The sequence below is a fragment of the Hoplias malabaricus genome, chromosome 3 (assembly GCF_029633855.1).
Source record: "Hoplias malabaricus isolate fHopMal1 chromosome 3, fHopMal1.hap1, whole genome shotgun sequence".
NCBI lineage: Eukaryota > Metazoa > Chordata > Actinopteri > Characiformes > Erythrinidae > Hoplias > Hoplias malabaricus.
In genome coordinates, this window is record NC_089802.1 from 68,248,813 (window position 1) to 68,477,218 (window position 228,406).

The 228,406-nt window shown below is 38.6% G+C and overlaps 6 protein-coding genes and 1 long non-coding RNA gene across 35 annotated transcripts; 4 read left to right on the forward strand and 3 right to left on the reverse strand.

Moving 5' to 3' along the window:
* Positions 1-6,377: 6,377 nt before the first annotated feature.
* Positions 6,378-70,371, forward strand: caskb (calcium/calmodulin-dependent serine protein kinase b). 12 transcript variants are annotated; one of them, XM_066662818.1, is made up of 27 exons: positions 6,378-7,277; positions 29,636-29,748; positions 35,174-35,279; positions 36,623-36,700; positions 36,891-36,963; positions 41,431-41,533; positions 41,734-41,912; positions 42,480-42,602; positions 42,775-42,858; positions 44,324-44,423; positions 49,588-49,605; positions 51,107-51,228; positions 52,846-53,004; positions 55,518-55,706; positions 56,526-56,604; positions 56,735-56,820; positions 57,025-57,093; positions 57,322-57,390; positions 61,262-61,297; positions 61,637-61,675; positions 62,277-62,473; positions 63,186-63,301; positions 64,453-64,518; positions 64,611-64,691; positions 65,337-65,539; positions 65,620-65,703; positions 68,702-70,371. In XM_066662818.1, exons 1-27 carry the CDS (start codon positions 7,219-7,221, stop codon positions 68,876-68,878), a joined length of 2,808 nt encoding a protein of 935 aa, XP_066518915.1. In that variant the 5' UTR covers positions 6,378-7,218; the 3' UTR covers positions 68,879-70,371. The 12 variants fall into 12 exon arrangements, with proteins under 12 accessions (XP_066518915.1, XP_066518913.1, XP_066518914.1 ...); XM_066662816.1 differs by having other exon boundaries at positions 64,438-64,518; positions 68,702-70,370; XM_066662817.1 differs by having other exon boundaries at positions 41,734-41,909; positions 64,438-64,518; positions 68,702-70,370.
* LOC136690804 (probable G-protein coupled receptor 34) lies at positions 38,132-40,652 on the reverse strand. Its single transcript, XM_066662829.1, has 2 exons — positions 40,525-40,652; positions 38,132-39,882 (listed from the first exon to the last, which is right to left on the reverse strand). The coding sequence occupies exon 2, from the start codon at positions 39,803-39,805 to the stop codon at positions 38,657-38,659; it is 1,149 nt and encodes a 382-aa protein (XP_066518926.1). The 5' UTR covers positions 39,806-39,882; positions 40,525-40,652; the 3' UTR covers positions 38,132-38,656.
* An 848-nt stretch (positions 70,372-71,219) lies between the features above and the next one.
* Positions 71,220-109,879, forward strand: LOC136690874 (ubiquitin carboxyl-terminal hydrolase 9X-like). Of its 4 annotated transcripts, none has more exons than XM_066662930.1 (45): positions 71,220-71,600; positions 80,825-81,078; positions 83,127-83,272; positions 83,431-83,510; positions 84,405-84,517; positions 84,643-84,861; positions 84,994-85,109; positions 85,224-85,475; positions 86,770-86,908; positions 87,231-87,383; positions 87,518-87,622; positions 87,825-88,031; positions 88,555-88,691; positions 88,957-89,090; positions 89,232-89,319; positions 90,100-90,442; positions 90,544-90,639; positions 90,721-90,932; positions 91,095-91,335; positions 91,475-91,624; positions 92,218-92,338; positions 92,438-92,568; positions 92,665-92,952; positions 93,043-93,168; positions 93,289-93,414; positions 93,532-93,698; positions 95,065-95,173; positions 95,356-95,502; positions 95,641-95,787; positions 96,480-96,687; positions 97,073-97,293; positions 97,515-97,705; positions 97,831-98,004; positions 98,089-98,230; positions 98,358-99,117; positions 99,565-99,688; positions 99,774-99,999; positions 100,157-100,286; positions 100,830-101,015; positions 101,182-101,402; positions 101,512-101,600; positions 103,333-103,489; positions 103,649-103,861; positions 106,598-106,693; positions 107,199-109,879. In XM_066662930.1, exons 2-45 carry the CDS (start codon positions 80,977-80,979, stop codon positions 107,334-107,336), a joined length of 7,671 nt encoding a protein of 2,556 aa, XP_066519027.1. In that variant the 5' UTR covers positions 71,220-71,600; positions 80,825-80,976; the 3' UTR covers positions 107,337-109,879. The 4 variants fall into 4 exon arrangements, with proteins under 4 accessions (XP_066519027.1, XP_066519025.1, XP_066519026.1 ...); XM_066662928.1 differs by having other exon boundaries at positions 71,221-71,600; positions 93,277-93,414; XM_066662929.1 differs by having other exon boundaries at positions 71,221-71,600; positions 92,665-92,943; positions 93,277-93,414.
* Positions 109,880-112,259: 2,380 nt separating this feature from the next.
* On the forward strand, positions 112,260-123,848 carry ddx3xb (DEAD-box helicase 3 X-linked b). Of its 11 annotated transcripts, none has more exons than XM_066664829.1 (19): positions 112,260-112,557; positions 113,642-113,687; positions 114,115-114,162; positions 116,048-116,233; positions 116,315-116,447; positions 116,554-116,661; positions 116,741-116,840; positions 116,925-117,060; positions 117,151-117,248; positions 117,332-117,430; positions 117,528-117,688; positions 118,102-118,246; positions 118,395-118,539; positions 118,773-118,823; positions 119,229-119,410; positions 119,796-119,913; positions 120,071-120,224; positions 120,493-120,626; positions 120,991-123,848. In XM_066664829.1, exons 1-19 carry the CDS (start codon positions 112,513-112,515, stop codon positions 121,062-121,064), a joined length of 2,163 nt encoding a protein of 720 aa, XP_066520926.1. In that variant the 5' UTR covers positions 112,260-112,512; the 3' UTR covers positions 121,065-123,848. The 11 variants fall into 11 exon arrangements, with proteins under 11 accessions (XP_066520926.1, XP_066520928.1, XP_066520927.1 ...); XM_066664831.1 differs by having other exon boundaries at positions 120,493-120,620; XM_066664830.1 differs by having other exon boundaries at positions 120,496-120,626.
* Positions 123,849-129,951: 6,103 nt separating this feature from the next.
* LOC136691794 (FUN14 domain-containing protein 1) lies at positions 129,952-143,637 on the reverse strand. 4 transcript variants are annotated; one of them, XM_066664598.1, is made up of 6 exons: positions 141,140-141,199; positions 140,812-140,883; positions 139,517-139,682; positions 138,078-138,153; positions 137,830-137,958; positions 129,952-130,773 (listed from the first exon to the last, which is right to left on the reverse strand). In XM_066664598.1, exons 2-6 carry the CDS (start codon positions 140,831-140,833, stop codon positions 130,696-130,698), a joined length of 471 nt encoding a protein of 156 aa, XP_066520695.1. In that variant the 5' UTR covers positions 140,834-140,883; positions 141,140-141,199; the 3' UTR covers positions 129,952-130,695. The 4 variants fall into 4 exon arrangements, with proteins under 4 accessions (XP_066520695.1, XP_066520694.1, XP_066520692.1 ...); XM_066664597.1 differs by lacking the exons at positions 140,812-140,883; positions 141,140-141,199 and adding an exon at positions 143,329-143,637; XM_066664595.1 differs by lacking the exons at positions 140,812-140,883; positions 141,140-141,199 and adding an exon at positions 143,120-143,278.
* On the forward strand, positions 142,133-186,177 carry kdm6al (lysine (K)-specific demethylase 6A, like). Of its 2 annotated transcripts, XM_066664593.1 has the most exons (29): positions 142,133-142,629; positions 142,767-142,830; positions 157,146-157,254; positions 157,411-157,460; positions 161,174-161,232; positions 161,861-161,981; positions 164,047-164,101; positions 164,680-164,714; positions 165,038-165,131; positions 165,450-165,576; positions 165,980-166,078; positions 166,348-166,567; positions 167,383-167,517; positions 171,569-171,715; positions 172,351-172,425; positions 173,154-173,261; positions 173,376-173,696; positions 174,037-174,764; positions 178,286-178,415; positions 178,572-178,677; positions 179,261-179,466; positions 179,910-179,971; positions 180,062-180,136; positions 180,225-180,373; positions 180,798-181,100; positions 181,687-181,828; positions 182,288-182,414; positions 182,498-182,668; positions 185,043-186,177. In XM_066664593.1, the coding sequence occupies exons 1-29, from the start codon at positions 142,457-142,459 to the stop codon at positions 185,070-185,072; spliced, it is 4,221 nt and encodes a 1,406-aa protein (XP_066520690.1). In that variant the 5' UTR covers positions 142,133-142,456; the 3' UTR covers positions 185,073-186,177. The 2 variants fall into 2 exon arrangements, with proteins under 2 accessions (XP_066520690.1, XP_066520691.1); XM_066664594.1 differs by lacking the exon at positions 167,383-167,517 and having other exon boundaries at positions 185,043-186,176.
* A 26,729-nt stretch (positions 186,178-212,906) lies between these two features.
* Positions 212,907-219,438, reverse strand: LOC136690726 (uncharacterized). The gene is made up of 3 exons (XR_010801771.1): positions 219,161-219,438; positions 218,771-218,811; positions 212,907-213,198 (listed from the first exon to the last, which is right to left on the reverse strand). It is a non-coding gene; the product is annotated as an uncharacterized lncRNA (long non-coding RNA).
* Between the last annotated feature and the right edge of the window lie 8,968 nt (positions 219,439-228,406).

Genomic DNA, 228,406 nt, shown 5'->3' on the forward strand with positions numbered 1-228,406 from the left:
GACTTGATAATACGATCTGGGATATAAGTTACTGCATTAATATTGCTTTCACTTCTGTAATTCAGTGTAAAAAGTTCACTTTGGGGAAGAAGATATGTGCTTTATAAAGTATATATTGGTAGGGAAAACCCATAACATCCCTTCACTATTTTAAATGGCAAATATTAAAAAACATGTTTATACTCCAATTCCAGAAAAATTGGATTTTTTGTCAAATAAATACACACAATAACCCCCACCCAGAAATTAATTAATATAGGGCAAGGCTCAATGGCTTGACCTTCGATCCCTCAGACAGCATTGCATGAGTAAATGTCATACTACTGTAATAAATATGGACACATGGGCTCAGGAGTACTTTGTAAAACCATTGTCACTTAACACAGTCCATCCGTACATTAAGAAATGTAATCTACATATCCATTATGCAAAGAGAAAACCATACATCAATTTCATGCAGAAACGGCGTTGAGTTCTTCAGGCCCAAGCTCAATGCAGATGGTCTAAAAGACAGTGGAAATGTACTGTGATCAGATGAGTTCACATTTCAGCTTCTTTTTTTCAGGATAAAGGGATGTTGAGTGCTATGTGCCAGAGATAAAAGGGACCATCCAGGCTATCAGTGAAAAGTGCAAAATCCAACATCTCTCATGGTATGTGATGTGCATCAGTGCCCATGGCATGGGCTAATTGCATATGTGGGAAGGCACCATCAATTCAGAGGCTATATTATGATTTTAGAGAGATATATGCTATTATCAAGGTGGCAGCTTTTCTCAGGATGTCCATGGTCATTTCGGTAGACCTGACCACTTCGCTAGGCCTTATACTTCATATGCTACAGCAGTGTGGCTTTGTGTATTCAAGGCGTGTGTGTTTGACTAGTTTGCTAACAATCCAGATCTGTCATGGCACATGAGAGGAGAATCTTAAAATAGCAATAGCAGACTTTTGACCAGCTGAGGTATTGTATTAGGCAACAAGGGGCACAAATTCCACTTTTCAAAATCCAGTAATTTGTATCCTCAGTTCCTGAAAAATTATGATAATGTATTTAATATTATACACAGTAAAAATACCAAAAATCTGCTTCTTTAATAAATCTTTTCTAAATTTAAGGATCTTCATATACAGTATTTCCCTCTTATAAGCTTCTATTCTTCTGAAAAGGTGTTACATTAGGTACTGAAACAGCAGGATACAACAGAGCGTTAGTGAGGTGGGTTAAAATGGTTTACCTATGCTTTTATTCCCTGAAAGTAAGACACTCCGTTTTTGTATTGCAGCAGATACAAAAGAAATATTCATTCATTGTCTGTAAACGCTTATCCAGTTCAGGGCTGCAGTGGGTCGGAATCCCTGGTCGCCATTCAGGAACACACTCTGGACAGGGCACCATTCCATCATAGGGCACCACACATTCACATATTCACTCAGATCTACAGACGCTTCTGAAAAACCAAACCACCAACAAAAGTGTAGAGAGACCACAACAAACCCCTCAGAAACAGTCAACTGGGATAGAGGTAGGGCTCAAGCCCTGTTGCACCACCGTGCCATGCATTTATAAAACATATAATCACTTATTATAATTATAACCTTAATATATAAAGTAGTACCCTGAATCAACTACTGTTGAATAGATCAGATTTCCTGTATATTAATATTACTAGTGCCCTGTGAAGGCCTGGTGACCCCTCTAGCTCCCACTGATTCCGTGTATACTCTCCGGACCTACCACGACCCTGAACTGGATAAGCAGTTACAGACAATGAATGAACGAATGATCTAATGAATGCTATTAGCGTTTATTGACGAATAGTTCAAACAGGCCTGCGTCAGCATGTATTTCTACTGGCTTACTATGGAAGCCAGCCCCTGTTTCTCCCTTGTACTATGGACCACCACATTATCTTCTCCAGTACAAGGGGCAGAAAGGGGGTCACCATGGTAACTAGCTAAATGCACAGCGGAACTAAGGCTCTCTCTAGTGGCTCCAAGTGTTATTACACTTTTCAAATCCAAGCTGTAGCTCATGACTGACAAAATTCAACCCACAATAATAATTAAACCACTGGCTGATATTTCACTGTATTTCACATATATAAATGGAATAGTTTCTCAAGACGAATTCCTGAGGGAGACACCACAGTTCCTTAAGATGTCAGCAAAATTACTAATTTATTACATGATAGTAGAGGAACCTGATAATATTAAATTGCCTTAACTGTGTATAACTAGTGTCTTACTTCTTTCTGAGGATTTTGGTCTACAAATAATTTTAGGATGCTGTGAGCATGTAAAAGTCCAGAATGTTATGAAGCTTGCCAGAAACATTCTTAATATATATGGAAAATGGTGGCCACAATGTTATATCTAAATCTATCTATCGCTATCTACTTATACAGATTTCTCTCTCTCTCTCTCTCTCTCTCTCTAAATATATATATATATATATATATATATATATATATATATATATATATATATATATATATATATATATATATATATATATATATATATATATACAACTACACATCTGTCATAATATTGTGGTTGTCATTTTACTACAGTAATGTGTTCTCAATTTGCTCAGTGTTTTAAAAATTGGCCCTAAGAGATTGCAATTCCTGGTGAAGTCTCAGCCATCCGGCTGGGAATACTAGAGAGCTCAGTTTTGCTCTCTGTATGGTAAGGAGGACACCCCTTGGCTACAACTGTAAATGTGTTTTTATTCTACTAAGTGGTAGAAATAAAGAAATGTGAGATTGGTTACAGTGAGATTTAGAAGTGAACAGTTATTTGTTTCACCAGGGAGGGTAGTAGTGGGGGGTGACTCAAAACCTTGGTGTGTCCACCCCACCCCCAGCGATTTCCACCTATGAATAAAACTCAGTGTGTTTCAATTCGTTCCCTTGCCCTTGTTTGGAGAAGGTGTCAAGGTCATGCTGTGATAGCTATTGAATGGCATTGTACCACTTTATGGAGACACTTCTCCAAGTGTGGCATTAATGACCTGCAGACTCTGTTAAGTAGTTAATAAATTAACAGTATTACATACCTATTACACTGATTGTTTCCTAAGTAAGATGGACAGTCTAAAGAATCTGTGATGCCCCTGTGTCCTTATCTTAGCTAAATCTGTGCAGCCACACATTTGTGAACACCACAGATCTACTAAAAGGCCCTGCAATGAAAAGAAAATGTAATTATTTTTTTGTTTGTTTAAACTCTGATGAAAAACAATAAGTGCACCTTGGACAATAGAATAAAATTATTCTATCGTTTAAAACAGTTGGGAATCTTGGACATTATGAATTTGGATTTTATTACACTTCTGCACTCCCTTAATTAGCATTTTTCAGAGAGTATACTTCAGTAAGTAAATGCAGTAACACATAGTTTGAACTGAAAATTATGATCATTTATGAAGTCTTATGGGAAGCTATTAAGCCCATTCAAAATAGTTTTTCATGTAAGCCAAATAGACACCGCTGGAATCTGACTTTTGAAGAGTTAGAGTTCAGTTCCTCCCAAACCAAGAATGATCTTAATTTACTCATTCAAATTTCATTTATACAAACAAATGCCTCCGTAAATCATTCTCTAATGTCAGCTTTTATAGCTTTCTGATCTTTCCTTACAAAATATAGTGCTTATATATTTTACAAATTTTTCTAATTTGTAAAAATTAGAATTTTTTTCAAATGACTATCAAGGAAATGTATGTGCCTTCTCAATATTCACAATCTGATTTGTAATTATGTAGATCTTGCAAACTCTGAAAAATATTAAAAAACTATCAATTTGAACAGTGGTTCTCAAACCAGTCTGCAAAACACATTTTTGGTCAAATGCAATAAACCACAAGGAAAGAACGAATGCATTAGCCATGTGAGGGCCTCTGAGGACCTGTTTGAGAACTACTGGAATGAGTACATGCTATCTCACAAATGTGAAGATTTTGGAATATTGTATGGCTGCTTTACTTAGTTAAAACACTGTGCCTTTGGTAGACATTGAATATTTAATGATCCAGTCTCTGCTATGTACAATTTATCCTTCATATATCATCGAGATCCCACAGTATTTAACAAGCACCATATCTCTTCTGAGGAATGTAAAGCTGAAGAATAGTTGGTGGCTTCTGAAGCAGCACAGGAAAGGTTAGCCACCTCCCCAAAATCCTACAGGGTTAACTAGCAAATGTTGGCTTTGAAGGCGCACATGATATTTGAAAAATTCTTAGCATGTGACTGTATTGTCATATAGTCCTGGGAAAAGTTTTGGTGTGTGAATGTGGGGACGGGGTGTTTGGGAGTGTTTCCCTGCAGTAAAGTGACACTGACTTGGTGGAGGCGTGTTACTGTGCATTGGGTTAATATGACTGGATTAGACACAGCAGTGTTGCTGGAGGTTTAAAACACTTCAGGGCCACTGCTTGACTGAGAATAGTCCTCCTAAAACATGACTACCACAAACTGTGTCAACAGATGAGCTGCTGTCTGACTTTACACCTACAGGGTGCACCAACAAAATCAGTGTCACTGCAGTACTGACAATGATCCACCACACAAATAATACTGCTTCATTGTTGTCCTGACCACTGAATAACAGGGTGAAAGGTGATTTAAAAAGTACGCAAACCAACAAATAGACTGCTACTCTATGTGTGTGTATAATTACAAAGTGTACCTATATGGTATAGTGCACTGGTGAAATACACCTCCTTTACTGTGGAAATACGGTGGTAACTTTAATTATGGCTGACTGGAGCATATTTTCAAGCTTTAACCAAATCATTTTCAAAAATGTTTTGCCATGGTCAACACCTTTGGACCAGTGCCCTTGGCCAAAACATTTTAAGCTTGTTGGTCCGAAGCCACTGGGCGCAAGGCAGAATTTATATTAATGGAAATTGTTATTAATAAAATGAATGTTTAGATTTTTTGATCATTATTACAGTATTATTTGACACATTGATTATTATACTAATCAATTAGATCTCTAATATTATTACATGCCACAATAAAATCACAAGTTTTTATCCCTTTTTTGACATATCATTTCTGAATGCTGATTACCACCCAAAAGATTTTTAGAATAATTTATGATTTCTGGAGGTGTCTGCTGTTCTTTTTGGGTGGAGACATTCATAAACAGCTAAGAGACTATTCCAATAATATTCAGAAGCAAGCTCAGCAGGGCGTGCTTATTGTTAATAAACAATATGGGAAGGACTGTTTGATGACCTGGAAAAGATTTGATCATATAATCTATACATTAATGAAGATAATATCAGATCCACATTAACTTTGCCTCATTTTACACTTAAAGGGAGCTGAACAATTCATACCCTATCGTGAACACAATTCTGTGGTCATTTAACAATGCGAATTTCATTAGAAAAGTGGAGTATGACGAGCTTGTCACGGATCTTGATTTATTAATGTTTGCGGAATGGCCTTTGTGCTCTTGGGTTACGTGTGGCCCAACCTTTTATCGCAGCCATTTGCGTCACGAACATTAAACAATTCTGAACACCCTTCTGTACAGAATATTGGATTTTAAGTTAATGTATTCTCTTTCAGATCCTGTAGTAATAGTATTCGTGAATAAAGCAATGTGGAAAGGATTGTGTAGGAGCTGATCTAAGGCGAGGGTCTGAAAGCTGTGAATGTGCTTACAAGGGATTGCTGCTCTGTACCGACGTCCGATTTATGAACGAGTCCTTCATTTGAATCAAATCTTTTGTATAATTCTCACGAACCGATTTGTCTCAACTGACTCATATAAATTCCAAATGTTTATGTATACATCCGTTTTAAAAACTGAAGAATAAAGCTGTGTAATTCTAAAACTGTAATTTAGAATTCTGTTAAAATATTACATAAAAACCAACAGTCTCAACCTCCTTCATTTAAATGAAATAATTTATTTGTAGAGAGTAGGTTGCTCATTTGTTCCTTTGTTAGTACCGATCTTGCGAAAATATATACATTAAGGGAAGTGTGCAAAAGTAGAAGATATCATGCTGAACTGAATATTGTTCCTACAGAAATAAGTTTCAAGTAAATGCCAACTTGTGAATCAATTAATCTTTGAATCGGTCATTCTATGTATTCACGCGGACAGTTCAAAGGAATCGGTTCACTAAATTGAATCAAATTCCCATCGCTGGTGTTTTGTGAGGATGGATTTTCAGGCAGTGGGGGATTAAGCAGCTGTATCTCCAGTAACCAGACGGCGCGCCCTTCTCTCGACATTTTGGCTCAAACATGAAACACAGCGCATAGAATTTATCCGGGAACTCGAGCACGTCAGCGTAGCCATGTTGGCTCTCTGCCGCTCGGTTTCTTAACCGTCAGTGGGAGGAGCCTGAGCTGGAGTAGCATCAGAGCAGAGCGGGATAGAGGCTCTTGAGCAACAGAGAAACGCGAGAGCCGTTAGCAAATTTGGATTATATATTTTTTTTCGTGCATCCATTGAAGCTAGGGCGTGTACTTGCAAATTTCACAAGGCAACCATGTGCGTCTTCGGAGGGGAATGTGAACGGTGGCGGCTTTAACCTCGTTTTTCGGCGAGCTAACGGGATATTCGAGAAAGCTTTCCTACGTTGGGCGTGCTTGGCGCAAAACCGCGCTGTATCCCTATACACACGAATATATTCTGCTGGTTAGCATAGACTGCCAACCATTTTTTCGGAAAAGCTTTAGCGCCTTGCTGCCTGGGCAGCAGCCGTGCTGCGGATGTTACTACCGAATCCCGGAGCATTGCCCTTTTTCGACACGAACGACAGCGTCGGCTGCAGTAGAGCCCGGTTTTAACGGACATCCCTCGGCACGGCGGTCGTCGACACGAATCGAGGGATTAAAGCCGGGTTGCTAGACGAGGTGGGAGAAGGTGTGGTGGGGCGAAGGAGTGTCAAAAAAGGACCAAACACAGCGTTACGGTTCAAGGACCGAGCGAGCGGTCTAGTTAGCTAGCCGCTTAGCCTTCCATGTAACTGGCATTTTTTTGTGGGAATAATTCGGAAAGGGGGATATGTTCTCTGGTTAGGTAACGTTAACACTACGACCTCATCATTTCGGAACCACGTCTTCATTTCGCATCTCAGCACAGAGCTGCGACCGTTGATTTTTCTCCGCATAAATCACAGCTTTGGACGGATTTTCCAGAAGATAGAAGAATCACATTAACGTTACACGTCGGACCATGGCTGACGACGACGTGCTGTTTGAAGATGTGTATGAGCTGTGCGAGGTGATTGGGAAGTAAGCATCTGAATAAAATTATTTTCTGGGTTTTTTACCACACGTTTTTTTTTTCTTTTTTACTTTGGCTTCCAGCGGTCCACCAGTGACAGCCTTGTTCATTGATTAACTCGCAATATACGAGTCCACTTGAAATGTGTGTCATTGATTTTCATAAGACAGACGCCCTCCATTACAATATCAGTGTCAAAAACGTCTTAAAATGCGCATTTTGAAAATCAGGATAAATGTCAACAAGTACATCACTGAACGTAAAGGTATTTTTTATTTATTATGTTATTGTTGTAGACTTGAACGAGGTTAGTAGGCTACTGATATATAAAACACTGGGCTTTCCTTTCTCTCATCTATCTAGCTGTTTAGAAATGCCACAGTTTACAGGTGTGGTGGCTAAAGCTTTCTGTACTGTGGGTCAATATCGCCCTCTCAAAGGCCCACAGACAGCCTACTGTTACCTTGAGGACAAGTCTATAGAGCAGTCGAGACTCACTTTAACAAAAATTGCGTCAAGCTAAATTGATAAAATGAGCCTTAGCAACTCTGAAATGGACCAAAGGTCAAAGGTGTGTGTTTTAAATTAATAAGTCGTTAAAAACGTCCTGGAGAATCATTGTTGCATTCACAGTGTGTTAACACTTAATGAGATTCTTGAAAGGAGGACTGTTTGAGGCCTTCCATGTACTCTTCAGTACAAAAGTTAAATCACAGGGACTTGCAATTCCAGGCCTCATTGGTATGCATATGAATAATTTTCATGTGGCTTTCTATGGAAAGCCAATGGGAATGTGTGGCTATCAGCACTTCAGTCTCCTATCTACTCCACTAACCCTGGAATTTACCTATGATCAATTTTTTTGTTCTCTGGATTATTTGATTCAGGTCTGTGCTCATATGAACTGTATTGATCTTTCCTTCTCAGCTTTTAGGTAGTCCTTATATTATACAGGGAAATCAGACGCTCAGTTAATCATCGCACATACCTGTATTTATGTTTTAGAATCTTTATTGTAGGATTTGTTATGTTGCAGCATAGAAAGTCAAGGAGGAAATGACAATTAGTGTATACCTGTTACCGCTTGTATACACTATTTCCTTTGTGACTGTTTTTGCCTAAATGTACATAAACGTTAACATATTGGCATACCAAGACGTCTGTGTTGTAACACATTGTAACTTGTATTTTGATTTGATATTGGAGGCGTCAGCATTTTTTTATTGTTTATATTATTGAACACCTGGGCTACTCCTGTATGGCTTGTCTAGCAAAGTGCAAGCACAATCACTAGTGATAGGATAAAAGCATGGCACGGACAGATAGAAGGAAGAGATCCAGAACAGCAGGATCCTGAGATTTTTTTCTACCCCACTGGCTCGCTGTAAATGGAGGGAGAGATTTGAACAGAGAGCAATGAAATGTCCTTCACTGCAATATGATGACCTCCACATATCAAAAGATTTTTAAACTTTATCTATGTTTTATAACGTCAAATGAATAGGTTTTCAAAAGATGCAAATAGAGTGGCCTTGCTTTGGCAGAGTTCACAGGAGTGCAGAATGAAATATATTTTGTAATATCACAGCAGCATTGTCTGGATATGCATAAATTCAGTGTGCTGATGAACAGTGACAGGAGTGACATAATAGACTTAAATACAGTGACGTCCTAACTCATTTTTGACAGCTGTGAGTATCATACAACAGAAGCCATTGACCTGCATGTCTTTCATATGGCAGGCCTTTGTCAGTGGGAATCCCTCCCCCCCTTAGGTAAGTCACTCCTCTGCACATGCTCTACTCCCTCTGGCACTTCAGTTTTTATAGAGAGAGGTGTGTGTTTCTCTTGTACTTCCTGGACATCCAGCATAGTGGGGACATTTGGAGCAACCAAGCTGGTTTGCATGGTTTCTCCACTGACATATACAGTGTAATTACTGTCAGTGTTTAGTGGTTAGAAGTTGTGGACCGTGGACCTGAATTATCCTTTGAAGTGAAACTGACAGTCACCAGTACACTTTAACGCTTGATTAAGACTGATCACAGTTAAAAACCATGACAGGTAGAGTTCAGTTTCCTAGCTTGCCTTGCCTAGCTTGAGTCTGCCTGCAGTTGCATGATTTGAGAACTCTGTAAAGCCTTTGTACCTGTCAAAATGATAAATTATGTGTGACTTAATGAGCCACCAAAACAGAACTGATGTCACCGGAGAATTGTGGAGTATTGTTTTAGTTCGGCCGATATGTTCTGATGTAGAAAGCTTCTGAGCTCTTCTACCTTTTTTGATTTTTGCTATAAATGTTAAAACTAGTTATTTGTCCACTTCAGATCTAGGTCAGTGACAAAACTATGTTTAAAATACCCTCTGACTGGACTTTACCCTACTTAGTAAAGTCATATCTGTTTGTTTTAGATCCTTACAATTTTTCCCATTCAAAATGTCACCCGATTTTCTAACTATGGCCACCAGTATATCATACTACAGGAATCCTTAAAACTAAAAAAAGGACAATCGAGTGAGATATTCTTGTTGTATTTATTAAATATTAAAAGAGCAGAAACATTTATCCTAATGATAGCAAAGAGAAAAATGGTCCTATACATCAGTCAGTCATAACATTAAAGCCATCTCATTGTTTCTACACTCATTGTTAATTTTGTCAGCTCCAATTGCCATATAGGTGCACTTTAGCGTTACAGTCACAGACAAATCTTGTATACTTTGTTAGTCACTTTTATGGCTCTTTTACATTGTATGGTACCTACAAGGCTTATCATGCCTTGGCGCGATTTTTCAGGCCTGGTCCCTGGTAGCTTTTCCACTACCATAGCTCGCCTGTGAAATGTAGCTAGTGATGTTGCACCACATAAACCGCTGGCTTAGGAAGCCACAACAATAACAGCAGCGGTAACATTAATTGCTGTTTACACATTGTGAGTTTTCATTTTATTTGCAGTGAGACCTAAGTAGTTGTGGCATGTTAGTTGGTGTTCACTGGTACATGAGAATCAAACACAGATTTTAGGTTTTTAAACATCTCCGTCTCACTGCTGGACTGAAAGAATCCGTCTAATAGCATCCTTTTTGACCACTGATGAAGGATCAGAAGACGACTGATGCAAACTGAAGAAACAGATGAGCTACTGCTTTGACTTTTTAACCTACAATGTGGACATAAACTTAGGCTAATGTCTAATAGAGTGGACAGTGAGGGAGAACAGTGTTTGAGAACTCCAGCAAAACTGCTGTTTGATACATAGGTACCAACACGACATACTAACCACCACCACATCTGTGTTTTTGCAGTGCTGACACTGAAATCATGAAGATTGAAGAACATTTGTAGAACTTCAAAGTGTACATTTATCGTAAATGGAGCTGAAAATAAACAATAAGGGTAGAATCAATTAGCTGGCTTTAATGTAATGGCTGAATGATTTATGTATTTGATTGGGTAATCATGCAGTTCTGCAGGAACAACTGCTTTGAGCTATGTGACAGCTGAATTGGTTTGCTTTGACTGCAGGGTTTTATGGTTCTGTTCCAGAGATTTTAATGTCATTACTGCTCAGGGCTGATGAGGTGTTCTGAAGACAAGCAATCTTGTCATTAAAAAAAAAAACCTGAAAGCTGTTAATGAATAGTATATCTGATACATATATTGCATAAAGTGTGTGCGTGTGTGTGTGTGTGTGTATATATATGAGAAGTAGCATTCACCACAGGCTCAGTCTTTGCAACCACAGTATGCAATACCGTTCTGAGAGTAGTGATATTTAATTTAGATCTTTCACCATTTCCCCATATATAATACTGAGAAAATATTCAGCATATCAGAAGAAGTCTCAGTCAGTTATTACCGTTGAATGTGTGTGATTTGAGCCTTTTAGCTTGTTTTTGGGAAAATTTGTTTTTTTTTTTCTGCTAAAATTAACTGAGTCATCTTGATTGTTATCAATGATAGGTGTAAAGCCACATCTGTCATGCTGTGGGTGTGCACTGGTGCCCTTATTATGGGTGACTTGCATTTGTGTGAAGGCACTATTGATGTTCAGTACTGGTCTTTTAGAGAGGCATATGCTTCCATCAAGGCTACTGCTTGTCTTGGTATATTTCATGGAAACAATGTCAGGCCTTATTCTGTGTGTGCTTGACTGGTCTGTCTGCGGACAAGATCTGTCTCTTATGACATATAATGAACTGGAGAATTAGACAACAGACCACAGACTGTTGAGCAGCTGAAGGGTAGTATCAAGCAAGAATGGGCAAATCTATCTCTAGCTGAGAAATGAGAATACTTCAGCAATTGGTGTTCTCAGTTCCCAAATGATTAAAAAATAATTGTTGATGTAACTCAGTGGTAAACTGTGCCTCTGTCTGAACATTACTTATGTATGCATTTTAATAAAGGTCCCAGCAATTTTGGAAATGGTATACATGTATCTGAAATAATGGCTAAAATGAATCCGTTTTATTTTGAATTCTGCTACAGAGAAGAACAGTTTAGTTAGCTAAATGGTGGTAAAAGTGCATGAATAAAATGAATATATTTTAATTCATTCTCATCACCCTGCTTTAGTATTCATCAATGGCATAAAAAAACAAAAACTTGCAACCCGCCAGTGATTTCAGTGAATGGTGAGAAGCATTAAAAACTTCCCTTTCAGTTGTACAGAGCTTCTATTTTTGTCTTTCCTAGAGATAAAAGTCATATGTCATATTCCCTCGAAATTACAAGTGCCTTGTTTGAAAGGGTGGGAGGTGACCCCAGCTATTACCAGGGGGTGCAGCAAGGCAAATGAATGAGATACATAATGCATGTAGTGTTGGATGATGTGACTGCAAATCTGTATCACTATAAATTGAATATTTTACCTCGCTAGCAATTAATAATGAATGATTTTCATATTTCACTGACAACACTTGTACTTGTAAATATGTGAAACTATTGGTCAGAAAAATTTAAATGACATATTTTCACCAGATCAATTCAGCCTCAATTGTCTAGTTTACAGCGACAAAACACAATGACCCTCACAGAAGCAATGTGTCAGTATAATTTGTTTAATTTGTAATTACGTCTGACTGCCAGGAATGTACATAACATATGCTTTATGAAAACACCTGTAGAGTTCTGTTGCATCTTGCACTGTGTGGAGTGAGAAAGTGTGAAGGGTTTATAGAAACAAACTCCTAAAAAGCACTGGTCAGCTCATCAGTTCAGCTGTTTTAAGAACATGCACTGTCCAAACCAAGAGCAGGAATATAGTGGTGCACATTAATTCATTGTCTCTAACCGCTTGTCCAGTTCAGGGTCGCGGTGGGTCCGGAGCTTACCCAGAATCACTGGGTGCAAGGTGGCAACAGTCCTTCACACACATTCACCCACTCACTGCACATCTATGGAGTGAGTCGGCTGTCCACCTTCCAATGTGTGTTTTTGCACCGTGGGAGGAAACCGGAGTACCCGGAGGAAACCCACGCGAACACTGGGAGAACACACCAAACTCCTCAGTCAGTCAGTCACCTGGAGTGGGACTTGAACCCACACCCTCCAGGTCCCTGCAGCTGTGTGACTGCGACACTACCTGCTGCGCCATTGTGCCGCCTGCACATTAATTCATGGTGAATAAAGTGTGGATAAAAGCTGTGATCTGTCTGGAACTTTAGTCAAATCACTGCTAATGTAGCAGTTAGCAGGCTATTTAAGAAATGACACCTGGTATTACTTAGACGCCATCATAAAGTGCTATACACTAAATAATGCAATTAAATTTTTTGTAACTGGCAAGTTATATTAAGAGTGTATTCATAACACAGGGCAAACATCATATTACTTTTTATGGTTTACAAAGAATTATGTTACAGATTTTCAGTGAGTTTTTCATTATGTGGACACGGTAATCATAATGTAACCACACAGTTCTAGTGGATCTTCCTTTGTGGATTTCAGTAACTTGCATAGAGTTCATAAATTCTTTTTTTGAGAAATCTTTATATATTTTATGTAATGATAATAAAATCATTAACAGTAAAAACATGTACAATTAAACATTTAAATAGGTATCATTTTATTTTTTTGTATTTTCTTATAAAAGTGTATTAATGTTACAATATGTATATGTTGGTAATTATCTATGTTTGTGATGATAGAAATATGTGTCATTATATAAAGTTTGTCCATTATAACAATATATTGGAACGAAAGTGTGAGCTTGATCCAAACCTTGTTCGGTGATGGTCATGATTTGTTGCAAAATGTTCCCAAATCATTAACTTTTTATCTATTGCACTTACCCTGGTTCTTTAACAACAGGTAAAATAGTTGTTACTGGAAGGTTCAAATACTATTAGTTAGGGGTGGGTGATATAACCCTAAAATAATATCATGATATTTCAGGGTATTTTGCTGATAGCGATAAAACACTGAAAAATGCTTTCATTAATTTCAAGAACACACTGTTGCAACAATATAAATGTTATCATCATCATTTTCTTTGCCACTTAATCCATTTCAGGGTCATTGTGTATAAATGTTATATTAATATTAATTATATTAGATTATTACATTTTTACATATTTATTATATTTTAATAATTTCATAAAATGCTTTATTTTACCACAAATGTAATAGTTTTAAACATTCAAATGTGATGACAGAATCTGTAAACATTTTATTTTGTAAACAACAGTAACTTACCAAAATACTGATTTTGTATAAATAATAATAATAATGTAGCATATAAATCTGCCACCCAAAGTGCAGAAAAGTATAAACAGGGAATGTAAAAAAATTATGCATAAAGTAAGCTTCACAGTAAATAGCAAATCAAAATGAATGCAAAAGAGGTTTCTGTGCTGAGTCAGTGTAGTTTATCTGCTTGGGTTAGAGCTCATCAACAGCATTTTGTTTTTTCCTGATTCCTAACCAGCTGCTCCTGCAGTAATTTCTTACTTAATGCCATGTGTTATTTTACATCTGATATTTTGTAACCAAACAACCTCCACACTAATGAAGACACTCCCCTTTTTTTGGAGCAAATTCCTCCACCTCAGAACCATTTTCCAACTTACTTGCGCTGTGCTTAAAAGACTCGTGTAAAAACATTATGTAAACAGTTTATTTATTTATCATTTTAAAAATGATGCTGCTAATTTTGTGAACTATACAATATGGCAGCCCTACTATTAGTACATCTCTGGTATTATGTAGAGTCAGCAACTGATTCAGCGTTTATGCAACAGCTGGAGCTTCCCTGCTGTGGGTGGGTTTATGGGCTCACCTCAACAGAGAGGGAGGTGTAGGGGATGCTACAGGAAGTGTTGTTGTACACACGTCCTGCAGTGCACTTAGCACAGCTCCCGGCCCTGCCCAGCCCTGATCTGTGTTAATGAGCACACATGCGCACAGGCTCCAACAAATCACGCATTGATCTGAAATCGGCTGGGGACAGATGAGAGGGAGAGGTGATGTGAGGGAGAGAATGCAATGTTAGAAAATCCAATGTGGAATGTGAATGGAGAGCACGAGATATTTAGCCCGTGGTTAAGCACATCAAGGGTATCTCCTTCAGTCTTGGTTGTGCTTAGTGTGTGTCTTTGTTTGCATTTTAAATTTGAGTATGCAGTGGGATGTTTAGGCTTTTCTCTGAAGCCTCTGCTTAATCTCTGAACCCAGGCCGAGGTAATTTGAGCTGTCACTCGTTATAATGAATCCAACGCTATGTCCAGGAGAATGAGGGGCTGCCATTGTGGCTCAGCTTGTCTCATTAGTGCCCAGGGAGCCTGGCTGCTCTATTGCTCTATCCCCCAAACCTGCGGCCTGTTAGTTTTTGCAAGTTCTGCTCTCCTTGTGCCGCGTTTAGGCCAGCCAATAATTGGATGGTGGGTCACATTCAATCCCAGTGATGTGCCTGCTTTATCATCCCAATTTTACACACAATCTCAGACCAACAAAAAGTTATAAATTCTGTGTGTGTGCGCGTGTGAGAACTTTTTCTCTTCTTGCTTCAAACATTTGACATAATAAACCAAATTGTGAGGTTTATTTTTTCTTTCTGGACAAGTCTCTGTGGTGAGTAGGTAAATATGTGCAAACGGCCCCTCCCCCCTGAGGTTCAGGGTAGTGGCAGGGAGAAGAGCCTTGCTGTAATAAAGGCATTAGCTGCAGTTCTGCTCAATTTGATTTATGGTCACAAATGGCCCATCAAAGCAATCAGCACAGATGCACCTTATCAATGATTTAACACGTGAAAGCTGACACTAAACCCAAAACCTCTCCTTTTAGCTCAGGCCTCAACTCATTCATATTTTATACTCTCTGAGTCACAGATGTATTAAAAGAGAAGCGTTCCTAGGATAGTGCACGTAGATATTTCTTCATCCCATATGTTATGGAATGAGTATTATTCATGTTTGTTGGTGTGCGTGAAGGAAAAAGTAACATAGAATTACATGCTTGTTCATGAATGTAGTCTTGAGGATGACTAAATAATCCTATAATACCTCAAGCCATTCTCTTATTTAACGTATGGACCTGATATTAAGACCTGATATGAACCAGTTTTTTTTTTCCACATCCACGTGTACATTGTTTCTCAGATTTTACATTAATATTTGAATGTATGAAACTTATCGTAGTTGGATTCTTAAACTAAAGCACTTTCACTTTGAAAAAGTGAACACTTAATAATGATTCAATAGTGTAGTTTTATGAAGCCAAAAATATTAGAATTTAGTCTGTTTTTTTTTTTTTTTAATATTGTTTTTACATTGTATCAAATATTGTAGATGTCCTATGAATGGGAATTTGAAAGATAATTTAAAGAAAAATTGCAGCATCACTGTAGCATCCATAGTAAATAAGAACTCATAAATTAACTAGAAACAAGCAGGCCATGTTCAAAGATAGGATTACAAGAGCAAGATATATCTCCATGCATATGTGAGGTATACATGACATTTACCAGAACAGCATCAGTGTGTATTGCACTGATAAGAGAGTGAGGTAGTAAACTGTCAATAAATTATAACCAAGTGCACATTTAAAATTTAATAACAACAGCACATAGGGTAAAAATACATTGCGTATCAGTATGTACCGATATAATGTAAACATTGAAGTGCAGTGTAACTCAGGAGGAGATGAGTAGGATCTTTGATCTTGGGAGGCTCCATTGTTTGATTGCCGTGGAAGGAAAGATCTCACATGACATTTTTAGCACAGCACAGCTGTATCAGTTCTCTGCTGAATGTGCTTCTCTATGTTTCTACTTTTGTATGCAGGGGATGTGATATATTGTCTGTAATGTTGAGCAGCTTATTGACAGTCTGTCCTTGTGCTATTATGCCCAAAGGATCTGGGTTGACTCTTATAACAGAGCCAGTCTTCCTGATCATTTTGTTCTGAGCACTTTTAGATGATGCAGCATGTGGCCTAATGCTTACAGGAGCGGGTATGGGACTGGAAGGTCACTGGGTCAATCCCCAAGACCAACATGAAAATTGGGGGTGAGGGGTGAAGGAAGAGCTCTGTTCTCCTCCCTCAATCCAAGAATGAGGTGCCCTTGAACAAAGCTCCTAAGCCCTAACTGCTCCCTGTGGGGAGGATGGCTGCCCACCGCTATGGACATGCAGGTGTGTGTGCTTGATGCCCTAGGTTGTTCAGTGCTGCGGATGGGTTTCATTCAACATTGTACAATGATAAATAAATGCATGTTAGCAACAACAGACTAACAGAATATCTATTCAAAAGAGCCTCAATTTTCTCTAGACATGAAGTGGTAATAGTTTCACAATAAAAACCATGGTAAAACTTCCTGATGGTTAGGGAAACCCATTGTAATGTTAATTACCGTGATTTAAAAACCTCACACACATACCAGAGTCAACCAAAGTTAGGAACAGTTCCAGATGCAGCTCCCCCTGCCCAGCATGTAACGTCAGTTTGGGAAACGTAGCTTAGCTTGGTTCTCAATCTCACCCAACTGTCCTGATTTCACTCTCCAAGGACCCTCAAAACCAGGGGAGGTAAAATCAGGTTTGGGATTTAAAATTGGGGACCACACTGGTGCTTCTGAATAAGAAGAGATAAGCTAGTGAGCTAACATTTAACTGTTTATGCTCTTGTAAACACATGCATGGCTGTTGAAATGTGCTGGTTTAGTCATTCTTTTAATGGCAAATGGAACGTGGCATCATTTACAGCCCTATTTAAGGTGGAATGTATTTCCACAGAAACTAAAACTAAGGTTTATACAGTTATGATACTGATTATCTAATAAACAAAACCAAATACAGTGGTTACTATCTTAATCTTACATGAGTTTTACAGCTTTGTAAACGAAAAATTAGACTGCAGAATTTATTGTTTATTTAGGTGTTTTTTGTTTAAACTTTTTTTATTTAAATGTGTTCATTGTGCTCTGGTAATTTTTGTTATTCAGTGTTAAATTATTTTTGTGTGTGTTCACCCTGTGTCCACATGGGTTTCCTCCAGGTGCTCTGGTTTCCTCCCATGGTACAAAAACACACGTTGGTAGGTGAATTGGCTACTTAAGTGTCCATAGGTGTAGGTGTGTCACCCAGAGTATGTTCCTGCCTTGAGCCCAGTAAATCCGGGTAGGCTCTAGACCCACTGCGAACCTAAATTGGATAAGTGGTTGCAAACAATGAATGAATGAAGTGTGTGTGTATGTATGTGTGTATGTACGTATGTGTGTGTGTTCTTTTTTAACTTTTCAACAATACTGTGATTATACTGATAAATGTATTAATTTAAGCAACTCTAAAACTGTTTCATGTCTAGTCTCCTCAAAACCTTAAGACAACTCTGTCGTTTATTGTCTATAGTTTGTTGTCTATGTGCACGTCCAGGTACTTGTAAGTTTACATAAGTCTACAAAAGCTGTCACCAACTTCCTATATTCAGCCTCTTGTCCTTTTCCAAAGCTGGAGTCTTCTGAGAATATCTGGAGGTGACATGAGATAGATTTGTGTTTGTAGTCAGTGGCATACAGGTTGAATAGGAATGGTGCTAATAGAGTCCCTTGAGGAACCCCAGTTCTGCACATGGCCATGTCTAAGCCATGTACCTGTACAAACTGTGGTCAACCAGTCAGGTAGTCATGTGCATTTGCCAGAGTGTATGGTGGGGAATGCAGTGGAGAAGTCCAAAAACATGATCCTCACAGTGCTGCCTGTTTTGTCCAGGTGGGAATATGCTTTGTTGAGCAAGTAGATCAGTGCATCATCCACTCCAGTTATATCCTGATATACAAACCGCTGGGTGTCCAGCCTGTGGTTTTACCCAAGACAGCAGCAGTCTTTCCGGTGTCTTCACTGGGTGAGATGTCAGTGCAAATGTCTGGTATCTATTTAGTACCTCTAGTAATTTATTTGATGAAGAATTTTTCTATGTCATGGAATACTAGGCCCCTATGTCATGGAACATCTATGTTGAGTAAGAACAGGAACTTCCCAGGGAATATTTAAAAATGGCTTTCATTTAAGCCAGGGGATGGGGAATGAGGTGACAGTCACAGAAAGCATTAAAAACTGAGATAAGTGATGTCATCCAGATTTCTTGTGTTTGTGGAAATGAATAGCAGTTCATCAAGTGGATAACCAATAAATATCTCTTATAGATTTCATTCTAAACGAAGACTGGGTGAGCTTAAAAAGTCACTGATGTTGCTCTTTAACCTACTTTTGTATCGTGGCTTTGGCTTAGTCAGTCTCTTTACATTACAAATATTGCACTTTTACCCACCAAATCAAAGCATTTGCGCTTCCTTTGTCTAATAGTATACTTTACATTAGTTAACATTCTTACCTGCTTTTTTCTCTCCAGACTGTAAGTAACTTGTGGGGCAGCTTTTATAAAAATATATATTTTTAAAAATCAGTGCATTGCCTATATCAACTATTTGACACAGGTTTTCTGCTCAGTTTGTGGAAGATGGCATTTCAGTCTTCAGAAATGGCTGATATGGCAGTGCATATGTAACCAATTTTTGCAGCCAATCTACCATTTACCTTGCTTTATATATTCTGCTAATGCACATAGTAACCTGGAAAGTTAAATGATTTTTGATTTTAAAAAAAAACTATGATATATCACTGAGGTATGAGGTATAAAATACCCACTTATGTTAATGGGTGAAGCACTGATATGTGCTATTCAGTTTATTTGCTTTAAATGTTTAGGAATTCTGGACAATGCTGGTATGCTATAGATTTGTATGTTGTTGTTTTTTTAATTGCTAAAAAGCTTAAGGTAGACCTTAAAATAGAGGGGCTATTTTTTAGCTAAACTCCACAGCAAAGTTCACCCTGCAAAGGTTCAGTGTTCTGCTGTTTGGAAGAAATATAATATCAGCAGTCTAGCAACATCAAAATCTGTGGTATGGTCAAACAAGGGCACTACTTCTTACAGCTTTTTAAATTTAATACCACTGAAAGTGAAATTAGCTTACACAGAGAGCTTGTTTTAGAAACATTGTAGCTTCACTAATATGATTCAAATTCAGGACAACGTGGTCTCTCTGTAAAGATGATGACCATTCCTTGTAAAATTTGTGAATTACCTTTTGAAAGATAGTTTTGGATGGCTAAGAGCTACCTGGATTCACAAAAAATGCTTTTGTTAAAAAATGAAAGTTGACCTGTGGTATTTCAAAAAATCTGCTGAATCCTGATTTGAAAACTCAATGAATTCATAAATTATCATTGGTTAGAAGTGTACAATACAGATTAGAGATTTAGCAGTACATTGTTATTCAAGAGCAGAAGAATGAGGGAAGTGGAAAAAAGATGGACACATTCATTCAGGAAAAGCTCTTGAGATCACAGGTTTTTCATGGTCAGCCATATGACAAAATGCAAATGAGTCATGCCTCTGACCTAGTGCCTGGCCTCTGTAATGCTTGATGGCTGGGATTGCTACCTTTCTGCTCCACTGCTTACTTTGTCACATTAAATATTCTAACAGCTTTCTTTTACTACTTGAGGTGAAAGGGTTAGTTTCTTTAAATCATATGGCCATGAAATGGTCCAAGAGTTTAGAATACGTTTTGTATCTTAGACTTCTAAGACAGGTAGTGATGAATATATACAATGAAAGTAGGCATTTATGCTTTTGCTGCTTTGTAGTTTGGAGATGCACAAGGACACATTTGAAATAAAATGTTCTGGAACTGTTTGATTGTATTTGGTAATTATTAAACTTCCCTGTAAAAACACTGTCAGAAAAGCTCTATGTGGTGGTAGGTTTTGCTGTCTCTGTAGTAGCACCCTCAAGGGTACATATTCAGTACCTTTTTAAATGGGGAACATAAATGTACCTTAATTTATTATAACTGTAAATTTACAGTTGTTAATTTCATACGCCCCTTTTCATCTCCAAGACCTGTTATTTACACACTTTTATAATGAAATATTACAAATAATCACCTCTCCTTTTAAAGAAGAGAATGCAATGTACCTTCAGAGATCACAGCTGGACTTTAACACCACTGTTGTAAAGGTATATTTACACTGTTTATACTTTTAGTGGTCAATAATGTACACACTTAAAAATGATGGTTCTACAAAGGTTCTTTGGTAAAGAAAATGGTTCTATATAGGATCCTGAACACTTAAAGAACATTTTATATGATTAAAGAGTTCTTTGCAACAAAGTTTTTATTTTTATTTTATTTACTTTTTAATGCAGAATGTGCTATAGATGGTTCTATATAGCACCAATTAGAAAAGATGAGGCTATTGCTCTATTCCTGCTTTATAGATCAGTAATATTGCCTAATTTTTGCTGTTCTGGTGAAAATATCGCCAAATTAAGAATACAGCTAACTGCATAAACATAAACAGAACAAACGTACTACAAATCTAAATTTGAATTACAAATGAGTTTCTGTGGTAGTTCAAAAGTGAGTAAAACAAGTTCAACTTCAACCACATACAAATGAGTCATCGTCCCCCACCCCCCCAAATATACCATTCCACTTTAAACGATGCAGAGCTTCTAAATGTAAACAACTGCAATGTTCCTTGTTAAATATTGTTCTGTTATTCATTTGTTAGTTTTTAAGTATTTTATTTTGCATATGATAACAAATTGCATTACATGTGAATTAAGCTAGAAAGCAAAAACAAACAAATCACACATACAGAACTCCAAATACCAAATAGCAATTTAAACAAATCCTTTATCGCAGTTATATGTTCACCACAAGAAAAAATGGCTAGTTTGACAGGCCTACCTGTAAGAATGTTTAGATCACCAGTAGTTTGTTATTGTATTTGTATGTTATTGTTATTGTATATTGGTTGGTATATTGTATATTAGTTGTGCATGTGTAAGTACACAGTTGATAGACTCTACTGTAGTGGGACCATTAATAATTGTGTAAAATTTGCTGCAAACATGTATCTTACACTACAAGAACTACAAGAATTTTCTTATCATTTTTTTTAATATTCATATTATAGCATTTCTCTGAAACAAAATGGGATTCGTTCTTGTGAGGGTCTTTCAATCGTTTTCTTTTGTTAAACTGATGATCAAGCACTCCCTGTGCCACCTGTACATTAAAGAATATCTCTGTCTTTACAGCAGCTTTGTTCTGCTATTTTTGGAGGAAGCTCTTAGGAAAACACTTAAAAGTGGAGCTCGAGCTTTCCCTGGTGTGGGGCGATCCCCATTTGACTCTCTAATATGTGAAGATAACCTGCAAGTGTGCAGGAGAAATGAGAGAGAAGCATAAATGAGAGAGAAATACAGACAGAGAAGGACAGACACCGTGTCTTGGGGGTATTTAGCCTGCTGCCTGAATACAAATTGCTGGTTTAAATATTGAAGTGTAGACTTCTCAGGTACCTGGAAATTAATTTCTTGGCCTATAAAGACTCCCCAACATCCTAAAACCCCCTAATTCGCATCAGAGTTCTTCAAATTTATCTTCACATCCTGCAATGGATAATTATACAACAAACACCAAATAAAAGATCTATCACTTTAAAAATGTTATAAGTTCAGTCGCTGAAGATAATAAAACAGGCGGTGCAGTAAAAGATAAATCTTATGTTTGAATTTAATGTCTGATTTAAAGATTTGCTTGGATATCTCAGCAGATGTTAATTTGAACTGACTCTATGCATCTTTTTGTGTGTTTGCTTTATTGAGTGGATTAGCAACATTATGTAGATCTAAATTAAAGAACAGATTTTTCTAAAGTCCAAAATAAAGCTCATCCCAATTTGAAGCAGTCCTAACATGAATGGAAGGGATGTATTTGAAGCGTATTTCATTTCCGTTCAATATAAAAGGTCACAATTTAAAAAACTAACGCACGTTTGTTATAGATACAGCTTTCATAACTTAGTAAGAATTTAAGAGCAGATTGCTTTTAATGACTCCATTTTCTAAAAACACTTTTGTTTGATTTTGTTGTACTTCTCTTATCAGTCTTTTTCATATTTTGTAACTAAAATGGGATTTTTAGCTATCATTCTGACACCAATTATCTTCCAGAGGTTCTCAATTGAATTCAGATTATGATTCTTGGCTGACTATTTCAAAATTTTAACAGTTTTGCAGAGTGATCCTTTTCTTGCATAACATTTGCTGGCTGATTGGGAGATGTTTGCAGGTAATTAACTACATGTTTCCAGAGGATGGCCTCATACATTAGCATTCAGAGGCCCAGCTCCTGCTGAAGACAGCAATCCCCCCCCCAAACCATTAAACTTCCTTCTCCAAACTTAAGTGCTGGCCATAATATTTCTTGTCTGTCCCAAGTAAATTAAACATGCTCCTCTCAATGAAGTGAACTTTGGACTAGTTTTCTTCAGTCCACAAAACATGATCCTCGATCAAGCCTTTTTATTCTTTCTGTTGATAAGAGGCTTGTTGGTGACTGCAGTGTACACTTTCAGTCAGCTGATTACCCATTGAGAGTCTCTGTATCATCCTGTTCCTAAATGTATTTGTCTTTTATGGATGACCAGTATTTATTTATTTATATATTTATTTTTTGGGAGACTTAAATGAATTGGAGGGACAAACTGTGACTTTGTAATGTAGGAAAAAAAAAAAAAATATATATTTTTAACTTTCATCAACTTTATTTCTTGATGGCCGAATCCCTGTGTTTTTTTTTTTTAACACACACACACACACACACACACACACACACACGAGTGTGGACTTTACCTGACCAGTATAGTAATATAATGGATAGAATGCAACAGATTCCTTAACTTGCATTGTACCACCATTTTGAGTAGTCTCTATATTGTGGAGATATAATCTGTTTCTGGTGGATATGTCATTAAAAAAAATAACAGTGCAATTTTTCTTTGTGTCAAGCAGCTAAGCAGCAAGTCATTATAAATGGTACAATTATTTAAATATAAAAGCAAGTGTGGTCATACCGATTTTGCAGTGCAGTGTCTGCAGATTCCTTCCTTTTAAACGTGTCATAGATCGATTTTAAATGTAAAATTGACATGGTCTGTTGACATTTAATAAATGACTGACTTTTAAAGGCTGTGCTTTACAAAGAAATTGACAGAAATGCTCCAGATATGACTTTTGCACATGTGCACATTGCAGTAACAATGCTGAAACAATATATTGCACAGCTCTATTTATGACATTAAGACGTTATTAATTGCTCGAATGATGTAGGCCTATGCTGCTAGAGGTATCATAGACCTGTGTGTGTTTATGGGTACATGCAGTTTATTTTAACTCATGGTGGTGATGTAATATGGCCATACTTGCATCTAGCTGTCACATCAATGTCCGTACTCTAGTCTTTTATACATGTGGTTTGGATTATATTTCCAAACCAATCCAAACAATAAACACACTAGCAAAGACTGTTTAGTCTAAAATAGTTTCCAGAAGAAATTATATATGAATCACATCTGTAATCTTTATATCTGTAGACACGTTTTTCACGATTGAATGGTCTAAATCCAAAACACTCTTGTCTTGTAGATCTGTGACAAAAAAAAAAAAGAAAGACTATATAGAGCACTTTCATTGTAATTGTAGCATTGCTTTTAAAACATGTTCTATTGCAGATGGAAAAAATATGCAATTCATCTATATTTATACATAATTCATGAACATGAAAGATTTCTGCAAAGAGTCATTCTGGTTTAAAATAAGGCCATTGTTAGCTGGGGATGTACCATCATTTGTTCTGCAGAGAGCCGTTCTGTGTTTGAGGTTTTGTAGTAGAGATGCAAGAGATATGAATAACCTCTCTGTCTCGACTTGTAGAAACTCTTTCCTCTTAAATTTGAGCTATGCCTGATTCACTTATTTTCATCCTGTCTTTTGCTTTTTAAGTCTCATTCTAGTTCTCTTTCATTTTCTGCCACTCTGTCAGGTTATTTTCCCATTTGCTTTTATTGTGATTTGGGTCTGGATTGGTGAGCATTTTTGATATTACTATAGCCAGGGTTACTCTACACAGCTTGGAGCCCAATTTTAACCCTAATTTCCAGTCAGGCCTATGCTGCTTGTCTCTAGTCAGCAGGTTCTGATGCAGTCTGAGTTGACAGTTGGAGGGAAATTTGTGTAGCTTGCAAGGATCTCAGATTATTTCAAGGTGACGTTTTTTATAATTATTTTTAAAAACCTGACCTTAGACTTAATATTATGTCTGAATTGGTCCGGTTAACAGCCAGTGGAAACAGTAGGAGCCTGAACCCAGCTCTGTATTCTGCCTATTAATATTACACAAAAACTAGACACCTATTAAAATAGTCAAACCATGGAAAACATAAAGAAATGACATGGTGCTAGATGCATGTGTGCCTGAATAGCCAGTATTTCAACACAGAGGGCCAGATAACAAGCCCTTAAAGCCTTTATTTGAAACTTATACTAATTTTCCATTCCACCTTAGTGATGACACATTAGTGATGATTCAGGAACTTTGGAAATATTCCAGAATGTAAACTTTCCATGGAATCTTTGGGAATTTACGGGAATTTATTGGAATTAATAGGAAATACAGTGGAACCTCTACCTACGAACTTGATTAGTTCCGTGACCCTGTTCGTAATTGGAAACGTTTGTTTCTCGAGTCAATTTTCCCCATTTAAAATAATGGAAAAGCAATTAATGTGTTCCAGCCCCCACCCCGGATGTCACCCTTTTTGCACTGATAGATGTTTACAAAACTCTCAAATTAGTTAAAAAATACATATAGCATTACTAAAAATAAAAAAGAAATACAGTGGTAAAAGAAATAAAGTTTTAAGTGGTTACATATCGCTACCTTGCTAAAGCTACAATTTGCTAATCTTAAAAGCTCACTCAAGTCTGGGCGCGCTGGGAGACTCGTCTATTGGGGTCAGTGGCCATTTCCAGCCGCTGGTTCAGCGGAGGCTCGGGTTCGTTTCTAGAGTCATGGTTCGTTGGTGGAGGCAAAAAATAATCAAATGCCTGGTTCGTATCTTGGAAAGTTCGTTAGTATAGGCGTTCGTTAGTAGAGGTTCCACTCTATTGGACAATTTAAAGGAACTATATCATACACTATCTTCAGTGTACCTTTTTTGTTAACAGCAGACATAAATAACAATACAAATAATAATTGAGATTTGTGATATCATGGTTGATGCATGTGACATTTTTCTCTTGAATAAAATGACATGAAAGTGTAAAAACACTAAAGTTAATGGTCTTCAAAATGTTAAATAAATAATAATAATTATTAATTCTTGGTAGGTGTACTATTACTGGTAGGGCGGCACAGTAGCGCAGCAGGTAGGGTTGCAGTCACACAGCTCCAGGGATCTGGAGGATGTGGGATTAAGTCCCGTTCCGGGTGACTGTCTGTGAGGAGTTTGTGTTTTGTGTTCTCCCCGTGTCTATGTGGGTTTCTTCCAAGTGCTCCGGTTTCTTCCCACGGTCCAAACACACACGCTGAAGTGGATTGGCGACTCAAAAAGTGTCCATAGGTGTGAGTGAATATATATGTGTGTGTGTGTGTGTCGCCCTGTGAAGGACTGGTTTCACCTCCAGGGTGTGTTCCTGCCTTGTGCCTAATGATTCCGGGTAGGCGCTGGACCCACTGTGACCCTGAACTGGATAACCGGTTACAGACAATGAATGAATGAATAATTCTTGGTTACAGAAACCCATTGAGGAAAAAAAATATAAGTCCTATGCTAGCCTTGCTACCCTGCTAGTCTTTGGTAAACTAGTCTCTTACATGAAATCGCACATTAAGCTTTTCTGATTTACCAGAGAGCAAGCAATTGTGAGATTACACCTTGATTTAACAGTTGCTTAAATGTTTCAATGCTTTTACTATCAATAAAAATATGAAACGCATCAAAACATACCTGACGTTAGGTAGTTCTTTGATCCAAACGTGTGCTTTCAGTAGTGGTGAGTGTCAAATTTCTAGAAATCATCTGGACATATGATGGAGGAAGGAACAGTGTAGCGGATGTGGTCTCAGTGGCCCTTCAGAGTGTAATGTGCCTGGGATTGAGGAGCAGCTTTGCTATTCAACTGTTTTGGTTTCATATCTATTTATTTTATGTGTAAGTTTCTCACATATAGCTTAGATTATTCCCATTTTATTCCTGTTAATTCCCATGGTAAATTTCCCAACTTTGAAAATTTTGCAACCCTACTCGTAGGTAATGTGACAGAAAGTCATGTACATGATTGATTTGTTTGAGTCTACTCTCCATAAAGGGTTCCCAGTTTGAGTGCAAATTCAAATCAATGATTCAAACATTGCTGTCCGTGTGTACACACAGCCGTGAGGAAACTTAGTCTTCACACCAGAGACACTTCCACTGTACTTGTCACTGTGCCTAAAATGACTCATAAAGAACGTATGCCATAATTTGGGTACCTTCATGATGTCATTGTTATCAAAATATAGATTTTTTTTTAATCGTTTTTAAAATCCAGGCGATATTATCCCGAATGTTACGATATGACGCAGCCCTATTAAGAAAACATATTACCCATTGCCTTAAAGGCATAGTTCACAAAGTTAATCACAAAACACTTTTTCGGCAATTCAGCTGTCCATTCAGTTTTTGTCCTGAAAACTATTCTGTAAAGTCTAGTCAAGTCTAGTCTGCAAGCCCCAACGTCTGTAAATGAGTGAAAAGACAGTCAGTCTCTCTTTCTCTCTTTCTTTCTCTCTCTCTCTCTCTCTCTGCTCATGGCAGAGTCATCTGGAGTATTTAAAAACAAAAATGTATTAATTTTAGTTTATTTTGCTCCATAGGTGCGTAATACTGATTTACATTTGCTGATTCGGATCACTTAATGTAGAAACGTCTCCAAACCCAGGAGCCGGCTAGATGCATTACCGAAAGTGGTACAAAACAAAAGTAACTCAGGTTACAAATGAGCTTCTGTGGTAATTCAAACAGTTAATAAAACTTTTAGAAAAATTAAACAACCAGAGAGAAATTCGCTTAGCCACAGTTGTAGACATTCCCTTTAAGTCATATGACCCTATATGAACATATACATGTTTTATTTTTGCCAGTGAGAAGAATAAAGAAGCAGGTCAGAAATTATGTTCCCATTTAGTCATTTTGATTAGGAATACAAGTTTTGGCAAATTGTTTTACAGACAATTGACAATGATTAGTCTTTGAGTTATCTTAGACTGGTAAGCTTAAAGTCATGTAAGCAACTCATCAAAATACCAGTCATAGAACTTCTATATCCAGTTCTGAACTCGGATTGTTTGAGTCATATTCAAAATACTTGATATATGCACACTTGAGTGCACATCCTGTATTTGCTGAAATATAACAGTGATCTGTATAGACCACAGTATTCATGGGTTGTGCTCTAGTGTTGTTTGTTAGAGAATTTTCTCTCTCGCTCTCTCTCACCTTCTCTCTACCCCTCCCTCTCCCAGTGCAGTGAAATCTGTATTTTAGGCTCTGACTGTTTACTTTATTCATGTCTTTTATAGCTCTGGTTTACTGCTCTCTAATTATGCCGGCTTGTGTCAGCGTGTGAGCCCGTCTGTGTCCCCAAAATAACCCTGTGTGGTGAGCGCGGTGTCAGTAATGTATGTCATGTGAGCCATGGCAACGTGTGGTTAAAGGCTGTAGGTGTTACAAACTTGCCCAGCCCAATACACACACGCCTAGTGATGCTTATATGCAAACCAAAACTACACACCCACGCCACCAAGGAATATCCATTGGTCAAGCCTTTTTAGTTTTTTGAGAATCATATGTGGAAGTGCACAAAAACCAAACACACATGCACACAATAACACACTCAGAGCCACCCTGGAATAATTGGTGATTACAATGGTTCCTTACAATGACATCATTTTCAGTTTCATATGTTACCTTGCGCCTAGTATAAATTACCATATATATATATAGCGTATCGTGTTGTGTGGTGGGCTCTTCTCCACCAAAGCACAGGGTGAATAAGTTCTAACAAATTCTACAGAGAAACAGATGGGCTTCCAACTGTAATAGTAGAAATAGAAAGTGCACCTATATGGTCAGCAGAGCTTATAAATTAGAAACAAGTAAGCCTTTTTAATATTATGGCTGATTTGATTAATGCTTTTGATTAGGCTTTTAGACATAATGAATATTTTAAACTGACATTTGACCAAACATTTTATAGTGTTCTGGATTTTCCCATGTTAATTGTAGAGCTCCATGGATGGATGGATAATTGTAGAGCTGTGCCATATCGTGTAATTCGTGATAATATCAATATATTTTTTAAAATGATGATTGGGGGAAAACAAAATTGTGTGTGTGTGTGCATATATATATATATATATATATATATATATATATATATATATATATATATATATATATATATATATATATATATATATATATATATATATATATATATAGTGATAATAGAAGTATTCTGGCTTGTTTACACAATGGCATCATGCAGTTGTGTGTAATATGGTGTACCTTCATTACGTGAGTCATTTAGACACCGCAGCATGTATGGAAAGTCGCCCTGCAGTGTAAGAATTTGCTCCAAAAGTGGAGTAATTTCAGTAATGTGGAGGTGGTTTGTGTGCCTCTGATGCTTCCTCTCCAACAAACACACACACACACACATTCTCTGTTAAGGAGCCAATCATTGACACAATACCCTATCTTTTAGTTACAGCCCTTACAGACTTGTATGGCTTTTTTTTCCTCTGACAGGCCAGCTTTATACAGATTTTTATGAGATGCCATTACAATGACATACAAAAGCATTTCACTGTTTCAGAACATCATCAGTGGCATTGCAGCTCTTGTTTGCGCAATTTGATTTGAGTCTGCAAGACATGAACGGTTTGTTTGTATTTTCTAGGGGTCCATTCAGTGTGGTGCGCAGATGCATCAACCGGGACACAGGGCAGCAGTTTGCTGTGAAGATTGTAGATGTGGCCAGCTTTACCTCCAGCCCTGGACTCAGCACAGAAGGTGAGATTTAATAGTGAAAATGTACACACACACATATACGCTATATGTCTGCAAAAATTAGATTGAGGGAAAAAAAGGAAACTTAGCTGTTTTTTTAGCTCATTTTAGACTGCTCAGCTCAATCACACAATAATAAAGAATGGTTAAACTATGTCCATGATTTCTTCAGTCAAATCTTAATCTTCAGATATAGGTGAGACTTTGCTTTAGTTATCCCTGACATAACTGATCCAAGGAAGTAATGCAACACAGAAGATGGTTCTTTCAGTTCATTTTCTATTATTTATGGTGTGTATCTTGCATTCATGGTCAGTTTGCCACTGAGGAATTGATGTGCCAGTTCTTTCACATGTCACTATATTGTTATAAACACTGTACAGGAGGTCCTCGGGTTACGTCAGTCCCCAGTTACAATTTTTCGTGGTTACTACACATCTCCCATCTACTGTATAAAGCCTTGTTTCGACTTAAGTGGTTTTGCGTCGTAAATGTCGTAACGCGAACTTCGTGTTTGGTGTGCGCGGTGGAAGAATACACGGTTACGCGGCTCGGGACCGAGGAGGATAGGTGTTAGGATAGGATAAGTGCTTACAGTATGTTATTTATGTACAGTATGTACGCATGTTCCAACCTACACCAAAAATCGGTTTACGTCGTAAGTCGTGGACCCCCTGTACTTGGCTAATGTTCTCATTTTTTAATGTAGAAATTAATTCATAACATTGTCACAGTGATATCTTTGGCATGTTTGAAGTTTTTTAGGTATTTTGAGATTTCTTTTTATATTAACCTTTTGTGAACATTTAGTAAGACTTTTGTTTTGTTGTCTACGTAGTCTACAAAAATTCTGTAGGCATATCTTCTAAAATAAAAAGAGTTCTAATAAATTAATAAAACTTGTATAAGAAACAGAACCAAGCGTGACTTGAGCCCAGCATTGCCCAAAAGACACATGACACAACTCCATCTTATTTCTGTGAAGCTAGATAAACCTTTTTACTCAGCCACAACTGGACTATTATTTGTCACTGTAATTGTGTTTCCTTTATGCTATGGTTTTGGGACATGTGTAGAGGTGTTTGTGTGACGGTGCGTGTTTTGTCATGTGCGTGTGTGCATGAGATTCTGGGCGTTGTCCTGCTGATTTGGCACTGTTGTAGGTTTTGGCTGCAGCACTCTGCCATCTGCGAAAGTGTGTGTCCAGTATGGCCAGGGCAGGACAGTAATGGAAAGATGAATTATGTCCCAGGTCTGAACAATATTTGGTCTGTAAAATTAAAAACGAATAAACTTAAAGTCTGCTAACAACGTGAACACAAAGAAAACAGAGGTTGTAGACTATCAGTGTGTGCTGGGAACTTTTAAAGCAAATGTCCACTCATTTTCATATTTCTAACCATGACCTCTTGTTTAAATTTGCTTTCAAGTGGCACTGAAAAATAGATACAGCCCCTTTCTGAGAATTTCTAAAATGTATTGCAAACTGCAGTTTTCTTCTGATCGATTGTGTCTGTGCAGGACTAAATTTGGCTTATGTGAAGTCAAGCCTGCCAAAGAATCAGTTAGAGTTAGCAGTATGTTGACATTACTCACCTTGATTAAGACACTGCCTTCCAGTGCATTCATCCTCTAAAATCCTATTGGGAGAGACAATTTTATCAGGGGATCATTGTATAGATGCATGTTAAAAAGTATCCCCGGTGATGAAACTCGTACATTAAGACTGCCTTAAATATAGTACACAACATGCGAGTTTCCCAAGACACGTTGCAGCCCCCCTGACCTTACTGCCAGCACCTTCATGCATTCAAGCCTCTATAAGCAGCATGTGTTCTCCTGCTGCCTGCTGCTTACAGGTTTCTCTCAGCCAGCCTGCGTTTGGTTTAGTGGGGCACAGTAGAATACAGGTCCTCAGATCCAGTATGTGTGCTTTCTACATACAGTGTATGGACAGAAGTATTGGGAAACACCACCTAACCATTGATTTCAGGTTTTTATTCAGGCTTAAGCAGTGGAAATGTGTTCTGTTGAGTGATGAATCATGCTTCTCTGTCTGGGTTTACACAAAGATTACTACTGTGTCACTTTCAGAATGCTCATCAAACATTTTGGTTTTTCATATTTGTTTTAAGCACTAGGGGTTTCACGCTTCAAATATAAAAAGATGTCTTCCTTAATGCCCCCTTAAAGGCACCTCAAAATTTTTATTTTTTTCCTTTTTACTCTTTTATTTGATATGTGGGTTTGCCACATCTAAATTGCTAAAATAAGCTATTTGCCAGTTTGTTGTGAGGAAAACGTATGATGAAAGCTAGCAACTGTGGAAAATAATTGGGGTCAGCTTTAATTATTGCAATCAGCTTCAATAATTGGTGATTACATAAGGCAATTATGCAATAATTATGACTGGAAAACTGTTACAGGCCTTGCAAGTTTCATTTGTAGTGTGAACGTTAAAGTGTGATGAAGTTACACAAACAGCAGTGAAGGACCATTTGACCAGCTGTGTCAACAGCGGCTGCTTTGCATAGCTGTTTACTTCTCACATTTGCTAATAAGCAATTAATGCACTCTAAGCAGCACTTGGATGTAAAGAAACAAGGAATTGCATGACATTGTAATCTGGCAAGAAATCCATTAAGAGGCTGGTCTACTAAATGTACACTGTGCCCCTCTTTGTAAAAAGTCCCAAGAGGCACACTCAAGACATGTGAAAACAGTTATATTTTGTGTCCATTTAAGAATTGAGCCAAATTTAAACTTTATAATTAAATCTAGGAAATGTATTCCTTATTAAGAACTCATTGTTAAGTCTTGTGGTTTGCAGCAGAATAAGCAGCTCCACTTTTCTGTGTGTGTTCTGTGAGCAGGAATGCTTTAGAGAATGTAGGCTAACGCTCCCTACAGGATGAAATGACATCTGTTTCCATTGTCTGGATTATGTGTACTGTCTAGAAATAAAGACTTATCATCTAGTAATGTCTGTGTGTTGCATGTTGACTTACAGAGCTTGTGAGTCTGGAAATTTTTGTTGGGACTTGAAAGAATATAGGCTAGCCTTTTTTTTTTTTTTGTGTTACGCAACAGGCTTGCCAGTTTACATGTGTATAAGAGATAGTGAGTATGATTGTGTGACTTCTAAGTTTGAGTCACTGTCATTGACAACTGATAAATCTTAGTTGCTTTGTTTTTTTTTTAATTGGAGCAAGTAAATAAATACGTACCAGGTACCGAATTTGCCAAATAGAAAAGTAGAGTCAAGTAAAGTAGTGTAGGTATCATGCATTGGATAAGTGCCATTATGTTTTTAGAGATGCAGTGCATGAATATCTGATATGAACTAAATATTTGGGTTTTATGTATCGACATATCCCCCAGCTTTAGCTTGAGCAGAAGTCATATTCATGCACCTGCGTCAGAAGCTCGCGCTTACGTTACAACATCGCGATATGGCGAAAGTCTTACAGAATTAAAATACATACCGGTATTATTTTGAATTATATTATACTGCCCACTCCTAATGCGAAGCTAAAGTTAGCGCTATGTTTCATGAACAAAATTAGTTTTGAAACATTATTTCCCATTGAATCCATTTAAAACACATGACCAAGGGTACATCATGTCACTAAAACATCTACCTACAAGTGAAACGCTTATATTTGCTGTGTACTACCAAGCTTAATTTCTCCACTCCATCTTAAATAGGTGAATATGTGAGGCTTTTTAAACGCAAACTCCTTAATTTATTTAAAACACACACAACATAGAGAAACACATTAATCTGCCTCATTTTTTTTAAAAACAAACAATGGTATTTACACCTTTCAATCATGTTATTCACATTCTTTGTATAAAACACATAAAACAATAGACACTTTATGTAGACCTGGCAACACTGTGGGTTTGGATTAGACAGAGGGTGGGATCACAGGAACTCCGCTGCGGACTGGGCACTTCTCAAAGAGAATATACTGGTTCAGCAATGCTGAGATGCTGTATGAGCAGTGTTTTAGCTTTGGCTGTTTCCTTAATCTGTGATATCACACCCTGGACTTTTTATGACCAAGTACAGTAAATATCTTACAGATTGTCCCTTTAAATAAAAAACAAGATTCTAAATAGTACATAGAAAATTTATTTTCAACGTAACCCATTAATATTAAAATAATCTGATGATTTTGTTAGCCCTAATATTTAACGGTAGACTTAAGAGGACCATGTGCTTTGGTTGTCATGGTTTTAATTGGAGTGGCAGATTGTGATCAGGATAGAAGCCCCATGGCCTTAAATGTCCACTTCACGGGATGACGATTCTCTTCCATTTCCTCCAGGCGTCACCTCAAATTAGCCCTTGCAACTTTTTAAGCATTTAAAACGTTCAGTCAATTGGGCAGTGGCCAGACCTGATTTGAAAATGCAAAACACCACTTTAGTTTGCTTTATTCATTGTTACATTTTCAGTATTGTGCATGGACAAAAATATGGTTTAGGGGTATGCTTTTATGGTAAAGTTGCATTTCCGTTAATGAAGGGGCACATGCATGCAGCTGAACTCCAGTCCTGTATTGGCATGCTTCATACACTGCTTATGTTACAGTTGCACCGCACAACGCTGCTTAATGTGCTTTGATATCTGATTGAAGAAAATACTACAGAATAAGGCTGGAAATGAAAATATGGCCTGAGGTGTTTCCACTTGTCTCAAAATCCCAGCCTGTGCCAACTGGGTCGCACAAAGGAACAGCGATTAGTGAGCAGGGGGAAAAGGAGGAGCAAGAGGAAGAGGCAGTGTGTAGAATAATGATTCTTTTTTCCTTCACCAAAACATTCCCCACTAAATATAATTTATAATTTGTACTTTTATTTTGATATGTTTTCTTTGTCTGATGTAAATATATACATATACGTGTGTGTGTGTGTATATATATATATGTGTGTATATATATATATATATATATATATATATATATATATATATATATATATATATATATATATATATATATATATATATATATATATATATATATCTCCTCACTCTCATAGTTATCATAATACTATATTTGAAAGAGGGAAAAACCCTGTGTGTGGACTGCAGCAGTGTTTGAATGGACCACATTGCTCCCTCTAGTGTCCACTAAGTGTTTAACAGTGACGTCAGCCTGTCTGGCTGGAGCACAATGGAACAGTGTGAATGTGAATGATGAAGGATGTCATGCAGTCTGGTGCTGTGTGCGGATATGAAGCCCACTCAGCATAATACATTCACACACCATGCATTCAATAAAACCACTACACAAGATTTTTACTGTTAGAGCATTTATCACAATGGTAACCTACAGCTTCTGTATGTACAAAGTTGGGCTTGATAAGCTGAAGTGAAAGCTAAAGGTGTGATGTCTGGCTTTTCTCTTTCTCTTTCTAGATCTCAAACGAGAGGCTAGCATCTGTCACATGCTAAAGCACCCTCACATTGTAGAGCTACTGGAAACCTACAGCTCAGATGGAATGCTCTACATGGTTTTCGAGTTGTAAGTGTTTGGTTATGATGATAACGATGATGTTTATTAGTATTCGTGTCATTCAGTGTTGATATGTGGTTTAGATAAAAATATGCATGCATGAATATGGCATCTCTGAGCAGATGCTAGTACTGAGGGTTATTTTTTTTAACATGACACTGTCTGCTTGTGTGCAAGGCAGGATGGGGCAACGTTTTAATAGTGTAATTTCCACACAGCATCCTAATCACTGTGTGTGTGAGGAATTTGGGGTGTCCTCCTTGTGTCTGCATACATTTCCTCAGGTGTACTCCAGTTCTCTTCCATTATCCAGCAAAAATGTTAGTTGGTCAGTAGGCTTTGCAAAAATTTCCACTGGTCTGTGTGTGTCACTGCCTGAGTGTGTAACCCTCTGCGATCGACTGGCACCCTGTGTGTTCCTCCCTTGTGCTCAGTGATGTTCAAGAGAAGTATAGCTGTAAGACGTAGAGGATTGCAATTTCAGTGCAATTACAATTGGGGCAATAGGCCAATTTTTTATTTACATCACTTTCTCTTCTCAAATACTGTAAGTGCAGCTTGAAATATCAGTCAGTTTCAAATATTGAACCACTGCCATTGACCATTATTCTTATCTGGGTGTATTAGATTTTTAAAGAAGAGTAAGTTGTACATGAAAACTAATAAAACTAATCAAGAATAACATTAACCTTTTTAGTAATGTGTTTTAGTCCAAGTCTTTTTCTTAAAACAACGTAAAACAGTGTCTCAAGCATTAGGCATGTGTTTTGACTTTGAGTATGTAAATTTAAGTTGGCTATTAACAGATTAACTCAGGAAGCTTATCTTGAGCAAATGTTCACTGTAATATCTGATAGGTTATATGTGTGTGTGGGTTTCAAGTGTTGAAACAGACTGGTAGGATTAACTTCAGTTGCTGAAAGAGTTTCTTGTCAATGTTTACATTTGACTTTATGTTCAGTGTCTAAAGTCAAAACACATCTAAATGACAGACACAGCAACACAGCTGCTCGAGTTGCTCGGTTGTCCTCTGTCAGAGTGCATGGGGTAAAATGTGCAGTAGTGTGCTTTTAAGAGGACAGTACATGAACACACTGGGGGACGACTTAACAGAATTAACAACAACAAAAAAAGGATGAACAGAATTAAAAGAAAACATTTATTTAAGTCATTTAGACAAGATTATGTCAATTAGAAATTAGATGTTACAGTGAACATTTGCTCTTGAGTCATTCTGTGTGTGGGAAGATATCTTTTATATTAAGGCAACCCAAATACATTGTGGTTAAGGATGTGGTAATTGTCAAAATATGTGTATGTAGTTAACTTTCCTTCTTGCTTTTTCTCTGCAGTATGGATGGCGCAGATCTTTGTTTTGAAATTGTGAAGCGGGCAGATGCAGGTTTTGTGTACAGTGAAGCTGTGGCTAGGTATGTGCTATTTAACCATGCTTAAAGGAAATGTCCTCTTCCTTTTTTTTTTCTTCCATATTTTTCCCCTGTAATACTGACAAGTAATAAAAATGGAATGTGGTTTATAATGATTCCTCTTTTTTTCTTTCTTCCTTTTTCTATTGTCTGTCCTTTATTCTTTTTTCTTGTCATCTCACCCTTTTGTCAGCCACTACATGCGTCAAATATTGGAGGCACTGCGCTATTGCCATGACAACAATGTCATTCACCGAGATGTGAAGGTAGGACTTGGCATCTGTGAATCTGTAATATCCAAGCTTTTATAAGTAGAATAACTTTTTAAAACTTGAATGCATATTTTAAGATAAAAACCGCATTGAAAATTAAAATGATGTCTATGTTTCATATTTCAAAACAGTATTTACATTTTGCTAGGAGAAGGTTCTATGTGGCTTGAGTTCTTTAATCTGTTGACAAAGCAGTTAATTTATACGTGTGCTTCTGCAAGTCCCATGGCTGGATTACTTGTTACTTGTGAAATAGGTAACCACATCCTGTTTGATGGCGTTTTCATCCATTCTTGACCTTCAAATGTTGAGGTTTCAGATTTAAAAGATTGTTAAAAAGATTATTTATTTTCATGTAGTTGAACGTCAATCCATTGTGTTCTGAGTGTAGGTATGTTTTGTTTTTGTAAACACACTGCTTGCAGTTTCGCAAGATTGTCTCTCTTGCACACTGTGCACACTTGTGTGGAAAAGTTCTGTTGGTTAGCGAGGGAAGTCCCTTTTTAATGAGACAGACATCTGTGATTAAAGTGGGATTACTGTCAGAGACCCTCCTTGGGGCTGGGACAGATGGGCAGTTGGTTTTCTTTTGCACACTGGACACAGACCCACTCCATCTTCTCTGATCGATAGCTTTAGTCTGACAGGCACAAACATGGAGTCAAAGGCTCAAAGGATTACAAGGCTTTTGTGTGTGCATAATTGAGGTTGGAGCTTTTTCAGGGTTCAGTCTCAGGGTTTGGTGTATATGCTTTCACATCTGTAAGAATGTGTTTGTGTGTGGGTGTATGCTAGTGTTAATTATGTGTCGTTTTTTTTTCTTCTCCCCCATAATGACAACAGACAGACACAAGGAAACATATATGATGAAAATACAGACAAGACAAAAGCAATAACAGCAGACATATATAAGACATAACCAATATCATTATTCATTATTAGACAATATAAATGTCAAAAGAAAGAAAATGTAAAACACTGTCTACTGGCAACAAACATGTTTATGATGGAGCACTTGTGGTTTTTGCTGGACATTTTTTGCATTCACAAATATTTGGGTGTTTTTTTTTTTTTTTTTTAACGTTTAAGTTAAACCTTAAAAAAAGTGTTAAGTGTGTGGGTGTGGGGTTGTACTGTTCTTTAAAGAAAAATTCCAGGACGCAGAGTTTAGGATTTTTCCAAAGAAAATATATGTTATTAAAAGAAACACTGTTTAAAACAGCAACAAAAATATAATTTTTTTAATTTTGTTTTCACATTAGACTTATGTAAATGAATATGATTATTGTATGCTATTCTGTATGCTAACTGAATTTGGAAATGCCCCACAAAGTAATGTCACTCCTTAAAGTTCACAGTAGTCCTTTTGCTTTGTGAGTCATGATCGCTGATCTGTAGCATTCTCCGTACATAAGGTCACGTATTACTTCAGAAAGCATCCACAGCTGTCACTGACTTCCTTCCTCAGAATGAAGTGGATATATACACTTGCAATACATTTTCAACTGGATAATATTTTTTTTATTTATTTATTTTAATAAAGCAAATGTACTGAAGAAATGTTGGAGTGGAATCAGTTAAAAGTCAGTTGAGTGGCAAGTTCCTTCTCTGATTAAAATGTCCTCCAATTATAAGATCTCTCAGTGAACTGCCAGTGCAGCAACATCATTCTTTGCTCTCCCCAAACTCATGGTCTCTCTTTTGGATGAGAGGTTTTGGTGCGGAGCGTGGTGATGAGCCCCACACTCCCTCGGGGTGTGGCCAAGACGGTGGTGGAAGCCTGGGACATGGACGTCCTGCGGAACTCTGTGGTAGAGCTGTTGACCACTCCTGCTGCGTCGTGATGTATTCTGAAGACTTGGGACACAGCTTTGAGCGTGGCCTTGCGGACTGAGCCTGACAGCATGAAGTACATGACTGGGTCCAGACAGCTGTTGAGGGCAGAGAAAAGCAGCATGACTTCATTGGTGCGATCTACAAGTCGACGTGTCTCGCAGGAAGTCTCACTGAGCTGCGACTGCACGTAGAAACCTCTGAAGGAGTGGTAGGGCACGAAGCAGATGGTAAACAGGAACAGCACCACAAAGGACTTCTTGGCTGTACGGCTGTAGCGCATGGCATTGGGCAGATCAGGTTTGTTGCGTGATGCCTGCAGAAGGCGCCAGGCAATCCGGCCATAGGAAACGACCAGTATTATGAACACCAGCCAGAAGACACCCACCAGGAGGAGGTTGAAGTATGCTTTGCCACGAGCTCCTGTACGTGCTTTATACTGGAAACATTTCCCTTGTTCCTCATTGCCCTCAGCCAGGGCAATCATGGGCACAACAGACACTAGAGAGGCTGTCCACAAAAATCCACAAGCCATCATGCTCCAGCCACTGCCTCTAAGCCAGCGGTTGCAGCAGGCAAACCGAACCCCTTGTATCTTCACATAGCGGTCTAGGCTGATGAGGCCGAGCAGAGTGATGCTCACGTACATATTCATGTAGAAGACGTTGCCTACCACCTTGCACATGCGTGGGCCCAGTGGCCAGAAGTTGCCTAGCATGTGATAGAGTACACGAAATGGCAGGCAGACCACCAGTATTAAGTCAGCCAGGGCTACATTGATGAGAAAAACCCGGACAGAGTTCCGGCGAGAGTGCAGAAAGAAGAAGACCCAGAGGGCTAGAACATTCCCTATGAGGCCAAACAGAAAGAGAAGGGAGTAGAGAATAGCCAAAGGCACACGCAGTGATTCCTCCTCCAAAGAACATGATTGGTTGGCTTCTGAAGTGGTGGGCTGGATGAAAGACATGTTTGACCACCCACTTGTGAGATTAAACGTGGCCATCGCAAATGTAGTTTGACACCTTTTTCAGAATACTGGCTTTGTGTGTAATGCCAATCATGCAGCATATATATCCAGCCCTGTAAGAGGAAGGAAATTCATTGTGAATTTATAGATTTGGCAAGTGAAACATTTAGCCTTACAGAAGAGAAAGAAGTTAGAGGGGAAAAAAAAGGTTGGCTTTCCCATACCTGATTCTCATCCAAATACCTAAGCAGAGGACCATAAACTATGGTTAGGCATTATCCCAGATTTCTAAAGGCTTAGACATTTCCACTGCATGTTCACTTGCTTCATTTCTTCCCAGTCATTCAGCTATATTCTCTTTCTCCAGTTTTCCATTTTAAAAGTATTTATGGTGGATTGTTTAACTTTGCCAAATGTTTCAAAACTTCATACAATTGTTTTTATTAAATCCATATGGAGATATGTTAAGATTTTGCCTTTATAAATGATCCCAATCAGTAATAAGAAAGCACAAACCAGCAGTTATGGTCTATTTGGTTTTTGTTAAAGCAGAAGAATTTCACATGTGTTTTACTGTAGTTTTCTTTTGTTCTTAGATGTTCATGACCTTAACTGAACATTCACAATTGCTCTTGCACTATACTAGTGAACACGCAAAAATGCATATGCATACAATACACTAGAGCCACATTCAAAAATGTATTCTTAAAAAAAATGTTTTTTTTTTCTGACATTACTTAATTATTTTCACTTACCGTTCATGTCAGAAACAGCAGTTTATTCGCTCTGTATCTGCACCTGTAAGCGTGTCTCTGCAGTCTTGTCGTTTTGCTTCTTAGCGATTCATGTCCAAGTTACTGTGTTTTATCCGTTTTTATTTTCTTATATGGAGCTATAAGTGACAAATCTCTAGCTCTAGTCAGTTCTTCTCTCTCTCTCTCTCTCTGTGCAAGTGCTGTGTTGTCTCACTCTTAGAGGAAGGGAGAGAAATGCAGATGAAGACAAAACCACAAGCCAAAAAAAAAAAAAAGCTGACTATTTTTTGAAAGGTGATGTGCAGTTCCTAGATGCTAAGCCCATGCTAGACTTAAGAAAAGAAAATATTATTATTATTTTTTTTTGTACAGGCTAGCATAGTGAACGTAAAAGGAAAAAAAAGAAAGACTGATGAATATAAGGCTTTTATCAGGCTTACAGAAATGCTAACATTTGTTAGTGCTGAAACTTCACTGACATTTGGAAGTTATTTTTTGGAAAGTGCAAAGCAAATTGGTCAGAATGATCTCTTATGCACATTTTATATTTATTAAAAATACAAATGCATAGGAATGTGTAATGCACGTTTGTATGTATTTTAACACGGTCCATAAACAGACACACATGAACACACAAAGAGCAGTTGTGGTTTTGAGCAAAACTGTAGTGTAAATCTTGTTTCTGAATGTAGCTGCAAAAATTTAAGGTTTGGTGGAGAAAAAGATTTCTTTATACCGCTTTCTGAAGTTGGGGTAAGTTTCAGAAAATGTAAAAGTGTAGTGCAATGAAAATTTGCAGCACATGTTCCTGTATACCAAAGTGAACTCAGGGATATATTATATAATTTATTGCCTCAAATGATTGTGTATGTATCATATTTCAATCATCTTAATTGTGTTTTTCAGCCTCACTGTGTTCTCCTCGCATCAAAAGAGAATTCTGCCCCTGTCAAACTAGGGGGTTTTGGGGTGGCCATCCAACTTGGAGAGTCTGGCCTTGTGGCTGGAGGTAGGTGTGGAGTGTAATACTGCAGTCTGAAGTGCTCTGTATTGTAAAAGGTCTTTTGAGTCATTTTGATTTTTCAGTGAGGTCATCATGTTTAGTCTTGAGGTTTTCTCACATCTGTTTGTGTGCCAGTATATTTTTAAAGACTTGTTAAAAATTCTCTCTCTCTCTCTCTGTGTGTGTGTGTGTGTGTGTGTGGAAAGGTCGAGTAGGGACTCCTCACTTCATGGCTCCTGAAGTAGTGAAGCGGGAGCCGTATGGGAAGCCTGTAGATGTATGGGGCTGTGGAGTTATTCTCTTTATCCTGCTCAGTGGCTGCTTGCCCTTTTATGGAACCAAGGAGCGTTTGTTTGAAGGCATAATTAAAGGGAAATACAAGGTAGTAGTTTATTTACAAAATGCCCACACATATTCATATTTTTGTATGGCAAATGAACTAAACTTTAGGTTTTTTACTATTTATAATCAGCTCACAATTTATGTATGGGGATGTCCCTAACTATGAAAATTCATCATGTCATATAATGTAAAATCAGACTTCTTTTAAACCCCCCCTGACCGACCTATTCTTTTTTTATATATTTATATTTTTTCAATGTGGCCATACACCACCGGTTGTGGAGAATTAATATTGATCAATAATATTATTCACCTACTTCTATTACCCAAGACGTTTTTAAGTGAGAGAGACACTTTAATACTGCATTTTATTCAGGAATGTGCAGAATAAACATATATTTGATTCAAAGAATAATTCAGTTTAATTCCAAATTTCAGGGTTTTTATCAGGTATTTCTGTTTTAACTCTGCCAGCCTTCAATAGAGCTCTGTACTGACCAAGAATCTTTAGTACCTGCATAAGAAAGTACATGTATCAGCATTGAGAGAAACAGGTAATAGACACCATACAATGATCTCAAAGCTAGGTTTGTGTGTATGTTTGCATTAGATGAACCCTCGACAGTGGAGTCACATCTCTGAGAGTGCTAAAGACCTGGTTCGCCGCATGCTGATGTTGGACCCTGCTGAGAGGATCACTGTCTATGAAGCCCTCAACCACCCTTGGCTCAAAGTAATACCTAAAGAACACACACACACTATCAACCAGTTCTAACAAAAAATTACAAGTTTACACAGTTATACCCTGTATAGTTATTAAAGTATTTTTCATTGTGTATATAAAATCAATACATTTGCATTTTTTAAGTATCTTATTTATTCAAGCCAAGATATTTATTTATTAGGAGAGGGATCGCTATGCCTACAAGATCCACCTGCCTGAGACTGTGGAACAACTGAGGAAGTTCAACGCAAGGAGGAAGCTAAAGGTTTAACATTTAGCAATATTACCTTACCAAAAAAAACAAAGAAAACATTTACTGTTCATATACCAGATAAGATGGATGACAATTTACTTCTCTATACATGGCTTTAATTACACAGGGAAGTTAATAAAAAGTAGATGCCCAAATGTGATATTTTAAATATTTGAAACTCAGAGTTGTTGAGCGTGTTAGCGAAGTGTCTACAGTTTTAGGTCATTATGTGTAAAGTTTTGTGTCAGACTAGAGGCGATAGCCACATGAAACATTTTTTTTTGTTTTTTTTTTATTTGTGGTTCAGACATTCAAAAACAAGCGCGTGTCTGTAAAAACAAAACAGCTTGTTCTTTATCTTTTAGCCTGTGTAAAGTTGAACACCTTGGTTTGATAGGGAGAACATCAGTATTGGAAATGTCGCAAGACCTACTTTGACTTTGCGCTCAAATCTGTCAGTACAAATACATGAGTACAGTATTTGAAATTTTTATTTTTTAATAGAAAACTGCACAAATTTAACTCATTTTGCTTTAAATGTAAAATATGTTCATACCTTTTTTTTTTTCACACAAACAGCATATTCACCTCTGCAACAAATCAGAGGCTCCCATGGGAGGGTTCGTTTTAGCTGGGGTACTTTTTGTAACGTTAATTAGGAAAGCATTATTGTTTTTTATTGTTGCTGTCCAAGCGAAATTGTTCAAAATATATGTTTTCAAATTAACGTGTTAAACACTATCACGTTAAAAAAAAAATCTAAAAAAAAAAATTTAATATCTGAGTATATTGCTGAAAGATATGAGCATGTCAAACTTTTCTGGTAAAATTCTATTACTCTCCTGGCTAAGGTTTCAACTGCTGGGAAAAAGTCCACTAAGATTGTGTATAAGCTGCCTTTAGGCAAATGTTTGCATGCAATGTCTGAAAGCACTTCCTTATTTCTCACACCATGAAAAAACACACTGTGCTACAGGATCACTTGAAATCAGCCCAAGCAACATGTCTCTGTAGTCTTTTTCGACCTTATTTGTGGTTACCTTGCAAATATTTTATAATCCCTCATGAAATTACATAAGTATACGTGCATGTGAACAGATATTGGAATGAACATGGGCATGCACTAACACAAACACACACACCTTTGTTTAATTTTGATTCTAAATGTATTGTTCTTTAAGTATATAATACAATTTACAAACCAACACTGTGCTCAGATGATCAGCTCCCTGCATTTCTAGTCAGTCATAGAGCTGTGGGACTTTTAGTTTTAAGTGACTTCGTAGAAAAATAAGGACAAACATTAAGATGTCAAAAATTAACATGTTAACGCAGACATCAAACTAGATGTAAAGGACTGATGGCATCTTAGTTTGTGGCTTGCTTTTTAGTTTTAGAATTAATTGCAGGATTTTAATGAATATTGATTAAGGACTGTGTTTTTAAATGTTATGTAAGTAATGTCTGATTTTTACAGGGGGCAGTGCTGGCTGCTGTCTCCAGCCACAAATTCAACTCATTTTATGGTGACCCTCCAGAAGAGTTGCATGACTTCACAGAGGACCCCACGTCCTCAGGTAGAATCTACCACCTACATCCATTACTTTAAATTCCAGTGTTCCAGATATTTTTGATTTTGCATTATTTTGTGTATATTATTTAGCACATCAGGCACATGTGAATTACTTTTTTCAGATGATTTATAACCTCAGCTTATGTCCCAGACAGCTTCACTGTCAATACAGTAAATGAGTCATTCATACGTCTAGCACAAGCCTTTGCTTGGGAAGCCCCCATAAGTGACTAATCCTTGATAGTCAGTGAGTCTGATTATTCATTTCATGAACATGTAAAAGTCATACTGGTGTAATTAATGATTTACTCTCTGTAAATATGTACAAAACTAATCCAGTTCGAATGTGGATACAGTCTGTGCTCCGTTGATACAGCTGACATATTGGCTGCAGTGTTACCATTTGTGTTTAAGAAGCAGAGACCACTTATTCCATTATCATTTCTGCATGCAGTAGAGTAGCATGAACAGTCTTTTTATAGTAACCAGCAAAAAGGAAAATGCTGCCCGCATATTGTGAAATATAGCAGCCACTTCCTTGTCTCAGAGACTAACTTTCACATCCTGAAGCTGCATGGGCAAGCAAGAGTTACAGGGATGTTGCCATTTGATATTCAGGAGCATAAGTCATGTTACAGCTGTATTAGATAATATTTAAACAATAATTAATAAAGTTAACAAAGAGTTGCTTTATGCATTACGTGTCACAAACAGTTTCAAACCTATTACAGTGTTTTTGATGACACAAGAATCCTTAGAGCAGTGTTGTTAACTTTAAGTAAGCAGAAATCACAATTACAGGAACATGCTGTTAAGTTACTTCTGTAAACAAAAGTTTGGTGCAGCCAAATTTGTTTTTATTATCCATCTGCAGTGCTAAAACATGCTGATGATAGGTATGGGAACTGGTTACTTTGTTCACAACCATGGGTTTAAGTTGGAGTCTTTGTGAAAAATTCTGCTGACCACAGAACTCTTTTGTACAACCACAAATCCTCTTTGGTGACACTGCCAAGAACACCTGGCAAGGATGAGTTGAGTATTCAGCATTTGGATCATTTAATAGATTAAGTTTGAAAATGAGAGATTGCATTTAGCTGGTGTGTGTCCATTGCTTGTCCATAGTTGTACAAATGGTATAATCACGTGCTTATGTATGTTTATTAATTTTTATATATATATATATAGTTTTTTACCCTTTTAGTAGAACTGGAAATTAGAATCATAGAGAATCTGCTAAAATATAAACGCACATTCAGCCATATGCTAATCAGTAAAAACCTAGAGGTGTTGAATATGTGAAAGAATATGAATATTATGTTTCAAAATATCAGCGTAGTGTAAAATATACTAACACTGATCACTATCATTATCTTTTATTAATTTTAAGAACACACAATTGCAACAAAATAAATACATTTATATTATTTATATTAAATTAAATATATTTAAATTATATTATAATATTATATGGTTTATTTATTAAGAAGTTTTGCTACAAATGTAACAATTTCAAACATTCAGAAGAAGCGACAAATAATCTGTAAATATTTGCTTATTTTGTAAACAACAGTAAGTTACCAAGTTTCTGATTTTGTATTAAAAAAATATAGCATATAAATCTACCACACAAAGTGCAGAAAATGTAGTGTGTGCATATAAACAGCGAGTGGAAACAATTATACAAAAAGTAACTTTAAAACTTCACATTAAATAACAAAACAAATACAGAATTGTTGCTGTGCTGAGTCAGTATATTCTATCTGCATGAGTTGGAGCTCATAGGCTGTTGAACTATTCTAACCGCATTTCTGATTCTCCTCGTCCTCAACCAGGTGCTTCTGCTTGAGATGGTGAAACAGATTAGTTGTGTTTCCCCCTTCTGTTGTTATAGGCTTCTTTCATTTCTTACAATATGCCATGGTTTATTGTACAGCTGATGTTTTGTAACCAAACCACCTCTACACAACTGAAGTCACTCCCCTTTAATATTATGATGATAATATCGTGAACGATACAATATAACACAGCCCTAATGGCTGTGTAAGATATAATTGCCTAAAATGTTGGTGCTATAGTGGTTTTTAGAGGTTCTTATTTGGTGTTGATATCCCATTCATGGAGCAGGCTGCTCTACTGAGGAACATGATTTGAGTCCAGCTAAATTGGGAATAAAACTATATTTATTCTTTATATATACTATATAATATTTTGTATGGACTGAAAAGTTGATACAGCATAGCTGCTACACGTGTGGACAATGTGTGCGTGTGTGTTGTTACATGGGTCATCTAGGCCAAGATCTATAGGTTGTGTGAAGGTGTGTATATGCACAGTGTCTATAAAAAGTATTCTCATCATTTGGGCATTTTCATATTTTATTACTTTACAAAACTGAATCAAAGGGTTTATTTTAGGGAATGAACATAACAGCTGTGTCTGCAAAGGGCGTGTCCCTGCCTTACTCCCACTAAGTTCTGGGTAGGCTCTAGACCCACTGTGACCCCGAAAAGGAAGAAGCAGTAACAGAAAAAAATGAGTTTGTTTAACATTGATCAACAGAAAAAGAGTAATATGGAAGTGAAAACCACTTACTACAATGTGATCTACAGTTATATAATTATTAAACACTCAACTTGTTGCATGATTACAGCATTAATTTTGTGCGCATAGCTCTCTGTTTGCTCTGTAAATCACTTCAGCTTTTCCCCCCACTGCTTTGTTTTAGCTGGCTGTATCAAAGGGCATGTAAGTGGAAAGCTACACATTCTCAGACTCTCAGAGGTCTGGATATTCTTGCTTGGGAGACTATGGCTTTGGCTTATGTCTGAGAATGTTGTGTTGATGGAAAAAACATATTTGCAGGTCTTAATCGGGTTGAAAAAGATTTTCAGCCAGGATTTTCCTCTATTTTGCTATGTTCCTCTTTTTTTACAAGCCTTCCAAGGCCTTCAACAGATGTTTCCCAACAGTATATCCCTGTCAGCACCTGTCAGATATTTCATTTTTCATTGTATAAAACACAGTTATAAAAACTTGGGATATAGTGTTTAATGCAGTAAAAAAAGAATCTGTGATTTATTTATTTATTTTATTATTATTATTATTATTATTATTTTATTAAAATTTTAGAACCTTTGTTTAAAGAAACACCACACTTTTTCACCAACTTTTTACCTTAAAATTACAGTAATTTCAAAATCCTTGTAATACTTCACTGAACTTCACTGAAATAGGAAAATAGAACCTCTGTCATTGCTACTCTGGGCTCAATACCAACAGAAACTGTGCTATATATCTTTTGGAGGAGGGTAGGACCCACAACCTCTCACTCTCTCTACCGATTGGTTTCAGTACAGTGTTGTAAAAATGAACAAAACTAAGGGGAGCCCCAGCATCCAAAAAAAAATCTTACATATTTGTCCTTTAACTGACAAATGTACAAAGAGGAATGCACATGTTTCACTGATTGCCTTGTATTTTTACTGAATTCTAAATATATTTAGAGTTTAATGCCTGCAGTTTTGCAAGTTGAATTTTTGCCAATTTTTGGTTTGATACGTGATTTAATTTCTTCTGTAGTCTGTTCTGTAGTTGTTGTCGTGTGAGTGTATTTATTAAACACCGTACATTTTCAGTAGGAGACAGATCTGGACCGCAAGCGGACCAGTCAAACACATACACGCTGAGATGAATATAGGCTGAAAGAACTCAGCAGCATTTCTGGTTAGCATTAATATATGGCTTTCTACTTGCATTCAGTTTCGGTTTGTATTCCTTGATGCAGCGCCATGCAAAATTTTCCTGAGCCCCTGTATTTATCACCGAAAATGTCTCCTGCTTTTTCTCATGAGGCATCACAAGTTGCACATTCATTCATTTGTATTTTCCAGTCTTGCCCTACACAGAGATTTCTATATACAGAGATTACAGAGAATTCTATAACATTGTGTGGTATTGTGTGGTGGTATTTTTGTGAAATGCAAACATCGAACTGAAATATTTACAAAATTCAGTCAGTGAAAACATCAGAAATCTTTTCTTTGCATATTTGTTATTTAAAAAGAATGCATAAAGTACATAAAGAAGCTGTCTGCTGATACTTCGTATGCCATAGTATGTCACGTGTGTTTGAACATTCATCTTGGAGTACACAGAATGAATACTGTGTATTGTGTTGGTGCTGCTCTGAGCTGTTTGTGGTATCTGTCCTTCTAAATTTATCAGAATTATGTATTAGTTTTCTGTTCTTTTGTTTGGACTTTAGTACTTTATAAAGTTGTGTGCAGTGTTGTTTTGCTTTATCATGCACTATAGTCCTGGAAACTTGTCCCACATCACTAGGTACTTCTAAAAAGTAAAAATAAATAAATAAAAAATAAATAAAGCCATTGATTTGATGTAACTTGACATTTGCATTTTATCCATTGCACAGAATTTGTGGCAAAATATAGACTTTTCAGATGTACGTTTTATAAATGTTTATGAAGATTGGCAGATGTTTGCTAAAAATATCTGATGTTGGATGGACAGATATCAGGGTATCACTACTTTGTATAGTGGCTAAAAAGCCCATTTTTGTGACAATTATTTTTTTTTTTTACTAACAACAGATGTTCTCATACATGTTTTGGTCACACCCTGCTTTAGACATTTTTTATCACTTGGCCTACTTCTGATTGACTTGTACTTAGAAAGGAATCTCTGTTTGAGTTATCACCTCTAGAACCAAGTGACTCTTTACGACATTGCTGAAGTGTGTCAGTAAAGGGGATTTTGCAGTCAATAACTATTTGATCAGTGTAATAAATCACACTGAGATTTGTTTTCACTTGAGTCTGTGTCTGGTTTATTTAAATAACCAAATCCTCAGTGAATATTTTATCACATAAATCACATATAAAATGAAAAAGGGGCAGTGCATACTTTTTTTTTTTTATACACTGCATGTGTGCTTTATATTTGACTAATAAAATGTTTAATACAGTGCTGCCCCTTTTGTAGGATGTAGGCTGCTTGCCAGCTTCATACATTCCTATATAAAGTCGTCTCCTCTGGTGTTTCCTTCTCTTTGTTTTCTTTCTTCATTTGTGTTTCTCTCTATCTATCTATTCTCTTGTGTCCAATCTCATCATATGTTATTTGTTCTAATGCTGCCTTCCCTGTAGGATTGCTTGCTGCAGAAAGTAGGTATTCCACAGAGTCTGACATCATCACTGTCTCCATCCTCTTTTGTATGCCACATTGTCTCTGTTTTTTTTTTCTTGTTCATACAATTTTTACCCCATCTCTGACTGACATCTTCCCCTGCCCCAGCCTCTTTGGGCTTGGACCAGCACCTAACCCTGCTGCATGTGTGCTTTTTAGGACATACTCAATTCCTGGTTTCACATCAACAATTTCAACTGATTGCTATCTGTTCTTGGGTGTGAGTTTTCTGTGTGCTGTTAAAGAATAAAATTGTAATTTTAATATATCACAATGTAAAAGTAGATGGCTACTCTGAATATTTATTACTAATAACATGTTTGTTAATTCGTAGCAGCCATGCCACCTTACCTCAAAAGATAAACCACACTGCTTTTGATTGGGCAGTTAAAGCCAAAACAGCAAAGATGCCTGAGGGGAAAAGGGGAAAAGTAATATCTAGGAACAGTTCTCAATGCAAAATCTTTAACTGGTGTAACGCGGGCATCATATGATTAAACACATGTTGTCGCTGTCCAAAGGAAAACACATCTCCAACATGTTACTTTATAGGAGAAAGAAAACACTTTCTTTACTTTCAGTGAAGGTTCATTTAAAAAGTTTTTTTTTTTTCAAATAATTTTGGAACATTTCTATTGGTCCATTCATCATGGAGTTTTCACACAGGATGAAGGACAACTGCTGTTTCAAAGGATGTATTATACTAAATATCAACAAAAATTGAAATGCATGTTTTTCCATGGGCAGTGACTTTATGCTAATATTAGTAATGTTTATCTGAGTATTTAGAGTGATGCTGGATTATTCAAGTTCACGTTTTGTTTTTGTGTTTTGGTTGGTGAAGACAGTTTGTAGCAAAAGGGTTAACTGCAAATAGACCAGTAAACTTCAAAAAACTTGCTAATATGAATTAAAAATTGTAACTAAATAAACAAAAATTATCATTTTCATTACACCCTTAGCATCAGTATAATTCATATAAGATTTATTTGAATACAGCTGCTGTAGCAAAATACAGTGAGTGAGCCTGACAAATAGACAATAAACAACATAATATAGATTATATTAAACAATTGTCTAAAAATATTAAGTATCATTTAAGAAATTTCTAATTATATATATATATATATATATATATATATATATAACATAAATGTATCACTGTCAACTTTTTTAAAATTCATTTACGAATGTAAAATTATTTTCATGTGTATTGGGTCTCACTCACCTTTCAGTGTTCATACCAATGTATTGTGCTAACTCTAAATCCATTGTAATTGTCTGTGTGATGTCTTGTTACCTGCATGTAGACCGTCCTATATGACCATTGAATACTGTTGCATTTTGAATGTTTTTTGTTTTTGTTTTTTTAGTTTGCCATTGTGTGATTGTGTTGAATCCAGTGTGATTAAGCCTGCTTTAGCATAATTTGGTATTTTTCCTTGATTTTATTTATTTATTTATTATTTATTTAAACAGGAGCTGTATCTCAGGTGCTGGATAGTCTAGAGGAGATTCATGCTCTGACTGACTGCAGTGAAAAAGATTTGGATTTCCTACACAGCGTCTTCCAGGACCAACATCTACACACACTGCTGGATGTAAGGAGATATACACATGTTACACCTTACCCCAGTCTGCAAATCAGAAAGTCCTTCACACTTGCAGTAGTGTGCACATTAGTGTGTTTCATTTTAGTGTGCAATTTTGTAGGCAGTCACCTTTTTAACAAGCAGTTTGTGAAAATCAAAAACACTATTACCCATTGACCTTTTATAAATATCACACTTCTTCTAATGTTTGATTTGACTGATGAGAATTTCCTTTTTTTTTTTTTTTTTTTTAATTCAGTCATCTATTTGCACTTGATGGATCTTTTGAAGTGCGATGACAAAAAGGAAGTTGATGCTGGAAGCATCAGCACTAAATGAATATAACTCAGGTCAACTGCAGCAGTTTAGCCCAGCGCAGAAGCCATTTGAAAAAGGAAGTGGTCTTGTTGAGTCATATAGAAAATGCTTGTGTCTTTCTCGCCATAAAAAGAGCAATTACTTTCTCAGCAGACTTGTACCTGTGGCTTTACTGACAAAAGTATTGTGCAGAAGGCAGAGACCATCCTTCATTTGTTTATTAAAAAGGAAGAGTAAACAGACAGTGGAAATATCATGATTAGTATACTGCAGGGTTATCACAAGATTCAGATCATGTATGTTAATGTCATTAATGTTCATCTGAGTATTGTTAAATTGATGCTAAATGCTTAAGGTAAACTTTGCTATTGTGGTTTGGTTGATGTAGGAGTAGTTCTCAGGCAGAAGTATTTGTCATGAGGCTGAAATTTTATTAAGTAAGAAGCCTTAGAAAAAGGCCTGAAAGCAGTTTTTCCCCCAGAGTTAAGAAGTTTAACCTTTTCAGTGTCCTGTTATTCTGCAGCCTGTGTCCTGACAGTCTGTACCAGAGGGGTTAAAAAAATCCCTGCAGACAATGTCAGTAATACTGAAATCAATAGGGGCTGCAAACATAGTCATGGGGTTTGGGCACAAAATAGTTTTGTACTGTAGTAAAGCAATAGTTTTTAAAGCTTTAAATAATGAATGAATGAATGTTAAGTAACCTATTTATTTATTTTTGAGAATAAATCATGAATTAATCTTCCATCATAATTTGAAACAGATGATTCTTTTGGTTGAATGCTGTCCCACTGCTTTTACTCTTATGACACCTTTGTTATTTGATATGATTGTTTTTGTTCATAATAATAAGTAGTATACAGTTTCATTTAATGTTTATCACAAAAACACAATGATGACAGTGGATTTTAAAGTAGTTTTATTTAACTGTATTAAGTATTGATGAAAGAAACACACATTCACTTGCTCTCTCTGCTTTTGTCTGTTGCATCTCTTTTCATCTCTCATGTTAGAAATATGGCAAAATGCAAACAACACAGTTAACATCCCTGTAATCCCTGTATTCATATGCAGAAGAAATGCAGCAGTGCATCTCAGTGATTTACACATTTTTTGTTTTTTTGTTTTTTTATTTTTTGCTGAGAGTGGTGTTTATTTATGTTTTTAATGTGTTCTGGAGAATTATATTTTTTTTAAATAGTAAAAGGCACATATTTATTAATTTACCACACAGTAAAATGTAATATTAAACCGTATTATAGTATTTTTTTTCCTCTAATTTTCCACTGATTTCTGTTTGTGTTGTAGCTTTACGATAAGATCAACACAAGGTCTTCACCACAGATCAGGAATCCTCCTAGTGATGCTGTTCAGAGAGCCAAAGAGGTGCTGGAGACCATTGCCTGTTACCCAGAGAACATGGAGGCTAAAGAGCTGCGGAGAATTCTTACACAGCCACATTTTATGGTGAGCTATCTTATTGAGCGGAATGGGACTACAACAGTAAAATGCTAGTCAAAGTTAAAATCACTTACCTGTTTGCTATCCACTCTACTTATCTGACTGGTGTGGCTGAGTGGAACAAGTCAGTCCTAGCAAATAACTTCTTCAGTGTTTGCACACTGAAGGACGAATGCTATGGAAAACACTCATTCAGATATTTGATTCTAGGTTACTGAACATTATAAGAATAATCAGTGTTTGAGGTAAGGCTCTGGTAGGCCTCACTAGAACAACTTAACTAAAAAAAATGCGAAAGCCAGAAATTCTCTATGTACATGATCTCAGAGATCCACACCTTTCACTAAATGTATAGGTTTTGAAACTAGACTTATAAACTGACACTGTCTGAATTCCAGACATGGAACAGAAAGTTTGGGCATGTTATATGAAAAGACTCTTCCACTGGTAATAGATTTAATAATTCTAGGCACAAACAGGTAGCAATTTGTGATCCTAGTAGGCATGATGGTTTATAGTTTGAAAACATTTCACAGAAATACAGATGGGTGAGGCCATTTAAAGCTTTGTATGTTGACAGCAGAACTTTGTAATCTGATCTAGATTTGATTGGCAGCCAGTGTAGTGCTGATAGTATCAGTCTAATATGGACAAACATCCTAGATTATGTAGGACCTCTGGTTGTGGTGGTTTGGACCAGCTGACACACATTCAGGAATACTGGAACATTCTTTGAAGAGAAACTGCAATTTCACACAGATTGGGAAACTGATTTAAATAGCCTTAACATGAATGATTTTATATAATGTGAATTTAGGAAAAAGTCATGAAAGGAGGACATTCTGGAACTTGTTCCAGTACAATTTATATTCTTCTTCTCTCTGTGGTCAAATGGCAGATGCGCAGCTCTTCTAGTCAGACATCACTGCCTCTTGCTTTAGTCTCTTTTTTCTTTTTCCCTACTTTTGGAGTCATAGCCACTAAAAAAAAACGGAAATGGGTGTCAGGTTTGGTAAAGCTTCAGGCATATGTTTTTACTCCCAAAAAGCAAAAAGAGGAATAAAACATTGCATTTTTAGCAAGAAAAAAGTTTAATTGAATTTTTTAATGCTATTGCTGTTAGCAGTATTTTATACTAAGTTGAAATAAAAACGTTAATTTATGTACACAGCTAATTATTTGCTCAACCACTTTAGTTTTTTACATTAAAACAGCATTAAAGAGCACTGCTCACACATTACACATATCACACACACAAACTGACACACCTCACAGACAACTCTCAGTCACACGCTGAGATTTAAATAGTCACCCAGACCACAATATTGTCAATAAAATCTTTCCCAATCAGCTTATTCTACAGGAGTCGTCAGGTTCGACCATGTTTGACGTTGTAGGCCTGTTTGTGCTTGAACCCTCAGATAGCTGCTAGTGGATGAATTTTAACTAATTTATTACGTGGGTTAGCGGAATTATTTTTGTACATTGATATATATATACTTGCATTGTCTTTTAATGCAGCAGGAATCTGCAGACACTGCTAAGCCAGCTGACACCTGATTGGGGCAGTGGTGTTACCATGGTAATGCAGGTCATAGAGAGAGAGGGAGGGAAGGTGTTGAGGTAGAAGGGATGACTCTCTTATCAAGCATGGATACCAGTATAGCAGGAGAACTTGAAAGAGGCAGTGACGAAGTATTATCCTAGTAGGCTTTATTGTCAAGACTCGACCTGCTCCAGACAGAGTATAACATGGCGTATAACGTAATACCAGGGACCAAAAACACGAAAGCATCTGGTGTGAAAGAACCGGTGGTGGAAATGAAGGACAAGAAACCCATCAAAGACAAATATGTAAGCATATTTTTTTGGTAATAGGCTTATGCCAGAGGTGTTTGAGTGGTTGTGCGACCTTGAAGTTGTGCAGATATTGTAAGTGGCTCTCTTGAAAAATTTGCCTATAGCAAGTCTCACCTTTTTTGACACTGAAACACCATATGATTTGGATATTGTATGTTCCCTCTTTAAAAGTGCTTACAATATTCAAGCATTAGGGATATTCCTTTTCTGGTCAGTTCACTGAGGGATAAGTTGAGCTACTTGGTTTTTCTGACAAGCCTAAATAAGTTATGGAGGAGAGTTATATTTTCTCTGGTTTGCTACATGTCCATCCTCTTAGTGACTGCTTTGTCTCTGACCCAGAAGGTATTTCAGGCCCATGTTCAGTGTGCCTTAGTTATCTTTTAGTACAGTGTAACCAATGTCAAGCTCGACTACACTCAGATGTGTGTTGCCATATTTTAGCATGCATCAGGGGTTATTGATGGGGAAAATCTGTCTTAGATAACATGAGTATTTTTTATGTATTTTCACATGAAAGAGACGCTGTAGATCTGGTGTGATTAACCTAATAGGGGCTAATACCCCCTGAAGTCTTGAAAGCCCAGTTTTCTGTAAGGGGAATAAATCTAATTCATTGTTTGAGTGATGATGTGAGATTTGTGCCATCCCTTTAACAGGCCTTGCTGCAGACGCACGATGTTGTGGCTCACGAAGTGTACAGTGATGAAGCCCTGAGAGTCACTCCCCCACCCACTTCTCCGTACCTGAACGGAGACTCGCCTGAGAGTGTCAATGGAGACATGGACTTGGAGAATGTCACTCGCGTCCGACTGGTTCAGTTCCAGAAGAACACAGATGAACCTATGGTATACACACAATGCAGACACAATTAAATACACACAAATGCTCCTAGGCATATATTAATGGATACATTGAAGAGTTTGTATACATCTGCTACTTTGAAAAGGTAGCAGTTGTATAATAGAATTTTTTACATTTTAAAGCAATTTTACAAACAGGTGCAGTATTAAAAAGGAATATCAAAGAGGCTAAACATTTTCAGAGTTCCCTGAGAGTTAAATACAGCCTCAAACTTTGGACATGTATTTACACTTTGTGTAAACTTTCAGTTTCCGTTCTAAATTATTTTTTAAAGATGTCTTTAGTATAAAATCCTACATATAAGTTTACCTGTCATATATGTTGATCACAGTATGTAATAAAAATGGTACACAAGGCAAAAATTAGTTTTTACTAGTACAACCAAAGTGTATAAATGTAGTTTTCTTTATTCTCTCTAGTTCTGTGGGTTTTTTGTTCTTATTTTTTTACCAATATTTGCTTTAAATTGTAATATACTTCTCAAAACGATAATGTTAATCTTTGGAAATTATGTCTAGTACTTGTTAAACAGTGCACACATTTCACATACAATAATTGTTGTAGTTATTGCTATGTTGTTTTTGATACACAAGTAAAAATAAATTTTGTGGTATTCTCATTTAAGAAAATCAATATGTAACAGTGGAAACCATTGTGTCTTTATTTCTAATCAGGAAAATAATATTTATTTTATATTAGAAACATACTGGGTTTGCATATTGAATCACAAACAAATATAACAGTTTAGTCTTGTTCATGTTCAGCTTAGTGCTAAGTGGGGTCTGACATTTGTTCTTCTGCAGGGGATCACTCTAAAAATGAATGACCTGAACCACTGCATTGTAGCCCGGATTATGCATGGAGGGATGATTCACAGACAAGGTACAACTGTCTCTAATTCTAGCACATTTCAGGGCGTCTTATTTACAGTTCACACATATGTATTGCTCAATTTACTTGTGATGCACTTATATCCTGTAGCTGTTTATATCCTGTATGGTTTCTTCTGCAGGAACACTTCATGTAGGGGATGAAATACGTGAGATTAATGGCATTAGTGTAGCCAATCAGACTGTTGAGCAGCTTCAGAAGATGCTGGTAAGTGGAAAGTATTTTTTAATATTATTTTTATTGTGTTTTATAAGTACTTTGATGTACTGTGCTTATTTTTCTACTTTTGCTTTTAGAAAAGTAGAAAATATGCAAAAAAAATCAGTTTTTAAATGGGGGTGAATATATAGAAAAATGTTCTTTCCTTCCTAAACTTTCTAAAGTCCTTCCTAATACTTCTTTCTAATCCAGAGAGAGATGCGTGGGAGTATCACATTTAAGATTGTACCAAGCTACCGCAGCCAGTCCATGTCCTGTGATGTAAGTGTTACACTCCAACTGTCAATTCCTGCAGGTGTGGGATTGAGGAGCTCTTTTCTGCCATCTTAGTGTCAAACAGAGAACAGTAACTGCACTCAATCACATTATAAGCAGTAAACCTGAAATAATGTTGGGTATCATGTTCCATGTATCTCTTACACTTTGCATATTGACGCTTTTCTTTTTCATTTCACACATTGTGCATTCCTTATCTCTTTCCACTTTCAGAAAGAATCACCTGACCCGTCCAGACAGTCTCCTGCCAATGGTCATGCCAGTGTCACTAGCTCAATTCTGGTATGTCACAATTAATCGAGTCAGTGGCTCACATTTACTGGGTTTTAAATGTTATGTAATAATTGCAACCTATTTTCAGTTTTATTATTGCCAATATGTTTGGCATTATTGGATTGTGTGGTATGGTTTTGCATATAAAAACATTTTAGAAAATTAGGGATGTCCCAGTCCAGTTTTTTGCCCCTCAAATCACTAGTGTTAACATAATAAGATATGTTTTCACAAATACAAGATAATACCAAATATGAATGACACCAGGCTGCCAAAATGGTCAGTATGTTCATAAGGTAACCTTCTGGTAATGATTGCTTATCAGCCTGCCTTTTTAAAATATGTTTTTATTTTTTTATTTTTTTTTTTATTTTATTTTTTTTTTGTGTGTGTGCATCTAATCTTAATTTATGATTGAATTTGACTATAATGTAATAAATAATGGCAGGTTTTGTCATACGTATGACAGGAGCATAAGTACAATACATGAGGGGGATAAAAGTATATGTAATGTACAGTAGTGTTGCGCAGTATACCAATAGTAGAAAAGATTCTCAATACTGTGTCATTAAAAACAGTACAATACCCCATATAAGGTGTTCTGGTGCTGTAACCCCCTGGAGTCTGAGGCCTTTCAGCCACGTCTGAGGTGATCTGACATGCCTTGGTTCCTTCATTCGTTATCTGTAACCACTTGTCCTGTTCAGGACAGAGGTGGGTCTAGAGCCTACCTGGAATCATTGGGCGCAAAGCGGAAATACACCCTGGAGGGGGCGCCAGTCCTTCACAGGGCAACACACTCTCACACATTCACTCAAACATACGGACACTTTTGAGTCACCAATCCACCTACCAACGTGTGTTTTTGGACGGGGAGGAATGCGGAGCACCCGGAGGAAACCCACGCAGACACGAGAACACACCAACTCTTCACAGACTGTCACTCGGAGCGGGACACTACCTGCCGCCCACAGGCCTTGATATTTTAACAAATTTCTCCTACCTAAAAAAAAGTTTGTTCCCAAAAGGCTAGACATGCTAATATTGAGCACAAACCCAGCGACAATGATGCGAGAAAAGTCTGTATGTCATTCATCTGTCTTTTTTAAAATTTACTCTAAACATGGACTTCCCAAAAACCTATTTTCAAAGGTGCTGAAATATAGTGAAAAAACACATTGTGAACATCTGTGAAGTTTCCTTTAGTGTTCTGTGTAGATATGGGTGTTGGCTATACATTGGTGTTTACAGCTTTCTGATGTTTTAATTAGTTTTTCTTCTATTTTGCTATGAATCTGATGTGACACTACTTTTCTACACCTGTGGCTCACACGTTGACTATTCATGAGATAGGTGTGAAACACAGGTGAGAAGTCCCCTCCCCACTGTCAATGATGAAAGCCCATTAGCACCCAGCACATCAGTGAGAGACCACCTGAATCATTTGTCAATGGTGGTATTTATTGGCGGCACGGTGGCGCAGCAGGTAGTGTTGCAGTCACACAGCTCCAGGAACCTGGAGGTTGTGGGTTCGATTCCCGCTCCGGGTGACTGTCTGTGAGTTCTCCCCGTGTCCGCGTGGGTTTCCTCAGGGTGCTCCGGTTTTTCTCCACAGTCCAAAAACACACATTGGTAGGTGGATTGGCGACTCCAAAGTGTCCGTAGGTGTGAGTGAATGTGTATGTGTGTGTGTGTGTGTCTGTGTTGCGCCCAATGATTCCAGGTAGGCTCTGGACCCACCGCGACCCTGAACTGGATAAGCACAGATAATGTGCAGATAATTAATGAATGAATGAACATCAGTGAGACCAACTGAATCATTTGTAAATGGTGGTATTTATTTATTTAGCAAAGACAGACTACTTTTGAACACAGCCATACATATGAGCAGCAGACGACTGCTTGAAAGCTGCAGAGAACAACCAAGTTCTGATTTATCCAGCTGGCGGGAGTGCTGACTCCAGAGGGTTAAGATAAAATAAGAGCAGTATTGCCAACAAGTACCACAGGGTGGCGGTCACAGCGTTTTGCTTCTTCTCCTTCCTTAATGATTTTGCACCTCGTTTTAGGGACTTTTCAGATCTTCTAGTGAGTTAGTTAAAAAAAAAAAAAACCTGACTAGCACCAGCGACTTTCTGTGCAAACTTTAGCTACTTTTTATAGACGAGAACCGCAACTCTTTAGAACACCGAGACTGACCGTGAGCAGGAGAGACAGCTCTCTCTATGGGGCTAAATCAATGACACAAGTATTTGAATCTGAATTTTGAATATTTGAATTATATTTGTCTAAATATTTTATAGCTGAATTATTTTTGTATGGCATTTGATAAAATTGAAATTTTGAGGTGGATAAATATTCAGGTTTGAAAAATTAACATTAAAAATATTCCGATTTAAATAAATAGACCCATAAATTCAAGCCGAAACAAATCTGATTGCAAAAATACAAATCTAGGCCAGAGGTCAACCAACAGGCTTCCCAGGGAGAAGTAAACTTCCACAGAGAGAATCGATTGCAGCATTAACCAATCACAGCGCCCTCTTCTCAAGGCCACCAATCACAGAGCAGTTTCACACCATCCCAATTCCTGCCCTGAAAGTACTTCTTTGAAGTGAGCCCTTTAAAGTGTAAGAATAAACAAAAGAAGCTCAATGTTCAAGTGATTAAGGGGTCTGAGTGTAGAACTGGGACACATTTCGCCTCGTCGCTTTGTGTACGTCACTATGGTTCTAACACAGTTCACGCTGTCCTTAGCTGAGCTCTGCTCAACGTTACAGTGTTTTACTGGATGCTCAGACAGAAATGTGTTGAAAGTTGTTGAGATTTAATCATAATCTCTTATTCGTGTGTGGAGGTGTTTTTGTGACCCACATGTCTTTCACTTTCTGATGGAAAGCATCCTCTGTCCATAATCCATAGACTTTTACTGCCTTTCTGACGGGTTCACTGCAGGTTTTCTGTTTAACTTCACAGAAAAACAGGCCAGATCTCAAAACTAAGCCACAACACCAGAGAGCGAGTGGTTTCATTAATATTTTAACGGCACTGTGAATCTCCTTTACAAGCACTGTTCAATCAATCAGATTTTTATAGAAATGTAAACATTTATACATAAAGGCTCTGTTTCTTCATGAAGTATATACTATTCTGGTTAGTTAAATGTAAAGGTGCTTGTGTTTAATGACACGTCACCATTAAATTATCTTTTTAGCTACTGCCATGGTCGCAATTATTTTGTGCAAAGGGAATGAGTTTCGTTTAGCAGTGTATTCATTTTTTTTCTGTCCTGAACTGCATGATGTTTATATTATATCACTATGGCAAATTAAGCAGTGTTTCCCAGACTATAGCATGTTTTTAAGAAAGACACTGTACAGAAATGACACTCGTTTACATGAGAAAATGATCAGATTAATACATTTTATTTAAACTGGTATTTTTAACATTAATTAACTTTTAATTATTTATTTACCAGAATGTGGTACAGGGCATAGCAGGGAACCCGTCATTTATGTAGAAATACTTGCATTTTCATAAACAACTGATTATAAAACAGTGCTGTGTGCCGTGGACGTCTAAAATTAGTAAAAAAAAAAAAAAAAAAACATGCACTTGTGGCTTTCATCTGGAAATTTGCCCTGTTTTGGTGTAAAGTTAAACAGAGACGCTGTGTACATTGGTCAGATGTTCAGTCAGTATTTATCCAGTTAAACACTGCGATCGAACTGTGGAAGTTCACTTTTTCCTGGGAAGCCCGCTGGTTGACCTCTAGCCTAGATTCGTATTTTTGCAATCTGGACATTCTTTTTGTAAACATTTTATTTTACACAAATACCAATAGTGTGACTGGATGACTGATCATTTCCTTCAATTTCAGGATCTACCATCAACCATCCAACCCAAAGGTCGACAGGTGAGCACTGTTAAACTCTGCAACCGTTGTTACATCTGAACATCTGTGTATGTGGGTGTTTGTGGTACCGTGTGTGTGTTTGTCGTACCGTGTGTGTGTTCTCATGCTGACGTGTGTGGTGATCGTGGTCTGACAGTTTAGGCTGAAGTTAACTGGCCTTCTAACAAGTCTTTTCCAAAAAATAGAGTGGTGAGATGGCCTTCCTTATCCTAGTGTTCAAACAGCCCTTTTAAGAGCTTGCTTCCTCCCGAGTCCTGTCAATGTCAGGTTTATTATACTGCATGTCGTGTGTGTGTGTGTGTGTGCGCGTGTGTGTGTATGATGCTTTCGAACCCTTAGATCTCCAGACCTGCAATCAAGGATAAAATGTCTATGAAGGTGAGTTTCCTCAGATCAGATCTGATAGCGTAGCTCCCCCCCTCCCCTCGTGATGTTTCTACAGCAGATTCCACCTCACTTCGTTGGTGTTAACCATTTTCTTGTTTTTGTTACACTCTGTCGATCTGAGCCGTTTCATAAGGCTTTGCTTTTATAGTTGTAGCTTCTAGCTGTAGCTTATGGTCCTCATAGTAAAGGTCTGGTCCCCTTGCCCATCCTGCTTACCCTTCCCTGGCGCCTTGGTGGTATGGTCTACCTCATGGTCTGTATGAAACAGGCATGTGCCTTTGGGCTGGTGAAATGCTGCTTGGGAAGAGGTTGTGTGCGTGTGTGTGAGTGATTGGTGTGGTTGTGTGTGTGAGACAACATGGCATCATGACTTTACCTTTGTTTCAGTATTTGTGGCTATAGCCTCTTTCTGTTGCAAACATGCAGACCATCAATTCACTTCAACAACAAGGCAGTCATTCTGTTTTCTATCTCTGATTTACCTTTTTTCCCCTACTCTATGCCTCCAGCTCTTTGATCCTTGTCCCCCTAGCTCTCCTCTCTTTATATATCAGTGAATATCAGTTTAACTGCTGATCATTCCCTCCTGCAGATATTTGTGCGAGCACAGTTTGAGTACGACCCAGCCAAGGATGACCTCATTCCCTGTAAAGAAGCAGGTATTCGCTTCCGGGTGGGTGACATCATCCAAATCATCAGCAAGGATGACCACAACTGGTGGCAGGGCAAGCTGGAAAACACCAAGAATGGCACAGCTGGCCTTATACCATCTCCTGAGCTGCAAGAATGGTAAGCATCACAGATTAAAGCAGCAGAGGTAAAAAAAAAATAAAAATAATAATAATAATTAATTGTGCCAGATAGTACCCAAACTCAATTTGGAATTACACCAGTGTCCAATAAAAACATTAGTTTATGGTAGTAATTTAGGTTCTCTTAAAAACATAAGTGAGACATTTCTCTATGGGTACACCCCTCTGTGTAGTTCAATAGAAGCTCTGTTTCAGTACCCTTGCCCCTATTTTCTTGCAATGAAGAGGTGTTTGCAAGCAGCACACTCATACAGTTTAGTTTCACTTTGATTTCTCTTTCTTGTTGCTATATAAACATGCAAACAGTGAGTTTAGTGAGGAATGATGGATGGTTGGTCTACACTTGACAATTAATCATATGCGCCATGGCATTAAACAACAACTCCAACTGTCACCGCTATGGCAAGGCCGATCCTGGGTTTGCATGTGTTTATTTTTGTTGTATAACCACAATTGCAGTCTCGCCGGGATGAGGTCAAGAACCACAAGGAGTTTACGAACCTTGGGTTAAGAAATTAATCTAGTAACTAAACTTTTCCCAAAAGAGTAGCCCTATTAAAAGGCTTGATTTCAGAAGAACTGTTAGATGAGCTGGTGTCCACAAATTTAAGGCCTTTTAGTGTTTGTGTGTATGGTCTGTGCAGTAGTATGTACTATTTAAAAGTATAATTTGATTTCTGTACCTTTAGGCGAGTGGCCTGCATAGCGATGGAGAAAACCAAGCAGGAACAGCAGGCTAGTTGCACATGGTTTGGCAAAAAGAAGAAACAGTACAAAGACAAATATCTAGCTAAGCACAATGCAGGTAAGTGTAGATGAACAGCATATGAGTTTTACTAGTCATCCAAACTTAGTCCTACCTCAGTGTGCCTTTTACGTATTTTGTGTCAGAACAGTCCAACTTAACACGTCTGTGTAGATTATGAACTAACACATCATAAACGCACATGCTTTGGTGTTGGTGTAGCTCCTTTGACCATGTTAATCCTTTTATCAGTCCGCGCCCCACTTTCCTCATTATCTGATTACAGAGACACCATGGCCTACTCACACAAACAAACACACACATACAAAACCTATCCCTCCAATATAACTGCCCAGCTGTCTGTGTGGCCCACAGAGTAATATGTTCAGGTGTGTGTAATGCTTAGTCATGTATTATATGTATATATAGTTAATAAGTTTCAGTATTTGAAAAACTGCATGGCTTTATAACCAATGTGCCTAACCTCTTTCTGAGCATGCACTTTCCTTTCCAGCATTAGCAATGTGGTATTGTGTCTATTTTCTTTGCGCCTGCAACTACAGCAGCAGGCAGTGTTGCCATGGCAGCTCAGTTGTTTGTAATATTTGTTTAACCAATTTCAATGCCCCACTACCCCTCCTCCCCTTGTCCGTTTTTCATGCCGTCTCCCCTTAATGGCCTCCTTGCATGTAAGTACAGCAACTGACTAACACTGTCAGTTTGTTTCGCTTTTTATCTTTTAACATTTCAGTGTTGTTGAGTAATATTAGAAAGTAAAATTTGTCATTAATTTTTGTAACTCATACAAATGAACATTTTTCCTATTTCAGGCATTTTTCTATGTTACTCCCCTTTTGCCCGACTATGTACTTGTCCTGTATAAATGTTACTGCTAGTAATGGTGCTTTTGAAACTAGTGTTTGTTTCAAAGAGTATACGAGCACACATCCATTTGTATATGGAAGCACTCTGGATAGAGTTGTCTCATGTAGAATTATCAATGTAAATTGTGCAAGTCCATATTTTTGCCATCAATTTTGTGCACCTACCTAAGCAAAAGCATCCTCATTTCACACAGAACAGGATGTTTGACTGAGATACGACACCATATTCTTCCACTCGTTTCATACTCTTATCTGTCAGCACATCTCAGCGCAACAGCTAACTTTCTCACCTTTTGCCCTGCTCACCTGCAGTGTTTGACCAACTAGACCTTGTCACATATGAAGAAGTTGTGAAGTTGCCTGCATTCAAGAGAAAAACACTAGTATTATTAGGTATGTATTATGTGTTATTGTCTATGCTTCGGTGACTTTAGGTGTCAGCTTTCATGCTGAAAAAAAACTTTATTCTCTGTCTTCATCTGCAGGTGCCCATGGCGTTGGCAGACGACACATCAAGAATACACTAATCGCAAAGCACCCTGACAGATTTGCCTACCCCATTCCACGTAAGTCATACACAAATGATTAATAGAAATTTGTTCATTGAGATGGGGGCCTTTGCATTGGTGCTGTTTACACTTGCCATTAAAGCCCAATCAGTGTAATTTCAGTCATGGGAATGGGATCATCATCCAGTCAAGACACAGACATTAATATTTCATTCTTTAACTTGCACAAGTCTTTTGCAATCAAGGTGTAGAGTATTGCAGGCTTTCTCTTTTAAATTGTAAGAGAGCAAGACACACACACAATGTAAGCTTTTTTTAAAGAAAATACCTAATTACAAGTCACAAATTTCAGAAACCAGACATACATATATTTAATCTCTATTTAAATATATATTATTATATATTTTTTTTTCTTTAATCAGGGAAACCCCTGTATTTCACCTTTTTATACATAATTTATATCTTGTCAATTCAGAAATATGTCTAAATAATTGTTATTAAGGTACACATGGTTTTTACAGCATTCATTAAAAAAAAGCTTGAACATGTATAAAGTACTAAATACCTAACAGATAAACTACTCTCTTTCATAAACATACATATTTAACAACTGCATTTTGTAAAATGTTAAAACAAATGTCCCTAATATTAAGAATAATTTTTTTTTACCTTAATAATATTATTTTATTTTTGCCATAACAGACACAACCAGACCCCCTAAGAAGGATGAGGAGAATGGCAAAAACTACTACTTTGTGTCTCATGATCAGATGATGCAGGACATCTCAAACAATGAGTACCTGGAGTACGGCAGCCATGAGGACGCAATGTATGGCACACGGCTGGAGACTATCCGCAAGATCCACGAGCAGGGCATGGTCTCTATCCTTGATGTAGAACCACAGGTACCAGATTTGCTGACCAGCAGCCAGTTATTTTGCCCCATAATCTTTAATGTTACTGATGAGCGTATGGCTTCTTGTAGGCACTGAAAGTTTTGCGGACAGCCGAATTTGCTCCCTATGTTGTTTTCATCGCTGCACCTACTATCACCCCTGGTATGAATGAGGTAAGCACCATTCTTATATACACATCCCATGGCTGTATATAAGTTTCCATCTGTTGGATGTCTTACTTGATTATGCTTGCTCAATGGCATTAAATCTGCACTGTAATGTAAGATGTTTAAAATTGAAAGAAATTGTGCTACATTTTCAAAAGCTACAAAATTATTATTATTGTTACACTTATATAGCGCCTTTCTAGACACCCAAGGACGCTTTACAATCTACACTGCTCAGAACGCTCAATTCACACACACACACAGGCGAGAAGCGGCAGCCAAACGCGCACAGCGTACTCTCAACCAGAAACGACCGTCCACCTGGAGGACTGCATCGGGCACTAGGGTTTAACCCAGGACAGAGCGCCAATCCATATCTGGGCTCACACATACAGACATTCATTCACACACCAGGACAGTTATTAGAGAAGCCAGTTCACCTACCCTCCATGTTTTTGGACTGTGGGAGGAAACCGGAGCCCCCGGAGGAAACCCACGCAGACACGGGGAGAACATGGAAACTCCACCCAGATGGGACTTGAACCCAAGATCCCAGCGCTGGGAGGCGAACGTGCTAACCACCAAGCCATCATGCCGCATGGTGGCATTTTAGCAAAATATTGCTAAAATGTTTCACACACTGGTTTTAAAAAGGTGGTCCAAGGCATGAAGTGGGGGGCAGGAATACTGGCTTGTGGGAAGTGGAGTGAGCATCTTTGTTGTCCACGTTGTAGGAGAAAAATGGACCCCACCCAATATACCGTAAACAAACAAAAAATAACCTAGATAATGTTCTAATTTGAATGTTGGATTCCCTCTAAAATGGAAAAATTTGAGGCTGAAGATAACTTCTAATTCAAAAATTTCATTCCACCTTAAATGTGCACCTTTCCAAGGCTCAGTTAAGCTTGACATTGATCATTCCGTTCCATTCCAACTTAAAAGGACTACTGTGAGACTGAAGTAAGCTTTTGACCTTTTTTCTTCCATGTTAAATGGGTTATTTTTCAAGACAGAAATATATCTTATTATTTCATTATCCATGTGTAGCTTTGTGTTATCTACACTTTGTTTTACCTAAATCTCTTACCCAAATTGAATTTTATATTGCATTATAAATCGAGCAGCAGGTACTTGCATTTCTACATATTATTTATGGGGCACAAAAGCAAGCATTTAAGTTTCATAAAGTACATTCCAAATAAGGGTAACTCCACAGGGTAAAAGACATTTCCCTCACTGAGCTCTGATCAAATTCTCTTGAAATACTCTTTCAACATGAACATGCTCACGATCATCAGATGAATCCACTCTGGAACACAGCAAAACCCATATTACAAAATGTTCTGCACACTTTATACAATTACATTTTTCCACCAGAAAGGTCACCAATTCCCCAAATTTGCCAGACTTAATTGTGTCCTTGTCTCAAACTTTTTTTTGTTGCATGTTTCAATGAGTTTGCATGTTATTTTTGTGTGCTTATTTCCTTGGCATTTCCATTCACTGCACTCAGCTCCCCAGGTGGTGTAGAAAACTGCCTGTAAGTATTTGACATGTAGGGGACCTGTGTATGAGTGTTTTTAACATTGATGTGCAACATTTCTGTAAAGGTGTCTTGTGTAAGTGCTTCCCATATCCATTCTGTAGTGGCATGTGTGTGTATATAGTAAATAGAAATTGGTAGATTTTCTGTGTGCCATATAAAAGTGAGCTTACACCAATAGGGATACACAGCTATGGAAAATGTATGGCAATGCAAGTATTTAATATTTTAATATATAAAAGTACATAAACTATATTATCAAAAGTATTCGCTCGTCTGCCTTCCCATGTATATGAACTTGAATGACATCCCATTCTTAATCCATATGATGTCAACCCACACTTTGCAGGTAGTTTCAGGGTGTGTTTATGGTAATTTTTGACCATTCTTCCAGAAGCGCATTAGTAATATAAGACACTGATGAGAAAAGAAGGCCTGGCTCACAGTCTCTGCTCTCATTCACCCCAAAGGTGTTCTATCAGGTTGAGGTTAGGACTCTGTGCAGGCCAGTCAAGTTCGTCCACAACAAACTCCATTACCCATGTCTTTATGGACCTTGCTTTGTGCACTGGAGCACAGTCATGTTGGAACAGAACAGGGTCATCCCCAAAATGTTCCCACAAAGTTGGGGGCATGAAACTGTCCAAAATCTCTTGGTTCCTTTGACTGAATCTAAGGGGCCGAGCCAAACCTGCCAAACCCAGACGCATCCATTGGATTGCCAGATGGAGAAGCATGATTCATCACTCCATACAACACCTCTCCACTACTTTAGAGTCCAATGGCCATGTGCTTCACACCACTGCATATGATGCTTTTCATTGTGCTTGGTGATTTAAGACTTGGATGCAGCTGCTCTGCCATGGAGACCCTTTCCATGAAGCTCTCTACTTGCTGTTCTTAAGCTAATTTGAAGACCACAAAGTTTGGAGGTCTGTAGTGATTGACTCTAGCATGTCTGAGCATCCACTGACCCTGCTCTGTCATTACATAGCCTACCACTTCGTGGTTGAGTTGCTGTTGTTCCCAGTCGCTTCCACATTGTTATAATACCACTGACGGTTGAGTTGACTGTGGAATATTTAGTAGCGAGGAAATTTCACGACTGGATTGTTGGACAGGTGGCATCCACATCCTGTAAACCCAGTGAGGGGTGAATGAATACTTTTGGCAATATAGTGTATCTGCTAAGTCAACTTTATTAGTGTAATGGGGGAAAAATAACATCATGTTCTTTCAGAGTTCTCTCTGAGTAAAATAAGTTTGACTAATATATCCAATGCCAAAATTTGTTTAATACATGCATCTGCTGATACCAGTATGATTCCAATATCTTTGTGAATCCCTAAATGTTATTGCTAATTGACAAATCAAAGGCTCATTCTCAAGAGCATCACTACTTACTTTGTTTGATTTTGGCTTACACTCATCTCTCTTTCCCACCCTTATCTTTAATAGGATGAATCTCTGCAGAGGTTGCAGAAAGAATCGGAGGCATTGCAAAAGTCTTATGCTCACTACTTCGACATGACCATTATCAACAACGAGATCGACGACACCATCCGGCTGCTGGAAGAGGCCATTGACCTGGTGTCCACCACTGCTCAGTGGGTGCCAGTGTCCTGGGTGTATTAGTGAAGTCTGCAGGATGCTGCCATGACCCATACACCAACGTGGCCCAGTCTCACCCCTCCTCTTCCAAAAAAAAAAAAAGGCAAGCAAGAAAGAAAGAAATGAAAAGAATAAAAAATAAAAAGAAAAGAAAAGACAAGAGCCACACCCATGTCGCTATAAGACTCTCAAGACCTATGGTCCAAGTGGTGACACCATCATGATCCTTCTGTGGGACTGTGAAGGCGTGGTTTTGTATATATCAAAGCATATAAATATATAAATATGAATATAAAAAGAATATGGTCCTGTACGTATAGCTAGGGGATTGATATTTTATACTTTGTTTTGGAATGAAAGAGACGGCGTCTTAGAGCAATGATGAGCACAGTACTTTGTTGGTGGGGGGGTTGGTGAGGTGGCGTCAGGGGCTCTACCCTGGGTGATTGAGAAGGTGTCCCTGCCCAGTCTTAACCCTCTGGCCACTGGTGCTTCAGACTGGGTCAAGAAGATAACCCTCATCCCCCACATTCGTTTACCCCTATACAATCCAACCCAGTACAATCCCACATTCCTTGGGTAAGGTCTTGGTGTCCTACCCCTGGACAGTTGATAAGCACAGTTGACTCGGCCGTGCCACAATCCTCCAAGCCCTTTCTTTTATTTATTTTAGAATACCATCTGCACGCACTGAACAGAAAATGTGTTGGAAACTCATTGACTTTAAACAGTGCTGTGGGTCCCCCTCTCTCATTCATTCCTGTTTGTTTACAACTCTCAGTTTGCACAAAGGACAATAGAGAAGATGGGTGCTCTCTTTTTCTCTCTCTCTCTCTCTCTCTCTCTCTCTCTCTCTCTCCTTCCTTCTGTCTCTTAGTTCCTCTCTTTCTCTCCAAGTGAATCCTTCAGAAATGGTTCGAGATTGCAGTGTGTTTGGTGTTACCTGTGTCCAACTTTTCTCATCTACCGAGGAGAACACCTAGGTCACTTGGAAGACCAGTAACAACAATGACAATAAACAAGAAGCGTTTTGTCCAGAGACAGGGGAAACAGACTGACACCTATGCACATCCCCGCACCTCCGGGTGACCCTCTGAACGGACAGCTTTTCTCATGCCCTGTGAAGTGACGTGTTTGTAAAATTGTCTTCAAATTTTGATTTGTGGTGTGGGTGGGGGGGACAGAATACCCATTAACTGGATCCACCATTTCAGAAACGTGTTGTCTTAAGAGTATTATTGTTTTATGTTTATCCCAAGAAGATGGAAACTGAGGGTTATTTTATTGTGTGTAAATGTTTCAATGGTGCGTACATTATGCGAGTGAAATGAAGAATTGGTGTGTGCATAAACATAAATGAACTCAGTCATGTGACAACTTCATTTCATAATTTTTCCTAGTGAAAATTTCTCTGAAAATAATGAAGGTACTCCTCAGTATGATTTTTTTTCTTCTTTTTCTTTTTTTAAAAAAAAGTATATATTTCCTTTCATGTGTTGATAAAGTAAACTTCCTTTGAATTCAAGCTAAAGCAGTTCCTCTCTAGCTGACATTATTTGCACTGGATGAAGCAGGGATGCTGCCTTTGGGATGAAGAATTCGATACGTTGTAAAATAATACGAAAAGATACGTTGTAATTATGCTTTCAGCCACCAGATGGTGATATTTCCATAGCGTCTTGGTATTCACCCTCCTGTAGCCTCATACAACGATTATTGGTGTGGTAAAACGTCTTTTTTTTAAATTAATTAATTAGTCAACTTAAGTTTATTCAGGTATTGCGCCTTTCTAGACACCCAAGGACGCTATAGAATCGACACACACAAATATATAGTAGTGGATATAGAGCAGTTGAAGTACGCTATTAATAATTCATTAGTAGCTTATACACAAATAAATAAACGCCTACTTCCAAGGCAAACGTGACGTTATAAAGTGTACAACGTTGAAATAAATGCGTACTTGATAACTGAATTTAGGATTTACGCTTCTGGATGGATGGATGAAAGACTGCAAAAAGGTTTGTGTGTCAATAACAGTGACAGCATATTGATGGTATTAAAACCCATTTTGGTTAAAACTACACGTTATCACGCAATGAAATGTTCGATATGGACGTAAAAAAAATCAATACATATTTATCTGAGATTATTGTCCGAATTTGCAAAATCCGCAAATATATAAAAAAAAACAAATATAAATGGATAAACAATTCATAACGTCCATCGGCTCTTCACTGAACTAAACCCTGTAGTTTGTAACGATAGTGGCGTAGCCTCAGAAGTCCCACAAACTCATCAGAGAAGCTCTGAGGGAGACGAGCTGCGACCCAGCGTTGCTCAGTTGTGGCGAGGGAAAACGCTCCGAAGCAAATCAGTACAAATGTCCCTACGTAGCTGACGTTAAAAAGTTGTGTTTGCGAGCATGCAGACCTACATTTTTGTCATGTTTGTGTGTGCATGTCTGTCCGAGCCTGCGCTGCCGCCATATTGAGGTCCTGCTGGTGACTGGATTGTCTGAATTGTCAGCTACGAGTGTTGGAGACTCTAGTGGCGTTAGGGGGGCTACTGGTGACGCAGGAAAAACACCCAGACAGGAGACAAGAAATTCAAGGAAGCAGGAGCACCCTACCACACTAATGCATGCTCCAAAATCTTATTCCTTACGCGTTTTTTATGCCTCGGTTTGTGTGATCTCGAAATAAACTGGACTAGTGGACATAAGGAAGTCGCATCTAATTTCTGGGTGAGTAACATTAGCCGCTAGCAAATGAGCTTGCATTTATTTTGATAATAAACCTTAGCTCGGCTGCTTTTCTTTTGTTAGGGTGATGACGGCTCGTTTATAAACGCCGTGACATGAGCTCTGTTTTAAAGAAAGACTCCAAAACCATTCAGCTCCCTGCTATGTCCGATTTAGAATTAACAACTGTTAGCAAACGTTAATGGGTGTAGAAGCCGGTTGTCTGTTGTATTTTATTTAAGCAAAATGGCTGACATGTCTCCGACCAAGCTGTTCATTGCCCAGCAGTCGGAGGAAGACACTTGAGAGTTTTGGGACAAATGTCAAGGTCAGTCACGGCTCAAATCGTGAGATGTCAACACGGTAGACTTGTCAGGTTTGAGAGCAAATGCTTTGAAGTTGCTAGCAAGTTCAGCTAACGCTGCTGTGGCCGGCGAGCGCCATTAATGAGGTGGAGTAACGTTAGAGCGGAGAGTCTGTTAGCGACACAGCGAACCAGGCCTCAGCGGCTGCGTCTCAAATCACTTTCAACCTTAAAGAGTGCACTAGGTAGGACATTTAAATATGTGCCTCTTCGCTCACAAATTACATTTTATGTCGAATTAAAATCCATCTACATTCAGTCACTCATTGCTTTAGGACCTATGCATCACTGCTGAGTTCTTATTTAGGTGTAGATTCTTAACCTGTGTTGTGTACAATGTAGGGACCAGGGAGCTTTTTGAGATTCAGCCATAGACTCCGCCTGTGTGCTAGCTAACAAGGCCCTAGTGTAACAACATTAACCTGTTAGTTTATACGTGGGATAAATGTATAGCATTTGAACGTAGAAAATGAACGGTTGACTGTATGTCGGTGCTGTGTACTGACAACATTCAAAGCCATTAAAGAGGCATGTAAAGTAATTAAAGTTAGAGTTCCTGTCAGCTAGGGGAACCTGCTAGCTAATGTTAATTATCTGGTTATCTTTTATAGTCGACAGTCCTCGGGCCAGTTAACTTCCTTCGCGAAGACTGCTTACGGCAGTTTAGAGCACACAACATTTAAATACATGTACTGGAGTGACTTTAGTCTTAAGAACAACACAACGGTAACGTTCGTATATTGTTTTGACGTTAATGTCTTGTTCACGTAGCCTTAGCTGCCGATGGGATTGTCCATGTAGACCGAGCTGAAGTGGGCCGGACCGAGAACTGTCAACAGCCATGTTACTAACATGATACAGCTCAAATTAACCCAGAGCGGGCCCTTGCGCTAGCCGTCACTTATCAGGGTGATTAAAAAAGACGACTTAATAGGTCAATTCTTTTGTTTTGATTTGCTAAATACAAAACAAGACGTGTTGTTATGTACCGAGTGACAACCAGTTGCATAATACATCACTGGTATATTCGTGTTGTATATTCTTATTGTGACCGGACAATATCGAACCAGAAATGTTCTCAGTTTTAAAACTTTTTGTTCCAATTTAAAATAACATTAAGTAGACGACCTTCAGAGACAGACATTAGTGGGCGTCTGATTCAGAAACACTTAGATACTGTGGGTTGTGCTCAGCTTACTTCAATTCACCAGTGCTTCTCCGTTTGGCACATTTTTATTTAACGATTAGATACGTCTCCGTGTTATGTTTGTGTAAAGTAGATCCATTCCCGAGACATTTATCTGTGCTAAGGCCTTGCACAATTTATCTTGTCAGATCTTTCTTAATATTTTATGGTTGAGCTGCAATTATTGTCAAACAGGTATTTTAAAAATGACCTGATCAAGTGATGACCTGAAAATCTGCACCTAGATATTTTAATGTTTTCACATTTCACATGTTTGTATCCCAATTACAATAATAGAATAACCCTGGCATGTGTATATATTTTAAATCTAAACCAATCCTATGGTTTCTAAGAGTCACTGTGGCTCAGATAGCAAATACATTTGATACAGAATTAATATTTAAAATAGTTTCTAGAATTGTTCTGTGAAGGAGGTTGTGGCACTGGAGGATATAACCAGTGAAAGTGCTTCTGTGTTCTAAGTAACGACCGAAATACAAGGGTACTTTTTTCATTTGTTTAATGAGATCTTATAATGTGCTAAAAATGCTTTGAACGGCTTCATAGCTTTCAAAATAGATTTTGAAATCTGAAGGCCACTAGATGTAACAAGCAGTCTGGTGAATGTTGCGTGGTTTGGTCTAATGGCCGGGCCGTGAACTCTGAACTGGTCATGGTGGATGCATACACACACGTGAGTACCTGTGTCTTGTTTTGGTGGACTGGATTGACCTGTTTTCAGCTCAGTAGAACCAGCTGATCTGACTCTGTTCAAACACACATGCACAGATATCCTCAGTGTTTAAAGTGTGCTAGGGTGGATGTGTGGTTTCATTAACCAACACTGTGGGATTCAGAGGCATGAGCCTGTTTTATTAATGGGTTGTCTGTGTGTTTTCACCTTTTGTTATAATTACATGAAACATTAATCATTTGTGGCTGTTATCTGTTAAAATTCTGTGCAGATTGCTTCTTTTGGAGCGTCAGTCTTTTTACGTATGTATTTCATGTGAAGGGTTGAGACAAACAAACTTATTAGAGGAACAAATTAAGCCACCTGCATGACAGGATGTTGTTCTATTTCACTTCCTGAAACATGGCACAAAATATATTTAAGTACCGGAAGTGTTCAGGGACCAGGAGCTAAAATCAATCTGGTACCAAAAGTTTTTTTTTTTTTTTTTTTTTTTTTTTTTTTTTTTTTTTTTAAACCTTCCTGGGGTACTCATGTAATGGGTGCAGTAAGCTGAATATTTTTGATTCATTCCATCATTTTAGATCATTTCATCATATCATTTAATCATACTTCCATTTCAAATTCATTAGGCTAATTTACTACAGTGTATAATATTGGTTGGTAATTGGTAATACGCTGTAATAGATTTATAATAAAACTCAACACTTTATTTTCCTTAGCTATTCTGTTTGCTTCAGTTAGTTGGTCTACCGGATGCAGCCGAATCTGACAGCATGACATACACACAGAGCAGCTGTCCTTGGCAGAGCAAGTGCTTTGGGATGACCAGTGTTTCATAGAGATCCTACAGTGTTAAGATTATCTTGAACCACCAGGTATTTTAAAACCAAGTGGTTATGTGGTTACCCGAGATCCGTATATCCGTTCTCTAGACAGTCCTGTTATTAGCATGTGTGTGCTGATGCTTTGCATAGGTTTGGAATGTTTACGTTGCTGCATTAAACATTTAAATAGGATTTTTTTGTTTTTAAATTTAAAAGGAGAAAAAGTGAAGGTAGTCATTTTGTAATGGCAGATTTTTGTTTAATGTCTAATCTTCATTTGTAATTATCCCTTTTTTATTTTTACATTCATTAATTTTTTTTTTAATTTATGCACCAAATCCCTTTAAGACAATCAATTTAAACCTCTAAAACCTACCCCTGTTTAAAATAATGTTTAGATGTAATACTACACTGATGCTTTCATTCAGTTTATGCTATGGCTGAATAAATTGGAGAAAATATTTAATTGCGCGTTTTCTGACGCTGTTGGGATGCTAGCTGCAGTTATTAAAACAGGTCCAGGACTAATAAGATATTAATAATTACTAAAGAACTTGTTTTAAATTTTTATGCTGAATGTAGAGTGCCAGACTGTCATTGCATATTGCCACTAATATCGTTCTATATATGTGTGTTTGTGTTTATAAATATGTTGTATATAAACTACATGGCCCATACTTGCATACATAATAGCCCATACATTTTTAAATGTATGTAAGTATATTATACCCCTTTTCAACAAGTTAACTCAATCGCCTGGGGTCTTAATGAAACGTTAGTTAACTGCTTTGGTCAGTATACAGCAAAAAAAATCATACAACACAATTCTTACCCTGTCTACACAGCCCCGATCAGAATAGCTGGTTTCAATTCTTGTTCCTTTAAATGGGAATGAGCCACAGCTCATTTTGGCATGAGAGGCCAAGAGTGAGCTATGGTTTTTAGCAGTTTTTTTTACTTGGTTCTCTTTATTCTCCTTTGTTGTTTTCATCACATGTAGTGAGTACACCTATTTCTCCAGGCTTATTTAGTTTGTTTTGCCCTGCTTATCATCTTACAAAAATGCAGGTCAAGTGTTGTGATTGAAGTTACTCAGATGAGGAGTGCTTGCAGTCTTTGTAAGATGCACACAAAATCAGACCGACATGTTTTATCCCACACTTTCAGAATTTTGCAGGCCACAAACAAGTTGACTGGGTTGCTTTGTTTCAGTTTGTAGGTTGGTAGGAGTGTTGTAATTGTGTTGACACCAAATGGATACACTGAGGCATTCAGCAACTGATTTTTCCCCTTTAGGGCATTATTTTGATCGTGCAGGCTGTAATTCAATTTGTGGTTTTTATGATTCATAAATTGTGTTTTACATAAACACAAAAAATTGATCTTTTAGGCATAGTATGCATGGATCCATGAATTTGTGTTTAGTCTCCTCCCCGGTCTTCACTTCCCACTCTGCTGTTCAACTGCTGCTTGAAAGACCTGACCAACAAGTTGACGGGATTGGTTTTTATATTACGTGAGATACCTTGGCTGTCTGAATTTGACTGTTTGAGACTGGCTTTGCGACACTGCAGTTTCAAAGCAAAAATTCACATGCACTGCAATTTTTTCTTTGTCTTCTAGCACAAATATATGTTAGCAAGGTAAAAAAAAAAAATGTATATATATATATATATGTGTGTGTATATGTATGTATGTGTTTTTATGTATGTATGTATATATGTTACTGGAAAGGACCTTTTTAAGCACAAATGTAGCAGTGTGCAGTACTGTTTAAATCATTGAACAGCAAAAAAAAAAAACCCGACTAACTATTGTTATTTATTATTTTTTAATGAATGAATGAATAAATGTAATTGGACCTCGTTATTAAAGGGATCTTATGTGGGTGTTAGCTAGGGGCTGTCCCTCATGCCATTTTTAGGACGTCAGAGCTTCAGCAGTAATATTAAACGAATATTCCACTATGTATGTGTATTGGATTACAATGCTTGCTTTAAAATGCCTATCTCTAGGATGCTTTCCTCAGAGCACTTGCGGCTCACCGTGCGACTTCTCTCTGTAGCCTCGCTCACTTATGAATATGCTATGCCACTAAAAGCAAAGTGTATGCACGGGTCAACCTGAGCTTTGGGGATATTGTCTAAGTGAGTTATGAAGCCGGTAAAATGAACTGTGACGTCGCCACTCTTCATTTGGTTTTAGGTTTATTTGTACAAGGACTTTTATGTGGAGTGAGGGTGTTTTCAAGAGCAGAGCACTTTTTAGTGCTGGAGAATGTGAATGCTGGTGGAGTGGAGCATTGCCTTAATGAATAGCCTATATTTAGTTAAATAAAAAACTAGAATCTCTCAATTAAAAACCGAATATCTACCCAACAAACAAATGTCAGAATAGCTGAATACTTAGGTCTAGCCCTATTGTTAGCCAATGTGCTAATCTAGTTAGCGGTCTCAGTAGCACAAAAAAGTTTTAGATTTATATTAAAATATATTATTGGTTAATTTGGCCTGTTCAATATTTGTTCAATACCTTAAAACATTTTATAAAGCAATTTTTAAAATGGGTGTTGACACAAATAGACCGGAGCTATAAAATGATAGTGGTAAATATCATAAGACACGTCTTCGATAATGTTAGGAAAAATGTGATAGAACATAAATGTTTAAATGTGAACCACCAGTAAAGCATATTACAATTACATAAATCCCAAATGTGCTCCCAGCCTTGCTCCTAAACAGCCTATAATATCCCCTAATAAGTTACACACAAACCACCAATAACCTGTAGCTTTTTGTTGACTTTTGAACACTGTGAGAAGGATGAAGAACTGGGTTAGTCAGCTTGCCAGTTTTATCAGAACTAGCACTGTACCAAACAGTATTGTGCTGCACACTGATTCATTGTGAATAAAGTATGGATAAATGGTGAGTTGTCACCAGTGGAACTTTAGCCTATGAGCTAATAGGCTATTAAAGGCTATTAAATAATTTCACCACCATGCAGTGCTACACATTAAATGTCATTAATGTCTTTGTAAGTGGCAAATTTGAGCACGATGAAATGAGTTCAGTTTTAGCCAGTTAGCATTAGCTAACAACAAAGACAGGCATAAAGGTTATATACAGTCTCCAGACAGACCACTTCAACAGGATATTGTTTATTTGCAGCTAACCAGGAAGAAATGGCCATGAAATGACTCTGCTGTTGTTTAGATAGTTATGCACACTGAGCTTTGGAGATGTTTATTTTGTAAGAGTTATTAATGACACAGGAAAGAGATCACCATTTTTTTTAATGGTAAATTAATTATGTTGTCAGATTTTCATTATGAGGGCAGGATAATCAAAATGAAAATTATGTAGAACTAGTGATATTATATCTTTGTGGAGTTGAGTAATTTAAATACTCTGCACGTATTAAATAATGATTAAACCCTTAACGGGCGGAACGGTGGCGCAGCAGGTAGTGTCTCAGTCGCACAGCTCCAGGGTCCTGGAGGTTGTGGGTTCAATTCCTGCTCTGGGTGACTGTCTGTGAGAAGTTGGTGTGTTCTCCCTGTGTCTGCGTGGGTTTCCTCCGGGTTCCTCCCACAGTCCAAAAACTGGTGGATTGGTGACTCAAAAGTGTCCTTAGGTGTGTGTGTGTGTCTGTGTTGCCCTGTGAAGGACTGGCGCCCCCTCCTGGGTGTGTTCCCACCTTGCGCCCAATGATTCCAGGTAGGCTCTGGACCCACCGCGACCCTGAACTGCATAAGTGGTTCCAGATAATGAATGAATAAACCATTAACAATGAAATTTTGGTATACCCACTATACAATGTCTAGAAGGCTTTTCTTTTAAAACTATAATAACAAGTTTTGTAAGTTTGTAAATTTTACATCAAGAAATTAATATCAAGAAATCTGTGTGTAAACCAAGGCGACAGTGGCAAGGAAAAACTCCCTCAGAGCATGAGGAACAAACCTTGAGAAAACCAAGACTCAAAGGACCTACCCTCCTCTGGTCAACACTGTGTATAACCAGAGATCTGTACGAATGAAGAATTATGCAAAAAAATGAGTGTACCGTAGTTTGTAGTGTCGTGTTGTTACTGCAGTAAGAGCTGTTTTAATAACAGATAGTGAGGCAGGTGAATATTTAGAGGCCTACTGACTGCTGAGAATGGGCTTTTATTTTAACTGTAAGGTTGGATATTTTGGGACAGCCAACAAACTTTCTCAGGACAAATTTTCTCCAGTATCAGGATTGTATTTAACAAGTAATAAACATTGTGATTGTGGACGTTATGACTAATTTTTTTTTTTTAATTTCTTTCAAACTGTATTTTGAGAATGGAACAAATGAGAAAATTGAAATGTAACAAAATAAGCCATTCTGATAGACAGGTATGGATAACTCCATCCTCATGATATCTACTCTACTTATATCTGACTTTGTGTAACATCTGAGATTTGTCAGGATGTTTACAGTACTCTTCCTTCTTTTAGATAGCGTTTGATAGCGTAATGCTGAACGTTTATCGGCCAGGTTCCCATATTCCCACATTTGTAGGTTTGCAGTATTGATTATTTTGAGTAGAAAAATTCTCTGATATTTTATCACAAATATTTACTTCACTTAAAACATTCCATTTAGTAACAGCTACTTTATGCTTTATGTTCATTCATTTGTAACAATCATATAAAATTTGATCTCTGCATTTCTTCATACTAAACACTGTACACTGGTCTTTGCCAAAGCTTTATTGGGTGCTAGGGAATTTCAGACATCATTTTAGCCCCAAGCTGGATCTCATGAAGGAAATCAGGGGAAAGGGCTTATATTTCATCTTGACGTCACTACCACTAAAACCCATGATTCTACCAGCAAGAGACTGCAAAAGGTTAGGTTTTAGGTTGAATGTATTAATTGTACATTTTATTAAACAAAGTATTTACCATATTATTTGGATATTTCAAGCACTCTATATAAATGCACCAGTGACACAGATCAGCAGAGCTGTTCAGCTCTCTATAAATAGCATGGTGCAGTGTATGGTGACAACGAAATACCATGCCTGCACAGCAAAACCAGCAATAGGAGAACATAGACCCTGTGTCAATTACAACATCATTTTAACACTTTGGTGAGTGAGTTGGCAGATTAGAAAAACAGTTGCTCTGTATTGGCTATCATGATGAAATAAGCCTAGATAGTAGTAAGGTGTTTTAACACTGTTGAACTTGACTGAACTGTGTTAGAGAGCTTGTCGTACTTCAAGCGATCTGTATGAGCTTGGGCCACATTTCTATTTCATAATGTGCCTGTGGCTCAGTTTGTGAGGAGAGGATGGACAAGAGCAGCTGGTTCCAGGCCCTGGCATTTAATCTCAGAAGAAGCAAGAGTCCTACAGACAGGAAAGGCCTGTCTTTTTTTTTTTTTGTTAGTCACATCAGTCAGCTCTCAGGCTGATAGTGTACTACTTTAGCGCTGCTTTGTGCTAATCATGCTAAACAGGATTTTGTGAAATCAGCTGAAAATTTTGTATTACAGGAAAGGCATATGAAAATCATGGATTATTCTGTGCTTGTAAAGGAACTGCGCTGTGAGGCTTGATCCTTGTGGTATTTCGACTAAAGCATATTACAGAAATTTAATTCAGACCTCAGGCAACTGTTTTAGTTTCTGTAATTGGCGTATAGTACATCCCTTTTCCTTTACAATGTCAATACAGTGTCAAAACTACAGGGCAACAAAATATACACATGAACGTTTTGCATGTGTAAATATCAAAAAAGAAAGAAAAGGCACAGAAGTGTTGCGTTGTACACTGCTCACGTCTTTTTCATTGGTTTTAAAAAAAAAATTTCGACAAATAGTTATGTCAATAAAGTGCCATTATTAGTGTCAAATAATCTGAATATCAAATCACAGATTCAGAATATATGATTGTAAAAATGACAAGTGGGAAACACCCTGGTTACAATATAAACCCTCTTTGTGCCAGGATATTGCGTCTATAGGAGAATTAAAAAATATGCATTATCATCATGTAAATTGCCATTTCGTAAGCAATGATATTCTATTTGCTGTACTCAAAATATCAATCTTTTCAAGGCTTTGTTGCCTTCACCAGTGTTAACTGGTAACCCACCTGTCTGCTTGTGTTTTGCAGGTTATGCAATGGTCACTGCAACTCAGCCTAAGCCTCAGCTGCTGCTCTCAGTTGACCTCTGGTTCCACCTTGCTGCCCTCAAGGCAGTGATTTCCCACCTGGCTCCTGCCACATAAGCGGACAAGATTGCAAAGATTTGTCCTGTGTCGAGCATGACTGCCACCACCCGGGGCTCCCCCGTGGGGAGCAGTGACAACCAGGGCCAAAGCCAAGCTCCGGATGGACAGAGCCAAACCCTGCTTCCCCAGAACCAGGTATGCCTCTGTGATTTCACACAGTAAGGTTTGAAAGTATGAGCACCTGTGTGTATGCATGTTACTGTGGGAAATTCACAGCATTTGACAGCAAATCTAAAAACAAGAACACTTAAAGGGAACTACGATTGTGGGGAACTGCTGTTCTCTCTGGTTTAACTTTCAGAATCTTTACATATTTTAAGGTGGAATGATGTGTTTGTGGGGAAAGAAATGACTGTTTGTATGTGGCTAAAGTTTAACTTGTCTGTAAATTTTTATTCACTGTTTGAACTACCATTAAACACGTTTGTAACTCAGGTTTTTTAGTTTTGTAACACATTGGGTCTGTGTTTACTTTCATGCAGTTAGCAGTTATTAGTAATCTAAAAAAAAAAGACAACATTACCCACATAGAGAGCAGGAATAGAAAACATCCTCAACTTGGTTAATGCTTTTCAACGTTTAGTTACGCGACCCTGAATTGGATAAGCGGTTACAGATAATGGATGGATAAACGTTTAGTTATTCATTTTATTTATTCCAAACAACTGTATATGCCTTTTCTCTGCCATCAGCAGAGAGAGAGAGAGTAAGCCCAGCATAGTGGAACTAGACACTTTATTTAATGCTGACACTGGGGCTTCGTAAAAACATGAGACCACTTCTGAGCACACAAACAGTCTGGAGAGCTACTACTACATCCTTGGAATTTTATATAAAAAAAAAAAAAACAAGTGCATGCGCGAGTAGGAATGTTATTTCACCTTCTGCTGTTAGTTCAGCCATATTTCACAAGGTGGCGCTACTACACCTTCTGTGGGTTGGTTTAGCCATATTGCACATAGCGCTTTTCCACCATTAAGGAATCGGAACGTTCCAGTTTGTGAACTAAATTTGGAACTGTTTGCACGTTGCCAGCTGGAACCAAAGAATGGTAGGTCCTTCAGCACAGATCGTGGCTTCTTCCACGGGCATGTCGAGGTTCAGCAACTCAAGATAAAAGCTCAGAGCCTCACACAGCATTATCGCCCAGTGGAGCTGAATGGGGTCATTTACAACCATTTGTGTGTGTTTCTGGGGCTGTGTTTGGCTCTATGTTAGTTACATTACTCCGCTTTTCACAAGCTCAGCAGGACGGCTTGGAACTTGGCAACATTAACATTTGTTATATCTCACAGAGAGAGTAGGACTGCTGAGTTTCTCTTATTTCATGTGAGTGTGCTTTTGCATTAAATATTTTAAAGGGAAGTGGTGGGGAGGCATTTTGTGGCGTTAGTGTGTTTATAAAACTCCATATACCTGTGCACAGTTGCCTTAAACTTCACATGCTTTAACTAACCTGTTACAGTCAATAAAAAAGTAATTGTAATTCTAAAAAAAATCAACAAAATGTTATTGGTCGTCTTTGTTCTTTTGGTGGTAGATCATCTAGTATTTATTTTTAAATAAAATGAACAAGAAAAACACTGATACTGGTGTTAATATATAAGTTTGTGCTCCTTTTTTCATTTCAGAATTTATTATTCCTGCCCACCATATTTTCTGTACAACATAATCACTTAAACAAACCTCTGTAAAAATGGCTATATGGCTAATGGCATTCTGGTTAAACTAGGCTTGCCTAGTTTTATTTTTTCTTGTTGATTAAAATATTGAATGTAGCATTTAGCCAGAATAAAGAATGAGCAATTACTAGAAATTCAAATATGTGTATTCAAATATTTGCATTGAATAAGACTTTTGATTCATGTTGGTGAACGGATCGTTTGTTTTCCCATCTCTGTCGTGACTTTAGTCCATGTATGTCATGAAAATTCTCAGCTGTTAAATACTGATTGCAACCAGTGAAGTTAATAAATCACCATGGAAATTGTTGCAATGCCAGAAAATGTATACTTCCTTTAACACCCTCTGAGCTTGAGTGTCATTTGACACTTAGAAGGGAATGGAATAAAAATTGCCATTTTTTTTCTTTTCAATGTTAGATTTTACATAAACTGTTTAATATAGTTCACCATTTTATGTTTCTCCTGTTGTGTTATATACTTCCCTTTATGTCTGTGTAGACGCCCTCACCTAACTCCTCTAATGAAACATCTCCGGTGGGTCCACCAGAGGAGCAGGGGCAGAGTGATGCTCAGCAAGCACAGGGAGAGGAGGAACCAGCCTTTCCCCATGCAGACCTGGCTAAGCTGGATGACATGATCAACCGGTTTGTGATTTTAAAATTTACTTGGTAGAATCTCTGAATGATTATGCCATCCAGTTATACAGTAGTATGTGTCCCCTTTTTTTCCCCCTTGTTTTTTAATGTCTTCGTGCAGTGTGATTTTGTGTTTAGATTCTTACTGTCCTGTGTCTTCTTCTCAGACCTCGCTGGGTGGTTCCAGTCTTACCAAAGGGGGAGCTGGAAGTTCTACTTGAAGCTGCTATAGATCTTAGTAAAAAAGGTAGTAATTGATAAAGCTATTTCAAGTAATATATTTCCCGAAGGGTGGACTCAATGAGAAAAATCTAAATTTATAGGAAGTAAATATGTTAAAAGAAAAGTGATGTCAGTAGGTTACCGTGATTATGACTTTTCTTACAAAACCAGCATCCAACAAAATTTAAATTTGGAAATTTCACTGTTTATGAAGCATAACAGAATTAATAATTTCCATGTGGAAAGGTTGCAAGTCTAAGCTGAATAACCATGACCTCTGATCTTTCATATGGCACTGTATCAAGAATAATTATTAATCTCTTATTGAAGTATAACTTTGGATGTGGTGCATTTTGAAAGGGAAAACGCAACATAATCACACCTTAAGACATGGTTGCCGGACGAATGGGATACGTTCGTGAAAAGTAGTTGTGAAATGAAATGGCAGCATAACAAATTGGTCAATTCTGAACAGTACCAACTTTTGAGAAATGTTTTTAGGATTGATGTAGTTGTATATTTTGCGGAAAACATGAAATTAAGTGCTGATATGTTGTTTTCAAAGCAATACAGCTTTGTTTTTGTTTTCATTGTCTGTACAGTTCAAACCTTTTCAAATCTTGTATATTCTGGCCTCTAAATGGTGGCATAGACAATTGCGAAAAAAGAAGCTGGTGGATATGATGCTCAGTAGCCACATGTGTCAAATACAAAACATATTTTGATCTGTTCATATTTTTAACACTTAATGTGGATCCATCACACTTAAACTGCTTTATTTTATAAATATTTATATTACATGCAGGGGACAAATTGTGGCTTTTATACCACAGGAAATTGGGAAAAGCTAGTGCAATCCTGTTAATTGTGTGTTTTTTCTATGACTGAAATGTATTTCTCTCTGTACGTTATCCTGAAGGGCTTGATGTGAAGTGTGAAGCTTGTCAGAGGTTTTTTCGAGATGGACTGACAATCTCGTTTACGAAAATACTGACGGATGAGGCAGTGAGTGGCTGGAAGTTTGAAATACATGTAAGCATCGTTATCTGTTTCTGTAAGGTTTTATTCTCATTACAAGAGCAGTGAGATATTATGAACTCCTTATGGTGATGGCATTTTATTATAGTATTTGCTAAACAGTTGATTTTGTTGTGCAGAGGTGCATCATCAGTAATACACACAGGCTTGTGGAGCTCTGTGTGGTCAAGCTATCTCAAGACTGGTTTCCCCTGCTTGAGTTGCTAGCCATGGCTACCAACCCCCACTGCAAGTTCCACATCTACAATGGGACCCGGCCATCTGAAAGTGTACCTGCTGGTGCGCAACTTGCTGATGATGAGCTTTTTGCACGTCCACCAGACCCTCGTTCACCTAAGGTATCATCACTGTAGCTTACAAACCACATGAGAAAACATAAGAGTGCTTTTGAGTGATTTTTCTCATGACAAACCTTATATTCTTTACTGGTTCTGTATTCATTTGGAACAACTTTCCTCTCTGTGTTTTAGGGGTGGCTTGTGGACCTCATAAACAAGTTTGGCACACTGAACGGGTTCCAGATTCTGCATGATCGTTTCATGAGTGGCCAGGCTCTTAATGTGCAGATTATTGCAGCACTCATTAAGTAAGATTCTTTTCTATCTCCAATTCCACATTTCTACTTTTAACACACAGATGACTTAAATGTTTTAATGTTTTAATACCTGTAACAGTTTGATTATTGTTCTTCTTTCCACAGGCCTTTTGGGCAATGTTATGAGTTTTTGACATTGCACACCGTGAAGAAGTATTTCTTGCCCGTGATAGAGATGGTTCCACAGTTTTTGGAGAACCTCACTGATGAGGAACTTAAGAAGGAAGCCAAAAATGAGGCCAAGAATGATGCCCTTTCTATGATCATCAAGTCTCTGAAAAATTTGGCATCCAGAGTACCAGGCCAAGAAGAAACTGTCAAGAATTTAGAAATTTTTAGGTTAAAAATGATCCTTAGGTAAGTGAAATTAAAATGCTCTCTTCTCTAAGAAGAAAAAAAAACTTCTTATCTTCACAAAGCAGGTAAACATGACCCCAATCTGACGTTCTGATCTGATCTTTTAGATTTTCACACGGTCTTTTTAATGTTTCCTATATCCAGCATAATCCTAAACTGACCCACATGGGCAAACGAACAATGCTTTACACACACACCTGAGGGAAATGTCTGTAAGATCCACCCAAAACACTTTAGTTTGAAGTTAATGGGAATTTTAATGTGCAACATATCTCAAAATGACCCGATTTTTGTATATGATTAATACAATATAAAAACTTAATAGAATATTAAAACATGAACTGGTTCCAAAAGTTTGATTATCTATGGGCCAGAGAATGACAGTTTACTTTAATCCAAGGGTGTACCTACAGGGTGTCTTTCACAAACATGGACTCTTCAAAGAGGAGGGAACCCGACAGAATGGGTTTGTTTTAGGAGATCCATATTTACGCAGCATTCATACAGATTTGACAAATATTAAATGAATACAGTCGTATTGAGCAATGAGGTGGTCTTAATTTATTTCTTTGACTAAAAGTTACATTTACACAGAAGGAGAAAGTGGCCCAAATGAGAAGAGCTTATTTCGCAGTATGCCTGCTTCACTGCTATCTATCTATCTATCTATGAGAGCTAACAAACTCATTTTGTTAGCTCTCATACCCTCCTCTTTGGAGAGCCCTTGTTTGTAAGATTCCCGCTGCAAGTTCATACAGGCAAAGCAGATAGCAATAGCAAAAAAGACAGATTTTTTTCGATTTAGTTATTTTTTTAATGTTATATTAAATCTTTGTATTATATTGTGCACATTGAGTATCTTTATGGAAAAACAGGTTGATTTGCAATATAGCACACTGCACAGTAGAACACAGGTCAGGGTTTTTAAACATCTTTTGAGCATGTCGATATGTTGGGGAGCATTATCTGTTCAAACTACTTTGATTTGTGTCACGTTTACCTGGTGTGTGAATGTAGCAAAAACGCGAGTGTCTACATTGTAATTTTTATAAATCAGAACACCTACTGATGGTAAAAAGAAAATCATTCCACATTTAATGATCAATATCAAGCATTTTATATTTTAAATGATTTGATGAATCATGCTCAGTAAGACCAAGGGCATAAATTAAAAAATTAAAAAGGAGAAAATTGATTTTAGGGTTTGTTTGGTTGGTTGGTTTCTTTTAATTTAATTATATTTTGATTCTCCAAGTACGTAACAAATGAATTACATCATTTCGTATTTTCACAGGTTATTGCAAATTTCTTCTTTTAATGGAAAAATGAATGCACTTAATGAGGTGAATAAGGTTATCTCAAGTGTTTCATATTACACTCATCGCCATGGTAACCCAGAAGAGGAGGAGTGGCTCACTGCTGAACGTATGGCGGTAAGAGTAGTTAATTGGCAATGCATATATGTGGCTTGAAAAATACTTTAGGCTTTCTATACTGTAGCAGGATTTCAGTATAAATTAACTACTTTCCTACTTCTTGGATAGCATGCAAAATGCTCTAATAAATGTTGTCTTTTGTTCACTAGCTTTGTTTGTTTTGAATCAGTGCATAGTATGAATAATAATGGTTAGGACCTGTTAACAAGAACTAGAATTAAGTGTAGTGTCAACATTGACTGGACAGCTCTTCTAATATGTTGTACTTTTTTATTACTTTTTCAATGCTCTTGAATTCTTTATCATTTCTCATTGTTAGGAATGGATTCAGCAGAATAATATTCTGTCCATTGTGCTGAGGGACAGTCTGCACCAGCCCCAGTATGTGGAGAAGCTAGAGAAGATCTTGAGATTTGTCATTAAAGAAAAGGCACTCACTTTACAAGACCTGGACAACATCTGGGCTGCACAGGTACTACAGAAAAATTGTCTTAATTTAAATTCCTTAATAAAATTGTCTGCACTGTTTAATTTGAGGAGAATTACATAAATGCGAAGGGTTATTATTATTTTAATTTTTTTCGAACCAAATTTGATTTGTTTTAGGCTGGTAAGCATGAGGCCATTGTGAAGAATGTTCATGACCTGCTGGCCAAGCTGGCCTGGGACTTTTCTCCTGAACAGTTGGACCACCTTTTTGACTGCTTCAAGGTAAATAAATAAATAATAATTAACAACATTCATATAATGTCAATTCACAAAAATGTACAAGTTAATATTACAAGATATCAACCCTTTAGGATTAAGGATCTTATTGGAAACTAATACATTGCTGTGAAGATCTTAAAGTCTTTTGAACTCCTCATATCTAGATTACTAGTCCATCATCGGGTCTGCTTTTCTTTATTGGCAGGCGAGCTGGACGAATGCAAGTAAGAAACAGAGGGAGAAACTGTTGGAGTTGATCCGCAGACTGGCAGAGGATGATAAAGATGGAGTGATGGCTCACAAGGTGCTCAATCTACTATGGAATTTGGCACACAGTGATGATGTCCCTGTCGACATCATGGATCAAGCCCTGAGTGCACACATCAAGATTTTGGACTACAGCTGTTCTCAGGTAAGCTGCATGTGTGAGCGTGCATATATAGAGTTACTGTTGAATTATTCACAGTATATTAATTTGGGGACAGCAGTGGTTAGATTAGTTTTTAATGGTTTGGGACCAGGTCACTGCTTCAATCCCCATGACCAGCAGGAAAATTGTGGGTGGGAAAATAATGTAACAGAGCTATCCCCCCCCCCCCCCACCATGGCTACAGTGCCCTTTAGCAAGACACATAACCCCCACCTTCTTTCGGGCACTGGAGATGGATGCCTGCTGTGTTGGGTGTGTTCTCTCTACCCTTAGCATGCTTTGTGTGTTTTTGTACACCACATACCCTTTTGTAAAACACTACATAGTGTTGTTTAAAAAAGTTAAATACCTACAAATTAAGTTTAACTGTCCCCAAAGATGGTTATCTCGATAAGACTATTGAAAACCCCAACTGAATATTTCTGTACTCTCTTGAAAGTAATTAAAATGGTGGCAAAGTTTCTTGTGACTTATGACTGAAGTCCCTCCTTTTGCATTTTTATAGGACAGAGACACGCAGAAGATTCAGTGGATTGACCGCTTCATTGAGGAATTACGAACTAATGATAAGTGGGTGATCCCAGCTTTGAAACAAATCAGAGAAATCTGCAGTTTGTTTGGAGAAGCTCCTCAGAACCTAAGGTATGTCATCAGTATCTGAAGAGGTCCAAAAATCCAAGTCTTGACTGCCCAAGGCTCATTATTGTGCGAATGTAATAAACCAAATCAATAGAAATGCTGCAATGACACAAGTACCAAAAAAATTGTAGTGATGGTCATGGGGCAGCTGTGGACTAATGTTTGGAGAATCAGGCTTGGGACTTGAAGGTCATGAGGTTGATCCCCATGACAAATTTGAACATTTTGGTTCTTCACAATGACAGCTTGTTTTTGTTACACCCCACAGCCAGACGCAGCGAAGCCCTCATGTGTTTTACCGTCATGACCTGATCAACCAGCTGCAGCACAACCATGCTCTGGTCACGCTGGTTGCAGAGAACCTCTCGGCTTACATGGAGAACATGAGACAGTTCTCTAAAGGTATGCCTTTTGACACAGCGCAATTTTGTTTGGGAGTTCAATTCTGCTTTTTTTTTTCCAACTTCTACTTGGAGTTTATTTATAAAGTGTGTTGATTATATTTCATAGTTTAAATATGTTTTTAAATTGTACATTCAACAGAGCACCCAGGCTTCGATCCTCAGACGGTTCGGGTGGGTAACCGCTACAGCCATGTGCAGGAAGTTCAGGAGAGGCTCAACTTCCTGAGGTCAGACACTACCTTGTCCATGCTTGTGCAGCTCACCCAGACTCAGTGATTATGGACTCAGCACAGGGTTTAGAACACTTATTACCCACTGAATGACTGAACACGCAGAATATATCACAATAGGAGCATCAGTGAATACATTTATTTTTTGTAACATCAGGGGTCAAACCAAGAGACTGTTTAATAATGGATGGTATGTCATCGCCATCTCCGGTTCTGTGGTTTTAAAGCAACTAGAAATGGACACTGCCATCTTGAACATGCTTACACAGTGGAACGAAATTGGACCCAGATCATGTGCAGTAGAAACATGATCGCCTGAAGTCCAGTTAACACGGTCACAGAATTAATTTTTTGGGTTATGACACACCCTCTCTTAACCTCTCTAAATGTTAACAACACAAAGTAAAACACCACCCCCCAAAAAAATATCTGCTCTGTGGTTGTCCTGTGGGGGACTTGTAAATTAAAGAACAGGAACACAAATACCAAAGGAACAGGAATACCAGGAATAATAAAAAAATATCAGTATGATTTAAATTATGTTTTTTTTTAAAGAAAAATAAAATGGTACTTTAATAAAGGATCAACCACTTTTTTAACTTTGTTGTGTATTTTGCTCCTTGGATTTTCACTGGCGTGGCTCTTTAAGACATTGGAATGTTTGCTTGAATTCTGGGTTTGATGGTATCAGTAGATAAAGAATGACAACATATTTCTGACACATTCATACTTTTTTGGTACTAGTAATTGGAAATTAAATGAACTCCCATTGTGTAGGTTTCTGCTGAAGGATGGGCAGCTGTGGCTGTGTGCTCCTCAGGCTAAGCAGATATGGAAGTGCCTGGCAGAGAACGCGGTCTTCCTCTGTGACAGGGAGGCCTGTTTCAAGTGGTATTCTAAACTCATGGGTGATGAACCTGACCTTGACCCAGACATCAACAAGGACTTTTTTGAGAACAACGTGCTTCAGCTGGACCCCTCACTACTGACTGAGAACGGGATGAAGTGCTTTGAGCGGTTCTTTAAAGCGGTGAACTGCAGGGAGGGAAAGCTGGTGGCGAAACGCAGGGCATATATGATGGACGATCTAGAACTCATAGGTCTTGACTACCTCTGGAGAGTAAGAATGAATTTTCTCTAAAGATGCACTTTGAGTACTTTTTTGCTGAGTATAAATTACTGGAACAATTTTATAAAATTGTGTCTGTTGCTGTTGTCCAGGTTGTGATTCAAGGGAGTGATGATATTGCCAGTCGTGCAATAGACTTGCTGAAAGAGATTTACACCAACCTTGGACCAAAACTACAAGTCAATCAGGTAAACCTGGTCATATTTCATTCATCAGATAATAGTGTCATTAAAAACAAAATTGCTGACTGAAACTGATGTGACTCACAGGTAGAGATTCATGAAGACTTCATCCAGTCCTGTTTTGATCGCCTGAAAGCCTCATATGACACACTTTGTGTGTTGGATGGGGACAAGGACAGCATAAATTGTGCTCGCCAAGAAGCCATTCGTATGGTTAGGGTGCTGACTGTGCTTAAAGAATACATTAACGAGTGTGACAGCGACTATCATGAAGAAAGGACCATTCTTCCCATGTCCAGGTAGGCTAGACTTAGGTCTTGTTTTGCTGTTTTGTAATATTATTTGTGAAACAAGACCCAACAAAACAAGCTATCTAAAATTATATTTAAAGGCTCATATATACATTTGTTCATATTCATATCTCCTCAGCTCCTTAACTTTTTTTGCTGGATGTCTTTCAGGGCGTTTCGGGGGAAACACATCACTCTAGTTGTGCGGTTTCCTAACCAGGGCCGGCAGGTGGATGACTTGGACATCTGGTCTCACACCAATGACACCATTGGCTCTGTGCGTCGCTGCATCCTCAACCGTATCAAAGCCAACAGCACGCACACCAAAATCGAGCTTTTTATTGGAGGAGAGATAGTGGACCCAGCTGATGACCGCAAGCTGATTGGACAGCTCAACCTTAAAGACAAAACTGTAAGCACAGCATATAGTATATAGTAAGACATGAGTAAGTGCTTTTGCACCCATCAACATTTTTATTTATTTATTCATTTTTTGGTTCCTCTTTTCTACTTGTCATGTTCTCTTGCATCTTCTCTCTTTTTATCTGAAGCTGATCACAGCAAAACTGACTCAGGTTAGCTCCAACATGCCCTCAAGTCCTGACAGCTCGTCTGACTCCTCCACGGGTTCACCTGGTAATCATGGCAACCACTACAGTGATGGCCCCAATCCGGAGGTTGAGAGCTGCCTGCCAGGAGTGGTAAGTGGTTTCAGAATTACATGTTAAAAAACAACAAACAAACAAACCCTGATTTGAATTATTCAGGATCAGTTTAAGCAAGTTTAACCCCAGGGTTCCATGGATAATGAAAATAGTATGCATTATGGATTTCTGAACTTTTTTGATCAATAATTGACTGCTAATTGTTAAATTAGTCGACTTAATTGTTAATCATTATTTTGGATTTAGAAATCTAATTGGCTAAGCTACATTAAAATCTATGTACAGAAAAATATATTCATGTGTGTTCTTGGTATACACTTCAGTTCTATTTAGTTCTAAAGATTGAGATCAAGCATCATTATGTATACAAGGATTCCAATATGAACTTTTAAAAAACAGCTTTGTTTGTTCGTCCAATAATCTAATAAAAAAGAACTGGAAAATATTATATTTATCTATAAGAAATAACAAACAAATAAATAACTAAATAATCGTCTAAGTACGAATGCCATGATCTTGGCCTTCTATTTTATTCTTGTGCCAATCTCATTTTGAAAGTTATTTTTCAGTTAAACTGGTCAACTTTTACTTCCTTACTCACAACAATAATACTTATTTTTCCTCCTTAGATCATGTCGTTGCATCTGCGGTATATCTCATTCCTGTGGCAGGTTGCTGATTTGGGCTGCACTTTAAACATGCCTCTGCTGCGGGATGGGGCCAGGGTCCTTATGAAACTCATACCACCAGGTTCATATTCAATGCTGCACTGACTATTTTAAATGTGTGTTATGATAAGCTGGATGATTAGTATGAATACAATTGCTGACGTTCAGTTTATATCTACAGATAACACTACAGTGGAGAACTTGCGAGCGATTTGTCTGGATCATGCGAAGTTGGGGGAGAACAGCCTTAGCCCCACACTAGACTCACGCTTTTTTGGACCCTCACCATCACAAGTGCTCTACCTCACTGAGGTTTGATACTAAATGTGATATTGTGGGTGCATATCTGAATATGTGAGAGATTGGGAGAAACCATGTATAACCTAGTTGGGTGTGTGTCCATGTTAGGTTGTGTATGCCCTTTTGATGCCAGCAAGTGGTACACTAGGAGAAGATGCCAGTGATTTCCAATACAACTTTTTGAAGAGCGGAGGACTCCCTCTAGTACTGGGCATGCTCACCAGGAACAACTTTTTGCCAAATGCTGACATGGAGACACGTCGTGGAGCCTACCTGAATGCTTTGAAGATTGCCAAGCTCCTGCTAACTGCCATTGGCTTTGGGCATGTCAAAGCAGTTGCAGAAGCATGCCAACCTGTGGTGGAGGGAACCAACCCTGCATCGCCAGTAAGAGATGTTAGCACTTTTTTTTTTAATGAAAAAGCATTATAAAAAAGAAAAAAAAAATATGCAAACTCACATAGAGTTTATTTCTTTCAACTTCAGATAAATCAGGCAACACATGACCAAGCTCTGGTGCTTCAGAATGCTCTCCAGAACATTCCCAACCCCGCCTCAGAGTGTATGCTGCGTAATGTAGCCATCCGACTGGCCCAGCAGATTTCAGATGAGGTATGATCTTTCAAAGGGAAATTGTATAATCTATCAAACCCTAGATATTTATGAATATTTTCATAATTGATGTCTGAGTGAATTTCCATATTGTTGCACAAATCTCAGAATTTCTTCCAGGCTTCAAAGTACATTCCAGACATCTGTGTAATACGAGCCGTACAGAAGATCGTGTGGGCATCAGGCTGTGGTAGCGTTCAGCTGGTATTCAGTTCCAATGAAGAGATAAGCAAGATCTATGAGAAGGTAAAAACACTTAAACAGAATGGATATGTATTTCTCCACAACAGAAATGTTGAGGATGCTTAATCACATAATAAGAGCTGTATTGTCAGATTTGTTCTAAGCAGTTGTGTTTTTCAGACTAATGCAGGGAATGACCCGGATGCAGAAGATGAGCAGGTGTGCTGTGAGGCTTTGGAGACCATGACGCTGTGTTTTGCTCTCATACCGACAGCTTTGGACACACTCAGCAAGGAAAAAGCTTGGCAGACCTTCATCATTGACCTGCTATTGCACTGCCAGAGCAAGTCAGTTGCACAGACCTTTATGCACTTATTTTATTTTGCTAAATATTTTTTGTCATTGTCATTTTTACCTATTTATTCTGTATAGTTTTTAAAACAATGGTTTAATTGTGGTATTTTGATTTGGGTGTTTAGTTTTATGACATATTAAGCCATATTAACTGCATTGAACAAGTAATTGTAAATTTTTATTAATGTTTTTTATACACTGTTATGAATATGATCCAAATTAGAAAAGAAAAACACATAATGCACTCCCTCTTGTACCTTTTTTTTTTTTTGCTGTTTCAAGCTCTCTTGTAAAAGGGATAGAAAAAACTATCAGTAACAAGTGTACTAATATCTTACCAAACGTAATGCTAAGTAACTGTGCATTTTGAAACTTCCAGCATGTGCATTCTTAAGATCTCCGGACAAAAAAATGTTGTCACCTTGCGTGTTTATGGTTCCTGCAGATGGTGGGCTTTAAATATGTGCAGTGTGCGCGATGGAATTCATACGGCCTTTTCTAAACCATTCCCTCCTCACTTACACTCCACTATGGAATGACACTCCATATGAAGTCGCAGTCTGGGCTGTGGAGTGTGCTTCCAATTAAGGGGGAGGTTATAAATTCCAGGGCAAATTTTGGGACGCCCTCTTTGCTTTCAGGTGGAAGAAGGAAGCTGTCGTTGTCATGGCTATAGATAGATGCTTTTCTCTCCTGGGTTTTATGTCTCACACTGCATTTTTATTCCAGAATCTCCAAACAGGAATAACAATGGCAGAGTATATCACAGCACAATGATTATATAAACATATTTTTTTAATTCATGTTGATACTTGCATTCTTGCTCAAATGGGCTGAATATAATTTGTCATTTATGAATTCAATCTTCACAAATCATACATTCGATGATTTGTACATTCTTTGATACATTCTTTGTTTAAAGATACTGAAAAATACTGTGCCTCAATCTTATGACAATAACCAAATATAATAATTGACAGAAAAGGATATGGGAACCAATGTTTGTAAGGTGTTTAATCCACTCTTTCTTAGTTGTATTTGCCTGGAGTGTGGAGGAATATTTCTTTCATAAAACCAAGAGAAAGTACAAGTACTCACCAGAAATAAGATGTTTTACTTTATAAACAATGGCATACCCAGGTGATGTTGTCTGAGGTGTATATATGAACATCTTCTGTTCTATGATTTTGGAAGTTACCCTTTTCATTTGTAGCCTTTCACGGGTGTATATGGTATTGCCTAATGATTTTTAAATTGTTTTTCATTGTAATGCAATTGTAAGGTTGTGAAAGGAGCTATATAATTGTAATTTTATTATTATTATTATTATTATTAATTGTGGCACTCCTATTAATCCAGGTCGGTGCGTCAGATGGCCCAAGAGCAGTTTTTTCTGATGGCCACAAGGTGTTGCATGGGCCACCGACCTCTTCTCTTTTTCATCACTCTGCTCTTCACTGTTCTGGGAGTGAGTACATTAATTAAGAACATTTTAATTATTTCAGAATTTTACATTTAAAATATTAGTTTGTAGTTTATTTAAAAATGTTATATCTTGTTTCTGCAAGACATTGTTACCAGTAGAGTCTTAAACAATAAATTAGAATTTCACTAAGTGCATAATTCTTAAACTGGCGTTTTCTTTTCCAGAGCACTGCAAAGGAAAGGGCAAAGCATGCTGGTGATTATTTCACTCTCTTAAGGCACTTACTCAACTATGCATACAACAGCAACATCAACTTGCCTAACGCCGAGGTCCTGCTGAACAATGAGATTGACTGGCTGAAAAGAATCAGGGTGCGTCTATTAATTTTCATTACATAGATGCAAGCTTAAAAAAATACATTCTCTGACACGCAATAAAAATCTCAACACTAGGTTTTCTTTTCATGGCTGTGATTCACATAAATTGACTGTTGTTTCTGTTGGTCCCAGGATGAAGTAAAGAGAACGGGGGAGACTGGAGTAGAAGAGACCATTCTTGAAGGTCACCTGGGAGTCACCAAGGAACTGTTATCTTTCCAGACACCTGAGAAGAAATTCTGTATTGGTTGTGAGAAGGGTGGTGCAAACCTCATCAAGGTAAGTAACACGTCATCATAGGTCTGAACCTTTACTGCATCACACAGATATTTGTAAAAATTAAAAGGACATGTATTACCACTTTTCCACAAAAAACACAGTTCAGTGGGGTCTTAATGAGACGTCTGTGACATGCTTTGCTCAAAATACAACAAGGATCAAGCAACAAAGAACCATTCTCAGTTTCAACACCTGTTTCATTAAATGGGAATGAGCCACAGCTCACATTCTGTGCAAGAAGCCAGGAATGAGCAAAAACTGGTTTGTAGCCATTTTTAGCTTGGCTCACATTCTTCTCCCTTGTAGTTTTAGCCATATGAAAACATATACATGTGCATGTATTTCTCATATACACAGTGGTCCAGTGCTGTGTTTAAAGAGACCAGGGAGGGGGAAAGCATCTAAATCAACACCATATTAGAAACTTGTTTTGTTTCTTATCTACTAACTTGGGCAGACCATGAATAACTGACTGGGCTGTCTTATTGCCAAGTTTGTACATTGGTAGGAGCTCCAGATCCCCACATAAAAGTGCTAACACATTTATTTTTTTTCCTTTATCCCCATAGTGTGTACTCTTTGAGGTTTAACATTTTTAACCTTGTGTATTTTACTTATGTAATGTAAAATTTCAAAAATGTATGGTTTTCCATAATAAATTAATAATTTTCTTTCTCACTGCCTATCTACAGGAGCTGATAGATGATTTCATTTTCCCAGCATCTAATGTATACCTGCAATATGTAAAGACTGGAGAATTCCCTGCTGAACAGGCAATCCCAGTTTGCAGTAGCCCTGCTACTATCAATGCTGGCTTTGAGCTGCTTGTAGCTCTTGCTGTTGGATGCGTACGCAACCTGAAACAGATTGTGGACACACTCACAGAAATGTACTACCAAGGTATTTTTTTAGAGTTAATCTTCTAATTAAAGATTTTTTACTACTTGTTTATAGACTGTGTTCTAGAAGAGTGTTGTAATTTGTAATACAACTTAATAAAACAGCAGCTGTTGTTTAGATGTTCAGTTTAGTCTCTCACTTTTTCACTGTAATGTTGTTGTTATTATTTATTTATTTTATTTTTTTTTATAAGTCCTAGTTTGTTATTTTTCCTGTCTTTAACTCTTAAATTCATACTCTTTAAAAAATAGCTAAAATATGTTAAATATGATTTTATCTTAGCTGTTGACATGTTGGCTACCACATTTACTTGTCATTTTACCATGTACTCTGTAGGATCTGAAATAAATAAATAATTTCAAACACTCTGACATGTCTCTTTCAGGCTGTGAGGCTCTTACAGAGTGGGAGTATCTCCCACCTGTTGGTCCACGACCCACAAAAGGATTTGTGGGTCTGAAGAATGCAGGGGCTACATGCTATATGAACTCAGTGATCCAACAATTGTACATGATCCCTCCAATTCGAAACGGCATTTTGGCAATTGAAGGCACTGGTAGTGATGTGGATGATGATATGTCTGGAGATGAAAAGCAAGACAGCGAGGTATGCAAAATAACCACTGTTGCTGGGTCTATGGGTGTTAAAAAAAATATTAGGTCTAGAAATCCGTGCTCAATTACAACACCACAGAGACAATGAAAAAACTATCAGCATTTTTCCATCACAGCACTTGGCAAAGCAGCACCTCTGAATGTTTAATGGTTTTGCCACAGGTTTGAGCTTTCTATCTTCTTGTTCAAACTTTACCTATTATTGTTCTGCAGAGTAATGTGGACCCCAGAGATGAAGTCTTCAGTTATCACCACCAGTTTGATGACAAGCCCTCCCTCAATAAAGCTGAGGACCGGAAGGAATACAATATTGGAGTGCTGCGCCACCTGCAGGTTATATTTGGCCACCTAGCTGCATCCAGACTTCAGTACTATGTACCTAGAGGATTCTGGAAACAGTTTAGGTAATGTTGCTCGCATTACCTTTTGAAGGAATAATAGATTTATCTTCTTTTTTTTAAAAAAAAAAGTTTAATTAAAGAAACTGTGTCAAAGACAATGCCTCCATTTCTTATAACTTGGCTTGCAGGTTATGGGGTGAACCAGTAAATTTGAGGGAACAACATGATGCCTTGGAGTTTTTTAACTCTCTGGTGGACAGCCTGGATGAGGCATTAAAGGCTCTTGGTCATCCCAGCATGCTCAGCAGGGTCCTAGGTGGTTCTTTTGCAGACCAGAAGATCTGCCAGGGCTGTCCTCACAGGTATGAGGTGTCTGTGCATGTTTCATATCTGTTTCTGACTTTGTTGAGTGGGGGAAATTGATGCTGTATTAATATTTTTGCTAGATATGAGTGTGAGGAGTCTTTCACTACGCTGAATGTAGACATCAGGAATCACCAGAACCTCCTAGACTCCTTGGAACAGTATGTCAAAGGTGACTTGCTGGAAGGAGCCAATGCTTATCATTGTGAAAAGTGCAACAAGAAGGTATGAAAAGAATGTACTTGATGCACAGGCTTATGAAATTGCATTGTTTATACGTTTTACTTTTTCACTTTGAATGATCTGTTACTTCTTAGTTTCACATGTTCTTTGTCATCGATTTCTTTTATAGGTTGATACGGTAAAACGCCTCTTGATTAAGAAGCTCCCCCCAGTACTGGCAATCCAACTCAAACGTTTTGATTACGACTGGGAACGTGAGTGTGCCATAAAGTTCAATGACTACTTTGAGTTCCCGCGAGAGCTGGACATGGAGCCATACACAGTGGCTGGTGTGGCTAAGTTGGAGGGTGACGAGCTGTCTCCGGAGAGCCAGGTCATTCATCAAAACCCACCCTTGGAGTTAGAATCAGGAGGAAGCTCTCGTTATAGACTGGTGGGTGTGCTGGTGCACTCGGGCCAGGCAAGTGGTGGACACTACTATTCCTACATCATCCAGCGGCATGGCAACGGAAGTGATGGCCAACGAGATCGCTGGTATAAGTTTGATGATGGCGATGTAACAGAGTGCAAAATGGATGATGACGAAGAAATGAAGAACCAGTGCTTCGGAGGAGAGTACATGGGAGAGGTGTTTGATCACATGATGAAGCGCATGTCGTACCGTCGACAGAAGCGGTGGTGGAATGCTTACATCCTTTTCTATGAGCGCATGGACACAGCAGGGGGAGACAGCGAACTGTTAAAATATATAGCTGAGCTAACACTCACGCCGAAGCCCCAGCAGCTCAAAATGCCCTCTGCTATTGAGTGCAGCGTGCGCAAGCAGAATGTGCAGTTCATGCACAGCCGCATGCAGTACAGCCTAGAGTACTTCCAGTTTATCAAAAAATTACTCACCTGCAATAGTGTGTACCTGAACCCTCCCCCAGGTATGAACTTCAGTTTATCAGTTAATTACAACTGTATTGTTTTCAGCTTTACACATTTTGCTTCAAGCAACCAGCTTAACGTGTCGGTCTATAACAGGGGTTGCCAGTTTTGTCTGCGTTTCTGTGGCTGCGGCTAACAAACTTTACACTTTTAAACAAGCTTTTTTCAACTGTCTTGCAAAAATCCTGCAATATATTTAAGGCTGTTTTATTAAAATATTAATGCAAAGCAAGTCTTACTACTTGTTTTATTATTTAGATCCATCACCCTAACCATCAAATAATTTTCTTAAGCATGTCTTTGCTAGGTTGGAGTGAAAACCTGTTGGCCATCAGTTTTTTGCCGATAAGATTGGTAACCCCTGACCTGTGACCTGCATGTAATTTTTTGGAATATATAGTTTGCTGCCATTTACGAGTGTTTGTTTGCTGTTTGCGTAAAACAAGGTCAAGACCACCTACTACCTGAAGCTGAAGAAATATCAATGATAAGTATTCAGCTTGCTGCTAGATTCCTATTCAGTACAGGATTCCACACAAAGAAAGTAGTCCGAGGCCCTGCTAGTGACTGGTGAGTATTGTTTTTACTGGCTGTTTATTTCTTTGGTCAAATTAATTGTAACTGTCACATCATGTGTTTCCTGTTTTTTCTTTAGGTATGATGCCCTATGTATCCTACTGCGTCACAGCAAGAATGTCCGCAGCTGGTTTGCACACAACGTCCTCTTTGCCTTCCCTACGCGGTTCTCCGAATATTTATTGGAATGTCCAAGTGCTGAGGTTCGGGGAGCCTTCTCCAAGTTAATAGTCTTCATTGCGCACTTTTCGCTCCAGGATGGGCCCTGCCCTGCTCCTGTCACTTCACCAGGGTCCTCCACACAGGTTAGTGACCTGGCTGAAGAGAGACAATAGAGGCCTTACAAAAAATAAGACATTAAAAACAACATGATAGTAGTTTAGGTTTTGAAGAGAGTGAACCAGACTAAATTTTTTTTTTCTTTGTATTGACCATCCTGTGTTTACATGACCTTTTCTGCAGACCTGTGACAATCTGACTTTGAGTGACCACCTGTTGCGAGCAGTGCTTAACCTGTTGAGGAGGGAGGTGTCTGAGCATGGACGTCACCTTCAACAGTACTTCAACCTCTTCGTCATGTATGCTAACCTAGGTAAGCATTTAATACCTACCTTTCCGTGGCCTGTTACAGGAGTTTTCAACCTTTCCATCACTTCCAAAACTTAAAAACAAAAATTATAAGACTTTGTTGTCTTCTCTGTTAACAAAAACATGACAAACATGAAACATGCTTCGTCAGTGTTATCTTGGGCTGTGGTCAGAGCGACATGAACCACATTGGTTAATTTATTCCTCTGTTCACAAGCTCAGCATAGCCTTATTCCAAAATACTCAAACTTTTACAGAATAATCCTGGAATCTATACCTTTTCAATCACATTCTATTAAACCAATTGCCACTGGGAGTTGTTTACCATTTTCCACTGCAGACACTTGTCTTAATAGTTCTTCCAAATGAAAGCAGTGACCGTGGTCCTATTGGCTAGTGTTTAGTGGGTGAAAAAGAATTGGTAAGGACCATCACTACAGTGTCCCTCTCTTATTATATTTATCTGTTGAGCTCAAACAGGCCTATTCAAGCAGTATTTCAATATGTATGGAACAGTGGTGTAATACCTCATTTTTGGGCTCTGTAGGTTTGGCAGAGAAGACACAGCTGTTGAAGTTAAGTGTGCCAGCTACATTCATGCTGGTTGCTCTGGATGAAGGTCCTGGTCCTCCGATTAAGTACCAGTATGCAGAGCTTGGCAAGCTTTACACAGTAGTGTCTCAGCTTGTGCGATGTTGTGATGTATCATCGCGCATGCAGTCTTCAATTAACGGTGAGTCATTTGTTAGCTATGACAATTTGTTCACAATTATATTTCAATATAACAGAAAAATACACTTGTTGACCACTTCATTTTTCATGAATTGCAGACAAGGAAAACTGGTTGTAAACTGTGTGATACAGTATCACATTTGAAGTTTTCTACTCCTGCCCTTTAGGTAATCCAGCACTTCCAAACCCATATGGTGACTCCAACCTCACAGCCCCCATCATGCCTCTGCAGCAGCTTGTGGCAGAGATACTTTTTGTGCGCACCAGCTACGTGAAGAAGATCATTGAGGACTGCAGTAATTCTGAAGAGACTGTCAAACTGCTGCGTTTTTGCTGCTGGGAGAACCCTCAGTTCTCATCCACGGTGCTCAGCGAACTTCTCTGGCAGGTCTGTCAAGCTGTTCTCAGGATAATTGCCAGGCGCTTAAGCCGCGATTTTAAAACATGGCTTGTTATAATCTTATGCTTCTAATTTTGGTTTGTGGTTTGATTCTTAGGTGGCATACTCCTATACTTATGAGCTGAGGCCTTACCTGGACCTGCTCCTTCAGATCCTGCTGATTGAGGACTCATGGCAGACACACAGGTGAGCTTCACATTTTCTTCCACATAAGGTTTGTGTAGTAGTAAGATTACAACGGGAACTGTCACCATTTTACAATTCCCTTTTTTCCTATAATGCTTTAAAATAAGTTTGGTTAAGAGGGTAAAAAATAAAAATAATTTCTATAAATATATAAATTACTGCATATTAATTACTGCATATGTTTAAAAAAATAAGGTGTATTTTTATCTTTTACATATTTCACATGCCTCAGTTACATCACTTGTTACATTAAGGGCCAATCAGATGTCAAATACTGCATAAACCAGGTAGTGGAGAATGTGGGAGAAAAGTAGGAACCAGTAGGATCTCTTGGAGAGTTAGAAATATTTTCATTACTTTTTGTGCATGCACACACTTATCTTTTTGTAGACATTTATGGCCATAGACACCACCACAAGTCTTTGTTGGAACTTACTTGAAATCAGGTGCTTCCAAGGCAAATAATTTTCAAACCAACAATGGTGAGCTATGGTGATTTTTAACAACGACTCTTGGTGCTCCTCAGGTCTCTCCTCTCTCTCTCTATGTAATGCATTGCAACACTAAGCTCTAGCTTGAACAGCAAGACTGGATGTCATCTAGTTATCTTTATTAACACTCTTAAGGGTAAATTTATATTCACTGGCTGAACTTTTTCTTATTTCAATAGAACTGTATAATTTCATGATACGACAGTTTTTAATACTATGACATATTATTTTCAGTACTGAGCAACACCTCCCAGGTATTGATGAAACCCCTAGATACAAATGAATTTATTTCCAAGAAAATAATCTTTAGTTTTAATGTGGTTTCTTAAGGCGGTTTAGATATAAACCTGTACAGTTCATTGCTTTCATTCAGTTTGCATAAATCTATGAATATGCAAATATTCTGAAGGCTGAGACAAGCTAAGTGTCACAGTTAAACAGCTCCAGGGACCTGGAGGTAATGGGTTTAAGTCCCGCTCCGGGTGACTGTCTGTGAGGAGTTTGGTGTGTTCTCCCCGTGTCTGCGTGGGTTTCCTCCCATGGCCCAAAAACACACGTTGGTAGGTGGATTGGTGACTCAAAAGTGTCCGTAGGTGTAGGTAGGTGTGTGTTTGTGTGGGTGAATGTGTGAGACTGTGTGTTGCCCTGTAAATGACTGGCGCCCCATCTAGGGTGTATTCCTGCCCAATGATTCCAGGTAGGCTCTGGACCACCCGTGATCCTGAACTGGATAAGCGGTTACGGATAATGAATGAATGAATTTTAAGTAAGAAACAAGCTACAAACATGCTTTAGAAAATAGGAAAGAGCACCTCAGAAGGATGTAGGAAAATGCATTGCTGCGATATAAGCCACAACATAAGGAAAATGTTTATGGAACACAGTAAAGGTGGTCGAAGCCTTATATAAAAGAATTCACTAAAAATAAACTGTGGCCAAAATGAGCTGAATCCTGTTCATCCAACATTTCTTCTGAAACTAGTCTACCCATTTACTGAATTAATTTCAACACCTCTTTTCTCTACATTTAACAGCACAAAATAAAGTGATCACTAGATATTAATTATTAGTTAATAATACATTTTGTTAAACTCAGCAAAGTTTTGCATTCTAATCGAAATTCAGTTCCTGTGGGCATAAAATATAATGGTCAGCATATGTTGTTGCTTGCATTCTCGTTGCAAAATGATGATTGCAGCTAATAATTTATTGCTTTAACATTTGCTTCAAACATTCTGCAGGATTCATAATGTACTAAAGGGGATTCCTGATGACCGGGATGGCTTATTTGATACCATTCAACGTTCCAAGAATCACTACCAGAAGAGGGCTTATCAGTGCATCAAGTGCATGGTGGCTCTCTTCAGCAACTGCTCTGTGGCATACCAGATACTTCAGGTGAGTGAGTACACCCCTGTCGACAGGGAGAATGAGATTTGTTACTAAACAAATTACCTAGGTTTCTGTAAAACCTCTTCAATTAAAGATTCTAAGAAGTGTGATGAAGTCTTAATAAATGCACTGATTTTAAATCTTTGATATTAAATCATTCTGCAGAGCAATGGGGACTTGAAAAGGAAGTGGACATGGGCAGTGGAGTGGCTGGGGGATGAACTAGAGAGGAGGCCATACACAGGGAACCCTCAATACAGTTACAACAACTGGTCTCCCCCAGTACAAAGTAATGAAACCTCTAACGGCTACTTCCTGGAACGATCTCACAGCGCCAGGATGACACTGGCCAAGGCCTGTGAACTCTGTCCTGAAGAGGTGAGCATTCAGTAAAGCAAAACATTACATATGCGAATTTTATTTTTTTATAAGATATATAAATTGAGTTTTCTGATAATTATATAATAACATATACATTGTACAATCACTGATTTAGGAACTGCTACCTTGTATCTGCACTCATTGTCCATTTTATCAGCTCCACTGACCATACAGGAGCACTTTGTAGTTCTACAATTACTGACTGTGGTCCACCTGTTTCTGTGCATAATTTCACCCTGCTCTTCAATGGTCAGAACCTCTACAAGACCTCCACAGAGCTGTGTTGCACTGGTATGAGTGGATCAGACACAACAGTACTCCAGGAGTTTTTAAGCACTATGTCCACTCGTTGTCTACTCTGATAAACACACCTACCTCATTGGTTCACTTTGTAGATGTAAAGTCTGAGACAGGAGTTCATCTGTTCCTGCACAGTTTGTGTTGGTCATTCTCTACTCATTCATCAGTGGACACAGGACAGATACTTTAAGTTAGTGGATGATTGCTAGTCCAGCATTGACACTGAGGGCTTTAAAAACTCTAGCAACCTTGCTGTGTCTGATCCACTCATACTAGCAGTAACGAAGTAAATGTAATATTTTAATGTACTTAAGTACTTTTTTGTGTATCTGTAGTTTACTGAAGTATTACCATTTTGTGCAGCTTTTTACTTTAACTCCACTATATTTCAAAGTCAAATATCTTACTTTTTACTCCACTACATTATAAAAATCTGCCGTTCCTTTTTGGTTTGTGTGTGAATAAAACAGTAACATGTCTGAACAAATCTCCCTGCTCCTCTCAGCTCTCTGTGCGTCACACAGTTGCACCATTGCTAGGAGACGAACGAACACATTAGCTGCACTAAAACAATGTGAAAATGTTTCTCCGCCTAAAATGAATAATGCCAAAGGCAAACTTTGTTTTTATTTTTTATTTTTTCCAAATGTTGTGCAAATTTGAGACTGTAAGTAAACAGTTTCAGTTTTTAGAACCGAATATGAATTAACAAAATTATTGCTACAGTTTAGTATTTGGCTGTATTTTACACAGTTTATGGATCTGTAGATGTCACAAATCACTAACTGAGTGTGAGGCAAGGTCAAAACCAGAAGAAATATTACGAAACCCCAAAATCAGTACAGAGAGAGAAACAAATTTAAAAGGCAAAAACAAGTATACCCCGACCCTGAAATGGAGAAGCGGAGAAGAAAATGATGATGATGATGATGATGATGAAAAACAAGTATCAGGCAAAAAGTAAAAAAAAAAAAAAAAAACTAAACTTTAGCCTGTTTAAGACAGGGGTCTCAGAATTACAGATATAGCTCAAACTATGCTCTGCACCTACGTAGACAACACAGAGAGCTTAAAGGAACACTATGTAATATTTTTACATTGAAAATACAGCTTCAGAATCGTGATGCTTCACTGACTTATAATAGGGAGAATAGAACCTCTGTTGTTGCTACTCTTGGCTTAGCACAGCAGAAACTTCACTATGTAACTTTTGGAGGAAGGTAGGAAACCACTCCTTTTCCTCCCCTCCCTACCCATTTCAATACAGTGCTGTAAAAGCTAATTGCACTATGGGAGCCCCAGGAACAGAAAAAAACTATATCTTGCCTAGTGTTCCTAAATGAGTAAAAAACTGTTATACACAAGTGTCCTATGACATCGTGAAAGTTTATTCTTATGTTGGTGTCTGCATCGCTCTGCAATTACACCGCCAAACCACTAGGGATGAATTTCAAACAACTTCAACCCTATGTAGTCCACAATGTAGTGGTATTAGTTTTACGAATCTTTAAAGTGTAGTGTAGAGGAGTTAATATTTCTGGACTTGTTTACCTGAGCAACTTGAACCATGTTCGTCCGACTGCAGACCAATTACAGTCGTCGTGGTCTGCGCAGATGCGACAAGTTAAATTTCTGGAGAGGTGCACGTCAGGCCACGCTGCCTATGGCATCGGTTTTACACAGAAACATAAATTGGGCTTAATACTCAGGAGACAGCAGCTTCTAATGGTTTGTAGAGGCAGCGCTATGGGTGTATGTAATATGTATGTTAATATAACATCATTCTAAACATCATGTATGTAATTTTTGGCAATTTCTGCTGTGTTCATCCATGTCAGATTAATTATTTACATTCTACTAAAAGACCGGGGAACCAAGAGTGACACTAGAGTCTTTTTACATACAATGTGTTAAGCATGAGTCTTGTTACAAAAATTAGAATGGGACATAGACCCACAATACGTCATGGCACTTTTAATTTCAATACTTAAGTACATTTGAAGGTAAATACTTTTACACAAGTGGAGATCTACGACGAGGACTTCTACTTTTACTGGAGTGATATTTTACCTTGAGTATCTGTACTTTTAAGTCAAGTACATGGTTTGTGTACTGTGTCCACCACTGGTCACTGCAAAGCTGAAAATAATCCACCGCCCAAATCTTACCTGCTCTCTGTATGGTCCTGTCCACTGAAGCATAGGGTGAAATGAGGATAAGGAGGAATACACGAAAACGGGTGGACTACATTCCATAGATTTCAAACCACCTATAAATTAGATTCTGAATTCTGAATTTTTGACAATCTGTCTCAAATTCAAAAGGACACCATATATTTAATATGCCTTTTTGACATTCAGAGTGCAAATAAAAGCTGTCTTGCTCAAATGCAGTGTGAACAAGGCCTTAGTGACTAATTACTTTGTTTTGCAGGAGCCTGATGATCAGGAAGCTCCTGATGACCATGATTCCTCCCCTCCAGAGGACACGGCACTCTACCCACACTCACCTGGGACACAGTATCAGCAGGTAACCTTACATTTTCTTTTGTCTGTGAAGCTGTACAGATATGTTAGAACATATTTTTTTTAATGATGTGAAACATGTAAATAACATGTTAATAAAAATCTATCTATTTTATGTAAATGTATGTATTATATCAAAGGAATTGCAAATATTTTCACAGTTAATTATTATGTAATGCCTCATTTAACTATATTGTAGGAGCTTGATTGCAGTAGATAGTATTTAACTTGCTATGAAGAAATTAAAATGGGATGGATACCTGGATGCTGTTGCTCTCATATAAAATTCTTCTAATTTACTTTCTACCCTATTTGCTAACACACATTTGTATTTTGATTATTAAGTTTCATCCCAAGTAAAATGATTGTACATTAATAAGAAATAAAGATACATTATTGGAAAATCAAAACTTTTTTCATGTTAAATTTACCATTGTGCATATAATAGATTTTGCAATGACAGACTCTCTCTCTCTCTCATATCTCGTTTTCTCTTTCACTCTCTTCAGCCGAACAACCACCCCCATGGGCAGCCTTACACAGGCCCCGCTGCCCAGCACATGAACAACCCTCAGCGTCCCCCACAGAGGCCTCAGGAGAGCTGGGATAGCACAGAGGATGTGCCCCCAGTACAGACGAAAGAGTAGCCCACCACCCAAGCCTTGTCATCCGACCCTCTCCCAATCATGTCTGACAGACAGCTTTGTTGGGGCACGCCCAGGCCTTACAAGTACCTGCCACCATTTCTCCATGACAGAAACAACCTCCACACACCCCTCTTATACTTCCTTTACACAACTCGTTCAACTTAATAGTTCCCAACCCTCCTTTTTTTCTGCATCTCTAAAGTCACCTGTCCCCGGATTCAGTTGGTTGAGTGTGATGAAACTGGGGTGGATTTAAGTCCCAACACTGACTGTCCTGCTGAGCTCGGTGCACAAATACACACACATACACACATAATCATGCTGCCTATGTACAGCACTTTGTGTAAAGAAGGATTGCCTGTGGGCTGATTATATTCAGGAATGGGGATGGTGTACATATTGTGTATATTCTTGGACCATTAAGTAACTACCAACTCTAACAGCAACTGCCAAATTGTCTGTTGGTGTCCAAGACTCGATCATCTATAAAAAGTGTAAACAGTTGGATTATAAAATGTTAATATAAAGGGGGAGTGGGGTGCTGTCAAGTCTTAGTCTTTCCTCTGAACTTGTGTGGGGAACGAGTTTGTGTCTTCATTCCTCAGATGGAATGGAGATGAACTCTGCTGGGTCTTGACGGACATTTGGGTCTGATGGCAACATGACACACAAAATCTGATGCCCTTCGTGGACTCTTTGCAGGGTCTTTTGTTGGATGTTGGTTGGGGTCAGTATGAGGGTTTGCGATGTGTGGATTTTGGAGCACTTCTCTGCTTTTTGTTTTTCGCCCATAATTTTTCATACCACAGGGATACTTTGGCTGGCTTGGATTACTACAAATTCCAATGAAAATTTCTCTGGGTTTAATTTTTTTTTATTATTATTTTTTTAACATTGCTGCTGCTGTGCTACTTCAACCCTTCTGCTTTCCTTCCACCTTCACCTTCACCTCTACCATAACATAGGCTTTATTAGTGGCCGTAGTGAGGCGCAAAGGCTATTCAGAAGCACATTATCTATTCAGCCTCCATTTCATCTTTCGCTTCAGTAAGTCAGCATTTAGATTAATAGTGAACCGAGTTAAGACAGCCTGAAAAGAACAGCACTTTGGCAGTTATAGAGAATGAAAGATTAGTCTTCAGGTTGGATTCGCCTATTTGTTACACAACCACTAGGACACATGCCACTTCCGAAGTCACTGTACAGTCAAGAGTCCAGCCACAAACCTGAAACTCTATATCCACAGAGATTTGTCAGGTTTGAAAAGTTAGTTAAAGCATGATGCTTTAGAACTGGGATTCTGCAGGAATTGTCAGCATCACAACATACTGTACTATGTTTATTTCATGAATGTGTGGGGGTTTTATTCTTTTGTCCGAAATACCAAAAAATAAACTTGCAAAAGAGGAATTAATCCCACTATATGATAGTATATAGCAGTTTTCTTTTATAGAGGTTATTTTGCTGAATTTGCAAAGAAAGAGTGTGATTTAAAAGGAAAAAATATCTGTATGTTATTTTTACGAGGAGATATTTACTGTACAGAAAATTTGTGCTCCTTTTTTTTCCCCTTTTCTCTTCTTCTTTCTTTGGAGGTGGTGTGAGGTTGATTCTGGAGTTATAGTAGCCATGTTTCACTTGAAGGTTTCTTTCTCTGCACAAAATTACAATAACAAACTCATTGCTCTACAAGTTAAAATAAAGTAAACATGTAAATGCAGTGCAAACTTTATTAGCTTTCTAATGTTTCATTTGTGGTACATTTTGTATATACCTAATGCACGCAAAAAGTGGGGTGGGGGGAATGCATAACTAAGGCAAAATGTCTCATGGTTTGTGAAACAATTGTCTCCTGGTGGATGTTTCTTCAAAAGACTGCGTCACATTCTCCAGAGTTCTAAAACAAATACATGTATTTGCTGGAGGCTGCCCTGAAACATCTGCCAAAACCATACCAGTGGCCTATAGACTTGCTGTCACAGCCTGACAGGCAAGTACAGAGAATCTCTGCGGATATTTGGTAACACTCTACGCCATAATGCTGGACAAGGTTTCTGCCGACTTCTTGGGAAGTGGCAGGAAACCATATGGAGCTAGCAGATTGGTGATTCCCTCCTCACCTTAAATAAGCACTACAGGTCATCATACTCTCAGCCCATCTGTTAAGAATGCTTCCTCCTCTTAGACTGAGAGGTCTCAAAAAATGTTAAACTTGTTTTTATGTTTATTTTTTGGCTTTTCCCCGTTTTTTTTTTCTGTAAGTGTTTATTCAGGATAAGATTTACATTCTGATTGGGTATTTGTTTTTTCTAATTTTGAATTCTTCTGAAGCTCTTTTTGTGAAACGTGCATGGATAATATTCCTCAATCTGCCTTAGAGCACTGTACAAACCCAGCACACTGTAAAATTATTTAAAAAAATAAATAAATAAATGGCATTTGATTTAGCCTGTGCTATATATTTTTAGCTATGTGCTATTGGGTGATATTTACAGATTAGTGTGTTTGTTATACATACATGTGTGAAGAACATTTTTAATATTACAAAGGAATATAAAAAAAAAGTATTATGATTTTTGTTTTCTATTATAATTCTGTTTAATTTTTTTTAGATTTACTTACATTTTGAACTTTCAAGAGTGATGGTATGACTTTTTCCACTGTTTCTAACATTAACAGCTGCCCCTGAATGACTTATTTCATTGCCTGGATGAAAACACGCTATACTTTTTCCTTTTCATCTTGTACTGCATGCTGCAATCAATGAGAGGGACCTGACAACACACAGAATTAGCCTTGCTGATCCTCTGAACATATGCTCTCCCAATCCTCTCCACTGCTCAGCAAACCATAGAATGAAACACTGTGAAGTTTAAGGAGCTAGAAAATAGGGGTGGACCATATGATAGAAATCTAATGTCATGAAACGTATATATACTATGTATAGTGAATATGTTTCTATCAAAAAAGTTACTTTTTCAGTGTTATGTGAAGTCAGAATATACAAAGGGAACCAATTGTGTCAAATTTAACATAAGCTAGTTTTGCTCTTGGTAACGAAACACACATTTCATCAGTGTTTGCTAAGTAAAGTGCAGGATGGCAAGCATGCAGCAACGCAACACGATAAATTAATAGTGTGGACTGTGCAGCTTGACCAATATCAGCTCACATTTCAGTACACAGGAGTATTGTGATTGCTAATTCGTCAGAGTTATAATGTTTTTAGTTCACCCTTTACTATGCTTGGTTTATAGCAGAAGAAATAAGGCCAGGGTATGAACATAGCTGTGTAAAGGCTACAAAACAACAACAAAACACAGCTGAAAATCATATGGAAATAATCACCAAAACAACATACAATTTTCCCGTCCTCTAAAGTCAAACCTATAACATGCTAAAGTCCTAGAACCACATCCACCCTGTTTTCACCCCGTTGATGGTGTTGTGGGGCTTCAGAAGAGTATAAAGCCTATAATAATTGAGCAGAAAAGTAGATTAACTATAAACTAAATGCACATCTGGATATGTGTACAATCAAAATAAGTGTGCCTTTCATGTACGACAGCTAGTGTTTCAAAACACATGCTCTGCTAAGGCAGACAATGGCCCTTGCGTGCCAAAGTTTCATACAAATAAGTAATGTAATATGTGAAGTGTCATATAAAAATCTTCCAAATGATTAGGTTTCAAGTAACAATGATCATAATTGTTACTTGAAGCCATCTTTTTAAAAGTTGGATCATATATTGATTGAAAGTAATAAGAATAATCCTAGGTTACTAATTAGTACAATTTCTATGACCATGAAACAATCAACCACCGAATCTCAGACACCAGCAGTTTGTAGCAGTTGATTTCAGTCAAAAAATTGAAGGATTCAAGAAAAAAGTTCTATGCAGCCAGGGCAGATTTAGAAAAGGGTGAAACTACAGTTTTTCCATGTCCAGTTTTTCCATGTATGAATTGTATAGCAGTTTTTCTCCAGCCTTATCACAGCACAGAAAGAGCACTAGCCAAATTTGTAAAGGATCCCCTACTATTCCTCAAAGTGAGTGTAACATTTGATATCATATACCTCACCATTTTAATAGACAGGCTAGAAACTTTAACTGAGGTCATTGGAGTACATCTTGCCTGATCAATTTTTATCAGACTGTAAATGGAGGATTTTCAGCATTTACAAAAATAAGTTCTGTTTCAAGACCTCTACTATTCAAATTATACATGCTACGACTAAGGAATTATGCATTATTAAACACACACACACATATACATTGGTGCTCATGTATCCCCAGTCTCCTGTAAAAACTGCAAAAAAAAAAAAAAAGATATATAATTAAAAGGTATATAGTATAAAAGACTGGATGTCAATAAACTACTTTCTACCCAACTCCAAAAAAAAAAAAACACATCTCAAGATTTGAAGATTCCTGTTATTCTCTTATGGAGCCTTCTGCATGTGCTGGAGTGTCTCACCTTCATGCTACAAACTGACAGATGAGACTGGGCTTAAATTAGGTTTGTTCATTCACCTGCCTCTCATTATACTTTAGTCATACAGCTCTTAACACATGTATAACATTTCCTTATAGACTACTTTATACTTGTCTTTGCTTATACTGCTATTTGTTTGTACTACTTAGGTATAGACAACAGAAGGATCGTTCATAATTTGAGTAACCACAACTGTTTTTTGAGTATAAAAAAAGGAATATAAGTCTAGGCAATATTAAATTTTATAAACATATTTTAAGTAGCTATTTAACGCGGCCTAGCGAGCCCTCGAAGGGATAGAAAGGAAAAACTAATGCTTCGTTCTCCACCGCAAACGTCGCGATATTTCCTACCGTGACGTTGTGAGAGTCTGGGCCAATAAAGCGGGGCTGTGGGCTCTGCGCTCTGACACACTCTGAGGCTGAACGCAGTTACTCAGGTCCGTTTACTTCAGCACGGCGAAAACGAAGAAAACGCAGTTTTAACCGTCGGTATATATATATTAAAAGAACACCTAGTTGTTATTTTACGTGTAATCTGTAACTGACGTATCGAGAAAACCTTTATTTTCAAAGTTATTACCGAGAAACGTCGATAAAATCGCAGTAAGAAGACAGCTTCATACCGGCAAACAAAGAACCCCTTTCTCAGAGCAACAACTCCTCAACCCTCTTTAGTTATGAGTCATGTGGCCGTCGAAAATGTACACGGTCTAGACCAGCAGGTGAGTGGATAACACTCTGTCTCTTTTAGTTTGTTCACAACAACAATAAGCTTTTTGAGAAGTTGGAAATAAGGAGCTACTTGCGGTCCTGTGGCTAATGCTTGGTTCGGCTAAGCTAAAGCTAACTTCGTGTCGTAATTTGCGGGGCTAAAATGGAGGGTGCTGGTGTAGATGGAGGTAATGGTGATGATGGCGGAACTGCATATTTCAGTGCGGCGTTTGTTTCACCGGCTCCTGACTCGAATACCCAGCTAACGGGCTCAATATAGGCTTGTTCTGCGTCATTTTAACGTATTTGACTTTCTTAACTAAAACCAAATCAGGTGACTTTTACAAAACGCGCTAAGTACATAAAATATGAACTGTGGCGTTAAGTTGGAGCTCATCGCGCTGAGTTTGAACGGTGCGAAAGGCCCGGCTATCAGCGTTAGCTATATCTTTTTAGTCTTTGTCCTAGCTTTGCCTTGCTTTTAGTAGTTACAGATGGATTGTTTCCGCCATACCATATGGATTTAGTCAGTATCTATTTATGAAAATCACTTTATTATAGTTTAAAAGTTAATGTCTACTTGGTGTCAAGCTTTAGTCAAACCGCATGTGCCTGCGTCGTCGCGCACCGTATTTTTAGAATATAACCCTGTTAAGTTAGTTTGAACTGTATTTTTTTAAATGTATTTATCCGAGTAGTCTCTGACAGGTACGCCCATATAAGGACAGATTAGGAAATTCCCGGTATTTAGTTAACGTTGTCGTTCTCCGCCTGCATGTTTAGTATCGTTAGAGGGTTTTTTTTTTCCTCTTTTCTCTTCTCCCCCCTCTTGTTTCTTGTGGTGATACTGTAGTCCCGGTTAAATTATGCCACATAGGCCAAAAGGGCTAGTACAAGAACCGTAATGACAACAAGCATACCCTATGTTTAGTTAGACTTTGAGTTTCCATGAGATTAGCGGTTGTACATGATGCTTTTTACCAGGAGGTCCAGTTCTCTTTAGCACTTAAAATGAGCATACTGTGTTCATGGCCTATATGTTCACGTCTCTTCCTCACTCTGTCTCCTTGTTCATCCAACTGTTTTATTTTTCAGCTTGCTGTCCTAGACTTGAACTCTGATGTACAAGGAGGAACTGGCAGTGAGTATATTCCTGTGTCTAGTCTAGCATTTGCTATAATTTGATGCTGATTTGGCAATTGTTACAGAAAAGTTGTTTTTTGTTCCTACATGAATGTCATATTCCCGTTCAAAATATCAAGTCTGGTAATTAAAGCCTTACAATAGTGTTTTGACCTAAAAAAACAACAAAAAGATGGCCCTCAATGTGTCGCTAGAATGTCATGAGTCATATTTACAATCAGTGTTTTTATTATTAAACGGCTTAAATCTAAAATTAAAGGTTTTTATTTATTTATTTCCCCCCAAAAGTTAAAAGTAGGATTGGAGTTGGCATGTATTTAAAATTGATTAATGATGTGGGTCAGTTACAGGACATCTGCAGAAAAGAATTTGTTTCATAAGATATTGTGAAATTTGTTCTTCTGACATGTCTTGTCTTTCACCAGGACGTTACATTCCACCTCATTTAAGGAACAAAGAAGCATCCAAAAACGGTAAGGGAGTCCCGTCCACCTTTTTTCCCCTCTCCAAGTCTCGTTTTTCAGGTGTAAATCAATTTTATTGAAAAATAATTACCTGAAATAACATTTTAATAATGTGCTAAATTCTAAAATGACTAATAGCCCTAATTTGACCCTTCAGTCCCTTTTTTTGAGGGTTTATTTTGTGGGTGAGAATCTAAAATTTATATTGTTTCTTGAAAGGATGTGTAATGGAAGTAAAAATTCAGGGTTTTGTTTTTGTATTCTCTCCTAAAAAAAAAAAAAAAAAAAAAGCGAGTACTAACTCAAAAATCCTCAGGAATTCACCAGCAAGTTCATCCGAGGTTTAAGTTAATGAATGCTACATAAGAAAATAAGTACTTGAGTCTGAATTATTCCAGCTGACCAAAACAGTCAATTAAGAAATAGAGAGGCTAGAGGCTACCTTCTCATTAGTTTGACAGTTGCGTTTATAAAATTGTTACTTTGTTACCTGTTAACAAACCTAATGCAAATGATTACTATCTTAATCTCAAGCTTTATCACTTAACCGTAATGCTGGCCTGTAAAAGTGTTCATTCAGTATACAGTTTAAAATTTATCCTGTGTTCTGTTTCTTACACACGGTATGCAAGATCAAAATTTACATGCAGCAAGATACTTAACAATCCTCTTTACTTTTGTAGGGAAAAAAGCCTGTTTTGTTTCTAAATTGTGGCCAAACAACCCCTACAATGTCTAAACCCTTCATTATATACATGATAAAATACTTTTTCCTATTTTGAATATTCTTGACACAAGTGGCAAACCTATGAGATCCCAGTTATGCCACAAAGCAAATAATGCTAATAAAAAAAAGGCAATATAAAATTTCAGTTTGTGTATAAACTTTTTAAGAGGTCCGTCATAATGCTGAGAACCTGGCTTTACACCTGACTTTTTTGTTTATGATTGCTCTACTGTCCTGATTTTGGCTTGTCATGTTTTTGCACAGCGATTCCCAGAAGGAACCCAGTTTGATTGCTGTATAGGCTGTATTTGTCCGGTGTTGATATTGCGTAGCCTTGACCTAGTGCCCAAATTTGCACATGACCCGTATGAACCACTATGGCTATGCTCGCACAGCGGGTAAAAATGGCCCACATCAGCCCTGTTTGCTCATATGACACGTTTGTGTGAACGGCACGAATTGCATTGAATCTGACTTTTTTAAAATCAGATTTGTGCAACTTTCATGTTTTGATCTGATTCATGTCTGATCTGTGGCACTATCTGAACGGCCAGCTTGGAATTCATGTGACTTCAAACGATTACCAGACTACAGACCATAGTATTTGCGTTTTATTTAGAGGTTTTTAGGAAATGGTAACGGTCTGGTCAAAAGCATTTTTGTTTTGTAAAAACAAAAAACTGGAGAACAGAGAAACCCATAACTTATTAGATGGTTCAAGTTTGTATGCAGCTGAAAAAATGCAGATCATGGAAATGGTAAGCGATCTTCGCTACTTTGGAGACAAGAATCACAAGAAGTGTCTATATTCTATTCAGACCAAGGGACTCCTGAGATTTGATGCTTCAAAAGTCTTTTTGAAGTCTTTTTTTACCAAGTAAATAAACAGAGCTATCTGCCAAACAATAGTTCTTGCTTAATCTTTGCTGTTAAAAACTGAACTCCTTGAATGATCTGCATCTAAGACCAGTCAATTTGATCTAGGCCCTTTTGGCCAGAGCACCCTCCTGACTGTTTTAGCAGGAGCTGGTAATGAGTTCAGTGACACCAGGAAGGGTTTTTAAATATAAATCCTTTCCTTTTGGCCACATCTGAAAGATTTCCCCTGTAGTGTCTTCCTTTCACTCCAGTTCAAATTTATTTATTTATTTTTTGTCTTCTATTAAGATTCTCCTGGTGGATGGGATGCTGGTCGCAGCAACGGATTTATAAATGGCTACAGTGATGGCAGAGATAACCGCATGAATGGAAGCAGTTCTTTTGGCAACCGTGGGCCCGTACGAAGTGACCGTGGTGGCAGAGGAAGTTATAGAGGTAGGGGCAGTGGTTCCTACCAGCCCGGGCCAAACACAGGTGTGTACATAAGCCCTGGAGTTGATTATCTCAGGGCTGAAATAAGTAAGAGTAAAATTGTGGTTTTAATCAATTTTGCAGGTTTTGGCTATGACAACAAAGATACAGGTGCATGGAATGCCCCAAAAGATAATGCCTATAGCAGCTTCGGTGGGCGTACTGACAGGGGCAAATCTGCATTCTTCAATGACCGTGGATCCTCTTCCAGAGGAAGGTAAAAAAAAAATGTTTATTTTAAGCAATGATTTTTCCATTTGAGCTTGTTTTATGCAGTGTTTCAGAAGACGCACACTTCACTGAACTGTTGTGTGTCTGTATAGGTATGAGCGTGGAGGATTTGGTGGTGGCGGAAACAGCCGCTGGGTAGAGGAGTCCAGGAGTGATGAGGACTGGTCCAAACCCCTGGCCCCTAATGAAAGACTAGAACAGTTAGTACTGACCAACACACACTAACTTATTTTCTGTCTGTTAGCCTGTCTGATTGGTCCAATTTCTTTTCCATTGCAGTGAGCTATTCTCTGGAAGCAACACAGGGATTAATTTTGAGAAATATGATGACATTCCTGTTGAAGCCACTGGCCACGACTCTCCTCAACACATTGAAAGTGTGAGTTTTCTTTCTTAACTAACACGTTGTTGATGTTGTTACTATCCTTGTGTTAATTGCAATATTGTGAAAATGTTGGTGCAGTTTCATGATGTGGACATGGGAGAAATCATTATGGGGAACATCACCCTGAGTCGCTATACACGCCCTACTCCTGTCCAGAAGCATGCAATTCCAATCATCAAGTCCAAGAGAGACCTCATGGCATGTGCACAGACAGGTCAGATATTGGTATACTCCATGTTCTGGCCAGAATATTTGTGAGGCATTGAAGTAGTAAGACTAATATCCTTGCTGTGTTGCCTTTCAGGCTCTGGTAAAACGGCAGCTTTCTTGCTGCCAGTGCTTAGTCAGATTTACACAGATGGGCCAGGGGACGCCCTACAGGCTACAAAAAATAGTGCCCAGGTAAGTGTATCCACTTTTGCAGTGTAGTAATTTGTGGTTCTTACAAAGAATTATTAACCGCTAATATATGCATTGTTTTGTAGGAAAATGGAAGATATGGACGCCGTAAACAATACCCACTTTCTCTCGTTCTGGCTCCTACTAGAGAGCTGGCTCTCCAGATATATGATGAAGCAAGGAAGGTAACTGCGTATTTGTAATTCAAGGATATGAAACTATTTGGCCAAAAATCAAAAAGATTAATTCTAACCTTTTTTTATATACCCCAATCCTGTGTAGTTTGCGTATCGTTCAAGAGTGCGTCCATGTGTGGTATATGGAGGCGCTGACATTGGCCAGCAGATACGTGACCTGGAGAGGGGCTGCCACTTATTAGTGGCCACACCTGGCCGTCTGGTAGACATGATGGAGAGAGGCAAGATTGGTCTGGATCATTGCAAGTGGGTTCTTTTTTATTTTTTATTTTATTTATTATTTTTTGGGGCACAGACTTTTTTAGGGCACATTTTGCATAAGTGGTTTTACTAACAAAGACAGGAAAATCACCTAACAACCTATAGTCAGACACAATGAATTGGATTGCCTCCATTGCATTCTATAGAAATTAAGCTAAAATTGTATGCCATATAAACACTCACCTAAGTTCCAGACTGCCATGTGTCTTTTAAAAGAAGTAATGTCTGCTTTCTACAGTTATTGTTTGGACAAACTTCATTGCATTTTTTTTCTAGGCCCCTATGATTTCTACAGTGCTTTTTGTGTGTAAAATGTGTTGATATACCATTTGTGTAAAGCCCCTTTTTTGAAGTATTATTATTTTTTTTTAATTCTTAAATTTTCTCACCACCTGCAGTTATTTGGTCCTGGATGAGGCTGACAGGATGTTAGATATGGGTTTTGAGCCACAGATCCGCCGTATTGTGGAGCAGGACACCATGCCTCCTAAAGGTCTGCGCCAGACCATGATGTTCAGTGCCACATTTCCAAAAGAGATCCAGGTAGGAACATAGCTTATACGATATAATTGCTTATAATATCTTGTGAACAGGCATGCAATTCTAAAGGCTTGGTGTAACTTGTAAAACCCTGTTGGCTTTCTTGCTTGTTTTCCTCGTTATGACTATCCCCCCTCGGGATTTGTTTTAGATCTTGGCACGTGACTTCTTGGATGACTACATCTTCCTGGCTGTGGGGCGTGTGGGCTCAACCTCTGAGAATATTACCCAGAAGGTGGTATGGGTTGAGGAAAGTGATAAGAGATCCTTCTTGCTTGATCTTCTTAATGCAACAGGTAATTGAGAATTTATAAATATGTAATTTGGCTTATGAAGTACTGTTAATTTTGGCACAGTTCTGCACATATTTTGATGTGCATCAGGCAGATTCAGCAACAATTTTAAACATCCTTATTAAAAACATTTCAGTTTTATTAATCTAATGTGATTATTCACACCTAAATTATGAAACTGCTTCAGTATGGTAGGAATAATTAAAGCTTATTGTGAGGTCTGATTTTATCCAAAGTCATACCAAACGAGGTTCAGGACAACACTGGGGAAAGCAGGGAGAAACCTGGTGAGTAGAGACTTATTTAAACCCCTCCCCAGTGAAACTGCAAGTCTCATCACCATTTATTAGAGCGTTATTTACATTCCATATTTTATTTGATTTGTGCATGAAATTTGTTTCATACTTGCCTTCCATCCCCTTTTAAAACCAGGATTTTTTTTTCTGGCCAACTGTTAAGATTTGTATTTATTTTTTTGGGAACCATGTGTAAATGTTTACCCTTCTGTTTTGTATTCAGATGTCTTAAACTTTGATGCTGTGAGGCACTGACATGCATTCCATGATTGATCATAATTTGATGGCTTCCCTGTTAGTTATTGTATTGCTGGTGTTCTGATATACATTCAAATAGTTCTGTCTTGGATCATTTTCAGCCAGTAAAGCATTTTTCCCCCCGTCTCTTGCTAACAGGTAAGGATTCTTTGACACTGGTGTTTGTGGAAACTAAAAAGGGTGCAGATGCACTGGAGGACTTCCTGTATCGTGAGGGCTATGCCTGCACCAGTATCCATGGTGATCGTTCACAGAGAGACCGTGAGGAAGCTCTCCATCAGTTCCGTTCAGGAAGATGCCCAATTCTAGTCGCAACTGCTGTATGTAAACTACTTTTAAAATGTCTTTGTTTATATGTACAGAGATTATTGTACGACCTGTTTTTCATTTGAGTATTCATATTAAGTGTATTTATTAATGCAAGGCCTTAGTCAGAAATGAGATTTTCTTTGCTGTTCATGCCTTTTCTGGGTGCTTTTGAAAAATTATTCACAAGTGGCTCACTTGGGAATATAAGTTGAGTTCTTTAGACTGTTAAACAGTTTCTGACCCTGTTTTAAACAATTGCTCAAAGTAACTTCATTCGTTTTAAAATGTTTATCTAAAAAGGAATTAGCAAAATTTTAGAAGATTTGTTTTTAACTTGACAGCTCCAACACACTTTAAGAGTAGGTTTTTGTAACAGTTCTTTTCTTGGTCTTTCAGGTGGCTGCACGTGGTCTGGACATTAGCAACGTGAAGCACGTCATTAACTTTGACCTGCCCAGTGACATCGAGGAGTATGTCCATCGTATTGGCCGTACGGGTCGTGTGGGCAACCTTGGTAATAGCTAGTTTTTTTTTTTTTTTTTTTTTTTTTTTAAATTAAACTGAACTGGCATAGTTCATTGAACTGTCCACATTTGTGCCTGTATCAAAAAGGCAGTTGTCTAGTTTCCACTTGATGGGTTTTTAGTAAGCTATATACTTTTTTTGTTTAGGTCTTGCTACCTCATTCTTCAATGACAAGAATAGCAACATCACCAAGGACTTGCTGGACATTCTGGTTGAGTCTAAACAGGAAGTGCCATCCTGGCTAGAGAGCCTGGCTTACGAGCACCAGCACAAGAGCAGCAGCAGAGGCCGCTCAAAGAGGTAAAACTTCAAAGCATGTTTGATTAATGCTTAAGAGATATTACTAGTGCTGTTCAGGCAATATTAACAACTAGGTCTTGTTTCAAGAAACATTTCACCACTTACATTCTGGGTATGTTCTTAAATTTCCATGTTCTGTGTTTTTGTAGACATTAAGTGTCAAAATATAGTGGAAGGCATCTGACTAGAAATGATACGCTGCAGATATTACAGGTCTTGATTTTTCACCTTAAGATACTGACATTGAACTGTACGTAACGCCTTTTAGCAGATTTTCTGGTGGATTTGGAGCAAGGGATTACCGTCAAACCAGCAGCAACAGCAGTGGTGGAGGCTTTAATAGCCGCGGCGGCCGTAACACAGGGGGCCATGGAGGAAACCGTGGATTTGGTGGTGGTAAGGGTTGGTTTCGCTCAGCAACACCCTGATTGGGGGAGGAGCACTTGTAGCTTCTTACACATTTTTGCACGGGTTCACTTTAGTGCTTTCTCGCAGTTGAAACATAAGCTTGTCTTCAAAAAAAGAAGAGAATTGCTTTTGAAGGGGAAAAATATTTTATATGTATATTAATGGTACAAGAATTTGTTCTATGTTTTGTATCAATTATATTTTATTATACTTAATGGCATTTTTGGGAATTGACAGCAAATCAGATCATCTTGTTTCAACAGTGACAATGTTTATATTAAGGACTTTTATTCATTTGCCCCCCCCCCTCCCTCCTCTTCCAATTTGATGTATTTTAATGGGTTTTCCCCTCCCTCAGGTGGATTTGGCAACTTCTACAGCAGCGATGGTTATGGGGGAAACTACTCTCAGGTGGACTGGTGGGGAAACTAAGCCCTTCCCCCACTCAACTCTCAACACCCACTCTCCATGATCAGTGGGTCACCATGCCAAACTCACTGAATGGAAACCACATGTAACTTAGCCAGACTATTATATCCTGTGTAGCTTTCAAGAACTCTACAGTACATTACCAGCTGTGATTCTCTGACCATGTCCCAAAAGGAAGTGTACTGCTGACTGTAGGTGTGGTCACCAGGACAACTGAAGGTTTGGCCACAGGAGGAACCAGTATCCAGACCTGCTTGTCTCTCAAACATAAGCAGAAAATATACTTAATTAGGATCTCTTCGACTTGTTTTCCACTACATCTCATTGCTTTCTTTGTAGTAACTGAGAATCATTTGTTAATGTACTCTGCCTTAAGGTTTTTTGTTTTTTTTAAATTCCTTTTTTTAAACGTCAAACTAGCTAAGACTTGGCCACAGATCAGTTTCTTTCTTTCTTTTTTTTCTTGTTTTCCTGCTTTTTCTTTCTTATTTTTCTAAATGTTTTTGGTTTTTTTGAAGGCAAGAAAATTTAAGCTTGAGCTTAATCAAACCTTGGCAAACTCTGGGAAGTCATGATCTGGTTCTGAACTTCAAATTTGTAACAGGGTTTTACCAGGCTGCTGTCACAGAAAAGCCTGTAAATAGATTGGCTTTCACTTTTTCTTTAAGTGCTGCAAGGGAATGATTAATGAAAATGTTAATCTTGCTCACTCTATCCTGGAGAGGTACCTCTTAGGGACGTGGTAGTCGTCTGAAAAAATAAATACCAAGCCATTCCAGTTTAATTTCTTAATATCCATATTCACATAATCACTTGTGAACAAATTGTACCTCCATTCACACCCGTGTCTGGACGCACTAATGCTTGAATTCGCCCACTTGTGAATCGTAACATTTCAGGCAGTTAGTTCAGTATCACAAGACTAGCTGATTGCAAGAGTGGTTTATTCATTCTGTTTTCTTACTTGAACTATTATGGAGGAGGCGATTTGGGTATTTACTTTTTATTTATTTTTTACATTTAAGTATTTCTTTAAGGAAATGGTGTACTCCAAGCTACTGCCACAGTGAAACGTTCAAATGACTACATTAGGACCATAGCATCAGATGGGCATGGCCCTAAATGCCAAGCCTGACTCTGCAGTAATTCGCATGCTAGTGTTCTTGTTTTTTGGTCAAGAAGATATTCAGATTTCTGCGGCAGGCTTTTATTTTTGTTAAGTCCGTCATCCAGGTCTTTGTTTTATTTCTCTTTTCCCAAGCTGCGTTGAATTTTGAAAAGTCATCCTTGGGCTTGCACTAGAGACATGGCTCCACTTTGAGACCCCAGGAGCTTGGGTCAGACTGGGGCTTGACAAAATCAGGAATAACATACACAGGAAAAGGAACTGCACAGGGTGAGGCAAAGGCTGGTGGGATTGCAGTTTTGGCATAACACTTTGTTTTCTTTTTTGTAGTGGATGAGGTTTTCATGGCGTCCTGGCCAAAGACAGGGTTACCGTTTTTCCCCGTCCCTTTACTGTGTGTTCTGGCACTTGAGCTGCTGTGCAGTACTGTGGAAACCAGACCAGCTGTCGGTCAGTGTAACTGACAGTGCTCACCTTCCCTGTAACAGGCAAGGTCTGTGGAGGATGGGCGGAATACTACATTTATCTGAAGTGCAATAGATTTTCCTCTCGTGTGTTGTGCCTTTTGACATTTAAAGAAGTTTGAGAAGTGATGAACTGAAGCGGATGCACTGACAGTATTGTAACTTGAGATGAGTGGTGCTATTTAGGTCTAGGCCCAATGTATGTTATGCCCATCAAGTTTTACAAAAAAATGTTCTTTTATTGCACATCTAGAGTTTTATATAAATGTCTTGAGTGCGTGTCCTTAAGCTTCCAAATAATTGTGTGTGAAGACTGTATTTAAAAAAACAAAACAAACAAAAAAAACGCAGCTTGTTTACAATATGGGAAGGGTTCTCAATATTTAACAAGGATTGATTTGGGACCAGGGAATCGGCAAGGGGGAATTTAGCTATTTGCACACGGATTACTAGATTCTACTTTTGCTGCTAGTTTGTGTAATTTATTGAGCATTTTTGAGAAATATTTATTTTTATAAGCCTAAAAGTGATAATTTCAAGTAACTTGACCAAAAGACAGTACAAAAACACTGGCACTTGAATGTTGAATGTCACCCGTATGCGTGAAATTTATATATTTCGGGGTAGTGTGAGCTTTTTAATGTTTAAGGTCATTTTGGACTTAAAATCCACATCTGTAGTCTCATGGCCAAATATTTAGATCACGTATTTCAATTGGCAGCCAAAATTTGAAAGCTAACAACCATGCCAAGGTTTGGACTAAAGTTAATAAAACATTTTCCTAAATATGTATCAGTGCAAAGTGTCCAGATTATCCTTTTTTTCCCTTTTTGTTTTAAATTGTTTTCAATTAGTTTTTGTTGACCCCCTGGTGAATGTCTGGCACATGGCAATCTTAAAGAAAAACATGTGGTTATTCTCTCTTGTTGCATTTGCAGAAATTTGGGCATTTCGATGGCTTGTTCTCTGCTTGGTTTGGTGATCAATTCAGTTAGTCTTAATTTACAAGTAGCTCTTTGGTAGTTTAAATAATGTGTGTTGAACAAGACAGGCTTTATGATTCACCAAACCATGACAAAGAACACTGCCATAGCCCTTAGTTAGAATTTGCTTTATGTAATAGTGTAGAAGCTGTGCACTGCACGAGAAAATGTTTATTGTATGATTTTATCAAAATAAAGTTTGAAATGGCAAATATACAAATTGTTGTGAAGTGGTCTCTGCATCAAAATAACTCCTACCAAAACAGTCACCTGAGACTTGACTTCTCTCGATCCCAGCGAGAATTGTTGCTGCTTAGGCCTGGGGTTGAAATTGGGAATAAAACCTAATGTTAACTGTTGTAGTCCAGATTTGACTGCAGACAAGACAGCCTCCACTTGGAAATACTTGGTCAAAATAGCCCCCTCGTTTTGGGAAGACTATTCTGGTGACATTCAGATGGTGTACTTTCATTTTGCATTGGAACTTTTCAGTGCAAACTGAAGTTTTCCTTTTAATATCTAAATTTGGACTTTAAAGTTAGAGATGGGACAAAGCCTTTATTTTAAAATGGCACACCAGAATAACTTGAAATAAGTGTTATTTTCCTTTTAATAACAGTCTAATTTTAGAATAAAAATTACAAATATATTTTAAAGAACCTTGAATTGACGTGCTGATATCTTCATCACATCCACTAAATAGCAAAAAAAAAAAAAAAAAAAACCCCTCCTTTTACATCCCTTTCCTGTCAGTGACAGGAGCTTTTCTTTTGATTATCATTCAACTACATGCTCTTACCATTATGTCCAGAATACACAGTTCTACAAAAACAATGAGGGGGGGGCTAGTGTTAGGGTTGGTTTTTCCAAGTGGAGGCTGACTTGACTGCAGTTACATTTAGCTGTCCTAACTATACATTTTGCCCTTTCATCTAGTAGACAGAGTATATTTTACTTTGAACTCCGTGCATTTGTGAAGTCCTGCTTAGTGATGTTCACAATGATAAAAAACAAAAAATTTGTTTTATCACCATTTGCTAGCACTCCAAGTCTGTGCACTGGAAACTGAGCTAATGTGTTTACAAAGACCCAGTCTCAGTAAATGGAGGTGGGGGGTGGTCTCATTCTGATATGCTAGGCTTTCTCTAGATAACGGCAGAAAATGCATCTGATGTTTAGATGTGGAAGAGGTAGTATTCCGGGTCGGGTGCATTGTGGATCGGGTGGCAGCCAAGGGCGGGGGCCTTGGCAATCTTATCCTCGGTTACTGAAACTGGCTATAGGAGCATGGAACGTAACCTCTGGTGGGAAAACAGCCTGAGCTGCTGCCCAAGGTTGAGAGGTACTGACTAGATATAGTTGGGCTCACCTCGACACAGTATGGGCTCTGGAACCAATCTCCTTGAGAGGGGCTGGATGCTCTTTCACTCTGGAGTTGGCCAGGGTGAGAGGAGTAAGGCAGGAGTGGGCTTAATCATAGCCCCCCGGCTTAGCGCCTGTACGTTGGGGTTTACCCCAGTGGATGAGGGATGGGGAAGGGGCTCTGACAGTTGTTTGTACTTATGCACCGAACAGCAGTTCAGAGTACCAGGCCTTCTTTGGGACCCTAGAGGGGGTGCTGGAGAGTACTAATTCTGGGGACTCCATTGTTCTGCTGGGGGACTTCAACGCTCACGTGGGTAATGACAGTGAGACCTGGAGGGGTGTGATTGGGAGGAACGGCCCTGCTGATCTGAACCCGAGTGGTGTTCATTTATTGGATTTCTGTGCCCATCACAATTTGTCCATTACGAACACCATGTTCGAGCATAAGGGTGTCCACAAGTACACCTGGCATCAGGATACCATAGGCTGCATTTTGATGATCGACTTTATAGTTGTATTATCGGACCTGCTGCCATATGTTCTGGACATTCGGGTGAAGAGAGGTGCTGAGCTGTCAACTGATCACCACCTAGTGGTGAGTTGGATCAGATGGCGGGGGAGGATGCTGGACAGACCTGGCAGGCCTAAACGTGTGTTGAGGGTTTGCTGGGAACGTTTGGCAGAGGAACCTGTCAGAAATATCTTCAACTCCCACATCTGACAGAGGTTCAACTGCATCCCGGGGGAGGCCGTTGACATTGAGTCAGAATGGGCCATGTTCCGGACCTCCATTGTTGCTGTGGCTGCAATGTTGTTGGTGCCTAACGTGGTGGCAATCCCCGTACCCTGTGGTGGACACCCCAGGTGAGGGAGGCTGTCAAGCTGAAGAAAGAGTCCTATGGAGCCTGGTTGGCTCGGGGGACTCCGGAGGCAGCTGACAGGTACTGAAGAGCCAAGCGGCTCGTGGCTTCAGCTGTTGCTGAGGCAAAAACTCAGGTGTGGGAAGAGTTTGGTGATTGGAAAACGACTTTTTTTGTCGAGATTCTGGCAAACCATCAGGTGACTCTGGAGGGGAAAACAGTTTTTCACCAATACTGTATATGGTGGGGGTGGGGAGTTGTTGACCTCGACTGGGGACATCATTAGACCGTGGAAAGAATACTTTGAGGATCTTCTCAATCCCACCAGCATGTCTTCCACAGGAAGTAGAGTTTGGGGATCCTGGGGAGGGCTCGTCTATCACTGGGGCTGAGGTGGCTGAGGTAGTAGGAAAACTCTTTGGCGGTAGGGCCCCAGTGGTGGATGAGGTTCGCCCCGGGTTCCTCAAGGCTCTGGATGTTGTGGGGCTGTCCTGGCTGACACGTCTTTGCAACATCGCGTGGACATCAGGGGCAATGCCTCTGGACTGGCAGACAGGGGTGGTGGTTCCCCTTTTTAAAAAGGGGGATCGGAGGGTGGGTTCCAACTATAGGGGATCACACTCCTCAGCCTCCCCGGTAAGGTCTATGCAGGGGTACTGGAGAAGAGAGTCCGCCTGATCGTTGAACCTCAGATCCAGGAGGAACAATGCAGATTCCGCCCCGGTTGTGGAACACAGGACCAGCTCTTTACCCTCCTTAGGATCCTGGAGGGTGCGTGGGAGTTTGCTCAATCAGTCTACATATGTTTTGTGGATCTGGAGAAGGCATTTGACCGTGTCCCTCAGGGTATTCTGTGGGGGGTGCTCAGGGAGTATGGGATGCTGGGCTCTTTGCTATGAGCCATCCAGTCCCTGTATAAACAGAGCAAGAGTCTGGTTCGTATGGCTGGCAGTAAGTCCGACTGGTTTCCAGTCAGAGTTGGACTCCGTCAGGGCTGCCCGTTGTCACCGGTTCTGTTCATAATTTTTATGGACAGAATTTCTCAGCGTAGCCAAGTGGCGGAAGATGTCTGGTTTGTTGGTCTCAGGATTCCATGTCTGCTTTTTGCGGATGATGTGGTCTTGTTGGCTTCATCGAGCCGGGACCTCCATCTCTTGTTGGACCAGTTTGCAGCCGAGTGTGAAGCGGTAGGGATGAGTATCAACACCTCCAATTTCGAGTCCATGATACTCAGTCAGAAAAGGGTGGAGTGCTCTCTCCAGGTTGGAAGTGAGATCCTGCCTCAAGTGGAGGAGTTTAAATAACTCGGGGTCTTGTTCATGAGTGAGGGAAAAATGGAGCGGGAGATTGACAGATGGATCGGTGCAGTGTCAGCACTAATGCGGGTTCTGTTCCGGTCCGTTGTGGTGAAGAGAGAGCTGAGCAGAAAAGCAAAGCTCTCGATTTACCATTTAATCTATGTCCCAACACTCACCTATGGTCATGAGCTTTGGGTAGTGACCGAAAGAACGAGATCGTTTCTGGATTCTCCTTTAGAGACAGGGTTAGGAGCTCGGACATCCAGGAGAGACTCGGAGTGGGGCCACTGCTCCTACACATCAAGAAGAGCCAGTTGAGGTGGTTCGGGCATCTGGTCCGGATGCCTCCTGGACGCCTTCTTGGTGAGGTGTTCCGGGTATGTCCAACAGGGAGGAGGCCCCGGGGCATACCAAGAACATGCTGGAGGAACTACATGTCTCGACTGGCCTGGGAACGCATCGGTATACCTCCGGAGGAGCTGGAAATAGTGGCTGGGAAGAGGGCAGACCTCCCTCTTCCCAGCCACTATTTCCAGCTCCTCTGGAGGTATACCGATGTGGTCTCTTTACTCTGACTGCTTCCCCTGCGACCCAGACCCGGATAAGCGGTGGAAAATGGATGGATGGGCTTTGTGCCATAGGTGGGTAATATTGACTTATTTTTACTGTTTCAGGTTACTTAAGGTAGAATAAACTAAATTCTAGAGAGTGCTAACTGCATGGAAGTAAACAAATTAATTCAAACTGCGATTGGAAACTTACAAGTTACAGTTAAGCCATGTGCAAGTTTTTGTTTGTGGCAAAGGCCATAATGTGCAGAAAGTAGTATTATTAGTAGATGTATTGAAGTGTACATTTATATGTTATCTACAAGCAGTGGCAGTGACCACCTGTGACAGTGAAATTTGTGGTTGAAGAAAATAGTCACACACATGATTCAGTAAATTTGAAGTCACAGAGAAAATCCTCTTCCGTTGCAAATAGAGTTAGCTGCAAAAAGATTTTTTTCCTCTCCCTCAAATACAACATAACAGTTATACCTTTACAAATTCTTCACTGCAGCTGCACAAAAGAAAAAAAATATCATACGCTCACAGTTTTGCTCCAGTTGCAGCAGTGAATATGGACATTAAACATTCACACATTCCTATAAAACATGCACAAAAAATGCACATTTGCAAACCAATATGTGAATTTGTGCAATGCGAGTGGCACACCTGTATATTTTTAAGGGGATATTTGTCTTGCACAAACACAAGTCAATAACTACACCTGCTCAAATCTCAAATGCTGTCTTTTTCACTCACACACGACAATTTCCGCATGCCCTCACTTTTACACCAAATATCTGTCAGTGTGGCGCAAAACTGATTTGTGCATCTGTAGAACCAGGGGCAGGCACTGTTCAGAGATCAGCGAACCCTTCTGACCAATCAGAGGACTCATTAGGCATGTGTCGAATGTTATTGGCTGAGGTCTGGCTCTGTGACTGAGCACCTCCTACGAAAAGCCTTCTCTAGAAAACAAACACAGAGGAAAATAATAATATATAATTAAATAATTAAAATAATTTTGGTTTTGTCAGTTAAAAAAGCATCAAGAGAATTTATTATTAACAAATAACTTTTGTTTTTCATTACAGATTTATAATTTCATTACATTTTCCAATGTCCCAACTTCTGGAAATGGGTTTGCATAAGCAAATGGCATTTTACAGTGTTTGTCCAGAAGTTTGTACACACCGTGAAATCCATTACTTTATTCTGCCCCAAATTTGGAACACACTGATAAATAATGTCATCAGAAAGGGATGATGTAATTCTAAGCCTGAACTAGTGGAGTAGCCTGAACCCCTTTCCGTGTGGGTTTCCTCCCTTCCTCCCACGGTCCAAAAACACACTTTGGTAGGTGGATTGGTGACCAAAAAAAAAAGTGTCCGTGTGTGTGTGTTGCCCTGTGAAAGACTGGCACCACCTCCAGAGTGTATTCCTGCCTTGCGCCTAATGATTCCAGGTAGGCTCTGGACCCACCGCGACCCTGAACTGGATAAGTGGTTACAGATAATGAATGAATGTTACATAATGTTCTTTTAGGTGAACTCTGGACCAGTTTTCCTCAGTCCACACAACATGCTCCTCAGCAAAGTTTAGTCTAGCCTTTTGTTTAGAGGATTGGTGGCTGCGGATTGGACTTTCTGTCCAAATTTTCTCAGGCTGCCAGACACCTTATAATAACAACTGCAGCTTTGAACCAATTTCCCATTCCTCATCCTATTCCTTCAGACATTTGTCTAATGTGGAGAGTTTTTTGGGAACTTGGATGAATTACAGCTTTGTACAGCATTGTACAGCTTCAGTGTTCTAGAAACCACTCCTAAAATGGCCTCCTTCTCTTGTAGTAGTTTAAAGATTCATCCTCTTTGTCTTCAATTAAACACATATTTCCAATATATATAATATTCTTTTTGTATCGCCATAAGGAATATTTGCATATGCCTTTTATATGAAGAGTTTTGGTACATTTTCTACAGCAGCTCTAAAGACACTTGTAATATAGAGACAATGTTGTATTTGTATTTGTGTATATTTGAGTGCAATTCAGGAATCCAGGTTTATTATTTTTCCTGCTGGGTAATATAAATTTAAGTGTCATTAACATTAACCTTACTCTTTAGCTCCTCTAAATGCAAACCATTACGTCTTGCCCTTATAAATGTTATTATTTAAGCATTTCATGATTAAAAATATCATGAAAATTAGCTGATAAAGGGGGAAAAATGAATAGATATACATAGTCCACCAGAAATTATATTTATTTTTTATGTATCAAGTACCCGTATATAAGTGATCACTATACAGTACATAAAGATTTTAGTAGCAAAAGAAAAAGTGTAACATTTGACTTAACAAACAGTACTTACACAAAACCAAAATACACTAACTGACCTTTCTTGCAATAATATTCGGCATCTGCACTGTTAAATAAGAAATAAATTAGAAGTTTATAATGACTGTTAACAATGCCATAACCCCAGATAATTTACATTTACCTTCTCAATTTAATTCAGATGCATGTAATCTATACATATGGTTGCTGATGATTCAAATCCATCTTCTTCTTTTTGATTCATCTGAATATACACGTTGCTCTATACATTGCACAAATATTTCATGATTAACAGAGCCATTGAAATGGTCAGAAATGTCCTGGAACTAAAGTGTGTTTGTCCATTAGCAATCACATGGAGAATACTATGGTAAAAAGTGCAGTTACACATCACAAATAACACATGTAGAATAATATCTGTGTGTGTCAGTATATTAATGTGTAGTTAATTATAAATCTTCAGGTCCACCTCAGCATAGAACCCAAACATCACTTGCCATCAAATAAGACTGACAGCCTGGCACACTATCATTTGGCAAAATAAGAACACAGTAAACCAAGAAGTGTAGCTCAGTATAGCTTCCAGAGCTTCACAGGAGACATTCTCACAGCATTAGTGTAGGTCTGTTCCACAGGCGTGATACAGTTTGGCTCAGGAGGCAACACCCAGCAAAAATCCTCCAACAAAGCCACTAGAGAGGACGATATTCCTTTTGACAAATTCTGTGGCCTGAAAAACATAACAAAGCATCCAGAATATAGGGTTATTGCACATTCATTTAAAAAGAAATAAAAAACAAGATGGCGGCACGGTAGTGTCGCAGTCACACGGCTCTAGAGACCTGGAAGTTATGGGTTCGATTCCTGCTCTGGGTGACTGTCTGTGAGGAGTTGGTGTGTTCTCCCCGTGTCCGCGTGGGTTTCCTCCGGGTGCTCCGATTTCCTCCCACAGTCCAAAAACACACATTGGTAGGTGGATTGGCGACTCAAACGTGACCGTAGGTGTGAGTAAATGTGTGAGTGTGTGTGTTGCCCTGTGAAGGACTGGTGTGCCCTCCAGGGTGTATTCCCGCCTTGCGCCGAATGATTCCAGGTAGGCTCTGAACCCACCGCGACCCTGAACTGGATAAGCGGTTACAGATAATGGATGGATGGATAAAAAACAAAACAGGGACAGTGATGCCATAATAGCTTCTAGAGTCAATTTGTTTGTTTTAAAGTATAAGAAACCCCCCGATGATGCATCTTGGTGGTGGGAGGAACCTGAAACACTGTGTTTGCTTTGGGGCAAATATACTATATGTCAAAAGTTTCTAGGTATTACTTATAATTCAGCTACTTTGAATGCATCTATCACTGTTACAGACTTTCAATTGCATACAAATACCTGGCAAAATCATCATAGAAAAGTACAAAATGCAGTGGCAGATGAAAAAATCATGTACTTGAGTTAAAGTACAGATACCCAAGGTAAAATTATACTCTCATAAATGTAAAAGTATTGTGATTTATTATGGCTCTAATGTCCTGTTATTATTTTTGTAACAAGACTCTTAATTAACTCTTAATATTCCGATACAAAGTCATTAATTAATCTGACACTGATATCTATTAAAAGTGTCATACAGAATAAAACACTGAAGGAAAACTTTGTACATTAGGTAGAAACGAACTGCTGTGAATTAGGCCTAGGTCAACCAACATTTAGAAAAGTGTGTGGTGTATCCTGATTGGTGTGGTTACGTGCTTCTTTCCTTTTTCAATGAAATTTTTTTTATGCACGAGACAAAATTAACGACACATTTCTCATAATGAAGTGGAGTAAAAGGTAAGATATTTGACTTTGAAATGTAGTGAAGTTAAATAAAAATACTCAAGTAAACAGACACACACACACACACAAAAAAAAAACAATTTCTTAAGTACAGTAATGAATTACATTAACTTTGTCCACCACAGACAAACTTAAATGAGCAGCTGGTTATGAGGATAAAGTCATGGTGAATGTGAAGCACCTACTACAGGGGTTATAAAGCCTGTGGAACACTGGACCTGCATTCTATGGACTCATAATAACTCACAGTAACTTATTTGCGAAATAACATCCTCACATCTTTTATTAAGATGTTTCACATATCCCAGTGACAACTTGTATATATAATAACAAAATAAATAGGTTACTTGATTAGATTTTGCTCTCAAATTATTTTTCTCCCTTTAAGAATGAATTAATCCTGCCAGAACAACAGACTATATATAGACCCTAGTCGTTTTAAACATCCTGAATGACGTATGAATTACTCTGTGCCTGATTCAGGAAACTGTCAATCAACATCAGAACAACAGGTGATTTGAGAGAAAATGTTCAATCAGTTTCCTCCTAGAAACCAGCACCCATCTAAGATTCTTATTTACAGACAGGGCATGCCCCAGTTTACCTTCATTTTCAAACAATGGTTTCAATAATGATATGCTAATGATCCTTTGAATTAACCACACAATCAAGGTTAGTTCTGGTTTTTAAACATGGATTCTTGAGAATTTGGATAAAACAGGTTTTAATTTTGAAAATAAAAAGTTAGTTAAATTACAAAATCTGAAGGTATATCATTATAGACTCTTGGCTGTTATAGGGCTTGGCTGTTCAGCAATGTACCAGTGCAACCTCCTCATTTTGTATTTTTTGGGTTTTTTTTTTTCCATAAAATAGTGGTTTTTCCAGTTATTACTTTGTATTACTTACAATAAGAAGCTAATTATTATTTATTTATTGTCTCTAATATGTATTTTGATTTTTTTTTAAATAATTATCTGGCGTTCTTAATACAATAATATATATATATATATATAATATGCTGTTAAATGTTGAATATTCACTTTTGTTCGTTTTTTATACTGTTTGACGTGTACTTCTTTAAAAGATGTAACATCATTATATTTAAGCATAAATGGACAAAAAAGTAATGTTTTTTTTATTTAACAAACATATTTTTGTATTAAAAGAGACTATTACTTTAATAACTTAACAGCACTGAAGAAACATTGTAAGCATATTAATTTCAAACAAATAAAACTCCCTCTGATGGTGGTGACAGTGGCCTCATAACAAAAGTCATACCACTCAAGCCAATGGCTACTTGCTTAACAAATTTTATTAACTATTTGGTCCAAAAAATAACAATCCTGAGCCCCGTGATTACTTTTTACTATGATGATTTAATATTTGATGATATGTGGATGGGGTACTTTTAAAAATGATATTGCTTAATAGGACCTGATATTCCTCAAAAAATGTTAAAGTCATTACCAGTAAGAATAAAATAACTTAACTCTGCTTTTGCTGTTTCTGCACCTTCTCTCCTCCACAGATAGCTGCTGCCTAGCCGTAACTTTCTAACATACATCAAGTCAAAGTTGAGTGTGATGGCCATGAAATTGCAGGGAATTACAGTGAATGCTAGACTTGGTTAAATGTTGTCATGCCATTTTCCTTTGGTCTTAGTCATTGGAGAGGCATACCCTATGTGCTATGTAGGTGGGTAGTTGGTGCACCATTAGGGTGACCAGATGTCCTCTTTTACCCGGACATGTCCTCTTTTTTAGACTTAAAAAAATGTCCGGGCAGAATTTCACAAATGTCCGGGATTTTGTTTTTTTCTAGAGCTTACATAGAACTTCGAGAAGCGTTTCGTTCACCCCCCGCCCTCCCCTACTCCGATTGGTTCGCTTGAGTGAGAAGGGGGCGTGGTGAAGTAGTCTAAAATCTTCTGATTGTACGATCTGACTGTAGAGCTACCGTGATTGGTCGATAACCTTCACTGTAAACATTTAATTGGTCAGTCTGCACGTCAGCAGTCGGAGTAGTCAGAGACGTGTCCTCTTTTTCACCATCTCAGATCTGGTCACCCTATGCACCGTCCCAACTGACATAAGCCATGGCATAATAGTGAACTGAGAGAGAGAGAGAAGGCACACCTCATCCCCTGGGTTGAACGATATATAAGAAATATAGGGGGAATTACATAAATAAAATTATAAAAGCAGTTAATGAAACATTGCAGGTCATATATGTATTTATTGTGATCAACAGATCAAATCTGCTGAGCACAATTTGAAGGGTTTTGTCCCCATCGTCAGACTGTACATCACTACCACCAGCCAGAAAAGCTGACGATGGTGACGTCTAACAGTGGTGACAAAAAAAACTACTCTTTCACATGATATGCATGAGTTGTTCACATTAGCCATCTTGTTTCCCCTCTGTTGCTGACTACTTTAGACGTCTTCTGAAAAAGTATACATTTATGTCATAATCTAATCTAATGTATTTTATACAAAAGAGACGGTGTTGACATTACGGTTGTGTCAGTACCAGTGTCCAAAATGGGACACTTTTGAAAATGGGGTGCTCAGTGATGTAGTCCACTTTGTAGTTGCCAGATTTCATTGCTTTTTATAAATATGACGGTGGTGATGAATATGTGAGACACATTTTGAGCAACCACAAAATAATAGTAAATATTGTTCAAAACTCACTGTTTGTAGTTTTTAATACACACTACAATATACTCTTTCATGTGGTAAAGATATTGTTCAATACAATTATTATATATATTTTTTTATACAGTTTAAATGATTATCTCCTATCAGAGAACAACTGGTTTTGTAGGCAATAGGACAGCATATAATCCTTAAATTAATAAAAAAATTAAAATACAGCTATAAAACAACCTTAAATATTTGCAAAGAACCCCCTGATTATAACCTTGATTCTTTTTATTCATGAAATGTTATTAAATTCCAACACAATTAAGTAAGTTTGATCTAACATATTCACGCAAAGATGAATCTGATGAATTAAAAAACTGTCCGTGAAAGTCTGCGATCATCTTACATTGACTTTTAAACTTTTGATGCAACCTTTAATGATTAAGTGGCCATGAGTCTAACGCCAGTGTGATTTAGGACTGAGACAAGTCCTTTTTTCACCAGCAGAGGGCACTCTTTTTCATTGTGCAGTATTCAACTGCCCTGAAAATGTAACACTTACTTGAATATGTTTTATATACATCTAAACGTAAAATATGTTTTAAAAAATCCGTATTAAAATTAATGTCTTTTATTTATCTATTTATTTTTCATGAAAGTCTGCCTGTCAGTGGCAGTGCAGGCAAAAAGACACATGAAATCCAATCTGATCATTCACATTCATGCCTCATGCCCTTGAATCAAATCTGATTTGGAAAGACTGGGGGTTGACATGTCCACACAACCCTGAAAAAATCAGATCTGTATCATCAACACAAATCAGATTTGAGAGTAGTAATGTGAACGTAGCCTTTGTGTGTGTTTGAATGTTAATGTCAGTGACTCCATTGGGAAGAGTTTCTGTAACTCAGCTGTAACTCACTGGTCATAATGTTGTATTTATGTTAAAGGGGCATTAGTTGCATTAAAAACAATAGTGGACAATTAACTACTGGTATTTTTAACATTAAACTTAAGGAAGCTCCGATCAGCTGAGTTAAACATATTTAATGTTTACAGCTTTTTTCTGACCTTAGAAAATTAATAATTGCACTTCATGGAACTTCCCCTTAATGGAAACTGAACATACCAAAGGGTGGTCTCTGACTTTTGTGGAGTATGGTGCACAATTAATTATATTTATGTACATTCTATATTCACAGTGTCATGTGTGCATTTTGAATTTGCCCTTTGTTTCAATGCAAAATCTGTAAAAAAAATTAATTTCAAAGAAATTCAATGAAATTTCAATGAAAAAAAGAATTGTTTTAAAATAAAATCAGAACATTTTTCTCTCAAAGTTTCACAGAAAATATAGTATTCATTAACAATATTCTTAGCTTATTTCAGTGCTATATTTTAGAAATAATGAGTATGGAATTACCTCATGTTTTTAATGCTAACAATCACTGTTGTTGACCCTTGTGATGTCTTAACATTCTGTATACTCCCCTTGTCCTAATGGTCAAAAAGAAACCTGCATCTTAAAGCAGCTTAATGGAATTTTATTCCCCAAATCTGTTTTGTCACTACCTTTGTCAATTTCTGGGTTTTATCTCTTAACAATGCAGAACGACTGCATTTATTGAGTGCACACCAGTTATTTTCATTATAACTCAACTGCCATAATTACCTTTACTAAAGTAGAGATTTAATAATATTATTAATATTTTTATTAGTGTTGTTACAATTATTAAGTTATTATCATCATTGATAGATACCGCATGTAAAAGTAAAAAGAGGCAGAAATGTAAAGAAGTTTCAGAATACACAGTTTTAAAGGGTAATGGCAACAGCCTTAAAGATATGTTCTTTTTCATTAATCACTTCATAGTCTACCCCAACTGGAAAATTTGAAAAAGAAATTGGGAAATAATTACTTAACAATTGGTAAGGTCTGCCTTACATTAGCTAATTAAATAAAGCCCCAAAAATGGGAAGACTTGTTCAGCTTCATATTCTATTTTTCCAGTACCACATTAAAGGGTGATGCAGGGAAATAAGAAGCTGACCAGCTTTGTAATGTTAAGGAAAGTAAGGCAGATCTTTACAGGTATTTCCTAACATAATTTTACATGTATGTATTTTCCTTAAGGACTTAATTTCAGGAATGTTTCCTTAAGTCGCTTCAATAAAAAAATAAAGATACTAAAAGAGCTGCTTCTACTGATTCAGATAAGGCACTGGAATCTTTAGCTCCCTGATTGGTTAGTGAGTGGGCAGTGTGCTGACTGGCTAGTCAGCTCTAGCATCAAAGCAGGGTCATAAATCCGTATTTAAAAATAAAAATAAGTCCACCCAAACAGAAGTGGCGCTGTGTGCACACATTTGTACAGTCACACTTGAAACATCAAATTTCTATCTATATATTACATTTTTTTTATTATTATATATGGTTTCATATTTGCACATTCCAATACATTTGAAGAACGGGATATTACATATATGTAGTTGCTCAAATAAAACATTTGTGTATATTGTTTTACAAGCTGTTTGACCCCTTTTTGATCCCATATTCACTCTCACTTGCTCACTCAAGTTTAGCAGGCAGACAATTCTCCACAAGGGGGTAGCATTAACACTCAAGTATTTGACACTTCAAAAAAACACGAACATAACAAATGTTCATAATCAATGTCCATTTCTCAAATCTTACACTGCGGATTTAGAAGGCTGTATTTCTCAAATGGCTGTATTTATAAGAGGAATCCTTTCTTATAAATATACAGCCTGCATTTGGTTAAATTTGTGGAGGGTTTTTTTATCACCTCAGAGAACTGTGTGAATTGTGAAAAATGTTTGTAATATTCTTGCTATCCAAAGAAAAACATGTATCTCCAAAATTGTCATTTTATAGATGGAAAAAAACTTTTTAAATTTCAGTGGAAGTCTATGTAAAGCAATTTTTTGCCAAATCATTTTAAAGCAGTTCTATTGGTCTAGCTATCATGACTTTTTCACACAATGTGAAGGACAAAATGATGTAGTAAACTTAAAATGAACAAAAAACACATTTTTTTACAGCAAAGATACCTTCCCTAGACAAACAAATGAATGCTGATTTAAATATAAAATCAGCATCCTTTAAAAAATAGGCTGTGCTTGGATAATTTTAAATTTGATAGCATGGACCACACCTGTGAATGCTGAAACACTATATTCTAAATAAACCATTTTGTAAATCATTTGTCTCCAAATAAACACACCACCCCAAAGCTATATTAAACAAAAGCTGATTGATAAAAGATAGCTTCTTTACCTCTTCAATGAACGTGTTTATTTCAGGAACTGCTTTGTTTGCCTTCTTCTTCAAATGTTTCTTGGCTTTGTTGACGTCTTTCTCTACTTTTTTCCAGTCAACTTGTACATAACCACTGTGATTAGCAACCTGCATAAGAGTGAGAGGTTAAAGTGCAGATAATAAAGTTGCACACAGCAACAGAAACAAACCCTTGCGATACCCAATATAATATGAACATAAATTGACAGAAGTTTTGTGCTTTGTACCTGAAGTAAAAGGAACCCTCCACCTACTGCAGTAGCAGCTATCTTCCCCACCTTCTGAAAAAGATATCCAGCACACCTGAGGGTAAGGAGAATCAAATGAGTGATAACTGTTACATGAATAACACTTAAAGTGCTTGTTGTAATGAAGACATTTTCACATTTTTGTAGCACTGTTTACATGTCCAGGCTTAGCAGAGGAAATGTTTTTCAGCATCAGCATGTGTGAAAATGGGAAAATATTGCCTAACAAAGAGAAATAATGCTTTAGTGACTGATTCGTTTTAATCAAACAATGCAATTTAAATCTTAAGAAATATTTACACAAAATTGCACACATATGCTTCTTCATTAAAGGGACTCCAATGTTGGGATGTTGCTGTGAATATATCATTGTATTTAGCCACAAAAACTTTAGAGGTTAATTACTGATGTTAGATAATTAGTTCTATATCACAAATCAATCACTCTGACTCATCTGAATATATAAATCTGTACATGAAGAATTGGTATGTTCTCCCCATTTAAAATATTGCAAAAACAAACATGGAAATGAAAGAGAACCAAACAAAAAAGTCTAAAAACCAGAAATTCTGCTCTTCACTCCTGGGCTATTGTGCAAAACTGAGCTCTGGCTCATTCTCATTTAAAGAAACAATTGCTGAAACCAGTGATTCTGAACAGCGCGGTTTGAACAAGGGGGGAAGTGGGGCTGTGTTTTTTTTTATCCTTGTGGTATTTTGAACAAAGTATGTCACAGAGGTTTCGTTATGACCCCAGAGAACTATGTGACCTTGTGAAAAATGGAAGAGAAAAACTTGTATCTCCTAAACAGTAACTTTACAGGAGAAGCCTTCTTAAATTTAAGTGGAAGTCTATGTAAAATGATTGTAATTCTGGAGTATTTCTATTGGTCCATTCATCATGAAATTTTCACACAATGTGAAGGACAGCTGCTGTGTTCAAATAATGTATTAAATTTAAAATAGACAAAAATGGAGATTCAGGTTTTTCTGTGGACAGCAACAATATATTCTCAAACTACTGGCAATGCTTTGGATAATGAAAACATATCAACATCTATCACAGCAATAGTTAAATATAAAAATAATTAAAGAAAAAAAGAATTTCTGTTCATTTTTAATTTTCTAGCATGGACCATACTTGTGAATGTTGAAACACAGAGGCATTTTCATTTTACAGCATTTAGCTAACATTTTTCCAGACTTATTTACAATTCTAATCATGTCACAATTGGATGTGAACTACGTATCAGGAGGCTTCTCAAAGAAGTCGTATTAGTGTAATTTGTGATTACCTGAACAGGTAATTAAACCACATTTTTCTGCACAGAAAGCAGCAGATGTACACTTCGCTATATGCACTAGTATGCAATTGCACGTTCATCAGACATATTTCAAATAAGGTATAGTTGCACGTACCAGCCAGTTACACCACCCATCATGATCTGAGTGGCCACTGAGTATTTCTCTGCAATGGGGCCAGAGTTACTACCAAAGATTCTGCTCCACCACTGGTGGCTACGTGCATATTCAGTCAAGTCCACGACTTCATAGGCCTCGTCTTCACTCTCTGCTTCCTCCTGTCCTTGAAGTGAAAAAGGGTATGGTTTAAACATGTTATTTTTGTATCTGTGCTATTATCTAAGAATTTTTTTTTTTCTGAAATCAAGGCTATCAATAAAAACATGCGCCCTCCTTTTCAGCAGAAACTGTCCCTACTCTTTAAAAAAAAAAGGCTTTTTATTAAATTGGAACATAACTGTGAACAATTTATTTGCATTAGGCCTAAGCCACATTCATTTTAAGGCCAGGTACTGTCAAATAATCAGCTTGGGATTACAATCACTATTCAAATTCATTAAATTAACTTGACCAAGCTCCATTGCGCCATAAAAAATTGTTGCACTGCTTCCTAACCTTATGCTGTGGGGCTGTTAATAGGGCAAGATGACTGGGGTAGCTGCCCCAAACCCTCTCATTATACTGCCAATATTTTTCTACACAAATTGTATGGAAATAAACTGTGTATGGTTTCACAATAAATGCCTTTAAAATAGGTGGAGTCACAAAACGTGGCTACAAACATTTGTACACAAATGTAATATTTAAATGAGCAAAATTTGGCCACCTCAGATTTATAACAATTTTATTTTCTTTTGCATATTTCACTTCTACACTGCGTGAGAGGTTCAGCTTTAGTGTGGTCATAGGCTAAGCGACATCGAAGGAGAATATGATTATTATACATTGCACCTCGAAACATACAGTTTCTGTTGTCCGAAGATTTTCATCGTTTAAATGGAGAATACAGACGCAGCATCGGCTTTTTGCGGAAAAGATTTGATCTCTTTACAGCTCAATTGCGTGGCAAAAAAAAGTCTGTCTAAACATGGCATGGTCGAGGAGCCAACACATGATTTAGGCTTGAAACATGTTACGTATTTTGTTAAAAAATGAATGACCTTTATGTAAAACTACATTTCTTGCTGTGTTTACAAACAAAACCCATCCAGCTAACGTTAGCGAGTTGATATCAGTCCCCATCCTCCTCAAATATACTCGCAGCAGACACTGGACAGAGACTAGACCTCAATAAACGGATTTATCTAAACAGAGGCCATATATCCCTCTTAATGGTGTAAACTGTTAGGCTATGACCAATTTAAAACGTAAACACAATGGGCTCGTTCACCGCGCTTTATTTTCACACTAACCTTCTCGGTGTTGTTCCGCCATTTTGGGTAATGTTATATTGGTTACATCATCGTGTCAGATGAGGTTGACAGCTGTGGACGGACGGACACGGACACACACACACACATACACACACACACACACACACACACACACACCTACTGTGTGATGCTGTGCCACGTCAAAGTTGCAATATTATGTCCGGGTTTCAAACACTGAACAACATAAATTAACTGCTGCAGGTGAATGGAATCATCATTCTTTAAAAATGGTAAGACAGAGAACGGAAGGAGAAAGCTACATAAAATGAACTTAAAACAAGAAAAATAGAGCTGAATAAGAATTTACTGTAAGTGAACTGTCTGTGAAGAGTTGGTGTGTTCTCCCCGTGTCTGCGTGGGTTTCCTCCGGGTGCTCCGGTTTCCTCCCACTGTCCAAAAACACACGTTGGTAGGTGGATTGGCGACTCAAAAGTGTCCGTAGGTGTGAGTGTGTGAGTGAGTGAATGTGTGTGTGTCTGTGTTGCCCTGTGAAGGACTGGCGCCCCCTCCAGGGTGTATGGATGTATACATATAATTATTGGAGGCAAAGAAGTTAGGAAATGATCATTCAGTTCATGAATTTTCTGTAACCGCTGATCCAGTTCTGGGCCACGGTGGGTCCGGCCTGCTTGGAATTACTGGGGAGGGAGAGGCAGAGACACACCCTGGATGGAGTACTAGTCCATCACAGGGAAACACACATATGAACGCGTTCACTCAGACCTAGGGACAATTTGGCATGGTCAATCAAACTATTACCGTGCGCTTTTGGACTGTGGAGGGTAACGGGCGCCCGGAGGAAACCAACATGGGCACGGGGAGAACACACCAATAGGTGACATATGAAATGGTCATGCGCAACTGAATTGTTATCAATTAAGTACTACACCCCGCCGCATAAAAATATTTAAAATTAATTTTAAAATAGTACAAATAGACCCTTTAGAGGACTATATGATAAAAAAAATAATATAGTACATACCCTAGTATTCACACATCATGACCAACTGAAAACGCTTCTTAAACATAAATATTAAGGTAAAAATTACAATAGTCTTTATTTCTATATTTCTGGTGATACCTTGTGAAAAAAACAATATAAACCTTCCCGCTAAATAAATACACATCACCATCATTTTAACTGTACTGTCCTCCCATAAAACTTAAGAACTGTGCTCATACATAAACTGGGCTGTTGATTCAAAGACCATTTTGGGAAATTTTAATCTAAGGATTGGTCCACAATTTTTTAGGACAAGACCAGTCACGTGCTCCACCTCGCAGACTCCTATTGGCTTTTAGAGGCAGAGAGGGCGTGTCGAATGCGACGGCGTGGGTTCGCCTGTGTGACACAATTACAACAACTTTAATCTGGTGGCAGATACAAGTTTCAACTTCTATTTTCAAATAATTGACCGCTGCAGTTGTGCATGAGGAACCATTCTGTGCCAGAGCGCTCGTTCCGTGCGTCCCTCGCGTTGTTGTGAAAATGTGAGAAGTGGAGGATAACTCGTCTCCAGAAGCCGAATTTCGCCATATTAGGAAAAGTTAGTAAAAATCCGGTGTGTCTGCTGTGTGTTTTCGGACCGCTGGAGCTCGCCGTCCGTCTGCTCCGTGCGGTTCCATGCACTCGTGCCGAGTGTCGCTCTCCGTCGCTGCTGCCTGCGCTGCCGCTCGAAGCCTCGGCGCTGCTGGTGATGAGGAAAAGAAAATGGCGGCGGGAAAAGCGAGTGAAACCGAGGAGGACTTTCCTAGGCTGACAGCGCAGGAGAGGGATAGTCTGGCTGCCATCGACAGGTAAGAATCGCCGTCTGAACGGCGTACAAACTCGTTACCGTTTGCTGTGGTGCTTTTATTCTACGTTTGGTTGTCCAAAAAAGTCTCTAACGACATCAATTGATACCGAGCCTTGTGTGTTGTCTTTTCGCTTGCAGCTCACTGTTTGGATTTCTGAGGCTTCATGAAGATGGCGCCAGAACGAAGGCCTTACTGTTAAAGGTAACGTTAGCTAGCAAGTTGAGTCTAATACGCTCCCTACGCCGGCCCTTCCTTGCTCGGTCTCTGCACTCTGCATGTAAACACAGGGGGAAATATGCACTTAATCGCTGAATTGAGTAATTTCATGTAACGGTTTTATTTTTTTTTAAACAGCGATTGGATAACTTTATGCGATGTGCGCAGACACACAACTAACGCTGCGGCTACGCAACGTCCTTATTTTCTGTTAAGCTGGCTACACAGCTAATCACTTAGCCCCACTCTTTGAGCTAAATTAATTGAAGACCACCTTTGGCGTATTTTGCTTGTTTTTGGTCCTTTCCCGCTGCTCTGACCACGGATACACACGCTTTAACGATTAAAGCACTACCAAGTTTGTAAACTAGCTCAAGCCAAATAAACGTTAGCTCGCTAGCTGTTACTAACGATTTCACCATTAGCCAGTAAAGCTAACAAATGTTATCGGACCGCACACATAGGTGAATATTTATGTATAACCTGCTTTTCTGCTTAAATCTTCTGAGCTCCTTTTAAAAGAGTTTAGTGGGCGCGAATTTTCCATAGTCTTGCTGTTTTACACTTCAGAAACAGGTATACTCTTTCTGTAACGGACATGATCACTATTATTGACCTCCATGAAATATTAGTAATCCGCCCCGTGCTTGTTAGTTCATGTTAAAGACGTGATTATTTCATTCGTCTTTACTAATGCTGGTTACTATCTTACTGCAGCTGGTCCTCCTACATGAATCAAGCGAAGTTACCATGGGCTGTGTAAGGTTAACGTTAACTAGGTTAGGTGATTGCGGATCAGTGTGGCTCACCAAGACATGTGTTGAAGCCTTGGAGTATATTTCTCAGTGCAGAGGATGTATTATAAAAAGTGCATTGTACGTAGGTTTTATTGTTGATCTCCGGTTGCTTTGCTTTAATGACAATTGTTGGTTGCAAAGCTAGCTAGCTAGCTGATGGTGGGCATCAGTCCCAGATTTGGCTGAACTGAAAGCGTACCACGGGTCTAACACTGCGGCCGTGCTTTGGAACAAACTCTAAACATTTGCAGATAAAACGTTATGCACGCTTAGCCCGTTTGTCTATGCCCTTATGTCCGCTGGCTAAAGCTTTTTGGAAAGAGACGCTCGTTTATGTTTGGAAGTAATGGCTGCTTGGGTCGGCCCAAGATGGCGGGGTTGGGAGGAGTGAGAACTATATTGTAGCAAGAGAACCGAACAACCCTGCAAATACGAGCCTGCCTGTTTTTTATTTCGCTAGTATACACACAGATACTATACTCAATATCAAATATGTTTATGACTCTTTGGAAACTCGTTCCTTCGCTAAATGATGTGCACCTCGTGTTACTACCACCCCGTGCTGTTCAGTTTGGCATCAACATGTAATGAGCATTTTCATTTGAGTGAACAAAGGGTACTTTTAAAAAGACATAGTCCTTACTTAATATTGCTAATGGCTTTTTGTGCACATACATTTTAAGCAAGAAGTCTAGTTGAGTCAACCAGCTGCTAGCTATTAGTCATAAAATGTTTAACCATGCATTTTTAGTTTATTAACAGACCTTCCTGTAAATTTATCTTGTGCTGAGGTTATGCATGTACATTGATATACTGCAGTAATGTAAATAAATGTTATGCTTATGTTTCTGTCTTGAAGGCCAGCATGCTTTCTTCTTAAGGTGTATGCTTAGTGTCCTGTATGTTGCTTCTTACTTTTGACGATTGAATTGTAGAGTAATTTTTTTTCTTGTAGTGTTTGTCACCATGGTAAACATTCAGGGAATTAGAAGTTGCTTTGTTGTCCTTTTTGTCATGTGTTATATACTAAGTTGCCTTCACTATGCACTATAAGTTCTTCACATATGGACACTGGGAGTTGTTGTTATGGAACCCTTGGCAGCACAGTGCAATGCATTTTGCAGTTGGTTGTATGCATCTTCGCTGTTCAATGGAAAACATGTATATATCTATCTCCAAAGTAGTAACTTTACAGGGGGAGGACAAAAAGCCCTCTTAACTTTCAGTGAAAGTCAATGTGTAAAGATTTTATTCCAGGTTATTTTGGAGCATCTCTATTGGACCACTTGTCATGAAATTTTCCCACAATGGAAGATGGTCGTTTTTCTTTAGTGATCACTGTGGTTACATTAACTTTATAGCCTTAGCCTTGCAAGATATTTTGTTTCAACTCCAAATATTCTCTTCTCAGATGGCATTTTAATGTATTCTAACATTGCATTGGTTTTGCAGCCACATAAATAAGATCAACATGTTTAGCTCTTTATTTTTTTCCTTTTGGACATGGGAATCATGAAATTTAGTTCTTTATTAGTTGAAACATGTTGATTTTTCCAGAATATTATCAAACTCATAACGTCTTCATATGAAAGCAGTGTTAAATTAGCCTGTTTAATTTTTTAAATTTTTTTTATTTTCTTAAACAAGGATTTCTCATGAGTATTGACTATCTAATTTACAAGTATTCCTCATGGAAATTATTGATTTGGAAATTATGTAACGTGTAGAAAGAGTGTTTCTTTTAGGTCAGTGTAGAGCATGGCAGTATTTAGGTTTAAATGATGATATGGCAAAACTATAACATTACAATTCTTGAATATGTAATGTAGAATACATATCAGTTAGACATGTAATTGGGGGGTGGGGGGGGGGGGATCAGATATAAAATATTTGGCTTGGCCAAGTCATATTTTTGGAGAGGACAAAGAAGTTGGTTTGATTAGTGTTGATTGTTTGCAAATATTGGTATTTTGCTTTAGATGATGTAATTAATGTTGTCCATTGCACAAACTCCTAATCAACTTAATTAGTTTTTCTGAGGTGACATTAAAAATACTGTCAGTATTCTTTAGAGCATTTATGATGTGCTTAGAAAACCATATTGTGTCTAATTATGGTATTTGACATGAAAAATGTTATAAAAATAGCAGTTTCTACAGTATATAGATTTAAATTGCAATTAGATTGAAATGTCACTTTAATTTGGTTAGAGTAAAATGCTGTTTTTAGTAAATATACTGACTCATTTTTGTTGTTTTAAATTATTTATGTATTATGTTCATCTTTGTGTGCCCCCCCATCCTATGCATGTTATTTATGCCTGTGTCTTATGTAAGAAATATAGAAATATAGCTTTAATGTATAATTTTACTTATTATTCTGCATATTATGGGCCCCGATGTTACTTCAGATTAATTTGTTTTCCTCTACTTTTTTTATTTTTATTTTTTTTTATTTTGGTGTGCAATCTAGGTGTGCTCTGCTGCCTTACAGTGCTACTTCTGATAGCTGCCTTTCTTAAACTGCCCTGACTGAAGTGGGTCACTGTGTCGTTTTGGTCTGAAGGGAGGTTAATCGTGAGCAGGACAGTCCTTTGTGAATAAACACATTTCCACAAAGTTTAAGGTGTTTGTTTTTGTCAAAACATTTTTCAAACACTGATCATGCTGTCTAAAACTTTGCTATTCAGCCCTGTTGTTTGATGTTTGGAATATTTTCATTTATTTATTCCTTTTTTTTTTAAGCTGAATTTGCTACCCTTTGAGGGCAGTGGCAGTCATTGGTCACACATTTAATAGTAAATAGAGGGAAGATTTCATATGATGTGCTAAGATATTGTACTTTCAGAGTATTAACATGCTGTATGGCACCTCTTTGACCTTCACTCTTAGTAATGTTATGTATTCATGTTGAACATTTTATATATTTTGCTATTCTGCTTATATTGCCAGGGCTCAGCTACTTTGCATGCTGTTTTAATTGTCGTGTATGGTTCTGTCTTATATTGGTATCAATACTGGCACATAAACACAGTATCATTATCAGCTACGGAGAGCACCAATACCATAGGTGTGTTTGAAATGGCCCACTACTCACTATTTCCTACATGTAGTACATGGCTTATTTTGGGGGACACCCCACGAAGCTGATACTGTTGCGCATGCACGCTGCTAGATACAGCTCGATTTTAAGTCGGAGCAGATTGTAAACAGACTGGGTATTTCACACTACACGACTGTTTTTGTGGATTTTAACACACTACACAACCCCAAACTCCCCAACCAAACACAACCTGAGTTTCCTAGGAGACACAGATAAATATGGACGTACAGGTCTCTGCGGTTATTGTGTGTGCTGCTGTTTGTATAGATTCACAAAGAAAAAAAAAACATGTAAAAATTGGTTGTGAATGTGAAAACTCGGTCAGTGCGGCCTCTACACACTGCAGCGGGAGCTAGTGATTAGGAGAATAGCACATTGTTACAGCTACGCTCCACATTAAATGGTTCAGAAACATCGCCGTGTTGCGTCATTTAAGGTGGAATGGAAAATTAGAATACAGGTGGAATGCAGGATGTAACAGTGTGTTTTTTGGCTCACTATGTTCTCCTACAGGTAATACTCGTTATCTGGGGACATGTGCATGCAGCACAATGTAATGTTATTTTTCATAGTTTTACCTTTTAATCCATCTACTGTAGAACTCCACTGCACATGTTTACTTTCTGTGCTCTGTTCTCATTGGCCGATGAAGGGACTCATTCAGCCTTCAGTTGGAGAGTTTACAGTACGCGATTACTGCAAAAAAAATTTGTGCCTCTGAAACTTTACATTTTTTAATGTGCAGTTAATAAAAAGTACTTTTTGTTCATTCAGGCTTATGTCTTATTAGTGATACAGAAAAGTGCTTTAACAAAATAAAATCTGTAAGTATAGCATTATAAATATCTGTATTTATAGACAACTGTCTACTAGTTCAGATAGATTTGGTATCGGCAGATAACATGAAATGTTGGTAATGGAAGGGGAAAAAGTGGTGTCGGTGCATCCCTAGTTCTGACCATTGTAAACTGTGTGCATACAAAATTCACTTAATAAAATATTTTCCTCAGTACTTCTAAAATCAAAGTTAAAACCATGAAAAACTTTTGACTTATGTTAAAATTTGTGTAATTAGTATGCTCAAAACTAGTAAACAGCCTATGACTTACATGTTTAATAAAAATGCACATGAAATAACTGCTAATGACTATTCATGGCAATAAAACATGTAAATATCACTTTACCTCCTGCTCCAACTTACAAATGACATTCACAATGTTAATCAAAATCCACTTTTTATAAAATTCAGATGCTTCCTCACTATTTGCTAGTATCTAGTCTGTCTGTGTGCTTGAAACTTGTCTAATGATTTTACGAAACCTTAGTGTCAGTAAACGTGTATTTAAAAAAAAAAAAATAAATAAGTAAATGGCCAAATATGCTTCCTCTCCCTATCTCTTCATGGCAGAGAGACCTCCAAATGTAAAAAATCACCAAAAGAGAGAAGGATGGAGCTTTATTCCTGCTCCATTGTTGGGTAATAATCAGATAATTTAGGTAGGAACCCACTCTAAATTCAGGAGGCTGTAAACTTCAAGTAAACGGACAGAAAAATTCTACAAAACCAAACCACTTGAGTTACAAACAAGTTTCTGTGGTAATTCATACAGCGAATTTAAAACGTAATTACACTTCAGCCATATATATATATTATATATATATATATAATTTTTTTTTTTTTTTTTTCATTTTAAAATGGAGATTGGATGCAGAAATGTATAGCTTAACAGCATCAGCTGCATTTCTCATGGGCATTGCAGGCCTACATTTTCAAAATTTGTACTTTTTACACTTGCTTCTGCACAGAACCTCTTTTTGCTGCAGCAAAGACAGACACCAACTAACTCACTAAAATAGACACAGCCTTACTTTGCAATGGTTTTTTGTTTAGGGTGGCTTAGAGTTGTGGGGGGTGAAAGAGTTATATTTTACAGATGGCTAATTTGTGGCTGTAATAGGTAGTGTCACAGTCACACAGCTCCAGGGACGTGGAGGTCGTGGGTTCAGGTCTGTGAGGAGTTTGGTGTGTTCTCCACATGTCTGCGTGGGTTTCCTCCAGGTGCTCCCGTTTACTCTCACGATCCAAAAACACGTTAGGTAGATTGGCCACACAAGTGTCCATAGGTGTGTGTGTTGCCCTGTGAAGGACTGATTCCCCTTTCAAGGTGTGTTCCTTCCTTACACTCAGTGGTTGAATGAATAATTAAGGGTAATAATATAATGGTAAAAAGTTATATTTATACAAATTTAAGTTTCAGTCAGTTAGCTGTTAATACATAATTCAGTTATTGTACCTTTTACCTTGTGGTATTTTATGCTAGAGTTTTTGGTTTGTACATTTATTTTTTAGTCACAGTATACATGAGTCTAACAGCTGCAACTTTCATCTGGAACAGAAAATTTGAAATACAACCTCTTACAAAAATGATGGGATCACCACAGTGAAGTTGAATTGCCCAGCTTTCTTTACATCATAACAAAGTAACTAATTGCAGATTTGGCAAGATTCATTATCATCCTGAAAAATGACTTTGTCAGCAAATCTAGTTTCTATTGGTGGAATGAGAAAAATGTAATGTGAATCTATTAACCGTTAATTACCATCTCTTATTGTCCTGTAACTTGCAACCCTATATCATAAACAATTGGAGAAATTTTGGTTGTGTTATACTAGAATAGCCCTAAACATAAGTTCTAGTATCATATCCTTGGCCCAAACAAATGTTCCATGATTATCTCACACATAGCTTTCATTTAATCATTTACACTTCATGACCACTGCAAGCTTTTTTTTTTCTCTTTAGGTGTTTGTTTCAATTGAAAACTCTTTTAATAAGCTAAGTCTACCTGCTTGTTAAGGTCTGTAAGCACTCTCTTTTTCTTTTTCTTTTTTATAAACTGCAGGTTAATTAGCATTTTTACATGTGCTACTATTTTAGGGAACCTTGTGTGAACAAGGACTAAAAAAGAACCTGCTTCCAGGGACTAGGTATCAGATTGACCCAAAGGAAAAGCAAAAGAGCAGAGTAAATCCAAGCAATGTTGATAAAGGTATAAGTGGTGGAAAAGCAGCATTGGGAGGGGTTACAAGTGTGTGTGAGGGGGATGGGTCAATATTAGCTATCACATTTATTAGCCTTGTGCTAAACATGGACAGCTACTCTGAGAAAGTCAGGTGCAGTGTAGGCTCCACCTCCTATGAGTTGAAGAAGAGCTCACTGCTTCTGCCAAGGCTCAATGTGTGCTCTGCCTTTTGCTCATCTGCTTCTAGGTGCTGTTTGCAATCAGAACTGTGGTACTATGTTGTGCAGAGGTCTCCATTTGAGCCGTTCCCTTTTCTAAACGTTTAGCTCCTTCTACTGGGAGATGCTGAGAGCCAATTCAGAGCTGTGGATCCACTGTGCTCTAGTTTTTGTGTCTTGGAGAGAATGAACTATTAGCAAAAAATATCAGTGTGTAAGCATCATACAAATTTTCCTGAGAGATATATGTACATAATTTCTTTTTTTCTTTGACAAGGCCAAATTTTGATGGTCATAATGTCTGAAATGGGGCTTGTGGTGTGTTCATAATATGTATTGGTTAATATCTCCTAAAGGTTTTCCAAAGAAGGACAACCAGGTAAACTGACAACTTACTCATAGGCTGTCAAGGCTCATTGATGTTCAAGGGGTGCAAAGGCTGGCTTGTTTAGTCCACTCCTGCAGAAGATGTATTGTAGCACAAGCTGAGATGCACTGTGTGTTCTGACACCTTTCTTTCATAGCCAGAGTTAATATTTTCAGTAAATTGTGTTGTATTAATGTACATTTTACATATACCAGAATATTTGGTTTCATTAGACATGTACATTCTGAATGACTAAGGAATGAGTAAAGGTTTGCTTAAATGTGGAAAAGAACACTGTAAACTGGCGAACTTGGGTATACTTTTTGCATGGAAGCATGATAACTTCAGTAGCAAAAATGAAATTCAACATCAGTGAATGTTCATTTTTAAAGCTTGTCTTATAATTCAGAAATATTTAATACTAATCTTTTGTTCAGGTTTTTCACTAATCCTCGAGAGTATGAGGGTAAATGGTTATACCTTGTTTTTTCTTAGTGTATGCTGTGTCACCATGTTAGTCATGGTAAGATTTTGGGTTCTTGATAACGGCAGCTAGAGTTGTTTACAACTTATGGCCTATGTCTAGGCTATCTTTACCTCTAACTAATTACTTAGAACCTTGGTGCTATTGAGTGAACCAGTATTAATGGGAACCAAAGATGCATCATCAGTAGGAGGCATTGCAGTTGCTTGGTTTCAGTGTTGCTGTGGCTGAATTTGTTTTGGGATGGGCCAAATGGAAAACAGGAAATGAGACTTTGTGATCAAAATCAAATTTTACTTTTCTCTGCTGCTCTCTCTCTTTCACAGAGCTGCTGCCTTTTTTTAACCAATACAGTAATACAACCAATACCACAGAGAAAAATGGATAGAGTTAGGAAAAGGTCATGTTTAACCACTGTGGTGTGTATGAGTTCTGCGCCATGCTGCTAATCTTGAGAAAAGTAGCCAAGTGTCCACCTTCAGTCATGCCAACCTCAGACCCAGAAAACCGATGGAGCATTCTTCTGTTTTTATTTCTTTGTAATTTTCTTTCCAAATCAGATGATCGAATAGGTGTCATCTCCAATTTTATTTTCCTGTTTCAAAACAAAGTTGCAATATACAATTGCAATATATATGCTGTAAATCACCCCATTAGGTCCATTGCATGGTAATGCCTTATGAGGGTGAGTGTGTGTTTTCATTCTGGAATCATTTAATATTGGATGGATGAAAATTAGTGTCCCTGATATTACATTCATCTTTTTTACTTCACATTTATTCCTCAGTTTAGTGTCTTAACATTTATAACGTTATCAGGCAGCAAAAGATTTTGAGGACTAATACAGCGGTCATATATGAAAATTACTACAGCATCCGAGATGAACATGACATTTGACACATGACATCTGTTTTTCTCTCTGTCAGAAAGTCAGTCAGTCTTCTCTTTGTATTTTCTCTCTCTGTACTTGCTCTTCAATGAGTAATTTTTCAGACTCTATTTGTACTTATGGAGCTTTTCCATGGCATTGTATCTAGTCGACTGCTCTACTTTTCTCTTTTGTTTCATGTATCTGGTACCTGGAACTGTGTACTATTTAGTCCCTGCTAAACATGATGTGTAAACCTTGTAGAGTACTAAATGGGCAAAGAGACTTTTCTAACGATAGCTTGTAAAATGATGCTGCCTTTTTTTGAAGGGGTTCAAACGTTCTTTGGATTAGAGGCAGACAAAACTCCTGCAAGAGCTGCACGGGTTACAAGGAACCAAAGTCTACACTGATCTGTGGCACAGCTGTGTTCAGTCCCATAAAACAACACGCGAATACATGATGCAACGCTTAATGTTACTGTAGTCTCAGCCACAGACGCTCCGCCCACAAGTTGTCACAGTCTGATACCTTCAGTACGTTAAGTTAGCCTCACTGTCAGGATCCTGCCAGTTGCATACTAATTGCCCACCTCCTACACGTCATGCCAAAATAGCGGACTTGTGATTGATCCTTTTGCGTCTCAGTCAGATTTCTTTGTGTGCAGTAATAGGCGGTTCTTGACCACGTTAAGTGACTCTCCGTAGAGAGTCTGGCAATGCGAGATTTGGGACACATACACACTAGTGGCTGACGGAGTGTCAGAAACGCATTCATCAAAAGCATTTCAGTTAGGTCTCTGCGTCAGCTCTGTTGGACTATAAACCTTCCTGTATGCAGTTAAAATGCTCCGTCAAGCGTCAAATTTCAAACCATTTCGACTTTTGATACAATGGACCAATAGAAATATAAGGGCCAATAGAAACGACGGTGGACAGCATAGACAGAAGAAATGAAAATGTCTCGTTTTCTACTGGATTTCTAGATACAAACCCTGCTCCAGCCAAGTACAAGCTATCTAGAAAGACAAGTGCCACCTGCGCATTGTCTAGTGTGTAGGCACCCTAATGCTGTTACTGTTGTGGTTTCCAGAGCCCAGGTTCCAGTTAGAGTGAGTAGAGCCTTGTAGAGTCAAGCACATTAGGTACCATACAATTGAAAAGTGCTGTTTTTTTAGCTTTGCAAAGCCACGAGTTTCTTGGGCAATAATGATGTAGATGTGTTGTTGCACTCAACAGTCCAGTCAATTCATGCTGTATTCTAGTGACTTTGCAATTCTTCACTTTTATTTCTTGTGAAATTGTTGTTTTTCTTCATTGTTAAGTTATTCTCACTACTGTTTGAGACTAATTGGCTACCATGTTGATTCAATAAGAGGCATAATTTTATTTTTCTATATGTGATGATCCTATGCCTGGATGAAGAGGACAAAATTGTGTTCAGTATTTTATTTTTCCTATATTCATCCATATCAATTATTATTGCAGTATAGCATTTTAGTAACATGTCACACTTTGAAAAGAAAATCCTTCTAAAATTGTAATGAGAATCTTAATGCTTATTATATTGCAACTATTTAAAATTTTCTAATATTTCAGAAATGTCTGTGTACAGTATGCAAATTGTTCAAATCCACAAGATAGTAATAGACCTATGTAACTTTACATTTAGACTCTTCTACCGAAAAACTGGAATTTAATGCTCTCATCAAAAAAAGTAACGTGATCTGTGTTCTGTGTCATGAATGCATTATTAAAGCATAAACATCTCCACAGTTCCGTGTGCAGGCTCTGCTTCAGAGACCGTCTAAATTGTGTTTACACGTACACAAGTATCAAGCAAGCAGAATCACTTCATGACTCTTTCATGCTCAATAGCTGTAAATATGGTGATTATATAAAAAATTGGTTGGTGACTGTATATTCATTTATGATCAAGTTTTTGTTGTTAATAATGCTAATCACCTCTACATCAAAAAAAAAAAAAAAGGAAAGTTGTTCTTTCTCCATGTTGAATTGAAAATGTATCGTATCGTGGAGCAAAAACAGCAATATGCATTGAAATGTTTTTCGTTGCGCACCTACACTTCAATGACACCAGCATGTAACAATGAATGGTTGCTTATATGTAGTACCAGTTGTAGTGTGTTTTGTTTTTTATTTTTTAAATTAGCTTGTAAGCTAAAGATCCAGACAGATCACTCCAGTGCTGCCAAAGAGACCAGTTATCCACACTTTATTCACCATGGATCAGTACTAGTGATGCACGATATATTAGCAGCTGATATATTATTTGATGATATGTGGATTTTTGTGTTATTGTAATTTATGTGGTATTGGAATTTCACACAAAATAACACTGACGCCTGTAACTACACAACTATGTCTGCAGTGTGGATGTTTTTTCCGTTTTTAGGATTACATTTCTCCTTAGTGAAAACTAATAAAATATCAGCAACGCTCAGTACATGCACACACCGATAGCGGTGTAAACACACACACAGCAGGTTAAACGGAGCCCTTATATAAAACACATGGAAATTGTTATTCAACATCTGAATTTATTACTGAAACATGATGATAAACGATTACAAACACTCGCTCAAACACTGTCCCTTGCTTGCCTGGAGCCACTTTATGTAACTTTCTCCAAAACAAACCCGGCGCTGTACTAATTAGCGTCCCTCTAGAAATGTGGAACCAGCAGTAAATCTTTAATAAAAAAAAATGAACTGCAACTAATAACCTTAAAACATAAAGTTAAAAAGTACTGAACTATACATATACTTAAAAAGCTATGATAAGAATTTTGTTTTGCTTTAACACAATGTGAATTTGCTTTAATTACAAAAACATAAAATTGTTGGTTATTAATATCAGTATTGGTTAGTCCCAGGTGCCAATTGTCGGTTATTGTATTGGCCCAAAAAATTCAATCAGTGCCTCCCTGATCAGTACTCAACACAATTTACCTATTCTTGTTTGGGACAGTTTATGTTCTGATAAAAACTGCCTAATGGGCATGGAGACAAGTTCTTTTTAATCCACCGTTCCCTCAGAGTCTGTACAAGAGGCAGCAGAACGCTACAGCTGATGTCTTTCATAGCACTGCTATATATATGTCTTTCATAGCACATAGCTCTGAAAGGCCGTTAAAGAGCCAGAGCTGGAGCATGTTTGGATTGTGTTCATAAAGACAAACCTCTTGTATTTATGTGCTTTCCTGGGGGGATCACGTGTAATGTGATTAAGTGAAACTATGGAATGTTGTGTCAAACATATTTCTTAATGCTATAGAGGCTGCATCTATCACACTACACGTTGCTATTGGTTTATCACTGGAGCCTAGATGATCCCATTTTATAAGGCACAGGTGGGAACAGGTCCTCAAAGTTTATTCTATAGCTTATTAGAACTGCAATATTAAACGTTTTAATAACTAAGATTTTTATACACATTTTCAGTATTTCAGTTTGCGTTATTTACAGCATCTGTTACTGACTGACTGTCACTGCAGGGTGTTGCCATCAGTTCTTTGCACTCCATTTTAAAGTTATGAATATTGACAAAGCCAAGAGGTTTTTGTTTGATGGTGATGTCCAGTGTAGTGCATGAAAGCGTTCATATTTTTTGTGAACCCTGAACTGAACGACTCGGTTCACAAATGATGAACATCATTCACTCTCATGCGACTGAATGCTGCTCAGCTTTATGGCATGCTGCATGACATCATCAAAACACAGCCAAGCATGGCTAGCGCTAGTGGCATTTTCTTGAGAATTGGAGCACTTACATGTTGACTCAGAGAGGAAAACCACACGTTTATGTGCAAATTGTGTCCCACTGGTTTGAAAAAACAAGTCCGGACACCAGCCACGTCTGCATTTGTATTTAAAATGACACCATTAAACTGAAGCATTCAAGCAGGCTTTTGGAATACATGCGATTTATTCAAGTCACAGTAATGGAAGTACAGTACAGATCCAGTAATGGATGTTCAGGGGCGTGGTGGCTCAGGAGCCTACCCAGGATCATTGGGTGCAGAGCAGGAACACATCCCGGCACGTTCACGCACACACTTGCACCTATGGACACTTGAGTCACCAATCCACCTACTAACGTGAGTTTTTGGACTGTAGATGGAAACTGACACAACACATCACCAGGTCACAGTCACCCAGAGCAGAACTTGGACCTACAACCTCCAGGTCCCTGCAGCTGTGTGACTGCCACCTGCTGCGCCACCATGCCGCCTTATTGTTATTTACCTTTGCATAGCACCTGAGCTTTGTTCTTTGGGCATGGGGATATAATTCTGATTTTTCTCCCCTGTTTAATATACATTTTGTTTTGTTTTTAATTTCATACTTTAATCTTTTACTTAAAGCATGGATGGTATCCCTTTGTTACATTTGTATTTCTATCCTTAAGTATCTTTCAAATACATTTTGATGCATTTAAGGCAACTAATACGACCGGGGAAGCACTTTCACATTTACACTATGGTAAATGTCCAGAAGAAGAATCACATTTGTTGTTCCCCTTATGGAAATTTTCTGCATTTAATCTAGGTTAAGTGAGCAGCTTTTAATACACAGTAGGGGCAGTGTGAACACACAAACAACCAGAACAGTGGTTAACCACCTTGGTGCCCGAGATGCAGTTTAGGGTTAGGTGTCCTTCTCTGGGTGATGTGATTTACAGCCAGGCATTTTCTTTGTCAGATGCATTTTCAGTACAGGAATTATTCTGCATACTTTAGGCATAGGGTGATGCCTGTGTAGTGTGTTTGCAGGAGACATGGCATGAATTCACTTTGAAATTTCTGGGAAATTTTAAATGCTCTATTTACACATGGGCTCACACAGACATTACCCAGATTTTGTACTAGGAGGCTGGCAGGATAAAGTCTGTGTAAAGTGTGAGTGACAGACTTGTAAAGATTTAAATTTGGTCTGTCTTCTCACATGCAGTAGTTACCTGAACATGGTGCACTGGTGTGTGGCATATGCTGTTAATATCTTGGATCTGCTACTTTTATTCGCTGAGGTGAACGAGTACAGGACGTTGCCATGAGTACCAGTCATTAGCAATATAATTTGAACCTTTGGAGCAGCAAAACTAGGGGTACTAAGACTGTATTCATACTTGGACAGTTTAGACATTTAACATGGGCTCAGACTGCAAAGTTGTGATTTTCTGTGCATATGTTAACACATCACGCAAACTCTGTCCCCTCTAAATGGACCCTATGAACCGAACTCTGAATACTTCTCAAGGAGGTTTCAATACAGTTTGATTTATTGTTATTGATTTGTGCACTGTAAAAACTGAACGATTCCATCTCTTTTCCCATTTTTACATTTTGATTAAAGTGTTACTGCATATACTCTGAACCCCCCCCAAACAGCATTTACATTTTGTGTTCTTTACTTTTCCAGGCTGTTCGCTGCTATGATTCTCTAATCCTGAAAGCTGAAGGAAAAGTCGATCCCGAGTTATTCTGCCAGCTGGGTCACTTCAACCTCTTACTGGAGGATTACCCAAAAGGTGACCATTACAGATCATGTCCCTCCCATTCTTTAATGTTTCTATGTGTTTTTTGAGTGATCGGAAACTGGATATTTGTCTAAAACGTCTTTTAATGTGTTAAGTTGTGAAACATAAAATTTGGAAACAAATATGGTGTTGCCTGTATATTTGCAGCATTATCAGCATACCAGAGGTACTACAGTTTACAGTCAGACTACTGGAAGGTAAGTACCAGTCTTTTGGTGTTTAAATACAAGTGCATTTAGGGTTATTGCTACAGCACCTTAAATAAAAAAAAAATCTTTATTGACTTATTAGATTGTGGTGTAGTTAAAGATGCTCAAGGTTTTAATATTTTAAGTTGAGTAAAATTATTCTTGATTTGTTATACAATTTGCCAGTGCAATTTTTCAGAGTGGTGAACCCCTTCCCATCTTTACTTCTGGAATTTCAATTAAGTATAAGGTTTAAAGGTTTTGCACATCATTTAAAGGGGACAGCTCCCTGGCTTCTTAATGAAATGCTCCTTTCTTAACCTGTCTAAATAGCCCGGGAACCACCTATTTATGTGTCCTTTAAATGATCGTGAGCAGTTTAAATGATCGACTCAGTTCAGAGAGAGCACACAGCGATGAGAAACAAGTATGCTCCCCCCTCCCCACTTTGCTCTAGCTTTTCTGTTTTGAAGTTGAGCCAAACAGCAAGAAACAAATTTTAGACTAACCACGAGTGAGTTTGTGTGAATGTGTTACAAGCTAGTTCCATAATGTTCTTTACATCTGTCAGTTTGTTGCAACTTTAAACAAGAATGAAACTATCCCGAGGTTTAAAGAAAAATGAGTAAATTAAATACTTGAATAAATATTGCAGCGCATGCATATAGCATAAAATAAAATGTAAAGGGGGAAACCTACAGCAGATCGGATCAAAGGGTAATATGTTTGAGAATTACAAGTAATTACATTAAATGACTAAATGTTAATTATTGTGTGTAATATGATATACTACACACAGTGCCCAGTCAACTTGTTGGACTGTTTGATAAGCTGACATGTAACTGTTTTATTAAAGAGAGTACATAAAACAGTTTTTACATAAATGTCCCTATTTGCACAGACAAGTAGGTCTTTAAGTTGGTGTAATGTCACTCTGCTTAAGTATATTAGTTTGTGTGTGTGTGTGTGTGTGTGTGTGTGTGTGTGTGTGTGTGTGTGTGTGTGTGTGTGTGTGTGTGTGTGTGTGTGTGTGTGTGTGTGTGTGTGTGTGTGTGTGTGTGTGTGTGTGTGAGAGCTGTTTTGGTTGTGAGAAAGGAACGAGAATAAGTGTAGGAGTTTGTGGGCTTGTGTTTTATAGTAATAAGGTTCCTGTGGCTTTCCGGGTTAGTCATTCTGTGCGTTATCTTTGCTAGTTTCACTCTTCATATACATGAACAAAAATTATGAACATGAAATGATTCAATCATTTGCAGCTATTTATTTGTGTACAGGGGATTAGTATTATTATTGTTTATAATCGTTTTTGCGCCCTATTTACCTTCAAGAACATTTAAAATGTGTAGTTTCACAAAAATTACTGCAATATGTAAACACTGTTTCCAGAAAATGAGACATTTTGTAAGTTGCAATTTCCAGAACATGTTCATTGTTTTTACTGACTAATTTGATAGTATTTCTCACTTTCATCATTTTATTAATTTAGAATATACCTTTACACATGACAAAATAAATTTTATATATATTTTGTTACGGGCGGCACGGTGGTGCAGCAGGTAGTGTCGCAGTCACACGGCTCCAGGGGCCTGGAGGTTGTGGGTTCGATTCCTGCCCCAGGTGACTGTCTGTGAGGAGTTGGTGTGTTCTCCCCGTGTCCGCGTGGGTTTCCTCCGGGTGCTCCGGTTTCCTCCCACAGTCCAAAAACACACGTTGCAGGTGGATTGGCGACTCGAAAGTGTCCGTAGGTGTGAGTGTGTGAGTGAATGTGTCTGTGTTGCCCTGTGAAGGACTGGCGTCCCCTCCAGGGTGTATTCCCGCCTTGCGCCCAATGATTCCAGGTAGGCTCTGGACCCCCCGCGACCCTAAATTGGATAAGCGGCTACAGATAATGGATGGATGGATATATTTTGTTACCACGACCCTGAAATGGACAAGCGGAAAAAGATGTTTTGTTTGACCACGTGGAGGGGGAAAAAAATCAGTGTGGTAATTGTATATTTGACATCGTTTTACTTGAAAAATGTCCCTTGTGGAACAATTTACCACTACGCGTTCGCTTTTTAAATCGGTGTGACCAGATATATGAAAAATGCGTATTATAACAAAAATAAAATCCGGTTTTCAGTGCAAACCGGTATACCACCCAGCACTAGATGACAGATATAAACCATATTGGTAAGGTACAAACCATAGAGTTGGTATGCCTGTCTTTACAAATGAATATATGATTTTGATTTACTCCTTACATATTTTGTAAAGTTTATAATTCAGAATAAACATGTTTGGTTAATCCTTCTTGTACAGAGTGCTCTTAAGTTGCTTCAGCTACCTCAGAAACAGCAGTTAGACCCCATAAGGTGTTTGCTAAAATTACAGGTGTTGCGATGGCCAGGTTTACATTTCACGCTCACAAATTTTGAAAAATATAGAAAAATGAACACAGCACATGTATCCAATGTCTTTTGGGCCATCTGAGATGAGCTTGGGCCAACTGATCTCTGCAGCACTTCTGCAAAGTATTGATGTTTGCATTTATCCTTGCGTAAAATTGTTTCAGGTTGCATTTCTTGATGCTGCAGCAGACTGTTTTAACTGATGTTTTCCAGAGTACTTCTAAGCTGATGTGGCTATATTTAATTACAGCAGCCTGACAGTTACACTCGCACATTCAGCAGTGCTTTCTGGGTTTGCTTCAGAGAATGAGTTCTGGATTTTAAAAAGGATATATTCCCCTTTTTTGCAAGTAAAACATCTGTGACATGATTTTATCAAAATACCACATGGATCAAACAACACAGCACTTTTCTTACCCTGTCTAAACAGCCATGTTCTGATTGGTATGAGTATTTCATAAATTGTTCACTCTTATTTTTTCCTCTTCCCACCTTGCTTTAAAGGCATTCAAAGCTGGAAACAATTGGAAGACACTTTTTTTACAAATTACACATTAATGTAAATTTTTACAAGAAATCCCAACTTTTATGGAAAAGGTTTTTGTACAAGTTATAAAAGTTACTGAATCTTTAACTTGCCTGACAGCTATTAACTTTTCAGATTCTTTGACAGTTTTGATGTTTGAGTTGGCTGTTTCTTTGGCATGTCATTTGTTAACTTAGCCTGCTGGAACAAAAACAAGTCTCAAAGTGATTTATGTGCTTTCTGCCTAGCAGATGCACACAAGTATGTTACCCCTGTGCCTCTCAGTGAGTGAAATATTTAAAGCATCAGATTATAACCGAGTTATGAACACCCAGAGTGATTGTCTAAGAGGTGTTTGAGTGATGGATATTAGAACAAATAATCACAAAACATTGTGTAGGGGCAGCCATCTGCTACAACATATCAGAAAGTTATACTGCTAGAATTTTGTAATCACTCATATATATATATATATATATATATATATATATATATATATATATATATATATATATAAATATATATAAACCAGCCCATACATACTTCTGTTGTAAAGTAGTTTCAGCATGCCATTGCCCTTTGTATTGTCTCTTGAAAGTATGGTAGGTAATTAATCCGAAAGGGTTTGTGATTAGTTACAATTAAAATTTAATTGTTCAGTAGGAACTGTATAATAATTGCCCCGTCCTAAAATCAATGTTGAAGTATATTGTGTGTCACCAAAGGTGTGTGAGCAACTAGAGATTACTGCTGATGATTAATGTGTTTTAGTTTTTGTTAACTTTTTCAAATTCTGATTTTTCCAGAATGCTGCCTTTTTATATGGCCTTGGTATGGTTTACTTCCATTACAACGCATTTCAATGGTGAGTAACTTTTAAGTATATGACATGTTGCAGGGATGTTTATTAAAAAGTAATGTGTGATTTAAAACTAGCCAGTCTGAAATACAGAGGCCTATGTTTTTGTTTCTGCACTTTAGAATAATCCAATAAGATTTGGGCAATAAATTCCGTACTGTACTATTTCAGGAAATTATTTTCAACTTGTGCGTTTAAAACGTCCCTGCCTTTGGTTCTGCATTTGAAGAGGTTTTTTAAAAACCCTCCACAGACAAAGACACTAGTAGGCAAATGTTGGTCAAAGTGTGTGCATGTAAATTAATTTTATGCAAAACTCAAAATATTAACACATTTGTCTGTATGTAATTGAAAAATATAGCACTCTTCCTCTGACTTCCCACCATGACTGGGCTATGATAGTGTAATTTCCATGGTGATATTTATTCAGCAGGCTTTTTGAATGGGTGGACATGGCAGAGTGAACGTGTGGGGTGGACCTTGGTGTATAAGTGTCAGAGAAAGATACAAGACAGAGGTTCTTAGAGGATTCACACCTTTATCTTTTGTGTTTGCACTTCTGTGCTTAAAGTGTAAAATCTTATTTCTGTTCAGGTTGTCTTCCAGATATGTCAAATCTAATTACTCTTTGCAGGGCGATTAAAGCATTTCAAGAGGTGCTGTACATTGACCCTGGATTCCCTCGAGCCAAGGAAATCCACTTGCGTCTCGGGCTGATGTTTAAGGTGAATACAGACTACGAATCAAGCTTAAAGGTAAGAGCTGTAAACCTTTTATTAATCTTCTGATGTATAGTTTTAATTGTAATGTGCTTCAGCAAACCTTGTGAAAGTTGCATAACTTTCTTTTACGTTGAGGGTTATTGACTTTGGTCTGCTTGCTGGTTCACAGGCTGAAAATTGGACTTTTCAGCAGTCTGCTTTACATTCTATGTCTAAAAGTTTATTCTTGTACATCAACTTAGCTTATAAGTCAATAGATTTATTTTGGTCTTTGTACTCAGTTTGGTTCATATTACTTATAGGAATGCTTTGTTACATTGTTATGGTTGCTATGGAGTTCTGTTTACATTTAGCCAAAAGAGCATTAGTCAGGTTGGGTACACAAACGTCACTCCAGCTCAGTCTATGGTCAGAGTCCACACGGATCCAGATATATTTAAGAACTGAGATTTTCCTCCCTCCACTTTTGAAAATATCCCCTTCCAGACATATATATAAATATTTGCATTCTCATGCCAGTCCAATAGGGGGCCACAGTACCCTTTTATGAGAGACATCAAAACATCACGAAGCTTGAGAGAAACACAGAAGTATAATCCCTAATCATGAAATTTCTGATATGTGGGAATTTAAAATCTAGTGATATCTAAATGTATAATTGTGTAATTCATTTATATAGGGAGTGCAGAGCTATATGGATTTCGGTCAGTGACCTAAGGGTAAAACAAAGACATAAACCTTAAAATTTAAAAAATACCCATTTCCAAGTGGACAGGGTCTAAAGCTATTGGATGGCATGTCTTCACTCCAATTAGGTTCCACTGTCCCAGTGCTGGGGGCTTAGTACACTTCTAGCTGATGTTTGGCGTTGAGTCTCATGCTTAACTGCTTCAGCTTGTCCCATTTTATTCAGTCATATTCTATGGAGATTATTCATGCTATGTGTGAGCAACTGACCACCTGGGACAAGAATTAGTGCTAAATTTGCAAATTCTGAACTCTCTCTGTCAGTGGTGTGAAGCTTGGGCAGAGAGTTAACAGGGGAGCGGTAAAACGTGAAGACCTCCTTGCAGTTTTGCATCTGGATTTAGAGAAATTGACTTGGTCCATTGATTAGGCAGCTTTGTGACCCCCACCTCCAATAATACTCTGACTGGTTCACAGAATTCTAAAATTGCTCTTCTGCTGTTCATAATTGCACTTTGATGGGCTTAAGTGATTCATATCACTGTGGTACATATTTGCCATTTGAAAAAAACTGAGACATATTACAAACACTAGTATAAGCACAAAACAATATAACCTAAAACCAAGTGACAGGTTTATCAGACACTAAATAAAACACTACAGGTTTAAAAAACTGCGGCAGTTTATTCTTTGGTTGACTTTGGCCACAAATTGGATACTGGAGATTGGATACGCTTTGATTTGACTTGGTCCCAATATGAGATTGCACTTTTCAGTCTGTGTTGAAGAACTTGGCATAATGTACATACAGGTGCATTTCAGTAAATTACAATATCCTCAAATTAATTTATTTCAGTACTTCAAATTCAACTGAAACTCATAGATTCAATACAAACAGAGTGATCAATTTCAAGCATTTATTTCTTTTAATGTTGATGATTATGGCTTACATGTGCCAACTCTTGAAATAGATCACTCCGTTTGTAATGAATTTGAGTTTTACTTTTTGAAGTGAATTACTGAAATTAATGTTTTGATGATTTCAACGTTTCAAATTAGTTTTATACTGATTATTTGCATATTTATGTATCTGTCTTAGTAACAACAGGGTTTATTCATAAATACCTTGATCAAAATCAAATCCAGAAAGTAGGATTATTTATTGTAGTACTCTAACAAAGTAAAGGAAATGTAAAATGTAAGCTAGAGCTCTTTTTCATTAGCTGTAATTGGTCACAAACACAATGTATAATGTGTTCTCTTTACATGAACACTTACAGAATTGATCCATTGAATGTCTTTTTATTTTTATATACATCAAGCCCTGATAAGTTTCTAACAAATACAATGATTTATTAGAATGTTTCTCAACATGTCACTTCTCTTCCCTGCCCATGATTTCTGTTTCTAGCACTTTCAGCTTGCTTTGATCGACTCAAACCACTGCACTTTGTCCAAAGCTGAAAGTAAGTATCACATTTCTAAAGCTTTGCTCATATTTGTTGAAGTAAAAATGTTGCTTTTTTATAAATCAATCTGGCTGTCAATAATCATAGACAAAATGATAGGCAAAAAAAAGCTGAACTGAGTTTTGTTTCCTGCACAAATTCATATTTCCTGGAAATGGTTGCCCTGGAAACACCAATCCCATTCTGCTGTGGTAGTGTGATCAGGCTGTGGGAACAGCCCACACATTCGCACACTCAATCTCTATTTAACACACACACACACACACACACATACACACATTGAGACATCAAGGGCCATCTCACCTCTCTCTCTCTCTCTCAGCAGAGTCATTTATTGTGTTGAAAAGCAGCAGAACCATTGACAAAGGAAGTTGTCTTTTCTTTTTTAAAGGAGCAGATTATTGTTGACATCACAATGCTATCTTAAACTTTCAGTTAAATACTTTCTTTTCCCGTTACTGGTTGTTGATTTTAATATGGGACATTTTCTTTTTCTTTTTTTTTTTTTTTTTTTTTATTTTCTTTTTTTTAAACCAAGCTTATGATTTCTTTTTTTCTTCTTTTTGCCTTCACAGTTCAGTTCCACATTGCTCATTTGTATGAGATACAGGTAAGGTCTTTGTTCTTCAGCACAAATGTTTTGCTCTTTAAAGCATGTTGGTGCCTTGCTTTTTGTTTTGTTATTATATTTTAATTGTTATATGCTAGTGAAATATTTGTACTTTAGAATATTCAGTATACATTGGCGTGGCAGCAGGAAATTGTGCCCATGGTTCTCATGTCATGTCACCGCTAAGGCATCTCTATCTTCTCTTTTGGCTTTTACTGCTGTTAAAGTCCTGTGATGGATCTAGACCCACCACTTTTATTTCTTGTGGGTTTCTTTTGTGCGTTTAAGTTAATTATATTTACCTGTCTCTTTTGTGCATACAGAAGAGATACCGTGCAGCAAAGGAAGCTTATGAAAGTTTATTGAAGACAGAGAACCTACCTGCACAGGTGAAAGCTGCTACTTTACAACAGCTTGGTAAGTTAACATGCTATGTACATCGTATTAGACAAAGGTATGAAATATAACAGATGACTCCTTTTGCTATTTAATTCTTATCTAACATTAACATGGATGATTTTTTTCCCCCATCAGACTACTTTTTAAAGCACCAAAAACTGAAATTGTTCATAATTAACAGTAATTGCAGCATGAAATGCATGTAGTCAGTTTAACTGTTTGGCCATAGATGCTGACGAAAGCCTGCTGTGAAGGATCGGCTCTGACTGGTGAGCTCTGCTTGTGCGTGTGAACCATCTGACCAATGCCATGCCCTCTTTGCTTTCTTGTCCCCAGGCTGGATGCATCATACAGTAGAGCAGCTGGGAGACAGAGCCAATAAGGACAGCTATGCTATTCAGTGTCTGCAGAAATCTCTTGAGGCAGATCCCAACTCCGGCCAGTCGTGGTATTTCCTTGGAAGGTCAGTGACATGGGTCTGTCCCTAGAACTGAACTGACCTCAGTTTCAGTTCTATCAGCACTGAAAATATGCTGCCCCACCAGTGCCTGTTTAAGTTTTCTGCTGATGCAGTTCTAGAGTCACTTTAATTATCAAAATATACAGTTGTCATGACTAAGATTTCCTGGTATTTTTAACTATACACTGTGCCCCTTGCTTTGAATGTTGGTTCTTTTAAAACAGTATGATTAAAAAGAGGATTACTGTGAGCTTTTGTAATGCTTTTCTTTAAAAATGATATGTAATGTATTTTATGATGTTTCAGCATATGGCCTTTCTACCAATTAGTGGAGAGTTAATTTGTATTGATAGTGGAACTTTGTTTATATTGATTTTTTTTTTTTTTTCCCCCCCTCGACCTGTAGGTGCTACTCGAGTATTGGGAAAGTGCAGGATGCATTCATTTCCTACAGGCAGTCCATAGACAAATCAGAAGCCAGTGCAGACACCTGGTGTTCCATAGGGTATGAATGGAAGACCTTATTTTTCATTGCCTTAAACAAGCAATTTGTATAGATGAGTACTCGTGGTGGATTGCTTGATACTTATTTATTACTATTCCACAATATCAAGAGCACGAAAAAGAAATATGAAGCAAGTAATGTAATCCCCCCCCCCCTCTTCTGTGTCCCCCCAAGTATCTTTGCCTGGATCCATCCTACCTGCAGCCTGTAAAGAAAGTATTCTGCTTTAATGTTCTCTCTCTCTCTCTCTCTCTCTCTCTCTCTCTCAGGGTGCTGTATCAGCAGCAGAATCAGCCCATGGATGCTCTTCAGGCATACATCTGTGCTGTGCAGTTGGACCACAGTCATGCTGCAGCCTGGATGGACCTGGGCACACTCTATGAGTCTTGTAACCAGCCACAGGATGCGATTAAATGCTACATTAACGCTACACGCAGCAAGGGCTGCAGCAACATGGCAGCACTTACCGCCCGCATCAAATACCTGCAGGTACAGCAGACGGCAAATCAACAGACACCTGTTAGCTACTGTGTAGCATCCAGATTTCAGCTCCGGAAAGCTACCGTGCAGAGGACTTATGCATGCTGTTTAAGTCTTAAAATGGCTGGGTATTTCAATCAAAAATTAAATTTGGCATATTTGCACAGGCTGTCAAAAGGTCATCAGATACACACTGCTGTGAGCAGATGTCCATCTACTTATTGAGACTTAGGATTTATTTTTAGTAATGATCAAATGAGGTAAACATTAACTAGCATAGATGTGAACTCCCAGTGTAGTTGCCATTCTACCATTTTCCTGTGCAAATATGCTGCATTTGATTTTGTTTAATGTTTACTGCCAGCTTTGGGAGTAGTGTTGTGTGTATGTGTGTGAGAGTGTGTATATGCTATTGGGTGTCTGGGAGTGAGATTGCTGTGATTCGGTGGACATTTCTTCTGTCCTGAACCAGGTTTTTCATTACATTTTGGTTTTCTCAGTATTCTCATTTAAGTTCTGTTACAGATTTCTTTTATCCTCCCCATTCTTTGTATGTATGAATGAGTCAAGGTTTCATGAATTAATGACAGTAGGACTTCAGGCTTTACATTGAATGCATTATAAATTTGCAGTCACCTTGGCAGTGATTTTTACTACGCTGCAGCTAGATTGGATAGTGTGGTCTAGAATCCTCATTTGTTTGGCCTAGTTGCACTCTTTAAACTTTTAGTGTTTAGTCCTAAGGCCACATATCTATATCAACTGTTCCGCCGCCCAACCTTAGATGGCTGTTTAAATATGTTTTTCACGCGTTTTCGTCCTAGGCTCAGTTGTGTAACCTTCAACACACTAGTCTACAGAGTAAAAGTAAAATGCTTCCTAGTATTGAGGAAGCATGGAGCCTCCCAATCCCCGCAGAGCTTACCTCAAGACAGGGCGTCCAGAACACAGCCCAGCAGGTGAGACCAGATAGTCGCACACCCTGAACACCATAACCCCTGACCCCTCTTCCCATACACATACATACACATACACCCACCTCACAACTCTCAGCATACATTGCTCAACCACTTCAACCATGCTTCTGACTTTAATCTCTCAAGTTACCATATACCAGGAGTACTGATATGGCATTTTTATGGACTCAAATATTTAACTAGTCAATCTAGTCCATTTTTTTCCTGTTGACTTTAAACACAGCAGCTTGTACCTTGTAAATTAGGGTATTCTAGTTTAGTCATGCTACAGTAAAGGTTAATGAAGCATAACAGGAGCGTGGTTTATGTGTTTGAGATTCACTAGTGTAGCCTTAGATTTTCTGTTTAAGCCTATGTTAAATATGTGTTCAGAGTTTTAAATGGCATCCTAGGCCATTTTATTTAATTTAATTTATTTATTTATTTAAGTTTAGAAAAATGTTTAAATATTGAAGTCAACCCATTGGAAAAATTACTTAGTTGGTCCTTGGCCATTTCGTAGCTGCATTCCTGGAATTAATGTTTAACAGGATGTAAAAATTTATTACTCTGAGTACATTTTTGACTGTGGTTAGAACCCTGCCACCATTACACAACAAAGGGCTGTAGTGTTGCAATACCTTCCCAGAACATTGCCATAGTTTAATTCAGTAGTTTGAGAGTGTGTATGTGTGAGTGTGCGTATGTTGGTGTTTTTCTTTTTGTTTTTGTTTTTTGTTTTCTTTTCATTAAAGGCACAGTACAGTGAGCTTTTTCATTGATACTGATGCCCTCATGATAAATGTTGGCTTTATTTTTGTCATCTTTTTTCCTCCTCTTTATTCTGAAAGGTAGGTTTAATAACCAATTTTTGTCTTTTCTATTTAATTTTCTCTGCTAATTCAGCTGTATAAAATGCAGAAAAACCATGCACGTCAATTTCCACACGCAGTTTAAATTGAAAATTTCGCTCTTTTATCTTATCATAATTTCATGCTACTCCTGTCATAATATAAAGTTAAATTGCTTTATGAACATGGTTCATATTGATTCCTCCTTATGATTGCATGTATTTATAGACTTTTGCTATGTCTTAAACCTCTTTGCTAGTCTTGTTTATTCATAATTATATTCGAAATTATGGGTTGGGAATTTTTGCTCATATGTAGATTATTTATGTATTTATTTTTAAGCATGAGGCTCTAATTTAGCCTTATGCGTCTCTTTACAGCTCCCTAATCTGTGTATAAAATAAACTTTTTTTTTTTTTTTTTTTTGTGACTGTTTTGCCTGAAATTAGATATAAACATTTCAGTGTTTTAAATCCTCAGTCAGGTTGATCACACAAAAAGGCATAAAAAGAAAACCTGATTATTATTATTATTATTATTATTGAATACCAGAGGGACTTTAACTCTTGCCAACGCACTTGGTGACTAAAACCCAATTTATACTTCTGCACCAAGCCTATGCTGTAGACAACATGTCAGCGTAGCCTGACGTGCACCTCTCCAGAAATGTAACTGTGTTGTGTTGTCAGTGACTGTGATTGGTCAGTGGTTGGACGGTCATTGGTTTAAGCTGAACTGAAGTACAGACACATGAACTCCACACTACAGAGACTGCAGACAGCAGCAAATGGCAAGAGATTCCCTCAGGCATGGTGTGGGCAACAGGGATGATTAAAATGGTTGAACAAAAGACATAAACACAAACAGACGTCAAATGTGCCAGCTTTGTACAGTGGAACCTCTACCTACGAACTTGATCCGTTCCATGACCCGGTTCGTAAGTAGAAAAGTTCGTTTCTCGAGTCAATTTCCCCCATTTAAAATAATGGAAAAGCAATTAATGCGTTCCAGCCCCCACCCCGAAAGTCACTCTTTTTGCACTGATATATGTTTACAAAACTCTCAAGTTAGTAAAAAAGATACATGTAGCGTTACTAAAAATAAAAAAGAAATACAGTGGTAACAGTAATAAAAAAGTTTTAAGTGGTTACACATCGCTACCTTGAAGACGTGACGACTGGCTGGAGGAGTAACACAGGCACTGGCTGTATGACGGGAGATGGGGGTGGGTGGAATAACGGAGAGTAGGTGGGTGAATGTGGGGAGACGAAGCATAGATACGGCTTAGCATGAATTTTGATGTCTGCTATTTACACTAATGCTAAATTGCTAAAACTACAATTTGCTAATCTTAAAAGCTCACTCAAGTCTGGGCGTGCTGGGAGACCCGCTGATTGGGGTCAGTGGGCATTTCCGGCTCGGCGGAGGCTTGGGTTCGTTTCTAGAGTCATGGTTCGTTGGTGGAGGCAAAAAATATTCAAATGCCCGGTTCATATCTTGGAAAGATTTGTTAGTATAGAGTATAGGCGTTCATTAGTAGAGGTTCCACTGTATTTGTTTCTTTGATGGCACCTTGTGTAAACTATGCTCCGTCTCAAGCAATGGCCTACTCCCTAAATAGTGTGCTTTAAAGATTTATAAAAAGAAACAGTACTACACCATTACATAGTGTACAGTAAGATGGTCGAGATTCAACCCTAGTGTTGTGGAGGTCCAATTGAAGAGGGATGCTGACACCAATGCAGAAGTATAAACATTCCCAACGGTGTAGGGCTCTTTTTCGAGACAACTGGTCTAAGTAAAAATCAACCTTATAAACTGTCTGTAAAAACCTATGCTGGAATTTTGAATAATGAATTGTTGCACACAGTCCTTGTAGTTGCTTGACGTTGAGAGAAATTAAAACATTCTGCTTATTGATGTCATGGTCTTAATACAAGTAGCCTCAACTCGTAAAGCTGGTGTGTTATCTAAAGCAAATCTGGTACTCGATGTGTGTACATCCCAGCTTAGTTCCCATACTCAGGCACCCACTAAATATGGTAATGAACAGATGAATTCAGTCGGGTGGGTTTCAGCAATGAACGGTGAACTAGTTAAACACCCCTCGGAAATACCAGGGCTTTTATTTTCTTTGAGACACATTGCTCTCTAATCATAGTGTCATTAGTCCTATCAGTGATCTTGATATTGAAAGAGATTTTGTGGAAATGCTGGATTGAACTCCCTCTTGCTCTAATTTGCTCCTTGAAATTCAGGTCAATAGTTGTCCCACCTGAAATGTAAATATATTATTAGCTAAAGAGTAAATCATAATATGAAAAATGTAAGAAAATTGGGCATCACTGTGTTGCCCAAGTGTTGCGTCCGCACAGCTCCAGGGTCCTTGCCTCTTGTGTGACTGTCTATGAAGAGTTTGGTGTGATCTCCTTGTGTCTGCATGGATTTCCTCCTGGTGCTCCTACCCTGTTCAAGAAACATATGTTGACTGATAGCTGGATTGGCTGTGTGAGTCTGTGAGATTGGTGTCTGTCCAGGGTGTGCTCCTATGTTGCACCCAGTGATTCATTCTAGGCTCAGAACCCACCATACCCTGAACAGCATGAAGCTGTTCCAGAAAATGTGTGAAAGAATGTTAAAAGTTAATCAATTTAGCTTGTTCATGTTTTTAGTTGTTATGCAGCTTAAATTGATCCACATCTCTATTTTTGTATAATGGAAGCATTCATAAGCAATAAATTTGCTTAATTTTTTTGCTTAAATTTGATTTGCCATTATAGCCCCCCTATTGGGAATTACTGGTGTATGTTAAAGTTAGGCCTTGTTAATGCGTTAACTTGAACAAGTGTTTGTATTTAGGCTTTGTCTTGTGAAGGAGGTTGAAAACTTACTTATTGTTTTTCAGTTTTTGTTTTCTAGCTATATTTTAAGAAAAGTCAAATTCCCAGGCTGTCATGTGTATCACAGAAATGACTGTCATTTATAATATAGCTTCATAATAAGTGTGCCCAGAATGTGCCCTTACCCATGTTAGAGTTTGGTCTTCTGAATTTACTGATTATAAATCATGCATTTATACAAGCGTTCACAAACATGTGCCTTCTCCCTTTTGGTTTTATCCTCCCTTTTGTGTCATTTTTTTGGTTTTTCTTCTTGCTTCTGCCCTATAACCCTCATCAGTTCCTTCTTTTACTTTCTACCAGGCGTGTAAACCCCACCCCAGTGCAGGAGGGGGTCTTACTGGGCCACATGGCTCTGGGCAGTCCTTGCCTGCCCATGTCAGTCCTCTTGGTCATGGAGAAGAGCAGTCTAGCCCAGCCAAAAGAAAGAGGACATCCAGCCCAGCCAAGGTACATAGCAGCAACTCCTGCAAACATGTGCTTGCAAAAATATATTCTAAAATATTGAGTCCGTGCCCTCCTGCTAATACCATTTAACACTTATGTGATGCACGTGGCCTTTTCCAAACACTTATCTTTTTACTACAACTGAAGCCATAAATTTAATAGAGGGGGTTTTAACACATGAATACACTTTAAGATACCCTTGCCATACCCCAGCAAAAGGAGGAAGCTGCTGTCACTATAGCTATGGATTGACACATTGGTTGCAGGGCTGTGCTGTCATTCAGGGAGAGAATTAAATTAACTTTATTTGCTTTCTCCATTGCTGGAGAAAAAAAAAAGCTTCTCCATTTTGGATTTTAAGCATGTCTTGAAAATGGCTTATGAGAAAAAAGACTCAAGTCCTATATGCATAACCAAATAGTAAGGTAGAGCTAACATTGTTTGCTGTTTCTGCTCTCCTTTTGAGAATTAATAAATTAGCATTGATGCTCATTCACTGTTGAAGGATTTCATTGTCCACTTCCACTCTATAACTGCTTTAGGACAGCCTTCAGTGTGGGGAATGAATAAATGGTTTTATCCAGAATGACACTGGAGGACTGCTTAAATTTCCATCTTTTCTTTTCTCCTCCCTGTAGAGTTCTGTGGAGTGGGGCAATAGTCCAGCACAACAACAGACTCCAAACTTGTACCTGTCGCCTCAGAAACTACAGGTAAGGACACTTGTCAGTTGAACTGGTACATGTGCAGAATGAACTTTTGTGTGGAATTTGATGCATTTTGTCCAAATGGACGCTTGTATCTGTTTTCGGTGTTGTAAAGATCCACAAGTGAGGTATTTTTTCAAAAAGAGAGCTCTAACTGTGCACAGCACGTTTGCAAGTCACGTTTCACTTGTTTTGTCTGAACACTGGACATTCAAATAAGAGAATTTACATGACTGTAAGAAACATTTGAAATAAGTGTGTTTATGACACTATAAAGCAGCTGTTTTACCAAAAATGTGGTTCTTGTTTTAGACCAATTTAACATAGTTCACATTAATGATTATATTGGCTATACTTTCCTGATCTCTTGGTTTCTTATGGTGCATCCCAGTTATAGACGTAACACTGGTTGTCAAATGATATTTTACTAATATATCCACAATGCATTGTTAACTGCCTGATTTTAGATTATGGTGTTAATGCATATTATCATATGCTAATACTAAAAAAGTATTAGGATGCCTTGCCATTAAAAATGGAACAATATCCCATTGAGTTATTACTGGTAATTTACAGTGCTGCTGTATGTTCAGTGAAGTGGAGAGAATGGACAATGAGTGTAGATACAAAGGAGGAGATTGTAATATTCTGATGTCTCCTCATTACAATCTGTGTGTTTGTAACACACAGATTTATTTATTAATTTGTTTATTTATTTATTCATTTATTTAAAGATGTTGGAGCAGATGCGGGCCAACAGGGCAAATCTGAAACCAATGCAGATGCAGAAGTTGGAGCAGCTGGAAGCACAGCTCTCAGCCATGCAGTCGCACCAGCAACAGGTAAACACACACAAAATATGTAATAGATTCTGTATACCTAATGGGAACTATTCATTATCCTTACTTTTATTTTACTTTTTTTTTTTTTTTTTTTTTTTTTTTTTTTTTGCGTAGATGAGACAAAATGCATCTGGGCAGATGCGGCCCACCCTCCCTAATGGCCCAATAGCCGGTCCTTCACTGCCTGTGCAGCTCCCCTCCCGCAGCCCTGCAGTGCGCCTTCCCTGCACTGCTCAGCCACTAGCCAACGGGCCCTTCCCCACCAGCCCCAGTTCAGGGCCTCGTATGGGCCCTCACCCACCCTCTGTCGGCAATAATCACACGCCGGGAACAGGAACCAATGGAGACGTGCCTTACCTGCACCCTAACGCACTACCTCACAACTGCACAAGCCCAGGCGACACATGGAAGAGCCAGCATCTCTACTCCACTCAGGTCGGCCCTAACTGTCAGCCTTGAAAACAACTTTAACGTGTATTTTTCCCCCCTCCCCCTTTCTTCTCTTATTTTTAAAGGATACACTTAGGTAGGGGCTGTAAATGATATGACATTTGAAAATGTTAAGTAATTGTAATCTTTGGTTTTTATGAAATGTACATTGCATGAGTATAGTCTGCTAGCATCTATTTTCTCCCTTACTGGTTAAGCACTTCTTTAATTTCACTTGTAGTGCTTTGTTACATCCTTTTGTAATTGCAGTTTTTGGCACTGTAAGAAAATAAATATGTATATGACGTGCATTATCCAAATATAAAGTTTCTCTCACATTTTTCAGGGGCTTCAGAAAGGTTTGCATTGGGCAGGTCCTAATGGAGACCGGGCTCACTCTTCCAGCGGTTCGGCCGATGGTGGCCCTCACAATCAGGTTGGACATTCTGCCACGACCCCTATTGACCCCTCAGAGCCTGCTGTCAATCACCTGTCTTCGCCCACCCCTTCTTCTGCCTCCTCTCCTGCTTCCTCCTCTGTACACACAGCTACCTCAGGTGCCCCCCTGACCAAAGAGAGTGACCATCCGAAGGGCAACGGTTCCACTGCCGCCAACCACCACAGCCCCAACCACACCCCCACGTCCACTTCCACCTCTGGTTCGCCAGCTGCCCACTCCTCAGACAATCCCCAGCTCTCTGCCCTACTCGCGGGCAAGGAGAGCCCTGCCACAGGCTCCAGGGTCAACCACGTCCACCCAGCAGTTACGCTGCCCGCTCCAGGCAGCTCAGCTGCCTCCTCCCCGGCCTCAGCCCTCTCCACTACTTCCCCGTCACCTCGTGCTAATGAACTATCGGCCAGCCTTAACAAGTCCGGCCCTACCACACCAGGACACCCACCCACTGTAACCGTTAATGGGAGTGGAGGAGGGGCTTGTTCTGAGGACTCTCAGAGCCCATTAAAGGCTGAACCACCGGAGCTTTGTCTCAAACCCGCACCTCCCCATAGACCGTTTCACTCATCGTCCACGGTGTCTATCTACCCAACGTCTTCAGACATCCTCAAAGCCTGCAGGTGAGTTGAGGGCTTTATTGTGCTCGTTTTTGTACTTTTTGTTAAAATTAATACCCAAGATGTCCAAGACGCTCATTTAAACATATAAAAAGTTTATTTTTTGTTTTATGAAAAACAGTAGATTCTTTCTTAAATTTTTGCTGAATATTTCTTCCCACGTTTTCTTACATTAGTAGAGAGGCTAATAATTTGCACTTTTACTGTCCTTTCCAAGTGATTTTTTGGGTTTATCAAATTTTTATTTTAGCTCTTTCAAAGAGAAGAGTTTCTAAATTGTACACATTTTATTCTTGTGCCTAACCAGTAGTGTTACTAGTAACTGGTAAGGACATATACATAAGTCCTATTTATTTTTTCAAATGTTCAAAAATTGAATGAAATATTGTAGTAGATAGTAGGTATTATACTTATAAGTTTATGTAGTCTCTGTGCTGGAATAGATGACATGCAGCTGTGAATCAGGTGTTCAGGAGAAGAACTTGTGGAATGAGTAATGCTTGGTCTGGGAGTGGCATGAGAAGTGGATGCTATTGGTGGTTAGAAAAGAAAATGCTTTGTGTACGTTTCTTTGTTAGCACAAGGGAGGGCAAGCCCCACTTCTCAGATGCACAATAACTCCTATTAGAACACACAAAGAGATATTAAATGACAATCAAAAAAGCTATGCATTGAAAATGAATGTGTTACAAACATAACTCCAATACGTTACAACTAGTGGTGTTATGATATTAAAATTATGACTTTCGATACAATACCTGCGTAAATATCTTGATACAGATACTAAAACAATGGCAAAAACCTAAAACATCAGGGAAAGCAATGTGCTTTCTCTACAAGGTGAGGATGGTCGGCAAAATTGCTGTTATAGGTGTGACACCACACGTGACGTTTCGCCATTTCTTGGTCCAGTTGCACAATCGGTCGTGTTTCATTTCATAAGACCTTTTTACTGTTTGAATAAAGCTGAATGCCTCAATCAATTAAGGGATCTCAGTTCAGGAGTTCAGAAAAAGCAATAAACTTAACATAAAAGGAAGCAAATGTGTCTTTGGCAGCACTTTTTGCTCTTTCTCATCTGTGAGTCTCTGGAGAAGACGAGCCGCGTCATGGACGCTGTCTCCAGGAGCAGAAAAGCCACAGAGAGAGCTGTCTCTCCCATTCATGGACAGTCCCAGTGTTCTAACGAGTTGTGCTACCGGCGATTCTCTTCTATAAGGAGTAGCTAATGTTTTTACAGAAAGTTGCTGGTGCTAGTCTGGTTTTGTTTGTAAAATAGCTCTCTAGAAGGTCTGAAAAGCCTTTAAAACGAGCAGGAAAAAACATTAAGGGAGGGAGAGGATGCAAAGCGCTACGGGTGAACACTGCCCTCCTGTGCCACTCTTATCATATTATTCTTAAAGTACCGTTACTCATATGGGGTAATGTACCGTTTTTAATGACACAGAATTTTTCTAGTATTGGTATACCATGCAAACACTAGTTACAACACGGCTCCAATAAGTTCGTTCCCCATTGCTTAATTTAGGTCGAATGCTGTGTGACTTTTATTTAATCTTGAGATTAGGGGTGTGCGATATGACGATATCAGATCATGAAGGAGCAGAATTTGTCCAAGATACACCATCACAGGGAGGTTGTTGGATCGAGCTAATGCACATTCAGTCCGCTGTAGTTCTTATAAGTTGTTTACATACTGTGTACATATTACACATCAGTTGAATGGGCAGACTCTTGCGACACCGATATTTTAAGTCAGTACTTTAAAATGTATGACTACTTACTTAAAACCAAAAGAATTAGTTATTCCCTACATGAGATCTCTGCTTTAATGTGGCTCTCTGCTATGGCCGTGTAGCTTGGGCTCTCAGCTGTAACGACATGTCAGTCAAGTCTGTAGACCAATCGGGGGTGATACTCAACCAAGAAGGTGGGGAAGCAACCATGCTTCTGTGCCTAACAGACACGCACCATGAGAGATGACACAGACAGTTTTATATGGCAACAACAATCAAAACAATAAATACGATTCCAGAACTTGGATCCCCTTCACTCTGTTCTTTTCCTACTGAGACCATTTAAACACAGGTTGGGAGTGAGGGAGGCAGCCTCACTCTAAGGCCAGCCGTGTTGGAAGGAGGGAGCTTTCCCTGATTGGCCTTAAATGGGAAGAGTACTAGGTTAGAAACAAAACTAAATGTCAGAATAAATCTAGGTTAGTCTGAACTTTTTTCCTGTTTGGCAAGGGTAAAAAGCCATTTGGAGAGGTGCATGAGATTAGTTTGTCAAGGAAGGTAAATTGTAAAATGTTGCCATTAAGCTTAGATAATTTTTTTTATTTATCTTTTTTGCTGCAGTGAAATAAATTTTCCTTATGGAGCGATTGGGGTCTTTGAAGATTCGAAAGGATGATTTCAAAGAAGATTCCAAATTAAATTTAGAAAATTGCCTAAAATATTTGTTGTTTTGAACATACTTTGACCACTGAAGATTATTTTCAGTATCTTTTAAACATTCTGAAGGCTTTTCTTCATATTTTCTCCATGTTACTTCATAAAATTGCCTCTAGTTTATTCACTGCCTCAAGAATTGGGTATGTAATTTCAGGCAGATAATAGAGAAAAATTACCTGGAGCGTTAAGACGTTAAAAGCCAGCTTGAAAAAAACTGTGATAAAATTAAGATTGATCCTGAAGGAAAAAAATTGTGATCATGTATTTTTGCCATATTACACCTACTTGAGACAGCCCTTTTGTTTATATGAAGTCCATAGGCCAAAGCACAGGTTCTTGAAAAAGTATTTATACCTGTAGTGAATATTTCTTCTGAATTAGTTTCATTTCAGTGTATCAGGTGTCTATATTTTACCTGTTTACATCATAAATGCTGTTAAATAAACAAAGGGATTTATTCTGGACTGTTATCCAGGTCCTGCTTAATTAACTTGTAATTTTTTTTATTATTTTCTTTGCCCTACTTAAAAATGTAATTTAATTTTGATTGCCTGGGTATGCAACAACACCCCATATATCATCTAGTGAAACTTATTTATTAGCTAGTTTGGAGACCCTCCAAATTACCATGCTGTACTCTAATATCTCACAGTACACTTCAGTTGGTGTTGACACCAACCCAAACAGAACACATCCCTAGCCTTATTTGACTAACACTGTGTCTGAAATGTCTCCCTGTTCACTATTCCCTACATTACTCACCATAGAGTGTGCTCTTATAGGGAAGTATGGGTATCCAGTGTCCACTACTGTATATGGGTGGTACACTACTTTATGCAATGCATTGTATGATTGTTTGAGTGCGTTAAAATTGTCCACCATGATTTTAGGACACTAATTAAAAATGGCACAACCCCAAAATAGTGCAATGTATAGTTAATGGGGCACAGTTTCTGATACAGCATAAGTGATGTTTATGGATTACTACATCTTGTTTTATGGGTCGCACTTATGGTGCAGGATTGTGCATGTACTAATTGCTTAATTAATACTCTTGCCCTGCAACTGCAGAAACCTTGGGAAGAATGGTCTGTCAAGCAGCAGCATCCTCCTAGATAAGTGCCCGCCACCCCGGCTTCCTCCTCCTCCATCACCCATCCTACCGAAGGACAAGCTTAACCCCCCAACACCCAGCATCTATGTGAGTGCACAATCAAGGAATTATTCATAGATATGGGCAAGAAACAATCTATAATTTTGTATAAAATTATTCTAAGATGAGTAAAACATTTAATTGATTTCCATTTCATTTTTTGTGTGTATCCTAAATCCCCTAATGCTTTTTTCTGTTTTACAGCTGGAGAATAAGAGAGATGCTTTCTTCCCCCCACTGCACCAGTTCTGCACCAACCCATCCAACCCAGTCACCGTCATCCGTGGCTTGGCAGGGGCTCTCAAACTGGGTTAGTGCTCGACAGTTTGTGTGTGCATGCAAAGAATTCAGCTCGCATTTTTACAATAAATCAAGGCTGTTAATTCAGAGTGGTGAAGTTGATGTTGCGTTGTTGTTGAATTAATAATTTAAAGCAATTTATTGCAGTCAAAAATTAAATTATTTTCAGTAGTGTTATGCACCTGTTGCACATAAGTATTGGACTGACATTCTGCATATTTTCATTTATTTAACTGAAAAGTATATTTTGGTTATAGATTCTGGTTAACACAATCTAGACTAGTTGGTCTAATTACAGTATTTTTTGTGACCCTCTAAATCAGTTGTAGACCTGCTGAACATTATGTGGAAATCAGCTTTTTTTTTTTCTCCTTGATGTCAATGAAACGCTGTGAAAATTCCCATCGCATTTTTTAATAGTCCTGGTTACAGGGCACATTTGAGCATCATTTAAAAGTCAACACAAGTGGGTAGTAGACTTAATTGATCAAGATTAGAAATTACTGGTTGACAATTGCTTTTATCCTTTTATGCAGTTCTTATATGCATACTTATTAATACCTTCTGTCTCTTTTGTCCCCTCCTCTTTGTAGACCTGGGTCTGTTCTCCACCAAGACCCTAGTGGAGGCAAATCCAGAACACCTTGTAGAGGTGCGAACGCAGTTGTGCCAGCCAGCTGACGAGAACTGGGACGCCACTGGCACTAGGAAGCAGTGGAGGTGTGAGAGCACCCGCTCCCTGACAACTATTGCCAAATATGCCCAGTACCAGGCAGCATCTTTCCAGGAATCTCTAAGGGTATGGCGTTTGCCAATGAGCATATACATTAACACTAGAGCAGCATTCGTGGAACACTCTTGCATATATGATTTAAAAACGTTTTAGTGTAGTATGCAAAATTGTTGTACGTTGTTTTATAGAATACCTTTAATACACATACTTGAGCAAAAAAAAATTCATGTTAAAGTTTACAATGCTTTTATTAGTGAACCTTAAACTGTGTTTTGGAAAAATGTGTATTTATATGCAACATTAATTAAATTAATAATAAATAGTGAGTTTGTTTTTCACTGGAACGACAAATACAACTCAAAACATTATTGTGCGCTACCTTATGCTAAAAATGAATAAATTAGCACATTATTTAATTATTTGCAAAGCCACATTGTGTAATATTTATGTAATATTTGTGTAAACATTGTGCCTATTAATTTATATTCAAAACTTTTTGCTTTTTTTAGGAGGAGAATGAGAAAAAGAGTCAGAAAGAACTCTCAGACTCTGAGATGTCTTCATCCGAAAAGTATGTTTTTAAGAGATCTTTTGGTTGCACCTTTTGAATATGTTTAGTTTGTATGTATTTATTTATTTTACCCCATGCTTTTCTTGCTAGTGTTGCCAGAAGAAGGAAAGGTCCTTTCAAGCAAATTAAGTTTGGGACAAATATTGACGTTTCAGATGAGAAAAAGTAAGTGGACACGTTTACAATGAATCTTATCAAATGGATAAAATACTTGAGGAATATGTTGCATGTTACTTGTGTTCTCCCCCTGCAGGTGGAAGCTGCAGCTACAGGAGCTGAGTAAGCTGCCTGCATTTGCCAGGGTGGTGTCTGCAGGCAACCTGCTTAGCCATGTTGGCCACACGATCCTGGGCATGAACACAGTTCAACTTTTTATGAAGGTCCCTGGAAGTAGAACCCCTGGTCAGTAGCATCCAGCTTGTGTAGATTTGCATGATGAGCGCCATCACACTCTAAATTAATTAATATATGTATCATTCTTACATTTAAACATTTTTGTGCCCTATATACAAAATATGGTTTTTAGTTAGTTTGTTAGTAGTTAATCACTTTTTTTTTTTTTTTGAGTATGTTATTGTAAATGAGATTTTATTGCTTATTTTGTGCATTTGTAGGAGTGTGTTCTCTCTAGATTAGCCAAGCAAGGGCATTTGACTGTAATAGCGTGTACACGTGTTTACTTTGACCAATGTGTTCAGTGGTATACATTGACATACACATTTTTGCTCTGCTGAGTTTTTTAAATGCTCAAATTGGTTGTTGTATTTAATACTATATGGATATTAAGCCTTACACAATACTAAAGGTACCTTCCATCTATCTCCAGGCCATCAAGAAAACAACAACTTCTGCTCAGTGAACATCAACATTGGGCCAGGGGACTGCGAGTGGTTTGCTGTGCCTGAGCCATACTGGGGCATCATGAGTGAATTCTGTGAAAAGAACAACATCAATTTCCTGATGGGTTCATGGTGGCCTAATTTGGAGGACTTGTATGAGGCCAATGTGCCAGTGTACCGGTTTATTCAGAGGCCAGGAGACTTGGTATGGCTCAACACAGGCACAGTGCATTGGGTGCAGGCCATTGGCTGGTGCAATAACATCTCCTGGAATGTGGGCCCACTGACAGGTACATTCTTTGGATGCATACTTGTGGGTTATAGGTAGTACACAAAGTTTGTGGCTTTATTTTAAAATCATGTGTAAGAAGACAATGTCCACAATGTTAACAATGTCCACAATAAGCACTAACTAGAAAGTAACTGATTTTTTTCCTGCATTCATTGCCCATTTTTCAATGTACAGGACTCAAATAATACCTGCTCTATGCTGGTTTTGTAAATTGGATCCAGAGCAGGTTTTTCCAATGGGAAGGTAGTCATGTAGTATGTCAAAGTAATAAAAGGGTGTCCTGCTATTTTTGACTTACCCTGTTCTACTAATAATAATACTAGCCAACACTTTCTTCAGGATTCAACTTGGATATTGAAAGATATGATTATAAATGCTACTATTTCTGGTTTCCTAATGAAATATAAATGCTGTGTAAGCATCTAACTCATTTGCATAGCATAGTATGTAGTATTTTTCTGTGACTCCAGTGCAGTCACGTTATCTGCTAGTTTCTTCATCCTTACAGTCACAAGAAGAGAGCTCAATCTATTTTATTTATTTATTTTTCCCCCTTGCCCCCTCATGGAAATTATTCTTCACAGCACATCAGTACAAATTGGCTGTGGAACGCTACGAGTGGAACAAACTCCAGAGCGTCAAGTCAGCTGTTCCCATGGTGCACCTGTCCTGGAACATGGCTAGGAACATTAAAGTTTCGGATCATAAGCTTTTTGAGATGATCAAGTGAGTTTATTGTTACAGACATGCTTTTTTGCCTTTCTCTTTCTGCTCTCTCCTAGTCTTGACAAATGTACAGTTAGTCTGTATAGCCTGGGAGAGATGCATTACTACCCATTAATTTTGTAGCTTTCCAAATGTATGGAATTCAAATATTGTTTTCATTGTTTTCTGCTGTCCTCTCACTATGTGTCTAGAATATGTTCCAGTGAAGCGTGTATAGGAAATAGATTTTTGAGGACTTTGTTCTAAATGCACCCTTTACTCTTTCTCTTTCTGAAAATCATTGGGGTAAATGACAACAATAAATGCCTTTTTAATCATTACCGAAAGCATGTTGGATATTTTGACTGGTTGCTTTTGTTCTAGGCATGGGCTATTCATCTATAGCACAAATTTCCCATCCTTGTTGGTTAGTCTGCTGCAACTGTGCTTCTGTTTGTCTGTGGCTATTGTGTTGTGCAGGTTCTGCTTGTTGCGGACGCTGAAACAGTGTCAGACAGTGAAGGAGGCTCTGGTGGCAGCAGGAAAGGAGACCATTTGGCATGGACGTAGCAGGGATGAACCTGCACGGTACTGCGCCATCTGCGAGGTGGGTCACTTTATTTACAGATTTTGCTTTGGATCCGTGTTGAAGCCATAATTAAATAATTAATTAAACAATTTTTTTTGTAGGTGGAAGTCTTCAATCTTTTGTTTGTCACAAGTGAGAGCTACGCCCGGAAAACATTTGTGGTTCATTGTCAGGACTGTGCACGCAAGGGCAGCAGTGACTTGGATGGCTTTGTGGTGCTTGAGCAGTACAGGATGGAGGATCTCATGCAGGTCTATGACCAGTTCTCATTAGTAAGTTCTGTTCATATTGTTTGTGTCATATCTATGATTTGCTTAGTTTCTGTCTTAAAAATGTGAAGATCCCCGAGTTGTTTCCATTAAGTGAAAATACGTACACATACCCTCTCAGATTTCTTTTCATTGTCAGAATTACCAAGCTGCGCTCTACAGTATGAGGCGATGCCTATTTGAATTGTCTGCTTTAAATCGCCTACTTGAGCTGTTGGGCTGTGTGAACCTCGTATCTGTGAGCACAGTCACGTGAAGGGTTTTTTGTACTGTGCTGTTCAGCTCAGCACGACCCAACAGTGTACAACAACAACACGTGTTTCTGAGAGAACAAATTTCAGCGGCTGGTGCTGGAGGAACAGAAAAGTTTTTTTTTTTAAAAATAATAAAATAAATAAGAAAAATAAGACATTTGACACACCATATACCGTCCACATTTTTAAATACCGTGGTATACAGTTATACCGACCAACCCTAGTGAGACCCAACTATTATTTCCCAGCTTCATATTCAAAAAATTTTCTGTTTCTTAAAGGATGCAGCCATTATTTCTGGTGTTTTCACCATTTAGGTCAAAATGGGAAAATTCAAATAGCAATGGAATTAGCAGCTTCTTAAGGAACCTAATGTAAATCTTTAGAGATGTGTTCTAACTGAATGCTTCAGGGACTTAACGGGACGTCTCCTTTTAGCGCACTTAAATAAGGAATCCAAAGGTGAAACCGTTTTTGTATTGACACAAAAACAGACAGCGCTGGAATATTATTTTTCCTGATTAAAAATATTTCTAAAACTTGGTCACAATATCAACAAGTCCAGATATAACAGTGTCTAGATTGGTTTAGGTAACAATGCCCCTGAGTAGGTTTGGTCACCCCCAACGTTCACTGCTGACAGTCACATTAACAAGACTCAAACTTTGTAACATGGTAGGACAACGGTATCAAATTGTGATGCATAAAATGCCAAAGTTATGAGACTATTCAATTTCCCACTCATTTGCACACTGTGGCCTCAAAATTCAGTATTCTCATTGCATTTTCCAAACTAGTACTGCATTTTTAATGTGCAGTGCTTCAGTGTAAATCAGTCTTAAAATTAAATGCATTGTGAAAATATAAAAGTAATCCAAGCCAAGATTTAAATAAATTTACCCACCCATGCATTTTGTCTCAAAATGAAAATTCAGTAAATCTCCATTTATAAAACTTAAAAATATTTAATGAATATGAAACGGTTAAACAGCGCCACCTCTCTTTGAAATATAGCTTAAATGCCACTGCATTTTCTGCTTCAAAATGGAAATGAAAATATATTCCAGATTTCATTTTCATAGTCTTCATCACCTGTCAATCATCTGATCAGCATGAGGCTTCAGGGGAAAAAGACACAACATGAGATAGAGCTATAAATCCACTTGTAGGTGTAGGGAAGCATTTTGTGCTTTTTTCACACTGAGAGCAGGGCTGAAGGTTTTAGAACAGTGATGGGAAGTTTGATGCATTTTACTTAACCAGTTGTTTTATTATTTTTTTTTTTAACGACTGATTAAACAGATTAATTTTGCTCTTGGGTGAAACAACCCCGCAGCATCCAACTGTACTGATTCTTAAAACTTTAATTGATGCGGTTAAAATATGGCTTCACATTTAGTCAAATGACTTGTTTATTTTTCTGCTACAGAAAGTTTTGATTGAAGTGGACTGTTTGTCTTGTTCATCTGATTCAGTTTAAAATATGTTTTTGTTTATGTTAACACTAGAAAGAGGCCCAACCCTCTGGGTGTTTTTTGAAATTTGTATTTGGTGACAATGAGGTGAAAGTGGGATTATTAATATCAGGCGTTGTGTTAATTAGCCTTATGCTAAACACTGAAAGCTTAGTGAGTTGTGCCTCTGAAAGTCGCCATGTCTAGGCCCCATGTATAGTTCCTCCTGCAATGCCAGATGCGTACAGACCTGCTGACCACAGGACCCCAGCTTTGGCTGCAGAAAGCAATTGGAGGAGGACCAGTGGGTCGAGTGTGTAGTGAACAACATCATCACCATCAGCGAACTCCACAGCCAGAGCCGGGGTCCAGTTGTCGATGAGGCTCATTGAATTTCTTTCCTCCTCGATATTACTCTGACCTGTTTGTCCACGTCCCCATCAGCGAGAGGTGTAGAGAGAGCTGTTTCAGAGCCAGGAAAAAAAAAGACTGATATAAGGAATGCGTCAGAAATGTATTTATTGCTATTTCATTTTCAATATTGAGAATTAAACTATTCCATGTGGTCACTCTGAGATTGTGGAGCGTGTAAACAATGCTTTGTGGGTTTGGTCAGAAAAATTGTCCTCTTCATTGTAAGAAGTTTCTACTTTTTTGTTTGTTTTACAGGCTCCTCCTCTGCATTCATCTTCATCTTGACATTAAGACTCTGTAGATGTGGACAATATCGCATTACAGGAACATTATACAAAACGGACCATTTCTGATATTCAGGAAAGTCGAGGCAGTCTGGTGCATGGCTGGTGACCATGGCGACCGCCCAAGGCTGCCAGCTGAAGCGGCTGTGTGTGTCTATGCAACCTGTTGATAAACTGCAGTGCGTCGTGTCGGCCTACAGGGGGCGGTAGTGGATGCACTTCCTCTTCCCAGTCCTCTCCCTTCTATACGGCTCGGCTCTGCTTCTCTACAGATATTAAATCAAAACACAGGGGAGAAATTATGGGAAAAATGTTTTGTACATATTGTCTGTCACAACTGGCATCGTCACTTAAAAGACTACTGACTTGAGACATTCTCTCCTCCTTCTCCCTTTTTTCTTTTTCTTTTCCCCCCCTTTCCTTTTTTTGTATTTTGTTAATGGGCTGATACATGTTCCTTTTTCCTTGTGTCTCAAAGGTCGTCCCTTACATGAGGGAGCACTAGCCTAGCTGGTCTTTTTGTATGGTAGATAGCAATTTTACGACTTCTTTGGATGGCAAATGTACAAAAATATGACAAAAATGGACAAAAAAAACTTTGTAATGTGAAGATTTAGGTGAATATAATTTTTTACTGCTTTTAAGTTTTGTCTCGTTATTTTGAAACCATGATGTTCAATACTTTTGTTTCTTATGTAAGAAAAAGGAAAAAAATTTGAGGAAGAAAAAAAAAATAACAGCCAAGTCACAAAGAAAAATGGATTGCACATAGACTAAGGAATAAAGTTTAAATTGTGATCTCCCCCCTCCCCCTTTGGTTGTTTCTAATCTTGATGTACATTTACACTATTTATAAATACATATTTATTGCTTGAAGATATTTGTTGATGGAATGCTGTTATTTTTCCCAGAGTACCTGCCATTAAATTTGAAGGAGTTTTGTCATTTAAACTTTACTCCTGCATTTTCTATATAGAAATAAAACTGCTTAGCAAGCATTGTACAGAAACCATTAAATTGTTTTATTGTTTGAAGAATGTTTTACGAGTTATTAAAACAAGTTCACAACATGTCCACGCACATTTTGTTTGAGTGAAATGCAGTGTGAAATGGTTGTTTTGCCTTTGAATTTACTGATATTTTCATGATGTAATTTTTTTTTGAAATTGTGAATTTCTAGAACAACACATGAGGAAATGACCATTTATTTATTTTTAAAGCTATGCTTTTTTTGAAGGGTCACTGCCTGTTACTTGAAGTGAAGTGAAGATTGTTTCAGTGGCTTACTTGGTGTTATGGTATAATGCAAACTAGGGCTGGAAAACAAATATTATATAATGCAATATAACATTTTATACACATTTTTAAATATATATTATTCATTGATTGGTGCTCATTACAGTGTGCTACAATCAGGTCACTGCACTCAATTTTAAAGTTAGTTTTAAAAATACAAATCTAAGAGGTTTGTGTTTTATTGTGATGTCATGTTGCTTTCAGTCCTTGGCAGATTTTCTGTGACTTTTTTATTTTTCATATCGATATCGGCGTTATATCGTAATGACCAAAATTTAGAAATATATAGTGATATCAATTTTGCCCACAGTCCAGTGCTAATGCAAACATTTAAGCTGTTAAATATGTCCTGGTCCATACCTTAGCCACTAATTGAACTAATTGTGTGATTTTTATTTCATCATGTTTCCAAAGTGCTCTTTTCCCTCTTTCTAGAGCTATGTTCACACCCAGTCTTACTGAACTGAAATAATGAGGCTGATATGGAGTGTGCATTAATATGAGATGAATCATCGTTGGTAAGTTTCACTGGAAGTTTTGAATTAGAGTTACACTGGTGCTGTACATAAGTCTCCTTTGTGCTGTTCACTTTAACATCTTAAAAGAACATTGAGAAAATAACCTGTTCTAGTTTCTTAATTAAATGATGTTTATGTTCCCATATTTTTACTGCAGCAGCAAGCTGTCTTTTTGGGCACCCGGTAAGAACTGCAATTAGTGGTATTTAACATGAGAACTTACATACTGCCAACAAAACAGCAGAAATTCTGATTATGTAACATGCTATGTCTTTACTTTTCTGGTTTATAAAGGAGGCAGGGGTTGGAAGCACTCAAAGAAACAGATACATGCTGGGCTTGGGATTGCTCATTTATAAGATCGGGCAAATGCTCTTATCCAGGACTGCCTTTTAATTCAAAGTATTTCAAACATAGACTAATGCAATATCCAGGACACTTCTCCAGGCAGGGAATCAAACCCCAGCTTATTGTCCTATATGCTATAACAGTGGTTCTCAATTCTGGTCCTTAGTACCACTGACCCAGAATGCTGTAATAGTCTCCCTGCTCTAAAACTCACAGTTCAACTCAGGATGGGGTTGGTAAGTAGTTCATGAGTTGCCTCAGCTGTGTTTGAAGCAAGGGATTCTTTAAAATACGGTAGGGCAGTGGTACTCCAAGACCAGAATTGAGAACCGCTGCATTGTACCAATTGACAGATTGCTTGGGTTGATAATTGGGTTGTGCACCTCATTAATTAACTGCCCAAAAAATGACTTTTTTAAATGAACAACAAAAACAACTCTATTGCAATAATTTATTGAAGTTCAGCATTACATTGCATACACATTAGTGCTGTACTCACCTTGCAAAAATGTGACCACTGAAAGATGTTTTTAAGATGGATCTGAAACCCAGCAGACAATGTAGCTGTAGGTTCACAAAAACAGATTTCTACACTGAATGCCAGGTACACAACCATCTTGAGACCAAACTCCAATTCTGCACGATGAAAAATTATACGTTGACAGAACGTTTATGAAAAGAATAGTCTACTATTCTCCCAATCAGTTATACTACGTTTCAGTGCCTGTTCTCATTCGTTAATAACTTGTATTAAAATGGCTGTTACAAAACGATCAGTAGGAAGATCTGCCGCTCAGTGATCTATGAAACTGGAGCTGTCTTGAGTGAAGGAAGCCCCTTAGAGACCCAGTAGCCAGATGTAGCTGCTGACCAGCAGACAGGACCTACACTGACTACTGAGCACCAGAGTGGCCTCGATAAAGCAGCTAGTTAGAGTCTAAACATATTAAAAAGAAAATCAACAAGCTGTAATGACACGGTTGGGTTGACACCACTGATATTACATTTAAAAAACAAAAAAGAAAAAACTATAAATGACATTTGTTTCATTGGCTTGGTTCTTCATCACCTAGAAGTCCTGGCCATGGTTTGGAATGGTAAAACTTGATGTTTCATCTACGGATGTCCTCTCTCTCTCTCTCTCTCTCTCTCTCTCCAGCCTGAAAGAAAGAATGAAGTTATGAGTATTGTTTTCAGTCCTAACAGATAGGTTGAAGAAGGCTCATCATCTGTCTGATATAGTTGCACAGTGCTGTGGGATTATCAAGGTAGCTGGCTGATGTGACACGGAAAAAAGGAGATCAAACAAGACACATGCGCTGGCCTTGGGTTCAGGCAATGGAAAGTTAAACAGGAGTTTACCTCCATTTTTAACCCTCTTCAGATTAGCAAAGCTGACTCATCCCTCCCAGGTTTTAAAAAAAAAAATCTATGGACACCCCCCTCCCAATACAGACACACGCAAGCACATCACTGGCAACAGCACGGATCATGCAGAGTTAATATATGATTGATCTATTACGATGTGCCTATTTGTAGCAGTAGGCGCAAGGGACAGTTATTACAAAGATCATTATTAGAGGTGTGAAGATAAATGCTTGTTAGTAGGTTAGAATAATGCTACTTCACTAATGGTGATTTTTCTATAATTGGCTGGCGACTGGAAAAACATAACGTTGGAGGATGTGGGAGAAAGAGTCTCCAAGCGCTTAATACAGCAGCCGAATGTAACGACTTCAATCATAGCTGTGATCTTTGTGATTATAACCAATTTCATCAGTCACTTAGCCACAGCATGATACATAACAGTGGTACTGCCTTCTTATATATCCTTGTGTTTCCCGTATGATGCAAAAACCATTTTTGTTAAAACAGGAACAGTTTGTTAGTTTGTAGACAGCGGCTTCAAATATGTTGATCACTCACCTGTGTTTGCGATCTGTAAATATAAATCAGCACATTCTCAGTTAGTTGTTCTCATGATGTCCACATATTGTTAGCCCCACCTACCGGTTTTAAAGTTATAAAGAATGTTTCTGAATGAGGTACAAGTCAGCCAATCACTACAGAGCAACTTTACCTATCGTCGCTGTCTCTGTGTAAAATAAAATAAAATAAACCGTCTACCAATTAGTAGCTTTATAGGAGTTGGAAAAAATCTTTTATAACTTTCAATGGAAGTCAATGTAAAAGTGATTTTATTCCAAATAATTTTGAAGCCTTTCTATTGGTCCATTCTCAAATGATGAATTAAAAATGGATATACAAGTTTTCTTTGGACAGTGACGATATTTAAGCCTTAAAGGCACATCAACAAGAACAGCTTCTTAGTTCTTAAAGATCAAGAGAGTTTGGAAAATAGTCAGGTAGAAATCACTGATGAATTTTCTCGTACGAAACCCCACAAAAGCATTGGGCGTTATCCTTAGGGAAGAGGATTAAATACAAGGCAAATGTGGGTTTTAATATTGTATGCGGAGCAGAGCCCAAATTTGTTCATAACAGGTAGCAATTAGGTCAGTGTCGCTCACTCAGAGTTTCAAGACGTAATGTTTCAATCATAATTCCTCATTTGCTCCCTCCCTCCCTTCCTCACTGTTGTCTAACTGAAGGTTGCTGCGTCCTTTTTTCCACTGCCGCTTGCCGGACCGCCTGTTTCCGTGATGTCACAGGCTGTGTGACGACACATGACACATCATGTTTTTTTCCATGAATCTGCAAAAAAAGGCCCAGGGCAGAGAAAATCAGCAATGACCATGGACTCAACTGTGCGTAGAATAAAACACACACACACACACATGTAATCATGTGAAATGCAAAGACATTACTTCAGACGTCATTGTTCACCGAATCCTGATAATGCGTACTGTACTTGGTCAGTTTGTGCTTTTAGAAGTAAGAAGCAGACACAAAGTAGATAATATTACTGCTCCAGTCGCCCCTCCAGCTGACACACTTTAGGAACAACACTATCAGAAACACACTGAACACCAAGGACACACAGACACGCCTGAATACGTCTTTTACACTGGAATTCTGACCTTGGTCGCAGTCCATTTTTCCCTCACCCGCTCTCACTTGCTCACCTCTCTATTTTTCTCATACTTTTCCCCTTTATCTTTTTTCCCTTTCTTCCTACCTCCCTCTTTTCTTTCTCTGTCTCTAGAAACTGGCCATTTTCCAAGTGACATGCCTGTGAACCCCAAGCTATGGAAATCTGAGAGGACAGACTGAATGGAGAGAGTAAAAAAAAAAAAAAAAGAAAAGAACAGGATGTGCTTGAGAGGCGAATGAGAGTAAGGTCTGCACTTAATGACCCCACACCCCCTACCCCAAACACACACACACACACAGCTTCTCTCTTCATCGCTGTTTCTCTCACCATGTGACAATTGGCCTTGTACACTAATTTTAGCCGTGCCAGTGTCGGTGTGTTTCCTGCTTCTCATAACGACAATACGGTTAGTACGTGGTGTCGGTTTAAAAAGGCACAGCCCAAAGAGTAAATAGGTTCAAATTCACTCACAGTTTAGCGATACTGTTCATGTCCAAGAACATTATTTTTTGTCAATCGTGACAGAAATGGGTTAATTAAAGGTCACAGATTGTTGCTAAAAATGGAACACATTTTGTAGATCTTTCTGTAATTAAGAGACGGGTCACTGACTTTATCTTAAAGACGTGAAAATACACGATGTGTGACCAATGAACTGCCAAGTGTCATATTTCACTACAGACAGGTTGACCCACATGACTGACCAATCAGAGGGCTCTTTTAAACAGTCCATTCATAAAATCATGCTTTACCCTTCACCCACATGGCTTGACTTATTTAGTCCCTCCCCCTCTTTCTCTCTCATGCTCTCTCTCTCTCTCTCTCTCTCTCTTTCCCCACACTGAGCTGCTGCTTTTAAGGTTTGGCAAATACCATTTCGTGAGAAACAAGGACATGGTGGCAAAGGCATCACGTCCACTAAAACACAGACACGCCCAAATCAGATTGTGTAAGACACTAATAATACTAAAAACTGAACAGCAGGCTGCGTAAAACAAACCTTATTTTCAGATTTAAAACTCAGATATGGGTGACAAAATAATTATTGACACAACTAGGACGTATTACACACACTGTGGTGTACCACACCTAAAAACTCAGAAGAGAAAATTAATTTTAATTAGCATTACATTATCCACATTACTTCAGAACAGTGTCTCTAGTCACCGCAGTAACTCCTTCATGTCAGTATCTTTATAGGAGCCGGTCCTCTACAAATTAACGCATGTTGGGTACAAGTGATCCAGGCTAAAATATGTATATATTACTTGCGGTGATATTCTTTTACATATATGTAATATATATTACAATAACATTTACAAATATAATTTGAGGGTTTACTAATAATTTAATTTAATTATTAAAAACCCATAACTAACACCATTTTTCAACACATATTCATGCTCAAAATGGCAGCCTTATTTAAAAATGATACCTATTATAATAATTCTTATTCTTAAAATAAGAGCTAAGTTACAAAACTCTTGGGGCTGGTTTCCCAGGCAGGGATTAAGCCAACTCCTGGAATATATCCTTTTTTCAATGGAAAGTCAAAATGCTGTGTAGTCCAGGACTATGCTTAATCCCTGTCTGGGAAACCATACCTATGTAAATCAAAGTGAGATTCATTCCTATAGATAAAACAGAGTTACATAGAGTTTTACATAGAGTCTTAGTCAAAGCTTAAAACAGTTCTTCTCTGGAAGCTTCCTCTCATCCAAGGAGCAGAGAGGAGATTAGTGACAACAACATTAGTAATGAGGAGCAAAAGAAGTCAAACTTCTTCCCTTTTTCTGTCTTCCTCTCTCCATTTCTCTTTCTCTCTTTGGCCTTTCTCTTCTGGTTTTGTTTAAAACTAAAAAATTTTTACCCTCTCTTTTCCTCTGTCCTCCGACCCCCAAACTTCTCCCTCACACACAACAAGTCTCTGACAACAAACCTGTTCCTCACACACCTAACATAATCTGGCAAACGATTTTGCAATCTTCTGGTGACATGAAATACCAGTTAGCAACCCCTCCCTCGCTCCCCACCCATCACAGCTCACCCCTCGAAATTCTCCACTTACACTCTCTGACTCACTTTTTCTAAAAGTTCAAAAGGAGTGTCCTCTCTGACGCTGGAGCACGTTGAGGGAGCGTGCTGGAATTCCACCTTGTCACCTGCTCCTGTGGGAAGAATGAGAAACAGCTTTAAGGTTAGTCTGTGTTGGCAACCATCTTGTGTTTAATGAGTAATCCCTTTCAAAGGACTGCCAGCCAGACAGGTGCTGTGTGAATAGTCCTCTATCAGTCTTCACACATATTCACCCACTACAGAGCACAGTCCCAAGGCACTTACTTTCTCATTCACTCCACTCTCTTGTGTTGCGTTATGATACACTGACTGCAAGTGAAACATGTATCCGATCAAGTCATGCGACCAGTACCCAAAGCCTACGTGAAATTACGTTGTAATTACATGACATAACGAGAAAGAAACAATATTATAAGTTGTACTTACAGGGAAGTCCACCACCTCCACATGGCCTGTATATCTGGGAAACCTGTCAGTGTTGATTCCTTTCTCTCCGTCCTCATATATCTGTCGTTCACTCTGTTTGGGATTCAATCTTTTTTTCCTACTTTTAATCATTCTTTCTACATTCCTGTTTCCCTTTTTAGTCCCATGTGGTAATTGAGTCACATGCTGCCAGGCGGACCTTTTAAAAGAGAGGCGGGAGCAGGAGTAGGTGGAGCTCCTTTGTTTTGACCTATCGCGTTCTGAGGGCTGTCCCTTATATGACATTTTTCTGAATGGGTGGGTCAGGGACAGGTCATTCATTGATTCATTGAGGGGGGGAAAAAGGCATGCCTTTCATTGTATCTAAGATTGGTTGGGTTACTCCATGAAGAATAAAGAAGGGAAGGAAATAAAAAGTGTCGTATTAATATGAAATAAGCAGAAAGTATATTACAGGTTAGCTAGGTTGCTTACGAATGTATTTAAATGTATTTATTTTAAGGCCTTTAAGGATTTTAATGACAGAATCAACAGCATTCCAAAACAAACAAATAATAAAAATGCTCCTCTAAATAATGACAGGCACTGCCTTTAATTTCACCTATGATCTAATTATTATTACCTGTCCCAAAAAACCTGTGACAAAGGAAATAAATGAGTTTCAGCAAGTCAAGAAATGTAAGCAGTTATCAGATTATATAGGACAGGAAAAATGATCTACTAATGGACTTTGCAGAGCGCAAGAAAAATCCTTCTCCAGATTCACTTTTGCCAGGGTGGTGGCTTCATGAGCAGATGGTATGAAAGAACTGTGGCCAAGACAATTCTTTTTCCTCAGTGATCCAAAATACACAAAGCCTTCTCACACTCACTTCAAACTCACTCAATTTGAAATCCTGAATGAAAAATGCCTGTTGAGCTTCGGAAAAATTTACCATATAGGATTATTATAATTCTAAATGAGTTTGAACAAATGGATTCACTGACACTAGAAATCTGAGAACAAAAAACTGACAGCTAAAAACAGATATTCTGATCAGGCATTTACCAAATCGTACATATCAAGGGCATTGTGCTTTTTATATTATTAGGACATTTATTTCAGTTATATAGGCTCACCTCTTCCTCATTGTCTTAATTACTTACTCATGTTTAGCAGCCTAAATGTCTACACAAGGGGGCGCCATTAGTGCGCAATTATCTTTTCTCCTTAAGAACTCTAAAATTCATTTTCATGCATTATCCTAACCTTAGAATACAATCTAACTACACACAGACAGGCGGGGCTTTCCTGGCAGAACTTCTTGGCACTTTACAGTTCCACTTTGACTGCCCTGTTTAAGAGGCGAATATGACGTCACCGTTCGTTTATTTACTTAAACAGTGAAAAAAGCCCGAGCAGATTTGATACGAAATGGCTGTCGGTTGTCCGTCTCTAATTCGAGTTCAACAGATGGTTGCATCGAAAGCCGACGCAAAGGGTTTGAGGTGCTGTTTCTCCGTCGTTTCCTCTTTTCTCTCACGCACATTTTTCACCCCCTCCATTCAGTCACGGACTCTCTGGCGTTCCAAACTTGACCCCCCCCCCCCCCTCTGCCTCATTCTCTCCCTCCCTCCCTCTCCCCTGACTTTGGAAAGGGGAAAGCACCCTTCTTGGTAGACCACCCGGGCCCTCTCTCTATGCCCTCCGTGCTTCCTCGGATATAAAGCACTATGTTTCCAAACCGCACTGCGATAAGAGCCTCTTCAGAGCCGCCTCAGCTTCCTCAGGTTAACGTTCATTCGCTTTAGCCGTTCGGCTGCTGGCAGCCTCTTCCAGTCATGAACAAACCCGGAGACCACACACACCGCTACGGGCCACCACAGCCCCCTCCCCACCACCCCCAACACACACACACACACACAACACCAAACTTTACCCCCATTAAACTTCCCCACACCAGCCCCAAACTTAGCTATACTTTTCACTGTTTCTCGGCGGAGGACCGTTAGAAAAATACATGTGGAGTCAGTGAGTTAACGGCCGTTTCACAACTGGCGTTAATTCCTCCGCTTCGTTTTTAAACCACACACTTATTCGAAGGGTATCGTTGGTTAAAAATAACACATTTGACGAAAATCTACATTTAAACCACATTCTGCAGCTTTAGCATACCTTTTTAACGCGTTTTCAACGAACGAAATCCCAACCCGTGTCCTGGGCGCGATGCGGCGTTTCTTCCGAGTTGGCTCCCGGTTAAAAGCGCTGCGAGTTTTCTCGTTCCTGGCACTTCTGCAGCTCCAAAAACAACACAATGAAGGACAAACAGCAGAGGTCTAAATGACTAGCAGAAACACAGACACATGCTCGGGGGGTTTAGGCAGCCCTTAAGTCTGATACATGGATCTTTTTCTCTTCTCAGTGATCTCATTACCCGGTCCGCTGGCCGTTCCCCCCTCTACCCCCGCGCCCCCCGCTCTCTCTCCCCCTCTTTCTCTTCTCTTTCCTCTTATCGTCTCTCTATTGTAAAGCGCATACCGATGTGTCACTCGGAAATGTCCATCATTCCGGATTCCGCTTCCATTCCTTCCTCAACTCTCCCGCCACCTTCTTTCTTTAGTGCTCTACCGACGGTAGTGACCTCGCGGTACAGACTTTAACGCTGTGGGAGTGAGGAGGGACCCCACTCGAGTTTGTGAGTCGAAGGATTTTTTCACTAAGACGATCACAGTGGACCTGACAGCCCACCGTCAGCAGCGAACACTGTCCATCTGCACCGTGTGAATGATCATAGCTTCAAATAAGCCACTAAGGCTACACCCACCGTGCCACAGCTGTCTTGTAGAGTTAGGTGTTTCTTCTAGTCCAGCTGAAGACCACGAGCGGTGACGAGCTCCACTGCCCCTCTCTCTCTCTCGCTCTTTTCAGGTAAACTCCCCTCTGAGCTGACCATCACCTGTTCAACCAGAATTACTACCAGCTTTACCTGTATATGTGGATTTCCCCTCCATTGCAATGCTCTCTCTCTCTCTCTCTCTCTCTCTATCTCTCTGTGTTTTTTATTTACCATCTTATTCTCAATAGCCAATCAAGTGATAAAAACCAAGAAAGTCTCCTTACCCAAGACCATGAAAAAAATCCTTTCATCTTCTGACGTGCTCTCTAGTTTTCTATGGAGTAGTGATTTACTATCATCTTCTTCTTCTTCTTCTTCTTCTTCTTCTTCTTCTTCTTCTTCTTCTGTTTCCACCCACTTACTTTGAAGCTCTATTTTTTGCTGTTTCTCTCCAGCTCATTTTTCTCTTTGCTATTGCTACCAAGGTAGATTTCCAATGCCTCACTGCTATATATCTGTCTCTCTCTCTCTCTGTCAGTCTGCAGGCTACTGACAGGCTTAACTCCAAATACTTCTCCACCCCCCACATAGTGTGTGTGTGTGTGTGTGTGGATGTATGTATGTATGTGTGTGTGGAGGACCCTTGCCTACACATCTCTCAAGGGCTCTCAGCCCCCCAACAAACGCACACACACACACACACACTCAGAGAGAGAGAGAGAGAGAGAGAGAACCTGACTCATGTACACCCTCACATACAGCCTGGCACACACACACACACACACACACACACAGACACACACTAGCACATTTACACAAGCATACTCCTACATGCATGGTATACTCCCTTTGCCTCTATTATCTTGTGATTCTAATGGAGGGAACCTATTGGGATAAACCATATATTTTAATAGAGTGTTTTGTCAGCCGTGCCCAGAATCGTGCTAATTTATTCTGACTGCATTAATGTGAATATATTTATGCAAAAGCTTATTCATTTGTTTCATGGTAGTACTTTCATTGTCAGGCACAAATACATGAAATATATACATATAATCTAATACACCTATAAAAGAAACCTGTTTTCCCTTATTCTCTGTAATCCTTTGTGTATGCCTTATAATTTGTATCAGTGTCAATGCTTTTGTTCACGTAAAACGAAAACAAAGCCAAAAAGTGTAACAAGTTGTCTGACGATTCTCTGCTTACCAGCAGACAGTTCATTTCCTTGGTTCTTTCAAAATAATTTTGGATTAGCAAAAACTTTCCTACACAGTGCATACAGCATGGGCATACATTTCTAAAATGCCTTCTTTATTCAAAAGTAAACAAATCTGTCAATAATATAAAGGAATGCCATGAAATAACATCACAAAGCCACCAAAAATATCACTGTCTGAAGACCAGTATTTAAAAGATTTGAAAGATCAAAATCATAGAAGTTACTAGTACTTCTTAAGAAACCGAATGGACAGACCAGGGTCCAGATCTGAACATCATTAAAATGTTTGGGATTATTTGGATTGTGAGAAGTGGAAAGTTTAAACTAACGTCACATTGCGGGACATTGGGAACCGAAGGCAAGTCTCCTAAAACGAAAAAGAAGCTTTAATAAAAAGCCGGAGGTACTTTTATTTTTTAATTTTATTTAATACTTTTTTGAAAAATCAAGATTAAAACTTGACTAAAGATTAACACACTGAAAGAAATAATGGACAAAATAAATACAGTATATTGTTTTTTCATAGAATTATGAAATTTTAAATAAACTAATATCCTACATTTACATTCATATGGTAATATATTGTATATCATTGTTTTAACATGAGAAGTTTGGTTTGGATGATTTGTCTTACACTCTGAGCAGCCTCTGATCTGTAGGTTGTGTCTAATCAATTCTTTGCAAACCTTTGTTCATCACTGTGCGCTTCTCTGTAATTGGTCTTTGTGTTCTTTTCATAACTTTATTGTGTTTGAAGACAAGCATTTCTATTTCTCTGTTGATTCTTTTGAAGAGTTTTAAAGCTAAAATTACTGTTAGGCTGTATTCAGGAAATAATAGGTATTTAGAATGTAGTTGTAAACATACCAAACGTCTGCCATTGTTCTATTTGAATAACAAGTACTTTTTATTCTTTTAAACCAGTGTCACCCATTATATTGCTACCAAACTGGAAAGATGAAATGTAGCACTTTCATCTTGTGAAGTTATCCATCAATTCTTCTCAAACGGCTGCTAATTCGACATTGGACAGTTCAACATGCTTGGAGGAGAATGTTAACTATGTTAAGTTAGTTAACAGAGCCCTGAATTGAATAGCATTGCTCTGTGTGATGGGAAGAAGGTGGTTCATCCTACTCACTCCACTTTGGATGGCTAAAGCATCACTGAGGATCCAATGTGTGGATCTGTCTCTTAAATAGCAATAGCTCTGTTCATTCTGTCGTGTATTGTAAGTATGGCTAAATATATACAGTCTAATCTTTGAGCTGCCTTCAGCATCAAGTAGGTGACATGCAGAAGCCCCAGTATAAACAGGTGGCTGCTCTCAAATCAACGAGCAATGCCAGTTTTAAGATCATTCATGTCATGCCTCATTTGAATAAACGAAGCGCTGAGATTCAGAAAGAAAAAAAAGCATGATAAACACAAGCAGTGCACTTGCTTTGATGTCCTGCTTGAGCATTGCAGGTCACAGCAAAGCTCCACTTCCCAAAAGCATGATTTCTGTTTCAGTGTTGCACATCAAATGTTATAAATTACAAAGTCATACTCTGGCTCATTCACGGGGTTAGGAGACTGTGTAATGAGTTATGTAATACTGATAACCAGTACAAGGCATAGATTGAAATAACATGCTCATTCAAGCACTGGTTAATTAATTATCCATCAGGAGCTATGATATGAATGACAGATATTCACATTACAAATCTAATTCCTCTCCGCTCACGACCATCCACAAACGCAGTGCTGTTACTTCAGCTCTTCAGAAGCTGCCAATAGCTCATTTGGCTACACAAGCTATAATTTTTTTACTTCATTGTTCCCAGTGCACTCCTTTTTGAAGCACCCACACCAATCACGGAGTGACACGATTTAACATGCTTTTCACTGAGAGAAATGGCCAGTGATTATTCACCCTCAATTACACAATCAGGTTCAATTCAGTAATCACATAATCATTTCAGCCACACCATATCCAAACATATATTGCAACATTGTGAGATTCAACCTAATCATATTAGGTGCGGTAGTTACACTATATGTATAAAGCTTTCTGAAAGGAAGGATATTTATATAGATTTCCCCTTTTTAGCTGTATGACCCTAGTCTTTAGTACAGGATTTTCACTAGATATTAGGACATCTCTATGAGGATTTGGGGGCAGCACGGTGGCACAGCAGGAAGTGTCGTAGTCACACAGCTCCAGGGTCCCGCTCCGGGTGACTGTCTGTGAGGAGTGTGGTGTGTTCTCCCTGTGTCTGCGTGGGTTTCCTCCGGGTGACTGTCTGTGAGGAGTGTGGTGTGTTCTCCCTGTGTCTGCGTGGGTTTCCTCCGGGTGACTGTCTGTGAGGAGTGTGGTGTGTTCTCCCTGTGTCTGCGTGGGTTTCCTCCGGGTGACTGTCTGTGAAGAGTGTGGTGTGTTCTCCCTGTGTCTGCGTGGGTTTCCTCCGGGTGACTGTCTGTGAAGAGTGTGGTGTATTCTCCCTGTGTCTGCGTGGGTTTCCTCCAGGTGACTGTCTGTGAAGACTGTGGTGTGTTCTCCCTGTGTCTGCGTGGGTTTCCTCCGGGTGACTGTCTGTGAGGAGTGTGGTGTGTTCTCCCTGTGTCTGCGTGGGTTTCTTCCGGGTGACTGTCTGTGAGGAGTGTGGTGTGTTCTCCCTGTGTCTGCGTGGGTTTCCTCCAGGTGACTGTCTGTGAGGATTTTGGTGTGTGCTCCCTGTGTCTGTGTGCAGCGTCACAGAATTTAGAAATTAGTTCTATGTTGTAAAAACCCCACCAAAACCCATCTTCAACTCATTCTAATGATTCACAATCCAATGCTAGAGGGCTTTATAATTTCACTAGTCCATGTCTGACATTGAACATGGTGATTTTAAAGATCCTATGCAACAATACACTGGCATTAAAAACAGCATTTAAAAGAAATCTGTAGTGACTTAATTGTGTCTCATACTGTACTCAGAATATCTATATTTGTTTTTTGTACTTATGTCCTTATTGATTTAGATGCCAACCAAAAGCACACTTTCCAATCTCATGTCCAGCTCTAGCAGCATGTATAGATCTAATCCACAGGCTGTTAAGTGCGGGTCTCTGGAGTGGGTTTAGTGAGGCAGATTAGCAGCCGTGATCATTAGCATGCTGATGCAGTGGCGCTGGTTAAAGGATTAAAATGGTGAGTGGGCGGAGAGGCAGGAGAAATGCGCGTCACTTCGCTCTCCAGCATGCACAGCTTGACTGCTCAGACTCGCTATTAAATAATTACGAGCAACATTCGTGTCAGGAGAGCACACCAACTCCCCGAGGAGCCCCCCCTTTTAATATCTATGTGCAAAACATTGTGGACACCAAAATTCTGTCAATAGTCCATTAGACGTGTGAGCACCCACTGGACGATGTTGACTTTTGCTGATGTGCAGAAGCTGTGAAGTTCCTGCTAAATCAGGTCATTGCAGGTCAAATAATTTTTGTGAATTTTCTAAGTGAATATGAGGTAACACAAACTTAAACATTTAATGTGCAATTTGTAGTTTATCCCTTTAGAAAAAAATAAAACATAAACTATACAATGTGCAAAGTCATACACAGTTCCACTGCTCCACAGCCCAGTGCTGAAGCCTCTAGAATTGCTCCACAAGATGTCGCTATGGAGTAGTGCACAACATGATCAATAAGCCTATATATATATTACACATTACATACGCTAATGGTAGCACTGTCTGATACATTCCAAATATCTTCATCTATCTGTTGCATAAGGACCAGTATTTCTCCATGCAGTCTTCAACTGGTGAGTATGAGGCTGCCCCCTCAGCATCAGCATTCCTGTTTACCAGTCGAGAGCAATTGAACACTTTTGATACCGAGCTGTGGGGTACGATCATGTTAGCTCCATGCTCAGAACACAGATTCTGATTCCACTGTATGCCAGTGCTGCCATTTTGGAGACCAGGAGAATTAAAATATATTTTTTGTGCTGTAATTTATAGGGAGAGCCACCATCAGAAAACGATAAGAAAGATTTGTTATATATATCTGTGGAGGCTTACAGACATGACCGTCTATATGAGGCTTAATTTGTCTTCTGTTTCAGCCTTTCTGTTTGACCATAAATAGTGCAGCAGTTGGGTGGTGCAGCAGGAAGTGTCGCAGTCACACAGCTCCAGGGACCAAGTCCCGCTCCGGGTGACTGTCTGTGAGGAGTTTGGTGTGTTCTCCCTGTGTCTGCGTGGGTTTCCTCCAGGTGACTGTCTGTGAGGAGTTTGGTGTGTTCTCCCTGTGTCTGCATGGGTTTCCTCCAGGTGACTGTCTGTGAGGAGTTTGGTGTGTTCTCCCCGTGTGCACAAGGGTTTCCTCTGGGTGCTCCAGTTTCCTCCCACAGTCCAAAAACACATGTTGGTAGGTGGATTAGTGACTCAAAAGTGTCCGTAGGTGTGAGTGTGTGTCACCCTGCGAAGGACTGCCGCCCCCTCCAGGGTGTGATTCCGGGTAGGCTCCGGACCCACCTCCACCCTGAACTGGATAAGCGGTTTCAGAATGAATGAATGAGTGCAGCAGATTCATTCTGGCTCCTTATAAAAAGCAGAGTGTAACTATTGCTGCACTGTTTAAGGTGGAAATGAAAATTTGATTAAGAACCTAATTTAATGTTTGAATCCTATCATATGATGAACACACACACAGAACCATGGTGTACCACATAGTCAATATAGTTTGTCACCCAACTTTATTAAACTAAGGTAACTAAAGTACTCTGCTTGGCATTGAACCTTTGACTTTACACTCATGGGTGATGGCTGCTTTCTTTGATTGAGTGAAGATTATAGACAAATTGTCTGTGTAACATCTTTGAACATTTGTAAGAACTTTAAACACTTAGTTTCCAGGGGTACCACCAGAGATTTTGGACCCGGTGAAAGGATATCACATTGGACTCCACCAAATGTGCCAGCTAAAGTCATTCACCACAATGTCGCTCATGTCCTTCTTCAGCTGGGCTTGGGTCACTGGTAGAGGAGGGAATGTGGAGACAGGGCTGGCGATCCTGAAGCTGCATCTGTTGGGCCGAAAGCCAGGCTAGGGGCAGTTTTCCGTGCAATTGGTTGGCGTCAACATACCCACCCCTCTCAAATATGGGCTGCGCTAGGCTAAACATATCTATGATGTGGTCGTGAGGATTCTACCATGTGTCCATGTGAGTATTTGCTAGCAGATACTTTTGAGCTATGTACCTATCCTGCTATGTATATATCACAACTGTGATGTTATTTGGGAATGCCCATTTGTGTGCTTTGGATTGATTTGTGCAGGACTTTAAAAGGCCTAAAGATTAATGGATGCATTAACAGAGTGTTTACTGCTGTCATAAGAAACTGACATGTTAATGCAAAGGCTGAATTTGACATTGTGAACCAAAATCACCAAAGCTCTCTCCAGCCTCTTTCTCTTTTGAAACTTCTCTGGCATCGAGAAATAGAGCCGTGTAAATATATATTTAAAGGTACAGCAAGGGTTTTAAAGTCCCTAATGGTATATTACATTCCCTTCTCTGGAAGGAGAGGTGAATATTCGTAAACAATCATTATAGAAATTTGTAAAATGAAAGAATGTAAGCCATGGAGATGAAATTGGGCGTATGAAATTAACACAGCAAAATACAGTAATTTTCCCAGACTAAAGGTACAGAATATGGGTACCACCACCGTAAACATTTGTCATTTGTCCTAATAATTTTAGATAGACAGACAGACAGATAGATAGACAGACAGACAGACAGACAGACGTCATTTTTATCATCTGGAGGAGTTTCTTTTGGTTCTTCCTTTCGTCAAACTGAGCCCTGTTTACCAACTTGCACAGGCCACAACAAATATACCTGCTTTGTTTTAAAGGCAAGAGGACAGTTTAAATGTTTGCTTTTAAATCTTTCTCTCTCTCTCTCTCTCTCTCTCTCTCTCTCTCTCTCTCTCTCTCTCTGTCTCTCTCTCTCTTAAAAATCTCTCTCTCTCTCTCTCTCTCTCTCTCAGAGAGAGAGACACACACACACTTGCTTTCCCTTTCTCCATCTCAGTTGTTGGTGCTTTGAGTGATGGACTCACCTGGGACTTGCTTCTCAGATGGCTTGAAGGACAGTGAGTATGTGTGTGCCTGTATGTGCGTGTGTGTGCGTGCGCGTATCTGTGTGTCTGTGCGTGTGCATACGGCCTGTGGGCGTGTGTGGGCGAGTGTGTAGGCGTCATGTGAACCTGACTCACGATTCAGTCTGGTGGAGAGGCAAAACAACACAAACACAAAAACTAAACAACAGCTAGTCCGCTTAAATACGAGCTCCCTTTCATGCCAGACCAGCAACAAAAGTTGGTTTTCAATCACGTGAACGGTTACATTTCCAGGATTGTGATTAATTGCAAGATCTTTGGTTGCATTCGAGCTACTACTTATTATTTTCATTTACTTATTTATTTATTTTGATGGTTTGAGGGGATTTGTGTGTTGGAGCGAGCACAGCGATGCCACAGGATTGTGTGGGTGTATTCTGGCAAAAAGCCTATCACTCCCTCAAGGCTAGAGAAAGAGCAGTAATGGTGGGCTTACAGAGGGCTTCCACTCTACACTACGATCGAAAGTGCCGAATATGCGTTGTACACACGAATCACCTTGTTGATGCGCAACAACATCATCAGTGCAACCGGGCTCAAATATATAACAGTTACTTCACACTCACAATTCAGCTGTGGTGCACACACTGTGGCAAATCGTCACATTTCAGAACCTATGGCTATATACAGACCATATATCCAACAGTGTGCAGTCACTAGCAAATTTAGCATCTTTATGGACACAGATATTTAATCATGACTGCGTAATTGTCCTAAAATGAAAGAACTGTTTTAGAGAAGCTGCACATGAACTTAAGGTCATCATTCTCCAAAGCAAATGTGGACCAGAGTGGCTGTGGATCAGTGCATTCCTTGCAGACAAGGAGCACCATCCCATACATCTGGAATACGCCTCACTTTTGATTCAGGACTCATTTGCTTTGGTGCCCGAAAGTCATCAAATCCCTCACAGCAATGGACAGAGTCTATTACTGAAGCAAATGGACACCCCCCATTTAATATCTTTAATTTCAGAATAAATCTGGGATGAGCAGTTGTTTACAGAAGGTAGTGTACCTCTCAGCAATTACTGAATCTAGTGTAAAATATTAAAAATAAACAAAACAAGAGAAATAAAACAAAATCTTTATTGAATTAATCTTCATTTCGCAGATGCAGACTGGTTTTATTCCACACTTTGCAGACATTTCATTCCCTTTTTGCACCACAGCAAGCTCAGAGGCAGAATGTTGCTGCTTTGAAAGGGAGTTAGTCATCCTCCAGAGCCTGCGCCTTTGTCACACCGTGACCTTGATTGACAGAGAACGGCAGGACTTGCTGAAAGATTACTCCAGAAACCATGACAACCAAAGAGAGTATAAATGATAGAGTATAATGCAGAAGGACAAACATGCACTTCCAAGCCTTGCGTGCTGGACAGATAAACTTGAGCAGCCTCAGCACTCACAAGATTCACAACTCGAATGGCATCAGTGGTGACCAATTACCCACACTGATTGACTGCTGTGGTCAACATTCATTGCAGCGGTGTCCAAAGTGTCGTCCAAGATTCGTGTCTTCTCACCACAGAGTCAGTGCTTTTACTCACCTTGAGTTTGACTAGTAATTTACATTTACAGCATTGGCAGATGCTCTAATCCAGAGCAGTTTACAATATAGGGTAAGGGCTGTGAGGCTTTGGAGGCATTGAGCTTTCTCTAGACCAGTGGTTCTCAAACTGTGGTACATGACGCACCAAGAAATACTCCGGAGACCAGAAGGACAAAATCCAGAGGCAAAAATAGAGAGAAACAATAAGAGAAGACTGTACATGTGAAGACAACAAGCACAGCTGAAGAAAACAACATGGCCAATTTTGGTATCATTGGAGCCCTTAAGCTCAGTTTAACGCTATAAGCACTGCACCACTTTGACCTGATGATAAAAGTACAGAGAGCCGCAGTGAGCGGTTTTCACCGATAGCTGAAGAGCGTAATTGGTGTTATATTGAAATCTCTTTATATTCTTATTTCTTTGTTTTTTATCACTTTCAAAAGGCTTCATACCATTACACAAAATTTGTATATGTCCTCATAAATGTATAATTGTGTTTAAAACATTCATTTCATACCTAGCTATTTGTATTCTATAATTCTTAGCAATTAGCATGAAATAATTTTTTGTGCAGGATGCAAATTTCAGATAAAAAAAAAACAAAAAACAAATATTAAAGCATTCCAAGCATTGACATAACACACCCACCACGTAATGGAAGAAGAACCAGGGGTGCACGTGTTTCTCACACGTCGCTCTAGGCTGATGCTGCAGGATCAAATACCTTTGGGATGAGTTGGAATTGTTTGGAGATCTGGAATGAATCATCTAGCAACAATGTCTAACCTAATGATTCTTTCCTGCAATATTTCACATCTTGTGTGCAATCTTCGCAAAAGGTGATCGCAGAAGGAATGATGGGTGAGCGGGTATCTCACAACTGTTTGCAATGTAGTGAATTATCTTTGGCGTGTTCCAGAGACATTGTCTATAGATAGCTAGAAATATAATGGGGTAGCATTATGTCTCAAAACCCAGAATTTGTTTTCATCCAGAATTAAGGTGGAACATTATGTTTGAGTACAAAGCCAACTGTACCTTGTGCAAAGTTGAAGTTGAAGGCTAGAGATATACTCCAGCCATGCATTCACATAGACAACTGTCTTCCTTGTGAATGTTCAAATACTTGCCTATGTTCTACGCTTGTAACTGGAGGCTTTCACTAGAGGGCAGACCGGAGAAAGATGTGGGTAATTGCAGGTTTGGCTCTTACACAGCCTACTTCAAAGCTTTACGCCATTGTGATGCTGTTGATCACCTGCACTGCCAGTGCAGTGCATAGTGTTTATTTTATGAGGTTGTGCACAATCTACACAAATGGACGCAGGACACGTGAGACAGCTATGACGTGTATGTGAACGCATAGTTAACAGCAAGAATATTTCTACCTTAACTTGTTGATAGGTTTTTATTTACTTTTGAATTACAACAGAAGCTCATTTGTAGCTTGAGCTTGTTTAGTATTGTAGCACCTTTGGTATGCATTTACTTTGGGGAAGGTAGTGGTTGGAGTTCCACCTTAAATTAAATAATACATATGAAACAGCAAAAATAAGTTAATGTTACCCACTATGCAGCTTTCAACATTTCGAACCAATACAAGTAGTTCCAATTTACAGAGCCAGTGCTACGTATAAACACAGGACCTTTTACCAAATGCTGAGGAAATATTCTCTGAATTTTATGAAACGTGTGCTGGATTAAAATCACAAACATTTCGAATTGCTAAATTTTACAGCTCCAAATCTACCAGCAAGGGCAAAAATACCAATCTATTTTTTTTTTTTAAACATTTGTTATGTTTTAAAACACTGATTTCAAAAGATTCTGAACTCGTCAGTCTGCTACTTGAGTTCAGTGTCAGCAAAGACTTCTTGAGGGACTGTGTATAATTGGTTCTGTGAGCTTCATTTGCATCACACCTCCGATCACTCATATCTGAGCAGTTGTGGGGCCATTTTGGAGAGCCTGGCCCTCTATTTGTCGCCAGGCAACGGAGCACTGTGGCCAGCCTCTCGTCTGAGCACCGGCCACATATTGGAGGTAGTTCCTGTCAAGGACTATAATCATGTAAATTATGCAGCAATGTCTCTGCGCTGATATTAATGTGTTTACCTAACCCTCCTGCTGCAGTGTGGCACGTCTGCATGTGTTAACCAGTTGAGCTGTCACCATCAAACCTGAAACAATAACCATAAAAATTACCCTTTTTTTTGGAAAAGTAGGACTCATAATAAGTGGATATGATAGTGTGGCTCTTTCTCTCTTCATGTCTCACATCTGTTCAAATCAGAGTGAAATCAGAAAGTGTCAAAGCAGGGACTCGTTCAGCAGGCTCTGTAAACACTCTGCTCGGAGGTCCCACATTTTGCCACAGGGTCAGTCAGTTCACTGCACAGCTATGGAACTTGAGTGTGTTTGACTGAGCATGAATGTATGTGTGTGTGTGTGTGTGTGTGTGTGTGTGTGTGTGTGATATAGTTGTACATCTGAAAACCACAGTTAAAATGCCATGTTTAAACATATAATATTGAAATATATTCAAATTCAGTAGTAGTGAATTCAGATTCATTTTTGTGAGATTCAGAACTAATTATCCAACATCAGCAGTTGAACCTGAATCCCATCAAATCCTGCCAGAAATGTTCCCACATTCCCACACTGTAAAGTTTTCCCAATGCAGGAGAAGCTGTGATTGCAGCAAAGGGGGGAAACTACACTGGGATCATGAGATTTCCATCAGCTCTTGGCATTATACATGACATTTTTCTGCCAATTTCAGTTAGTAGTTATTTGCTGCTTTTGCAATAATCGGAGAATATAAAATATGTTTTTTTCCAGTATGTTAAAGTGAGGAAATCAAGAGTACATGACCACGAAATGTTTCAAAGGTGTGTTCTCTGTCAAGAATATGTCACTCAGAAAATCAACCAGACATGCTATTTGACTTTAAAATTGAACATGACTGTATATAGATTTTGAGACAGACTGACAGACAAAGTGAAGGAGTGTGTTGAGAGTGTGTGAGCTGCAGAAGTGGCAGTGTGATTGTGTGCATGTTCGTGTGTGTGTGTGTGTGTGTGTGTGTGTGTGTGTGTGGGAGAGTGTGTGGGCTGAGCTGTGGGCGGCCTATTGTTGTTGAAGGGGGTTTGAGGTGATGGCTGCCCTCCACAAAGGCCAGTTTGCCAACTCTCTGCAGAATGAAAAAAGCCAGAGCTCTACACAGCTATTTGACACTCACAATTTGACAGTAAACCCTTAAAAAGGTGCCAAAAAAGGTTTTTTGGAGCCATGCCACAGAAGAACCACTTTTGGTTCCCTAAAGAACCTTTCAGTGAATAAGTCTTTCAAGAGCTCAATTGAAACCACTCCACTGAACAGTTCTTTAGGGAACCAAAAGTGCCATCTTTATATTTAGATCGGATTTGTTTGGAATAGATTGCTATAACACAGTTTATACTGGAATAAATATGTATTGCCATTACTTTTTTTTTTTTTAACGACACAGTGAAAAAAGCAGTGAATATCACCTCCTTATGGAGCAGTTCCCAAATATGAGTGAGTGAGAAAACAGGCTCTGATGGACAGCTAATGAGAACTGATAAATAAGAGATAAGAGCTTATCCAAGACACGTGACATGATATTTCAGAGATAAACATGTATTCTGACTTGAGGATGATTCTTCACCTTTTGCTAGCTTTCCAGTTTGGTTGCATGCTTGAAACTGGTCTAATGTGTTTACAAAGTCCCAGTGACCGTTAATAGAGAAAAAAAATTGTCTCAGTCCAGGGTGCTAAGTTCTACCTCTCTCAGATAATGGCAGATAATAATGGTTTTTAGACATGCAGCAAAACATTGAAAATCATGAACAGAGATAAGGACATTGCTGTATTCCTGCTCCATAGGGGGGTGATATTGAATTATTTTTACTGTAGATGGAACTGGCTAATTTGTGGAGAGCGATAATTGCACAAAAGCAAAAAGAGACTATAGACTTAAAAATTTAACAACTTGAGTAACAAATGAATTTCTGTGGTGAATAAAAACAATAATTTTCCCTCCTCAAACATTCCATTCCAACTTTAAAGTCATGGAGCTTCTGAACATAAACAAACCAGAGGACAGCGTTACCCCACAGTCATAGATATTCCATTTAAATGAAGTTCATATAAACTGAGTTAATGATCAGATACTGCCATAATTGCTCGGAGAATAGCTATATTTGTTATATCAACATCAAAGTTCAAATGTAAGTCAGGAGAATAGAGGTAAATTCTTTTCTTAGAAAAGTCAGCAAAATCTTGCCGGAACTCAGAATAGGTGTCTGGTGGTTTATAAAATGAAATTAGAGAGAATAATACTTATTTTTACACACTGAAACATTCATGCTAAGAAAGAGAAAAAGAGAATTTGTAGCCTGTTAGTGTAGCCTCATTTCCAGCTATGTATTCATCTGGTCTAATTCATGTTTCCACAAGGCATCAAAGTCTTAATAAGTAATTATTTCATCTACAGCAATGTCTTACAGGGAATGTAGATGATTCTGGGTAACAAAGTTGGTTGAAGTTTAACTTGTCTGTATGTTTTTATGGTTTGAATTAGTATAGTATCTCACTTGTAACATGAGCTGTTTAGTTTTGTAGCATTTTATATTCATGCAGTTAGCAGGCTCCTGAATATGGAGTCAGTTCCACCTTAAGTAATCCGTAACAACAAAAATATGTCAATATTACCCACCTATGGAGCAGGAATAAAGCAACACCCTCATCTCTTTTCATGCTGTTCAAAGTTCTGAGGTCTCTCTGATGCTGTTTCTTGTGTCTCTGAGCCATTTTGGGCCAAGACACTTCATTTTTCCCTATTTAATGAGCTAGGGCTGTGTACAAACCCTGAAGTTGTTTTTTTTCCCACAAACAGATCAGAGAATTGAGAGATGGTGAGGAAACATCCTTTGAATTTTATAAAAATTCTAGTTTTACGACAAATGTTTTGGCACCATGAACTGGTAAAACTGGTTTGACATGAATTAAGTTCGTGGCACACTCTGTTTTGAGGCCTTCTTGTATTTTGCTTAATTCGAGGACCAGACTTAATAGAATGGCCCCGAAGTGGTGTCTCAAAGCAACTAGCGCACATTTAGTTTATCTGGTCTGCCTGTCTCTTGGCCTTGGTTCTGGTTTGTCAGCCATTATCTTCCCTCCATTGTCAGCACACTTAGAGGTTATGTGCTACACTGGAAATGAAAGCTTCCTTTCAAAAGTGGACCAATTGTCTATACAGCCCACTTTATTTTCAGAGCACAACTGGGACAACCTGCAGTTTAGAAACCATCATCTAGGTTATTATACACACCTTTTTAATAATATACTTGGTAAACTCTGACTGCCACAGATGAACATTATTAGTCTCTATATAACTACACTTGAGAATAACCTTAGTATTTGCAGCCACTATAACCACCCAGTTTCCCTGCAGTGAGGGCTCTATTGCTGGAGCTGAGGGAATGCTTGCTATCCCTAATACATCCTGAGCATCTAACAGTGAGTCTGAGCCCTGTATTCTAACCATGCACTTTTCTGGATATATTATCACCAGGAGACTAAAAACTAATTTACACCTCTCAGATAAATCTATCATGATCACTAGCGCTATATTTCCTATAGAGGCAGCAGCCATAAATCAAATGTGCAGGAATGTACTACTTCAGAATCTGCCTCAGAGATAGGCAGCTATAATTCCTCCCATCAAGCAAAACAAAATGCTTACACTTACAACAAATTAAGAAACAGAACTACAGGGGGTGGACAATGAAACTGAAACACCTGGTTTTAGACCACAATAATTTATTAGTACGGTGTAGGGCCTCCTTATGTGGCCAATACAGCGTCAATTCGTCTTGGGAATGACATATACAAGTCCTGCACAGTGGTCAGAGGGATTTTAAGCCATTATTCTTGCAGAATAGTGGCCAGGTCACTACGTGATGCTGGTGGAGGAAAACATTTCCTGACTCGCTCCTCCAAAACACCCCAAAGTGGCTCATTAATATTTAGATCTGGTGACTGTGCAGGCCATGGGAGATGTTCAACTTCACTTTCATGTTCATCAAACCAATCTTTCACCAGTCTTGCTGTGTGTATTGGTGCATTGTCGTCCTGATACACGGCACCGCCTTCAGGACACAATGCTTGAACCATTGGATGCACATGGTCTTACTGGTGCAATGTGCAGTTAATGAAGATTGGCCACCAGGCTGGTCCAATTTAGCCATGAAACCTCCCACACTAAAATGACACGTGTTTAAGTTTCATTGTCTAACCCCTGTAAGTCTACAGTAATAAAAAAAAAAACCTTTACCTGTTTATTGCATGGTATTTGAAAATCTCCACTTAGTGTCTTCTAACCAATCATGTTCATCCACATCTGTTAGCTGGTAACCAATTAAATTAATTCTGCCTCAGAGTCAGTGCTGCCTTTAGAAATGTTTTGAGTTGTGATTTTGAACATATACATGAATGTCCTATGAATAGATGGAAGAGTGCGACCGTGTGGGATTCATTAACAACTTTTTCATTAACAGCTTTTGCATCCGTTTCTGTTAAATATATGTTTCCTGCATTTAACTTACACTTAATAGCAGTTTTGAGGGAAATCTTAATAAACAAAATATTCTTTAACATTTGTACACATTTGTGATTAAAGTGCTGAGAGTTGTAGCATTATTACCTTCATGTACCCTGCTGTTGCAGAGAGACTGTCAAAAGACACTGTTTACCTGCCAGTTCCCCTATAGATGCATTTATAAAAAAGGCAACTCTAGCTGTTTTTCTCCTCGTGTCTTTTTTACTAGTGAAGGACTTTCTGATTTTGTCATCCCAGCTTTCAAAAGTGCTTTTTCTCTTTATCTATCTCCACATCGCTTTCTGTGTCTCTCGCTCTCTCTCTGTTTCTCTCTTTCCAGTTTTCTTTTTCTCTCACTCCAGAGCAGTGACTCAGAGAGTAGAGTGGGCATCTCCTTTATCCTCCATCAGCGCTGCCTCTGTTCGTCCTGTTTTCCACGGTCTATCCCACCTCACGCCTACTCAGAGCAAAGAGGTAGAAGGGGAGGGGGGTTCAAAAATAAAAAAGAGAGGGATCAGACTTCTCCTTTTTTACTCATGTTCTCCGTTCCTCAAGTTGGAGGTGGGATTGATTGTGGATGGAGGATGGCCTATCACATACATGAAAACCCACACACTCACACTTGTACACACACAATGGCTGTGTTATTTGCTTTGTGTATGTTGATGGAAGCACTATGTTGCCAAACAATGATCTCTAATTAAGTGAAATCATTTTAAATCTAGTTATATATCTTCTATTTCACACTGAGATCATATAATTTAGTTTTATAAAGTGTCTCCTTCCACTGACAGATAATTGTTTTCTTGAAAAAAGCTAAATTATCAGCATTGTCCAAAATCTCCCAATGGAATAAGACTAGATAAAATGCCTTAAAGTCTGGAAATAGGTTAAAAAATCTAATAATATTCTTACAACAGTCTCTTCAGGAGGAGAAATATTAACTATTTTGATTAGATTTAAGATTATTTCAGTTGATAAGATTTTGTTGCAGTGTTTGTACATTTGTTCATGGAGAAGGTTTTCACACAGAAGACTGAGGGAGAATATCGGTGGTGTCATTTGAATTTTCTGGCGAGATTGGAGTGGTGATGAATAGTCATGAGGGCAGCCTACGCCTCTGCAAATGGTCCGTACTGCTGTTGGAATGGAGCACCCCAACGCCCTCTGCCTAGCTGTTTTTACACAAAACATTTGTGTGTGTGTGTGTGCGCGTGTGTGTGTGTGTGCGTGTATATGTGTGTGTGCATTCTCGCAAAAGTCGAGAAAAGCACTATTTGATTCAATTCTTGGATATACAGTATAAAACCATAGATATCAGGGGTTCATTTGCAGGTGCAAATAAATTCCTTTGTGCAATGCAAATAAATTTCAGAATGAATAAAATGTTGGCAATGGAAATTAAAATGGTGTTCTAAAACACATTGTACCTATAAAGACAGAATGCATATTTATATTTATCTACATATGACTTGTCGAAGATAGACATATGAGTTAACTTGAAGTTGACTATGGCACCGTTGGGAGGTGGATTGGCGAATCAAAATGTCCATAGGTGTGAGTGAATGTGTGTGTGTTGCCCTGTGAAGGACTGGCGCCCCCTCCAGGGTGTATTCCAATGATTCCAGGTAGGCTCTGGACCCACCACGACCCTGAACTGGATAAGCAGTTACAGATAATGAATGAAAGAATGAATAATTTATTAATGTATTTATTTATTTTATTTTTGTAGAAAGGCAGCACAGTGGCACAGCAGGTAGTGTCGCAGTCACACAGCTCCATGGACCTGGAGGTTGTGGGTTTAAGCCCCACTCCGGGTGACTGTCTGTGAGGAGTGTGCTGTGTTCTCCCCGTGTCAGCGTGGGTTTCCTCTGGGTGCTCCGGTTTTCTCCCACGGTTGGTAGGTGGATTGGCAACTGCAAAGTGTCCATAGGTGTGAGTGTGTGTCGCCCTGTGAAGGACTGGTTCTCCCTCTAGAGTGTTTCCCGCCTTGCGCCCAATGATTCCGGGTAGGCTCCAGACCCACCGCGACCCTGAATTGGATAAACGGTAACAGATAATGAATGAATTAATTCATTTTTGTTGCAGTAACCACTCTTCTGGGATGGCTGTACACAATATTTCGGGACATTTCTGTGAGGGTGTGATGGCATCCAGCCAGTAGAATGATAATGAAGTTGATTACTGGTTTTGTATGATTAGTTATGCATCACAAGCACCATTCCAAGTCATTTTTAAGGTGTGATTCTCTATCACCCCAGAGAACACATTTTGTTGACTTGTGTAGTTGACACTTCTTTCTATACTTCTTTATCGCCTATTTTGTTCTCTCAGTAACGTTTTTGACTGCTTCACTTTGTTTCAGACCCAAGGTTTTAATTTGTCTCCACACAGTGGAAGGAGTGACATAATCATTTGTTTTCAGATCAGAAGCAAGCAAAAAAAAAACAAAAAAAAAAAACACCTTTTAAATGTCTATGCATCAGATTTTGTGGTTTAAATCTCACCATATTTATGTGGGGTCCCACTCTACACTCTTAAATATAAAGGTGTTCTTAAATATACAAGGGGTTATTTAAAGAATCAATGTCTCATAAAGAATGATGTTTTTGTGTATGATGTATGAGAAGGTTTTACCCACCAAACACCAGATATCATTCTAATGTTGTTTTTGGGCTAAATCTGGACAGTCCGTCATGGCCTTTATTTACCCCATATTTAGTCTAAACCAATTTTAGATTTGGAGGGACGCCTTTTTGTGAATGTTTTTTCACCTTTCATTTTCAGCCAAATGTAAACTGTGATGTCTGTTCACCCTCTTTTCATCATGTTTTTGCTGAGTGGGAATTGTTTAAAGAAATTTTACTTGATGTTAAGGTTCTGTAAAAAAATATATAAACAAAAAGGTTTCTTTATGGAACCAAATATGGTTCTTCTGTGGAATCATTCAAATAACCCTTTAAGCGCCCTTAGTCTAAAGAGTGTATGCAGCTTATATTTTTCAGTATGGGACTAAAATTCACTTTGAATTTGGCATATATGGCATCTTATGTTGTGTATGATTATAATATAATTCACTGTAAATACACGGTATATCATAGAATTAAATATTTTATAGAATGTAAACATTATAAAATAATCACATTCTTATATATTGTTTGCCTAAAAGTGTAGGTCAAAATGACTTGCAGGATATATTTCATAATGTCTGACTGAAATAAACAGAATTGCAAAGAGTATTAATGGCACTCAAAGAATGTTATTTTCTTCCCTTATTACAACTTTTCGAGACCTCATATCTATTTCTAAATGCCTTCAAGTTTACTGAGAGACGCTGAAATCGATAGGCTCTGAGGTTTTCTGCTGACATTGCCCTGTTAAAATTGATTTTATGTTTATTTTTTACTGGCTGTAGAAGACCCCTCGCAGAAGGTCAAATATAGCTATCAGTGGGGACTGGCTTTTTATTATATATATATATATATATAAAATAAATGAACAAACAAACGAATAAATAAATAATTAAATAAATAAACAAAGCCAGTGTTACATTTGGCACTTTTAGCTGGAGATTGAGTGATGTTGGAAGGAGAAGTTTCGCCAGAAATGGTGTTGTTGCCATGGCGACGCGCGCGGAGCTGAAGCGATGAGGGCTTGAAGTGTTCTTCAGTCAGCACACACACACACACACACACACAGCCCACAAAGCCCCTCCATTGAGGACCCTCGGCGCTCGGCTCCGCGTGTGTGTGCGCGCGCTTCCAGTCAGGGTCATAAAACTCCCCCACACTCACACACAGCCCAAATGTATGGACTACATTTAAACTGCCTGTTTTTGTTGTAGCTTGAGCTCCCTTTGGGGAAAAAACGAGCCCCCTCGAGCCCCTCTTGTTGTGCATGCGCGTTGAATTACGTGTGCCTTCTGGATGCGTGTCCGTATGTGGCCTGCGTGTCGCTGAAGTGAACGAGCGCGCGGCGGAGAGTGGGCTCACAGACGTTAGATGTTGTTGGTAATTAGCTGTGTAAAAATGCGCGTGGGCGCTTAATTCCTCGTCAGCGCGTGCGCCAAACAGGTCAGAGAGGCAGTGCGGAAAAATCTGCGCGTGCACGTGATGATGACGGGAACATGGATTCAGCGAGGACATGTGGCACGAGAGAGAGCCATGGTCACGTCAGACACCGCGAGCCTTATTGACCAACAACTTGTTGGTACTGGTGTTAGTCAATAACATGCAGTCAGTGTCCAGAACTACACTAATAAACACATGCAGAATGACAGCCTAAAATAAGTCAACAAGGTCCTCTACAGCAGCAGTTTTCAAATGATTTATTTACAGTCTAATGGCGCTTTTCCACTGCACGGTACCTACTGGGCTCAACATGGCTCAGATTTTTTGCGTTTCCCCTAGGTAAATCTTGTACCTAGTCCCTGAAACCAGGACATTTTCCGTTTCAGTTTGCACCTGGGTTAAAGTAAGATGATTTTAAACATGACATATAAACCTTGCAGATCTATGATTGGCCAAAGAAGTGCAGACATCCACCACAAACTCACCATTATTAAAACTGCCAAGCTACATGTACATGTAACTGCAGTTCAGATCTCATTTGTTTTTATCTGACTCGCAAGAGTAGCTCGTAAAATTTACACTGTGGTCTTTTTTGAAGAGTTTCAAATGTTCGTTGGATTGGTTGCTGATGAAAGAATCTAGTGAGAGCTGGACAGAAAACAAGGACTGAAAAATACTGAAATGGGCTGTGGGTTCGTGTTCAGTCTACTGGTTACATGGGGGGTCCAGTGGTTACATGTTCATAGTATGGTCATATAAGTTCCAGGTGTGTTCCAAGGTAAATGCCACTGTGGCCTCCTGGACCTCTTGCCTGAAATCTCTAGACTTAGCCACAGACACTCTGCCCACAAGTTGACAGAAAGTCTGATACTTTCAGTGGGAAAAAATTGGCCTCACTGTCAAGATTCTGCCTGTTGCATTCTGATTGGCTATCTGCCTCCTTCTCCATGGCATGCCAGAATAACAGACTTGTGATAGGTCATTATACGTGTCAGTCAAATTTCATTTCCTGCAGTAGTAGGAGATTCTGAGAGTCTGGCAATGTGAGGTGAAACCCCATTACTGCTGAATAATAAAACCTATTAATGTTTAAATGCTAATTAATATAAAGGCCAAGGTTTTAATCCTTTAATCCAGGGGTTACCAACCCACAAAGGGCCAGTGTGGCTGCAGGTTTTTATGCAAGCTAAACAGGAACACATCATGTATATCTGTTTAGAGGAGACTAATTGATCAGACAAGTAGAATCAGGTGTGCTCCTACTTAATTGGAATGAAAACCCGCAGTCACACTGGCCCTTTGTGTATAAGATTGGTGACCCCTGCTTTAATTGATTCGTAATAGAAATGCTGAATAAAACAGACTACCTGCTCCATTCAATAATATTTACATCTAAGTTGTTTAAAATGTTAATTGTTAAACTGCAAGTTACTTGTTTTTAAAGTTGCATCACAAAACCTCAAAAAAATTCAACATGGGCTTATGTTTAGCAGTGGCTTTAACTACATAAAACACTTCTCATGTAATGGAAATTCACTGCTATTAAAGTACATTCGTAGTACATCTATTTCTTGTTTTAACCAAAATCACTTGAACACACATAAGGTTAAGACCTCTGAAGTAGTCTTTAAATAGGAGCTTCCAAAAGAGCACTTGAAGGCAGCATTGTTTGAAACCTGCTGAAAAAGTGAAGAGCCTGCAGCAGTAGCTAGCTGCTAGGCTATAGGCTATGTGCGAGTGCTCATGTGAGTACAGGAGGCTTTTTGACCCGTTGCTTCCTTGATCTTAGTTATTTTGAGAACATCTTTTATTTTCCTCTTAGCTCCAATCTTCCCTTCTCATATCTTATTTTGCCAAGGTGCTGTAGGCTAGTTCGCTTGTTAGCTAGTTTTACAGGTTGCCTCTGATCTAATGTTGTTTTATACACATCATTTAGACCATTTTTTTCATTAAACTTTTGCTTTATTTTAAACAGATTCTTTTTATTAAAATTTTACATTTCACCCAATGTTTTCCCAAATTTAATCACAGCCAATTCCACTTCCCAGCCAGGCCTAGAGCAATCAAACAATACTATTAAGCTGGGAGGGTGATGGTTTCCACTAAGGTACGTAAATCCAGCAAATACATCTTTGTGTACTGCAAAATTACTGGATAGCTAAATATACTTGGAAGTTTATACTACTAGCTGTTCAAATAATTTAAAAATGCTGTCTGGAGCATTCGATGGGTAGCACTGTGTTGGATGGGGGAGAATAGCCTTGCCTTACAGAGACAGCGAGATTGGACCCCTATTCTCAGATGTAGTGGCTTCACAGTGGGTCGAACTTGGCTAAGAATTTGTCTAAGAACAGCACCTAAGTTAGATAATAAACATTACCCATAATAAAAATGTATTGCTCATATATTGCTCTGTAATTGCTCAGGAGACGTAAAAGAGATTCTCCTAAAATTCCTTTGGAGTAAAAAAATGAGACAAAAGTGTGCCCTTATAATTTAATTCTTGAATTATATAATGACTAATTAATGACTGACAAAGAAGTTGGCAGTTTGTTGTGCAGTTAATTTCCAAACCATGTTATTCATAGCTACAAATGATTTTAGCCTGCTGTGTGCCAAAGCCTAGCATTGCCTAGCCTAGCACTCGTTTCATTAAGGAACTTGACTTACAGGTTTCTTTGAAAAATAGCTACTTATGTCCACCTTCTGCTTTTTTGCTTTTTTTTTCTTCACTTGCTTTTGCACAGTAAGTCTCTCCTAGGATTGGAAAGGATTTCTTTCCCAGTTTTGCCGCTGGTAACAACCAAAAGTAGCTATGGAGTTTCACGTGAGAGCAAGGAAAGGCACGGCCAATCACACTGATCATATGTGATACGGGCAGGTAGGACTCGAGTAGAGAACATGATTTAACCCTTTCTGTACTTCTAGGTTAATGACACGTTGACAGATCAGGGTTTATTTTGGAGGGAATCAAATTATTGGTGGGGACAATTCAATAATCGTTGGATGTTGTTGGGGACACGTCACCTCCGTCCATGCTTATCTCTTGTGAGGGAGAGCAATATAGAGCGATATAGGAGAAGCTAGGCAAATCCAAACATATTTTGTGACATTACTGAGATCTCACTTCATTGTCTTCTAGATATTTGTTTCAGAAAAGTACAATTTAGCACAAGACCAGACTGATGGTAGACTGTGAAGAAATCCTGGACATTTCTAGCTAGACTGGACTAAGACTGTAAATGAAAACCATACAGTCTGGAGGTGTTTATCTTACCAGTGTGTTGTCAAGCTTTTTGTTCATTAACAGGATCATGAACATGGTTTGTCATTTTGTTTCCTAACTCAATTAATTTAATATGTTTTAAGCTTGGCACAAATACCTTTTGGGGCCATGGCCTGAAACCGAACATGAGATTTTATCAGTAGGAATGTGTGAAATGCAACTCAACAGTTCTGTGAAACACACAAGCACATAATAATGACCACTTGAAGCAATTCAAGCATGTTTTGTTTTTGCGTGCTTATCACTCACTTGTTCAAATGTGCTGCTTTGGTGCTTAATTTGGTGGAGCCCTTGAAAACAGAAAAATACAGAAATATTATACATTTGATTTATAGTACAGTGAAATAGGCATTTAAATTCACATGTACACATTAGTTTAAATGGGCTGAAGGTGTAAGTGTGTGTTTGTATTGATTTTGGCCTAGGAGTAGGAACTAACTATGGCAACTATCCTTTAAGATATTTTCCTAAGTTAAAACAAGGGGAACTAAGTATTTTAGCTTGGGTCACAAATCAAAACTCCTGTACAACACTACAGGTCTGTTCCAAAACCTAGTGAGCTGTCTACATAGAGAGCATATTACGTCATAGTGCACATAGTGCTTCCGACACGCAGAGTGTCCCAATTTTTAGACACACCTTATATATTCCACCTACTGAGATATCTTTATCTGGACGAATTTTAAGGCAGCCTCAAACCGTTCCTCAGTCATGAAGGCCATGCGTGATGCAACATAAGCACAACTCCTGTCTATTTCGCTCTTCTTCCAGTGCAGAAATGATTAAAATCGAGATAAAAATATGAAGAGCAGAATCCATCGGTTTGAAACGCTGAGGCGACCCTAGAAGTCAGTAAACATAGGGTGACCAGCCGTCCTCTTTTCCCCGGACATGTCCTCTTTTTTAGACATAAAAAATGTCCGGGCGGAATTTCACAAACCTCTGGGATTTTGTTTTTCTAGAGCTTACATAGAACTCCGAGAAGCGTTTCGTTCACAAACTAGTCCCGCCCTCCCCTACTCCGATTGGTTCGCTTGAGTGAGAAGGGGGCGTGGTGAAGTAGCCTAAAGACTTCTGATTGGACGGTCTGACTGTAGAGCTACCGTTATTGGTCGATAACCTTCTCTGTAAACATTTAATTGGTCAGTCTGCACGTCAGTAGTCCTCGTTTGCGTCAGGCAAAGCTCATGTACCTACCCTCATCTCGAGCTGCTATGCCGAAAAGTAAATGTAAGTTCTCGGATGAAAAAAGAAATGCCCATGTTTTGTGTAACAAATAATGGTGTATAAAGGTGTAAAGGACACATAGGAACACACATAGGTTCAGCCAAGCATACAATGGCAGCGAGGGGCGTGACCTCTTTTTCTCCATCTCAGATCTGGTCACCCTAGTAAACACCGGTAGAATGCAGTGGGCACGAACAAGCAGTGACGCAATCACTCTCTAACTAGAGTATCTCAGTAATCTGCCTCCTGAGGACAGATGTCGTGTAGACTGCTGCCTACATAATCAGTGCCTTCTAAATCAGCTCACTGGGTTTTGGGACAGACCTTACATTTACAAAATTAACAAAACACCCCTTAAAATCTACTTTAAAAGGACACTAGGTAAGATTTGGTATTTACACCTGGCCTCCCCTTACAGTTGCAGAGTGTATTCACTATTACAGCACTGTGCTGAAATCAAGGTGGGAGGGGGAGGGAAAAGGTGGTTGTTTTCTACCCTCCTTCAGAAGTTACATAGTGCACTTTCTGCAGTGCTGAGCCTGGATTAGCAATGACAGAGGCTCTATTCCTCCTATTACAGGTCAGTGGAACATCACAATGCCTTTGAAGCTGAAATGTTAAGGTATCAATTCTACCTAGTGTTTCTTTAAGTTAAGTATAATCTGCAAATAAGATGCTCCAGAGCAGCTGCCTGTGAGCTTAAGATCACCATGCCAAATTGTAAGCAGTGGAACTGTGTTTTATGCATTGACAAAGTAGCATCAGATATATTTGGAATGAACTGGAGTGGTGTGATACAGAACTAATCTTCGCACATTAGCACTCAGCCTTCCCAGTGTGATTAGAAAAGTAACATTTTAAATATTGATAATAATTACAGTGTGTGAGTAAAGAGGACACTGCTGTTTGTTCTGTGGTTAAGGTGGATGAAGACCTCAGCATACAAAATCTCATGTTTTTCAGGTCTTATCCATGTGTTTTTATGTGCCTCTGTAAGTCTTCTCATTTGATGATTACAACAAGAGCCTTTTCTTTATCTGAGCACTCAGTTTCCTCAAGTTACCGAGTGGGAGAGAGAGAGAAAGAGAGAAACATTCACAGATTGCAGATCTCTTTCCCACAGCCCAGACTGCTGTGTGTGTGTGTGTGTGTGTGTGTGTGTGTGTGTGTGTGTGTGTGTGTGTGTGTGTGTGTGTGTGGGGTAGTGGCAGGTAGCTCCAGTTTCTGCTCAGACCAGTGGGAACGTGCGAGGCGTTCCGGGACACGGCGGGATCAGTGGCATTCTCAGCATTCCAAGCATAGCCAAAGAGCAAATGCTGCCTGACCCCCGCCGCTCTTATCTTCACACTGAGCTGTTCTCACCCCTCCTGACTTTGTGTGTGTGTGTGTGTGTGTGTTTCATTTGCCTGTTTGCTTCCACTGATAATTTAGTCATTACTAAATGATTTTTTTTTTTTACTTCTTCAGCTGCCCATTGCTTAATCAGAATAATGTTATCTAATTAAATTATCACGATCTCAGTGTAGGGAAAATTCTTGTATCTTCATTCTAATTTTACAGTTTTTTTTAATATTTTACGATGAATAGACCAAGAGAAATGGATCAAAATTGATTAAATATCTGCTGCAGTCACTTCAAAATTTCTGGATGCTTTTCTCTTCTTTTTCTATGAAGCTGTCATCATAATTTATTTGACATTTATTTTATTTTTTTAGTTTACCAAGAGCCACACCTCGGATAAATGTCTCTGAGGCGACTGGTGTGTTCTCCCTGTGTCTGCATGGGTTTCCTCTTTGTGCCCCGTTTCCTCCCACATTCCAAAAAAAAACTAAACTAAACAAAGCACATTGGTAGGCGTATTGACTGTGCAAATGTGTCTGCAGGTGTATATCTGTAAATGTGTGAGTGTGTGGTGCCCTGTGATGGACAGGTGACTCGTCCAGTGTGTGTTCCTGCATTGATGGAATAGTTGTACTCACATACTCATTTAACACTGATTTCATTTTGACACATTCATTCATTCATTCATTATCTGTTAGCGCTTATCCAGTTCAGGGTCGCGGTGGGTCCAGAGCCTACCTGGAATCATTGGGTGAAAGGCGGGAATACACCCTGGAGGGGACGCCAGTCCTTCACAGGGCAACACACACACACACATTCACTCACACACACACACCTACGGACACTTTTGAGTCGCCAAGCCACCTACCAACGTGTGTTTTTGGACTGTGGGAGGAAATCGGAGCACCTGGAGGAAACCCACGCAGACACAGAGAGAACACACCAACTCCTCACAGACAGTCACCCGGAGCGGGAATTGAACCCACAACCTCCAGGTCCCTGGAGCAGCACCGTGCCACTGACACATCCACTGAGATATAACAAATAAATGTATTTACTGAAAATACACAGCAGCCTTAACAAGAATATTTAATATAAACAGTTGCCATTCTTGCTTTTGCGTTATCTGCGATATCTGCAGGGCTATTTGTACATTCCACACTGCTATAGAAGGATGGATAGAAAGGCCTAGGAATGTTTGTTTTACAGCCTTGACTTTATTACCATATGATGTACAGTGTTGAACATGATCCATAACAGGACACATGGCTATAGGTCAGGACTGTGTAAGGCTGGTATATACGTTTATAATCAAATCTGAATGCAGTTCATGCATAGACAAATTTAATGTTCATAATTACCGTCGATAATGTTTAAAGCCCAGGGAGTTAGGAGTCTACTGCTGTAAGGTTTAGTGTAAACCTTCTCAAAGACGCCCTCAAACCTCAGGAACAAGGGCCATTAGAGGCGACCGGCACTGCTTTGTTTTTAATGCATCTTCTATGCAGCAGATATGAACTGGAGCTCAATCAGAGAAAGATGTGATGGTGGATTCAGCTAGTGGGCCTGTTTGAAAGCTTGCGTCTTGCTTTATTCACTGAGACAAGAGAGTGAGCGCTGTTGCTAGGTGCTGCTGGATTCATGTGTGGAGTGGCTCTGTGTGGGTGTCCCTCTCTTATGCATTATGATTCACTCGTGCTTTACTGTCAGCATCCACAGCTGATCTGGGGCCATTTGGAAAAAGCCTGATGGGCTGCTTCTCTGCCTTTTGCTCTTCCTCTCTATCTTTCTCACACACATGCACACACTAATGAGTCTGATTACTGATGTCGCTTGTCTGTGCCCTCTAGCATACAGTCTTAATATTATACAGTAGTTTTTAAATGGACAGAGATTAGCACTGTACACTTTATGCTCCCTGTACTCGTTCAGAAGAGCTGCCACAGTTTACAAAATCTCCATAGAACAGTGTTGAAACTCTCTGGGGCAGCTGTACATGAGCTTAAGCTCACCATGCTTAATGCCAAGTGTTGGCAAGAGGGGTATAAAGCCCCACAGCATCATCTACGATCACAGGAAATAGCTGGAGTGGCATCTGTACCTGACCTCTCTTGGCTGAAAGCCATCAAAGCTCACAGCAATCTAGCACTCTACATTTAAATTCTTTTCAGAAGAGTTGGGGGTGTTACTGGAGCAAAAAAAGGGGACAATCTCCACATTAAAAGTCTGTATTTTATTAGAAAGTTTGTGTGAGCAGTTGTTTTAATATTTAGTCTCATTTAGTGTATATGTTGTTGTTGTTGGAGAATATATCTTGTGGAAAGTAAATGTAATTGTCCTTAATTTAGGCTTCCTTCCTGTAGTAAAGCAACCAGCGACTTGACGATGCCAAGAAACAGCGATGGACATGGAATAACAAAGGCCTCGTGTCGACGAACTGAGCGAAGAAAGCTTCTCAAACCCGCAGTTCTTCCATTTCCCTTTTGTTGCTTGTAATTTCGTGCTTGACGCAGATGGTGGCAGCAGAGATCCTAGAGTAGACCTTAACAAAACACTCGGAGAGGAGAATGTGGCCAAAAGTTTATGGACATCTCCTTCTCATTCATTGGTTTATTCATGAAGAGCTTCTTTTTTATGAAGGTGTTCAGACAGGAGAACATCACCACTTCAGCTCCAGGTAATGGACGCAGTTCCACCACTTTCACTGCTCCACAGTCTACTGCTGGGGTCCGTAGGCTCATCTAGTGTTATTTCCTGCGTTGATGTGGTGATTATATAAACCTTATGTGTACAATGGGTGCACTTTAATGTCAGCAAATAACTGAAGCAGTGCTCTTGTGTTATAGTCATACATTGCTAGTGTAAAGACATAGTAAATATCCTCCACTGCTGTGTTGGTAGCTTCCAAAGATCCTGGCAGGCATTAATTCAACCCCAAACGTTGGCTAAAGATTTAGACTTAAAATACATGCCAAAAGGTCATAGGGGTGTTGGGTGGGAACTGTGCTCTTCTCAGTTCATTTTTAAATACTAACTACACTCAGCTCCACCCCTGCCCTGGTTCTTATGGCTGGGAGCGTGCTGCTTTGAGGGTGTGTGCTAAAAACAGCTTAATGGTGTGTGTGTGTGTGTGTTTTCACTGTCATGGATAGTTTAACTGTAGAGTTTAAACTCAATGTCCAAGAGGATTAATAAAGTAACACTTGTTTTTTTCCTTCTTCATTCTTTCTCTTCTTCCTCCTCCTTGTTCTTCATAACCTTTTATCTGCTCTTTGTCTTCTTCTTTTTCTTCATCTTCCTCTTCTTCATTACATTCTTTTTCTTTTCTCCTTTATCATCTTTCATCTGTTTTTTTGTCTTCTTCATTTTCATCTTTCTCCTCTTTCACCTTCATCATGATCATCATCATCATCTTGTCTGTTTTTTTGGTCTTCTTCACTCTTTCTCCTTTTCTTCATCATCCTCTTCATCTACCTCTTTATATTCTTTTTTTTCTTGTCTTCATCTCCTACCTGCTCCTCTTTCCTTCTTCATTCTAATCTTCATCCCTCTTCTCCCCTTCTTCCTTTTTCCTCCTCTTCTTCATATTCGTTTTTTTCTTGTCTTCTTCATCTTCTACCTGCTCTTCTTTCCTTCTTCATTCTAATCTTCATCCCTCTTTTCTTCTATCCTTCTTCCTTTTCCTCCTCTTCTTTATATTTTTTTCTTGTCTTCTTCTTCTATCTACTCCTTTCCTTCTTCATTCTCATCTTCATCCTTCTTTTCTTCTCTCCTTCTTCCTTTTTCATCCTCTTCTTCTTTTTCTTCTTCTTCTACCTACTCCTCTTTCCTTCTTCATCCTCCTCCTCCTCCTCTTCTTCTCCTTCTTCCTGACTCCTCTAATGCCCTCATCTCTAAATGACATCAAATCCTCACCGCAGTGTTCCAACCTCTAGTCTACAGCTCTCCCAGACGTGTAAAAGTTTGACATGTAACAAAGCGGGATAAACTGCCGTTTAAAACCCAGCAGCCCAACAGTGTATTAAGCAATCGGATCACATCTTTGTCTCGTCTCTGTTTGATCAGGTCGCAGATAGGGAAGTCTCCATGACGATCCAGGGGGGCTGAGTTGCGTGATAAAGCAGAGGGTATGCAGTCCTACGTGAGCACTCTGGTGATGTATACTGAAGTCTTGTGGTTTATGGTGGTTTGTGAAGTCACGGCATGAGATGGTTGATTTATCTCCTACAGACAGGCCCTTCGTCTGTCCGTCTGCCAAGTCTTCTCCACTCACACACACTCACCAATCAGCTCCAAGAGAGGAGACTTACCAACAGCACATAAAGGCCCAGTGACTCAAACAGCCGCTAAACCCAAGTGCTTTGACTGATCTCTTCTTTCATCAGCAGAAAATCAGAAATGGCACCTGAGAAATGTCTAGTAAATATAATGTATTCATATTTTAAGTTAAAGAAGGTATAAACGTCTTTTTACGCAGTCAACTAATGATACGCTCATTTAAAGGAACAATAGGTAATATTTTTACCTTAAAATTACACCTTCAAAATCATTGTGATGCTTCACTGACCTGTGATAGAGGAACTGTGCCTCTGTTGTTGCTACTTAGAGCTCAGCACTACAGAAACTACACTATGTAACTTTTGAAGTAAGGAAAGAAACCACCTTCTCTTCACTGATTTCAACACTAGAGGAGCCTGACGAGCAAGGGAACCTAATTTTACCTACTGTTCCTTTAAGTTAGTGCCTTAACAGATTGCTTTAAAGGAGCAATAAGTAATTTCTACCACTCAAATACTTAATAAACTAACAAAAAAATTACATAAGCATATACTTGCTTTTATCATGATTGCACAACGTACAACAATATTGTCCCTCCGCATCTAGCCCCTCCCACCCCAGCTCCTGGTGAGTAGTTGGGCGATAGTTGTCTTGCTCGTTGATGTTGAGGGAGGAGACTGTTGTTCCTCCACTCCCTCAGCCCACCTTTCTAACCATTATACCACTCATGAAATTGATTATCTTTTATTTATTATTATTTCTTTTAACCTATAAGGTGGTGTGTTCTCCCTGTGTCTGCGTGGGTTTCCTCCAGGTGCTCCGGTTTCCTCCCACAGTCCAAAAACACACGTTGGTAGGTGGATTAGTGACTCAAAAGTGTCCGTAAGTGTGAGTGTGTGAGAAAATGTGTGAGTGTGTGTTACCCTGTGAAGGACTGGCGCCCCCTCCAGGGTGTGTTCCTGTCTTGCACCCAATGATTCCAGGTAGGCTCTAGACCCACCACAACCCTCAACTGGATAAGGGTTACAGATAATGAATGAATGAATCTATAAGGTGCTACTTGAGATGAGGACACAAAAAAGTAGTCCTTGGATGAACCAGGTCGTTGCTAATTACTACCCGCCTCCAAAAGTTACATAGTGCATTTTCCAGGAGCAGGAAAAACAGAGGCTCTGTTCTCCCTATCACAGGTCAGTGAATCTTCACAGTGATTTCAAAAGTTTACCTTTAAAGTAAAATATTACCCATTGTTCCTTTAAAACTATTTTTAAAGCATTTTCTGCAGGAATTACTGAGATATCAGACAAAATCCAACAAAACCATTGAGAATCTTACTTGCTTGAATGAATGCACTGGAAAACTGTTTTGCATACAGTAGTCTCTAAGAGCATCTTCTAAGCAGCTCCATTCACAATACACGTGTTATTTGTATGACTTGTAAATGAAGTACGTTGGCTTGATGTGCGGAGGTCAGGCCTCAGACGGAGAGGTCCTCCTGCTATTATTTGAAACAGACTCTCTGTGAGATGCCTGCTTCCTGTGGCGTTCTGATGGGCTTTTGTCTCTGCGTCTTTTGATGATTTCACGCTGTGATTCATAGAACTGATGCTGCGTTTGATGGAAGCACATTCCAGACCTGAAGGATGGGTTTATATTCCCCATTTCCTGCTGAAGCCATCATCAGCGATCTGGTATTTATCATGGTGCTCTTTTGTGTTCTCATGATGTGCTCACGGGCATAAGTCAAAGTCATGGATCTGAGTTAAAAGAGGCGCGGACAGTTCCTGTGTTGCAAGCTCAGCAGATGGACAGGCGTGTTGGGTTTTTATTCTTTCTGTTTTTCCTTTGATTTTCATCATTTCCTTATCTTCAGCCTTTTGAGAAGCCATTCTTTTAAGAGGCAGTCAGATCTACTGCATGTCCAAATATCTTTGTATTATGTGAATCCAGCTCCTTTAAAGGAACGTCTATGGTTGTGGGAAATGGTTTTGTTTGTATGGTTTGTTTATGTTCAGAAGCTCTGCGTTTTTTAAGGAGGAACAGTATGTTTAAAGAAACAATGACTGTTGTTTGGACGCGGCTGAAGTTTCACTTGTCTGTTCATTCATTTGAAGTACCACAGAAAGTCATTTGTAATTCTAGTTGTTTAGTTTTGTAGTTTTTCGGTCTGTGTTTACTTTCATACACTTAGTTATCTCCAGAATTTGGAGACAATTCCACCTTAACTGATCTGAAACATCAAAATGAAGTCAATGTTACCCACCCATGGAGCAGGAATGGAGCATTATCCTTATCACAGTTCATGCTTTTGGATTTCTCCCCTCATTAAACACACATTAGAGTGGTGTCTAAGATTTTTAATGAAATAAATATATATACAATTTTGAACAACACCTTGAATGACAGTTGCTCAGTTGCTCCTATATTTGACTCAGGCATTCAATTGTGCACTCACAGCTGGTATGATCTCTATAGAACAGCATGAACTGTAATGGGATCATTTAGAGCAGTTTAAAATCATCACTCAGTGCCAGGTTCTGACGGGTATCGTGTCAAACCTTCTTCCTATTAATGCTCTTCAATTCAGAAGAAATATTAAATGAGCAGTGTACCTCCAAGGCAGATATTGTCTGTGTTCCGATCATAGTTTTCACTGCCGTGTGTTTATTGTTTCATAAAGAGGCAACTGATCAAAGCGGTCTCAATAAGCCCAGTGCTGAAGTGGACAGCTCCAGACTAATAACAGCTACTGTAGCCATCAGCATGCGTCATGACACTCTTTTTCACACAAAGTATGTAGTCACCATTTGTTTCTCATTTCAGTTTTATTATGAAGCCCTTTTAAAAACTGGTGTCACAAAGCAGCTTTACAGAACCAAGTCAGCTCCACTGAGGCGACAATGGCAAGAAAAACTCCCTCAGAATATTAGGAAAGGGCTGGGAGGGCTCGTCCCACTGGGCTTTCGCTGTACACAATGTGAGGTGTGTTGTTCTAAGTGGCCCCCCACTCTATTCTGTGTGTGTGTATATATTATATAT

What these genes read in the sequence shown, in the direction of transcription:
- caskb (XM_066662816.1), top strand. Translation starts at nt 7,219, where the DNA reads ATGGCTGACGACGACGTGCTGTTTGAAGATGTGTATGAGCTGTGCGAG. An exon ending in GTCTGGCCTTGTGGCTGGAG is followed by an intron (nt 41,534 to 41,733) that starts GTAGGTGTGGAG and finishes GTGTGTGGAAAG; the next exon opens with GTCGAGTAGGGACTCCTCAC. An exon ending in TCACCCCTGGTATGAATGAG is followed by an intron (nt 65,704 to 68,701) that starts GTAAGCACCATT and finishes TATCTTTAATAG; the next exon opens with GATGAATCTCTGCAGAGGTT.
- LOC136690804 (XM_066662829.1), bottom strand. Translation starts at nt 39,805, where the DNA reads ATGGCCACGTTTAATCTCACAAGTGGGTGGTCAAACATGTCTTTCATC.
- LOC136690874 (XM_066662928.1), top strand. Translation starts at nt 80,977, where the DNA reads ATGACTGCCACCACCCGGGGCTCCCCCGTGGGGAGCAGTGACAACCAG. An exon ending in GAAGCTCCTCAGAACCTAAG is followed by an intron (nt 88,692 to 88,956) that starts GTATGTCATCAG and finishes TACACCCCACAG; the next exon opens with CCAGACGCAGCGAAGCCCTC. An exon ending in GAGAGGCTCAACTTCCTGAG is followed by an intron (nt 89,320 to 90,099) that starts GTCAGACACTAC and finishes CCCATTGTGTAG; the next exon opens with GTTTCTGCTGAAGGATGGGC.
- ddx3xb (XM_066664829.1), top strand. Translation starts at nt 112,513, where the DNA reads ATGAGTCATGTGGCCGTCGAAAATGTACACGGTCTAGACCAGCAG. An exon ending in TGTACAAGGAGGAACTGGCA is followed by an intron (nt 113,688 to 114,114) that starts GTGAGTATATTC and finishes GTCTTTCACCAG; the next exon opens with GACGTTACATTCCACCTCAT. An exon ending in GGATCCTCTTCCAGAGGAAG is followed by an intron (nt 116,448 to 116,553) that starts GTAAAAAAAAAA and finishes GTGTCTGTATAG; the next exon opens with GTATGAGCGTGGAGGATTTG.
- kdm6al (XM_066664593.1), top strand. Translation starts at nt 142,457, where the DNA reads ATGCACTCGTGCCGAGTGTCGCTCTCCGTCGCTGCTGCCTGCGCTGCC. An exon ending in TACAGTCAGACTACTGGAAG is followed by an intron (nt 157,461 to 161,173) that starts GTAAGTACCAGT and finishes TGATTTTTCCAG; the next exon opens with AATGCTGCCTTTTTATATGG. An exon ending in GGTACTGCGCCATCTGCGAG is followed by an intron (nt 182,415 to 182,497) that starts GTGGGTCACTTT and finishes TTTTTTTTGTAG; the next exon opens with GTGGAAGTCTTCAATCTTTT.
- LOC136691794 (XM_066664595.1), bottom strand. Translation starts at nt 143,267, where the DNA reads ATGGTGAAATCGTTAGTAACAGCTAGCGAGCTAACGTTTATTTGGCTT. An exon ending in ACAAGCAAAATACGCCAAAG is followed by an intron (nt 139,683 to 143,119) that starts GTGGTCTTCAAT and finishes TTTCACTTCAAG; the next exon opens with GACAGGAGGAAGCAGAGAGT. An exon ending in ATGGGTGGTGTAACTGGCTG is followed by an intron (nt 138,154 to 139,516) that starts GTACGTGCAACT and finishes CCTTACCCTCAG; the next exon opens with GTGTGCTGGATATCTTTTTC.